General features: G+C 29.2%; 1 long non-coding RNA gene across 2 annotated transcripts; it reads left to right on the forward strand.

Annotated features, from left to right (window-relative positions):
* The first annotated feature begins 46435 nt into the window (after positions 1-46435).
* On the forward strand, positions 46436-235950 carry LOC129912186 (uncharacterized). 2 transcript variants are annotated; one of them, XR_008771776.1, is made up of 4 exons: positions 46436-47140; positions 91325-91347; positions 150333-150499; positions 235872-235950. It is a non-coding gene; the product is annotated as an uncharacterized LOC129912186 (long non-coding RNA). The 2 variants fall into 2 exon arrangements; XR_008771777.1 differs by lacking the exon at positions 235872-235950 and adding an exon at positions 197086-197481.
* Positions 235951-243793: the final 7843 nt, after the last annotated feature.

A 243793-nucleotide genomic window follows, 5' to 3' on the forward strand; every position in this document is an offset into this window, starting at 1 on the left:
GGATATAACTTGGTGCTCTAAATTTTTTTTATTGCATAAATGCAAATTCTTTTTGAATTTTTTATATCAAGTAACACTTGGCAGAAGTTGGATGTACAAAATATTGCTTCGAAGTAGTTATTGCATGTACTTGTACAACATACTTAGACCAAATGAAGTGGTTAAAACTTTTTGAACTCCTTGGAGTTTTTATTTTGATTTCCTTATTCTGAAAAATGTACTTCAAGAATGTTGTAAGTAGGAACATACCCTCAATGTAGGCAAGATTTAAGGTTTTATATAATTAAAATTCAAAATTTGCCCATCTTTCACGTTTTGAGGACAATGGATGTGTTTCCAATCAGTACAAACAGATCATAAGTTGCTTAGAAAACTTTGTTTTATGAGGTAAATTACAATTTAGTTTTTCAGTGTCAAAATAAATTAACACTCAATTTTTTTTAATTTAATCAAGGTTTATTAAAAATTTAAGATAAATCCAACTGATTACATTATTCAAGAAAGATCAACTTTTTTTCCATTTCCTAGCCATAAATAAAATTATTTTGTCAGTTTTTGCGGTTTTCTTGGAGATCACTGTGGTGTATGAGTAACCTTTTTTTAGAGAAATATCTTAATAATAGCATTGACCACAGTCATAGTCATATAAATTGTTGAACTGATCATGCGAATTAAAATTTATGGGATGTATGATTAAAGACGAGTTTAGCAAGTGCATATTTGTAAAAATAAATTTCAGCTGATTTTGAATAATTACACTATAAGCAAATCTTAAGAAAAAAAACATTTTTACCTAACTATTTTTTATATTAATTTTAATATTTTTTTTTTAATAAATTGTGTATTAGATTTATCTGTAAATTATCATAAAGCATGACTGTTTTCATTATCTTTTGCACTATCTGCACTTGTATTCCAGTTAAATCGTAATTTGACGTACGAGTTAATTTTTCTCGAAAACGGGTAAAATTTTTTACGTTTTTGATGCCAAAAAGATCGTACTTTCTTGGACGTGTCAGATAGCCATTTCTCTGATAATATACATAATTACTCGTACACGAAAAAAAAAATTTACAGAAAAGTTAATATTTTGCAAAATAAATATTTTTTGGGATTAAAAAAAATTCAATATTTTTTTTTTTTTTTTAAATCGTTTATTCGAAAATAAGTGAATGAATTTCCTTATATTAGATTTTTATTTATGTAATTGATTGATAATTTCTTTAGAACAGCATACCATTTTTGTATCTACAAAAATTATTATTTTTTTTTTGAAACGGCTGTTAAGGTATTAGGTATTGACTTTTTTGTAAAGTCAAGAAGTCAAATGGCTTCCTTTGTTCGAAGGTTTTCTTATTTCTAAAACAAAATTTACTATTTCTTGCAATTCTTATAAAATTGATAATAAAATATAAGATTAAAACTATTCTCTTATCAATTTTTCATAACATTCTAAGCAAGTAAGTGTAAGTGCGACCCAGTATTGCTTTTTATTTTAGTTTGTTTTTGATTTGAAGAAATACAAAGCGATCTTAATAAAACAAAGAAATTTTAATTAGAGAACCAAACACTACACGGAGAATAAATTAAGTGGCAAAATCGTCTTAAATTCTTGAATGCGAAAATTTAAAATAAATCCACTTAATTTAAGCGGAAAATCATCTTATTTTTATGTGGAAACATTTTAATTAAAAAAAAAACTGGCGCAGCCACTGGGGATGTACCTCCATCAAAAAGTTACAAACTGTCGAAATTTTTTAAAGTTAAATTGTCATATCTTTATAAATTAAAATTTATCCATAAATTTTAACATAAGTATGTTGTGATCTTTGCCAGGAATACTACACATATAATTTTTTTTTTTTTTTTTTCAAAAAATGTATTTAAAAAATTGATAATTCAAAAATGTTTTAATTTATTGGACATCTGTAGTGATCCCGAAAAGTTATTCAAGTTTATTTTATTATTTTAAATCTATACGAGAAATATAACAGCACTAGGGCCTGAAAAATGTATATTTTTCCAAATTTTTCTATGTCTTAAAACTTTCCATTGCTTCTGGAGTAAAAAAGAGGTTGTCTGTAAAGCCGGCTTACGAACGATGATTTTACAAGATAACGTCGTAAGAAAACAGGTTGTGTGCTTTTAAAATGAGCCATTTGAAGCGTTTATTTACCTATTTCAAACAATCATAATTTACAAGAAAAAGCTAAAAAAAATAACTTTTTTTCTTTTCTCATTATATTCATTTTTTTATTTTAAAAGCTCACAAAAAAATTATACCATTTAAAAGCCAAATATTTCTTCTAAATAATAAAATCATTTTTAAATTTTTACAATGAGCAAAAAGTATTAAAATAATTTATTTAAAACAATCATTTTCATGAAAAAAAACAAAGAAAACATGTAAATTTATCTTCTCACACTATTAAATTCATTTTTTTTTAACAATCTATAAAAATTTTTACACCATCTGAAAGCTTATTGTCTTAGCTAAAAATATATATATAGAGATCAAGTCTATGAGACATCTCAAAAAAGAGCTAGAATTTTTTAAACTCGATTAAATTTCATCAAAAAAGCAAAAAAACATTTATTTTTATGTTCTCATGCTATTAAATGAACTTTTTCCCTAACAACCTATAAAAAATTTTATACCATGTGAAAACTTATTGTTTCACCTTTCAAATGACATATTATTCTCATTTCAAAGATGCCTACACAGAGAAAAATATGACCCGCTAAAAACTAACAGATTGCCATATTGTTTTACCGTCCATACATTTCATAAGGAAATCTTATTAAAATCAACGATTAATAAGGTTTTTTTAAGGAGATTTCTTATTATTTTTATAGAGAAAATCTTATTAAAATTTGACTGAAAAGTTGATTTTTTTTGCAACTTAGCACTAGAACAAAAATCGCGATCAATATTTTCATGGCAGGTTGGTTCAGGTGGTAAGGTGTGCGACTAAAGATTTGAAGTCTCCAGTTCGATTCCCAGCCTGGTCATCTTTTTTTTTATTTTTTTGCAGATTTTAAAACAATAAGGAAAACCCGATTGTTTTAATAAGGTTTCCTTCTTGGATGAAAACCATAGAGAAATCTTATTGTTTTTGTTCTATTTTATGTGGTCTATTTTTCTCTGTGTACAAGAGAAGTTAAAATTTTTTAAAGTCAACCATGTGGAATTTCCAGACTTAAATTACGATACTTCCCACACTGGTGACTGGCGCAACAGATCTCCACTGGTGGTTTGATGTTTTTCGCAATTTTCTTGATTTACCATTGTGTGGCTTGTAGTTATTCTAGCGTTATGTGTGATATACCAAATGAAAGGTAATTGTATCAGGATGCGCATAAATATTTAATCAAATTTCTATCTGCTCTTGGTAAAAAGTTATAGCCTGTTTAATTCTAAAATTTTATTTTACCGTTATCTCAAAATTGTGTTTACAAAAATGATTGAAATTTTGCACACATATAGTCGTAGTCATGGTCTATCATTACACCATATATAATATTCCTCTATCTATTAAAAAAAAAAAGGTAAAAATAAAAAACGATGAAAATCGGTTAAAAACGGCCAAAAAACATGTTTTTTAAAAACTTATTTTTCTCCGTATTCAGTCAAAACTCTTTTAACGATACCAATTTTATTTATTTAATCCGTTAATAGCCTAACGTTAGAATTTAAAACTATTTATGTACATACAATTTTAATAATAAAATTTTACCTAAAAAATAAATAATAACTATAATATGTTAAAAAAGTTTTCTTTAAATGTTTTGCTTTTGACATTGTCGTTTACAGATGAGATCAAAAAGTAATATTTATTGAAGACTGAAATCAATTGATTTAATGGGCTATTCACACCATAGTTTGTTCTGCTGAAAATCGGACATAAAGGCAATTGTCTTCTTATGCTAGTTTGACTATAGCTGAAATTTAGACGACACAGAGTTGATGGACATATTATTGAACCATTGATTAATTTGACAATAAAACAAAGCTGAATATATTTTCTATGTTGTAAAAGTGAAGGGAGATTTATAAGTAAGAGTCTGTGAGAATAGGGTGGGTGTATGGATCTTTGGGACCATGGAAGAAAACGAAGGCAAAAACGCAAAAACCTCCTCTGTATACCTTCAAGTCTATTTATATGAACAGAATAGTAAGGAGCCCATATTACGCAGCCGTATTCAAGTACAGGTCTAACAAAAGAAATATAAAGAAGCTTGAGGACATAGGGATCACAGAAATCACGAGAAAATCGTTTGATAAAACCAAGAATCTTATTAGCTTTTTTTACTATAAAGTTATAATGGTCAGTAAACGTCAACTTAGTGTCAAGAATAACTCCTAAATCAGAGAACTCGGAAAGTTTACAGAGAGAAGAAGAATCTAAAATATAATTATAAGTTATAATTGTTTTTTTGCGTGAAAAACACATAGTTTTACATTTGTCTATATTCAAATAAAGTCGGTTAATATTGCACCATTCCCTAAATCTATGTAGATCTTCTTGAAGCTGTGAGCAGTCATTAATTGAGTTTATAATTTTGAAAATTTTAATGTCATCAGCGTAAATTAAAACAGACGAGTTTTTTATAATTGATGTTATGTCATTTATGTACAAAATAAATAAAAGGGGACCTAAATGGCTACCTTGTGGAACACCAGAGTTGACATGAAATTGGTCCGATTGCTCATTTCTGAAAGTAACAGTATAACTTCTATTCTTTAAATATGACGAAATCCACAGTAAAAATTTGTCATTAAATCCTAAGGCCTTTAGTTTGTGGACTAAAGTCTTGTGGCACAATTTGTCGAAGGCTTTACTAAAGTCTGTGAACACACAGTCTACTTGCTTCCGGTTTTCAAAGGAATCAAGGCAAAAAGAAGTAAAATGGAGCAGATTAGTAATAGTTGACTTATTATTTTGGACGAAGCCATGTTGATTGTCGCAAATAATTGACTTGCAGTTAAAAGATAACATGCTACAGATAATGGACTCAAATAGTTTAGGAATAACAGAAAGTTTGGCAATGGGTCTGTAATTCGTGATTTCGTTTTTTGACCCTTTTTTGTGAATTGGACTTATAAAAGCATTTTTCCATAGTACTGGAAAGATTGAGCACCTCAGAGATTCGTTGAATAAAACATAAAGAGGATAGGATAAATACGATACGCATTTTTTTAACACACATGATGGTACACCATCAGGGCCAGGGCTAAAACAGTCGTCAAGTTCTGAGACATTTCGAACAATTAATTCTTCACATATGGTAAAATTAAGTGAGCTAAGGTGTGGAAAATTTTGGGAAGGAAAGAATGGAGGGGTAGTTTGACAAGAAGAAGGAACATCAAAAGCATCTTTGAAGAAACTAGCAAACATGTTCGAAATAAATTTGGAGTCATGACTTGATGTGTTGTTATATGACATAGATTAGGGTAGTCGTCAGAATTTCTTTTGCTTTTCACGAAGTTCCAAAAGTTTTTTGGGCTCTGTTTTAACTCTTCCTCAATTTTACAAATATAGTCTGAATAAAGGGTGTTGAAGTAGTCAGCAAACATACATTTAAGTTCGGAGTAAATTCTGTAATCAACATCCGCTCTGGTTTTACTAAACTTTAGCCAAGCCTTATTTCTTTTATTTTTCAAGTTTTTCAAATTAGTGTCAAACCATGGTGGAATTTTAGAATAATAGCAAGACTTTCGTAATGGTGTAGTTTCGTAAAAACAAGTAAATAAAAAACTATAAAATTCAAAACACATATGATCAATATTTCGATTTGAGAGCATTTGATTCCAGTCAACATTACACAGCAAATTAATAAGTTCGTTAAAATTACATTTTTTAAAATTGAATTCAAGTTTTTCGTTTAAACTGATGGGAATATTGCATATGTTTATATTCAGTAATATATTTAAGGCTGGATGGTGACGGTCTTCTTGTAATAGTATAACATCGGCTGGAGTTACAGCTACGTCAGCATTTATTGTGTCCGAGAAAAATATTAAGTCTAGTAATTTGTTAAAGCGGTTAACAACCCCATTAAATTGAATAAGACCACAAGAAGCTAGACCATCAATGATAAAGAACTCGTTAGTACAAGTTGGGTTAATAGGCGAAAAGCTATTGAAATCTGTTGATCTTGTCCAGTTCAGGTTCGGAAGATTGAAATCGCCTACGATTAGGAGCTCGTCATTTGGTTCCATTTGGTCATGAATGTTTTCAATTAAATTAACGCAGTTCTCGTAGATACAGCTTGTAGATCGTGGAGGTATGTATATAGAGATAATATAAAGGTAACCAATTTCCATTTTGATTTTAATACATAGTATTTCGACGTCAGAGAGATCAAAAGCATCAACTAAAGTACTTATTAGACAGTTTTTGACCGCAACTAGAATTCCACCACCAACTGTCAGTGAGTCATTCAAGTGGTGTCTATCTCGTCTAAAAACTTGGTAGGATGAGTCGAAGAGTTCAGTATCCAAGAAAGAGTTATTAAGCCAAGTTTCTGTTAATATAATTATGTCGTGTTGGAGATTGTTTATATTTTTGTAGACCGTGTTGATCTTTGTCCTTAGCCCATTGACGTTTTGATAGTAAATCAGAACTTGTTGGAGCTGCTTCTTCGAAGATATTGCATTGTCCGGTTCATTGGAAAAGGGTTATGGGATGAGATTTTCGTATTATGTTGTTTGTTTTCAAATTCATGTATTATTATCCCTGTTGGCCAAAGCGATGTTGAATTGAGAAGATGGAAAATTGAATCTGGGACTCTTATCTTAAATGATGCATATTTCGAGTAATTTCGATGAATCATCTTCTCAACTTTGAATAGCGAAGATGTACCTGTCTTGTTTGAAATAAAATTTTTTATATCGAGGGCATTTGTAGTTGGGTCAAGTTTAGATATAAATAATGTGCGATGGCCTTCTACTACTTTCAATCCACTAGTAATGGGTGAAATTGAATGATTGACAAGACTTGGTTTTCGCGTATTATGAGATGAAGAAGGTTTTATATTAGGTAAAGATGATGTTGATGGTGTTTGTATGGGATCTGTTTTCGATGCTGAGGTTTCAGATACTATAGTTGATTCTATTAATGTTGCTTAGGTAGATGGAGGTAGTGGCGTCGTAATCGATTGAGTAGGTGGTGGTAAGGTAGCGGAGTTAGAACTCGAAGTAGCAGGCTTTTTCGGCGAGGGATTTATTTCACATGATTCGGTATCAGTTTTGTCAATTTTTCGCTTTAAAGTTGATGTGTCATTTAAAGAATTGCAACCAGTGATTTCGACTTCATCATTATGTGATTAAGTAGTATGTTTTATAGAGGAAGTAGTTAATTTGTCGATTTTTTCGTTAAGATGGAGTAATTGTGCATGCAACTTTTCAAGGTTATATTTATTTTGTAAAACATCTCGAGTAATGTTAGTGTGTACAAAAGGATCACACTCGTCACAAAAATAATAAAATGATTTTCTTTTGTTGAAAAGCTTAATACTGCTATACGGAGCATCAATACATTTTATATGAAAAGATCTTCGACAATTTCCATGACAAATTATTGAATCAATCAAATAGTCCGCAATTTTTTCGCATATAGTACAAGATGACATTTTTATTTTTATTGTATTTGAGTTTTGTCCTTTAATATTTTTTGAGCAGTATAAAATTTACGTTACGTAATTTAGCGTAACGTAACATGCGATGAGAAAGGTTGGCGTATAAGCTAGATGTTGGTTGTGGAGATTATGTATTTTTTGACAGTTCGATGTTTGTTACTCGATGTGTAGTTGTTGTTGTTTATATTACCAATAGAAAAAGGCAAATATATTTGTTTATGTAGAATCAAAAAAACTACCGGCAGAACATCTACTAAAAGTGTACTCACCGGGAAAAGATGAGACAAAACTAAAAAAGTTTATGGTATCCAGAACAGACGGGAAATTGCTGATATATGCTTAGTTCATGCACAAACCATGAATTTGAGGTTGTAATGCTGTTTCTGGTATGAGATGATAGGTGGCAGTTGAAACAGATGGCAGATATGAGTAATGACTGATGACAGATAACAGCTGATGAGTATATTGTTATTGTTGAATGATGTTCGGGAGAAAGAAACAAAAAATCATCAACGGGAGCAAAAAATGTTGAGAGCGGCAAAGTATATTCTCTTTTCACACAAGAAAATAAATGAAATCAGTTATATGTACAGATATAACTATGGGTCAATTTAATTATGAATTTGTAATTTAATTTTGATTAATTTTTAGTATTAACACTATTAACAAAATTAACAAAAATGAATTGCCAGGTTATAATGGCACACAAAAGACCACAACTTGGATCAAAAGTCTGGGTTAAAAATCGATTTTATAAATTAATAAAGCGGAGCGAACTAAAAACACTTGCGAATAGGCTGACTATTACTCGGAGAGCTGATAAATGTGCACATATATGCACATTTATCAGCCCTACATGTCCCATATAACTTGAGATTTTGTTAACGCTCCAAAAAAAGCTAATAATCAAAAACTACCCAAAAATACCCCTAAAAAAGTAGGTATTTTTCAAAAATTCATATTTCGAAACGCAGAGTGTTGGAAAAAAATCCGTATGAGATGCCTGATTTTTTTTTCCTTCATCTTTCACCTGGCACCTTTAGAATTGTCAAAAAAAATTTCCCCTACCCATAATCAACATTTTGTCATACCCACAACACCTGATCAACGTTCAAACAAAACGTTATAGCGGAGTTCCAGAATTTTTTAGAATTTTTTCTTAAATGCAGTTATCCTTAAATTATTCTCATCTATCTATAACAAAAAGAACCAATTCTCTACGATTACGCGTTTAGATTTTAGCTCAAATTTCATCTTTCGGTTTTACCCCTGTTTACCCTATTAAATGACGGAATTTTTAAAAATCCTTCATTTGGATTAAGCTTTAGGTTATTATCTTTCAAATAAGTTTATTTTTAATTTTTAATTGAAATTTTTGGCCGCACTGCGAAAGTGCGAGAGTGGAACGGGAGAAAATGGCGTCACTTTTTTGTGGTGGCTGCCATGGTTCATCGATTTATAAGACGTTATCACGTCAAAAAAATGAAAATAACAAAGTTGTGCGTAAAAATTTTAATCACGAATTTTTCTGTCAAACAATAACACCGGCACACAAAAAAAAAAGTGTCATGAACCAGAAACCAGACCTATCTTTCTATATGTTTTTGGACCCGCTGAATCTGAATTTCAAGTCCGTTTGGCCCTGTCACCCTCCAGTTTTGAGTAATATGCAAAAAACTCAAAAAAAGGTAGTTTTTGAGGTCTTTTTTACACTTTTCTCAAAACTGGAGGGTGACCGGGCAAAACGGACTTGAAATTCGGATTCAGCGGTCCCAAAAACATATAGAAAGATAGGTCTTTTTTCTGGTTCATGACACTTTTTTTTTTTTTGTGTGCCGGTGTAACGAATGATGAATTATACATATTTTAAACACCCACTAAAAATCAAACCAACTCCTAAATACTCTACAAAAATTATATAAATAAATGATTTGAAATTCAAAAATTTATTTTATTTTTAGAACTTTTTTTCTGGAAATAGCTAGCCTTTTGTAACTTTGTGTCCTTTGTGATTTCGATCAGAGAATTAAGTAAAATGTCAACATCAATATTACACCAGACAAAACAATCAAAACAATTTTCTCTCTCAGGTATTTAAATGTTCTCTCCAACACCAGTTCCAACATATTTCCAAGAAATGTTTTCAATTCAGTCCCTTAGAAGTCCCACGAGTATGTTTTTTTTTTTTTTGTAGAAATAAAAATAAAATCACATTTGAATAACATCATCACTACCACCATAGAACTCAAGATTCCGGAATCTCTTTCTTTGTCTTCGTCTTTTGCTATATTTTTGTTGGTTTTTTTCATATAAATAAATGTGTGTCTGATGTATTCCCTTGATGTGTCTCCAAGACAGAAAACAGTGATTTATTTTATATTTGTTGACCAAACACCCACTCATTTGTTTCAATCGAATAACGTTTGGGACTCAAGTTCCCAAATAATAATCGTCGTCGTCCTGTTTTATTTACCTACCAACAGCAGCAGGATATCTGTGTTATTCCCCATTGGATATAGAGAGAGAATATATTCCATAGTGTCTAGTAGATTTGTCAATATCCTGTGCGATATTATCCTTTCGATTGATTTAATGCCATTCAGTAAATGAGACACATGCTATATAAGATCTACATCAGTTGAACAGGATCTGACGGCAGCGCTTCGCGTTAACGGTTTTCAAGTTTTCGGGTTTGGGTTTGGGTCTTTGGGTAATATAGGAATTGGAATAGTTGATGTTAATGTATTTTAGACATTTGTAATATTGTTGTCCTATCAAACACAAACTACTTCAAATTTATGTTATGTGTCTGTCGGTTTCTTTCTCCCATTCTCCTCCCCCATTTGGAGCATTCTATTCATTCATATGGAATAGTGTATACATCTGCTAGATGCCCAATGGAGATATCAATTGAATTTGACAGTTACAATAATTTATAACAGTAAATTCCGTATAATCCGGAAAATTGTTCACTATACCCTGTTTTTAGATCAAACATAATACAGAGAAAACACAGAGACCAGTAGAACACGAACACGAACCAGAAATTGAATTGAATTTGAACTGAGCTGAAATAACATATAAACAACAACTAAAGCAGGACGCGATACTGCGACGCCTGTCTGTCTTTGCAGTCAAAGCAGTAAAAAGGAATGATTTATAAAGCAAAAAACTAATTTTCGGTGGACAATAATTGACACTGGGGAACTTGTCACACACTCTATACTATATTTTTGTATAAGTGTTTTAGAGTTGTATGTGTGCATCATGTAGATAAATAAGGATATTAATGGCATCCTGCGTGTGTTGTGGATGCTGGGATTAAGGATATGACTTTGTTTGTGTTACATAGACAAATTAATGTTTCTATTTGAAATGATAGATCGGTGTTGCTTTTATTCCGGAGAGAATAAATATGTGATTTATTTAGAAATATTTAGAAAAGAAAAACCGGAACTTATTTGTCATCCTTTTTTTTTCATACTACATCAATTGCTAGAGATTAAAAATACATAAATCTAATGAAAGGTGATGAGAACTTGAAATTTATCTCCAATCGGATTTTGTATCTGACAGAAGTAGTTGCTTCCGTTATTTTGTCACGTTTTCGTTATTTGATCTTTATTCCTTCTTTATTAGGTATTCTTTTCAACATCTTTAGAAAGTATAAAATGTTGACTGCTACTCAAAGCATTCTTAAATACTTCTTTATTTGGCGCATTTGAACTACCTCTTAAAAAGGGATTATTCTTTCCGTCAATTTTATTAGCCATGGTAATAGTTAGTTTAATTGACTGTTAAAGGTTTTTGCAATAGAGCCATTTCTTTAATTTCTCCAAAAAGAATATAAATCAATTTTAACGGGATTTTTAAAACAAAGCATTTATAAAACTTTAATATCACAAATAAAACAAACATTTTCAATTTCTTTTTGATTTCTGGGAAATGTTGGATATTTTAATCAAATTTTTGAAAACGAGGAATTGATTTTTTTTTTAAATAATGTTTTGAATAATAACACTGGTTAACAACATTAAACTATTTTTTTTGTTGCCGAAACAAAAATATACTTTTCTGAAGGTTTTCGGTGTGCTGAACTCGAATCCGAAGTCAAAAAAAATTCATCAGCTCCCGTTTTTGAAATATTACCGTTAGAAAATGCAGTACTTCGGACCTTATTCATTTATATAGGTAAGTAAAATTGTTTGAGCATATTTAGTAACGGTTTTTATAAGAACTATTTTCCACCTTTTTAAATCTTTCCGATATCTTTTTAACTGCCCGAGATATCCTCCAGTTGTTTGGTATTTTTATAAGTTTAAAAACGTCATTATCTCTTTTTTGATATATGAAGCCAAACCCACTTACTTCATTTTAAGATATCTCGGGCAATACAAAAGATATTGAAAAGATTTAAACAGGTATCGAAAGATGAAAAACGGTTCTTATAGAAACCGTAACTAAATATGCTTAAACGATTTTCCTTATACAAAAGAATAAGGTCCGAAGAACTCAAAAAAAGTTGTATTGCATTTTCTAACGGTAATATCTCAAAAACGGGAGCTGATTAGTTGTTTCTGACTTCGGATTGGAGTTCAGCACACCGAAAACCTTCAGAAAAGTATATTTTTGTTTCGGCAACAAAACCCTTGTAAACCAGTGTAATAATAACTACTAAACATAGCAACCTTATATATTTTTTTTTTTTTTTAGAAATTTATATTTACAAAATTTTTTTAATTTTTTCAAAAACAGCTCTACAGATTTTATAAATCAAATGTACTCAATTCAATTTTTCAATTTTGTTTTATTGAACATACTATATACAATTGACTTAAGCTTAACTTATTTCTAATAAGATACATTGATTGATATAAAATTTGTTGGCACAAATGGGGCCTAACCTTACACAATGGATAAAAGATAAAATATATTTAAATATAGTACATGAATAGGCTTAATTTTACAAGTCTGCTGACTAGGTTATCCTCGGGGTGTTCCTTCCCGGTTGTCCAGTTGTGATATTGATTATGGTGGGTTGGGTGGTATGGCATTTAGCCGCGGTAGTAGGCCGATTGCGTATCGGCGTAAAAGTAAACTACTTCCTCGTTGTCGGTTGGGATTATGTGCTCATCCAGAATATCCAAAGCACTAAGGTATCTGGGTTCGGGATGTCGTTGTTGGGTTCTCATGCTTCTCATCAGCTGATTGGGGTGGTTGGCGATGCTTCCGACAAGTTTCTTTGCAGATTGCAGCAGATACTTTTCCAACGTCATGATGTTTGCTTCCTCGTAAAGTCGCTCGTTGCTGTAGTATTTTTGTAGCTGTCGATCGAAGTAAAGTCCGGTGCAGATCCTCAGGATTTTCCTCTCAAAAATTTGAAGTTCCTTCATGGCTGTCTTGGAAATGGTATACCATACCGGAAAGCTATAGGCGATGACAGGTCGAAGAAGCTGCTTGTAGATCAGGAGTTTCGTTGGTTGGCTTAATCCGTTTCTTCTCTTCATCAGAGGGGGTGAAGGCGATGGAAGGCGTAGTTGGCTTTTTTTCAGGACATACCTAGAGTGAAGGTTGAACCTCAGGAGCTCGTTAAAGTTGATCCCTAAATACTTCGCGTTGCGTTAGGCTGCCAATTTAGTACCATCAGGTAGTGTAAGTGTGATGCTCCTACAGTTTGCAGCTGACCGAATGCTTTTACAAAATTGTTTTAATTTTTTCAAAAACAGCTCTTACGATTTTATAAATCAAATGTACTCAATATATCGAATTTTCAAGAGAAAAAAAAATATTGGTATAAACGTCATGACCACGTTTCTAAAAATATTAATGCAAATTCACTGTGGCGTATACTTACTCTTTTTTCACATTTATGAATAAAAATATTTTTAACACAGTTAAAAAATGCATTTGTTAATGTGATACAGGGTTGTAAAAATATCAAAATATGTATGTATTTGAAACTAAACAAAAAACAAAATCATTTCTAGTAAGTAAATAAATAAAAAACAATTGTATTAAAAAAATTTAAATGTAAACCGAAAATTTTCTGCATTAAAAAAAATCATTACAAATTGTGTACATAAAATATATATATATTTTTAGTATTCAAATGAATTTCTTAAAATTTTAACTATTTGGCCTTACTTTATCAACTTTAATATCGAAGCTAATTGTGGAGTAACTAAAGCAAATTATTAGGGAATCCGGCCGAACATCTCTGATTTTGACGATTTTTTTTTTCAATTAAAAATACTTCAAAATCTATTGATTAAAAATTGCCGATTTTGTTATTTTAAATAAAAATTAAATTTTTTTTGAACAAAACCATTTTTTTGCTTAAATTTCATAAAACAAATGATAGCAAAAGATTCTCTAGGTAATTTAAGGAAAAAAAATACATATATGGGAGTAAGGGATAATCTTCCATCGTTCAAGCGATAGATGCAATTTTCTCACAATCTGACTTCAAACACAAAAAAAATATTTTGAAAACATCGGCAATAATTACAATATTTTAAAATACATTTTTAAAAAGCCAGAAGCTCATTCTTATCTCTTAAATTTAAATCCACTAAATTAAACTAAGAGTTTTTGAAAAAATAGTCCTCAAACTCAGAATTTAAAAAAAAAAATGTTATTAAAAAAATTAAAAATGAGTTTTTTCCAAACTTTTTCTAATAAAATATGAATTTATTTAAAAAAAAATTTTATCCATAATTATTATCAGTTGAATTCCGAAGCAGAAAAGGTAATATATATCACACTTTTGAAAAAAAAAAAAATTAAAAATTACTTCAATTTCAATGAGTTTTTTTAATTAAAACTGATTTTCTCAAAGATTTTAGCAAATAAGAACTTTAAACTTTTGCTATTTACCTTTCAACAGTAAGGGCTATTGAATAAATAAAAAATAACTTTATATTTAAATGTTGAAATTAAAAAAAAAATAAGTTAAATTTTTTGTCAAAACATCTATTAAAAAAATGAAATACCTAGATACTTTTTAATTTTTTTCATAAACTGTAATACATAATGAAATTTCTTTTTATAATTTCAAATCATAATAAATGTGGTGTAAAAAAATTGAAAAATAAATGCATTTTATATTACGAAAAAGTTTTTAAACGACATGTTAAAATTTTGTCAATAATTTTTTTTTTTTTCCAAAATCTGAGTTCAATTACCATTATTTCAAAAGCCCTTCATTCAATTAACTTAATTTTAATTTTACAAATGTTAATAAGTTTCTAGCTTTTTAAAAATGTATATTTACATATTGTAGGTGCTGCCGTTGTGTTCAAATATTTTTTGTTTGTGTTTGAACTTTGAAGTCAATTAATAACAAAATTGCATCTATGTATCGCTTGAACGATATAAGATTGTCCCTCACTCCCATATATTTTTTTTCCTTGAATTTCCTAGACAATCTTTTGGCATCAATTAATTTATAAAATTTAAGAAAAATTTTTGAAAAAAAAATTTTTTTTGTTCACAAAAATCTTCAATTAAATTTAAAAAATCAAAACAGCAACACCGGCAATTTTTAATCTATAGACTTTAAAGTATATTTAATTACCGACGTTTGAAAAAAAAAATATTATCAAAATCTAAGCTGTTCGGCCGGGTTCCCTAATATTGCCAATTTTTGAGCTTTAGTTACTCTACTATAATAAAATAAATCCAAATTGTAAGAAATTCAACCAATTTTCAGAAGAAAAAAAAATTGATGCACATTGCGCATACATATTTCGCCTTGATTTTTTAATGTAGATTTATTTGCAAATACAAATTTGTATTTAATGCAAAATGTTTAATTTGCAATAAAAAATTAGTTTAATGCAAACATAATACAAAAAATATTTTTGTATTTGCAACAAATATATTTCTTTTTTGCCTTATTTTAATTGCATTTATTTTTTAGTGAATATTTTTACAACCCGTTATCACATTAACAAATGAATATTTTTCAACTGTGCGATTTTATTATCCCATCGTCTTTCGAATATTTATATTGAAAAAAAGTACGTATACGCCAAAGTGAATTGGGATTATATTTTTTAATTTTTGATTTTTTTTTTTGTATACCGTTCTTAAGAAATTATATGTTTAAAGTTATCAAAGAAATATGTTAAACCGTTAAAAAAAAAAGATAAAAAAAAAAACAAAAACAGAAGTATTTTTAAGTAATCAAAAATTCTAACTGTTCTGTATAAAAAAATTTCGTTAAAATCGGTTCAGTCATCTAAGAAAAGGGCAGTTTAATTGTGAAAACAAAATTCCAAGAAGAACACTCTTGTAAGTTGTAATTTGCAAGTTATAATAAAAAAATATGAAGCACAAATTCTTTCAAATATCTTTAAAGACCTTTTATACAATGAATTTCAAGTAGTCTTGTGAGTGTAAAAACGTGTTAATATTGGCCTTGCATGCATTTAACAGAACGCTAACACAAAACTGAAGTAAAAACTCTTACCTAGAGAAACCTAATGGAAAACCACAAATTATGAACTTGTGGGAATAAGGACTCACTGTTGTGCCCTAAGGTAGCCAACAAAACTATGACAACCAATCTAGTGTTATTATTACACGACACTACCTACTCCTTGACAATGACTACCTTCATCTTGAAGCAACAACAAAAAATAAAAAGAAGCTACTCCAATCCAACTGCAATCTCTAGAACCTCTGTTATAAATGTTTACACAGAGATTTCATTGGATTCTTTTCACTTTCTCTCTTTGGATTAAATTGGATAAATGTAACTTTGTATGCCAGAAGGTATCGTTTCGTTATGCGGGTATAATGTTATCGTGGTATTAGCGTTGTCGTTTTTTTTTCTGCTGTTGTAAAACGAAAAAAACCTCACACAAAGATTGAAAGTATGAGTGCCTTGTGGGCTTCCGGGAATGAGCGAGGACTGACAAAAATATACACATTAATATGTGATTTTCAAAAGGATTTCACTTTTCTTATATCCTTTGCGGGAAATTGTGTATCGCAAATTAATAAAAGACGGAAGTCAAGGAAAGGTAGTAGCTTCTTTCTGAAGCTTATTCAAATTAGGCTTTGGGATATTTATACTTGTGTGTTGAATGCGTGTTGGCTTTTTTTTTTCTTCTTACTTTCTTTCTTGTTTTCCTGATTTTTATTTATATATATATATTTTTTTTGAGAAGCACTTGGCAGTCTCCTTTGTGTCGTTCTTAGTCGTCGTCCTTGTCGTGCGTGAAGGAAAAAGTAAATGGGATTAAGGGAATCGTGCGTATAAGGTGGGTTGCTGCTTATTTCAGCTTATATATTTTGTGCCCTCTCTCTTTCTCTGCTGACAACTTTGTTTCATAAATTAAGTTTGAAATTTTTAATTTGCCTGTGGGGATGAATACGATTGCGTGACTCGTAAATTTGTTGATAGAATTTTAAATGGATGGAGTTTGAATTTTTAAACCATAGGGAGTTGGAATTTTTTTTGTAAGAATTTAAAATTTCCATGGGAATAACAAAAGAATAACAAACCTTTATTATGTTTCTTTAATTGCAAAGAAGTCCTTTTTGAAATTGATAAAAATCAGTTGGTAACCACTTGATTTTCTATACGCGCAAAAAACATGACCTAAATATTTTATTTACCTGCTGGCGTTTAAGGGCAATTTTTAAATTAGTGAAACCATTCAACTGTTTCAGAGTTTCAATTAAGAAAGTATAAGTACCTTATTGCCGTCAATTTAGACATCCAATGGTGCCAAAATTGACAGCCAGCTGAAAATTGGTAGGATTGTTTAAAAAAAAAAAAACATCAAAACTGAAATCCAAAAACTCCTCATCGGTCCGACACCTGGAAAAAAATGTTCTAGGGTCACAAAATTTGGTTAGAAAAAAATGTATTTAACATTTTTTATAGAAAATTATCTGATGTACAATTTGCAATTTGCATTGCAAAATTATGATAAAACTAATCGTTTGGCTTAAATTCAAGAAAAAACCGTTTTGTGACCTCTGACCCCTAAGTAAATTTTGTTCCAGCTTTTATATCGGTGGCGTTTTCAACAATTCTACCAATTTTCAGCTGGCTGAAAATTAATGCAACCTCATCTCTTTTTTTTTTGGTCTAATTTGACCCTGACACCTTTTGTTGTTTCTTATTCCAGAAACATTTTTTTGCTAGCGTTATATATATACAACCGTTTGTGGTTAGACCTTTGACCCCCACATCAATCCGTATAATTGAAAATGTGAAAATAGTGGGGATTTTGTTTATCACTCGCGTTGTTCAGTCCCTCAAATAAATTTAAGAAAACTGTTACTTTGGTATACCTTTACTCAAGTTAATGATAATTTATCTGGTAATACTAGAAGTAGGAATTTGGAAAAGGTCTATATTTTTAGAAAAAATGACAGTCTTTATAAGTGCATTTAAAAAATATTGATATCTTTTTTGGTTACTCAGATATTAATTTTTAAGGCTGTTCATTTTTTCCTGCCCATGATAATTTTTGACTTTGAGGCCAATGTTCTTCAAGAAATTTGTTATAAACAAAGTGTTTTATTAATTTATTTGTATGAAGAAAACAATTATAAGCAAACAAGTGATTTACAAGCTTGTTAAAGCACTCATAAATTATTATGATACTTGGAAAAACCTGCAACAGGTAAAATAAATACAAATGTTTATTTTTCTTTAGTCTTAAAAGTTAAGAATAAAAAATTAATTTTTGTTGTTTAAGATAATTTTCTTTTAAAGAACAGTTATAGCAAAAATATTTAAATTGATCTCCTTCATTTTGTAAGCAAATAAATTTTATAATTGTAAAGAAAATATAGTTGAATAAAGAATAAATTTAAATTTGAACTCGAATAACTTTTGACTGAGTTGATTAAATGTAGGGCATTCAATTCTTTACAAAAATCTTTAATCCACATCGTAGTGGAGTTTATTCTTCATGAGTTATAAGAATCAGAAGTAAGAAAAAAAAAAACAAAATTTCCTGTATTATTTTTATGGGAACGAAAAAAGTGTGATGCGGACGTATTTAACATTGAATTGAGGGCTCAATTTTTCAGTGACCTATTTTCAGGGCTAAATGAAACTTTTGAGCCTGGTTTTTGAAACGCCCTATTGTATATAAAGATATGTAAATTTTATCTTCTTCGCTGGCTATAGGTCTTGTTTCGATTTTATCTAAACTTCTTTGTCGACGTTTCACGTGTGCTTACACGCTTCTTCAGCACTAAGAAAAAATAATTCTAAAAAATGCTAAACCGTATAGAATAAATACTTATCTTTAATCTTTTGATCTCCAATTAATTGCTGTTAAAGGTTTTTTTAGGTTTTTTGTCTCGCTTCAATATTTCAAAAATCAATAAAAAATGTCTTGAAAAAGACGTTTTCTGTTATCGAAATTTCAAAATATAAAAACTTTTTTTAATTATTTGATAAGAAATTCAAAAAAATTTCTTATCAAATTGAGTTGATTATTCATTTTAAAAATTCCTTTTAACAAACTGACTATAAATACTGCTAAGCCCTTCACAATCCGACCTCCTATTAACAGTGTTGTCTGTATCTAAAATATGTAACATTTCTAATATCATTCTCTTATTATAATGCTTTTCTGACTGTAAAATATCTACATTGTTATAATCTGGTCTATGTCCCTCACCTATACAATGCAAAGCTAGAGCAGTTTTATGAGAATGTGCGTTATTAATATCCGATCTATGAGTTATCGAAATACATTGTTAAAATTTTAAAAAATGTACCTAACTGTTAACTCCAAATACAATGTTAAAAACGCATCATCGTTTATCTCAACAGTATCACCAATTATTTTAGAACAGGATAATATTCTTGTTTCTTTTGATGTTGAGTCACTGTTCACTAACATTCCTATTCCATTAGCACTAGAATTGGTTGAGAAAAAATAAGTCAAAAATAAAATTCTTAGAAATATTACGATTTTGTGTTATAGATAACAATTATTTAGAATTTGATAAAATATTTTATCAACAAAAACAAGGAGTCCCGATGGGTAGTCCTGCATCTCCCATATTGGCAGACATTGTAATGGAAGCATTATTGGATAATGTTTTTGAAAATATTCCATATAAACCTAAAATTGTTACAAAATATGTGGATGACATTTTTGTTATACTTAAATCTAGTCATGTTAATTCAATTTTAGATGCACTGAATGGTTTTCATCCAAAAATTCAATTTACAGTTGAATATGAAAATAATGAAAAACTTCCGTACCTTGACGTGCTTGTAATTAGGAAAAATAACCGTTTGATATTTGATTGGTATAAAAAACCAACATCTTCAGGTCGCCTCATTAATTATAATTCCCAACAGCCAAAACAAATCATTATTAATACAGCAAAAAATTTTATAACCAGAGTATTGGATATCAGTGATATTGCCTTTCGTCAGAATAACATTTCAAAAATCATGGATGTTTTACTATCAAATTCTTTTCCAATAAATATAATAAAAACTTTGTTGAACCAATATTTCAACCCGTTGGTTAGACCAAATTTAGTTACAAATACAACACAGTTTTCCTACAGAAGTTGTTTGTATATTCCTCATCTTTCGAATCGAATTCAAGATGCTCCTATTAGAAACAAAGATAGTGTTCGTTTAGCTTTTAAATCAGTAAATGTTTTGAGAAATTCACTTTTTTCAAATTTAAAAGGTGAGTTTTCTAAAAACGAAAAATCAAATATAGTATATAAAATAAAATGTTTAGGTGATGGAGCAAACTATTGTCCATCAGTTTATGTAGGTACTTCCATGCAGAAGCTTAAAAATTGTATAGCTGGTCATAGATCGGATATTAATAACGCACATTCTCATAAAACTGCTCTAGCTTTGCATTGTATAGGTGAGGGACATAGACCAGATTATAACAATGTAGATATTTTACAGTCAGAAAAGCATTATAATAAGAGAATGATATTAGAAATGTTACATATTTTAGATACAGACAACACTGTTAATAGGAGGTCGGATTGTGAAGGGCTTAGCAGTATTTATAGTCAGTTTGTTAAAAGGAATTTTTAAAATGAATAATCAACTCAATTTGATAAGAAATTTTTTTGAATTTCTTATCAAATAATTAAAAAAAGTTTTTATATTTTGAAATTTCGATAACAGAAAACGTCTTTTTCAAGACATTTTTTATTGATTTTTGAAATATTGAAGCGAGACAAAAAACCTAAAAAAACCTTTAACAGCAATTAATTGGAGATCAAAAGATTAAAGATAAGTATTTATTCTATACGTTTTAGCATTTTTTAGAATTATTTTTTCTTAGTCCTGAAGAAGCGTGTAAGCACACGTGAAACGTCGACAAAGAAGTTTAGATAAAATCGAAACAAGACCTATAGCCAGCGAAGAAGATAAAATTTATTTAATAAAGAAAGGTCACGGAATAAGGCATAAGAATTTATAAAGATATGTATTATTTTAATTAATTTTAATTTGATTTTACTGTTTGCATTTACTTTTATAATTCACAAATGCTTTTTTTTTTCGTACGCGAGTTTTACTGTGCTTTCTTCGGCAAAACACGGAAAACCAATGAGCTTACCTTTGCCTTGAGGCATCGCAAACGTAGTTTTTAACACATGGCAACCCTGACTTCTGCTATTAACAATATTTTTGTGAAAACTCAGTAGGAATTACATTTTTAGAAAAACAAAAGAGTTTGTCTGTAAAGCCGGTTTACGGACGATGATTTTACGTGATAACGTCGTAAGAAAACAGGTTGTGTGCTTTTGTTTAAAATGAGTCAATTGAAGCGTTTACTTATTTCAAAAATTTATCAGAAAAAGCAAAAAAAAAAATACCTTCTTTATTTTCTCATTATATTAATTTTTTTATTTTAAAAGCTTACAAAAAAAATTATGCAATTTAAAGTATTTCTTCTTAAGAATAAAACCATTTTTAAATTTTTACAATTCGCACTTTTTGCGCATTATTGAAAATAACACCGGCACACAAAATAAAAAAAGTGTCATGTACCATCAACTAGATCTATCTTTCTATATGTTTTTGGACCCGCTGAATCCGAATTACAAGTTCGTTTTGCCCGTTCACCCTATAGTTTTGAGAAAAATGTAAAAAAGACTCAAAAAAAGGCAAAAAAACTTCCCTTTTTTTGAGTTTTTTGCATTTTACTCAAAACTGGAGGGTGACAGGGGCAAACAGACAGAAATTCGGATTCATCGTGCCCAAAAACATATAAAAAGATAGGTCTGGTTCCTGGTACATGACACTTTTTTTATTTTGTGTGCCGGTGTAATCATTTTCATCAAAAAAAGCAAAGAAAACATGAATTTTTATCTTCTCACGTCATTAATTCCATTTTTTTCCCTAACAACCTGTATACCATGTGAAAGCTTATTGTCTTAGTTCAAAATATATATATATTAGTCAGGTCTATGAGACATCTACAAAAGAGCTAGAATTTTTTGAACTCGATCAAATTTCATTAAAAAAAGCAAAAAAAAAACATTTATTTTTATGTTCTCAGGCTATGGAATCAATTTTTTTGTTTGACAACCTATAAAAAATATATACCATGTGAAAGCTTATTGTTTCACCTTTCAAATGACGTATCAATCTCATATCAAAGATGCCTACAAGAGAATTTAAAATTTTTTAAAGTCAACCATGTCGAATTTCCAGACTGAGATTACGGTACTTCCCACACTGGTGGCTGTTCGGGGGGCAACTACAGGTCTCCACTGGTGTTTTGAAGTTTTTCGCAAGTCTCTTGATTTAACATTGTGTAGCTTGTAGTTACTCTACCATTATGTGTGATATACCAAATGAAAGGTAATTGTATCAGGATGATCTCAAAAGTTTAATAAAATTTCTATCTGCTCTTGGTCAAAAGTTATAACCTGTTGAATTCTAAAATTTTATTTTACCGTTATCTCAAAATTGTGTTTACGAAAATGATTGAAACTTCGCACAAATATAGTCGTGGTCATGGTCTATCATTACTTTATATACTTTATTCCTGTATCTATTAAAGAAAAAAAGATGAAAATAAAAAACGATGAAAATCGGTTAAAAACGGTAAAAAAAACGTGTTTTGTAAAAACTTGTTTCTTCCGTTATTCAGTCAAAACTCACTAAACGATTCCAATTTTTTGAACATGTCCTATAAGTTTGAGATTTTTTGAACGCTCCAAAAACAAGCTAAAAATCAAAAATTACCCTAAAATTCCCCTTAAAAGCAAGGTGTTTTTCAAAAATTCATATTTCGAAACGCAGAGTGTTGGAAAAAAATCCGTATCAGGTGCCTAATTTTTTTTCCTCATCTTTTACCTGGCATCTTTAGAATTGTCAAAAAAAATTTCCTTTACCCAAAATCATCATTTTGTCATAGCCCCAACACGTGTACAACGTTCAAACAAAACGTTATAGCTTAGTTTAAAAATTTTTTAGAATTTTTTTCTTGAATGCTGTTATTCTAAAATTAGTCTCATCTATCTATAGCAAAAAAAAAATCAATTCTCTACAACTTCGCGTTTAGATTTTAGCCCAAATTTCATCTTCCCGTTTTACCCCTATTTACCCTATTAAATGACAAAATTTTTAAAAATCCTTCATTTACATTAAGCTTTAGGTTATTATCTTTCAAATAAGCTATAGAATATTTTTTGTATCTCTAATAGTTTGTTTTTAATTTTGAATTGAAATTTTTTGCCGCACTGCGAAAGTGCGAGAGTGTAACGTTAGAAAATGACGTCACTTTTTTGTCGTGGCTGCCATGGTTCATCAATTTATAAGACGTTATCACGTCAAAAATAATATTGAAGTTTTCAAGCTCTAATCTACGAAGATTTGAAAATTCTCTGTTCTATTGTAACAATGATAAAAATTTAAAAGTGTTCAAGGGTATCGTATACCCTACCACGTTTTAACTTTAAAATTAATTATCTCTATCGTTCTTGATTATCATCAAGAACTAAAATTTATTTGATTTATAAAATATAAAAATAACCACGACAACAGTCTTCGTTTGCCTCGTAGGTACATACCTAACTTACCTACCAAACCTTAATTTACCAAACAGAAGTTATCCAAAGTTTATCGAAAGTTAAGTTCTGCACATTTCTTTTGTGTAATTCAAGTCAAGAACTTGTGTTCGTTTTGAAATTCATTGAATCCATAACCTAAAAAACCGTGTTCCTTTTCTATCTTGACACAAAATATTAAAATACACAAAGGAAATGCAAAGCATTCTAAAATTTCAAGGTTGCACACAGCAAAACAATCACAGAGCACAAAAAGGATAGGATCCTGTTGCTTCTTTTGTTTTTGTTTTTTGACTTTACCTCAGACCTTACCTCAGCCAATGGTATCTATTATATTCGTCGTGATAAATGGTGCTACTTTAAAACGTTTGCCTTTTCCGATTTGTACAAACACCCAGAGTTTACATATCTTTTTCTGTATAACTGGGGTAACATACCAACCTCTTTTGTGAAGAAGGGTATACACCGTTTATAACTGTTACCCATTTATATACAATTGTATTGTAGCTATACATTTGTGAGGTATCCTAAAGGTTCGAAATAACTTTCAACCGGATTATCTGTTAAAATACCCATAAAAACAGGTGGCAAAGCGTAAAGGAATCCTGAAATATTGATGGAAATACGCTTCTTTTTTTTTTTTTGTTCAACTAAGAGAAGAATCCCGTTTAACTAAAAGGATATAGAGTTAAGGTGTACATCAGAGTTGTGTGTGTGTAAAATGTATATAAAAGGAAGGTTAAGGTAAAGGAAGCATGAACACAGAAACACAGATGCTCCATTACAATTTCTGCAAGAACCAAACACTGCTCAACAATGACAAGCAAATTAATGGGAAAAGATACCAACCGGTTTTGGGATGCTCTTATATATTTTTTTTTTTTCAATATTTTTTTTCTTGTTCTATTTAAAATTAAAGAAATTTACTGATTTTTTTTTTTTTTTGGAAAAAGGCCTCCTCATTTTATTTTAAAAGTATCGATGCGGTAAATGTAATAAAGCTCAAATCATTTATATTGTTTGGGTTAATTCAATAAAGGTAGGATATATACACATAAATATTTTGATGATTTTTAAAGACCATATTAAACAAGATAAGGGTATTTTATGTTTTCAAGTAAATTTTTACTTATTTTTGTTCATTATTTACAGAAAAACAGGCATCCTTTAAGATAAGCAAGTAATAAATCATTTGGTATTATAAGTATTTTAGCAAGCATAGTAAAGAACATGATGCATCTGGAGAAAATGAGGAGTAAACAAGAAAAGCCGATATCTAGAAATATTTAAACAGAGATATTAATACCCAATGTCTTAGAGAAATATTGAAGAAAATTTAAGATCAATAATAATACATAGCTATCTAACATAGATATTAATGTTTTATGTAGGTATTTGTTTTCTTTAAGAAGCTATCGAAAAAAAGAAAAATTACTTAAAACCATGATATTGGAATATTTAGGATGGGTCCCATTATTTCTGAGTAAAAGGATTTAAGATATTTTGAATTGAAATTTTTGTTTAAAGATTTAAAGATTTGTATTTGAAACACTCGAAACTTGATCTAGATATCTTTCCTATTAAATACTCCAATCAACATACATTTTCAATTAAGGTTTTTGAATTAAATTACAAAAAAAAAAACCTTTAGGTACCGAAAATTAATTTTTTCAACAATTTTATTGATTTACTATCTACTTAACAGAGTTAATTTTTCAAAATGTTAAATTGGAGATTGCTAGCTATAACATGTTTTTCTTTAGAAATCGGAAGCACCAATTTACCCATTATCCGATTTTTATGAAAAATACTAAAAGCTCATTTTTATTAAATAAAGAAAACGGACACAATCTCGAAATTTTGAATACAAAAAAAAACCCTGACCTCCAAAACCCAAATTCTCCAAATATTGAACACCCAAAATTCAGAAATAGTGAGACGGCTTGGCATTAAAAAAGAGTTCAATCGTGCACTTTGTGATAAAAGCATGAAATTAACATCGTTGGTAGTACTCAGTATAAGAGTTATTTTGAGATATTGGGCCACCTTGTATTCCATCCAGAAGGGTACATACAAGGGTTTTTCTGTGTTCCACTTGCTTAATTGCATATCATAGTATAAGTAATGAAACATTTCTGTTGATATTAGATCTGTAGCAAATCGTATGTATTCCTTACTAAAATGCGGGTATTCACTTTAGTAATGAGTAACGAAACGTTACTTTCTAAACAGAATCGTTACTGGGTACTGAAGTAACGAAACATACGAAACGTACGAGATACGAAACATACGAGTAACGACGCTATTCCAGTTTCAATACTAAATCCGATGTAAGAGTTTTTTGGTTTTTCAAAAAATTTATTTTCGGTGCAAAATTTTCAACACAAAAAAAAGCAGAGAAAACGAGGTTTTAAAATCACTCTCAATAGAAAAAATAAATGAAAAATTGTTCGACATGGTTGTATTGAAGTGTTAATATTTCGAGATCTGCGCGTTGTACTTTTGAAATAAAGGTCTCTAAAGAATTGTGATAAGATTACTGAACGAATATAAACAAAAAATTACCAAAGTTTTGTCGAAAAATTTGGAAAAAAATCAAAAAAGTTTCCACGTTTGATTAAAAAAAAAAAACGAACAAAACTCAATATAGCTACCTTTAACCTCTTATTACATGAGAATGCCGCAACTAATTTTAATGTTTATGACCTTAAAATGTAGCTTAGATTATAGAAATTGTTTTTGGTTTTTTTCAAAAAAAAATTTTTACACCCTTATACCAATGTACGAAACGGGTGCCTATTGTTTCGCCCTTTTTACTTCGATTTCTGTTATTTCGTTTTTGACACAATTATTTTTGATTATTTCGCCATCCTTTATTTTGTTTTTCGTTTACTTCGTATTTCGATCACTTCGCCCAACTATAACTTCGCCTTGTGTCTTCTTGATTTTTATTTATTTCGCATTTTCATTACAAGTCCAATGAGTTGTTTCGCCAAAGGTTCATTTCGCTTTTAGTTTATTTTGGCATCTGGTTATTCCATCTTCAGTTTTGTGGATTGTTTTGGGTTTTGAAGACTTTTGGATTAAAGATAAGCAAATCGTTTTAATATAAGAGATCTGTTACCTTAAATTGTAACGAATTCGTTGTTTTTTTATTTTTTGGGCATTTTTAAAATTAACAGGCACTAAAAATGACGCGAATTATTCGCCACCATTTGTTTCGCCATTTTTTTGTGGATGTTAATAGCCTAAGGGCGTTAAAATTCGCGCGAAACAATTGGTGGTGAAATAATAAAAGTCCAAGTGAACTAAAGGCGACTTAATTCCAAAACGAAATAATGGAAAAACGAAGTAATCAATAACAAAATAAACTAAAAACGAAGTCATAAGAAAACGGAGTATAAGTTCGTCGAAAAAAGGAAAAACGAAATAAAAAAAAAATCATGTGTGCAATTCACACGTGGTAGAAGTGAAACCTTAAAAAATCATTTTTCTTGAAAAAAATAGAAAAAATCTACCTATTTTTATTCTATCACCTTCAAATCCATGTTTTTTATATGACAACCTATATAAATTTTATATCATCTGAAAGCCTTTTGTCTAAGCTCAAAATATATATATCGATCAGGTCTATGAGACATCTACAAAAAGAGCTAGAATTTTTTAAACTCGATGAAATTTCATCCAAAAAGCAAAAAAAAACATTTATTTTTATGTTCTCATGCTTTTTTTGTTTAACAACCTATAAAAAATGTTATACCATGTGAAAGCTTATTGTTTCACCTTGTATAATGATGCATAAGTCTCATTTCAAAGATGTCTACAAGAGAAGTTAGAATTTTTTAAAGTCAACCATGTCGAATTTCCAGACTGAGATTACGGTACTTCCTACACTGGTAGCTGGTCATCGCCAACAGACCTCCACAGGTGTTTTGAGGTATTTTTAATTTTTTTTCAATTTAAGATTGTGTAACTTGTAGAGCACGTAACGTTATGTGTGATATATCAAATAAAAGGTTATGTTATCAATCAGCATGCGTATTAAAGTTAAATCAAATTTGAATGTGCACTAGATCAAAAGATATAACGTGTTTGGAAAAGAACATCTTTTTACCGTTATCTCCGAATTTTAATTATGAAATTAATTGAAATTTTGTACAATTATAATTTATCTAATTACCTATCTACAGTACAAATTTTATTCATCTATCTATTAAAATAAAAAAGTTATAACAAGTTGAAGTCGTGTCGCGTTTTCGTTTCATCTTGTTTCAAATCACTACGATACTAAAGAAGTTTTCACTTCAATAAAAAACTAAACAACAAAAATACGAAACAATAAAATAGCGAATCGACTAAGACGAAACAACCAAAAACCGAAATAAGAAAAGCGAAACAAACCATACCCGTACGAAACATACTTAAAATACCAAGCATACGAAACGTATCAAATATATGAAATATACGAAATGTACGAAACACACGAAGCATGCGAAAGTAACGAAAGTAACGAAACATGCGAAACACACGAAACATATTATTGATAAAAGCAGTAAGAGGTGCAAAAGTAAAAGTATGAAAAATAATTGTGCAGTTTGTGATAAAAGGATCAAATTAATAGGATTGTTAGTACAATATGTAACCCTCATTTTAAGATATTGGGCCACTTAATATTTCACCTATGAGTGCAATAAGTGCAATACCAGAATGTCTCGACATAATGGTCGAGACATTCTGGTATTGACTTTATTGGATCGGGCGTTAAAAATTACCTCTAAATCATGTATTAGGTATATATTAATAAAAATATTTCATTAGATACTATGATATGCAACAATGATGCGGGTGCAACACAGAAAAGCTCTTGTATCTACCCTCCTAGATGGAATACAAGGTGGCCCAATACCTCAAAATAAATCTTATATTGAGTACTACCAATGATATAAATTTCATGCTCTTATCACAAAGTGCACGATTTATATGCTAAGCCGCCTCATTAAAAGTTGGTCAAAATACAACTTATATGTAAAATTCCAAAATCAAGATCATAAGAAATATATTAAAAAATGTACGCATCAGTTTTTTATTCTGCGTAGGGGAAGGTGGCGGACAGTGAGACACCTTTTTTTCAAATTTGTATATCTTAGAATGTTTTCAAGATAGCTTAACAAAACTTTGAAGACAGTTTAAGACACATTTTATCTTAATGTTGCAAAAAATCTTGTAGTTAAAGAATGAATGAGAGCATCACATTGGACTAAAATGTAGAAAAAGTCAAAACGTCTCACTGTTTGCAAGGGTTGCGATCAGTGAGACATTCTTAGATGAAAAATAAATTTACGAAAATGTCAAATAATTAGGTAATTGACAAGTACATAATTAATTAATTTATGTTACTTTAACCCATTTTTTCAAATAAAAATAACAAAAAGCCCAAAAAAAATGAAAGAAAAAACACTTCGAAATTATATTGAAGTCATGCTAAAATAATAAATTTTTTTTTAAATTTATATGTCTCACTGTTTGCTTTTTAAAAAATCTATGTCTCACTGTTTGCTTTTACAAAATGTCTCACTGTTTACTTTTTGTCATTTTTCGGAAAAATATAAAATTAGAAAAAACGAGAAGGAATTCTAATTACATGATATTTTTTTATGAAAGAACATATAAATATAATACATATGTAAAAAAAGTTCTGTCCACTAACCAGATTTTTTTGTGTTATACACTCCTTTTATAACACTCCAAAAACTACTTTCACCTGATTTTGGTTGATATTTTACGGTGTAGGAAAATGGACAGCTTTAATTTAGTCGGGACAAAATTAAAAGACGCAGACGGGGAAATAAACGTTTTGACCCAAACTAGCGTTACTGTGCCTATTTTCAGAAAAGAGAAAAATGGATTGTCTCACTGTTTGCACTGTCTCACTGTTCGCACCTTTCCCCTATGTAAGATTTAGATTTTTGGGATTCTGTTTTTTTTTTTTTTTTTTTTTTGATTTAAGGATTTTCTGGATTTCGGTTTTTTTGGGTATCTTGAAAAAAAATACTCATTAGGTAATTATATGAAAAACACCTTTATTTATTATTTGTAACAGGATGATTAGTCGGTTTGTTGAGGCGTGGTATCTTCCAAGTAAAACTGACACAAAAGGATATTTAATAATCCTTTTTATAAAAAAAAAAAAAAACAAAACCGACTCCCATGGATCAAAACTGGGTTTTATGGTTCTTCTCATAATTTCTATGGCAATAACTAGACGAAATTGAAATGGGACCACACTCCAGGCATCAGCTTTCCAATCCAAAAATAATTATCAAAATTGGTTCACTCAGTCCAAAGTTATGAGGTAACAAACATAAAAAAAAGACGATTTTTTTTAAGTCGGTAAAAAAAGAAATTAATTTTATCGAACAAACGAAGTTTAAAAGTAAAAATAACAAAGTCTGGATCTACTTCTATTGATAAATAGAAATATGTACATATTTGTATTGTGTTGTTACATATTCACATATGCCGAGACCCTATTTAAAGCAGCATTTAGGACTACAAAAACCACATCGAATGTCAAAGTTGGTAACATTAGTTGATTAATATCTAAGGTTATGACCCCTAATTAGGATTATAACATATAACAAGTTAATTTATTTAATCTGCAAGCTTCCGATCATAGTTAATAATCATCCATGAAGAAGTAAAGCTTTAAGCGACAACATATTTCGGAAGAAGAACTTCCAATCGTTTATATTTTTGCATAAATACATAAATAAATAAATAATTACACATATTTGTTCATTTTTAAATATTTTTAGGTGATAAGATTTTAACAAAACCTATTATCGATAAATTTGTTTAAGAAATTGTATAAATACAATACGCCTATTGTAAGTGAGTAAGCTTACTTGTATCAAATTATTTTTATTTACATAAATAAGATAATGTAAATTTATTCGAAGAGAAATAAGTGAATAATAAATATTTTATTATGATGGTAACAAATTCTAATATGTCTCGTCTACTAACTTATTTTTGCCATCTTGCAGAATCTTTGTTGCCCTTTGTAGGTACTTATGTACTTTGATACATAAACAAACATATTATATTAACGACTATATGATGTGATTAACAAAATTGAATTCATTTTTCATTGATAATATTGATGTTATTGATAACGCGTAACAAAAAAATAAATTAATTCAACTAATTTTTGCATGCATCTTAGATTACCACATAGGCGAGAAACAAGTATTTTGTTTAAGTCTCAACAAATTTTGACAAAATATGGAGATATATTAACATTTTTGACAACTTGCTATAACGAAAGGTGAACATGCTTTATAATGTTTATGTAAATATTCATGAAAGAATAATTGTAATTAAATTAATAAATGTTATAAGAAAAATTAGGGAAATAAAAGTTGTGCTTTTAAAATTATGAAAAAAGTTTTTAAAATATTTTTGCCTCCAAACTAGTTACTGCTTTCAATTTCTGGTGTGGAAAAGAATTTTGGGACTTAACTTAAAAAAATGCAAAATTTTCTTACTATTTTCATGAAATTTGTCTACAAAAAAATACGGATAAATTGACTTTTACATCGATTGCGTAGGTATAGTTCACATTAAAGGCTGAAGCGATTATATTATTATTTTCAAGACTATTAAAGGGTCAAGGGGAAAAATAGCACAAGTCCATTCCAACTCATTCTGAGAAAAACGCAATTTGCTGCATACAACTTAGTATACTGAAGGTACGTCAAAAAAAAATAGATTTAATAGATTTAAAAAAAAACGCATTAAAGAATGTTTTCATTAAGATTTTTCAAATATTTATTTATAACCAAGGTTGTAAGAAATCATTTTTTTTTCAATGCATCTAAAAAAAATTGCATTAAAAAAATATTTGCTGCAACTGAAAAAATTTGCATTAAAAGAAATTTTTTGTTGCAACTAGAAAATATTTGCATTATAAGAATATTTATCGCAAAAAAATATTTTGCATTAATTAAATGAAATGCACGACTGGGGTCGCACGTACTTGCTCTTGTAGTTCAAAGTATCTTTATCTTAAATATTTTTTAAAATTTTAAGATTTTGTTTAGTGTCGAGAAAAAAAATATAAAAAAAAACCAACGTTAAAAAAAAAAATTAAAATTTTTTTTTTCAAAAATATTTGTTAATATTTTTTTTTACATTTTACACTTCAAAATGATGTCTGTAAATTTTGAATAAAATTGATTTATACTTTGATGAAAGATATGAACTTTAAAAATATGTCGATTTTCGAAAAACGGCAACGCCATATTTCTGTTCTCCGCATTTTTTGAGAAAAACTAAAAATGCAGTTTTGTTGAAATCAATTAGACTATTACGTACACCAAATTTAATCAAAATCGTTAGAGCCGTTTTTGAGAAAATTGCAATACCTCGAAAACGTTATATGGGAGATATGCGTTAGAAAGGAGATATTAAATAAAATAAAAAAAAAACGGGTCTAGGGAATTACGTAAAAATAATCTGTACCAAGTTTCAAGCAAGTCCATCCATCCGTTTATGCCCTAGCTCGATGGACAGATGGACGCACGGACCGACGGATGTACACCCAGAGAAAAAACGCATAGTAATTTTTAATCCGTTCTACATTGAATCAATGGTGAAAAATATATTCATTAATTTTCTAAAAAGTAGTCCTATGCTTAACTTACCGTTTGTCACATCAATTTTTATAAGTGAGATGGCACAGTGGTAAAGCACAAGCTTGTCAACCCAGGTATAGCAGGTTCGATCCCCAGCGGATGCCAGTTTCACTTTTTTTATTTTTTTAATGTGTGAACAACTTTGATTTAATGTGTGAACAACTTTGATTTAAAGTGTGCTACTTTGATTCAATCATTTTCCACTTTAGGCTAAAAATGTAGTGATTTTCCATTGATTCAAAGTGGTTTAGATTGATTTTACGTTGTTTTTTGGCTCAGTGTAGAGCTGTAGCAAATCGTATGTATTCGTTACTAAAATGCGGGTATTCACTTCAGTAACGAGTAACGAAACGTTACTTTCTAAACAGTATCGTTAATCGTATGTTTCGTTACTGGATACTGAAGTAACGAAACGTACGAGATACGAAACATACGAGATACGAAACATACGAGTAACGACGCGATTCCAGTTTCAATACTATAAATCCGATGTAAGAGATACAAAATGAAGTGATACACTTTTGAAATAAAGGTCTCTAAAGAATTGTGATAAGATTACTGAAAGAATATAAACAAAAAATTACCAAAGTGTTGTCTAAAAATTTGGAAAAAAAATCAAAAAAGTTTCCACGTTTGATTAAAAAAAAAAAACGAAAAAAATTCAATATAGCTACCTTTAAACTCTTATAACATGAGAATGCCGCAACTAATTTTAATGTTTATGACCTTAAAATGTAGCTTAGATTATAGTAATTGTTTTTGGTTTAAAAAAAAAAAAAATGTTACACCCTTATAGGTACCAATGTACGAAACATACTTAAAATACCAAACATACGAAACGTATCAAATACATGAAATATACGAAATGTACGAAACACACGAAGCATGCGAAAGTAACGAAATTAACGAAACATGCGAAACACACGAAACATACGAAATATGCGAAAAATGCGAAACATACGAAAGTAACGAGTAACGATATTATTGATGCGGGTACTTTTACAGCCCTAGACGGATGGCATGACGAAAACTACTTTTTTGATCTTCTCCATCATCGTAATGTTGGTTTTGATTAAAATCTCAATTTTTTTTCTACACGAAACCAATTCTACACGAAACCAATACTAATAAAATTTGTATTGCAAATAAAAATATTTTGTATTAAAAAAAAAATTTATTGCAAATAAAAAATTTTCTGCATTGAAAAAAAAAAATTCAATGCAAAATTTGTGCATTAAATATTTTTTTTAAAAATATTTCTCGAACTTCTTACAATTTTGAGTAGATATTTGACCACATATCAGCTATGTCAACTATAACATTGAATCTAATAGTCAAAATTGTAATAAATTCGACGAATATTATACAAAAAAAAAATATTTATTCATAAAAATATTTTTATTTTAAAGTAATAATATGATAGAATCAAAGTCGCAATAATTGTATAAATATTATATTATATGAGTTAGAAAAAAATTAAATAATGGAATAGACGTTTTTTGCATTGTGTAATATTATAATAAGTTTTTCTTATTTGTCAATAATTCACAAAAGTTTTGTCTTTTTTGCTTGAAAACATGATCTTATCATGCAATTATTCAAATGGATTACTTCAAAGTAGAGATTTCAATGGCTGCATTCTAATATAAACAATATGAAAAAGTTTTAAATTTTTAAATGCCCTTTTTTTTTGTATTGAGCAGTATGAAAATAATGGGTGTAAATTTTATTGGTAAATTGGTTAAAATTGTTTCAGAGTTTTTTTTAATACGTTAAGACGGCCGGCCCTGGTATGTACTAACTTCGCTATTATAGACACTCATTATTTTATTCATGTTATAGCTATTGCCGCTTTATCATTCAAAATTTAGCACTCAAATACTTTCTACTTGCACCCTTGTTTTAAACTCAAAAAATTGTACTCAAACAGACACTATACAATGAATGAAATCTACGTCATTTCTGCACTCTGTTGAAATTCCAACAAAACCAACAATACACTGCGCAGAATCTTTGCAGAAAATCCTAAATGTCAAATGTGACATCTGAGAATGACATCAAAACATTATGAAAGTATAAATAATACAAAAACCAGCTGTGAATTGTGTTAAAGAAAGAAAAATATTTTACTTTAAACTAATAAGAAAAATTAAGATAATTAGCAAAACAAATTTTAAATAAACCTCGGGTAAAAGAAAATTACAAAAAAGCAAGTTATTTACTTCGGCGTGTCGTCGTCGGGAAAGTGTTGAAAGTTTGTGTTCAATTGACTTTCTCCCTTAGGGTGAAAACTTATTGAAAGTGAAATTTAAATTCATTTACAATGTTGACAAACATTTTTCACTTTAAATGATGAAAAATATACTTAATATTTATTTATTTTACTTAAACTGACACAAATATTAGTTTAAAATAAAACATTAATTTGAATTTAATTTAAACAAAATTAATAAAAATGCCAAAAAGTATGCAACGTCACATTTGAACAAATGCCGCGCCGCCATAATGTCTGCAGATATACTTTGATTCTATATCAAGAAGCAGCATTTCAAGCACATAAAACCCCCACAGGTATGACACACAATAATGCGGAATAGAAAATAGAAGAATGAGTTTGAAAATAAGCAAGTAGTAGAGGTAGCAGGTATAGAAGAGTAGGTAACGTGAGAAATGATTACGGTTTATGAAAAGCACGACAAGCATAAAATTTGTCCTTGCATGTTATTAACATAAATTATTATGTAACTTTAAGCCTTATTTTAGCTGTATACGATGGTAGTGTGTAATTTCATTTTGCTTTGATTTAATTAACTTTAAAACGAGTAATTAACGGTCAAAATGACAACGGGGTGAATAAAACTCTATAAATTTCTATAAAATTGCGGTTAAATTAATGGATATTTTTTATTACATTTTTACATGAAGTCAAAAATAAAAACGGAAGGAAGGAAATATTTCGTATTACACAGAAAATTGAGTTGCTAGAAATGTACAAGTTAATAATTAATACCTAATACAAGTTACTTGTAAAGGAACAAAAAGGAAATAATTGCCATATTTTACCTATCTCTCGTCATTTAAAAGGATTAATGCTAAATTTGGAAATCTTAGGGTGTTCGTTATTTAATAATCAAGTTAATAAGTGGAAAAAACACTTTAAAATAATAGAAAAAAATACCCTAATTTTTGCAGATTTTTATTTAGACACTAGAAGGCTCTCCAAGGAAGTTTTTTTTTTCTCATTTGAAATAGATATTATGTTGACTTATGTGGCTATTTTTTCAACCGACTTCCAAAAAGGAGCAATTCTGTATTTTTTTTATGTTTGTTACCTCATAACTTTGGACTGATAATTTTTTTTGTATTCGAAAGTAATTTTTCTGGGACCAGGGGTTTAGTCAATGAATGCATATTTTTTTTTTTTGGTTTTTTAAATCAAGCATGTTTTATTAAAACAATTACATAAAATATCATGAAAAATAAAATAAAACCCAAAAAGAAATGCATGTCCTGACTAAAATCATGGACCTAGAAAAAAGGTTTATACACTGTTAAAAAAGTTGGTGTAGATTCTAAAACAGTTGGGTTGGGCAACACCAAAATATTATTTAAATTTAACACTTTTTTTTGTTTCAAAATTTATCAGAAAAAACGTTACGTTATCGTTAGCGATAACCCTAAATGCAGAAAATAAAAAACGATTTCTTTTTTAAAATGGCTTTTATTTTCGTTTAGGTACGTTTTTAATACAGTTTGATTTAAATATTATAAAAACGAAGGCGAGTATTTAATTTCAATTCTTAACCCTTTCAAACCCAAGCTATGAAAATCAATATTAAAAAATGTTTTTTTCAGTATTATTGTATCAAAGACATCACAACTAAGAAATATGAATAGCAAAAAGTTATTTTCCAAAATAAAAAATAGCAAAACTAATGTGTTACTCTCATGTTACATGTAAGTAACATGCACTGCCTATGACCACCAAAAAAAGTCGGACAACTGAGAAAATAACTTTTTATAGAACAATAATGTATGCTACTTCTTCTAAGCCAAAACACAAAACAATTTCTGGATTAACTTTTTTTTTATCTTTTTTCAAAATTATGACCGTATACCAAAAAAAATCATGTGTGCAATTAACACGTGGTAGAAGTGAAACCTTAAAAAATCATTTTTCTTGCAAAAAAAAATAAAATAGAAAAAATCTACCTATTTTTATTCTATCACCTTCAAATCCATGTTTTTTATATGACAACCTGTATTAATTTTATATCATCTGAAAGCTTGTTGTCTTAGCTCAAAATATATATATCGATCAGGTCTATGAGACATCTACAAAAAAAGCTAGCATTTTTGAACTCGATGAAATTTCATCCAAAAAGCAAAAAAAAACATTTATTTTTATGTTCTCATGCTAATTAAATCAATTTTTTTGTTTGACAACCTATAAAAAATTTTATACCATGTGAAAGCTTATTGTTTCACCTTGTATAATGATGCATAAATCTTATTTCAAAGATGTCTACAAGAGAAGTTAGAATTTTTTAAAGTCAACCATGTCGAATTTCCAGACTGAGATTACGGTACTTCCTACACTGGTAGCTGGTCATCGCCAACAGATCTCCACAGGTGTTTTGAGGTATGTTTCAATTTTTCAATTTAAGATTGTGTAACTTGTAGAGCACGTACCGTTATGTGTGATATATCAAATAAAAGGTTATGTTATCAGCATGCGTATTAAAGCTAAACCAAATTTGTATGTGCACTAGATCAAAAGATATAACGTGTGTTGGAAAAGAACGTCTTTTTACCTTTATCTCCGAATTTTGAATATGAAATTAATTGAAATTTTGTACATTTACAATTTATTTAATTACCTATCTACAGTACAAATTTCATGTATCTATCTATTTAAACAAAAAAGTTATAACAAGTTGAAGTCGTGTCGCGTATCCGTTTCATCTTGTTTCAAATCACTACGATACTAAAGAAGTTTTCACTTCAAAAAAATTTTTTGCAAAAAAAAAAAAAAATGTGAAATTCAGTTCCTTTTTCGATAAAAAAAAATTAAAGGTATGATATTTGACTAAATTTTTGTAATAATCCAGTAACTAGGCATCATTATCTTTCAATTGAGCCATCGAAACCTAAAAAAATATTTAATGGAATATTTTTTAAATTTTAAAAAATATGTTACATGAGAGTAACGCTGGGTCCGAAAGGGTTAACCAGATTAACTTATAATTTAGGTGCAATTTTTTTTATATTTCAATGCCTACTTTTTATTACATTTTTTTTTTTTTGTATTTGAAATTAACAAAAAATTTATTTTTGTATTGAAAAAGGCCTAATTCCAAAAGGTTGTCTTAAAAACTGCAACAGAATTTTTAACCATGTACCCTTTTAATACAATAGCTTTTATAAATCTTTGAACTGAATTCAAATTTTCTAAAAATTAATTTCTGTATTAAAAAAAATTAATTGTTTTTTTTTTTGTTTTTTTTTTTTTTTTTTTTTTTTTTAAACAATCAGTTTTTTTTAACTAAATATCGAGTCTATTAAAAATGCTAGTTTTTGTTTTAATTTATATTTATAATAAAAGTTCATTTTTTTTTTTAAAGGCTGTACAAATTTGATTTTTTTTCTTTTACCTATATATTATGCTTAAAAGGTTAAAGGTTGTATGTAAATATTCATAAAATTTCAAAAACATTTTTTTCGAACGGTATCGTTGAATTTTTTTTTTTTTTTCAACGTTTAAAAAAAAATAAAAAAAAGATAGCTATTTTTAAGACATTAAAGACATTTTTCAAAAGGGGATAAAAACATTTTTTATGATTTCTGAGAAAATTGATAAAACGCAGTAAAATTGTTATTTTTCATACTATTTTCAGTTTTCATCGATCGATGTTGAAATCCCAATTTGTCGGTAAAATTTAATTTTTAATTTTCGACTTAATTTATGAATAAACTATTCGACCTGAAGAATCCATAATTTTTAGTGGAAGTTGCTGTAAACTCTTTTAGTTGTATAATCATAAATAAAATGCAACCAGCATACCAAATGAAAAATATATTGTTAGACCTTTTTAACATTGAAAATATTTTTTTTCCTTCGTCTTGAATATCAATCCAAAAAAAAAATAAAAAAATTAATTTTATTCACTTTTACATTTCTTATCCATTCACTCTAACATTTATTTATTTTCATTCATAAATCATATTATTGAAGATAAGAAAAAAAAAAATTCACCAGTCAAAAGAAAAGCTTTAAATCCCACTCTCCAAACATATGGACATAATTATATAGTACATATCTGCATGTATATTTATTCATATACACATACATTCTTCATTTCAATTTCTCATCATATATTGCATTATAAAATAATGTTCATCTTTTGCTTTTTCACGCTCACTTGAGCACACTCTTTCCGTAAAACTACTCCCTCTTCCTCGTTTCAATCTTATCAAATTTCAGCCGAAACAAAAATTACCCATCTGTCCCTCTTAATGGCGAAAATCTGCTGATTTTTGCCAGCCAAATTCAGCGTTTACTCTGATAACAATATTATAATGGTGTTGGTAATGACCACCCAACACTAATCACGTAAATCGGAGTTTGGTGGTACCGTATAAAATATTCTTTCCCGAGTTTGAAAATCTCCATTTTCAGCAAAAAAAAAAAAAAAACATCTCCTTCAGCTGCATTTTCGCCGTCGTTGGACGTCATCGTGGTTTTTTAGTTCGTCTAAAAAAGATCCACAAGATAACAAAACTAAATAATAAAACCAAACCCATCAGACCAACACCATCGCACACTATCAACGAAAAACCGGCAGCGGTGTGGTGCGGCCAGAGCTCGGGCTGTTTACATCGACGCCATGGGTAATTACCACTGCCGGCGAAAATGTTACGTTAAGTTCAGTGGCAATTTCTATCCCACCCCCACCATTTTCGTGTGAAAATACAATAACCAGGCAAAAGAAGGGGGACCACATTACTCATTTGCATTGCAACAGTAATCGTCATCAGAGCGCAAAGTTGAACGCACACAAAATAAAAACGGATTACATTAGAGGGTGCTGGCGGGCTATTAATAGTTTTGTTTTTTGGGGGAATCTTTTCAATTTGTTACGCGTTTTTTTTTTTTGTTGTTGTTCAAATGTGACTTGTTCTGAGTCATAGAAGAAGACTAAACAAACAAATGAAATTGCGGTGAACGTTTGTCATATCTCAATTTATCAGATCGTCGGCAAGCAGAAGACTGAAGTGTGTTGACGCAACAATTTCTGTGTTGCGATTGAGTGAAAGTGACTCTGTGGCGTATACGCATTTTATTTGCCTGCCATTCCTCTATTAACATCAATTTATAATAACAAATAGGTTGTATTTTGTTCCGTATTCATGTCTTCGTATTTATAAAGCTTTTTGTTTTGATGTGTAAATATTGTGTCACTGCGCAGAGTGCAGCTTTTTTTTTTGCATTTCTCTATCAAAGCGAAAAGAGATAGATAAAGAGAATGTAAAGAGAAATGCAAAATTGGAGACTTTTTTGGGATAATTGCAATACTTTTATTCTATCAATGAGTTTGGTTTAAAGTAACAAAAGAAATGACCAGGGTTGCCATTATACTTATTTTTAAGAAATATTCTATAGTTGACAAAAATCACTTGTCAGAGTTTTTCAAAATTCATTTTTAGCCCATGCATGTTAAATTGTATGATTTCTTCAGCAAGAAAAAAAAATTGTTTTCTCGGTGTTGGAAAAATTATAAAGGACAAAGAGTTCGATATGAACCGAAAGGTCAGTAAATTAGTAAAAACAAAAACATATAGCTGAGAAAAGATATCTTAATATTGAAGATTTTTAAATGACAAGACCGAACTGCGTGCGATGGGAAGTTGAAGTTATAGCTATTTCAAAGAGGGAGGAGGGAAGAATTTTTAGTTTATGTAAAGGGTTTTTTGTATGTCTTTTTAATACTTGGAGCGATTTTGCCAATTCCAAAAACAAAATCTTCCATGAAAATACATTCAAAATCATTTAAGTTTTGTTTTAAAATTAATTTTGTATAGTTGTTTATTTTGTAAATATTATCATTATTTGTTTTATTATAATATTGTATTTATTTTGATAACTTATCTTTAATACCTTATCTTAAACTTTAATTACCTGTCCTTAAGTACACCAATATGATAAAAATTGAAATTGAAATGAAAGAGTCACTGTGGTGTATACGCAACATTTTTTCTATAGAAAATATTTTACAGGTTATAGGTACCTAAGAATTTACTGACTTTCAACCAATTTTTAAAGCAATAAAAAAACTCATACCAGTATATAAACTATTTTTGTTCGTTCTTTTTCAAAAAACCTTTACAAAATTTATACTGTTCAAGCCAAGCTGCAGAATGTGAGCGTAACCACGTTTGATTTAGGGATTTTAAAGAAGACACAAAGACTGACAAATATAATGGTATCTTTTTTACTTTGTTCAATATCAAACTTCTTTAAAATTTATTTAGAGACCGTTTTTAAAAATCAACAACATACAAATTTACGTATTTCTTCTTCTTTTCTTTAAGTTTAGGTAAGTTTAAATTTTAGGAATAGTGCGGATGACCTGTACATAAAGTAACGTAAAAAAAAAAAACAAAAAATAAATCATGTGTGCAACTCACACGTGGTTGAAGTGAAACCTTAAAAATCATTTTAAAAAAATCGAAAAAACATAACTTTGTTTTTATTCCATCACTTTTTTTATATGACAACCTACAATAAATTTTATAACATCTGAAAGCTTATTGTTTCAGCTCAAAATATTTATATCGACCATATCTATACAACATCTACAAAACAAACCCAATTAGTTTTCATAAAAAAAGCAAAACAATCAATCTTTTTTCTCTTCTAACGCCATGAAATCCATTTTTTAAAAGACAACCTATAATAAATTTTATATCATTATAATTTCACCTTTTAAATGACGCTTCAATCATATTTCTACCATGCCTACAAAAAAAGTAAGAATTTTTTAAAGCCAACCATGTCGAAATTTCAAACTGAGATTACGGTACTTTCTCTACTGCTGGTTGGTCATCGGCAACAAATCTTCACGGGTGTTTTGAAGTATTTTTCAAGTTTTTCAATTAAATGAAAGGTAATATAATCAGCATGCGTATTAAAGTTAAATAAATTTGTTATGTGCTCTAGGTCAAAAGATATAACGTGTTTAGAAAAAGAACATCTTTTCACCGTTATCTCAGAATTTTGAATATGAAATTATTTGAAATTTTGCACAATCATAATTTATTGAATTACCTATTAGCTCAGGGAAATTAGTCAAAATATGGGCATGAAATCGCATTTTTCGAGGGACAAAATTTTTTTCATGAAATGTGTTCGGGTGGTTGTCCTTATCCTAAAAGTCAATTTGTTGGGATAATTGGAGGTTGGGAACAGCCGCCATCTTGGAAAAGAGATTGGTATCGTTTTTATTGAATAGTTCCATTGTTATTCATTTTAACAAAAAATGAAAAAGGTAAGACTTATTAACAATAAAATTGCCTAAGAAATGATATACAAAACAATTCCGTGAGTTGATTAAATTAAATTTTATAGTTGGTCAAAGTGCGGGTTTGTATCGCAAGGTTGGGACAAAATGACATTTTTTCATATATCTGACGAACTTTTGATTTGTTTGGATAATTCTTCAAGAATGAATTGTAGTACTTATAATTACCTATAAAATGAGCCCACAATCGTTATTGTCACCATCGTATTGTAGAAGTAATCTAACTCCGAAACTCTCCATGTACTAGTCAAAAGTAAGAAAAAAGCTGTTTTTTTGATAGTAGGCCCCGAGAAAATTTTGGGAGTAGAGGTATAACCAAAATATAAGTACGCAGTTTTGCAGCCATACGCGTGTTAATGTCGATTTCGAAGGTCTGACAACTCTAATTTTGTACTTTATACGGTTTTTGGGGGGTTAAATAACGTAAGTTTTCCAGTTAATGTGAATGGGCTAAATTTATACTATTTGAAATTATAAATATACAAACTGATGCTCTATTATTTTTCCTTAATCTGGACACCTCAATCTCGGCTATGGGGTTAATAGAACTCACGATATAAGCTTTTTTAACTAACCATTTCAGGCTTTTCAATTCAAATAAACAAACAAAAATCTAAACATAAAAAGCTTCTAAAACATAATCGTATAAACGGCTTATATATAGTTCTATTGGTCACATCCTCAAGATTGGGGTGTTCAGATTTAGGAAAAATAATAGAGCATCAGCTTGTATATTTATAATTTCAAATAGTATAAATTTAGCCCATTCACATTAACTGGAAAACTTACGTTATTTAACCCCCCAAAAACCGTATAAAGTACAAAATTAGAGTTGTCAGACCTTCGAAATCGACATTAACACGCGTATGGCTGCAAAACTGCGTACTTATATTTTGGTTATACCTCTACTCCCAAAATTTTCTCGGCCTCCTAGCAAAAAAACAGCTTTTTTTTTACTTTTGACTAGTACATGGAGAGTTTCGGAGTTAGATTACTTCTACAATACGATGGTGACAATAACGATTGTGGGCTCATTTTATAGGTAATTATAAGTACTACAATTCATTCTTGAAGAATTATCCAAACAAATCAAAAGTTCGTCAGATATATGAAAAAATGTCATTTTGTCCCAACCTTGCGATACAAACCCGCACTTTGACCAACTATAAAATTTAATTTAATCAACTCACGGAATTGTTTTGTATATCATTTCTTAGATAATTTTATTGTTAATAAGTCTTACCTTTGTCATTTTTTGTTAAAATGAATAACAATGGAGCTATTCAATAAAAACGATACCAATCTCTTTTCCAAGATGGCGGCTGTTCCCAACCTCCAATTATCCCAACAAATTGACTTTTATGATAAGGACAACCACCCGAACACATTCCATGAAAAAAATTTTGTCCCGCGAAAAATGCGATTTAAATTACTAATTTCCCTGGGCTATATCTACTGTATAAATTTCATTCATCTATCTATTAAAACAAAAAAGTAATGATCAATTGATTTTTCGTGTCGCTTTTTCGTTTCATCTTGTTTCAAATCACTACGATACTAAAGAAGGTTTCACTTCAAAATTGTTCCTTCTTGGCGATCATTTGCTCAGAAACTCTTCATATCCTTCTCACTTTTAAGTAAAATTTACATCAAACCATTCAGTAAAAAGTAGAATTCAAAGCAAAATATCACTTTTTTTGGTTTCTGATGTGACTTCTATAACAATAAAGGAGTTATATTGAAAACAACACACAAAAAAAATCCACTTTTTGTCATCGTTCTGCTAAATTTGACAACCAATGTAGAATACAACTCAAATTTTATTTGAACTGTCAAATTAAATACACTGTGGCCAATAGTATTAGTAACGCATTTTTGTTCCATACAAAATATAAGTGAAAAAAAAACATCAATCTTTTGAGATATAGAAGAATTTCTGATAATATCTCATAGGTAGATAGCGTTGTAAGAACCATTGCCATTGTTGTGATAGAAATCAGTTTTAAATTTTTTTATTTAAAATAATGAAAAATATTAAATTTAGGCTGCGTGAAAAAATTTTACGTAAGTACCTACTAGTTTTTTTTTTGTTAATTAAGATTCCGCTTAAATGTGACAAAACCCTTTAATGTTATGTACAAAATTTCCAAAAAAGTTGAACTTTATTGTTTTTTTTTTTAGAAGTTTTAGCTTTTCAAAACAAAATTACGAATTAAGAGAATACACGTTGTTCGATGAGTGCAATTTTTTCACTTTTTCCCATTGGATTGAGCAAACTGAAAGTGCACTTTTTTAGACAAAAATGCTTTAATACTTCAAAAATATTTCGTTTTTATGTATTCAAAATTCCGCTTAAATAGGACTGAAGCTAGCGGACGAAAATAAGAAATGTGTCTTTATAAGTGTGAAAATATATTTTTCTGGGATTGTGAATACAATATTCGAATTCCTCGGAAAATTCTATATCAATTTCATATATGATTCTCTATAAAATAGTGAGACAGAAAAAAGTTCTAGCGACATGAAAAAGTATGAACCAAATTCGCAAAAAAGAGGTGTGCCTACAGAGGGTTAATATCTACAGATCTTAATTAAATACCTAAGGTAAATTTAAACTTTTCTAAGCACTCTTATAAAATAATATATATATAATGTATTATTATAAATAAGAAAATACACTTTCCAAAGTTTTATCAAAATTAAATTTTATTCGCACAAGACAAAACAAATATAAATTTTTTTTTTAAATAAAGCAATTATTTTTGAGGTTATCTTACTCAATTATCAAATTAAAAGTTGAAGATCTTTCAACTACTGTCTTCAAGTTCCGTATAAACTTTTTTTCGAAAATAAGTCTATTTTTACTAGATATTGTAATAAACCAAACTTTTTTCCCATCTCCATTTTCCATACTCCGCCATAAATACTACCTCATCGCTCACATTTGTTAAATAGTTTTTTTCTTCCAAAAATATTGGCATTAGTCTATATAATTTCGATACAGAATTAAATTGTCTTACGGGTGTGACGTAGGTACCTACCTAAATCTTTATCACATCTGTACAATGTTTTAACAAAATGTTAAAGCTTAATTCAACCCTATATTTTTTAAACCAAAAACCGTCATTCACCACCAACGTTAGAGCAAATCATTCACACGAATTTGATATTTTTAGATATTATTTCTATCAAATTTAAACACTTATCTCTTCTTTAATATAAATTATTCCTTAAAAAAATATTATTTTTCTCGCCACCAAAATTACCCGCTTCATTTCTCTAATCACACACACCCATTTCAATTGCAAACTTTTTTTGTTTGCCTCCACATTTTTGCTATAAAAAAAACTATTAAAGCTCAAATTCAAAACTACAAAAAAAAAAAAAAAAAAAAATTCCTTAATTTTAATGCAAAACGAATTTTCCATCCAACACTTGCCTCTCATGCATAATCATGCTACATTCCCTTTAAATCACAAAGAGAAGAATATATCCCCCTAAAAAAAAAAAACTAGGTCAGTACTTCATATCATATCATTTTTCTTATCGTCAAACACAAAAATGCATCCTTTTTATCCTCTCCACGATAGTCCTCTCTACTATACACACGAAAAATAATACTCTATATTTTTTGACACTTTTTTTGTGTGGTAGTTCCACCCTTATCTCAAAGAGTGAATAGAGTCTAAGCTGCCTGAAAATTTTGTGAGAACTAATAACATTCTCTCTCTCTCTCTCTCTATTTCTCTCTCTCTGTTTACTGTTTTACATAATCATGGGGACATCAAGTGTCAACTTCAAACACTGCCCTCGCATCAAACCTCCATATAAAGTGGGTGGTTAATGACAGTAAAGATCTGCCTCTTTACTGACTGATGTTCCTTAACCTAACATTTACCTCACATTTGAGGGAACTTTTATGATGTTTTTTCTCAATTTTTTTTTTTAAGTGGTAAAAACCCGCCACCGCTACTGTGAGTTAGTGTTATCATGGTGCGTATCCTTGACAGAGACTAAAAAATACACACAACCAAAAATGCGCATGTTTAATGAGAAACCAAACATGGTAACATTTACCCTATACAATTAAAAGCTTTTTCTTTGAATGAGAGGGAGATATAGTTCTCTTAAGAAGAGCTTAAGGAGGGCTTGTTGCACCTGTACAAAAAAAAACATTGATGATATAATAAGTTAGAAATCTCCAAAAAAAAATTATACAAAACAGGTTTACAAAATAACACAAAACACTCTCAGTAACAGTACTGTGTTACTCTCACAACACTTTGTGATAACTGAGTTTTTTTGGAGACTTGGAGAGAATTAAGCCAAGCTCTCTTTACATTACTATCTTTGTTTGTAGCTTCAGAAAACAAAAAAGCTCTCCACACACATTCACACAGCAAAAAACGAAGACGACTTTTTCGAAAGAAAAAAAAAAAAAAAACACACACAAAAAACCTACACAAGACTTGACGTCGCGAAACTGATATTTAGTTGAAGTTGGAGCGTGTTCAGAATCGGTCGGTTTCACACGCGCTCTCAGCTGCTATATTCTTTTTATTGAGCTCTTCATCATCATCATAATTTTTTCCATACCATCGGAATTATACAGTTGTTTTTTATCTCTCTACTACTTATGTCCACTGTTTTGTGTTGAGTGAGTGACCCATTATTCAAAAAGAGTGTTGTCTCTTGTTTTGTAGAAGAATAGAAAAACCTAAAAGGAAAAAGCTACAAAAAAAAGTCTGAAAATCTGTTAAAGAATTCAGTGTCTTGTGAATAATATTTTTTTTTTTTGGAAAGTCTTAATCTATAGCCCCCTTTTTTTCATTTAGCCCCCAAGAGTTTTTTTGCGAACGTTTTTCGCCAAGTTTTTTGCTTTTGTTGTTGAAACTCTCCACTATCTCGTGTTGTTGAGTGTTGTGTGAGTATATTGTAGAAAATTTTTTGTGACATCACAAAATTTTTTGTCTTGTCGTCGTCACTGTCAATTGTCGTCGCAAGTCGTAATCTCCAAGCTCCGGTTTCGGTTCGATTCGGTTTTTGGTTTTTTCTCGTGTCGTGTGTGTTGAGTGAAGTGTTGTGTGTGTCTATTTGGCATAAACTGCTTTTTTCGGAGTCCATCTTGGTCCAGCAGCCAGCAAGTATCTCCAACATTACGATATATAAAATGTAGGTAAACCGTAAATTCGTATAAGCCCCTTTTTTTTGTGTACAACACGACCTATCACTCTCTCGTTTCCATTCTTCCTTCACTATTTAAAAATACACTGCAGCAAAAAGGCTAAAGCTGAACCTGTGCAACCAGCAGCTAGTACCTCTGCCCTATAGTTGTTGGTTGTTAGTTACGATAGTGGTCCAGTGACGGCGTTGCATATTTTGAGAGGGGGGAGAAGAGATAAGGTTTATTTTATGCAACACGATATGCACAAAAGCATAATGTGTTGTAGAGTTGTTTGGTCGGTTTTGTATGTTTTTTTTTCCTTTCTCCTCGCCCCAACTGTCATTCTACCACCACGACCATCATTATCATGCCGCCAAGGTACCGGTGGAGAGTAGATAGTGGACGTGTATGGTCGATGGTGTACAATGTACCTTATAGAGTTCTCTGGTTTTAAAACAGTGAAACATAAAAAAAAAAATAAACGTGTGTTGTGTTGTGTTGCAGACGACACAAAGAGAGAGTGAGGGAGGGAAAATCGTGTGATAAATCTTAGAGTGTAAAACGGGTACCCAGAAAAGATATACAAAATAATAAAAATAATGGAAAAAAAAACGGTATGGAAACCGTACACTTTTTCGCGGCGAGTATAGTCTTGGGAAGTTCGCCTTTAATCAGGCTTTGTAGATGTATGCATTCTCGAACACACTCTTGTTAAATAAATTTTATAGATTTGTTTTTTTTTTCCGTTTCTTTTATTTTGTTTTGTGGTCGTTTTTTTTTCAATTTCGTTTTCATTTGGAGAGATCCCCCTTTTCCATGAATATAGTAAATTTTGTATGGGGAGGAGAGTAAAGGGGAATCTATCTTGTTTCTGTAATAAATTTACTCTCTGTGTTCGATGGACGATCGTGTTTCATGTTGATGATAATGATGATGATAATAATGATGATGATGACAGTGCTGTTGCACGGAACGGGTCGGCAGTGCGCCGCTCGAATTCAAGTTTCGAATTTCCTTTCCATTTTTTTTTTTTTTTTTTTTTTTTTTACACTAGGCGCTTATTTATTATTTTTTTTTTTTTTTCAAAAAAAAAAATTGCAATCTATTTTTTTTTTTCTGTTTTCTGTTATTGCATAGCCAGAGTCAGAGCCACCTATATTGAGAGGAGATTTCTAATTCAGCACAAGTTGTGAATTTTTTTTTTTTTTGAGTGGAAAAATTATTATTATTTCAACATTTTTAGTGGATTATGGTTACTTACTTCTTGCAACTATACAATTTATTGATGTTGCAAAAATTTAATAAGATATTTTGTTGAGAGTTAGAATTTGACAGATGAGGAACATTCCTTAGAAAATGAAAGAAACCTAAGAAACCTTAAAGAGTTTTTGAATGATTGGTTTTTAACAAAGTAGCATCTAATTAAGTTTTTGTTATTAGGTTAGGTCATAACTCATAACTATAATAACATTGCTGCAATATTGTTCATCAATCATGAAACTAGTTAATTTTTTAGGTATGAAGGGCCGACATTTAGAGTTGTTGTTGTTTTTGATTTTAATTTCTTAAGGTTTGGGTAGCATTGAGAAGAAGTTGGTAGTAGATAGGAAGATATAATAATAATTAATTATTTTTTTTTTTTTTTTCTTAGAGGTTATCGACCGTTTATTGGACTTTGTTGTTTTATTTTTCCTTATTTCTTAGATTGAAGTTGAAAGTAGATTAACTTGACACATTGCAGTGGTTATATGATACCAATTCCAGTTTGCTTGGTTTTGTATGTAGGCATTCCAAAGACCATTGAACAGATTTTGTTTTGATTTTTTATATTTTTTTTTTGCGAAATTATGGTCGGGAAGTCTTAAAAAAATGCTTTCATTTAGAATAGGTAAGTGGGAGTATGTACACTGTACAGTACAAGAAGGAATATCACTGTTTGGAGAAAAGTTTTCTGACGTCATCTCTAAATTGACTTTTTTTTCTATGTATAATGAGAGAACTTTTTGATGTCTGAGGTAGATAGGAAGAAATTACCTACACCAAATTTAAAGACTTTCTTTCAATAAAAAAAAAAAAAACCAGAAAAAGATAGATAGGTAACTGTATTAAAGTGGCCTTTTATGTTAACTAAGCTTTAAAAGGTAGATAGATGTACATAGGTACCTGCTATTATCATTTGAAATAGGAAGTAAGTGAAAGTTTAGAAAATTTATTACACAGACAAGCGAAATTAGAAGAAAGAAGAAGGTTTTAAATTAATTTGTTCGCTGAATTCAACGAATAAATTTAAATGGCTATTGTATGCTAAATTTTGAGGTAGGACTAGGTTTATATACACCGGTTTATTTTATATGTGTGCCCAGCAGTTTTATACAGAATTCATTATCTTATAGGTGTTCCTTTACAGATAGTTAATTTTTTTTTCAGTTACAAAAAATAATAAATAAGCATGCAACTAGTTTTTGGCACCAAGTTCTATTTTAACAATTGAAGTTGTACTTAACAATTATCTTGCTTTTTTCATTGAACTTGTTTTGAACAAAAAAAAAAATATCCGTGACGGTTAAAAAAAATATTCCAAATTTATCTTACTTAAACTTCATTTGTGAACACAGCAAAAAAGCACAAGTTATTAGTTTAATGTTTATAGGTATATGGTTTCTGGACTGTTGAAGAATTATTTGAAGTTTAAAATACCTAGTTCAAATACTTTTTATGAATGAAATACCTACCTAACTTAATTCGGGTGGCTAAAAGGATTGTTTTTAAAATTTATTTTTCGTTGCCATATACTGGACTTAAAGTTTTGCTTCTATAAGAATTTAAAGATACATATTTCAGTAAAGCTTTTTAGAAGTTTTTTACCGAATGTAATTCTCCGAACATATCATTTCATGAGTTGACTGGAGCCTAAACGTTTTAGTGTTAGGTATAAACTAAATAAAACTTTCTTTATATTTTTGCCTTTAATATACGTTGTTTAAGCTTAATTTATTTCACTAGTGTTTCAGACTAATAATTAATATGATACCTAATCGTTAAATAAAGAAATGCAGAATTTGATTAAAAAAGGATTATTACTTTACAAAATTCCCTTTGGGATGGATTAAGTAAACCATTTTAAGGGAACCCTTTTTTTAAAAATCTGCACGCAAGTAATGTAAAAATATTAGGAAATATTTCGTTTTTTTTATTAATTCAGAACTAATGATAGTGTTTTTTTTAAGAATGCATTAAAAAGTTCTTTACGGTCTTCAAAGTTTCAACTCTTTTAGTTTTTGTTTCTCCCAGTTATACCATTTGAATATTTTTTGAGCAAACTTTATTTGGAATGAATCGAGATTCATTTTTAGCAAAAAAAAAAACAAAACCGACTTCCATGGATCAAAACAGGGTTTTATGGTTTTTAAAATAGTTTCTATGGCTAAAATTTAACGAAATTGAAATGGGACCACACTGCAGCCACCAGCATTCCAATACAAAAAGAATTTTTAAAATTGGTTCACTCAGTCCAAAGTTAAAAAAAAAAAAAATACAGACGAATTTAATACCTCCTCCTTTTTGGAAGTCGGTAAAAATAGAGAAGGTACAACTTTTCTGCGAGAAAGTTTTACAATTTTCTTTTTTTCCTGGGGGGTCATTCCGTAATTTTGAAAACGATAATCGAATCGATGATAATCGTCTTACAGTTTGAGAATCTTTTAAGCTATTTTAAGTCAATTTCAATATTTCCTAAATATTTTATATAAATAAAAGTTTTCGTATCCTTAGAAGTCATATTAGTCCAGGTGATTTAGTAAGTAGGTATTGGTTTTGATAAACAAAATTTTCACTGTCTAAACGGAATGAGGTTTAAAGATGATTTTTAAGCAATTCCGATACCTACCATCATAAGGAGTCAAATTTTTTTTATAAATGGATTATTTAGAAACTACTCAGATTTTTATCATCAGACTTAACAATACCTACTTATTTGAACTTTGATTGACAATATTCAGGTATCTATAATATTTCTTTTTTTTTTTTTTTTTTGAAGAAACCAATTTCCATTTTCAATTTTTTAAACTATTATTTACTTTCCCAATACCATCAAGATGGATTATTTTCGCTAATTCCTATCTGTACAATAAATGTAAAATTCGGTCTTCAAAGGCAAGAAACAACATCTTCAGTAAATTTTACCACCAAAAAAAAAAATAATTTTTTTGTTTTGTGGACAGTTTGAAATAAATTCAATTTTATTGGTTTGTACTTCAAAATAATGCGTTTCGCTTTGGAACAACAGTTGGGCTCATCAGTCATATGATGTGGTAAACTTTAACGATACGCAAAATTTTAGTTAACAGTCCACGAATAAAAACAAATTTTCTTTACAATATTGTAATTTTCAATCAATACCGAAAGCCAAGATTTCAAAAAAAAGCAAATAGTATACATTTCAGATTACGAAAATTATATACATACATTTGCAATCCAAAAATTTTAAATCTTCTTAGAAAGCTCACCTCAACGTACATAAAGAAAAAACTTAGTATGAGAGTTTTTTCTGAAAGTATGAGCAATTCAAAAAACTATCTTAATATTTCAGAAATTCTCGTTTTTAACTGGAAGCCTCCAAACTTTGTCACAAAGTAATTCGAAATATGTATGTAAGATATTCTAAGAATAAAGTAAAACATAGGTATAATATCCAAAGTTTTCAAGTGCATAAATTTAATTTTATTTAAACTAAAAGAAACACATATGGGAGTGAAGAGAATAGTATTTTTGTATTACTATGTTATTTCTAAGCCGCTGGTTGACTATTTTTTTGCAACAAGTTTCTTACTGAGTCGATACAATTTAAATTTGAAGAGTTAAATATTACGAAATACCTTGTCTCCTTCAATATTAAATGGATATAAATATTTTGATTAAGACTCTGTGTGAATTAAATTAGCAATTGAATTTGCCCAAAGTAGGTACCTTACCCCATGAATTTGCGGCTTTCTAAAAATAAGCTCTTAAAAAGTAAAGGAAAAAGATTTTCTTTGGGATCCCTGACTTAAACGATTAATATAAACTATTTTGAATTTCGTCATTTTATATGATTGGAAAAGCATCCCAGCACAATTCCACATTTAAAGAAATTCCATGTTTATGTAAAATTATTGGTAAAATGGAATTGAGGGTAAAAAAAAAACAGGGCTGCTACAAAACCAACTTTGAGTCACAAAATCATACCATTTTATGGTATTAATTTTCTATTCCCTATAAATTTAAAACTATCAAAAGTAATCTTAATTTTATTTTGGAAATAAGTAAGCTGAGAGGGGGGCCCCACTTTTTTGCAGCTCCGGTGCCACCACAGCTTTAAATCCGGCCCTAAGGATGTTACTGGAAAAAGTACATATGAACTGAATAGGGTAACTAGTCAGAAGCCGGTAGTTCCCATATATTCAATAATTTAATGGAGTTCCGTCGATAATAAGTGGTGATGATTCTCATGAACTGCATAGGTACCTACAAACAAATATCTCACTTACTACCTCTTTACATGGAAAATTCACTCTTGTGATGTGGCAATCACATATAACGAGTGACCAAGAATTTCAATTGGTATCCTAAATTCATTTAAACTCAAAAACAAGATAAGCAGAAGTCAGAACTTTTTAAATTTCTGGAGAAAATAGAAGAAGAGCAAAATGACGAAACTATAACAAAATAAGCTTTTCAATTCCAATCTACCTATATGATTTCCTGTCATATAACTCAATCAGTGCATTCTTTCGATTGAATTTAATATGAAGTTAGCAACACTCCTAACGAGTCACTTTCAAGTTAATTTGATAAAAATGTACACAATAATATATCGAAATAAAAAAAAAGTCCACAAAAAGTCAATGTAAACGCATCCGAAATTTCTCAAGCCTTTTTTTTTAGTTGATTAATTTGGTATAATTTTTTTAAAATGCTTTCACTGAAAAAAAAATAAAATAAAGAGCTAAACAAATTTGAGTTATCACGAATTTGTATTTGTCCTTTCTTAGAAAACTATTTCTCTCTATTACATGTTTTCCCCTTTATAGAGTGTCAGAATCTCAGATATCCAAATAATTTTTCTATGAATTTCCAAATAAAAATCAATTCAATTTTCACTCAAAAAAAAAAAAATCCTGTTTTGTTTCTTGAACTTCAAAGTTTAAAGAAGAAAATGAATTTACTTGAAAGATGATATTGAGTAAAAGTAATGTACTCTGTCTCTGTCCACTGCAAAACTACAAAGACAGGAAATTCAAATAAAATTAAAAAATAAAAACAGTTACGTTTTATTAACATTGATCATCCGATATATATTTTCGAAAAACCAGACTATTGACGGAACGAGTTATAAATATCATTGCACGAGGCTGGTTTCCAATTCATTACCAATTGGAAGCAGTTTTTTTTTTTTTATTTCATTAAAAGATAACTGGTATTTTGAATTGATTTATATTACACCATGTGACACACCAAAAATAAAATGAGAAAAATTGCAATCATTTTTTTTTTCCAGGAGTAAAAAAAAAAACCAGTTAAAAGTTTTAAATCCTTAAATTTATTTATGTATTGAAGTTATTTCAACTCGTTTTGTATTTATGTTGTATTTTTGGGAAATGAAAGTAGAGATTTGTATACACAATTACACTTGTTTGTTTGTTTGTTTCAGCAATTTATTTCCTTTTAATTGATTTCCTCATTTATCTTCCAGTATCCAGTTTCATTCAACGGAAGATTAAATTGTCATACCTACCTACACAGTTTTTTTTTTGTTTTTGTTTTTGAATTGTTGCTCTCTGTGTGATGATATAAACTTGATAGAGGAGTATGAAATGTAGAGACAATCATAATGGTACAGTATTTTTATATGGCTTCGAACTTGTAAATGATTTCTCGGAAGTTTCAATCAACTTTTTAAATAGACTGAAAGTTTATTTCTAGTTTTAAAGGTAGGTAGTAAGTACCATTTTTTTTGTTTTTTTTTTTCAGGAGTTTAATTTAAAAAATATTTGAAAAGAAATTTTAGTTCTGTTAAGGGAATATGTAACTTAACTATTAAATAGGAAAGCCAAATTGGGTGTCCTTTCCGTGTTAGTGATGTACCTAAGTAGGAACAGATAAATTGTTAAGATTTTTTGTTACATTTGTGTTTTTTATGTAATACTGTAAGACAAGAAAAAAATACCATTTTTGGGAGTTAAATAAAGGAAACCATAAAAAATAAAAAAAATTGGAAAGTGCAAATTTCGTACCAAAATAACTAAGAGCCGAAAGTGTTCTGTTCCTAAAAAAAAATTGTTTTTAGTAGAAATTAACTATTTTTCCTGGTAAATTTAAAGATAAGCAATTTTTTTGCAATTCTTGGAGAGTTTTTGCATTTAAACAGAATTTATTGGAAAAAGTTTATTCTTTTAGAAAAAGCCGTCCAAGGCAGACCATGTAAGGCGGTTGCTACCGTTTCAATTATATATTCTTCAAATTTGGCTAGCATATTCTAACCCTTTGTAGGCACACCTCTTTTTTGCAAATTTGGTTTATACTTTTTCATGTCGCTAGAACCTTTTTCGGTCTCATTATTTTATAGAGAATCATATATGAAATTAATGTAGAATTTTCCGAGGAATCCGAATATTGTATTCACAATTCCAGAAAAATGTACTTTCACCCTTATAAAGACAGTTTTTTTGTGACCAGATTTTATTTTTGTCCTGCCAAATTCGCACCCGTGTGCCGATAGAGGGCTAAGATTGGCCACACATACGAGTAGGGTTGTGAAAATATCATTTGTAATAAAAATGCATTGGCAATTTAAAAAATATGTATTGCAAATAAAAAAAATTTGCATTAAAAAAAATTCTATTGCAATTAAAAAATGTTGGGTTGTTGAAAAAAATTTCAATGTGTGCCTTGAATATTTTGTTTTCAATATTCGTCAATTTTCTTATAATTTTAACTATCCGACCCATACATTAGCTATTTCAACAAAGGATTCATAAAGTTCTTAAAAAATATTTTTGGTGAAAGGGTGTTTTTTTTGATGGGTTGAGTTATGTATGAGAAAGGTATCATAACAGCTGACATAAATTTTGTTAATTTTTTTAAACTTGGTGAAAAAGTTTTGTTTGTTTTAAGAACTAGGAATCTACAGAGTCAACAAAATTTTTTTGAGTGAAAGATCGTTTTTTTTTAAAGAAATGATGAAATTCGGAATAAGCACCACAAAAATTGGGAAAAAAATATTACACCAATGAAAATTAATATAAATGTTTTATTTGTAACAGAAACCAAGAATCTAAGCAGTCTATAAAATATTTTAGGAAAAAGGTTGTTGTTTTTGAAATAAGGATAATCCGCAATAAGTCCAATAAAATCAATGTTATCTATTTACGAAATTGATTAAAAATGTTGTCTTTCCCATGTGAATTACGAATAAAATAAGTTTATACATTTTTTTTTTAATGTTTAAGAGTGTTTTTTTTTTTTTTTTTAATTGGAAATAAGAATCTAAAGTGTCTATGAGAATATCATGGTTAAAAGGGTGTTTTTTGAGTGATTATTCGATAAAATAATAAGAATACCTTTCATTCAATACGAAATTAATAGGTATACATTTAATGATGCCAATGAAAAATGCATTCAAATTATGAACTTCAAGGCAATATTTCCGAGCACAATTTTCATGGAGATAAGTCCATAATGTTCTTATGTTCCAAATAAGGGGGACACAACTTTAAAATTTAACAAAACATTTAGGACCTATAGAGCTGAAATTGCAATAAAACTGCACTTCTTAGCCAATTATACATTGATACAAAAAAAAAAATCATGTGCTCAATTCACACGTGGTAAAAGTGAAACCTTAAAAACTCATTTTTCTTGAAAAAAAAATCGAAGAAATCTATCTTTTTTTTTCTTCCATCACCTTTAAACCATTTTTTTTAATGATAACCTATAACAAATTTTATATCATCTGAAAGCTTATTAATTTAACTTTTATATGACGCTTCAATCATATTTCTACGATGCCTGCAAAAAAAGTAGGAATTTTTTAAAGCCAACCATGTCGAAATTTCAACTATGAGATTGCGGTACTTCCTACAATGGTGGCTGGTCATCGGCAACAGATCTCCACAGGTGTTTTGAGGTATTTCTGAAGGTTTTTCAATTTAAGATTGTGTATTTTGTAGATCATGTATGGTTATGTGTAATAAGTCAAATGAAAGGTAATATTATCAGCATGCGTATTAAAGTTAAATCAAATTTTTATCTGCTCTAGATCAAAAGTTATAACTTTTTTAGGAAAAGAATATATTATTACCGTTATCTCAGGATATGAAAGCAATTGAAATTTTGTACATTTATAGTTTAATTTATTATACCTATCTACATAAATTTCATTTATCTATTAAAACAAAAAAGTTATAATCAATTGATTTTTCCTGTCGCTTTTTTGTTTCATCGTGCTTTAAATCACTAGAAGTTTTCACTTCAAAAAAGTTCTAACCTGGGGTGTGACGTGTGACTATGTCAATCATATGGTTTTTGGATCGTTAAAACCGAATTCGAAGTCCATTTGTTGCATTCATGAAATTTGGCAAAAAGTTTGCTTTTGGGATAGGAACCAAGGATAAAAAAGCCTATACAAAAAAATTATGTGGAAGGGTTTTTTTTCGAAGAGACAGTAAAATCTACAATTGGTCCCAAAAAGCCAATTATTCGTGTAAAACGTCTAAGAACTTAAGTATAAACTTTCAATTTGTCATCGAAACCAAAAATAAAATGAATCATTGAATTTTGACCAATTACAGATTTTACTGTCTCTCCGAAAAAAAACACACTTTCACTCAAATTTTTTTGTATGAAAACTCTTTATTCTTGCTTTTACCCCAAAGTCAACGTTTTTATCAAATTTCATTAGGTTGGCCCATCAATTTTAGAACACTTTATTTTATGTTATAAAATTTGTATCTAAATGAGTTTTCGAAAAAAAAAAACCGAATGAGAAATTTTGTATTGTAGGAGTGTGGAATATTTATTGAATTCGTAAAGATAAATATCTTGATTTTTCAATGACTTCTTCTACTCCTTTATCGACGATGGTACTGATCTCGAATGGGATCACAATTCTCCCAACTTACTGCTTCACATTATGATTCGCCTTCTGACACAGATAAAAACATCTTCTTAAACTTTTTTGTTGTCTTTTGTTCTCCTGATACAATATGGAGGAAATATTCAATTTGATATACGAGTAATATGAAATACTTAATTCAATAAATGCATTTTTAAATATTAACAAACTCAGTAACCTAATTACATATTTGTTATTGTGATTATAAAAAATTGATTACTGTTGGTAGTGACTGTAAATTTTTAATTCATTTAAATAATAAATTCTATGAAAGACCTAAGGCAAATTTAACTTTATTAATATATGAAAATTGAATTATCAGCAAACATTTATAGAATCTATACCTTAATCATTTCTATGTGTTTTATTTGTATATTAAATCTATTTTGAATTATGCTGTTTTAATCTTTTTGAAGGTCGTAGGTAGTTTCGTATAGTCGATATGATGTGATTGTTGTTAAACAAAATTATAATTATCTGTTTGTGTAGTGTCAAGGAAATACAAATAATCGGTTTGGAGAGCAGAATTTAGCGTCTCAAAGTTGACAGTCCAACTGATTTTCTCACATTCATTAGTATTAAATGTTTGCTTTGCAATTTGTCTGGAAATTTTTTGTGTTTTTTTTTTTCCTTTTTACTGGTATACTGGCATAGTGTAAGGCAATAATGTGTGAAGCAACATTGGTTTGATGACAAATGAATCATTAGCGAATGAAAGTATCCTTCACTAAATACATGTCATTTATATTTAATTTTTTTTCTTTTGCTGCTGTCCCTCAGTTGTTTATTTTGTGTGTTGCGTGTTTATTATTGCCATCATTAGTAATGTTTCATCGTTTAAGGGTGCAATTAAATATTATTTTTTTTTTTTTGCTTACCAAACCTGTCTTACCAAAAAAAAAAAAAACAAAGCTTTTACACAAATTTTGTTAAACACACATAAACACTTATAAAAATATGCTGGTGCTTCCTAAACTTAACGAGGTGTCTAGTCTTTTGTTGAACTTTTGCTTTTTTGTAAGAATTAAAATTTACATATTTTTTTTTTTGCTGTCAAAAAAAAAAACATAAAACAAAAGTTTTTTTTTTAAATTAAATTCTTTTGTAGAAAATGAGATAAGACTTTAAATATGAATAATGTTTATTTTGCAACACAAATAAGAAGAAGAAGAAAAAAAAGAAAACATAACTTTGAGTTGTTTTTGCATTCAGACAAGATTATGCGGGCTTGAAATTCCGGATTTGAGATTAAATGCTTGATTTTTTCTTCATTGTTTTTTGTTAATTAAGAATATTTATCTTTAATTTTATTAATAAATATTAATTATCATGTTCAGGGTTTAAAGATGGTATTTCATAACTTTGAGTTTTGAACAAATTTCGGTTAAATTTTTCTAAGACGTTCTGAAGAAGTGCAAATTAAAACTTTTAAAAGGGTAAAAAAAAAAAAAAAAAAAATACAATAACATTTATTCATATACCTACACTATTTTAATAGTCTAGACAGTAAGCATATAAATATGTAATTAGGAGAACACGGGATAGTTTTTACTTAGATGCTGATATCTTTTGTTATTCAATAAAGACTCCAAATATTTGATAATTTCACATTTCGATCATATTTCTTGATTTAAAAAAACCTAAATCCTAAGATAAAAATAGAAACGATTTCTTTTATAGAAATAGTTTGATTTTTCCCAATTCAAGAACAGAATTTTTGAAGACCGAAATTACCTTAAACCTCTATAAAAAGTCATTCCAACACTACCCACAACGTAAAGCTTACTCAATTGACTCAGATAACCACATCTGACTGTCCGTTTTTTGTTTGTACCTGCGAACCATCTATAATATGGAAAATTATAAAATTCACTGGCGGGACCCTTTTAACGTAAATCAGGTTTGAAAAAAAACGGCAAACCCTGTTCCGTCCCGTCCTCCATTCCTCCGTCCTCCATTCCAATGATTTTCTTTAAACTTGGTAGTTATAAAAGAGAAATTGAATAAGTTTTAAAAATATTATCCGGAAATAAACTTTACTATATTGCAAACTCGATATGTATTTGTATATTCCTTTGCAAACCAAATTCATCATTTTGCAAATCAAATTCACCTTCTGAACGTCTAATACTTTTAACTTAATTTAATTCACATTTTAAATTTTAGAACAGATGCTTAGATATTTTTGTACTCATCTACCGATCACTACGGATCCCTTCGAAAGAAGAGCTAAACTTGAAATATAGAAAAATGTACTGGTTACTTGGTAACAACTCTAATTTATCAACCCAAAACAAAATAATGCTGTATAATTTAGTACAATTATGGGGCTGTACAAAGAAAACAAATACCGAAATCATCCAAAAATTCCAAAACAAAGTCCTTCGTGGAATAGTTAATGCACCTTGGTACATAAAAAATAGCGATCTACATCGTGAATTTCAAAGAGAAATGGTTACAGAAGTTGTTAAAAAATACGCTGTATCGCACAATCAGAGACTGCAAAGTCATGCTAATGGAGTCCGTCTTGAGTATAAGAAACCATGTTCGGAGATTAAGAAGAACCAAGCCTCATGAGCTTATGGTCTAAAAAACATGGGAAAGTATTAAAAGTTTAAACTTCCCCCAAAGTGATTGTATTTACAAAGATAAGAAAAAAAAATCTTATGTCGATCTTTCAAGATTGAAATCTACCGATCTTCTGTTTCTTTATTCATTGATATAGACTTTTTAGACTTTTTAAGAGGATATTTTTTAAACGGTTCTCTGTTTCTTTATTCATTGCTTATTTGAAATAAAAAATAATATCCCAGTCATTTTAGTCATTTTTAAGCCCAATCTGCGGAAAAATTCCTACTGGGCTGAATTTTGGTATACAGCTTAATGACGGCTTTGTTATGAAGATGTGAAAAATCGACATTGATATCGTGTCCGCGTTAAGAGTTATAGGGGTCAAAAGGTCACAAAAACTGGTTTTTCACGATTTTCAGCAAAACGGTAAGTCTTATCAAAAAATTTTCAATGCAAGAATTGTAGACCAGATTATTATATATAAAAAGTGTCGTGACACTTTTTTTCCTAAGACCCACCGTTTCTTAGGTATAACGATTCAAAAAGTTGAAGTTTAGTTGTAATCGTCATAATCCTATTCCTGAAAAAAAAAACTCCTAACTGAAAAGTTCCTGAAATTTCATTATTTTTTTAGCTTGAATTTCGTTCCTCAACTGTTAAGAATATGGGGAAACCAAACAAAAATGGAAATTTTCGCCATTTTTCCGATTGGGGCCCTTCTCCCGAAACAATTTCCCTGGGAATTTTTGTTTAGAATATGTCTGAAAATATACAGGGTGTGCAATAGAGAATGGACAACCCTAAAACGGCTTATAGCTACACTTATGATTGTTCTAAAAACAGATAGAAAAAAGTTCTATCGCAACCAGTTCATAAAATATGGACTTTTTTTCGTTCAGTGTATTTTAAATTTTATCATCTTATGTTTTCGTTCACTACAACCACGAATGAATGAATTTTATTTATTTCTCTTTTTTATAAACATAAATGCTTAAAAAACTGCACAGCTATTGCACATTTTTGTAAAAAAAATTTTGAAATCTGTTTTTTGATGCAAAATGTAAAAAAAGTATTTTATGAAAAATTTTAAACAATTGTGGTATAAAATAAATCTATAGAAACCTAGGTGGCCATCTTTCTTAAAAATATTCTCCTTATACCAGAATATTTTAAAGAAAGTTGCCGATAAGTCAGAATTGTAGGCCATTAGAATGGCACTGAGGGTCAACAAAAAAACGCGAAACATCTTAAGTCGACTTAAGATACTTTAAATTTTAAGTCTAGAAATATCTTCAGAATATTTTAGAGGCAAGAGGGCGAATTTGAGATATCTTACACTGAGGGAAAAAAACAACTTAAAATCAACGAAAACCACGTTGATTCAACTATTTTTCGGAATGATTTTGCGTTGAAGACGAAAATTTTAAAATCAAAGTAGAACATGGTTAGTTTAAAGTGGTTTACCGTTATAAAACATCTTTAAATCAAAGTTGTTTCAACTTTTAAAAAAAGCATCAATTTATTAAAAAAAATGGGCAGCCGCTGGGGATCGAACCTACAACTCTTGAGTTACTAGGCGAATGCTTTTCCAACGTGTTATCTCACTGTTTAAAATTAGAGTGATAAAATGCCACAAAAGCTGAAGTCCGACAAAAATAAAAAATTTCTTACATTGTTGTTTCAATTTTATTTTGAAGAAGTTTCATGTTAATTTTTTCAACATTAAATCAACGTTGAACATTTTACATTTTACGTTGCGTTTATTCCCTCAGTGTATAGCCAAAAAACCACTCTTAAAATAGTTCATAAAATTGCATACCTATTAATGTTTTGGACAAGATTTTTAATTTCATTTTTAACAACTGCCTCGCATTTTTTCCATTTTCGAAAAACTTTTTTAATATTTTTTATCTTTTCATATAAGGTATAATCATTTTTAATATATATCGTACCATACATAAAAAAAATACCATAACACAGTTATGAGGATAGAACAGTTAGTCATTTATCTGTAGGGTACTTAAGGACATACCTAAATAGTTACTTTTGATATGTGAACATTAAATTAAAATATTAAAAAAAATCAAATTACATTCTTAATTGCCATATCAGAATCATGTGTAATGCAAAGATATCTATATCAAAATTTATTCACCCTTATAATCAGATATATACCAGAGATACAGATGATACCTTCCTTTGTGGCAGCAAAAAATGAAAATAGAATTTTTTTTTTTTTGTAATAATCTCATTCTCCTACCACCCAATGTGACCTTGTTGTTATACACGACGACCCTACCGCATTATCACATTGCAACCTTTTTATGTTTAACAAGAAACCAGTGACAGAAAACACCAAGTGGAACCAGAAAAAGAGAGAAGAAGAGCACAAACAGAACAAAAAAAAAATGAAAATTACAAAAGAAATTATCGCACAGCATGACATTTTATCCTACACCACACCCTCTTTACTATACACAGTGTATACATCCCCCCAACTCCCCTACCTACTTCATACAATCACTAAAAAAAAAATAAGAAGAAGAAGAAAAAAAAAAAAAAAAACAATTCTATATTCTCAATTTTTTTTTTTATTATTTATTTCCAGAGCAAAAACCCACAAATCTATCTCCCTTGTGAATAATGTGCTTTTGGCGATAAAAATCGTTTTGCCTCTTGAGCCCCACCAAAAAACCGACTGATAAAAAAATACAATTTTTTTTTTCTCTTGCCTGCTCGTTATAAGGGCTCAAACAAAACACAAAAAAAAAAAGTAAATCCAAAAAAAAGTAACCCCTCTGAGCCTTAACAGCATACCTGACGTAACTCCACATGGCATATTCCAGATACCAAATCAAAGCTACCCCACTTTTTTTCCCCATCCCCCAAACCACATTACGACAACCAAAAAAAAAAAAAAAAAAAAATTGTATTTATGTATGTTGGTATGATATTTGAACGTAATTACTCATACCGACAGCATCGCTATGATAAAAACAGATTTCGTGTCCTAAAGGTTTAAATCTGCTAAAATGTGTATAATCGCCTAACCCTATACGACTTTCCCAATTATTTTTTCGAAAAATAAATGGTACACAGTTACCCCCTCTAGTATATTCACAATAATTAAATCGATTTAATTCTGCACAACTCACAGTTGGGCGCTGCTAAAAGTTCTACACAAATTATTCTTTTTTTTTTTTTTGTAGATACTCTCGGCGATAATGAGATTTGAATTTTTGCGTAGTTATGGAATTATGAGGTCTTTGTTTCTATTCTTAGCTTATTTTTTGTATTAAAGATATTTTTGAATTTAAATACTTTTAAATCATGGATTAAATTAAAGCTTTTTTTTAAATTATGATAAGATACATAAAACATTGCTCTATTTTTAATAAAAAAAAATTATTGTTAAGGTCGAATTTAATAAACAAAAAAAAAATATAAGAAAAAAAACTACACACAAGACCTCTTAATCAAAGGTCGTTTCGCGAGCACATTCACTCTGGTTTGAATGAAAAAAAAAAAAATAAGCAAACAAAAAAAAAATCTCACAGCTAAATCATTATTTCGTACTACGACGTTGTTGTTTTGGTTTTTCTTGTTGCTGTATTATTTAAATAAAAAAGACAAAAAAAAACATTACGGATTATCATAATCTATGTTTTTGCACTGGTACCGCAAATATATGTACATTCATTTAGATTCAGACTTTGAGTTTATGTGCTAATTCATTTGGTTCAATTATTTCAGTTTTTTTCATCTTTTTCTTCTGTGTTTTTTTGATTTTATTTATTTTGAAATTTATTTACAAAATTATCTATTTGGCGCGTTGGAAGAAAAGAGATACAAAAATTATGAACAAAGATTTTTGTTTTTTTTTTCTTAACACAGTTGTGTCAGAACTTTTTTGTCTGTTTTTTTTTTTACACAATGGATCCAATTATATAGAATGGAAGTAATGAATAGGTTATAGGTACCGTACCTACCTTAAGCAGTAATTGATGTCAAGGTTTGGGATTCTTGGAGAATTAAGAGTTCATTGTTTAATAGAGTGCTACTCCTTTAGGCCTTATATATACATAAATCATTAAAAAAAAGGTGATTTACCATATTGTTTGAATATAATTTAAATTAAAATGGTTTTGAGATAGAAGGTGTGTTCCGGCGTTTATATGAAATGGTTCAGGTAAAAAAATTGAAAGGTCAAGTTAAGAATTATTAAAATCATTTTTGCTTTGAAAAAAATTGCTAATTAAGGCTTTTGAAAGAGGGAAAACTTTCGAAAGGAAAATTTGGTCTTAACTACAGTCAATTCTTTATGAAAATATATTTGATAAAGAAAATTACTCAAAATTACTTGTATACATATTAGGGTGGGTCAAAAAAATCGAAATACTTTTTTTTGATTTGGTACTCCGAAAAATCGATTGCTGGACACCTCTAGAATATACACACCAAATATGAGCTCTTTATATTAATGGGAAGGTCCTCCGCTTTTCAATTTTCCATTTTTACATCAAGCTTCTACTAAAAAAAAATATTTTTTTTATTAATTGACTTTTTAGCAAATTTCTTTTCAGATTCTTGTAGGAAATTGAACGCTCTACAAAAAGGCCTTATACACTTTTTTCGTTTATCTAACCGTTGAATAGATATTTGAGGTAAAAAAATCGAGAAAATCTTTAAAAATTCGTTTTTTGGTCTTAATTTTGTAACAAACTGAAAAAATATAATCATCAAACGCGCAAGACATATTCTTGTTGGAAATTGACTGCTCCACAAAAAAGGTCTTGTTAACTTTTTTCATTAATCTAACCATTCTAAAGATATTCGAGGTCAAAGTTAAAAAAAATTATGAAAACATTTTATATTTTAAAAAATTTTCCAGTTCACTGAAAATTCATTATTTTCAATTTAGCAAGACGTATTCTTGTAGGGGCTTAAACGTTCTACAAAAAATTCCTTGGCATCAAATTGATTGCTTTAAGCGTTTAGAAGATATTCGTATCCAAATCGCAATGCATACGGGTCATAAGAAAACTATTAAAGTCAGTGAGCATTGGTTTAGATACAAATATCTTCTAAACGGTTAAAGCAATCAATTTGATTCCAAGGAATTTTTTGTAGAACGTTTAAGCCCCTACAAGAATACGTCTTACTAATTTGAAAATAATGAAGTTTCAGTGAATTGGAATTTTTTTTTAAATATAAAAAGTTTTTATATTTTTTTTTAACTTTGACCTCTAATATCTTTAGAATGGTTAGATTAATGAAAAAAGTTAACAAGACCTTTTTTGTGGAACAGTCGATTTCCAACAAGAATATGTCTTGCGCGTTTGATCATTATAATTTTTCAGTTTTTTACAAAATTAAGACCAAAAAACGAATTTTTAAAGATTTTCTCGATTTTTTTACCTCAAATATCTATTCAACGGTTAGATAAACGAAAAAAGTGTATAAGGCCTTTTTGTAGAGCGTTCAATTTCCTACAAGAATCTGAAAAGAAATTTGCTAAAAAGTCAATTAATAAAAAAAATATTTTTTTTTAGTAGAAGCTTGATGTAAAAATGGAAAATTGAAAAGCGGAGGACCTTCCCATTAATATAAAGAGCTCATATTTGGTGTGTATATTCTAGAGGTGTCTAGCAATCGATTTTTCGGAGTACCAAATCAAAAAAAAGAATTTCGATTTTTTTGACCCACCCTAATACATATAGTCAGTCTAATTAACCCTTGCAAATTTCATGCTTTTACCCCAAAGTACGGTGACCATTAGTCCCGGTTTACCCGGCACTGTCCCGTATTTCTACAGCTTGTCCCGGGTTTTTATTTAAGAAACCCGGGACGTATAAGTGACCCGTATTTTGTAATTTGTCCCGTCATTTTCCCGCATTTGAACATCCTCTGATGTTTGTATTCAATAGGTATTTTAAAAACTTTGTAAGGAAAACAAGAAAACAGTGGCTAGAAATTAAAATTTTTCTAATCTTTCGGATAAAGCATTAAGCCTAGTACGCAGCTGAAGCAAAACGAAAATTTTTCTAAGTCTCCAAATACAAAAATCTTTTGCTGCAAGAAAAATTGCCGGGACAAATAAATGGGAGTGACAAACCATTGAAAAATCTCAATATATTTTACCACAGGTAAGAATTTCGTTACCTAAGCTGCGAATTGTGTATGAAATTGTATGAAAATTTATGTTCCGCCTCTAGACTAGGCTTAAGTTTTTTTTTAAATGTTCGTCAATTATTTAGTTCCACCTTCTGTTTGTCAGGTTGCTACACCAGGTAAAATGTTTTCGAATAAAGAACAACATATGGAAGAGTAAAGAACCCACATAAGTGTCAAGATTTTTAATTAAATGTTAAAAGTTGTGTTAAAGATCATACAATTTCAAAATCATTTAAAATAAAATTAAAATGTTAAAAAACAGCTCTCCAGATTTTGATTAAAAAAATATTTTTTTATTAGTTATTAACAGACATTATTATAAAACCATTTTCTTGATTTCTGATTTCGTAAACGACTTAAATGATTTCAACAAAAACGCTCCCATAAAATCGTTTAGGAAATCTTGATATCAAAATAAGGAAAAATTATTAAAACTCATTTAAAAAAAATTAATTTTTTTTTTTTGAAAAATCAATATTTTCAAAACGATCCAACGAATTTTTGATCTGTCCCGGATTTCACTTCCAGAAATATGGTCACCGTAACAATCCGGGGATACGGTAGCGTCCAACCGAATTGTCCAGCAAATTTGGCATGCATTTGGCAAAGTAGACAGAAATATCAATCTTTTCCGTTTGTGACTGACTCATTGACTCACTGATACAGTAGCGAGCAAAACAAAATGCAAACGAAAGAGGTTTAAAGAGTTTTGAACAAGAACTAAGTTACCAAATTTGGCATATTGAAACTGTTTTATTTTCATTAAACAGAGTCAATTTGTGGAATATTTTACTCCAAAATCATTATTTGGTCAAAAGTCTACCTAAATATGCGTTTTTAGACGAGCAAAAAAATGCAAATGTTTTTATTGTTTGCATTTTTTTTTTGCTCGCTACTGTAGATCATAAAAATAATGGAGAACTTTCCGTTATGGTATAGAAACTTGTTATTTTATAATTTTTAATTCCCAAAAAAAAAATATACCTTATCGTAATCAAGTTCATTGGGCACCTTTTTCCTGGAGATTTCATTAAAGGGGTCAAACATTTTTAGGAGATTTTATCAAATTGATATATTTGTTTGGCCATAGTATGTCACCCGTGGTACCCATTTTTTGATAAACAAAAAAGAAATGCATTTTACGCTTGGCAAACATGTTTAAAAATTATGATTATTAAAAGAAAACAGTCATAATTTCATTGACAAACATTTCAAAACAAATCTTAGAATTTGAATATATCGATATATCCTGTTGTTTAACAGTTTTATTTTTTTTAATCTTTTTTTTTTTAGCTATTTACGAAAAACAAATCACTGAAATATACGTGATGGATAGAACCTACAATAGGCCTACACGGTTAAAAATTCTGGAGTATTTTTTAATACTTTTTGGGTTACATATAGATCTACACCAGAAATGTATTAAAATTCAATACAAGACAAATATTAAAATTTGTTAGTTAATAAAAAATGTATTAAAATGTATCAAAAAATAATACAGTTTATATTAGAATTTAATACCAAATGTATTAAATTTCAATTATTGCATATTAAAATATAATCTTTTCATATTAATTTCTAATAAGAATTTTATTAAAAGATAATACAAAAATATTTCAATTATACCAAATGTATTTAAAGTTAATAATATGTATTCTTTTCCTAAATTCATTACTGAAAATAAAAATTAACCATAAATAATATAATAATGGTTATATTATTGTCTCTATTTTTTATCTGTGAAACTTCGGCATGTAAAATCTTATTGCCGATCAAAATTCATCTCCAATGAACATATGTATTTTGCTTCGAAAAAACACAAAGCGCCTTCAAATTAGTACAAATTTACAAATTTACAAATATTAATTATATTTTTTTTTAGAAAAGTTACCTCAAACAATGGATTTTTTTCATTTTAAAAATGGCTACTGCTGACCACAGTACACATAAAAAGGTAATATCTTTTAAACTGACCAATGTCAGCTATCGTAAATCTTATTTCTTTTATTTACCGACGAAAACACACAAAAACCGAAAAATCACGCACACCACTAATTTTTTAACAGTTATTCACCATTTTCCGCGAAGAAACACGAAGAAAATTTGTGATATTTTAATTTATAATTTTTTTCAAATGGCATTTTATAAATTAAAACAATAAAAAAATTTCCAGTTTACTGCGATTGAAATTAAAAAATTAGAGGCCGACCTGACAGATTGGTGCCCATTTTTGACAAACAAAATTTGACAACGTTCGGAATATATTACCTTTTTATGTGTACTGTGGCTGCTGACGTTTGATTAAAATTTAATATTCCCGTATTACAATTTAATACTTTTTATATTAGTTTTTAATAAATTTTTATTATATTTTAATACAATTATATTAAAATGTAGTGTAATTATATTAAAATGTAATAAAAATATATATAAATATAATCAAATATAATACAAAATATTGAAATCTAATACAGCGGTATTAAAATTCAATACAAGATTAGAATTTAACCCACGGAGATTATTTTCTAATAATTATTGTATTACAATATTTTAAGATTTAGGAACAAAAAAAAAATGAAAATTTAATGAGAAGCTGTGTCCGCATTGGGAAAGGTATTTAGCCGAAGATTGCTTTTAGACATTTTCGTATAGAATATAAAATTTATTTTTTGTGAAATTTAGCCGTGTCTATTAAGATACACTTTTGATGCAAAAGATAGTTTATTTAAACTGCAAAACAAAGGAATTTAAAGAGAAGACGCAAGCTTTTCATTTTATATAAATTTTAGAGCTTTCGACTTCTGGATTTTTGATTTTCGGGATTCCGATCCTAACACAATCAAAAGTCTTTAACATATTTATAAATCTTAACAATTTACACTTTCAAATTTATTTTTTATTTATCATTCACCACCAATAAATTTATCTCATCATCAATAATAAAGTGAAATATATATTTAGAAATATTAATCTTACCTTCATACTCATATTGTTGTACATATTTTATTCTCAAACTTCTTTCTTAGTTAGTAAATGCATGTTCTGTCTACCTATCTTTCTTCCAATTTATTTTTTCCAAAATTTGAAAGCACTAAAAAGACTATAAATTGACAAATTTTTTTTTCTTTAGCTAATTTAAGTAATCCAGAATATGCCATAGTAAACATTTTATTCAAGACCAAATTTCATATTCATGTCACACCCGAAACATTGGTAAAGCAAATATTTTTGATAGTTTAATACCGTTTTCTGTCTCCTTGCAAGTTATATCCTTCAAGTTAGATCCTGTTGATATTGAATAATAAGTGGATCATTTATGAGTAAAACTGTCACACACGTTACTATAGTATGTATATGTAGGAACGCATAATAACATAAACTATTTCACTACAAAAAAGCTCACGTATACAGTAAAATATATTTTGCACTTTTAAAGTCTTCTTGTAGCTAAAAAAATAATTTCAATTGTTAGTTGTAAGATATGGAAAATATTTTACTATTTTACATGTTATCATATTCATTCATTACAAAAAAAAAAATTTTTTTACAATTTTTAAAAATGTCGGTTATATCAAAAATAAATTTATTTAATTCGAAAAATCAATAAGAAAGTTGACAAAAGAAATGAAACAAAGAATCTATCCATTAACAAATTAAAAGTTACCTTCTTTACCACAAGTTTTGAAGTAAATTGTCACAAACAGAATTTGATAACAGTAGTTTTGTATTTTCTCATAACCAACTTTAGAGCACTTAATTAATTTCACTAATGTTATTGAAAAATTGTGAAAAATGAATGTGGTAGAAAATTAGGAATTTTTTATATCAAACCAACGTACGTAATACGAAGCAAAAATCCTTTTTATTGTCTTTTATTGTCAAAGTTATTGGTACGTAATGTATATTGATGTATTTTCATTTGATGCAGTTGAAAAATGAAAAATTAATGTAGTTGATGTCTTATTTGACAGAAAGAATAATTTTTTTTACAATTTTCATTCCAAATGAAACAAAACGAGTGCTGTTGTTTAAACTTTTGGTTTCAAATAAAAACTATTTCTTGTATTAACAGAACGGATCATATCATTTTTGTATTGAATTTGAATATAAATTTAAATTATTACGTAATATTACTCAAATGAAATTTGCACATCAATTAGCACTCATAAATTATTATTAAATGCAAAAAGAGATACAAAAAGTAAAAGTAAAGATTACGTCAAATTGCCAGAATAAAATTAAAAAAAAAAAAACACGGATAGATTAACTCTTTAAGATTATTCAACAAAATTACTCTCGGTTTTATGGTTCATTAATTTGCATAAAATCATATTTTCAAAAAAAAAAAAAAAAAAACAAAAAAATGAAACAATTAAATCTCTAAGCTTATAACCATGGCATGTTAACAAAATTTATTTATTATATTATCTATTTTGTATAGAAAATAGGAAAAAAAAATTGAACTACAATTTAATTGAAAGAGAGACAACAGCTGAATGAATTATTTTAAATGAAAACAGAAAACAAAAAAAAATAAATAGTTTAAGTTACATAAAAAGCCATTTTCACGAAATGATGCAGCAAACCAACAAAATGTGGTGCAATTTATGGTTTCCAGCTTTGGAAGCTATAACTAAGTACGATTAAAGTGTGTATAGAAATGTAGGCAGGCTCATAGGCTGTACTGTACATAGTAACGAAGGCTTACCACACAAACCTAAAAGCAGTAGGTATTCAATGGATTACACGTGTTTTTTTTTTTGTAATTTGTTGTTAACAACTGACAAGTGGCTGCTTGATTATTATTATTTTTTTAGTACTTCTTTCAAATGGCGATAGCCACATTTTTCTTTTATTTGCCAATCCTGGAGAATGCATTTTTTTTCTACTAAAAAATAAAGTAATTAGATTACACATTTTCAATAGAATTATTGTAGGCAACTTGGATTAACCTTTTTTTTTTAGATAGTATAATTATAAAACCAGAAGTGTTACGAAGTTTTCAATTGACTTTTTCTGACCCACTTATTTTTTGTAGGTTTAAACTTTAAATCAAGATATTGTTCAGTCAAACTAGGTTTGGACATCAGAAAACTTATTAACAGGATTTTTATTCTCAAAATTAAAATTAAAATTAAAATTAAAATTAAAATTAAAATTAAAATTAAAATTAAAATTAAAATTAAAATTAAAATTGAAATTAAAATTAAAATTAAAATTAAAATTAAAATTAAAATTAAAATTAAAATTAAAATTAAAATTAAAATTAAAATTAAAATTAAAATTAAAATTAAAATTAAAATTAAAATTAAAATTAAAATTAAAATTAAAATTAAAATTAAAATTAAAATTAAAATTAAAATTAAAATTAAAATTAAAATTAAAATTAAAATTAAAATTAAAATTAAAATTAAAATTAAAATTAAAATTAAAATTAAAATTAAAATTAAAATTAAAATTAAAATTAAAATTAAAATTAAAATTAAAATTAAAATTAAAATTAAAATTAAAATTAAAATTAAAATTAAAATTAAAATTAAAATTAAAATTAAAATTAAAATTAAAATTAAAATTAAAATTAAAATTAAAATTAAAATTAAAATTAAAATTAAAATTAAAATTAAAATTAAAATTAAAATTAAAATTAAAATTAAAATTAAAATTAAAATTAAAATTAAAATTAAAATTAAAATTAAAATTAAAATTAAAATTAAAATTAAAATTAAAATTAAAATTAAAATTAAAATTAAAATTAAAATTAAAATTAAAATTAAAATTAAAATTAAAATTAAAATTAAAATTAAAATTAAAATTAAAATTAAAATTAAAATTAAAATTAAAATTAAATAAGAACTTCATGGAAATCAGTCTTTTTTAACTCCAGGGCCTATATTAAACTTCCAATTTTCAAGGAACATAAATCCACATAATCCATCATGGTTTTTGCTTCTGCCAAAAATAAACATTTTCTTTTTTAACATTACCTCAAATCAGATTCTCTTGTTATAACACAAATATTTGAGAGGTACGTCATAAAAACAAAATATACCCAGGTAGGTACTAACTTAAAGTAAAACATTAAAAATTAATTACTGCAATATACTTGGTTACTATACACGATAATATCGAAAAACAAAATGTCTTAATTTCCTGCTGTTGTATTGTTTGTTGTTGTTGCTTTTGTTATTTTATGGTTCATTTGTGAAAACCAAAAACACGCATTCACTTTCCATTTAACCCCCAAGCAGAAACTTCAGCCGTTTACAAACTCGCTCGTTCACATCACACACACGGCCGCCGTCTCTTCTAATCACGATCCATTTCATAGCCACAAGCCAAGCCAACGAGTTGTGCCATGCTGTTCTCAGCTTGCATTACCGCAAAAACAGCGCGGCATGGAGGGCGCGGTATGGAGGGCGCGACATGGAGTGGTGTATCGCTGCGACTCGCTGAGGGAAAGTTTATGAAACACAAACATCGCACAGCGTCCATCCTATCCCATTGCATCGCATCGTCGTCGTCGTCAGCAGCGGCGCGTGCATAAAGTATAACTGCAGCAAAAATTCCATTCAAATAGTGAATACCGTTCTTAACTACCTAGCTTCCAAACACACACAAGTTGAATTCTCACGTAGGAATACGTGCTCTAATCTATTTGGGCAGAACCGTAACAATATTTCGATTCCAACACTGCCTTCGCCGCCACCGTGCCGCACCGCGCCGTTCGTTGTTGAAGTAAGCTTTTTCCACTGCTTGCTTGCATTCTGCATTTGGATTTTGCTATGCCAACTCTTTGTTTGTGCGTGTGTTTGTGTTCTTTTCTGCATTATGGTCATGTTCCATCAATATTTGGATACGTATTATTGTGTTGCGGGTTTCAGAACCTTGATCATAATTATTGAAACACAAAACTACGCGCGCTACACACTTTTATTATTACCTATAATTAATTCTTGTTTTTTTTTGTATTTCTTTTTTGTTTACTCTCCTTTTTTTTTGTAATAAAAAAAATATCCTTCCAGGATCACAAATCGAATAAATAAATTTATTTCTGCAACAACAACAAACATCAATTGGATGTAGTTATAAATCAAAAATGTATATTTTATTTCACTGATGCATCATCGCATCCCTCCCACGGAAACTCAAAGGAGTAGAGTGTGAAAAAATGTGTGTTTGCGATGCGATATCACACGTGCGTAGTGTTGGAGAGGGCAAAAGATGCATCGATATTGAAATAATTGGCTTTTAAATCTGCGTATGTATAATGTTTGTATGTGTAGATGTGGCGTACACAGCACACGCAAAAAATTTAATGTAATTTTCTTTGCCATGCGAATTTCCAGCTCTTAAAATTTTTTTTTTATTAAGTTTCAAAACGGATAGTGAGAAATGGAGATATTATTATGACCAATGAATATCAAAATTTATGTAAACAATAAAATCATCATCCACTAACAATGCAAGTGGTGTTGGTAGTGGTGGTAAATAGATGGCAACGTTTGTATTCTTTAACCCTCTGTAGGCACACCTCTTTTTTGCGAATTTTGGTTTATACTTTTTCATGTCGCTAGAACTTTTTTCGGTCTCACTATTTTATAAAGAATTATATGTGAAATTGATGTAGAATATTCCGAGGAATTCGAATATTGTATTCAAAAAAATGTATTTTCACCCTTATAAAGACACTTTTTTGTGACCACTTTTAATTTGTGTCCTGCCAAATTCGCACCCGTGTGCCGATAGAGGGTTAATTAAGATTTTTGGTTCAATTTTTCTGATACTTTTGAAAACAATAAAATATCGTATTGATTTGAAGGATTTTTTTCTGACAGCTTACTTTGTAAAAAACTCACACATTGGTGAATGAAAAATTTCTACGCAAGAGGCAATACCGCTGAAAAAAAAAGTTTTGGTAGCTGAGGTTGAATTGAACCCAGAACTCTTGGCGTGGCAGTACATCGCTCTAAATATTACGCCACGTTTAGTTACAATTTTCAAAATGCAAGTAGGTATTGGTTTTGTTTGAAAAAAATGGTGGTATTAATCAAACCCAACATTGTGATGATGGTTAAATCCAAAAAGTGGTTGTTGATCTATGGATTTGTGCATATAGCTGAACATCATTCTGTACAGTGTACACATCTTTGGCTGGACGGATGTTCTGCAACAAATGATTTTAATAGAATTTTCACAGTTTTTTTTTTGTTGTTTTTTTTTTTTTTTTATTTTATCTCGCTTAGAATAAATTTTGGAGTTGAAAAAATAGATCTAACGATTTCTATTATTAAACTAACTATGCACAAGTAATAAATGTATTACAACAGCGATTTCAGCTTTTTTCAAAGATACTATGAGGCAATGAAAAAATAAGTTGTCGTTTTTTCTTGCTTAAATCGACATAATTATAATAAGGGTTTCGTCTAAATTTCGTAAACGGCTCAACAGAATTTATTCAATAACTAGATTCCAGATTAGCGTTATTGTGTACTACTTCACTATATGTATAAACAAATGGACAAAAATCAAACCTCAAATTTGAAATAAATAAAATGCACGACTGGGTCGCACGAACTTGCTCTTATTGTTAAAGTTGCTTAAATTTTTAAGACTTTTTATATAGAAATTTGGAAAAAAAAAATAAAATCTGAAATCAAATTGCCCCCCAAAACAAGTATGCAGTTTTGATTGATATATTAAGATGCATTTTTAGAAAAAAAATTTTCAAAATTGTTAGAGCCGTTTAAAAAAAAAAAAAACTAATAATTTTTGGGAAAAAAAGTTTTAAAATAAAATTGGTATGCCATTTTGTAGAAATCACTAATCAACATCTAAAAACAAAATTTAAGAAAAATTCAATGCCCCATTTTCGAAAATTTTATTTTTCAAAAAAAAAAACCAAAAATTATTTTTTGGAAATTTTATTTTTTGTTTATATTTAAATTATATAAACATTTCTTCACTAAAAGCTCAGTTGAAATCGAATAAGCCGTTTCGGAGAATATCGGATTTAAAAAAAAAAACGGTTCTATGGAAGGTACCGTTAATAATGATTTTCAAAAAAAAAAATTTTAGTTGATTTAGAATTTTTCAGTGAATATTTTTTTTTTTTTTTGACTGGCTATTTCATAAACGGAGGGAGAAAAAACGATGACTTTTTCGTATCCATTATCTCGATTTTTACTTGCGATATAGGTACTATATATCAAGTTATGCATTCGTACAAAAAAAAAAAGTTGAGATAACATTTTTCCATGACATTACGATGGTAGACAATGCCAAAAAAGTGGGTCCCGGAAGTCCGTCTGTCTGTCTGTCTGTCTGTCAGTCTGTCAGTCTGTCAGTCTGTCAGTCTGTCAGTCTGTCAGTCTGTCAGTCTGTCAGTCTGTCAGTCTGTCAGTCTGTCAGTCTGTCAGTCTGTCAGTCTGTCAGTCTGTCAGTCTGTCAGTCTGTCAGTCTGTCAGTCTGTCAGTCTGTCAGTCTGTCAGTCTGTCAGTCTGTCAGTCTGTCAGTCTGTCAGTCTGTCAGTCTGTCAGTCTGTCAGTCTGTCAGTCTGTCAGTCTGTCAGTCTGTCAGTCTGTCAGTCTGTCAGTCTGTCAGTCTGTCAGTCTGTCAGTCTGTCAGTCTGTCAGTCTGTCAGTCTGTCAGTCTGTCAGTCTGTCAGTCTGTCAGTCTGTCAGTCTGTCAGTCTGTCAGTCTGTCAGTCTGTCAGTCTGTCAGTCTGTCAGTCTGTCAGTCTGTCAGTCTGTCAGTCTGTCAGTCTGTCAGTCTGTCAGTCTGTCAGTCTGTCAGTCTGTCAGTCTGTCAGTCTGTCAGTCTGTCAGTCTGTCAGTCTGTCAGTCTGTCAGTCTGTCAGTCTGTCAGTCTGTCAGTCTGTCAGTCTGTCAGTCTGTCAGTCTGTCAGTCTGTCAGTCTGTCAGTCTGTCAGTCTGTCAGTCTGTCAGTCTGTCAGTCTGTCAGTCTGTCCGTCTGTCAGTCTGTCAGTCTGTCAGTCTGTCAGTCTGTCTGTCTGTCTGTATAAGGAGCTACAGTCTAAACGGATGGACCGATTGATGTCAAACCTGGTATGCAGCGTTATTTGGCGACTCTCCAGAGGGGTTTTTGGAATTAATTTTTTTGGACTTAAAATAACGGTACTTGTCATATACCGATTTAAGTAAAATTGAAATATCTAAAAAACCGCTCTAACGATTTTGTTTAAAAAATTCAAGTGTTAGTTTAAAGTTAAGGTCTATCTTCTAATGAAAAAATTTTTTTTTGAAAATCATTATTAACGGTACCTGCCATAGAACAGTTTTTTTCAAATCCGATTATCTCCAAAACTGCTTATTCGATTTCAACAAAACTTTTTGTGAAGAAGCATTTATATAATTTCAGCCCTATTTATAAATTCATCATAGAGAGTACATAGCATTATGTACTCTTTATAATGTATTTAAACAAAAAATTGTGATTTATAATATTTATGCAACGTTTAATAAAGGTTGTATAAGCTAAACGAGTTTTTAGGTTGTTTAGAGCCTGAATAAGAATTTATTTAGCTTAAATGTCATTTGAACATCAAATAATTTTCAGAGAAAGAAAAAAACATCAATATTTGTATATATTTTTGTTTTTTCATTGAAGAATTTATTTTTTTGATTACATTTTCAATTAAAATTAAATGAACAACTTGAAGTCAACTAAATCAAAAAATAAGAAATTTGGAGATTTGTTCCTGATATAATTTACGAGATATAAATTCATGTGTGTAGCGTATTCATCTTTTTCTTATGTGCCTACATTTTCATATATGTGAACAATTTGTTATCAAATGAAATGTGTTTTTTTTAGAGATTTTCTTTTACATATGACATTGAGAACTTTCGCTCACGTTTTTGTTTATTTTTGAATCAAATGGAGTTATTTTATCGACAGATGGAGTTGTTTGTCGAACTAATTTTCCATTTTTAGTACTTATTTGGACACAAACCTAGCATAATTATAATGGCTAAGAAAATGTTTTAAAAATAGAAATTTATGTAACGTTGCATAAAGGCTACATAAAACTTAATGTATTGTATAACTATGCAGCCGTTTAGAGCTGTTTAGTGAAATCTAATAAATAAGGTGAATAACCAAAAATAAAATTTTGAAACAAATAATTTTTGGATTTTTAAAAAAATTTTGAAAATTTTTTTTTGAAAAATCAAATTTTCGAAAACGGGACATTTAATTTTTTTGAAATTTTGTTTTTAGATGTTGATTAGTGATTTCTACAAAATGGCATACCAATTTTATTTTTAAACTTTTTTTCCAAAAAATTATTTATAAAAAATTAGTTTTTTAAAAAACGGCTCTAACGATTTTGAAATTTTTTTTTAAAAATGCATGTTAATATATCAATCAAAACTGCATACTTGTTTTGGAGGGCAATTTAATTTCAGATTTTATTTTATTTTTTTTTAAACGAATTTTATTTTTTTTTTCCAAATTTCTATATAAAAAGTCTTAAAAATTTAAGCAACTTTAACTCTAAGATCAAGTTCGTGCGACCCCAGTCGTGCATTTTATTTATTTTTAAGGTATTCTTATGATTTTAAAAAATATACTTTGAATAAGATTTAATGTTTCCTAAACGAAGTTTAGAGTAATGATGATTTTTTGTGGAAACTGCCTTATTTTTTGAATGCAAACTAACCTGAATGTATTTTAAGATAAAAAAACACGTATACGCCACAGTGTACTTGAATATTTTTTCTATTTCTATCATACCGAAATCACTGCGGTTTAACAAACCAATAAATTTCAAGATAAATGTATATTTAAGAACTTTACGGTTGTCAAAATGTACTTCAAGAGGGGCGGGGGGTAGGGGGCGGGGGGTAGGGGGCGGTGGTTGGTTATTATTGGGGGAATGGTATCCAACAATTTATTATTTTGATTGACTAAATGTAACTTTTTTAATTTTAAAATTTAGCTTCTATTTTGAACTGAATTCTCTATAAACACTGCAAAATTTAACCTTTTGCCTGCTTATAAAGTATAACTTTGCTATAAAATATTCATATTCATTAAAATATCCATGGATCCTTCACATGTATATGTATGCCTATAAACCATATTTTCTGATGTGTGAACTAACACACAATTTACAATCAATGTTCAAGTATTTGAACATCTTCAAAGAAGAAAATTTATTGAAATCAAAGCAATTATAACCAAAAACATAAACGTTAGCATAGCAACATTGAATGAAAATTGCTTTTTGCCAAAAATATTCTCGTTTACATCAAAGTGTCTGTGCAAGTAAAACGAACAAGGATAATGTACACATAGAAAAGTTGGCAAGTAAAAAAAAGGAAATTTTCTCAAAACGAAGATGATTAATTACAATTATTTGTAACAACAAAAACAAAAATTTAACATCGTCTCTCTTGTTGCTGAAATGTTGCTTTGAGACTTCTCATATTTCTCTTGCATTTATGTTTTTTTTTTTTTGTTAAAACATTTTTTATTTGTTATCATTTTTCATCATCAAAACGCTTTTCTACATTTTGATAGATAGTTCTACCGTAATGATTAATATTACAGATTATAATCCATTGGATTCGTCTTTCTGTGTATTTTCGAATATGGATGGTAAGTTTTTGTACCCTCAAAAAAAAAAAAAAAAAGAGAGCAATACAATACAAAAATTCCATAGCATCATGATGGCAATGAGAAAACAACGATGTTTGGAAACATTGAGAAACCAATGAACCGAAACAACATTCAGCTATTATAGTGTTTTGCTTTTTGTCGATTTTACCTTGTGTTCGGCTTTGTTTGGGATCACAAATCTGTAACTATTTGTCTTGTTGTATTTTGAAGATATACAATTCGGTACAAGAATCGAGGAGCTCTCTAAACAGATAAGTGAAGTATTGTGCTTGAATTAATCTTCAAATTTCATTGTCTGACCAATGAATAGATTTGATTGTAAAGAATGGAATTTGTATTTGGGAGCGCTGTTGGAGTGAGTTGGGTGAAATAACAAATGATTTTCAAGATAGAGGGATGTAAAGGTGTAGGTGCTTATTTTTAAAAACGATGGCCGAAGGGAATACGAAGAATAACATTATTTTGGCAAGTTGAGATGAATTTAGTTTTTATTGGTTCTAATGTAAATGAAATATATTGAATAATTTGGTAATAACATGAAAACTTGAGTAAACACATGCTATTAACACTCGGAAATTAAAAAAAAAAAAACAATTTAACTAAAAATTGCCAAAACTCTGTTGTCGTTCTATCGGATTGGCTGTGATTTAATTATAAGTTAGAAAATTGTTACACCACTATCAATATAATTTCGGTCCAATAAGATTTATTTTATTCAATAAAAACAGTAATTTTTCGTAAAATGGACTGGTAAGAATATATTTTTGATGAACCGCACCTCTGTGCATTTTTAAACTCAAAATATTGAATTGAGCTCACCCTCTATTAAAAAAAAAATATAGTTTTCATGAAAGTAAGTACCTAAACAACATATAACAAAATTGGAAGGAGAAATTTCCCACCAGTTCTAATAAAAAAAAAGAGGTTGTCTGTAAAGCCGGTTTACGGACGATGATTTTACGTGATAACGTCGTAAAACAGGTTGTGTGCTTTTGTTTAAAATGAGTGAATTGAAGCGTTTATTTATTTCAAACAATCATAATTTAAAAGAAAAACCTAAAAAATTACTTATTTCTTTTCTCATTATATTAATTTTTTTTAATTTTTTTTATTTTAAAAGCTTACAAAAAAAAAAAAATTATACTATTAAAAAGCCAAATATTTCTTTTAAAGTATAAAATCGTTTTTAAATTTTTACAACGCACAAACAGTATTAAAATAATATATTAAAAACAATCATTTCTTATGAAAAAAGTGAAAAAATCACTTCCATCACCGAAAAATCCATTTTTTTTTATTTACCAACCTATAATAAATTTTACACCACCTAAAAGCTTATTACTTTAGCTCAAAATATAAATATCGATCATGTCTATTAGGTATCTACAAAAAGAGCTAGAATTTTTTGAACTCGATCAATTTTCACCAAAAAAGCAAAAAAACATATAATTTTACGTTCTCACGCTATTGAATAAATTTTTTTAGACAACCTATAAAAAATTTTATATCATGTAAAAGCTTATAATTTCACCTTTCATATGATGTTTCAATCTTATTTCTGCCATGCCTAAAAAAAAAGGAAGAATTTTTTAAAGCAAACCATGTCGAAATTCCAAACTGAGATTACGGTACTTCCCACACTGGTGGCTGTTCCTGTTCATGATCAACATTGTGTAGCTTGTAGTTAATGTACAGTTATATCTGATATATCAAAGGAAAAGTAATATCATCAGAATGCTCAATAAAGTTAAATCAAATTTGTGTCTGCTCTAGATCAAAAGATATAACCTGTTGAAAAATAGAACTTTATTTTACCGTTATCTCAAAATTGTGACTACAAAATTGATTGAAATTTTGCGCAGATATAGTCCTGTTTATTATCTATCTACAATATAAATTTCATATATTTAATTGTTAAAGAAAAAAAGATAAAAATTAAGAAAAGGTTAAAAACGGTCAAAAATTATGTTAAAATACCAATTTTATGCACATGTTTGCGCACGGTCATAGACTACATGTTCTATAAGTTTGAGATTTTTCGAACGATACGAAAAATTTAAAAAAATAAAAACTCACCCAAAAATACCCCAACATAAGTAGCTAGGTGTTTTTCAAAAATTCATAGTTCGAAACCCAGAGACTTAAAAAAAAACATTTTTAGACCTATAACTTTTTTTTTATTATATTTCAAAAGACATTTTTAAAATTGTCAAAAAAAAATTTCCTTTACCTATAATCACTACTTTGTCAAAGGTCACTTCATGTTTTCGTTTTAAAAAACCATTTATTACTTGGTTTTGAAATTTTTTAGAATTTTTTTCAACACATTAGTCAGTCTTGCAATGAATTTATCTATCGATGTATTTTACTTTAGGTTATTATCTTTCAAATAAGCTATAGAAGATATTTGTATCTCTAATAGTTTATTTTTAATTTTTAATTGAAATTTTTGCCGCACTGTGAAAAATTTCAAGTAAAACGGGATAAAATGGCTCATTTTTTGTGGTGGCAGCCATGGTTCATCGATTTATAAGACGTTATCAATTCAAAAAAATATTCAACAAAATTGGTTATGTTTGAGAAACAATATTTTTAAAACTATCAAACCTGCATAAATGGTTTATGAAATCAATTGAATATTGAATTGTATTTAAGATCGTTTTTGTAAAAAAAAACTAGTTATTAAGTGCTAAAATGATCGAAAACCAAAAAATTGGAGTATTTTATTTTTATATTTTTGTTAGAATTTTTAACTATGTTTCATTTGTCTTTTCAGGTGTTATAAGATCTGCATGTTAAATAAAATAAAATGCACGGCTTGGTCACACGAACTTGCTCTTAGAGTTCAAGTTTCTTAAACTTTTAATATAGAAATGAAGATCCATAAAAAAAAAAACACAAATTAAAAAAAAAAAAAAAATTCATTTTTCAAAAATATAAAACAACATCTGAAATCAAATCGCCCCACAAAACAAGTATGCAGATTTATTTAATATATTAAGGTGCATTTTTAACAAAAAAAATTTTCAAAATCGTTAGAGCCGTTTTTTAAAAAAACTAATTTTTTATAAATAATTTTTTGGAAAAAAAGTTTTAAAATAAAATTGTTATGCCATTTTGTAGAAATCACTTATCAACATCTAAATACAAAATTTCAAAAAAATCAGTTTTCGAAAATTTGATTCAAAAAAAAATTTTCAAAATTCAAAAAAATCCAAAAATTTGATTTTTGGCTTATATTAAAATTAAACATATAAATGCTTTTGTATAAAAAATTTCGTTGAAATACAACAAACAGTTTTGCTTCCGGGACCCACTTTTTTGGCATTGTCTATCATCGTAATGTCATGGAAAAATGCTATCTCAACTTTTTTTTGTACGAATGAATAACTTGATATATATAGTACCTATATCGCAAGTAAAAACTAGGAAAATTTTTAATACAGATCAAAAATAAGTAAAATGTTTACAAGCCAAAAAAAAAAAAATGTTACGCATACGCCAGAGTGACCGAAAGAAGATAAATTTATTTAATTTTTTTTTTCAATGACGTCTTCCCCTCCAATACCCTTGTTCCATGTAGTGTTCCCAGTTTCTACCAAATGACTTTTAGAATACCAGAAGATAGCTGCAGTTTTACCCTTTTCTTATACATCTACCGGTAATTTGTGACCTTACTTTTATTCCTTTTTTTATTTTATTTTTTGAGGATTTTTTTAACAGGTCTCACGATACGTAATAACATTCTGCACTCGGTACTTTTTGAAATGAAAATAAGATTCCTCCATAAACCTTTTTTCATTTTGATGTAAAGTTCATTTAATTTCTTAAAATAACTCAAACAATTTATTTTAAAGTCAGTTGAACAAAAACGTTATCAAAAGTTTAAGATATTTTCCCTTAATGACGCACATTCTGTATTCACTTGAGTAAATTGTTCTCTAATTCGCAGTTAAAAACCTCTATAACTTTATATACATTTCTCTCAATGATGATGCCTTATACCTACCAAAACAATCTTAATATATCAATCATTCTAAATCTTTTGGGACCTTACATCCGAAACACATAAAATGTGATTAAAAAATCACCAACAACAAAAAAAAAAAAAAAGGAGCTAAAAAAGTAACATCAGTTTGAAAGGTCAGACCAAAAATACATAATCCCCAAGTCTCTTTTGGGAAAAAATTTAAAAAGAAGGAGAAACAAAAATAGCGTCCCTAATCAATAGTCACGATTCACATGCCAAATGCCAAATCTATATCAATGTATAGAGGACCTATAACAACTGTTCTTCGATTAAAACTGGCAAAATTAGAAAGTCCCTTAGACAAAAATACTCACACACAATACACTATTGTACACGTTGCTTTTTGCCTTACCAGAAAACCAAAAAGCTTCAACAAAAAAGCAAAAAAAAAAAACTAAAATAAAAAAAAAACACAGATAGAACGTGACTGTTGCTTTTTGAAATCCGGTTCGCTGTTTATCAGAAAATAGCAGATGGCAAGACAACAATATTCCCTGGAGGCTGAAAAGTCATATCCGCCTTCCAGTCATATTTCCACCAGACATGCACAACATTTCAAAAATTAATTGACATTACAATCAGAACGAACAAACGAACGAACGAAACAACCGAACGAACGTTGAGAAAGTGTGATGATTATAAACCGAAATGTTCCTTTTCTTCTCACATATCTCTAGCTAGAGTATAGCTGCCTTGTAGCCACATTGAAGTCAGTCAACTCTCAGAACAGCAGGGAGAAGGTTTGTGTTCTATTTCAAGAAATTTTGTAGGTACATGGTTGTAAACGGAAAATCATTCGTGGCATAACGAGAACACAATATCTTCCTTACCTAACTCTCTTTCTGTACTTAAAAACCTTACCTTACCTTATCGTTGGTTAGGACAGAAGCTGTAGTTTCATATGAATAAATATACCTTTTTATCTATCATGCTCGTAGAATCTCTTTCTCATCCCTTGAAACAACTCAAAATAAGATGTACCTTTACCTAGCTTTATGCCAGGTTAGACACATTTCATAGTCATTTTAGCTCGTTTGTGTCGTGTTGTATTTTCGCAAAAGAACCTACTAGCACGCGCCTAGTTGAAACAAAAGATGTACAAAAACACTACAATTCGTCCCGTCAGTTTTTGTGTTATGCTTTTTTCTATCCTTCTTCTCTAAAGACCGCACAATGACCTTACAAAAAAAAAAATTCAAGAAGAAAAAAAAACTTAACAACAGAATATCCAAAAGTCAACACATCAACAATGTCTACTCTATGGTTTTGATGGGGATGAAAAACAAAAGGCATCATAGGGATGAATGAAGAAAGAAATCGACCGAAAGCTAAACAAAGTATGAAAGTATATCTACTAGCTACCTACTTGTTGGGTGGTATACTGCTGGTGTATGTTTGTATTCTCGCTATTATGATCTATGTCCTTATAGTTCTGCTGGCTTAAAAGCCACAATAAATGGGTGGTTAAAGGACTTGAAATGTTTGGATACACAAAAGGCTGAAAAAAAAACTCTCGAAAATTGTGGGCTTGATATTTTGCGTGAGTAGTGGATGTGATATGGAAGAAGAGTATTCTGTCAGCCATTACTGTCATGTTTTTGTATGTGTTAATGATTTTGAAATTCATTGGAAATACTAAAAATTTTGAATTTTAGAGGTGTTAAACCAAAAAACAGCACAATTAATTTTGAAATTATTCAGAAATAAATTTTGGTCTGGTTCAAATAGAAAAGATTATATTAGTTTAAAAATGATGAAGCGAGTCATTTAAGACTTTGTTAATTTGTTTTTGTATAGAAAAAATGTGTCAAGGTAAGAGATATAGACCAGTGCAGAATTAGTGTTTAAAGAAGATGGTGATAAAAACAGATTCTTATGAAAATTCTATTCTATTAGAAAAAAAAAAAAATATATAGGTATTTTTAAAAGTTGAAGATAACTTAAAATTTTGTTGGACCATTTTTTGAAATAACCTCAAAAATATTGATACAAATATCAAAACCTCTTTTTATTTATTTTTATCTTCGACCCAAAATGTTCGATTTTGAAACAATTTTGTGAAAATGTACGTTTTTGAATTTCCCATAAGCTTTAGATTTTTCTTAGTCAAAATATTATTATTTTTTTTTGATTTTTTACGTTTTTTTGTTTTTGGAAAAATTACCTAACAAACTTTAAAAAAAAGTTGATTTTGGATGGACATCAATATTCCCCTGCTTTACGATGGTATAATTGGACTATGATCTTGCTATGTAAAAATACTGTATAAAGTGCAAAAAAAATCAACAAATGTTTCTTAAAGACCAATTTTTCGGTAACTGTCAGTAAATGGTATTTTTTCGAAAATGTTAAAACTGTAGGTAGGGGAGAGTGGGGCCAAATGTAACACTTTTTTCTAAAATCGATGGTTCTCCTACAAATTTGAATGTGGGTCAACCAGACCTTTTTTAAATTAAAGACCCATGTTTTAGCTCCAAGATCCATCATAAAAATTTAGCAAAACATAACGGTAATGTTGAAAAATAAAGCTTCCAAAAAAAAAATCGTGTTGTTTCAACTTACCCCACATACGGGGCAAAGTGTAACACATACCGGGGTAGGTTGTACCAAGAACTAAAAATAAGAGAAAAATACCTTTATTTGTTTATATTTATTTATTTTTAATTAATAACAATAAAAACAAACCTCAGTCATGAAATTTTGGTGCAATTTTGTAAAAAGTGGAGCAAATCCAAGATTTCCAGAGAAAATTTGACAGTAGTCTTAAATAAAAGTTATTCGAATTCATAAATTGTTTTATAAGCGTTATGAATTCAAGTGGTGGTTTAAAAATGTGTTTCCAATTTCAAAATAAATACAAATTCAATTACAAGCATTCATATTCAGGGTTGTTAATTATATTAGGTAAACAATTTTTCAGTATAGGTAGGTTTTTACATGGTACAACTTGCCCCGGAAAAATGTTACAACTAGCCCCAGCATGAAATTTGGCACATAAAATCAATTTAAAAAAAAAAGCGAAACTGATATAGACATAACATATACACGCAATTTGAGCCAAAACACAGTTGCATATAACAAAAAAACACTTAGCACTCTATCTTTTTCGGGTAAAGAGGTAGACCAAAAATAAAATTAAAAAAAAAAGTTACAAACATGCATTTTTTGGGCACCACTAGTGTAACTTCTCACCCTGTCGTCTAATCTTCATCTGAAGAAAATGTGCCGGTAGATATGCAAAAATTGAGTATTTTTCTCCTTTACGCGTTTCTTAATATTGAAAGGAACATCGCTTTTTTTAGGTGTTAATTCTTACCCCTGTTACATTTAGCCCCACTCTCCCCTACATATGTGAAAAAAAAATTGAAAATATCTTTTCCGAGCCCAATTTTTATGTTTTAAAAAAAAGTGAAAATTGGTTCTTGGCACTTTTGAAATTCTTTTTTTTTTTTTCGTTTCTGATAAATAGGTTCAAAATGAATTTTATAAATAACTAAAAATAAAAAGTGACTTAGAAGCTTTCTGATTAGCTGACAAAATTTTTGGCTACGCACTATTTCTCAGGCCTTTGTGAAAAATAGACTAAAGCTTTAAAAATTCAGTTTTTTAATCTTCAATAAAATCATTTATCTTCGGAATCCAGCATCTTAAAAAAAACTTAAAAAAAAAATCAAAATTTTGTTTTGGATCAACCCAAGACCCCATTATGGACCTTCATTATAAGAAATTTCAATTTACTTCAATTTTAAATATTTTGCTCTGAAGAAATACCTCGCATGTAAAAGTTTTATTAAAAACGGCTCTAACGATTTTAATTGAATCGTTTATTTCAGAAATAGCATAAGTCCATTTTCCCAAAAATGCTTTTTTTTGGAGATTTCTCATTTATGTATAGTTATTCATCTTCTGGAAAAAAATTAAAATAAAAAAATACATGACTTTTACCAGTTTTAGGTTATTTTGGCAGCAATCTTGACACGCACACCCTTTTGTTATACATCTATAAAAAGGCAAGGAATTACTCTACCTAGCTATATCAATTAAATTCATTAAAGTTATAGCCAGATTTCTCGCGGTGGTAGCGTTTTTAACTGTTGAATATATGACATATTTTACCAGTTTTTAATTATTTTGGCAGCCATCATGACACGCAAGCTTAAAAATTATACATCAATGAAGAGGTAAAGATTTACTCTATCTACTGCGATTTTATTCATTAAAATCAGAAGCAGGGTTCAAAAGCTATAGCTAGATGAAAACAAAAGTTTTACCAACAAAAATTCGTTTATTTCAGATAGTCCAGCGGTTTTAAAGGCTTAAAAACCCACTAAGACTTGAAAAAAGGTTTATATTTTTAAGGTTTTTAAATGCGTCTTTAGCTAGATTATAACTCGGCATACTCTAAAATTGAAGTGTTGTGGAGTTTTAACATAAAAAAGTTAGTGCTCATGGACTTATGCTGTTTCTGAAATAAACGATTCAATTATACATTTCTTCGTTTTTAGATTTTTGGCAAGTTGTTTGAATTAAACGTTTTATATAAGCAGGTGCTTTTTATAGATTTTTGGCTTTTTTAAAACAATTTCGGTGTTTTGAAAAAATCAAATCAAATTCATTTAAGAATTTTCTTTTCTTTTTTTAAATAACTTACCAAATTTTGTATATAAAACGTTTTAGGAATTTAAACAAATTGAACTCTAAGCTAGTTTGTGCGACCCAGTCCTCTATTGAAAATTGTTGTATTAAGAACAACGTGTATTTAATTCTACCAACGTAATGGGTGAAAATTCATAAAATAAAATTAGTAAGAGTGTCACACCCGTAACGATGGAATCACCCTTAGGTAACAATATTTGTGTACTCATTATGGTATTCCTTTATTATTTTTTTTTTTCGATTAGTAAATCTTTTTGTTGGGGTACAGTTATTATCCAAAATATGTTCTTCCAAGAGAACGTTTTCTAAATGCATCGTTACAAATATTTTAAAATTCTATTAGAAATAATTAATTTTTAATATTTTGTTTATTTTTCTAACTAATCCATCACAACAACAACAACTTTTAAAAAGTACATCTGTTTTCATTTAACCTAACCTCAATTATAATTCTCAAAACCTTTGACTCTGACGAACCTGTTATGTTGCTTTAATGTTCAAAACAAACCTTGTTGTTCGACTTAAATAATTCCTGAAATTGTGTACATTCCACTGAAACCCTTGTCCATTCCCTCGCTTACTCATCAAAATTAAAAAAAAAAAAAAAAAAAGAACATTGGAAAAACATCTCAAACTACTACGAAATTTTCTTACAAAATGCCGGACTATTTATCAGAAAAGTTAAACTTTTAAGTTGAAAAAGTATTTTGCATTTTGCTTGTTTTATTTTATTAAATTTTTGTTATTGTGTCGTTGTTGTGTATCCTCCACTCTTCCTCATTTCGCGAGCGCTCTTCAAATCATCACCCAAATAGAAAAGTTCCACTTGAGAAGTGATTAATTAGTGTAAACATCTTAATTTGTTTATTGACTTTTATAGGGTTCTTTTGAAATTAGAAGGACTTCAAAGCACATTCCTCTAACAAAAACTTTTTCTTAATTTTTTTTCTATTTTTTTTTTTTAACACTCAAACAACTACACTTCCATTTTTTTTGACTGTGGTAATGTTAGTATATAGTCAGCTCAGCAAAATATTCAAGGATAAGACGATGATGATGATGATCATTAAAAAAAAAAACTTTTTGCTAAAAAAAAAAAACCGAACAGAATCCTCAAAAATGTCATCGGCTTCTACAACAAATTCATTCCATTTATTTTTTGTTTTGTTCTTTTTTTTCCAATACATTATGTGCCCATTGCCATTTTATTTTGTATATAATATAGAGGTGGTACACAAATTCTTTTTATTTTGTCGAAATAGAAAGAAAAGTTTTTTTTGCGTCTTTTAACTTTTTCTTTCGGTATGAATGTGCGTTCAAATTGAGGGTGTTTGGGAAGGAAACACAACAAAAAAAAAGGACCCAAGATTATTCTGGAAAATCATTCTTTTTTTCTTTCCTCGTTTGTTGGAAATTTATTTTTCTTTGCACGAAAACCCTTTTTTTATTCAGTTTAGACATTTTATTTCGTACATTTTTTTTTCTTATTTTTGAACGACTTGTGTGTGTCATGTAGTGGTAGCTGGAAGTGACGTACACTGTTATCAATTTAAAAAAACCTTTTCATGCTTTAGATAAATATAATTTTTGAGAGGAGAAGAAATACAAAAAAAAAGTCATCAGACAAGTTGGTATTTTATATTGATGAAAAAGGTTAAGCAAAATAATTGGTTTATGAGTGTTTTAAAGTTTGAGTAAAATAGCTTAGGTATATAGAAAATAGAATTTGTAGTTAAAGTTTTTTTTGGGTTTTCAACATTCCTCGGGATGGAATGACAAAATTCCTCAGAAATGATTTTTGAATTTCGAGATTAAAAAAAATTGTTTCAAGATGATATAGATTTGCAGTAGATAGGTACGAATTGGAATTTAATACTTTAGTTTGAGTAAAGAAAGAATTACATTTTTTGAGTAAGAAGAAAACTGATTGAAAAATGTTTTTTTTTGTTGATTTTTGGTCTTAATAGAAAATTGTAACGAAATCAACTCATTTTAATTCTGTCATCATTTTGATGTTTGGTTATGCATGAAACAAATATTTGCCCTAAGTTAAAATTAAGTAAACAATATAACAAGGTTTATAATATTTACAATAAATACCTATGTACTTTTTATGTTTACAATAATCGTGTCTAGTCTGTTTGCTATGTCGGAAAACTATAAATTTTGTTTGTTTACTTATCAAACAATAAAGAAAACAAAACACCAGCTGTTTAAACATGAAATATATCATTGATGATTAATGATTAACAAAGCAAACAATCAAAACAAACAAATAATACTTATGTTTTGTTTTTTTTTTCGATTAAAATCAACAATGCATATCAAAATATACATAAAATCACCTTTCTATTCAAGTTGCGTAGGTACATTACATTGGTATTTCAAATTTAATAGAACCAATGATATCATTATTTAAAGAGTTGTTTTTGCAGCCTGCTACAATCTCACAAATTAGATCACAAACAAATTGCTTGCAAATTTGATAAACATTTGTTTGTAATACATTATTCACTTTGCAAAAAAATTAACCGAGGAACTTTTAACTGGTAAGAACTACTGAACATTTTTCAGAGTAATTTTTGTAAGTTCTAACTTGAAAGCTGATCGCAAAGCAACCGGAAATAGAGCATTGTCTCTGTTTTCCCTAGAATGCTGTCCTATACACCAAATAAGTATTTGAAGTAGCAAATGATATTTAATGTTATAAAGAAACTGATATAATATGTTATTTTCACTTCGATAAAATGCAAAAGCTAAAAAGTTTTTTAAATAACGGTAATATTAAAAAAAAAATCGGAGGTTAATAAAATATTTCTGACTTTAGATTCGAGTTAACCATCCCTTAAAGCTAAAACCTTCATAAAATTATATTTTGGTTCATGTGGCAAAACAAAGTTTCATTTTATGATAGATTTATTAAGAATATAATCTTGAAATAAGTAGTACTTAATTGCCAAAATGTCAGATTTTTGTAGAAATCATCTGGGGTAGTAATTTAAAGGGCCCAATAACTCAAAGTCAGACCTTAGTACGGACTAGAAGAATGGGAGCCTGGTAAAAAGTTTGATCCCTGAGGAAAAAAAATATTTATGCAAGAAATAAAAATTTTGTTTACCCCTCCTTAGCTCTTTTTGTGCTATGTTTAAAAATTACGCCTAGTTTAAAAATTATAAAACCATTCGTTTTTATTCACCTAAAAAAAAAAAATATTACGCATACACCACAGTGACCTTTAAAGTTTATTTTTTTGACTTAGAATTCTTACTTGATTGATTGTCTATGTAATATTCCAGTTAAGAAGCTTAAGTTCATTTGCTTCATTTCACCTTAAAAACCACAAAATGCAAATTAAAATTATTTTATCTGATCGTATTGCAGCACTTACAAATATTGATTTTTGGAGCACAGGAAATGAGTATTCGTAACTTAAATTCAGCAAATTGTAAATTATTCACACATTATTCATCCATCAATAAAATGTTATCAAGACAACAAAGATTGGTATTAAATTGAAAGAGAAAGACTACTAGTTTAACAAATACCATTGGTATTCAAACTTTTCGAATTTATGCGGCTTCATTTTCCATCTTTCCTTTACATTAACATCAACAAAATACCAATTGTTGACTAAAATTGCAGTTTAAAATTTGAAAAATATGTACATAGTTGATTTTGACACGGTTTTGGTAGGAAAACCATCAGTTTTAAAAATATTTTTTTTTTTTCTTAAATTGTCAATTTAAAAAAAAATGTTATGTTAGTTAAAATAAGAAGCTCTTTTATGGATATTTATTAATACATTTTGAAACTATAAAATATACATGCTTAACCAATTTTTCAAAAAATTTACTCTAAACTCAAATCTTAATAAACCATTTATTTATTTATTTATTTATTTTTTTTTCCAATTCAAAAATTTTATATAAAATAATAAATAGAATAATATTTTTTTTATTTTCTTTACAGCTTGTGTCTGCTTGATAAATTAGGTGAGTTAAATAATGTTCTTTCAAAAAAAAAAATTGAATCAGGCAAGTAATAATAATAACACTGGTCGGCAAAAAACTAAAAAAAGTCGGGAGCAAGAACTTTATAAGGTGATTTTGATTGACTTTAGTGTGCTGAATATAAAACTGTTTACAGATTTTTTCTATCACGTCTAGTTTTTGAGCTATACTCATCACTATTTTCGCTATAAAGCTTCAAAAACTAATTTTTAATTGAGTTTTTTTTTTATGTTTAGTCAAAAATATATATTTTCCGTAATATGTTGCTCTTTATAAGTCCAAATCAGAAGACGCAAGAAGGAATTTAATTCAAAAAACCATTCATTACTTTGAAAAAAATAATCAAGATTTTGAGATATCTATCATAAATTTCTTTTTTCAATATCTTTGAGAAAAAAAATAATTTTGAAAAAATATAAATAAGTAGTTTTACAAAAAAAAAAAATTAACGGTGATGTAATTCGATGTCAAATGTACCCAAAAACACGCGTTTTTGACCTATTAATATTCAATTATTTCAAAAACGTGACGTGCCAGTGAAATTTTGACTTCAGATTCGGACTCAGAACACAAAATTCCTCTCGAAAAGTAGGGTTTGGTTCTGGCTCTATATCCGTTGCCGACCAGTGTTATTAAATTTTTTTTTTTTTGTTCTGTTTCTCTAAATTAATCCAATCCTTTGAAAACTAAAAAAGATAACTACACTAATATTTAAGAGAGCATATCTAATAGATAAAAATCTATAATAACTGTAATACGCTTATCCATTTAAAATCCCCCACATCAGTTCTATTTGACATCTTTGTTGTTTGTTGTTAAAAAATTAAGTCTCGACTTCTTTTGACAAAAGAAAAGAAAAAAATAATTTCATCAAATAAATTATTCTCTATATTCAATTATAAGTTCATTGCTAAACTTCAACTCAAATTTCACTTAATACCAAAAAAGAAGAAACTCGACAACGACGATGACATCCTTTCAACTCTTACAAACTCCAAAACACCCACACAGCGTATTATATTTCCTTGCTCTTATTCTACACTTGGAGAGTAACTTAGCAGCCGAGCGAGGACACAAACGACAAAATAGAAATGACCATTAGGTGGAATTGCTGTAGAGTAGAGGTACTTGGGGTATATGTTTGTGTGTGATGAGATGATGGCTGGCATTGCTGTCATGTCCAGATTTGTGTCCTAATTTTAGCTTTCTCTCTATCCAATTGTCGACCCCGTCAGTGCCATGTATTATCCCTACTAACACTATTCTCTACACCAACAACAAATGTCATGAAAATGTTTGTTGTTGTTAATATTGTTAAAAACAGTAAAATGGTTCTCTTACTTATAATTTTCATTTTCTTCGTTTTTTTTTTTTTTTTTTTTTGTACTGTATTGTGCTTTATTTATTTTGTCACCAAAAGCATGTCCATCATGAAGGGTGCTCCTTCACCATATCCCCCACTCACACACAAATAAGTCTTATTGTACAAAGCAAACATTGGAATGTATATGAATATAAACAGAGTCAAGTTTCGAGTATAGAAGATGGACAAATAGCAAAAATAGTAGAAGGAGAACCATAAAGCAAATAAAGAAAAAAATGAAATCAAAAAACCTAGAGCAAAAAAAAAAAAAAAAATAGACGATGAATTGAATGAAAGGCAGCGACAACATTCTGACAAGGACATAAATAAAAAAAAAAAAGAAAAAAAAATTAAACGAGCTGGTGGTGATGATGGTGATGGAGCACGCTAAGAACCAAGAAGCAGGAACGTGCCACAACAACCATAACATGGACCAAGGAAGAGTTCTATTATGTGTACATAATTTTTTTTCTTTTCATTTTTTTTTTATTTTCTTTTATATTATTTTATTTCATTTTCTTTTTTTTTTAATTTTTTTTTTGTACTCTAAAGTTCTCATTAGCTAATTAAGTTGCCTTGGTTGCAGTTGCAAGTAAACTGTCGCACTCATTTTTATTTTAGTTTTTTTTTTTCAATTTTCCGTGTCCAACCTCTCTGAGTGGATGGTGTTCTAGAGGAAAAATGTTCTCATAGTGGAACAAAAGAAAATTGTTTTTAATTTTCGTGTGTTTAACTGATGATGATGATGATATGTACCAGAACTATACGAGTACGAGTCGAGTAGTTATTTATTTTGGCGCACAAAATAAGGACTTTTGAAAGTTTTCTGTGCTTCCTGTTCTATCAAAGTTCAGAAGGATAATACATTTTGTACATAATAATTGTTTGTAGTTGTTTAGAGATCGTGTTCTATATATATTTCTGCAATTTTTTTTATATTTTCATAGTGTTTGCATTGGAAATTGAGGTTAGCTTATTAAATTGTTTGTCTAGAAACGGTTTTCAAAAAAAATTAAATCCAAATAGTAAAATCTGATTAAGTTGAAAATACGTAGTTTTGTGTAAACAGCAAAAATCTAGTGGACCTATAATTTTCTGCCGATTTTTATTGGTGGCACTCTTGAAATCTCTTTGATTCTGACAAAATGTTTTCCCCTAAAATGAAATAAATACGTCAAGGGGTTTAACAATTAAGTCTTTAACTTTTCAGATTAAGCTTAAAAACGCATTCAGGCTTTTTAACGATGTTATAAAACATGTAGTCACAGTTTTTTCACCATTTTTCAACTTTGATATGCATTTCAAGAAACTACTTGTAGGTACTCGAACATGTTATTATAGTAATTAATATATTTTAACAATTTTTATTTTCAAATCCAACGACAATATGATTTGAAAATCGGTTTTATAATGACAGTCATAAAATATTTTAATGAAACACAAAAAATGCCTTATTTAATGCAAATCTACTGAATCGTTTCTTGGACCGAACCAATGTTAGAATTGCTTATCAAATCATTTAATTTTTTGTATAAGACAGTTTTTTTTTAAATTCGATTTCAATTTCAGTAACAATTTTTTTTTTGAAAAATTAATACATATTTTGTATCTTATTTAAAAAATAAAATCCAAAATTTTTCGCAAAAAAAGATAAAAGGGGTAGGTAATTTTGCCAGAAATGTTTTAAAAAGTCGTATTCCCCTTTTACCCTTCTCTATCCCGGTGAAACATTTGGCTGTTTTGCGCTAATTTTACAAAATTTTTCACCGAATTTTCGGAATAAAACAACAACCAAACCGAAAATCAAAAATCGACTCGTAACGATGGAAACCAACAAGTCATTCTATACAAAATATTAATTTTGGACAATAAATGGTCCCATTACTGAGGAAAGTGCGCACCCGTTTTGTTCATTTTCATTTTTTTTTTTTTCAAAGAATTGTCCGTACGAGCTATGGAAAAGCGAAAATATAGGTTTTTGGCTTTTTTTAAGAGTTAATGTTATGGAATAATAACCGTATTTTCTTTTCTTAGACTTGTGTAAAAAAAATATTTAAAATAATATTAAAAAAAAAAAAAATTACCAGTTTTCGTGTTAAACTCTCAAAATATTTGGTTTTTGTAAAATATTTTTAATGACCTCTAAATTCTCTCATTTTCTCTCAAAAAAATGTTTTCGAGCTTTAGTTATGCCAAAACACGTTATTTTCGAAAATTTTCAATTTTTAAAACTTTTTTTTAGAGAATCACATTACTCACAAACTTCTCATGAACAGTTTTTTACTTGCGATATAGGTACTATACATCAAGTTATGCATTCGTACAAAAAAAAAGTTGAGATAACATTTTTCCATGACATTACGATGGTAGACAATGCCAAAAAAGTGGGTCCCGGAAGTCCGTCTGTCTGTCTGTCTGTATAAGGAGCTACAGCCTAAACGGATGGACCGATTAATGTCAAACTTGGTATTTAGCGTTATTTGGCGACTCTCCAGAGGGGTTTTTGGAAATAATATTTTTGGACCAAAAATAACGGTACTTGTCATATACCGATTTTAGTAAAATTGAAATATCTCAAAAACGGCTCCAACGATTTTGTTTAAAAAATTCAAGTAGTAGTTTTAAGCTAAGGTCTATCTTCTAATGAAAAAAATTTTGTTTTATCATCATTATTAACGGTACCTGCCATAGAACCGTTTTTTTTTTTCAAATCCGATTATCTCCGAAACTGCTTATTCGATTTCAACGAAACTTTTTGTGAAGAAGCATTTATATAATTTAAATATGAAGATATAATAAGAAATAAGTTTCCAAAAAAATAATTTTTGGATTTTTAAAAAAATTTTGAAATTTTTTTTTTGAAAAATCAAATTTTCGAAAACGGGACATTAAATTTTTTTGAAATTTTGTTTTTTAGATGTTGATTAGTTATTTCTACAAAATGGCATACCAATTTTATTTTAAAACTTTTTTTCCAAAAAATTATTTATAAAAAATTAGTTTTTTAAAAAACGGCTCTAACGATTTTGAAAATTTTTTTTCTAAAAATGCATCTTAATATATCAATCAAAACTGCATACTTACTTTGGAGGGCAATTTGATTTCAGATTTTATTTTATTTTTTTTTTTTAAACGATATTTATTTTTTTTCCAAATTTCTATATAAAAAGTCTTAAAAATTTAAGCAACTTTAACTCTAACGTTTTATTTTGTACAGCTTCCATAGCTTAAAAGTTAGACTATTACGAAAAACTGGAATTTTTAACATTGACATTGAATTAATTTTTTTGCACACATTATTTTTTTTTTTTTTTTTTGATTCTTGGAAATTTTTTCTAAATGATGGAAAAATTTATTTACCAATTTTTAGCCCTCTGTAAATTTTTTCTTAGTGCAGCCTCTTTTTTTTTGCTATTTTGACTGGATTTTAAGGTTGGTCAATAAACACACACAAAGCATCAAAAAATTAATAAATGTATTTATCTGTACATACTTAGCACTTAAGAATTTTTGAAGTCCGAGTGTTTGTTGCTAGGAGAATTTTAAGAAATAAGTTTATAGTTTAAGTTCATAATATTATTCCTCTAAATATAAGAAAAACTTCTGTTATGATGACTGAAATTCTACTAGAGCGTTAACAGCATACTTCCTAATTTGCAGTTTGAAATCCCGCAAAAAGCACACAATTCTCCACCAGCAGCGTGATGCTCATTGAACTCTCATCATATCATTGCGGGATGCTTTCTTAATGTCAAAAAAGCATGCACCAAGGACTAATTCACAAGCTCAATCAACATCTGTTTTTCGATAGTCTAATCAAAATAGCTAATTTACAGCTTCCTTCATTTAGGCCATTTTACGTCCAAACTAGTCAAAAAGTTTAAATTTATTTATTCAACACGTTAAATACTAACGCAGGATAATACGCAAAAGAATATGAATGACAATAACTACCTACATTCTATTCAATTTTAACAATACAATCTCAACCAAAAAGAAATATGTTTACAAAAAAATATTACACATACGCCACAGTGATCGTTAATTTTTATAAAATTCTTCTTTTTTAGACTCACCTGAATATCCTCTGCCCTTTGAATGATAAAAAAAAACAAAAATTATAAAATTTATTTTTAGACTTTAAGTGAAACTAAAATAATAAATAAAAAAATCTATTAAAGGTTCAATTACTTTATTACGTCAAAACCAGCTTTAAAAACTATTTTAAACTTGAAAAAGTTTCTTCTATTTAATTATAAAAATATTCCGTTTACATAACCAACTAAATTTTTTTGCATACCTAAACCAAACAGAAAAAAAAAAAAAACTTTTTGCTTAACACTCCAAAACCGCACAGATAAACTTTGAGTTCATATTTAACTTCCCCGTGACTCTTTTTTTTTTATTTTTTTACATAATTATGAATTTACTTAGGAAAAACACATACTTACAGAGAAAAAAAGCTCTGGTAAGTATGGGTATGCTTATAATAATTTGCATAGAAATATACCAAACCAAAGCAATCAAAAAAACTAAAAATAAAAAAAAAAAAAAATGACCCCGTTTACTGGGAGAGTAATTTACGTTCTCCCCAAGCATTTTGCACCAACTCATTCATTCAACCCAAAGCACACGTCATCTTCTTCTCTATCCTGCCATCATCAGCACCCGGGGACACCACCATAGAGACACTGACCCAATTCACAAAATAATTAGACAAATTAAAATTGAATCATCATCATCATCGTATTCACAGAGGGCGCAACTTAACACATCAAATTTCTCAACACATACAACTCACCATACAACATAATAATAAATAACCAAACAAATGAAATATAAGAAACATGAGAGCCTTTTTGGAAACAAGCAAAAAATTGATCTTTTTTTTTCTTTCCCAGTTACGGGAGCCCTACGGGTTCAAAAAAAATGAAAATCCGATTGATTTAGGTTGGCCTTAACAAAAAAAAAGTGGAAAAATGAAGAAAAAATGTTGTGATTGAAGGAGGTCGTCGGAATTTTTTTATGTTTGTCGTCAAAAAGCTCTTGATACTGACTGCTTACTGCTGATTTCAATTTATTTATTTTTTATGAAAAACAAAAATTTCATTTCTGAAAATCGTTTCAGTTTCAGAGAGTATTTAATTGTAAATTACAAAACTCTGAATTGAATTTTTCATTTTTTCTTATATTTGTTGTTGTTTTTTTATATTTGTTGTTGTGTTGTATTACTTTTTGGTTGGGTGTCTCGGGTGTTCTCGTTATTGCTTGAGTGAGAAACTCTTGAATTACATGTTTCTTGTTTCATCAGAGACGAGAGATCCCCATAGCCATAGGGGGTTTTTGAAATTCCAATTTCAGATTCCAGGGTTTCCATTAACTTGCAAGTGTATTATTATTATAAGGTTTTTTTTTTTTTGTGTATGTTGTGTTGTGAGTAAATAATTACTTTTGTGTTTTGTTATACTCCCTATAGTTGTTCTATGCCTTCAATATTTGTGAGCTTGCAACAGCACGAGCTTAAATTTCAGGTTACAATATTATTGGAACTGAAAATTTAGGAGTGATTTTTGTTTATTTCTTCTGGTTACATAAATTGATAGAACATTTCAAAACTTCGTGGTGTAAAACTTACCAAAATAGTTTTGTTCATTAAAGGGCACTTGAATTATCTAATTTGTCCAGATTGCGTGGAGTAGGCGGGTAATGTGGACCATTGCCATAACTCTTTATAGGAAAAGAATAGATACAAACATATTGTTGTAATTAAACACACAGAACCTTTTTTTTTTTTTGGTTTCTGAATATCTTTATATGATTTATCCCATTTCAACAAAAATTTGTATGCAAAAGCGTTTAAGCTTTAGGTAGTCGTTATATGAATGCCTTGAAACCCAATATCGTAAATTTTTAATAAAAATAATGTCAATCGACTTGCCTTTAACGATATTGAAACACGTATTTTTTTTAACAATTCATTATCTTCATTATTTACTTAGCTTATTCGAAATTTACGGAGTTAAGAAATAAGTTTAAATATAATTATTTTTGTGTATAAAAGCAAAAATTCAAACAACAAAAATCATGTGTGCAATTCACTCGTGGTAGAAGTGAAACCTTAAAAAATTATATTTTTGCAGAAAAAAAATCGAAAAAATCTAAATTTTTTTTATTCCATCACCTTTAAATCCATATTTTTTTATGACAACCTATCGTAAATTTTTATCATCAGAAAGCTTATTGTTTCAGCTTAAAATATTTATATCGACCATGTCTATCGAATATCTACCAAAAGAGTTAGAATTTTTTGAACCAATCACTTTTCACCAAAAAATCAATAAAATCAATCTTTTTTTTTTAAAAGACAACCAATAAATTTTATATGAAATTTTATATCATCTGAAAGCTTTTAATTTCACCTTTTATATGATGCTTCAATCATATTTCTACCATGCCTACAAAAAAAGTAAGACATTTTTAAAGCCAAACCATGTCGAAATTTCAAACTGAGATTACGGTACTTCCGTTCCTACACTGGTGGCTGGTCATGGGAAACAGATCTCCACAGGTGCACAAAGAAAAATAGACCACATAAAATAGTACAAAAACAATAAGATTTCTCTATGGTTTTCATCCATGAAGGAAACCTTATTAAAACAATCGGGTTTTCCTTATTGTTTTAAAATCTGCAAAAAAATAAAAAAAACGATGTCCAGGCTGGGAATCGAACTGGAGACTTCAAATCATTAGTCGCCCACCTTACCACCTGAACCAACCTGCCATGAAAATATTGATCCCGATTTTTGTTCAAGTGCTAAGTTGCAAAAAAGAATTAACTTTTCAGTCAAATTTTAATAAGATTTTCTCTATAAAAATATTAAGAAATCTCCTTAAAAAAACCTTATTAATCGTTGATTTTAATAAGATTTCCTTATGAAATGTATGGACGGTAAAACAATATGGCAATCTGTTTTTTTAGCAGGTCATATTTTTCTCTGTGTGTTTTGAGGTAATTTTCAAGTTTTTCAATTTAGGATTGTGTAACTTGTAGGGAACGTATCGTTATGTGTGATATATTAAATGAAAGGTAATATTATTAGAACACGTATTAAATTTAAATCAAATTTGTATGTGTTCTAGATCAAAAGATATAACGTGTTTAGAAAAACAACATCTTTTCACCGTTATCTCAGAATTTTTATTGTGTAAATTTCATCCATCTATCAATTAAAACAAAAAAGTTATAATGAATTGAATTTTCGTGTCGCTTTTTCGTTTCATCTTGTTTCAAATCACTACGATACTAAAGAAGTTTTCACTTCAAAAAGAATCTAATATTTATTTTTAGGCACTTTCCTAAAATCCAAAAATAAAACTCTGTTTAAATATTTTTTTTTTTGAATTTCGTAGTTTTTTAACGAATTTGCTTATTTTCAAAAAAAAAAAGTTTGAAAATCAATTTTTATGAAAACAGCTTAGTGATATATTTCGAAATTTTGTTTTTTAAGTGTTATTAAAATTATTTCTTCAAAATGGCATACCTTTTTTTTGAAAAATGTTCGAAAATTTTTATATACCTACAAAAAATTATTTTTTTAAAAAACGGCTCTGACGATTTTCCATTTTTTTTAATACAAGAAATTGATGAGATGCCATTCTTCGTTTTTTCATCAAAGTCAGTAAAAAAGGTGTTTCATTAATTTTAAAAACAGATTTTATGTATTTTTTACATTATCAAAAATGCTTTAAATAACTCAAATTATAATATTTTCCCTAATTGTTTTGTTTTTCATAAAAAGATTTTAGATACAATAGACTTTTAACATAAGAGAAAGTACTTGCGACCCATAAGTGCATTTTATTTAATAATAAATCTTCATATATGTCCAAACCGTGTCTATAGAAAAAAATATTACGCATACGCCCCAGTGACCCACCAACTAAATTTTTGACAGGATTGAGCTATGGAGGTGATTTTGCCAAAAATTTGCACACCAAATTTATAGATTTAAAAGATATGAAAAGTAATAAAAATGAGTGCCATTAGAATCCTCCTTTAACTTCAATTATCCTTCCACTAAAAATAAAACAATTCCCTCATTAATTCTATATTCCATTCAGTATCTGTCTCTAAGAATTTTCTAAAAATTCCAATCTAAGAATAAAATCGTATTTCTACAAAAAATAAAATAAAACACAAAAAAAAAAAAAACAAAAGACCAATTGATAAATAATAACACCTACGTTCATCTAAACGAGCCTTCGAAATAGGTAATTGAAGCTTTATCTTTTAAAGCCCATCTATATAACGTACGAAACTTGTATGTTTTCATTTCACTGTTCATCGCCTCTTAGGGCTTAAATAACATTCACCAGGCAAAGGCAAATTGAAACCTAAAAGGACTTTATCCTTTTTCCTTGTTTATGTCTTTCCTCCCCACAACAACCCACACTTATATTGTACTGAGCTTTTTTCTGTTGTTGTTGCTGCCTAGCCAGCCCCTTTGGGGAGAAATTGGCTTTAAAATACCGTTGTTGGTTGTTTTGGTTGGTTGGTTTAGATCCTTGTCATACGATTGACAGCTGATAATCGAATTGAAATGTGTGTAGGTTAGAGAGCTGGTATAGCATTTTGTGTTGGAGAAAGTATATATCCGCACATATAAGTAGTGTAACATTGTAATCGATATGTATTTGAAGACATTTACTGGTTCTAAATACATCCGCACAATGTGGCTTGCGGCATGATGCAAATACACGCATTTCAAAACTATAGTTTATTATTGAAACACAAGTGACTGCAATACAACAAATGAATAATTGCGTTGCCATTTGTCAGTTTTTGAGAAGGGGGCCGGAAGAGGAAATTAAATTTACAATCGATTTGTGGGATATCGAAAAATGCTTACTGTTTCTTGCCTATTTATAAGAAAAGCCTTCTAGAAAATTGAAAATATCATATTTATATAGAATAGAGAAAATGTATTCCATATTTCATACAAACAAAAATATCTTCATGATTAAATTTTGTATTTTCTAGCCAGAGAACCCTTAAACACACATAAAATTCTTCATTTATATTCAATGCATTGATGGAAGCACAACATACGAAATGGATTCTCTCTCAAAGTAGTATCCAGTTGGCCCATATAAGCATCCAACCGCAAACCCTCCGACGACCGACCGATCGACCGACGACCCCATTTGGCCATTCGTTTTTGATTACTGTCAATAATTTACACACATTTGTGTATTTGTAAATGTGTGTTTGTGTGTGTGTATCATTAATTGGAAATTGGCAATCTAAGTGTATATATACAAAAGGAAGAAAACATTGATCATATCTGAGATATGAAATATACAGAAAGGATGGATTTATTATTGAATCGGATGCACTTTATCAGATTTGATTATTCTCAATATCCAGGTGATATGGTTGTTGCTATACGAAATGTTTCATTTGCATTATTCATAATTTTGAAGAAAAATATTTAACAAAATGGAACTGAGCTTCTTTCTTATATAGGTTTGTTTTTATTCAAATGTATTCTGTCTTTAAGGTCAGATGAGTGCAATGGTGCACAGTGGATCGAATGTTTCAAAGTTACAGACATTGATTGATTTTGTTTTAGACCAAACTGTTAAAGTCAATAGAAAAATATAGTACGCATACACCCCAGTGACCCACAAATCGTTTGATATTTGACTAGATTGAGCTGTGTAGGCAAGTTAACCAAAGTATAGCGGCCCAAAATTTATTATTTAACTCGAACTTTTATAAAATTTTAAAAAACGATGATGATGAAAATCAGTTAAAATTAAAGCTTTTAGACGACAAAAAAATCTGGAAAAAAAATTGTTTTTTAATATTGTTGATTTTTATGAATTTTTCAGCACAGTTTTGACCGGTGAATGCGATTCAGATATTCTCATTCACTCATTGTAGTTGAAATAGCTCAATTTTCAATATACTCCAATATAAAAAAAAAAACTATTTTTTGGGACATTTTTAGTAATTTCTTATGTTTGCTGTACAGAGACCTAGAATATTTACCACCGAGCAGGGATATGCACTTTTTAATGAAAATGATAACCCTTTTTACGCCTTAAAAACCTTTCAAGTCCAAATAATTTGTTTAACTAATCAAAGTGATGTAAAAAAATGCAGTATTACTGAAAAAATTTTTGTTTGTCTATCTGTTGGTCAAAACTCAATTGTGATTTCATGGGATTTTCGAAACATAAGCAAGCGTATTGGTGCCAAAAATTCCCACCAATTATAAAAATAGTTTTATAAATAGTTTAACAACAGTTGTATGTGAAATGGAACTCTCAACAAAGTACAGAAGAATTGTTTTACAAGTCAATATTTTTAGAAAGAATAGAAATAGAAAGAAAAACAATTAATGTCTTACTTAAAAACTGTGTTTTTAAGTTGTTTTTTTTTTTTTAATTTTGAAGACCATGGATTCGATGACTTTGCTAAGAAATCAAATAATTTTATTTTGATTGCACAGAAAATTAAAAGCAAATCATCCATTAGCAATCAGTGCTCATATTGCAACGAAGACTGAAATTTATCTCTTTGGTTCTTCTTCTTCTTCCTTTTTCTCGGTGCTGTTATGATCTCGATGTCGAGGGGATCATAACTATCCCACGTAACTGCTTCACACTAGTGATCCGCCTGTGGGGTTCGCCGGGTTGACCTCAGAAATCGGCGGCAAGCCTCCCGGTTTTGTATTGTTCCATTTCTAAGGCCAACTGAATGCTGGTGGTTTTGCATTTGCTTGTACCAGGAGTTTTTAGGCCTACATTTATCTCTTTGGTTAAATGTTTAAAACTTTTTATATAGAAATTTTTAAATTTATATATGAAAAAAAAGTTAAAATATATTAAATTCTTTTTTCAAAGTAAAAAAAACAACATTAAAATCAAATTGAAATCCAAACCAAGTACCAATTTGACTTATTTTAGATATTTGGATGCATTAAAAAAATAAATTGCACGACTGGGGTCGCACATACTTGCTCTTATGCTTAAAGTAACTCTAATGTTTAAGCTTTTGGTTTTTATTCAAGAAATTTAAAATTTGATATTTTGAAGAAATTTCAAAAGTATTATGAAAAAATTAAATCTGTTTTTATAATTAATTAAACACCGTTTTAAATGATCTTTTACAAAAAACCAAGTATGCAATTTTATTTCTTGTATAAAAAGGTATTTTTAGAAGAAAAAAAAATTCGAAAATCGTAGGAGCCGTTTTTCAAAAAAATAATTTTTTATTAATAAAATAAAAATTTTCTAACATTTTTCAAAAAAAAAGTTGGCATGCCATTTCGAAGAAATAATTAATTTACTCATAAAAACGAAATTTAAAGATTTTTCGTCAAACCGTTTTCAAAAAATTGATTTTTCGAAAAAAAATTTTAAAATATTTTTTAAAAATCCAAAAGTGTGTTTTTTGAATTTTTTGTTAAATTTTAATAGGGTCAATGTGGGTAAATGTAAACAATTTCATGTCTTTTTTTTCTTTTGACTTTAGATTTTGATATGTTTTCACGGAACAACTTCACAGGTATCTTCAAATGCAAATATGAAATCATGGCAATTCTTCTTTATAAATATAAACAAATATTTCCCAAATTGTTGAAATTACTGTAAAATATGGCATGTTTACAAATACCCCACCATGTTTGTGTTTTTTTTACAAATTCGGGGTAAATGTGAACACTGATTTAAAATTTAGAATTTCCTCTTTATCATATGGATAACGACTTGAAAAACGTTCAAGAAGGTATTTGACAAAAACTTTTTCAAATTCCAATAAAAGTTTTTGTATTCTTCCTTTGATTCTTTATATAGGCACCCAATATGCATCCTGAGCAGCTCTGACCGTCATATTTTTTTTGTTTTTACGTCAAAGATTTTTCATCATCATCCACTGAAGATGATGGATTTGGCTACTTTAAAATGTGACTCCACGGCACTTTAGCAATAGGAATTGACTAAAAATACTTTATTTTTATTAAAACAAATAATTTCAGCAAAAATATATGTTCATATTTACCCCCAGAATACGTTGTTTACATTTACCCATTATGAAAAATATTCTGATGGGGTAAATGTAAACACATGCAAATCGACATAAATGTCCTGTATTTTAAAATTTGTTTGTTTCACATAGAATCTACATCAAAATTCAAAACTAAAAAGTATTTGCAAATTATACTGACTTAATTGAATCTGCAAGAATATTTAATATTTCTGAAAGACTAACGACTTGTTTGGCACTTTAAAAAATTATGTTTCATGGAAAATAACCTCGTCGAATGAATTCTCCTTTGACAGCATTGGGTTTGACGTATAAGTTAAAAGATGCATGCGTCCGCGATTTGTACTTATGTATGCGTCAAAGAGACTTAACTGAAGCTTGTTATCAGCCATGTTGTCATTTACCCCTGTTTACATTTACCCACATTGACCCTATTACTTTTACTTAAACGCTCTTGTATAAAAATTTTTGTTGAAAGCGGATTAGTCTTGTAAGAGTTATTCATAAATCAATAAAACCGTTCTATGACAGGTACCGTTAATAACGGTACAAACAATATTTTTTTTATTTCAAAAGTTATCTCTTATGTGTAATACTTCACACAAAAATTTTATTCAATATCGTTAGAGCCGTTTTTGAAAAAAAAATTAACTTTTCTATTTCCGTTATATGGCAGGTACCAATAGTTTAAGTCATAAAAATAAAATTTCAATTTCTCCTCTAGTAAATCACCCAAAACTGCTAAATACCAAGTTTGAAGAAAATCACGTTTAGGCTGCAGCTCCAGATAGAGACAGACACACAGACCGACAGACAGACAGACAGACAGAACTGCCGGACCCACTTTTTCGGCAGTCTCCATCATCGTAATGTCACGTAAAATTGTTATCTCGAGTTCGATTTTTTTTACGAATCCTAAACTTGCCCTATAGTACCTATATCGCAAGTAAAAATCAAAATTGTTAGCCCCTTTAAAAAAAAAAAAAAACTAATTCTTTTAAAATAGTTTTTTGAAAAAAAAAAAAAAAATTAAAAACTAAATTTAATAATTTAATTAATTTTCAAATTATATATTTTATTTGTTTTTTATGTTGAACTTTATAATTGTTTTATTTAATACCTTCTTTGTTTTGCTTCTTTTAGTTCAGATTATTAAAAACGCATCTTTTTATTTTATAAAATTATTTATTTTTTGGCCTATATATTTCGAGGCAAGTAAGACCTCGAAATATATAGGCCAAAAAATAAATAATTTTCTAAAATAAAAAGATGCGTTTTTAATAATCTGAACTAAAAGAAGCAAAACAAAGAAGGTAATAAATAAATTTTCAAATTAATTATTTCTGATTTATAGTAAAATTATATAAATATTATTGTATAAAGATTTCGTTGAAATTGAATAAGTAGCTTGGTAGAAAATCATATTTGAAAAAAAAAAAAACCGTTCTAATGATTTTCGACCGTTAATAATAATGATTTTCGAAGAATTTTTTTTTCTTCATTAAAAGATAGACCTTGTTTAAAAACTAACACTTGAATTTGAGGATGTTAAACATTTTTTTAAAATTTGTATATGAATGAATAGAATTTTTTTGTTTAAGTTTTATTAAAAAAAAAAAAAAACCTTATCCCATCCGATGAAAAAATCACTTTCAGACCAAACGAAAATAAAATAGGTATTTTTTTTTTCATTAAATAAACCTCAAATAGCTGCATTGATAAAAATCATAAACAGTCTGAAGAGTGTAAGAGATTCAAAATTCATGTTAAAACAATCGATGAATATAACGATATTTCAAAGTTAAATATACTTTCGCACTTCCACTTCATAAATGAAAAACAAATTCCTCGGAACTTCACTAATTTCCCACTCTTCCTCGAAAAAAAAAACTTTCAAATTTAAATTAAATCAACACAATCATAAGACCATCAATCCCTCCATCCACTTTTAGTAAGAAAAAATCTCATTACAAAAAAAAAAAAAAAAAATGTGAATGCAATTTATCGCCTCACTTTATTGCAATCGCATTAAAAGTCATTTTCCACGAAGTAACTTTAATGTACAGCGGCTCTACGTATATCCATAGCCAACGGTCTGAACCAACTTTGTCCTCTTTTTTTTTTTTCTTTTTCTCATTAATTTCATAGTTATTATTAAATCCAGTACAAAATATCCAACATTGCCAGCTCTACACCCCATCCCTAATCGAATTTAATGACAACCCTTGGTTTGCATAATATAAATATTAAAAAATATAAAAAAAAAAAAACATCCCGCCGTATGGGGGTGGTTGTTATGTGGTTGCTGGTTTATTACAGTAATTTACGTGCCGTCGGTCGGTGGTGGCATTTCGAGCAACGATGAAAAAACCAACTGCGCGTAACGGTAAAGTAACGAAATATAATAAAATATGAAACCACCTCTTCCTGGATGCGTTTTTTTTTTTTTTTTTTTAATAAACCAAACCAAAACCAAAAACCAATAAATATGTAGCCAACCTAGGCTAGGCTATATATTTTTATAATGTATACAAAATTACTCTACTATCACAATAAATTATTAAATTATTTTTATAAAAATTGCTAACGCAAAAAAAAGGAGAATTATTATTAATTACTCACAACAAATTAATAAGCTTAATAATAAAACGATAGTTATTATTATTATTATTAGCTCAAGCATGCCTGAGGCGTATTGCAACATAAATTTTATAATTGAGAATGCGTGATGGTGGAAGTGTTTTTTTATTTTTTTTTTTTTAAGGATGAAGCTATGTGGTGGGTGTTTTACTTAACAATAAATCAGGCAATGACGATGGGTTTTTTTTTCGGATTATTTATTTATTTATTTATTTTTATACCTATAATCCGGATTCGTCCTTCTTGGCTACCATATAATTTGAATGAATTTTAATGAAAGTTATTAATAATTATGTATGCTTTTTTGAGAATCTATATTTATGGACATTCATTTTGACCTAAGAGAATGGATACAATTTTGAAAGCGATTATTTTAGATTTTATACCAAGAGCACAAGAACGTTATATCAACTTTACATAATACAGAATAACTAAAAAAAATACAAACGAGGTAGAGCGTTTCTAAAATTATTCTTTAAGAAAGATTTAAGTTCATATTAAGTTTTTTTTAACTCGTTTGGTGCAATTTGAAGAATTTAATAAATCATGCGATCCATTAGACACTGCGTTATTCTGAAGAAAAATTAATTTCAAAATAGTTACTTTTTTTGTAGACATCATAGAAATATGATTGAAGTGTCATATAATATGTGAAAAACTAAGCTTTTAGATTATATAAAATTTAATATAGGTTGCCATTTATTTAAATGGATTTGAATGGTGTTAGAAGAGAAAAAAGATTGATTTTTTGTTTTTTTTTATGAAAACTGATTGAGTTCAAAAAATTCTACCTCATTTTGTAGATGTTGTATAGACATGGTCGATATAAATATTTTGAGCTGAAAAAATAAGCTTTCAGATGATATAAAATGTATCATAAGTTGTCATAAAAAAATTGATTTAATGGTGTTAAAAGAAAAAAAAAAAAGATTTTTTTTGCTTTTTTCATGAAAAATGATTGTTTTGAATAAATTAAAATTAAATTTTTTGCGCATTGTAAAAATTTAAGTATGGATTTATTCTTAAAAAAAATTTTTAAGCTTTTTAATGGTGTAATTGTTTTTCCAAGAAAAATGATATTTGAAGGTTTCACTTCACACGTGATTTATTTTTATTTCATACGCCATTTTGCTGAAAATCAATTTATTTCAGAGCAACACACAGACAAAAATTTTGTATGGTGTGAAACTGGTTTATTATTTTAAAAACTTTCAGTTTTCAAAAAAGTAATAAAAGTTTCAAAAGTTGAAGTTAGAATATAACAATTTGAATTCCACAAAACAGCGGTTTCAGAGATTTGCCCAGAAGAAGGGGTAAATTCATATACGTATCTGCTTATTTACGAAATCTCATTTCCCAATCTAAACCTAACTTGTGAATTAAGTAAAGTAGAAACAAAAGCAATTTTACATACTCAGAAAAACCCTTCAAATTCTGCTTACAACATTCATATAAAAAAGGAGGATAGAAAAAAAAAACCTATTCAACTTCCGTGCATATAATTCAATCTACCCTATGATGAGGCAGTAAGTTTTATAATAGTCAATCTGTGGCAACATATTCCTTTTAAGTTAACTTAAACAACACATATAACACAAGTCATTCCATTTTCTTCATCTTCTTCTTAGCTCTACTTTTGTTGTTAAAATGACTTTGCATAAAACTTTTCTATATAAGAAAACCCAAAAATACAAAAAAAAAAACAACAACAAAAACAAAAAAATAAAAACAACCCTTTTCCTTTTCGAAGCTTTTCGCTATTAGCCTTATTTCCTTTTATTTTTCTTATTCACTTTTCTTATGCAAAAAAAAAAAAAAAAGAAAAGAAGGCAATAAAATAATTAAGATTTACATTGAAGATACACGCTCTGGTTAATCTTACGAAATGATTTGGCAAATTTTACGCAACAAAAGTATAAATTGTTTCTGTGTGTTTGTGTTTTTGTTTGTTGGTATGTTTGGAAGCTGCAGCAATTAGCCTTTCCAAAGAGCGTTTTTGGCCTAGTAATCGTTTGTTTTTGTTTCTGTTTCTCATCTTTAATCCTCGAAAACGGTATAATACAAACATATTAGAGAAAAACAATTTATCATTTTGAATAGAGCTATAAGTTGGTTGAGTTATTGTTATTGAAGCATATATCATGTTATGTTTCACAGTTAATGGTTAAGATTACTTAATGTGTTTTTTTTGTTGTTGTGTGCTTTTTGACAAAAATCTTAGCTTAGGTTTGTGTTTTTTTTTTTTTTTTTGTTTATTTGAAAAACAAAGTTTCTAAAGTAATTATACTGAAAAAAGAAGATCCAATCAAAATATGAATATAATCAAATAAAAAAAGAAAACATTGAGAGTTTTATCTTGATTTTTTTTTTTTTTTTTTAAAGTTTTCCAGAGGATTATAAAAATTAACTTAGCTTTTGCCAGACATTATTTCAACTAGCGACAAAATAATATTGTTCTACGTATTTTAATTTCTAGTGGATATTGATTTTGAACCTCAAGTTCTAGGAATTTTCTTCATAAACAATTTAGCTTCTTAAAAGCTGGTACAAAAGCAACATAAGCATTATGTAAAGCTTTTTAGAAGCACACTTATATATTAGTTAGAATTGTATGTTTTTTTCACAGTACCTATATTTTTTTTATAAATTAAAATCTTAAGAGCCGTTTAAAAAAAAAAGTCTTTTCCATGTACTATAAATTCTGGTCCTAAAATACCCCCTAGAAAATTTCAAAAACTCCTGTACTAGTCTAGGCTGCAGCTAAAGTTAGATTTCCACAAACAGAAATACGCACTCACACACAGAATTGAGAGACCCACTTTCTTGGAGTTTTCTATCATCATAAGATTATTAAACTTACCCTATTATATTGCAAGTAGAGAAATTCAAGTTAACAAGGTCGAAATATGCAAAATAAAATGCACGACTAGGTCGCACCTACTTGTTTTTATGCTAAAAGTCGTGATCCAGATCAGATCATTGTTTTTATTTGCTTCAAAACAAAAGTAGGATTTTGTTTTGTTATTGTAACGCAAGTAAATATAATGATCTGATCTAGATCACAGGGAAAGTATAAAACACTGATAATGTAAAAATACCTACATAAAATCTGTTTTTACACTGAGGGAAAAAATAAATTGAAGTTGAAACGTCTTTGTTTCAAAGTTGAACTACTTCGATTTATGTGACTTTAAGATACGAAACCATCAAAAATTAACCTATTTTCCACATTGATTTTAAAATGTTCATTTTCAACGCAAAATCATTCCGAATCAATGTGGTTTTCATTGATTTTACGTTGTTTTATGGTGGCTTTTCCCTCAGTGTATAATTAATAAAATACCGTTCTTAATGGTTTTGATCACAAAACGGATATCTTGTATGAAAAGGAATTTGAAAAAAAAAAAAAAAATTGAAAATCGTTACAGCCGTTTTTTTTTTTAATAATTTTTTATATACCTACCTAGAAATTTTCTAACATTTTTCAAAAAAAAAAAAAGTTGATTTGCCATTTGGAGTAAATAATTAATTAACACTTAAAATGGTAATTTCGAAATATTTTACTGACCCGTTTTCAAAAAATTGATTTTTCAAGAATAAATTTTGAAATAGTTTTTAAAAATCCAAAAATGTGTTTTTTTGAAAATTTTCTCTTTTGTATGAACATTTTTGTTGAGAAGGGGTAAGTCGTGTACGAGATATTTAGACACAAAAAAAAGCGTTATATAGCAGGTAACGGTACAAAAAATATTTATTTTTTTTTCAAAGTTGACTCTTAGTGTTATACTGCACAAATTAATTTTAATCAAAATCGTTAGAGCTGTTTTTGAAAAAAAGTATCTTTTCTATTTACGTTATATGACAGGTACTGTTAGTTTAGTTTCCTAGAAAAAAAAAACAATTTCTTCTCAAGGGAATCACCCAAAACTGTTTACTACCTAGTTTGAAGAAAATCGCTCTAGTACTTTAGGCTGTAGCTCGAGGTACATACAGACGGACAGACTGACATAATTGCCGCACCTACATTTTTTGCATTCTCCATCATCGTCATGTCATGTCTAATTGTTATCTCAAGTTCAATTTTTTTTTTCGAATCCTAAACTTTCCCTATATACAGGGTGTCCCACAGTCACCGCCCCAAATAAAAACCATGGATTCCTTAGGTCATTTTAAGTCGAAAAACTTAAGAGGTAATTTTCTCGTTTTCGTCCCGTTTTCGAGTTACCACGGTTTTTATGATTTTTGCTCTCTTGTCCTTTAACTGGCCTTATCTTTGCCAAACTACTTTTGATTTGAAAGATTTTTTTTACAACCAATCAAGAATTTACTACAGTTTAAGTTTGTCCCAAAACTTTTTTTTCTGCGGACAACCGTTTCTCCACAATTTTGCATTTAACACAATTTTCTTCGTTTTTTAAGTTGTTTTTTACACTTTCATATCATTTTAGTAAAAAAAACACGTTAATGAGTATTAATTTTTTGTGCTTTTTATTAAAGCCCAGTTTATTTTCATAAAAAAAATAAGTTTTATTTCATAAAAAAGGCTACTGAAAGTAATTTAAAAAAAAATAAACAAACTGAGTGAATTAAAAAAAAATAATTTTTAAATAAAAAATTAATTTAAATGAATTAAAAACTTTTTCTGAGCTATTGTGGTTAAGAAAAGAACAAACAGATAAAGATCAGAAAAAGTTTTAATTCATTTAAATTATTTTTTTATTTAAAAATTATTTTTTTTTTAATTCACTCAGTTTGTTTATTATTTTTTTAATTACTTTCATTAGCCTTTTTTATGAAATAAAACTTATTTTTTTTATGAAAATAAACTGGGCTTTAATAAAAAGCACAAAAAACTAATACTCATTAACGTGTTTTTTTTACTAAAATGATATGAAAGTGTAAAAAACAACTTAAAAAACGAAGAAAATTGTGTTAAATGCAAAATTGTGGCGAAACGGTTGTCCGCAGAAAAAAAGTTTTGGGACAAACTTAAACTGTAGTAAATTCTTGATTGGTTGTAAAAAAAATCTTTCAAATCAAACGTAGTTTGGCAAAGATAAGGCCAGTTAAAGGACAAGAGAGCAAAAATCCTAAAAACCGTGGTAACTCGAAAACGGGACGAAAACGAGAAAATTACCTCTTAAATTTTTCGACTTAAAATGACCTCAGGAATCCATGGTTTTCATTTGGGGCGGTGACTATGGGACACCCTGTATAGTACCTATATCGCAATAGTACAGGTAAAATAGGCATTTATAAAAAAAAAATTGTTACACTCATGAAACTTGGCAAAAACTTTGCTTTTGGGATAAGAACCAAGTACAAAAAAAGTCTATATAAAAAAGTTGGGTGGAAGGGTGTTTTTTTCGCGGACAAGAGGGAGGAGCTGAAGGTGAAAAATATACTGAAAAAAATTGTTTGTTGAATATCATCATATGACACATGTTTTTAAGGTATTTTTTGATGCTGAATCTAATGACATAAAAATAAAGTCAATACGATTGCTCTAAGAAAAGTTATTTCTGATTAAAAACCAGGGTGCTTGTTTTTTGACCTCAACAGGTAAAATATAACCGAAACCCATGTGAAAAACATGCTACACTGACAAAATTTGAGATGAAGGTTAAAGATAAAACAGGGACAAAGGATTCATAAAGTTTTTAAAAATATTTTGGGTGAAAGGGTGTTTTTTTTTTTCAAGAAATGATGAAATTCGGAATTAGTACCACAAAAACTGGGAAAAAATTGTTACACCAATGAAAATTTTTAAAAATGTTTCATTTATAACAGAAAGCAAGAACTCAAAAAGTCTATACAAATATTTTTTGGGAAATAGGGAAAAACCCGCGTTAAGTCCGATAAAATCAATGGTACCCTTACGAACTTCATTAAATATGTTCTCTTTCCCATGGGAACTACGAATAATGTAAGTCTATAAATTTTTTTATATGAAAGGGTGTTTTTTTTTTAGAAGTAAAGAAAATATGGGTATATTTGAAAAAGTGTGAAATACTAGAGTTATATTAGTGGTACCCTATTAAAATTTAGAAATTATGTTACTTTTAAGATAAGAAACAAGAATCTAAAGTGTCTATAAAAATATCATGGTTAAAAGGGTGTTTTTTTGAGTGAAAACAAAAATGATGGGTCACCCTAATGAAATTGTTCAAAACATTGATTTTGGGATAGAAAGCAAGAATAAAGAGTTTTCATAAAAAAAATTTTGGTAAAAGGGTGTTTTTTTCGAAGAGACAGTAAAATCTGTAATTGGTCCCAAAAAGCCAATAATTCGCGTAAAACGTGTAAGAACTTATTTATAAATGTTTAATTTGTCATCAAAACCATAAATAAAATGAATCATTGGCTTTTTGGGACCAATTACAAATTTTACTGTCTCTTCGAAAAAAACACCCTTCCACCCAACTTTTTTGTATAGACTTTTTTTGTACTTGGTTCTTATCCCAAAAACAAACTTTTTGCCAAGTTTCATGAGTGTAACAATTTTTTTTTTTTTTTTGATTTTATGTACTATTTTACCTGTACTACAAGTAAAAAATCAATCTTTTGATCTTGTTAAATGACATGTTCATCCGCTAAAATCAGGGGTGGCTTCGGTAAACTCATCCATTTTTCTTCTTAAATTATTCATTGCTCCGATAAACTTAGTGTATTCATTTGGAAATTGACGAGTAAGATTTTAGATCTTCCGGTGACACCACGGATCAACTAGGGAAGGGTTTCCCCGATCCGGTAAAGGCATAGACCGGTCAATTTAAATCATGGGTTTCTTCAATAAACCACTGACCACTTAGCTAAAATCGTAAGTTTCCCTAGCGAAGTGGAGCGTTCCAGTAAAAATATGAGTTTCCTTGTAATTTCACGGATATCTGAAGTAGAATCAACTAAAATCATCTGATTTCACTCATAAAATCACATATTCAATCGATTTTTTATACTTTATATTTTATAATACACAGTCACTTCAAGCGATTAAAAAGAACACTTGTGACTAATTGTCCAAAACATTGAACTTACTGATAAAACTTTTACTTTAAGTTTTCAATTTTCAAATAAACAAATTGTTAAAAACACTTTGAAAACTCAAAGATAGCAATTTCTTTCCAAAAATCAATAAAATATTGTATTATAATAAAATAATATTGTTGAAGTAGCTTTTATCTTCTAAAAATATTTTATTTTTTAAATTGTTGAAGTTGCAAAAAAAATAAAATGCACGACTGGGGCCGCACGTACTTGCTCTTGCAGTTCAAAGTATCTATATCTTAGATAATTATTGGAAATTAAAGATTTTCGTTAAATTTTGAAAAAAAAAAATAAATAAAAGTAAAAAATTCCATTAAAATTTTTTTTCAAAAACTTTTTTGATTTTTTTTACATTTTACACTTCTAAATGACAAGAAATATATTACTGCAAATTTTGAATAAAATTGGCTTAGCCTTTGATGAAATATACGACATTAACTAAAAAATACATCAATTTGGCAGAAAACGGCAACGCCATACCGTTCTCCGAAAATTTTGTGAAAAACTAAAAACGCAGTTTTGTTAGACTCATTAAAATTATAACGAGTACCAAATTTAATCGAAATCGTTAGAGTCGTTTTCGAGAAAATTGCAATAACTCATTAAAGATACACGGGAAGAGCCGACATTTGCGATTTAAAAAAAAGAAATTGTCATATTTCCACTATCCGTATTTTTTGAGAAAAACTAAAAACGCAGTTATATTATATATACGTACAGCATTAATTGTGTCAAATTTAATCAAAATCGTTAGAGCCGTTTTCGAGAAAATTGCAATACCTCGAAAAGTTTGTATGGGAGGTATACGTTCTAGGCCAGATATTAAAAAACCAAAAAAATCCAACCTTAGAAATTACGAAATAATCATCTGTACCAAATTTCAAGAAAATTCGTCCACCCGTTTAGGCTGCAGTTTCTTGTACAGCTTTTTTTGACGACGCACAGACGCACAGACGCACCGACGCACAGACCGACGGACGTCATGACGAAGACCACTTTTTCGGAATTCTCCATCATCGTAATGTTAGTTTTGATTAAAACCTCGAATTATTTTTTTTGACACGAAACCAATACTTGCCCTATAGAGCAACTAATATTATATTATTTGAGCTTTGTCTGAAAATCCTTTTTTTATATAAATAAAATGCACGACTGGGGCCGCACGTACTTGCTCTTGCAGTTCAAAGCACTTTTAAGTTAGCTTACTTGAAGATTATAAGAGCTGCCTCTATATACCTTTTTAAGAAATTTGATTGATTTAGGGGAAGAGCCGGCATGGAGGTTAAATAACTTAGTTAGTTTGTTAAATAATTTTTTTTTATTTGACTTGACTTTTTTGAGAAAAACTAAGAATGCAATTTTACTGCAATTACTTTGAATATTACGTATGCAAAATTTTATCAAAATCATTAGAGCCATTTTTGAGAAAATTGCAATAACTCCATAATGATGTACGGGAAGAGCCGACATCCGCGATTTAAAAAAATATAAAGACCATATTTCCACTATCCGTATTTTTTGAGAAAAACTAAAAACGCAGTTATGTTAGAACTATATACAGCATTACGTGTGTTAAATTCAATCAAAATCGTTAGAGCCGTTTTCGAGAAATTTGCAATAACTCGAAAATTTTGTATGGGAGGTATACGTTCTAATCGAGATATTAAAAAACAAAAAAAAACCAACCTTGGAAATTACGAAATAAACATCCATACCGAATTTCAAGAACATCCGTCTACCCGTTTAGGCTGTAGCTACTTGTACAGATGGACGCACGGACGCACCGACGCACCGACGCACAGACCGACGGACGTCATGACGAAACCCACTTTTTTGGACTTCTCCATCATCGTAATGTTAGTTTTGATTAAAACCTCGAATTTTTTTTTTGACACGAAACCAATACTTGCCCTATTGAGCAAGTAAAAAAAAAAACATTTCAAAAGAAACTCTCCGGTCTGGTAGACATTTTCAATATGCACTCAAGAGTTTCCCAATGATAAATAAATATTAACAATTGCAAAGAGTTGGAGAGTTCACATCAACTTCACTCACGTCCGATCGACAAAAACACGAACACAACCAAAAAAAAAATCATATTATTTTCTACCAATTGCTAAGTGTGAGGAAAACACATCAGCAAAAAATATGACCATGAAAATGTGTGTGTGATGTTGTGTCGAATTGTGTGTTTGTACATTTCAATTCAAGAAGCAGCTGACGATGCACGCGACGCCACCAGGCGTCGTTGTCGACGCCACTACCAGCTTATACCAAAGCCAAAGTGGAGAAGTTTCTTTGGCTTGAAGCTTTGAGTTTGAGCTCTCTAAAGTCTGCTAAAACAAGAATAAGTGGAAATATACTATTGACCCATCATCGCTATTTATTTTGTTGTTGTTGTTGTTGTTGTTTTTTTTTTTATATATTGAACGCAACCATGTGAAGCAAAGTGAATTGGGGTATTGGTTCATTGTATTGCCGTGAACAATGTCTGCTTTCATTTGTTTTGACGATGACGTTACGAATGAGTGTTTGCTAAGTGATTTCAGTCAGAGAGTGAACGTTTCCAACAAGCTATTACGCGAGGTTGTGACCTGGATACAAAAAAATGTACTTTATATTTTGTGAACGAACTTGCTTTCGACGTGTATAATATAGAAGGAGAACTTCTATGTTTTTTTTTTTTTTTTGTTGTAATAAAAAATAAAAACATTGTTGCATTGTGTATATTATTTGTGAATGGCAAGGCTAATCGAGTTAATCACGGTGACAAAAGATTCAAGTTAAAATGTTTCAATTGTTGCTGAAGTTACAGGTAGAAAGTTAGTAACTTTGGCAGTTTATATGTATCTTTTACTTGAAGTTTAATATAAATGAAAGACTTTAGAAAAAGTTATTGTTGTTTTTTGTTTAAGAAAAAAACTGATCAATTTTGTATACAAATGGTTTATTAGTTAGGTATATATTTTCAGCTATAATGTTCAGCTTAAATTAATTGAAGTTATTTTTTTTTTTTTTAACTAATAAAAAAAAACCAAATCTTTAACTTAATATCGCTAATAAGTGTTTTTCTGTTTTTGTTTTCAGGTATGTGCCAAATGAATGATTGACCAAATCAACTGGATTGAAAACTATGAATTAGTAATATCTTGAACAAACTTATACATAAAATCTATTTCTTTTTAAAGAAATGCAATTTAGCATTGTAGATACTAGGGAAAATATTCATAGCCGAGTAACATTAGCAATTTTTTTATATCTAGGCTGAAAACTCCGTCGGTAATAAAAATTAAATTTTTATGGATTTAAAGTGGAATTCTTGCCAAATTTAGTTTTAATGAAAACTAAAATTTTGTGGTCAAATTTTCTAATTCTTTAATGGAAACAAATTTTACGGAAATAAAAGATAATTTTGCAATAATAATGCATTATGAGCAATTTAATCATTCAGTTTTGAGAAAAAAAATATTACAAAAAATATTTTTTTTTTTTTTTTTTTTTTGGAAAACGAAAAATTATTTTTCAATTTTTCATTAGGTACAAACATTCTGTTTTTATCAAAAAAAAAATTCAAAAAACATAATAGAGAAAAGTAAATACTTTTCATTTTTTTAAAACTGCAATGGATATTTTTTTCCTCTTCTGAAGTTAAACATTACAGTATTTAGTCAAAAATCCAATAAGTTCTGTTGTTGAGTTGAGAACTTTTTAGTATGGCGCATTCATTTTGCATCAATACAAACAAATCATTTCAGCAAATAAACAACAATTTTATTGCAAAATAAGATTGTTTTGGAAAAAACTGATTCTAAAAATATTGTTGAAGAAATAGGTATTTAATGGACATATTTTATGTTTTTTTTTTAATGCAAAAATATTTTTTTGCAATAATTCATTTTAATGCATTTATTTCTCCCAAATGGCAGCCGGTCGTTTTTCGTTTTCCAAAAATTATTGAAACAGTTTAGTTTCGAATATTTAACGATACAACTGATCTTACTCTGAATTTGAGTCAGACACACTATCTCACATGATTTCTGGTAAAAAAGTAAAATGCTGTTTTTTTTTATTTCTGATTTCGTATTGTGTATATTATAATATTTAATTAAAATACAAGTTTTTTTTACATTTTTTTAACATTATTCTATTTTAATATGCAACTTTATTAAAAATTTGCGTGATTAGGAGTAAGCAATCATGCATTTTATTTTATATTACACCAGAATGACTAAAATATCAATAAACTTAATTTTGTTGCGCATACACCCTAGTGACCCAAGTTTTATTATTATATGTATATTGTTATTTTTTGTAAGAAAAGTGATAACTAAAACAAAATTAAAAAGTGGATCCGACTTACTTTCGTTCATATGCCCATGGAATGTAAAATATTTTAACTGTAGTTAAAGCGTTAAAAAAAAAAACAAGAATTAAACAAAAATACTTGCAGTTTGATCACTACCAATTTGTCTGAATTTGAAGTAGTTACTCATATTTTGACTGCATTCAAATCAGTTTTGAATTCTAATTCTAAATTGTATATTTCAATCACTACTGACCAATGCTGCTGACATGACTTGGCAAAAAAATCAAAAAATTAAAACATTTTTATAAAAAAATTTGATTCTTTTTGTAATCTTTTCTAAGAAAGGATAAAACAAAATTCGCATTAGTCCTCACCTCACCTTAAAAGAACATAACGCGTGTGACCCCGTTGGGTATTTATAAATTTTATTTTCAAAGAACACACATGTTTAAATCTAATACTCAAAACATCATAAAACCAATTTCTTCTCTTTTATACAAAAATAAATTATTTATTTGACAAAACATCGTGTATTAATTCTTTTTCATTTGATAATGAAAAAAAAAAAAAAAAAAAAAATACACAACTGGAATCATTAATAATCCCTTTAGAGCACAGAACACATTTTCAACAAAAATAAAAATAAACAAAAATGTTAAAAGAAGAATAAACAATTATTTTTTTTTTTTTGACTTTTTTTTTGTTGTTAACCAAAGAAAAACCTTGCCAATGGCGACAATGTTAAACCCTCGTTTAAAATTCATGAGCTCACTTTTCCTTCCCCCATACCTCTTTTTGATACTGTTGCTGGCTGCTGATGGCATTTTTCCAGGCCGGAAATGAAGACATTATAACAAACTATACATAATGCAATAGCTCATAACAACAAAAACAACATACATACATAAGTTCATTTTACACTTATCCGGAGCTAATGCCGATTAATTTCGAAACCTCGTTCGGTTTTGATAGAATTATTATTATACACACCAACAGAACCAAAATCCTCCCCTCTTTTTCGACTCTCTCTCTCTTCTCTACTTTAACCTTCTCATGATGTGTGTTGTCATTTGCTGTGGCAACCAAGATTATGTTTATTTGTGTTTGTTTTAATTAAAATTATACCAAAGGATATCATTGCTGCTTGGGGTGCTATTTCTGCTGTTGCTGTTGCAACACATTTCACGCCCTTGCAATGCTTTCTCTAGTTTTCGCTACGCTTCCCTCAAGGCAGCCAGCAGCAGAAGCACGTAAAATGTATGTGTACAAATATATAAATTCTCATGTGCAGAAGCAAGAGAGCTTTAAATCAAGAAGTCTAATCCTTTGTATTTTATTTATTTTTTTTTTTTTATTCTGTAAGGATATACAACTCCCTTTTTTTTTTTTTTTTTTTTGTAGATGTTGCTCTTTTCATGGGTATTTTCCCATTTTCGTACACCCTTGAAGCAAAATTATTCCAAAGTGTATGATATTTTTTTGGTATAAGGATATTCATACATTTATATATCACTCTTCCATATAAGCAAATCAATTAACATTCCATTCAGGAGTATTTTTAATGGAGGACTTCACCCTGAGGAGCCACAATTTTATTCGGGGAATTTTAAGTAATGAATGTTTGTACCTACTTTCGCCTACAAGTTGGGGGGGGGGGGGGAGGGGCGATATTTATGGTATCAGTCAGGTTTCGGGACATGAAGGCATCAGATTCCACTCAACTAACCTTTAGGTTAAGATTATATTCGAAAACGGGAGCTGACTTCATTAAGACCATCTTCTAAACGAAACAAGAAGAAAAAATAGATAATTCAAGGACCTCCACAAAACACGTCGAATGTTATATAGAATCCATTAAACAAGAGTGGAGTCCACAACGGACAGAGGCACAAATTTAATGGAAAAGCTAATTCCCTAAAGTGTTGATTCTGGTTCGTGTGTAGAAATACGTTTGTTGTATATGCCACATTTATCCTTCGATTTTCTCTTCAGATTCTATATACATGTATGTATATGCATTTGTTGTATATGTATGATTGTGACGTATAAGTCGAACCTTATATTAACTTCCTGAGAGTGAAACTCGTAGAGATATTATGTCGGGAAGACGAATAATTCCATTGGGATTGTATATATATTTGTATGTACGAAGCTACTTATTGCCAAAAGTAGTCTTTGAATATATGTTGTATTTTTGGTAAGTGTGTGGCGGTAATAGCATTATGGAGTGTGAATGTGTATGAGTTTTTTGTATGTTGTGCTTGACAGTGTTTTGAAGCAAAATCGACCCCATCACACAGAGAGATATAAAATTGGGTCCTATTTTGAGTGCCACATCATTTATATCAACTTTTGTGAGTTTTCGTTTTATTTTTTTTTTTTTTGTATAAATGTAAGCAGACTATTGGGAGGAGTTGACAGAGCTTATATTTTTGTGGGTGATGACAGCAAAACGTTTTAGAGTGCCATATAATACTGGAGAGGCGCATGTTTTCAAGTACTGAATGATAAATTGTATAAGGATTGGAATTTTATTTATTTTTTGTCTTTTTTTTTTTTTTTTTTGTGATAACAAACTTTGTATGCTGTTGTGTATGCTTTTAGTTATCTATATATTCGTTATTTTGTGCATATTTATTTGAAAGTAAATGTAAACAGCTTTCAAAAATGGTGACAGATGTAAATAAATGTTTTCTATAATACCTTACTGCACTTGATAAAAAAAAATGGTTTAAAAACAAAAAAAGGTAAAACCGTTTACGTTTATGTGATTTGTTTGAGCTCAGGAAAAACAAAATCCCTGATTGGTGTATTGGAGATATCTTGATTTAACCCATCAATTTCTTTGGGATTTATTTTAAATGCAAGGCTTACGGAATTTAAATGTGCGATTTTTGTCGGAGTGACACGTTTTGTAGATCAATGCCTTGCTTTCGATTTTTTTCTTTAATTTTAATATCTTCAATATTGTTCACAGTAATTTGATACCAGTCGTGAGTGGGTATCGATTGATTTCAAAAGTAGATCAGCTTCAGCGACGTTTTTTGCAGAATTTCTGAGCTGGAATTTTGATACGAGCCCTCACGGAGAAAAAAAAACTTTGGTATATTTAATCATAATAATAGTTAACCCTCTGTCGGCACACGGGTGTGAATTTGTCAGGCCAAAAATAAAAAGTGGTCACAAAAAAGTATTATTATAAGGGTGAAAATAATTTTTTTGGAATTGTGAATACAATATTCGAATTCCTCGGAAAATTCTACATCAATTTCATATATGATTCTCAGTAAAATAGTGAGACCGAAAAAAGTTCTAGCGACATAAAAAAGTATAAACCAAATTCGCAAAAAAGAGGTTTGCCTACAGAGGGTTAAATATACGAGAAATAAGGTTAAATATACCAGAAGCAAGGTTACCTCTGTGTGATTTTCTATTCGTGCTAGGTCTGCAATCAGGAGCGTACGTTGAGTTGCTGGGGCCCCGGGGCAAGACTTAATTTTGGGGCCACTTTGATATTTGGACGCCCCTTTGATATAAAAAAATAAATAAAAAAGTATGTCAACGTCATACTTTTTTTTTTTGGGACCCTTGATTTATCATTTGTTGGTCGCTAATATAATATTTAATTTTTCTTTTAAAAATGCAATTTATTTTCTTGGGGGGCCTGGAGGCTAGCTACCAATTTATTATGAATTACACTGAAGAAAATAATTTGTCTCTCTTCTGTCCAAAGGAATTCATATCAAATATCTTATATTTTTTCTTCGTTACTTTTATAATAAGTTGCTTTCTCTGCATTGTCTCCAGTCTGGTATACTATTAGTCTTCTGAGCTGGTTTAGGGCAAGTATAGTCTTGTGTTCATATACGACTTTGTTGGAATGTATCCAAAGCGAACAAGTAAGTAACCGATAATTTTAACCAGCCTTTATGTATTCCTCCTCTCATTCTGAGACTCTTTATTTCGCAGCTCACCAGCAGAAGTAGCAGTTTAAAATTGTACTTATTCAATTTTTGACAATTTATAAACGAATTCACCGGTAGAAAGCCCTTAAAGTTGCAATAATCGAATAAAATTTTTACACCCAATTTTATTTTAATATACATATAAAACAAAATTAAGGCTTGCTCCATTAAATTTACGAAAACTTTGATTTTAAAACGCACTTTATCCGACGGTTCTTCCGGTTTCTTAATTTTTTTTCGAAAAGCGTTTTCGTCACAGTGGTGCTATTTGGCGTCAAAATTTTGAACATTATTTATGAAAAAAAGGGAACAGAATAATTGTTAAAATAGAATTTATTGCATAAAAACAGTATATACCTACATAGGTTGGAAATCTAGCTAAATTTGTACAAAAAAAAGGTTTCCGATTTTTTGATTTATCATCAATCAAAAATTTTAAACTGACTTTTAAACCATTAATTATTCTATTTCTTGGATTTTTTTTTTAATTAACAACAATCGTTACAATTTTCTAGTTTATTTTCTTAAAAAAAAAAAGTATTTTTTTTGGTGTTATATAGTTGCCAACTATGTTTTAAAGATACAATTTTAGAAAACATGAAAGAATACAAAAAAAATTAAATGTTCAACAAAAGTTTATTTAATTTTAATTTAAATACTTTTCAAAAAAAAAAAAAAACTTTAATATTCATACGACCGACGTCAAATTTTTCAAATAAAAGAACTTGGCTTCGAGTCCCATCATTGAATAATGCAATGCCCCAAGCTGAGTTCGTACATCAGGGTACCCATTCTTTTGCTCGAAAGGATAAACGTGCATGCCGCTCACTTTTGACCTTATTGGTTAAATAAAGTATGTAGTTGAACCTTATGCTAGGACAGCTCTTGGACGCTGAATTGTATCCATCACTCAAGCCAGCACGTCTACGTGCAAGACTGCCGTCTTAGGCTTCTGTTTACATTCAACGTCCAAAGACCTGAAGCGAGTTTTTTCAGCTCAAATCAAGAAAATTTCAGCTTCTTAAAAGTAGTAAGAAATTTTATAGTTTCCAATAATGGAATCGAGGGGGAAGGGTTAAAAAGAGTTCAAACGTTTTCTTATTTCTCGGGGAAGAAATTTTTAAATCACTCTTCCTAAGGCCTACTTATCATCTAATAGAGTTCACAAAAGTTGCCACTGTATTAATATTGTATTAGCATAGAAAAAGTATCATACAAGTTTTAGTGAAATGGAGTTCTTTTTTTCTGTAAACTTATCGAATATGAAGTATCGATTCTTTTAAAAAAAAATTTGTTTTCCTTCACTACTCAACCAACTAATTTCTATGGTATCTTTTGATTTTGAAGATTTGTTAAATTGAGCTCAAAAAAATTACTTACCTAACAAAAAGTTGAATAAATCTTTAAGTCGTTATGAATATTTTCCAGTTAGTCCACAAGGAGTTGACGCCACCGCACACCTAATTACCCAGCTATATAGTTTGAAAGCATAACAAATTGTCTGTATAGGTAGGTACTTGTTGCCTTAATCGTTTAAGTGTCACATCACAGAGCATAAGTACGGTTAACCTACCTTCCAACATATACTTCGATAACAATTTTTTTTTTTCTTCTTTAAAGCAGTATAGCTACGAGTAGATCTGAATATAAACGATATAAACTAATCCCCAAAGGTGCAGATATCAACACTTGTGTCGGTGTTCTTAGCTCATGTCTCTAGTTTCATAAAGCCCTTGGGTACATATTATACACATACCTAACCTACCTTTATAACGTACCTTCCTGTCTTTCTAAAGATTGTGTATATTTTCTTTGTATAACGACGGCAGCCATATAAGGACCTTAGCTCTATACGCTGATAAATCCACAAATGATGGTGCACCGTTAATAAAGCAGCCATCTTCAAGCTGATGATGACACACTGCATCGTGACACTCTATACACTCTGAGCTCTGTTCAAGTGTGACACCGGAAAGCAATTGCTTTTAAATCTCTCTTATAAATAGGTCCCCCATAATATTATGTATATGTAGGTATGTGGATGTGGAATGAAAAGGATTAACCAAGCCGCTCGTTCTCTGATGGTGCATAGTCAATGCAGTATATAGAATAGTGTGTTGTCTTGTCTATCATATCATCCGCCCTCTCCTATCACCATCAGCGTTTTTCGTTATGTCGTCAACGTCATCATCACCATCATCTTCTTTAAGGTATTATATGATGAACGTGTCATAAGGTAAAATTCTTAGAAGTTCTACAAAGAAGTCCCTTAGAGTCTTTTTTCACCTTAAAACTTTCTCAATCGACGAGAAGAATTAAGAAGAAGAAGGAGAAGGAAAAAAAAATCAACAAAAGCTTTTCTAAACTGAAGAAGATTGCCATAGTTTGGTTACCTTGATATAAAACTTATTCCACATATACACGGCGGCGGCAGCGTATGCAACAAGACACACTATCCATAACTTATATCCCTTTTCTGAAACCTTCCCTATAAACAAGTGATGCATTAAAGCGACGTTTGTGCCCATAACCTGCAACGCAATCGATCTCTCATTCAATTATGAACGAAGCCTTCAAACATACCACAAGTTTGTATTTTTTTTCCCTCATATAACGAATCGCGTTTCCGAGTCCGTAAACCCACTAAAAACTCGCATCAATAACCAAGATGAATCGATCCAAACGCCTGCTATGGGGAAAAAAGTGTAGGTATACATACATTTATGCAAGAGAGCATAACCCACACAGGTTTAAATACGCTGCTGCCGGGCTGTGATGTAACATAAGCTGACTTCTAAAAGGTAAAACTCATTCATTTGACCGCATTTGGGGTTGAGTGCGGCTCGGCTACGTTTGGAGTCAAGTTTCATGACGTTCAATGCGCCACATCATCTTTATGGACGGACAGGAATGGGAAGTTTAGGACTCGCTAATATAATTTTACACCAGGATATATACTCATACTCGTATAAAATTGTTTCGTGAATTTTACTCGCAATCGATTGGTAACCGCATTGACCATAAAGGACTTAGGAAACTAGTTGAGGCTAACCATCATTATTACCAACGAGAGTCGCGCATTAATTTCACACAAAATACAAACACATACATGACCACGAGGACATAACAAAAAAAAAAAAAAAAAAGAAAAGAAGAAAAATCCTGCGATGGATAGGCAAAGAGTCGTTATATTGCAAAGATTGTCCATCAGGATGGAACTAATGTCCGGATTTATAGCCACACACACTTACACACATAAAATCCTATAAAAACGAAAGAGATGCGTGGTCAAATTGGTTAACACATATACTCGTAAAAATTCTACCTCTATTACCCTGGGAACATTTTATTATGATGTTTAACAAAGTGAGAAAGTGAGAGAGAGATAGAAAATATAAGCTTGTCTTTTATAGGCATTGAATCAATATTATATATTTTTGTTTTTTTATTTGATTTTATTTATTGGCGAGGTAATATATTTCCTTATTTGCGACATTTATAGATGATGTTGCGGTAAATTTTACCACAACAAGTTTTACCTCCCCATTCCATTCCCTTTTAATCATTTTCTTGAATCCCATTCTTTTGCTGCTCCAAAATGCTCGAAGAGATTATTAGAGACCTGGTCCATCAGCCAGAAGCTTGTTCTTTGAGTATCTTGGAAAAGCAAACAAAACAGGTTTACATTACAACATATAGTGTGACGTGTGATTGATGGTTCACACAGACTATAAAGTCAGTATTGGACGGGCGGTCCATACTTTTTGAGAATTATATTATATCTATTTGGACGGGCGGTCCATAAAATTACTTGAAGAAAGATACATGTGATATGTTTGTGAGAGATGACTCACCCAGGATATAAAGGCATGAAGTATTTACCCATGCCCAACGTAAATGTGAATTATAATTCACCAACATAAATTTAGCATGGCCGAGTGCCCACCATAAGTGCCTTGCATAAAAGTAAAACCACTTTGCGATGTGTTTCCCTTCCCCTAATTGTCTGCGCGAAGGTCTACGGTTTTAGTTTAATTAACTTTCGCGTTTGAATCCTTTCTCGCGGTTTAATTTGAAAAAGGAAATGGTTGTGACTCCGTCTAGAAGAAATATTTTCCTCCAATTTATTAGTTCTGGGCCGGTTTGGGCTGGGGACTTTGCGTGATTTTTAAATAGTTTTTCGTTTAATTCTTTTTAAATGGAATTGGCGGAAGCGGGCTGAATGCGTCCACTGAGCCACTGTTGGTGAGAATATCACCAACGCATGAGATCGCATGCGATGGTTTTTCGACATCGGAGCAGGCCACTAGCCAATAGGCAGGGTGCTGTTGTTAGACCGAGACAGAAAACCTCCTTGCACAAAGATCGGAAGAGGATGACCATATGGTCGTGGCGGCATGTTCGTTTTGGCCCGCCATTATTACTTCACTTCTTGGAAGACCTTTAAGTGATAAAGTTGTGAAAAAGTTAAGCCTAAAACTATTTTCGATTTTTTTTTGCGATTTAATTTGGAGAGAGATAATTTTTGAGATTGTGAAAATATAAGTCCAGTTGGGGACAATATTTTTGTGGTAAAATTTTGGAGGAAAATTTTAATTCGGAGGAGGTCCGATAGAGCCATTTTAAGGGAGGAAATTTGTCGGGGATATTGACCAGGAAAAAGGATTCAATTGTTGAGATAAGTATTTGGTTTTTATTTGTGAAAAATTAGTATTTGAAATTTCGTTTTTGAGTGGCCCTAAAGTGGGAATAATTTGTTGACCGATTAGGCCTTCGTAACGTTTTGTTTTATCCCGATATTTTGCGGGACTCGCGACCGTTGTAACTTACCGTTGTCTTTCGGGATCTTTCCCAAAGTGGTTTTCCTTTGTGTTTTTTGGCACAAAGAAATTGTAATTTTACTTTTGCTTTTGGTTTTCTTTTATTTGTTTGCATATCTACATTTTGAATTTCATTCGTCGTTTCATTAAATTATTTTTGTACTTTTATTGGTTTCGAAAAGATACTGGGTTTTTGTCCAGGACTACCAAGGTTTCCCAGTCTTTAAAAATAAAATTTCTTAAATTCCAATTAGGAAATAAATTCATTTCTTTTATTTTCAATTTTTGAAGATTAATTTTCAGCTTAGGTCTGGTTTTGGTAAACTTCCATTTAAAAAGTTTCCTGGCGCCCACCCTAGTAAGTAGAAGTAACACCCTGTGTTTACTTTTATTTAATTTCCATTTAGATCATTTTTTTTATTGTTGTGTAATTTTTTTATTGTTGTTTGATACATTTTATTAATCGGACGGATTAATAAAGTGTATCAAAAAGTCTGAACCCACCCCATCACACTGAGCTACGGGATACAGCATAATTTTGTTGTATGTTTGCAAGTTTATTTCATCGAACGCGCTCATTGTTTGACAGTTGTCATTTGCATCCTTAAATTAACTTCGTTTAAGTCGCGCTTTAGTTGTTTCTTTTGTAAAATAATAATTAATCAAATTCGCGTTTCATTTTGTTTTATTAAAGTTCGATAACTAATTTATAATATTAACGTAAAAGATCGGTGAAATAAAATTGCAACAATTGGCGCCCAACGTGGGGCCCATTTGAGAAGAAGTTGTTGAGAAAAAAAAATACATATTTACCCACCTACCTAACCTAACCTGTGCAGTGTGCATATTTTTTTGGAGTTCTCTAATTGAGATTGAAAGTGTTTGTTTTAGTGTCATTTTATTTTTTCTTTTAATTATTTTTATCTTTTAAATTGGAAACTAAAAAAGTTTTATTCCATAGGTGCAATTTGGTTCTTTTTAATTGATTGATCGCAGCAGGGCGAAATTACAAAGCTAAAAGCAACAACAACATCAACCCCATTTTGTATACCTACGAAGTTGTTCGAGTTTTTTTTTGTTGGATAATAAGTGTGGGAGTACATACTTATCTACGTAAGGTTTTGTTTTTTTTCATATTCATTTATTTTGTACCGTATTCATTTTCTTTTAAATCATATTATTCTTTTATTTTGTTGTTGTTGTTCAGTGGTAATTCGATTGATTCCATTGCAACACGAACCAACATACATACATACATACATATATACATTACATATTATTTTTTTTATATTGAATTCTAAGTAGTAAACAACTTGAATAGTGTTATTAGACCGTGGGGATTTTTTTTGTGGGAAATTTTTTTTTGTGAAATTTTTTTTTACTGATTTTTTTAGTGAACATTTTTTTTAGCTTTTCCGGTTAAATTTCATACGGGGTAATTAAAAATTTTTGGATAGTCTTAGTAAAACATTTTTCGATAAAAAAAAAACATTTTCAAAGCACAGTCGGTGTTTTTGATAAATAATTTTTGGAAAAATTTTAAATTGAAAAGTTTCAGTTTGGAAACTAATAGTTGGGTGGAAAATATTTTGTTTTAAAATTTTTGGATTTATTTTAGGGTTGCCAACGTGCAATAATTTAGTTTATTAATTTTTGGAAAAATTTTAAATTAAAAGTTTCAGCTTGGAAACTGATAGTTGGGTGGAAAATATTTTGTTTTAAATTTTTTGGATTTGTTTTAGGGTTGCCAACGTGCAAGTATTTAGTAATTTAATTTTTTTTTTACATATTAAAAAAAAAATAAATAATTTCTTTTTCTCTTTTTAAATATTTCTATATTGTAGGTTAGTTAATCATTGTAGATAAAATTTTGTGGTTAAGGGTTGCCAACGTGCAAATTAATTTTTTTATTGTTTTTGTTAAATCTGATTTTAAAATAAATTTATTTCTCCGGTGAGGGAGTAAATAATTTTATATTTGAGATAAATTTTAAACTGTGCAGAGTTGCCAACGTGCAAATTAATTTTTTTGTTTTATTTAAATCTTTTTATAAATTGATTTTAAAATAAATTTATTTCTCCGGTGAGGAAGTTAATAAATTTTTGTTTGAGGTTAGATTTGTAAACGGTTAGAGTTGCCAACGTGTAATAATATTTCTTCGGTTTTTGTTTTTCAATTTATTTATTAGATTTCATTTTTCTTTTTTTAATTCATTTATATTTTTAAGGCTTTTAACTTATTTTAATAAAGTTAATTTCATATTACTCGCACTTTACGTTCGGTTACTTTAATTCATTTTATTTTTAAATTCTTTTTATTTTTTTAAATTAAATTATATTTTGTTTTTGTTAATAATGGATGTTAGTCAGATAAATCGATTATCGCAGGAAGAAATTTCCTACGAAATTGAATGTCGAGGGTTAACTTCAGGGAACGTTGAGGAGATGCGCAAATCGTTAAGAGCTGCCATCAAATTGGAACGTAGGAATTCGTATGTGCCTCCCGCTTACCCGTTCACATTTGAACAGGATCAAATGGCGGTCGAGAAGAAATTATTAGAAATAGGAAAATTATTATTAAATCCACCAAAGTCAGAAACTTCGGCGGAATATTTGAAAATTATTACCAAAGTTGAGTGGGGATTACGTAGAATGGATCGATCAGTACCGGAAAAGGAAGAACAGGATACAATCAAACAAGAATTGAAGAATAGGTTGGTCATGGCTATGGCAGCTTTAGAAGATGATGGGGATGATAGGGAAAATATTGATAGGGAAAATAAGGATAATAAGGGAACAAGGGAACAGAATCAAGGAACGAAAGAGGTTGAAAACCAGCGTTCAGCTGAATCCTCAGAAACCGGTTCGATTAGTACTTCTGGCAGTACATCGACAACAGTAGGAGTGCCAGATGTTAGGATGGATAATAATCGCGATAGGGACAGCGGGGTCAATCCAGTTATAGAACGGGTTGTACTCCAATCTGAAAAATTTTTAAATATAGCGAAGTGGGACGTGAAGTTCACTGGAGAACGTTGTGGTGCTTCCGTGAACGCGTTCCTTGAGAGGGTCGACGAAATTCGAAAAGCTAGGGGAGTTTCAGAAACTCAACTTTTTAGGGCAGCAGTAGAACTTTTCGTAGGGAAAGCTTTAATCTGGTTTAGGGCAGTTAGGATCTCGATTAATTCGTGGCAGGAACTCGTGAAAGAGTTGAAACTCGAGTTCTTACCACCGAATTATGACGATCAACTTTTAGAAGAAATTAGGCGTCGTACACAAGGCAACGATGAATCCATCGGGGTCTATGTTGCTACAATGCAAAATTTGTTTGGTAGGTTAACTGAACCCATTTCGGAAAGTAGGAAGTTGTTGATGATCCAACGGAATTTGACACCCTTTTATCAAACACAGCTTGGTTTGGCTAAACCAACTTGTGTATCTGATTTAGTAGCATTAGGTAGGAATTTAGAGGCTGTTAGGGCAAATGTAGAAGCTTATGTTCCACCACCCAATGTTCGGAATAGTAAGAATTTGCTTGAGCCAGATCTGGCTTATATTGGATTAGGTGTTGAAAATCCCAGAGTTTCGGTTGTTGCGGAGAACAACGGAAATGTTCGTCAGGCCCCATCTTCAAATCAATCAAGGTCGTCGTCGATTAGGTGTTTCAATTGCAATGGATCAGGCCATTTTGCAAATAGGTGTTCCGCTCCTAGGCGTTGTTTCGGATGTGGGGAATTGGGGGTGAGTAGACAAAATTGTAGACGCTGTTCGGGAAATGGGCAACGGGCTCTTGCGCCAGCAGGGCGGGAAGCTCGGAGACGTTGAGGGTTTTACCTGCTGGAAACCAGCTGGGGGAGAAAGTTTATTTAAGTTTTACTCTGGAGGCAAACGGTAGGGACAATAGACCACACTTAGGAATTAGTATTTATGGTTCTAAATTTTTAGGTTTATTAGATTCAGGAGCTTCTAGGACCATAATAGGTAGGGATGCTTGGAAAATAATAGAAAATTTAGGGCTTTCATTGAAAAAAGACACTGTTCACTCTGTGAGTTTGGCAGATGGGACAGGTGTCGAAGTTTTGGGAACTCTCTCTCTTCCAATTATAGTAGAGGATAGGGCAATTCTGATTGACTGTTTGGTCATTCCATCTATACCACATACGGTGATTTTGGGCGCAGATTTTTGGGCGCTATCGGGTATTGTTCCGGATTTAAGATCACGCGTATGGAACTTTTCGGAACCGGAAAGCTCGGTTTCGATTTGTTCCATTACAGATAGATCAGATTTGGGTGATAGGGAATTAAAAACTTTAGAAACGTGGATCGAGGATTCTTTTAAGAAAATGCCTGAGGGTTTAGGGTGCACAACTTTGGTTGAACACAAAATTAGGACGTCGGCGGAGCCGATAAAACAAAGATATTATCCGGTTTCTCCGGCGATGCAGGGACATATTGATAGGGAACTTAACGAAATGTTAGAGCTGGGGGTAATTGAAAAATCGACCAGTGCGTGGTCATCTCCAATACTTTTAGTTAAAAAGAAGGATGGCTCCTATAGGTTCTGTGTGGACTATAGGAAGTTAAATAAAAATACTGATAGGGATGCTTATCCACTTCCATACATAAATTCAATTTTAGATAGGCTTCGGGGTGCTAGGTTTTTGTCTTCGCTAGATATAAAGTCAGCATATTGGCAGATTCCTATGGAGGAGAAATCTAAGCCTTTTACTGCCTTTACGGTTCCTGGGAGGGGTTTATTTCAATTTAAAAGAATGCCTTTTGGTCTTCACAATTCGCCAGCGACTTGGCAGAGATTTATCGACACAGTTTTGGGTGCCGATCTTGAGCCGTACGTTTTTGTCTATTTAGACGATATCATTATCATTTCCGAAAGTTTCGAAAAACATCTAGAAATTTTAGAAGAGGTGATGAAAAGGTTAATTGAAGCGGGATTAAAAGTTAGTAGGGAGAAGTGCAACTTTTGCATGCCATCATTAAAATTTTTAGGGTATATAGTGGATCAAAATGGTTTACATGTAGATCCAGAGAAAGTGGAAAGTATGGTTAGGATTCCAGCACCGAGAAATGTTAAAGAAGTTAGAAGTTTTGTAGGGACAGTTTCGTGGTACCGACGATTTGTACCAAATTTTGCGGAACTGCTTAGGCCACTATCTGATCTTACTAAAAAGAATAGGAAATTTACTTGGACACAAGAATGTGAGGATAGTTTTAGGAAGGCAAAAGAGTGTTTGGTGACAGCACCAATACTTACTTGCCCAGATTTTACACGACCTTTTGTCGTACAAACAGACGCGTCAGATTATGGTATCGGTGCAGTTCTTTCACAGAATTTTGAGGAAGGGGAAAAGGTTGTCTGTTACCTTAGTAGGTCTTTAAATAGGAACGAGAGAAATTATAGTACCACAGAGAAAGAATGCTTGGCTGTACTTTGGGCTATTGAGAAGTTGCGACCGTATCTCGAAGGTGTTCGATTTACAGTCGTAACGGATCACTATTCCTTGGTATGGTTAAGTAATCTTAAAGATCCACAGGGGAGGTTAGCCCGTTGGGCAATTAGGCTTCAACAGTTCGACTTCGAAATCATTCATCGCAAGGGCAAAGAGCATGTAGTACCGGATATGCTTTCTCGAGGAGTGCCGCAGTTGGGTGGTATCTCAGAAGGGGATGTAGATCCTTGGGTGAACAAAATGATTGCTGCAGTCAATTCAAATCCACTTAGGTATCCAGCTTGGAGGGTTGAACAGGGACAGTTGTTCAAATTGGTAAAGGCTAATCATGTAGTTGTACATGAAAATAATCAAGAATGGAAGAGAGTGATAGGTAGGAACCAAAGGTTAGGGATTTTACAAGAATTTCATGATGGTCCATTAGCAGGACACATGGGTGTTAGGAAAACTTTTGCCAGGGTTGCGGCGAAGTTTTACTGGCCAAAAATGAGGGCTGATATTACCAAGTATGTGAGAAGTTGTAAAGTTTGCCAACAGGTAAAGCCGGTGAATGAAAAACCAGCTGGGTTGATGAGTGAGAGGGTTGGGATAAAGTCACCGTGGGAAATGATTTGTATAGATTTGGTAGGTCCACTTCCAAAGTCGAGTAGGGGTTTCACTTACATTTTGACGGTAGTGGATTACTTCACAAAGTTTCCACTATTGTTCGCGTTGAGGTCGGCGACTGCTAAGGCAATTTGTAGGGAGTTAGAAGATAATGTGTTCCTGTTATTTGGCATACCCAAGGTGATCGTGAGTGACAACGGTCCCCAGTTCCGATCCAAGGAACTGGCAGCGCTTTGCCAGGCGTACGCGTCACAAATCAACTTTACTGCTCATTATCATCCGCAGGCGAATCCTGCGGAACGGATAAATCAAATTTTGAAGACGACGCTGAGGGCGTACGTCGCAGAAAACCACAGAGTGTGGGATCTACAACTTGCTAAAGTGGCGTGTGCTATCCGCACGTCACAGCATGAGGTTTTGGGTGTTTCACCCTATTATGCGAATTTTGGGAGGGATATGGTAACCTCGGGGAGAGAAGTGCCATTTGTTGGAGACAGTTCTGGGAACGCTCAGGATCCGGAGGGGATCAGAGAACGCTTCCGAGAACTAAGAATTGATATTGGGAAAAAATTACAGGCAGCCTCGAAAAGAGCTGCAGAAGCCTATAATCTTCGACGGCGTGATGTTCAATATCACCCCGGCGAAATTGTTTGGCGTCGAAACTTTACTTTATCGGATGCCGCGAATTATTATGCAGCCAAATTAGCACCGAAGTTTGTCGGTCCGTTTGAAATTAAGAAGCGTGTGTCACCTTGGACATATGTCTTACAAGATAGTAATGGTAAAGAGCGCGGAACTTGGCACGTTAAGGATTTAAAACCGTTTACAGATGCATCCGTTAATAATTAATTTTTTTTTAGTAACGTAGTTTTTGTAGTTTAAGTTTTTTTTTTTGTTTTTTTTATTATCATTTTCATATATTTTATTTATTTTTATAATTCACATTATCTTTTGATTTTAAGCTTATTTATTTTTGATTTTATATTTTTAATTTTTGATTTTATATTTTTAAATTTTTGATTTTATAGTTTTAAACTTTTGATTTTTGATTTTTTTTTCTGATGGAAAATCCTTTTTCATCCTGGGTACATCTTTGAAAATGTGTTACAGTTCTTCGAAATGTAATCACATTTTCGAGGAGGTAAGGGTGGGATTTGTTGCGGTAAATTTTACCACAACAAGTTTTACCTCCCCATTCCATTCCCTTTTAATCATTTTCTTGAATCCCATTCTTTTGCTGCTCCAAAATGCTCGAAGAGATTATTAGAGACCTGGTCCATCAGCCAGAAGCTTGTTCTTTGAGTATCTTGGAAAAGCAAACAAAACAGGTTTACATTACAACATATAGTGTGACGTGTGATTGATGGTTCACACAGACTATAAAGTCAGTATTGGACGGGCGGTCCATACTTTTTGAGAATTATATTATATCTATTTGGACGGGCGGTCCATAAAATTACTTGAAGAAAGATACATGTGATATGTTTGTGAGAGATGACTCACCCAGGATATAAAGGCATGAAGTATTTACCCATGCCCAACGTAAATGTGAATTATAATTCACCAACATAAATTTAGCATGGCCGAGTGCCCACCATAAGTGCCTTGCATAAAAGTAAAACCACTTTGCGATGTGTTTCCCTTCCCCTAATTGTCTGCGCGAAGGTCTACGGTTTTAGTTTAATTAACTTTCGCGTTTGAATCCTTTCTCGCGGTTTAATTTGAAAAAGGAAATGGTTGTGACTCCGTCTAGAAGAAATATTTTCCTCCAATTTATTAGTTCTGGGCCGGTTTGGGCTGGGGACTTTGCGTGATTTTTAAATAGTTTTTCGTTTAATTCTTTTTAAATGGAATTGGCGGAAGCGGGCTGAATGCGTCCACTGAGCCACTGTTGGTGAGAATATCACCAACGCATGAGATCGCATGCGATGGTTTTTCGACATCGGAGCAGGCCACTAGCCAATAGGCAGGGTGCTGTTGTTAGACCGAGACAGAAAACCTCCTTGCACAAAGATCGGAAGAGGATGACCATATGGTCGTGGCGGCATGTTCGTTTTGGCCCGCCATTATTACTTCACTTCTTGGAAGACCTTTAAGTGATAAAGTTGTGAAAAAGTTAAGCCTAAAACTATTTTCGATTTTTTTTTGCGATTTAATTTGGAGAGAGATAATTTTTGAGATTGTGAAAATATAAGTCCAGTTGGGGACAATATTTTTGTGGTAAAATTTTGGAGGAAAATTTTAATTCGGAGGAGGTCCGATAGAGCCATTTTAAGGGAGGAAATTTGTCGGGGATATTGACCAGGAAAAAGGATTCAATTGTTGAGATAAGTATTTGGTTTTTATTTGTGAAAAATTAGTATTTGAAATTTCGTTTTTGAGTGGCCCTAAAGTGGGAATAATTTGTTGACCGATTAGGCCTTCGTAACGTTTTGTTTTATCCCGATATTTTGCGGGACTCGCGACCGTTGTAACTTACCGTTGTCTTTCGGGATCTTTCCCAAAGTGGTTTTCCTTTGTGTTTTTTGGCACAAAGAAATTGTAATTTTACTTTTGCTTTTGGTTTTCTTTTATTTGTTTGCATATCTACATTTTGAATTTCATTCGTCGTTTCATTAAATTATTTTTGTACTTTTATTGGTTTCGAAAAGATACTGGGTTTTTGTCCAGGACTACCAAGGTTTCCCAGTCTTTAAAAATAAAATTTCTTAAATTCCAATTAGGAAATAAATTCATTTCTTTTATTTTCAATTTTTGAAGATTAATTTTCAGCTTAGGTCTGGTTTTGGTAAACTTCCATTTAAAAAGTTTCCTGGCGCCCACCCTAGTAAGTAGAAGTAACACCCTGTGTTTACTTTTATTTAATTTCCATTTAGATCATTTTTTTTATTGTTGTGTAATTTTTTTATTGTTGTTTGATACATTTTATTAATCGGACGGATTAATAAAGTGTATCAAAAAGTCTGAACCCACCCCATCACACTGAGCTACGGGATACAGCATAATTTTGTTGTATGTTTGCAAGTTTATTTCATCGAACGCGCTCATTGTTTGACAGTTGTCATTTGCATCCTTAAATTAACTTCGTTTAAGTCGCGCTTTAGTTGTTTCTTTTGTAAAATAATAATTAATCAAATTCGCGTTTCATTTTGTTTTATTAAAGTTCGATAACTAATTTATAATATTAACGTAAAAGATCGGTGAAATAAAATTGCAACAATGAAAATTAAGTTATTTCAAGTTTGTGCGAAATGAATGTGAATGCTTGTTGGTTGGTCGTTCGTTCTATGTGGAGTTTAATAAGTCATAATGGTGCGGATGTGGCTAACCACATTTATGGTTGTACGATATAATGAGTATGTTGTATGTGTGTGTTTTTGTGACAATATAAGTCGGTTGGTATGTTGCTTTGGAGATAATTGGTTAAGATAACTATAAACCAGGAAGAATTTTTGTTTGGTTAATAATATGATTAATCCGAATCTTCATTATTTAGTTTAATGGGAAATTTAATTAAATATAAGTTATTTGATTTAATTAGAGAATCTTAAGGTCGGCAGTCAAGGGAGGGGATTGGAATTTTTTTTTTGTTTTTTGTTTGCAGGCTTTTTTTTCTGTATTATTTCTAATTGGTAACTTGATCAAAAAGCTAACAGTGGTGTTTTTCAGGCTTTTTGAAGTAAAAAATCATATAAACGGAAATATATTAAAAACTGCACACTTAATTTTATTCAAAATGGAGTTATTTTCTTTTTTTACAGTTTGAAATTTAGCATAATTGATATAAAAAATATGTTCAAACTTGGGTTTAAATATAACTGTTCATATTCAATGAAAAAAAGCAAACATTTTGAAAACATAGTCTAAAAAGTGCCAAATTAGAGAAAAATACTTTTAAAGTTTTTATTACACAATTTCTTTAATTTTAATTTAACAATTTTATTTAAATTTTTTTTTAACAATTTTATTTAAATTTTTTTTAACAATTGACTATACTGGACGATATATTGTTGCCAACAATATACAAAATTACAGTGTTTAATAATTCTAAATATGGATTTGAATTTTTAGTGAACCATAATAATTTTATAAACTTTTTTAAAATATTGAAAAAGTCTTTAACTTTATGTTTTTGAGACATAAGAACTTAAAACGTGAACTTCAAAATGTGATGATATAGATTTATCAGATTCAAATTAGGAACATTTAAAACTTTTGGAAAGGTGTATTTTGGTTCAACACTAACTCGTATTTGTACTTTTTTATTTCTTCTATTTCTTCCTTTTTTTTAAGCATAGTTTGCAATAATATAACACCGAAATAGTTTTTAAGAAAATAATCCAAGTCAAATAAATACTTTTTCCAAATTATAAATTAAAACGGGCACTGTGGTGTATACGTACTATTTTTGTTTTTTTTTTTCTAAAAAAAATAATGAAACTAGTAGTAGCTTACCTTTGTAAATAACTATAGTTGCGATGACGAAAGCAAAATGGTGGTTAAGCCTAAGCTAACGTAAGGCAAACGAACCTCAGTGATAAATCAACGATTTTTGCACTGAAAAAAAAAAAAAAATTTTTTGTGGTTTTTGAGCTGAATAAAAAATACTTCTTCCATAATTTTTAAACGAAATCAACTAAGGGTAGGATAGCGAAAGTAAAAGTTGTGCTATATTGGACAAACAATCCTCGGTTTTGAACTTACGATTTTTTAACAGGAAAAAAAAAATCATAATTTTTTCGGTTTTTTATTGTATCTTTTGAAAAAAAAATATTGAAATAAAGAAAGGCAATTGAAATAGGCAATTTTGAAAAAAAAAAAAAATTAGGGGTCGTCATTTTAAATTAAATTAAAATAAAATGAAACTCATATTAGGTGCCTATAACACTTCGTTTTCTTTCGGAATACAATAAATAATAAATTTACCTAAAGCAGCTCCAACGGAATTCGTTTTTAAGAAGTATCCTAGTTTTATCACTTCACCTATTGAATCGACTAAAAATAATATTTTTTTTTTTTTTGTTTTTCTACCTTTTTATGATTCACACTGTGTTTCAACAGAAGTAAAATTGACGCACAAATTTAAAGCTTATATCAAGCCCTATAGATATATAAAGAAAAAATTTAATAATTCATTTAGTAAGCTTGAATTTCCTCAAATTGAGTTTATAAAATTTTGAGTTAAGCTCCAGATCTTAAATTTGATGCACTTGCTTAAGCTCATTCGTTAGAGCCTAGTATTCTTAATCTAAGTTTTTCTATTCTTTGTTTAACAAAAAAAATTTTGGAATCTTAAACAAAGTATCAACAAATGATTCTGCTAATAAATTTTTCCAACAAGAATTGCGTTGATCGAACCAGCCTCCAATTCAATTCTACTAAGCATTTTAATTGCTTGAAAAATCTAGTTGAATTCAATTAAACGACTTATTTAAAAATTCCACGAAAATCCTTTCTGTAATAATTTTAGCTTTTCACAGACAATTAAAACTCATTTATACCCTATGAACTCTCAGTTCAGTCATCATAACCTAAATCGTCCTTGTTCCTTACCACAACAACCCACAATATGGTGCGCGTGTTAATTTAAATCTGGCATTTAAATTGGTTTGACACGCGTCAATAGATTTTGGTTATAAGAATAATTGAATTAATTGTTTCTCTGAGACTGAAGAATCTAAACATAAGAAGGTAACCTACCGAAAATAAGAAAAGGATTTCCACAAATTTTACCACCAAAAAAAAAAATAATTGAAATCCTTGAAAAAGTTCAATTCATTTAAAGAAAAAAAAAGTTATTTAAGAAACAAAAAAAAATTATAAGTAAAAGGGTGCACGGAACGCAAAAAATGAAAAAAGCGAGTGCAAAAAAATTGTTTCTCAAAAGAATATTTAATTTAATTACTCAGGCATTTACACTTTTAACTTTTGTAATAGCTTCAGGAATTTTTCTCTTCTTTTGCAATTTCTTCCGGAAACTTTTCAGCTAATTTGAATGTCTGCGGATACTCTATGTATATACCTACTGTCTCTCTTTTCTATACACGTTTTGTTATAGGGTGGAGACGGTTGAAGAGGTGGCGGTAGATTGTGTAGTTTTCTGCTTTAACAGACACTTGTCATAAAATATTTAAAGCAAATTATGCTAATAAGGGATTTTGTGGGTTTGGCCAGAAAACAAGAAACAACCATCACCTCTGGAATACCGCACACCAAGAACAAGAGAGAGACACTAGGGAATTGGATGAGGTTTTTAGTTCCGTGAGAAAACGAAATTTGTTGTATATTTCTTCGGAACCTACTACCACATTATTTTATAATACTTGAATACTATACTTTTGTAGGAGAATATCGGTCAAATTATAAGAAAGTACTCGTCCCTACAACGACTTGATGTTTGACTCAAGCTCTGAGTTTGGTTGTGTGAATTTTAAAATTTTTACGTGATGGTCCTTTTTACTCGTTGATAAAGAATTATGCGGACAATTTGCACATTTTATACGGCATGGTCTTTTTTTTAACTTTTTTTTTCTTGGTAAAAGGGTCTTTGTCCGAACAAAAAACCCTACTACTACCGCATTCACAGAGAACCAAGCCGGTTGGTCGGTCTTTGGGTGTTGTATGACTGAGGCTGGTGCAGAAATATGCTTATGTATGTATATTTAATGAAGGAAGATTGGTATCTGAAAGGGGAATGATATGAATGTCCTTGTCTTGTTAAGAGGGTGTACAGAAAGCAGACTCGTGGCAAAAACAAAAAACAGTGCGGCAGATGGACGAATTGAGATGGGCATTATTATACTTAAGCATTGTTCTTCTTCTGGGGTTCTCTCGGTTTGGGTATAATTTTGTTTACGTATGATATAATTGAAAATAATTAGGAAGATAAAATTTCTTGGTAAAAGTTTTTTTTTTGCTCCTTTTAAAGATGCAATTTTACATCACAGAGGCGTTGAAATAAATTTTTTGTTTAAATACCTCCCATTTACCGTTTCAGAATTTTTTCTTCAGGTTTTTTGGTTTTTTTTTTGTTTAATTTTGATTTACATAAAAAGGTTTGGTTGGTCGATGTGAAAATGAGAATATGGTTTGAGAATGAAAATTATCACCGTTTTGGGATTTAATAATAAAACATTGAAATTATAATAATTTATTTAGAAATTAGCAGTAGGAATTGGAATTGTAAAACAGAAAGTTGTTTTTGTGTGTATGAAACAGATTTCTGCTCATGAGTTATAGATTGGAAGTTAAAGAACTCGACGAACTCGAGATAACAGACATTTTTAACACCACAATGATAGAAAATCAGGTAAATTAATTTTTTTTTAGACTTTGTTTTTATGTTTCGATTAATATTTTTTTTTATTACCTAACTTTTTTTTGAAAATTTTTAAAAATTTTAATATACAAAAAACTATATTTTTTAAATGACTAATGATTTATCAAAAAAAATTCTAACAGTTCCTTGCTAATAAAAATTTACATGCATACATTCTCTGTTTTGAGGTCAAAATAACTTAAAGAGATATTTTTGTTTTTAAAATAAATTTTATAAAACAATGCTTCCCCATTTAAAAACCTTGTGTTTTTTTTAAACGATTTTTATTCTTTTGGCCCTAATAGAATTTAACCAATAGTTTTAAAAAAGCGAAAGAATACATTTGTTTAGCCTTTTCAGTTTTTGTTTGATCTACTATCTACAAGATCTGGAGTGGAATCGACAAACGCGATATTCGATAGTTGATAGCCAAAAAACAATAATTTTAAGAGCCAGTACGTGCGACCCTGTCGTGCATTTTATTTTTTAAGTTCTGATAAAGTTTTAAATAATATTTTTTTTAATAATGAATTTTGTACAAGTGAAGTTTTTTAGCTTAATTCATTTTGGAATAAAGTTATTTTGTACCCTTTTAAAGAACAAATTTTATATAGGCAAGTATGACCTCCTATTCTTTAATGCCACAAAAAAATCACAAAATTAACTATCAAAATAGATAATTGAAACTTAAGAGGAAATACGCTTCTTTTAATATTTATTTTCTTTTCAAGAGCCTATTTTAAATTTCAATCTTAACTACTTTAAACCTTTAAGCTTTAAACAGTAAGTAAAGCGCAATTAATTTGTCGGTACCTACATTTTATTACACTGTCTTAAAGTATGTAATTGAAATATTCTTTTTTAATTCAAATATTCTTATACGGGAACAAAAAAAAGTAAAAAACAGTTAAAATCCTTTAAAAGGACCCGGTTTGTTTCTTACGTCTTCTATATAAACATTTCGAAGTATCAACCAGAGAAAAAGCTTTGGGTACCTTCTTCACGGTCAAGAATTAAAATTCTTAACTTTTAATTTACGTAAGTAAAAAAAAAGTGTCCTTGAACTGATTTGTCTGCCATTGGCATACCTTCATAGAGTTATTCTATGCTTTTTATGAAGGTGATTCAGTTTAAAAAAATATATCTGTCCTACAGCCTATAGATGTATTTGAAAAAAAAAAAAAAAAAAAACTGTAAAAAGTATTCAATCATTCAATTTTGTTTCGATGTAATGTCAAACATGTTGAAAACCTCTAATAATAACTATTGTGTGAAAAGCCCAATGGGATGAAAATACAGAGAAAGGAGGTATTTCACAGAAATACAATTCATGTTTATATGTATGACAGGTGTGTTTTAGTTATGCTCAACTCATCGATTAATATCTAGAGCATCCCAGCCAGAATAAATGTACATAGCACTCAGAATGAGAGAAGAGTTATGACAGACATCCATTAGGCTGGCCATTAGATAAAAGCCAAAAGCAGCTTCCTCTATACCTGGAATGTGTGTAGGTATACAAAATGTATGAAAATATATATATAAAAATCTATTCTATTCGAGAGATATTTAAACAAGTGCAGTACTCGAATAACAACAACAACAAGAAGCACTCGCATAAGCCGATTCTATGTTAGTATTTTCTCTTTTGTGGTCCTTTTACCTTTTATCCCCATCATATAAACTACACACACACACACATATTCTAGAAGTATAGACTGGTCTAATCCCTTATGAGATATTTATATTCTAAGTCCTTAATCTGATCTGAGTACTTGTGTCCTATTTGAAATCGTCGTGTGTTCCGGCCTTTCAGTTTCCGTTTTGTCTTCAAATATTTTCTTAAATGATCTCTAAAGTTGACATCCTCTGCAGCAGCAAGCCAGAAGCAAAGCAGCGAATGGTGCTTGGGGAATTGAAGCAAAATGAATCCCTGGAATCATTTGAATTCCATCGAGATAGGTTCTTTAGATGTCAGTATATTAGAAGGACGAGTCTTAGAGGTTTTTTTTTTTTGGTAAAAAGGAAAAAAAATAACAGAAAGAAGTACCTAACGCATGTCAAAATTTAAGAACATTTCAATTTCAGGTAAAGGCAAAATAAGACCCAGTTCTTATGCCAAAGCCATACCCAAACATATTCTTTTTTTTTTGTTTTTTTTTTTTTGTTTGATATCCATAGGTATGCGATATGTGAGATGGTCTTTTTTATTATTTTTTTTTTCTCTCTGTCAAGGATATACATAACTTCAACTAGGGATTATGTCAGTAGAAAATGGTTGTTCACACATTGTACGCAATTTTTTTTTAGTAAAAAAATCAAATCCTTTTACAGTTTTTTTTTTTCATAAAACTAAAAACTTAGAGAAGAATTACATGTTTATGGTAGCTTTTTGCTAAAGGTGTTTTTTTTAACTCTTCATTAAGTCAACTTGGTGAAAGGTTTTCTTGAATTAAAAATGAAATTGAAATATTTATTACACTGTTTGTGTGAACACAACTAAAGACAGATTTTAAAGCCCTGGAAAGGACATTTTAAGAGTATTATTTAGAAAGGAATCATTTTTTTTTTTAATTTATAGCAGCGAAGTTACTTTCAAAAATATCAGACGATAATACTCTGATTCTTATTATTTTTTTAACTAATTTGAGTTTGAAAAAAAAAAAATAATTACAGGATTAAGAAGGTGTGAATGAATATCCATAAAAATGTATAAAAACTACTTTCGTAATTTTCTAAAATTAGAAAATATAAAATTAGCTTGATAGACATCAGAGTTTTTTAAATTTTTAATTCATACTTTAAATATAATTGACAGTAAATAAATAAGGCCTTCAATTTTTCGCATCCTACTTTTTTTTTTTTTTGGAATGTGGTAGGCTGTATCCCCTTAGCATAGAATCAATTAACTAGTTTGGATGCTTAAACATCGATAACTGCTGTCATCTTGAAAAATAAATATGTTTCATTTTTTTTTGGGATCGGGTCAAAATTCTGGCTTCAAAATTCTGCTTTTCAAAATTCTGCTTTTTTAACGAAAATTCTGTTTTTCAAAATTCTGCTTTTTTTCTATTCTGCTTTTCAAAATTCTGCTTTTTAAAATTCTGCTCTTCAAAATTCTGCTAGCATTATACTTGAGCAACAAAATTCTGCCAATTCTGTTTTTTTTTTTTTTATAGCATATGCGCTGACTAAAGAAAAATACACCTCATTAATATAATTCAACATTGGTACTGTCCTAAATTTTTTTGTTAAAGTGTTGCAAATATTTTTTAAAATGCGCATAGACTGACTTTTTTTCAAATAAGATCTATAACTTATTGGAACCGATGTTGTTTGATACCTAAAAAATATTCCTTTTCTTATTCAAATTTTTGAATATTCATCTTTATTTGATAAATTAAAAAATTTTGAATTATTTTCGGACATGTTTAGTATTAAAAACCTTTTCTTAATATTTTCAAATTTATTCATTTATAAAACAAAAATTAATATGCATTCAAAGAATGACAAATTATGTAGGTAAGTAATCAAATAAGCAGATCATTTTTCAAGAAGATGATTTTAGAGAATTTTGCAAAAAATTAAAAAAGGGTTTGGAAAATGTTGAAAAGGTCGCGCTTTTTAACATTTTCAAAATTCTTTTTTAATTTTGTGCAGAATTTTGAAAAACAGAATTATGAAAAGCAGAATTTTAAAAGCAGCATTTTGTAAAGCAAAATTTTGAAAGGAGAATTTTAACAAAAGAATTTTGACCCCGGGAGAATTTTGACCCCAATCCGTTTTTTTTTTTCAATATCTCCATTTTTTTAAACAAAAACCACCGAAGACAAAATTATTGAAAATAAAATTGTCCGAGAAATAATATACTATTATGGATTCACTTTTTTTTGATTTCTTTATTTCGTTATAATTTTTTCAAAAAGGTTTGCCACCGCACATTTTACATACAGAGATTTGATATATATTATCTTTCTACTGAAACATTATTTTTTATTTTTACAATATTTATTTACATAATAACAGAGAGTTTGAAGGAAAACACGAACGAAAAAACCTTCATTTAAATAAAAAAAAAAAAAAAAATACATATGTACATATATATATACATATATATAATATAAATAACAATTATACTAATATAAATCATTTATCTAATTATATTTTAACATTTTTTTTTTATATTTTATACAGGGTGTCCCACAGTCACCGCCCCAAATGAAAACCATGGGTTCCTGAGGTCATTTTAAGTCGAAAAACTTAAGTGGTATTTTTCTCGTTTTCGTCCCGTTTTCGAGTTACCACGGTTTTTATGATTTTTGCTCTCTTGTCCTTTAACTGGCCTTATCTTTGCCAAACTCCGTTCGATTTGAAAGATTTTTTTACAACCAATCAAGAATTTATTACAGTTTTAGTTTGTCTCAAAACTTTTTTTCTGCGGACCACCGTTTCTCCACAATTTTGCATCGAACACAATTTTCTTCGTTTTGTAAGTTGTTTTTTACACTTTCATATCATTTAAGTCAAAAAAACACGTTGATGAGTATTGCTTTTTTGTGCTTTTTATTAAAGCCCAGTTAATTTTCATAAAAAAAAAAGTTTTATTTCATAAAAAAGGCTACTGAAAGTAATTAAAAAAAAAAAAATAAACAAACTGAGTGAATTAAAAAAAAAAATAATTTTTAAATACAAAATTAATTTAAATGAATTTTACCTCTTTCTGAGCTTTATTTATTTGTTCTTTTCTTAACCATAATAGCTCAGAAAAAGTTTTTAATTCATTTAAATTAATTTTGTATTTAAAAATTATTTTTTTTTTAATTCACTCAGTTTGTTTATTTTTTTTAATTACTTTCAGTAGCCTTTTTTATGAAATAAAACTTATTTTTTTATTAAAATAAACTGGGCTTTAATAAAAAGCACAAAAAATTAATACTCATTAACGTGTTTTTTTGACTTAAATGATATGAAAGCGTAAAAAACAACTTAAAAAGCGAAGAAAATTGTGTTTGATGCAAGATTGTGGAGAAACGGTGATCCGCAGAAAAACAGTTTTGAGACAAACTAAAACTGTAATAAATTCTTGATTGGTTGTAAAAAAAATCTTTCAAATCAAACTAAGTTTGGCAAAGATAAGGCCAATTAAAGGACAAGAGAGCAAAAATCATAAAAACCGTGGTAACTCGAAAACGGGACGAAAACGAGAAAAATACCTCTTAAGTTTTTCGACTTAAAATAACCTCAGGAATCCATGGTTTTCATTTGGGGCGGTGACTGTGGGACACCCTGTATATTTCTATACAATTTTTTTCCTTTTTTATGATTTTTTTTAGTTTTTTATTTGTTTTTTTTTATATATAAAAAAAAAGAAAACTTAAAACTAAAATCACTAGATGATTGAACATTTGTAATAAATAAATATATAAATATATTAATAAATAATTAAGTAAATAAATGAATAAATAAATAATAAATAAGTAATAAATAAATAAATAAATAAATAAATAAATAAATAAAAAGTAAATCAATAATTAAATAAACAGATGAAAAAATAAATAAGTGAATAAATAAACAAACAAAAATATAAATTAATAAATAAGCAAACAATAAATACAAAAAAATATATATACATAAATAAATAAACAAATGAATTAATAAATAAATAAATAAATAAATAAATAAATAAATAAATAAATAAATAAATAAATAAATAAATAAATAAACAAATAAATAACAAAAAACAAATAGATAAATAATTAACATGCAAGTAAAAAAAAAAAAAATATGTACAAATTATATATTATATATTATTTTTACAGAGATTTTATAAACAGTATTCACTAATAAGGCTATTTTCAGCAAAACTACATTTTAACATAAATCGCTCATTTAATCTTTGAATTCTTTCGTAAATCAATTCAACACCTGCTCTATTATGAAGATCTTGTGTTGAATAATGCCATGGTAGGTTTAACATCATTTTTAAAATCTTGTTTTGCGAGATTTGTAGTTTTTGTATGTGGCATTTTGCACAATCTCCCCAGACGGGACATCCATACAGAAAGATAGATTGAAAAATGACTTTGTGCAGTATTATCTTATTTTTATTTGATAACAGAGACTTTCTATGAATAAATGGGTAAAACATTTTTATGGCTACACTTATTTTTTTCAGTGTTTTATTTATATGTTCTTGAAACGTTAACTTAGAATCAAGGTATACACCAAGATATCTAACTGATTTTTCCCAATCTACATTTATACCACTGATTTGGAGCTGATTACTTGGAAGATAGCAAGCTTTTCTTTTTCTTGAAAAAAAGATGGCTTGCATTTTTTCCAAGTTGAGCTTAATTTTCCATTTGTTATAATAACGTTCCAGTACTTCAATTGCATTTTTGAGATTCGTCTCAATATTGAGACTGAATTTATGCGATGATAGTATTGCTGTATCATCAGCAAATATTGCTGATTCACAATCTTCAAGATGCGGGAAATCTGAGGTATAAATGTTGTATAATATTGGCCCAAGTACAGAACCCTGGGGAACACCAAAATTAAATTCAAACAAACTAGAAACACCACAATTTACATGAACTTTAAAACGACGTTTCGACAAAAAACTTTGAACAATTTTACTCAAGTGAGGTGGAAATTTATAATGCAACAATTTGTAAACTAAGCCATTGTGCCAGACAGAATCAAACGCTTTTTCAATGTCTAAAATGATCATTCCAGTAGATCTATCTAGAGATCGATTTCTTTTGACAATTTCCCAGATTCTCTTAACTTGATGAGAGGTGCTGTGGAATTGTCTAAATCCAAATTGGTGGTCTGGTAAAATTTCTTTATCGCAGATAAACTTTCCTATTTTTTGTTTAAGGACTTTTTCTAGGATTTTACTTACACTACTTAAAAGGCTAATGGATTCACTTTTAAGAAAATAAAAGTTGGTCAAAATGTGTACCTTGACTCTTGCGGTGGAGGTAAAATGAAATATTTTCATATATATTTTATGTAGTTATACCTTACTTGAATTCTTTGGAGAAATTTTGGATAATGAACTATAGAGCCTTTAATAACCTACCTTAAATTCACTGTGCTAACATTTGTTGCTCTGCTTTTGATTGTGAAAGACAAATCGACTAATTTCGTTAAAAATTTGATTTTTTTTATTTGTTCGAAGAAAATATGTTATAGTTATAGGATCCATGTAGCAATTGAGTCTGAAATTTTTACCAAATCAACGAAACACAAAAAAAAAATATAAAATTCAAGATTTACTTTTAAAAAATCAATAATCTTAAAAATCAAACATATTTTTTATTCTTTAATTTTTCCCATTTTTCTTCAAAAAAAAATAAAACAAAAAAAAAAAACAATTCACGGTTTTCAAAAAAATTTATTTAACAAAAAAAAAAAAATATTTTGGAAATCCAAGAATTTTCTTTTTGATAAATCTTGTTTTTGATCTATAATTAAGTAATATTAAACTTTTTTTATTAGAAAAAAAAAGGTTCTCCAGTTACTACAGTTTCCAAAAAATTTCGTTCAACTTCCAATGCAATCAATTTTGAAATAAAATTACAAAACGCCAAATATGTTTTTGGAAAACTGTCTAAGATATCTGATATAGCATTAAGTATTTTAACTTCTGAAACAACATTACTTTTTTTTCAATGAATAATTTTGTTTTTAAAAGATATAGGAAATAGATGTATGGCATTCCAAAATATGTGTAAGGTTAATCAGATTTCTGCATGGTTATTTTGACAAGATGACTTCCTTCTTAAATTAAACGGAAATCCACTTGATTTAAGATGAAAATATTCTTATTGTCATAAAAATAAGAAGATTTTCATCTTCCGCTAAATTTAACATCTTGTCAAAAAATTATACAGAAATTCTAGGTGATCATTTTCTCTATGTAGGTATTAAAATAGTTTTAAGAATTTTATTTTTTTTTTTTTTCAAAATTTGGACCTTATTTACAACACTGTCAAAATTGTCAGACCCGTTTTCCATTTTGGTAATATGGAAAGTAGTGGCCGGCAGCGTTAATTCAGTAGTTTGGGCTGTAGCTTGAGATTGAGACGACAGCGGACAGAATTACAAGATCCAGCTTCTTTGCATTCTTCATTATCGCCATGCCATGCCTCATTGTTATCCCGAGTTTATTTTTTTTTTTTTGTATCCAAAACTTGCCTTATAGTATTTATATCGCAAAGTTATTACTTTTTAAAACTATCAAAAAAAAAAAAAAAAAAAAAACACAAAACGAATAACAAAAGGTCACAAGTCACACCATAAATATTGAGATTCGAAAAAAATTTTATAGTTTTTTATTTTTTGAAAATATAAGAAGACAAATTAAAATTTTCCTCTTCTTATAGAATTTACTATAAGTACCTACTTAAGATCTTTCTAAAAGTAGGTACGTCCCTTTAAGGAACATTAGTGGGCACTTGAAATTTTTTCTCGGAACAGAACTTTAAAAATACCCAATGAAAACGCTTTTACCTTGTGACCTAGTTAAAATTTAAGGAAAACATCTTATTATTCTTTAATATAAGTTCTTACTTAAAAAAAAAAACATTCTTATTCTGAAAGCATTGCATTCGTTTTTCTCTTTCAAAAAAAAAAAAAAAATTCCGCAAATAAATTAGCTTGTACCTAACCGTAACTTTCTCTTTTTCCTTCTTCATGAATACAAAATAAAAAATAAACGAAATTAAAAAAAAAAAAAAAAACTCTTTACTTGTATTTGAACAGCTAATTATTTAGTCAGCTTCAGAGCTCTACCCAAGCAAAGCTCTTTCAATGTCTCTATATTCTATACAATATCTACATATAGAAGCTCTTCCATTTACCCACAAGAATAATAAAATTACTCTTCCATCTTTAATTCAGATAAAGTAAACTAGCTCTGATTGCATACACAAGTCTTTTCCATTTTCTCAACGTCATCATCCATCCCCTAAACTTGTATTTTTCTATCTATCTACCCTATAAGTACCCACATAGACATACATTTATGCATGATTGTATGTGGTGGATATACTATATACCCTTAGCAAATATAACGAAATAATAAAATAGCAAACAGACCGAACAACGAATTCTACTTGACAATCTCCTTAGGAATGCAATTTGCAAACATCATATCTTCGTGTCTTGAGAAAATTTACATTCTCAAGTGATATCCTGATTATTTACTTAACCAAAACATCCTTCTTCATCCTTCGTCCCGTCGTCTTTTTTATTTCAACTTGTTCTCTTGTCTCGTCTGCCTTCTTCTTTCCTTCTGATATTCATATTCTCTTCTTAGACTCTGTTGCTTCATTAAACTAATTAATTTTGTGAATTTTTATTTTCTATCTTTGTAGATACAAACAACAACAACAACAAGACTCCTTTACAATAAAATACAAAAATAAAAACAGTAAAACATCAGAATAATTCGTATACAAAAACAATTTTTTGGATTGCTCTTCGTGCTCTCGGAATAAAATTTGCATTCACATTTCGGATTCGCATTTTATATGCAACAAAGGTACGTATTCTCATTTATTCTAGTGTTGAGTAGTTAGTTCTTAGTACGGAAAGAGTAGGGTATAAGACTACTGCGACTATTCGACACCGCCAACGCTATTTTGTATTCAAAGTTGGTTTATAGTATTTTCCCGCCAAAAAAGGATGAGCCTTTTGCGCTAGGATGCTGCTGAAAAACAACAGATTGCTTGAGCTTTTTCTACTACTTCCTCATCACCACACTTTCCAGGATCAGAACCCCGGAAGGCACACATTTTTGTTTGAAAGAGAGAGAGAGAGTAGAACCCGGGGGTGATGATGGAGTATTTCAATTGAATTTTTGCAACTTGTAGTCAATTGTTTTTTTTTTTTTTTATCTGTTCATTATGTGCTCCATTTATGTCACAGTTTGTGTTATGGTCAATAAGATGGAGAATAATTGAAAAATCAATCACCTGCAAATAAAAGCTGTTAAAGTAATAACTACATTATTATGGACTCTTTCATCGTTACGGGTGTGACACTTTTACTCAAAATTTTTGAAATTTTTTTACGCATTATCTCCATGGAATCCAGCCTGAATACTAGGGGAAATGAAATGAATATTTTTAATTGATTGAAAACAAAGTTGACTTAATTGCGTTACGGGTGTGACATACAAAAAAAAAAAGATTTTCGAAAATGAAATAAAATTTCCTTACCCACATGTAAACGCTTTCATAAAAAAACAAAAAAAAAAACTTTCGCTTCAATTTCTTCCATCCTCTTCTCAAAGAGACACAAGATATTGAATTATCATTTTTATCAAGAAAACAAAACCGATTTTCATGGATCTAAACTGTGTTTTATGGTTTTTTTTTATAGTTTCTATAGCCAGAACCAGAACTGAACAAAATTGAAATTGAACCACACTGCAGGCATCTGCTTTCTAATACAAAAAGAATTATCAAAATTAGTTCACTCAGTCCAAAGTTCTGACATTATGAGGTAACAAACATAAACAACAACAAAAAAAGTACACACGAATGGAATACCTCCTCCTTTTTGGAAGTCGGTAAAAATTATTTACATTTTGCACTTTAAAGGGTGTGACATTGTTGCGACTTTGGGAAAGTCTAACTACATACATACATACGATTTGTCAATTTTTTGCACATATAACCCGTTTTAGAAAAGTTGATAGGTGACAAAAAAAAAACATCGCAAAAAAACATAGAATTAAGCTTTCTCTATTAATGCAAAATAAAATCTTGATCCCATTCAGTCGCTTTTCTAAAATATCTATATAATTCTTATCCGGGAATGAGTTTTTTATTTCAATTAATAAAAACATCGAAAAAAAACATAGAATTTAAAACTCAAATTCAATCGCAAAAAAAAGGTTTTCTATACTGACACGGTTGATCTTAATCGACTTCGCGTTTAGCCACCGAGAATTTTTAAATAATAATTAATAAAAATATCGCAGAAAAACATAGATAAACATTCTTCATTCGTTCTGTCTATACACTACTTACATTTTAATCCGGCCAAGGGCCAAGCATTAAGTCTCCATGAATAATTCTATAATAAATTAATAAATACATCGAAAAAAACATAAAATTGAATTTTTAAAGTAAAAAGTTTATGTTGGAAGGCACCATTTAACAGCTTTATCCATGTACCACTACCATTTTTATTCAGCCACACCTTTAGTCTAGATAATATTTTTTATATAACTAATATAATCATCGCAAATAACATTGAACTAATTTTTTTATGTTAACGGTTGTTATTGATAGGATATTTATCTGCTTTGTCTAATACCACATTTATTTTTATCCGGCTACACTTTTAGTCTTTATAACGTTTCTATTATGACAAACAAAAAAAAACATCGCAAAAACATAGAATTCAATTTTAAACATTTATGTGTCTTCCCTATCATTAGGAATTGAAATTAGTTGATTTCAAACTTGACGAGGAAAATTGAAGACATGTTTGAAAAGAGAGTAGTTAACCAATTTTGACTTGAAGCAACAATGAAAGTACCCCCAATTTAGCATTCATTTCGAGGTTAAACATTAATTTGGCTGGGCTATAATTTTTTAAAGTGGTTTCAATATACATACGAACATATTTAAATTAGGAGTTATGTATTTAGGTATATCAAAGCCTTACATTACCTACATTTTTATCTTTCCTACCAGAATATTATTCATTTCTATACTTCAAATTGTTTATTATTTTCATTTTTCATTTAAACAATATAATATAATGAATATTCTCACACACAATTAATTTTAAACTCTTAAAAATATGACATTGCACAATAAATTTTAACCACAAACACCGCACAACTTGTGTAATAGTACAAATCACTTTTATTATTATAATTATTATTTATAGCTTAAATGGTTATCATTTAAAATGCATTAAAATGATTAATCATTATTATACTGATGCACACCACATGCTTTTAATGTCTTTTTAATAGCTACAAAGGTTTCATTAAAGTTTTTGTTTAACAAAAAATTTTAAATTAAAATTTAATTTTCTATTGTTAGATGTAATTTTTTTTCATTTTGTTTAAGTTAAAAAAAAAATTCAAAAAAGTCAAGATAGGTAATAAATGCTTATTGAATAAATGCCTTCTAAATTTATTTAAAAACAAAATGTTAAATACAAAAATGATTTCGAAATGAAGTTGTTTGGAGTTAACTAATCGATGCATAAAATCTTACAATTGTACTTTAGCATATTGTTTTTTTTATTGAAAAATTTATTTTCAAAGAACTTAGATAAGTCAAATTTCACGAAAATGAACTTATGACAGAGGATTTTTGACTTCAAACTCAGCAAACCGAAAGAGTCCAATTACATTTAAAGAAGACTACTTTATTAAGTAAGTATTCTTAAAACTGCGAAATAACTCGAGCACGAGTGTGCTAGTTTCTATATCATACTTACTCAGAAAATAATCATAACAAGTATGAATGCTCTATTAAATACTTTTTGAATACTTCCATTTTTAGGTCATTTGCGTATTGCGTTAATAGCAATATCTTATTATGAATGCATCCTTTATTAAAGCTAATGAATGTAAAAGTAGATTCTGATCCTATTTACGCATCGATTCATCATATTTTAACTATTGACCGAGTTCTTTTGTTGTGTTTTGCTTAATGGAAGAGTAATTTCTTCTCTACATGCTATTCTTGTATAGGTAACTCTGTCTTTTATTTTCAATCTTTGAAAATCCACTCTTTGTAAAAAATAACAAAAAACATGCACTTAAATGTACAATTGTCATAACATACATGCTATCGAATATAAGAAATATATAAACAGGGTGTTCCAAAGTCACCCCACAGATGAAAAAAATGTAATAAAAATGTATTACTATACGGTTATTCTAAGTTGAGAAATGAAAATTTTAATTTTTTGGATTTCACTTCGTTAGAACAGTTTTTTTGAAATAGCAATATTTCCTCAAAAAAAAAAAAAAACTATAATTGATTTTAAAAATTTTATTTTTATTCCAAGAAGAATAATTCTTTATTACCACGACTTTCACAAGTTTTTCCTTTTTATCTTAATGTTGCATTATTTTACAAAATAAAATTCTTCTAGTTAATTCTCTTAACGAATTACAACATTATTTTTACAAAAAAGGAATAATTTAAATTGTAAAAAATAAAAACAATAAATTAAGAATAATTCAAAATATATATGTATTTAGTTTTTTAATAACGTATAGTCAGTAAATTTTTGAGTTTTGCACATTTTTATTCTAAAATTTACCTTTTATTGAAGATCGGTTTAAAATTGGCGCAAAACGTATTAAAATAATTTATTAAAAACAATTATTTCTTATGAAATAAGTGAAAAAATCACTTCCATCACTCAAAAATCCATTTTTTTTTATGTAACAACCTATAATACATTTTATACCACCTGAAAGCTTATTGCTTCAGCTCAAAATATATATATATATAGATCATGTCTATTAGACATCTACAAAAAGAGCTAGAATTATTTGAACTCGATCAATTTTCATCAAAAAAAGCAAAAAACATATAATTTTATCTTCTCACGCTATTGAATCAATTTTTTTCAATGACAACCTATACAAATTTTATATCATGTAAAAGCTTATGGTTTCACCATTCATATGACGTTTCAATCTTATTTCTGCGATGCCTACAAAAAAAATTTTGAATTTTTTAAAGCCAAGCATGTCGAAATTCCAAACTGAAATTACGGTACTTCCCACACTAGTGGCTGTTCTTGATCAACAGATCTCCACAGGTGTTTTGAGGTATTTCACAAGTTTTTTAATTTAACATTATGTAGCAGTTATGTGTGATATACCAAATGAAAGGTAATATCATCAGAATGCTCAATAAAGTAAAATCAAATTTGTATTTGCTCTAGATCAAAAGATATAACCTCTTGACAAATAGAACTTTATTTTACCATTAGGTATCTCAAAATTGTGACTACAAAATTGATTGAAATTTTGCACAGATATAGCTAGTCCTGTCTATTATCTATCTACGATATAAATTTCATTCATTAATCTGTTGAATCAAAAAAGATCAAAATAAAAACAAAAAAATTGTTTTTTTCCGTTATTCGGTCAAAAATCATTTTAAAATACCAATTTTTTGCACATGTATGCGCACAGTCATATACTACATGTTCTATTAGCTTGAGATTTTTTGAACGCTACGAACAATTTAAAAAAAATAAATACTCACCCAAAAATACCCCAAAATAAGTAGGTGTTTTTCAAAAATTCATATTTCGAAACACAAAGACTTAAAAAAAAATCCGTAGCAGACTTTTTTTGTTATTATCTTTCGAATGACGTTTTTCAAATTGTCAAAAAAAGTTTCCCCTACCTATAATCACTTATTCGTCAAAGGTCTACTTCATGTTTTAGTTTTAGAAAACCATTAATAGCTTGGTTTTGAAATTTTTTAGAATATTTTCAATACTATTGTCAGTCTTGCAATAAATTTATCTATTGATTAAAAAAAAATTCAACTCTTTACATTGTGGCGTTTAGAAAATAGCCAATTTTTTGAAATTTTGTTTTACCCCTATTTACCCTATTAAAAGATGGATTTTTTTTAAAATCCTTCAAATATATTTAACTTTAGGTTATTATCTTTCAAATAAGCTGTAGAAGATTTGTTGTATCTGTAATAGTTTATTTTTAATTTTTAATTGAAATTTTTCCGCACTGCGAAAGTGCGAGAGTGGAACGTTAGAAAATGGCGTCACTTTTTTGTGGTGGCTGTCATGGTTCATCGATTTTAAAGACGTTATCACGTCAAAAAAACCTTACGTAAGATAAACAAGATATTATCTTGTTTATTTTCTTGCGTAAGGATTTTTTTCAAAATGTCGTTTCCTTTCCAGGAACGTAAATTTTTGGGTTGAATTAAGATTAAAACTATACTTCTATGTCGATATTTTATTTGACAATTAAGGCAATTTCAATAGTTTCTCCAAACAATTTTTTCTAATATAATTAAAACATTTTTCATATAATAAAAACTAGTAAAACCAAATCAAAATTAAAATTCCGGGAATGTATAATTAACTGGACTTAAACGTATAGTAAACTATTTTTTATTTAATAATACCTATTCTAATTATGTATTATGAAAAAATTAAATATTTGTTTGAAGTTACAAATATAGCTGAAAACAATTACGATTGCATACTAAAATAAATATGAAATTTCTCTCAATTTTAAAAATGACATGATAAAGTTTGTATTTAACCTAATAACTTATTTTCTATACCAAAAAAGGACATGTCCACTTTTTGTTATGGAAATTAGTTCAATTTTCATCCTTTTTTCTACGAAAAGAATATTCAAATTGTTCCACACATAATGATGCATCACCAAAATGCGTTGGTTGTTTGACAAAATTACACGTTTAGTATTTATTTGGTAATAAACTATTCTTTTGCTTCATTATTATTTAATCCTACACATGCCTTTTGATTTTGACCTGATATGTGGGTGTTTGTTTAATGGTTTTTGTTCTTCCTTAATTTTTCCCTCTAGATCTTATTTGCTATCTCTGTTGAATTGCTTATTTTTTCGACACGTGTGTTTTTGATAAGTCATGCCCACGCAAAGGTTACAAATAAAGTCAAAATCCTTTAACTCCTTACATTTTATTTCATGAAATATGGTCACCCTATTTATTTTTTTGGACATACACAAAACACAACACTAGATCAAACGATGATGGCGCCTTGTCAATTTACATATACTCAAAGGATATATAATATTTTGTCCGCCCACTCTCGACTATTCAATAGGGATACCAGATTTGTATATAAACTCTATTTACTCTCACATTACACAATAGTCAATTTCATTCAAACTTTTTTTTTTATAGACATAAGCACAAAATTGATTTGACACTCTTGCCGATGACAATGGTCCTCTGTGTGTAGTCGTCGTCATTGTCGTTGCCCAGTTTTTCTGCTGCACAGCACAGCAGCACACATATGTCAAAATCAATAATGACAATTGACAAGTAGTCGCATTGTCCTCTTTTTTCAACTGACTTATGTTGGGGCATATAGGGTTTTTTTTTTTTGTTGTTGGTATAAAAATGAAGAATAACAAAAATAACAGAAATTTTTGTTGGTGCTTATTTTCAAGTAGATTTCTGGGAAAATATTATTTTTAGAAGAAAGGATTTTTGTTATAGTATTTTTTTTTTTTCATTGAAGGAAATTGAGCAAAAAATATAGTTTATCCTTTTGAAATGTAACAAACTATTTGTAAGAAAAAAAAAGATACAAAAAAAAAAAAACATTTATTGAAACTGAACAAAATTTAATTAAAAAAAAATATTTTTATTGAAAGTGAAAAATAATTGCATTAAACAAAAAAAAAAAAAAAAAATTTGTTGCAAATAAAAAAATTTTACACTAAAAAAATGTGATTGTAACTAAAAATAATTGCATTGAAATTAAAATTTTTTTTGCAAATAAAAATATTTTGCATTCAAAAAAATTTTATTGTAAATAAAAATATTTTGCATTCAAAAAAATTTTATTGCAAATAAAAATATTTGGCTTTAAAACAAAAATGTATTGCAAATAAAAAACGTTCTGCATTGAAAAAAAAAAAAAATTCAATGCGAAATGTGTTATTAAATATTTTTTTTTTTATATTCATCGAATTTTTTACAATTTTGACAATTTTGGTTCGATATTATAGTTGAAATTGCTAATGTATGGTCAAATAGCCAAAATTGTAAGAAATTTGACGAACAAAAATTAAATGCACCAATTTTGCATTGAATTTTATTTTGTCAATGGATATAATTTTTTATTTGCAAAAAAATTTTTTTTAATGCAAAATATTTTTATTTGCGCTAAAAATTTTATTTTTTTAATGCAAAATTTTTTTTATTTCCAATGCAAAATTAATTTAATGCAAAATATTTTTTAATTTCAATAAATTTTTTTTGATGCAAATTTTCTTCAGTTGCAATAAATATTTTTTTTTTAATTTGTAATGAAAAAAAAAATTAGTTTTTACAACAATGAATCAAACATTATGTAAATTAAAGAACTTCTATTCCTGACCTTGAATAGTGAACCTTAACATGCCAACATTATTAAAATTTTAACCTTGTAGGTCTACATGCAAATATTTCTACCATCACGTATTATGTATCTAATTTTATTTCAATAACAGACCAGACGAGGCTTTTCTTTTATTTATCTTCTTGACATTGTAAGCATAGAGTACATTAATATATCTAAGAATATGCAAAAGTTCAGCCAGACAAGCCATACAACACAATGTGGGTATTAGGAGGTACTTGACCGCTTTAAAAATTTCAATACCAAACACATTATTCTCGAGGTCAAGTTCAATTTCAATCACCATCAAATAGAAACTTAAAAAAAAAAAAATTTTAAATGCATTTTATTGCACAAGAAAAAAAAAACAACAAAACTTGATCAAAAGCAACAAAGAAAGGTGACGCTAGCAAACCAGAAAAAAATAAGAAACATGACAAGAATCAAATCTTCTTTACGACGAGTAGAGTAGGTATATCAACTTGTGACAAAATTGAATGTCAATTTTAAATTGAATCGAAAGTCAACACAATTTGAGAGGGTTTTTTTTGTCTGTCTTGTATTTTTATATCTTTTTGACGATGATTCAAAAAAGCAAAACAAAAAAAATAAAGTAAAAATATTTTGCAAAATGTCTCAATACAAAAAGTGAATACAAAAAAAAAAAAAAAACAAAATTTTGTAGAAAAATATCAGATATCACTGAGCGCAAAGGAGTACCTAAATGTCAATTGCACGAAGCCCTCAATCCACGAAAAATATAAAGAAGAAGAAAATATACACAAAATCGATTATGCAGATAAAGAAAGACCGATTATACCTATCAAATCACTAGATTTTTTTTTTTTTTTGTTTGGGCACATTGCCAGAGGTATGAAATGTGACCTTATACCTAATCTAAGAGAAATATATATAAATGTGTATAGAGTAATATATTTTTGGTTTTACAGTAAAAACTCTCATAAGATACTTCATGAATGATAAGAGCTTTTTTAATAAGTGATTGTTTTGACACATTTTACTTGAAATATAAGGACTACCAAACTAATTTTTTTTAAAAACTAATCGAACCATAGTAAATAATTCTTAGATAAATTAAACGAAAAAAGGAGGGTTTTCAACTTGTCTTGTCATTAACCACTGTTAATGAACAATTTTGAACAAAAACGTTTTATAAACCTGTGATACTGTTTTACTAATGCTGATGTAAGCTCAATAGTTTTCAATATTATTCGCAAAGATTGTTTTAAAAGAAATTAAATGAATTATTTGCTTTGCAGATACACACAATTTAAAAAGATATTTTAGTAATTTTAAAAACAAATTTTGTTTTTTTTTTTTTAATTTTTTATTTAAAACAAACTATACAAAATATATAGCTTTTTTAATAAAATTAAATTCAAAATAATTTTTCATGAATTCCTATACCTTGAATGATCAAAGTAACTTCTTGGTTCCTACGACTTAGTAGTGAAGTGATTTTATTTTTGTATAAAAAAAAAAAACAATTATTTTAACTTATTAGATTTATGTTTATTTAGATCCACTATCTTATCTCTTCTTATTGAGAAATTCAATTTTCAACAGTTTTTATCGTAAGACTTTTTATGTTTTTTGAAAAATTAAATACTCCTTTAAAATACCTTAAGAATAATGTTAAGCATGTTTTTTTTTACATTTCAGTATAGGTAAAAAACCATTTGAGTTTGATTTGACGCTTTTGAAGTTCTAGGAAATGCTTCAAAATGCTCGTTTTCATAAAGTCTGTAACATTTGAGAAGAGATCGCGATCGCGTAGGTCATCCCCATCTGTAATAACTGAAACATTTATTTTTATTTTTTCGAAATCTTCAATTTTAAGTTATACGTTATTCGTATTGATGTATGTTTTCAAAATAATTTAAATATAGGTAGGGGAAGTGGGGGCATGACCGCCTATGGGGGCAAGACGGTTTTCGTACTATGTTGTATGAAAAAAAGTAAAATTGGCAACACTTGCAATATAAAATAGGTTCCCTTTGGTACCCCGAAGAGTTACTGTAAATTTTGTGATTTTTCATCAAATTGTTAGGTATCGACTTTCATGTGAAAAGCCAATTGTATTTTTGACACTGAAATAATTAAAATTTTTAACTTTTCCTTTTTTTCATATTAGAAAGTGAATATTAAAAAGTATTTTCTGCGAAAGAAGGAGTCATAAAGATGAATTTAAAAAAAATTATACAGAACATCAAATATGATATGAATGGGGCAAGACCGCCAATGGGCGAAATTGGAAGCTCTGGTAGCTTAAACAAAGTGAAAAAAGAAGTTCAATGTTAAATCTTCCATGTGGGGGCAAGACGGTTTTTTGTTAGATGTTTTTTCAAAACGTATATTATCTATTGTTCAGTATTTTTTTTATTTTGTTATAATAACAAGAGTTTCTGCAAAAAACATTTAACTTAATGAATAAAAACTTTATTCTATTTAAAAGATGTTTTTTATTGGTTTGACACTTTGACAATCAAACAGTAAGTGGGCCGTCTTTCCCCCACTTCCCCTACTCAAATTATATCGAATAATTGAAGCTATGAGAACAATAGTGGCGTAAGCCATAAAATTAGGTTTTGAGCTAGATATTTAAGATACAGGGTTTTTTAAAACAACACTTTTTTGTGTGCCATCTAGTTTTGAGTGTATGCATGAATCTATTATAAATTAAAATAGATATATTTTATAGAAAAAACATTTCTGAAAAAAGTAGGTTACGCCACAATTGTTCTCACTGCCTCAATTTTTGGATTTTCGAATTTGGGGTGGTAAGGAGTTTTTTGCAATTTTTGGGACTTAAAATAACCTTGAAACATTATAAAATTAAAATACGTTACAGAAATACAGAGAACCTACATAATATTCATCACTTTTTTTTATTTTAAAATTTTCAAAAGAATATTTTTTGAAAATTTTAAAATTTTGTTTTTCGAAAACAAGGTATAAAATACTAAAGCTCGCTCTGAATACGTATATTTTGTTATATATTCGAACTAGAGACAAATTTTTGAAAAGCAAAAATCGAAATTTTTTTGGAACTTTTCGAAAAAAGTACAAATTTTACGATATCACTTTTTTTAACTATAGTTAGAACACTTTTCTTAATAGTTAAAAAAAAAAAAATATTTTACAAATTGTTACCATAAATCTTTTCGAACCTGAAACAGCTTTCAAAAATTAAATTTTCAAAAGAAAAGCTCTGTGAGCTATGTTAAAACCAGTTTTTACTTGCTCTATAGGGCAAGTATTGGTTTCGTGTCGAAAAAAAAATTTGAGGTTTTAATCAAAACCAACATTACGATGATGGAGAATTTCAAAAAAGTGGGTCTCGCAATTCCGTCCGTGCGTCTGTACGTCTGTGCGTCTGTGCGGTTGTGCGTCCATCTGTACACATTTCCACAGCCTAAACGGGTGGACGGATTTTCTTCAAATTTGGTACAGATGATTTTTATAGAATTCTGAAAGTTGGTTTTTTTTTGTTTTTTTTATATCTCGTTTAGATCGTATACCTCCCATACAAAAAAATACGATATTGCGAATTTCTCGAAAACGGCTCTAACGATTTTGATTAAACTTTGTATACGTAATATTTAAAGCAGTGGCAATAAAACTGCATTTTTATTTTTTTCTCAAAAAAGTCAAATAACAAAAAAAAATTTTTTTTCATGCCGTAAATGTCGGCTCTTCCTCAATATCAATTTTTTTTTTAAATTTAGAGCCAGCTTTTAAAATCTACAAGTAGACTAACATAAAAGTGCTTTGAACTGCAAGAGCAAGTACGTGCGACCCCAGTCGTGCATTTTATTTTCGTAACCATTTATTTTATTTTTTTCGAAAAACAAAATTGGAAACAAATTTGGAACAACTTTCAAAAATTACTATTTCTAAAATAGGTGAGGGGATTATCACTTTTAGTCTTAAGTAAAAACTGATTTCTTTTCATGTCATGAATATTATTTTTAAGTTAATAATAAACTAAAAATGTTCTGTAAGTAGGTAAGTCAAGTTCGAGTGACTTTCTTGTTTTTTTTTTTTTTCTTAATCCTTCGATAATAATTGTTTCAATTTTAATACACATCTTTAGCCATGTTTTCAGCAACTTCAATGTTCGTCTGTTTGAATCAGGAACCAAGATAAATTGCTAACAATATTTAGAAAACAACTTGACTTACATACATTTCGAAAACAGGTGTAATTTTCAAACAAAATGATTGTAATCCTAGTGATATTAAATGAAACTTTCATAAAAGAGGAGTCTACTATTCCATCAATAAACAGAGTTTTTACTGTATTTTTATGCAGATCTTTCTGTATACATATTTCGGAAACACTATCTTCTATATTTTCTCTTGTTTTCGTATAAGTAAGTTTTTTTTTTTCCATTCCCTATTATTATTTTCTCGAGACTCGTTAATCATAGTCATCATAGGGTTCCGGAACATAACTAAACAAACTAAAGTATTAACATTTGTGAAACGAGAAAAAGAGAGAGAGAGAGAGAGAGGGACAGGAAATAAGACGACAACGAGTCACGAACAAAGTAAAAACGTGCCCTTTGACATGGAATCATAAATTTAATATCAGGAAGCTCTCTCTATGTTTTAATATAAGAGTAGTGAGAGAGGTTGATGGGTAGGTATAATTTTCTATACCATCTTATAGGCAATCTTTTTCATATTTGATTGGAACTTGAATTTATACTCGTACACACTCTGATGATTTATTGTTTGATTTTTGTGTGTTATAATATATAATTGAAGGTATCATCCTATTTTGACTTCATCATCAACAAACTATAGAGCAAAATACAACAGATGTAATTTTTGTTTTATATATACACTCCTGCTCAAAATTAACGCACACTTTTTTCTTCTTTAGCTATACCCCTGCATCTTATTTAAAATGGCTTTAAAATTATTTGTTGTATTTTTTTGTGTTTGCTTATTGTTTAGCAAGTCAGAAAAATGCTAAACTGAAACAGTATTATCAACCAAAAAAAAGATGAACCAAATTTAGCAATTCAAGGTCTGAAAACTGATATTAAAATAATTTTTGTTTTTTAGAAGCGCGTGACAGTTCTTTCCAATAATTTTATTCAATACTTGGCATTGTCTCCTCTAGCGCATATGATAATTTGGAGTTGTCTATTCATTCCACAAATTAAATTTTGAAGGTTTTGTTGCAACTTTTTTTTTTACTGCAGTTTTCTGTTGATCAAGAATGCTTAGAGGTGGATTTCGGCCGCAAATGCATTTTTTTCAACATCTCCTAGACATGTTCTATTGAATTGAAATCTGAATATCTGTGTGGTCATTTCAAAGCTGGCATATTTTAACCTTGAAGATATTCTCAAACCACTCTAGCATGCATTATCGTGCATCAGACTGAACTGTGGACCAAATCTAGGGGTGATTGGAACCGGATGCTGTTCGAGGATATCAGTCAAGTATCTTTGGGTACTTAAAGTAGGTCTAGGAGACCTCACTAACTCCGTAGGTGTTGTAAAGCAGAGTTTACTCCAATAAAATTTATGACTCATCTCTAAAAGGTTCGCGGGTTGACAGATAGACTTCAGCATACCGCTCCAAATCTTCCCCACAAACATTTTATTCCATACATTCAATTTAAGCTAACTCCTGTCTTATTTGAGAAAATAACCACGATACTGTGAGATAAAGTAATAGTAGGACTTTTTTGTAAAATAAATATGACGTGCGTTAAATTTGAGCAGGAGTGTATTTAATGAATACTTATGTGTAAGTATGTAAAGGAGGTAATGAAAGATGTCTGGATTGTAATTATTAATTCAATAGCAATTTTGTTTTAGTCAAGTGTTTTCTTGATTTTTTTTTTGTTCTTTCTAAATTCTTTCTTTAGAACCAAATACTTAAATCCTTCTTAAAGAAGTATTAAAGGAGTATTTATAGTTAACTAAAGCAGGATTTAGATTGCAAATTAAAATAAAACATATATTGCAAATAAAAAATGTTTGCATTTAAAAAAAATATATTTATGCCAACTGAAAACTTTTTGCATAAAAAAAAATATTTTTATTGCAAATAAAAAAAAATTTGCATTAAAAAAATATTTTTTGCAAAAAAATTTGCAAAAAAAAAAATACTTTGCCCTGAAAAATATTTGCACTGAAAATAAAACTTTTATTGCAAGTAAAAATATTTTGCATTTAAAGGAAATATTTATTGTAAAAAAAAAAAATGTTTGCAAATAATTATAATTGAAAAAAAATTCGCATTAAAAAAAGAATTTTTTTGCAACTGGAAAATATTTGCATTGAAAAAAAAAATTGCATTAAAATAAAATGTTATTGCAATTAAAAAACATTTGCAATGAAAATAAATTTTTTATTGCAATTAAAAATATTTTGCATAAAAAAATTGCAAGTAAAAAAATTTCTGCATTAAAAAGAATCAATGCAAAATGTGTGCATCAAATATTTTTTTTTAATATTCGTTGAATTTTTTACAATATTTAATAATTAATATAATTCAATGAAAAATGCGTTCATTAAATATTTTTTTTAATATTCGTCGAATGTCTTAAAATTTTGACTATAGTTGAAATAGCTAATGTGTGGTCATTTTTCCAAAATTCTTAGAAATTCGACCAATATTAAAAAAAAAAATTAATGCACAAATTTTGCATTTAATTTTTTTTTTGTCAATGCAGAAAATTTTTTATTTGCAATAATTTTTTTTATGCATAGGTACCTATGTAGTATTTTTACTTGCAATAATAATTTTACTTTCAATGGAAATATTTTTCAGTTGCAATAATATTTTTTAAAGCAAATTTTTTATTTACAATAATTTTTTTTCATGCAAATATTTTTCAGTTGCAATAAATTTTTTTCTTTAATGCAATTTTTTTTTCAGTTCCAATAAATTGTTTTGTTTTTTTTTTTAATTTCAAACGCATTATTTTTTTAATTAATATTTAAACAACCCTGGTTCTGACTCATAAAATGGTCAATAAGTGAAAGAAACTCAAAATTAACAATTTTAAATAATCCAAGGATTCTTGCTTACTTTTGGCATTCATTACAATCTCAAGAGTGAGTATTAAAATTTTTTGCTAAGCTAAAAGAAATCCCTTCAAAACCTATTAAAACTTTCCAGACCAACTTATATGTTCCAACAAAAGTATACAAATAAAAACAAATTCTGCAGTTTTTTATTTCTCAGATTGACACTTCAAGCGAAAATCCTTGAAAATTCAACAGTAAACCATATTATTATGTTCTCATCAAAGTGTTCTTCAGAAAAGAAAGAAAAGTTATATTTACAAGCTAGCTTTTCTGAAACTTAAAGTGGATATTAAAAGGAAACAAGTTAATACGCATCCAAAGAGTATCTAGCTCTAGGCACTTTTTCCAAAAAAAAAAAAATCTTTTTGTCTTATTCTATTTTCAAAAACTTTAATATTTATTTATGTTAAAGGAAAAAGCCAAAAGAACTATACATGTTAGTAACATGCAGCTATAGCATATGGATGCAATTTTGTATAAGTTTTCTTGCCAGTAGACAAAAAATATAACCTCAAAACGAAATAAAGAAAATAAAACAAAATACGTAAAGGATTCAACTTTCTTGCTGACTTTTGACTGTTGCTTTCCTAGGAAATATTTGGTAAATGGGTGCGGGTGTATGTGTGTGTGAGAATACAAAACCTCAGTCCTTAATTGTTGCTTATATGCAAACTAGAAGAAGAAAAGTCTGTGCGGTAAATGGTCTTCAACACTTCCTTTTGCCTTTCATTTTCAACTTTATACCAACCTTCCTTACTTATATAATATTTCGACACTGTGTACTCGTCCCTGCCACCACCGTCACCGCCACCATTGTTTGGTAAAAGTTTCGTTTCCTCAACAAAACAACCACACTGCCTTTAACTATTTTTGAAAAACTACTTTTCAACTACCAGAAACACTACTACCTACTACTACTTGCTCTTTGAAACTTGAGGAACATTAAACAAAAAAATAAAAAAAAAAATCAAGTTTAAATAAAATTTTGGAAAACAATGTAACTTTTTTGCTTTGTGTAAACACAACACCCAACATGGTTTTACACATTTGTACCCGAAGGGCAAGAGTTTTCTAAAACAACCAACCACACACATAAAAACAACACATACACATAAAATACATGTTGACTTGTAAGTTTTTTTGAGGGTTTTCTAGTCTTCTCTTCCTTTTTTCGAATATGATCCTTTTTGTTATATTACACTTAGTTTTGTGTGTTATTTTAATGATATAACAACGAATAGAAAACCATGAGAAAAGGTAACTTATTATAATTAAAGTTTAAATTCTAAACTAAAGTATATATCAATCGTTTGCAAAGAAGTATTTAAACACAATACGTAAGGGAGAAACTTTTTCGTTGTTATTCTCGAATGATGTTGCTGACATAAAACACCCTCGCTGGGCTCATTGGTATTTTGAAGAACAATGAAATAGCAAACAAAATAGTCCCAAATGAAGTATAAATCTTTATATTCTTATTCGAGGTAACTTTTTTGTGGTGGTGCAAAATGAAACTTTATGATGGCAATTAGTTTTATTTAGTTGGGTATGTTGAATGTATACTAGTGTGGTCCACGTTATAAGGCAAAAAAATAAACCATATAATTCATTACTTCCCCACCCATTATTTTGCTACAGACATCAATACCAACATATATGCTGAAAGTTTTAGCCCTCAAAAGTAAAAGGAAGAGGGCGCTCATCAGCATTGAAATATTGGACTTTGTTACCCTTAATACCTGATTATATCATATTAGGATTTGGCTTGGAGTTGGAATTTGGCTTAAACATGATAAGCACGCATGTTCCCGACAACCAAGTAAATGATTTTCATGTTTCTTTGGTTTTAAGTCACTAGCTCATATTTCATTGATTGATTCTGTTTTGTTTTAACTTTAAGCAAAAAATACTTACAGACGAATTTAATGAACAAAAATTATCTGTGAAAATATCACTTAACTATTGGGTTTTTATGAAAGAAAAAACATATCATGAAAAACTTTACCACAACATAACTTAATTCACTTGATAAATCATAGAAAAAGTTAATTACAAGGCATGCGGACCCAGCTATAACAGCATCTGAGCAAAAACTTTAAGCCTGTTGAGCGCCCACCTACACTTTACCTAAAAAGCTGAAATTTCACGTGTGTAATACAAAACACATATGCAACCAATTTTTGAGTGGGGAACAACGGAAATGTAAAAACCAAAAAATTGGACCACCCTAATGTATACATTTACTATCACACATAATTAGCATGATTTCAACAGTATAGCTTAGATTGGATAAGCTTGAAAGAAAACAGTGAAAGACTGTTTTTTATGTTTTTTGTGAATGAAGTATTGTTTTCGGTATTTTATAACATTTTTATTTTGTCCGTTTGGAAAAGTCAAGCAAAAAAATTATGATTTTGAGTTCTTTTAGATTTTTCTCGAAAACGGTAAGTTTTCAAAAAAAAAACCCTTGACTTGTAGATTTCATATTTCTCTACAAAAATGGTGTTAATGATTTTTGGCCTAAAAGTTACCATTCGTGAGATATCGCGATTCTAAGAGTCACATTATACATGATATGCACACATTACCGTGGTTTCCCCTGTAGGCCTATTCCACTAACTGTCATGATAGTTTTATGATAATTTAAAATGTTTATATGCTTTAATGACTTATACAGTTTTAACGAAAATTTTTACGGCTGAGTGTACTGTTAAAGTTTTTAAAAAGTTTTAAAATTTTTTTTTAATTTTTTAGAAATACATCGTTGCTATGCAGCCAAAATGCACTAAGTCAAAAAACATAGTTTTGAGTAAATCGATTTTTAAGATTATTTCTCTTGTGAAAATTCAATGTTAACTGTTATTTGTCAGATAATCACTTTAAACACAAACTCAACATTTTGACATTAGTTTCCAAAAACTTTTTTGGTTTTTGAATAACAAAAATGATAATTATGTGAACAAAAGTAGAAAAAGCCATGACTTAGTGCCTTTTACCTGTAATGATTTGCAATTATTTGTTCGTAATGAATACTTTTCTGGCATATGAAGTTAAAGGAAACAACATTATAGCACAAAAGTAAAGACAAAATCTCAATTATACCTAGTTAAATCAGAAATTTTTCAACGTAGAAGAATTAAAAATAAGTAACTATTAAAAGAAGGCTTTAAAAATGGAAGCAATTTAAAATAATCTCTTTCATCTAATACATCTAGTTCTGGAAGGAAATCTTTTGTCTAACATTGTGATGGTAATGATGAAAACCAAGAATGAAAAATTTCAGGAATAACACCTTTCTTACAAATGAGGCGTTCAGAATAATAAAGGGTGAAGTCCACTTCTCTATACATAAGTCGGATTTTTAAAGGTCTTTAAAATTAAGGGTTTTGTTCTATACAAGAAAGAAATCTGTGAAACCTTTATTTCAAAAGTTCCTTTAGTTCTTGAGAAAAGGCTTTTCAAAGTTCAAAATAATGCACAAATTTCAAATGGACTTAACCCATTATTACTCTGAACACCTCATATATCAATCAGGTCTTTCTCCTAGTTGTGCTAATTTAAGAGGTTCGGTGTACCCTGTACAGTCTTCGAAAATTCTTTAAAACGTTCAAGTTTCGAAAATTGTGGTCAAATTCATATTAAGTTTGAAGTATTCCCGGTTTATTTTTTCGTATCGAAAACATTTAATTTGAAGCCAGTTAAGAACGAGAATTCTAATTCATTTTTAAAAGGTTATTAAGGTTCATATAGAAAATTCAAGTCGTCTTTACTCGCTGATAAACTTACAATTTGTATTAATCTATTACATTTGACCGTTTTTTTCTTACATTTACCTCACAAGATACTTTGTAAGTCATTTTTCAAATTTAAAAATGTTGTTTTGAAGACAGGAAAAATGCACTAAGTCTGATTAATGCTTTCTCTTGCTATAAACTGGCACTGATTTAATTTTTCTTGCGTTACATGTAAAAAGCACTAAGTCAACTTAGTGCGTTGTGCCTGTATTAAAGTTATTTTTTCTGACTTCGTGCAAAAATATACCTCAAATAATTCATAAAGTACGCCAAATATTTCTTAGTGTGGTATTTTACTAGATCGATATCATCATTCTGAACCGTTTTGCATTTAAATCTAAAAATCCTTAAAATATGACTTAGTGCGTTTTGGCAGCATACCGACGACATTTTCTTTTTTAATAATTTTATTATAAATCACGGGTCTATGAATTTTTCTACAATTTGTTTTTTTTTTTTTTTGTCAAATATTAATTTCTTAAAAAATGCCATAATAAATTGTTAATAATAATCTTATACTTTTCCTGCAATTTTTAATATTTTGATATGAAAAGCTTAAACATCCTAAGCAATTTTTGCAATTTTGAACAAGTACGTTATTATCTAACTGTGGTCAGATAAAATCTTACTTTTTTGTTTAAAGACTATTTTTAATTTACGAATTTATAAAACAAAAGTGTTTATTTCCATAGTATGATAGCCTGTATTTCATTTTAAAGGAATCTCATATTAAATTTTGATTTTGAAGGTACATAAATTTTGCGAAGATTTTCTCGTAGTTTTTGTTTGCCTTAGAATAAATTGTGAAAATATATTTAAAATTTTTTGTAAACCATTTTTCAGACTTTATATTTTCCTTTTTTTCTGAGAAGGTGCTACATTAATCTCCAGAAAAAAAAATCCTAAAAGAAAATAACACCACAAACAGTAATTTGTATGTAATGTAAAGCTTCGTCCGATCAAAGAATGTTGCGATTGTTCGGCAGTTGAGTCTCAAAATGAAATTTCACTGACATTCAACATTAAAAAAACACGTCCACATTTAACGGAGAGTGTGGACGAAGATCATGCTGGCCAAACTAAATCGGTCACTGTGGCGTATGAGTAACATTTTTTTTTAATACATTCTTATATTTTCACAAAAGTTAATATTTCGTATATATTTTCGCCTACAGAAACATGTTAGTACAATAAAATTAAACATTACATTTGTATTTAATCTAATTGGCCAAGATATGTCTGTATTTTTTGATATATTATAACGCAACAAAAATTAAATGCGAGTGCACTTTCCGAATGAATTGAAATATTAAAAATTTAATCTTTTTTTTATAATTTGCTTTTATTACAAATTAACTGGAATCATACCAATACCCTCTTTAAACTATACTTTATTTTTTTTTTTAAACCAGAAATGCCAGAGAGATATTAACTGATAATGATTGCGATAATGCTTTAAACGATTCTGCATAAATTCAAGGATTTAATAGAACATTATATGAAGAATAATACCGAATAATGTCTGCGATTATTTATGTGCAATTTTTACATTTCGGCGAGCATATTGTGCGTGGGATTGTGCTTTTTTTTTAATTGTATTTATTTTGTTTTTTCCAAATCGTTTAATCTGTTAGGCAAATTTGATACTTTTAACTGAGAAATGTATACAAATTGGTTTTTCTTATAATTTATTGATATTGCAAATTTAAAATCTGGATTGTTAAAGTTCAATCTTGCCAAAAACCTTATTAAATATGTATTATTATGAAATAAAATTCAAAACAATGAATTTTTTTTAATTGCATTCTTCAAAGTCCTATAAACCCCAAAAACTTGTTTTAAAATTTAATTTTATAGCACCATTTTTACCCCGGTTATATAAAATGCAAAACTAATCCACTAAGTATTTTACATTAATCACTTGCAATACATCAATGTTCCATTAAATAAAAAAAAAAAAAAAATCAATTTTGATAATAGAAACAAAATGTTAAAGGTCATATAGTAAAACAATCACTTAAGTTTAAGTATTTCCCAACTCCCCCTATCACACAAAAATTACACCTTGCTTTGGAAATTAAATTTTCATGAAATTTTCCTTAACTATGATTGATTTGGTTTTGTTATAAATACATTTCAGACAAACTATCGTGGGTAATATATTTACACTTCCATCGACATAACACGCACTTCATGTGGCATATATTTCTATAACGGTGTCAGGTGTCGTGTTCTAATTAACAACATTTTTTCTATCGCTTTAATGATTTTATTTTTTTTTTTTTTTGTGTGCACGCAAGCCTCAATACATATTAAATAACACTTCAAGCTAAAGAACTTTAACTGTTTTTTTTTAGTTCATTTGAAGGTATAACCAATTATTTTTTTATTTCTTTGTTGTTAGAAAAATAAAATCATTCTTTTAATAAATTCACAAAATCAATATTTAGACAAGACCTTTATTTAAATTTAATTATAATAACAAAAATTTTTATTTAATTTTTTTTTATTTTTTAATATTAAAGAGATGGAAAAAAAATCAAATTTTTTTTTTTTTTAATTTGCTCGCAAAAGGGAAACGATACCATCAACAACTGTGGTCTATGAATTTGTTTACGCAAACCAATTCGGGCTAGCAATAAAAACCACAACAGCATTCATTTTAACAGCAAATTTTAATGATTCTGAATGTAAAGCACTACCCTCAGGTTTTCATAATAATTCATAAAGACCAAGTGAGACAACAAAATTGGTGTAAAATAAATTAACCGCATAAATATCAACCCCCTCCTCCTTATTTATACTGATGGAAATGTAAATATTCCTACCCTTGTCCTACTACCCTTTGCCTTGCCAATGCCATGTCCATGATGCTTCATCATACTGCAGCAGCAAGCAATACAGCCAGAAAACAGAAATACTCGTAGAACAACCAAAAGCTGAAATGGACCATTAAGAATGGTTTCTCATTTTCGTTTAATTTGTGTGTGAACATTGTAGATTTAATGTATAATATTTTTTTTTTTTTTTATTATTATTTTATGTTTATAGCTACATTATGAGCGGTGTATTTTTTTTTACTGTGTATGTATGTAACCGAAGGTACATATTTTTGCGTTTTCATTTTTATCTCTTGATATACCTTCAGAAAAAGGACGAACACAGAAGGTATATTTGTAGTATCGCGGCTTCATTCATTTCCTTGTTTTTTTTTTCCTTTTTTTTTGTTTTTTTTTTTGTTTTTGTGGCGGACAACCTACATACATACCATTTTCGCATCGCAAATTGTAAGGATGTCCAATTAAAAGGATAATGTCAATTATGTCCTTTCTGTTCAAGAATTTTTTGTTGTTATCTTTTCTCTTTTTATTTTTTTATATTTTTTTTTTTCATTTTTTTTTATTCATTTTTTTCATTTATTCATCTCCACCCACCTTTTGATTGGGGTTGAAAATTGATTTCAAAAGTATTTTATTTTTTTTTTTTCGAAAGGTAAAAGTATGTATATATTTGTTCAATGTTAAAAAAAAAAAATAATAATAATAACTGGGCCAGACATTTTGTATTGTGTCGGTTGGCAAACAATTAACTGTACCAAATTTCAATGAAATTGTTTGGTGTTTTTTTTTTTTTTTTGCGTTCGTTCGTTCAAGGATCCTATTATGCGGCGAGAACATAAATATTAATTTTTAATTGAATAAGAGTTGGTTTACCAGCAATACAAAATTACATAAAATGGAAAATTTAAATTTTGGAATGAAGTTTTCGTATTTTATGAAATGATGATTAAAAGTTAAGTCTTTAAAAAAAAGTACCCAACTAGATCAGCCAAAAACAAAAAATCATGTGTGCAATTCACACGTGGTGGAAGTGAAACCTTAAAAAAACATTTTTCATATAAAAAAAAATGAATTTAAAGGTGATGGAGTTAAGTTAAATTTTTTCGATTTTTTTTTTCAAGAAAAATGATTTTTTAAGGTTTAACTTCTAACACGCTAAAATTTTAAACAAAAAAGTTATAATCAATTGATTTTTCCTGTCGCTTTTTCGTTTCATCTTGTTTCAAATCACTACGATACTAAAGAAGTTTTCACTTCAAAAAAACAAAATAAGGTGCCAATTTGATGAGGCCGATAAAATTGGTACCTACATACATGTATTACATATGTATACCAAATTTTGATTTGCGATTGAAAAAAGAATGTGAAAGGACCCTGTGACAAAAGTTGTTCAAGGTTAAATGTCGAAAATATGGATTTTCAGTATATACATTTTTAGCGGTGGAAGTCACAAAAGAAGAATTTAAGTAGTATTTACCTAATGTGAATGTGATTTCCACACTTTTTTCATACAATCATTAAAAAAACATTGATTCTATAAGAAAAATATCATATGGTAGAGAAATCCCATCTAAACTGCGAAAAAAACCCTAAATCACACAATTTTTTTTAATCCACTGGAACTTAAAAATTTTTTCATTTCTTAAATTTTCACAAAAAAATTTGTTGAAAAAAAAATGAATTTAACAAAATATCTGACAAAAGCGATGTTTTGAATTAGTAAATATTTTTGTGTACTTATGTTGAAACTAACTGTTCAAAACCAAAAAATCATCTAAATCGGACCATAATCAAAGGTTGCCCAAGTAATTTTGCCTGACTGTGTGATGTGAGTTTGAAATTAGATACATATTATTTTTAAAAGTTGTTCTAGGATCCAATTTTTTCAAAAAAAAAAAAAATTAAAACGGATCTTTTCGAGGAGAAAAACACATTATTGATATATAGTCTCCTTTTTTTCGAAAACGGAATTTTGGAAGTTTTTTGTCGCCAAAATATAAAAAAATTTATTTTTCTGAGCAAAAAAATGATAACAGTGTTGTGCCGGTTTTCTACATCGAGTTTTTTCACGGCTTTTTACATGTAAAAACTTGAAAATTACATGTTAAAAAAAATCACTGATGTAAACAATGGTAAAAAATGAAATTTCTAGGTATAGATAGCCAAAGAAAAAAAAAATAAAAAAAAAATGATTTAATTCTTTTATGTTTTCTTTCAACTATGTATTTGGAGAAAAAGAAAAAAACAATACAATATTTGAATGATGGGTACTTAATTAATTTAATGACAAATTTCTTCAAAGAAAGTTTAAGCTATTTGCCTATTTGGTAATAATTCCTATGAAGAAAGAGCATACTGCAATAAATCTTGTATTGGATTTGAGCACAAAATTTAACTCTTCTAAGTTTTGATATTTATTGTGGAACTATAGAACTGGCGAAGTACTTTCATTTGGACTCTAAAGAAAAAACAGGCCATTAATGTCTTTGAAAATGTTTTTAAATTAACTAACCGTTTATTAGAATTTTATGCCGCAAAGTGAAGTGTTCTATACAAAATCTATATACCTACATAATGTACTTCAAATGGCAACCTGTCAAAATGAATGCAAATTTTAAGTTTTATACCGTTTTTTACCGTTTTATACTATTTTTTACGTTTTTTTTTAAATTTTTCACACGTTATTCACTATTTTTATGGTTTTTTTTAAATAATATACCTAGTAAAAATAGTAAAAAATAGTTTTTTTACACAAAATCGCCCATCAGTTTATGACAATGTCAGGTTTTTATCGAAAACTTTCGAAAAAGTTGTTCCTAATGATGTTCCAAATTTTTTGATCTCTAAATTCAATATTTAATTTAGGAGCACTAAACGATGGTAGGTTTTTTGTAATAGCATGTTTTCATATAAAATTTGAAGGTGATGTTAGGGCTCGTAGAGTAAAATCCTGTTATCATTTTATGAATTTTTTTTTAATGTAAATTATTTTCTTAGTTTATATCTCTTTAGTCTATCGTTTTTCTTAGCGTGTTCTTAAAACGCGCATATTAAACTGGAATATTCGAATTCAAGACCAATTTAAAAAAAAATCATTTATTTTTTAAGAATCAACAAATCCAGTAGCTTTAAAATATAAACTTCAAGTTTTGCATTTTCCGAAAAAAAAAATGGTTACAACGCATTTTTTAAGTGAATAAATATAAAACTTAAAGAAAAAAAAAAAGCTGGCCTAGAATTTTTGGGTTTTGTCCTTAACTTTTGAATTAGAACTCCAATAACTTTGAACATATTGTTGAGAACAACTTTTACAACCCGAAACAACTTTCAAAATTTGAGTTTTTGAGAAAATAGTTGTAAGGTCAAAAAAATGTTCTTTTTTTTTTGGCTCTAAATCTCCAATTTTTGAATAGTATGGAAAAAATTATAAATTGTTCCCGAAACAATTTAAGAAATAAGGGTCTAACTTCAAATAACCCAACTGATTACTGAAAGAATATTTCACGATTCACATTATGATGGCCTGATGCACGTTACTTTGAAACACTTTTCAAGGCAAGGTACTAGGGAGTGTATTTTTGAGTTTTATTCTTTGATAAATCTTATCAAAAGAAGTTTATTAATATTAAATAGAAACTAAAAAAAGAGACAAAAATTAGATCAACATTAAAAATTAATCACAAAAAATCACGACTCAGTAGTTAAGTATTTATTTCATTTTGTACATATTATAATTTCCTGATAACAAATCCTAGTTGAGTGCTAATAAATTAATCGAAAATTTATTAACATGCAACTACTTAACATATTTTGTCCATACAACCAATCAATCTAATTCGGATTCCAAAATGATTGTAATTACAATTATGATCCTGGCACACAAGGATAACTCAATATTGATTGGATACGTGTGCGTATATAACAGACACAGTATACTCTCTGACTGGATACATCCATATTGTGAGTCAACCTATCTCTCTAACTATCAATACCGACCGAATTCTGAAATATTGGATTTATGATTTGCTATATGGTCTATATGTGTCGTTTTCAGTTCCAGCCCAGTGAAGAAGTTTCATGTTATAATAGGCAAAAAAGGGTGGTGGTGGTGGTGGCTATCAGAAATGATTTCAGTTGAAGTAAATGCTTCTCATACTCTAATATTTTGATGTTATAGGATTTCTGACGACGGACGGGACGGGACAGACAACCCATCCAACCAAATCCAATAGCTTATAAATGGATTGCCAAAGTGAGCTTGGCTGATGTCAGGGCTCCCGGCGAGTGTAATCAATTTCACACACTCATGTGCATGTTGAACAAAAATATGTAGGTACGAGAGTGCCTACAAGTGTGTTGTGTATCGTAGTTGAATTTTGGCGAAAGTAATATTCGCCTACGACAAAATCAATTATTATAAATCACAAGTGTAATTAATTTATCATTCAATCTAATACGACACGCACTTGTGTATATTGGGGATACGATTAGAACATAAATATGCAGCAGTTTCATTTGATTGATGATCCGAACTGAATCCGAATATCCGAAGAGATACAAATTTACTAAATGAAAAATAATCCCAGTTTTTCGTATTAAAATAATTGCATACTTTAGTACGCCTACACACACACAAACACACACAGCTTCCACACGAATGACACTCCTGAGTGAGATTTTGTCAATTTTTTTTTTGTTTTTGTTTTTGTTTTTTTATTTTAGTTCCTACACGAGATGAAATGACGACAAGATGACACTCGAAAAACCGAAAGTTTTGTCATTTTCTTACCGCTGTTGCTGCTGCTCGTCGCTATATTATTTGAAAGGCGCACTTCGGTGTTTGTGTCGGTGTGGGCTGCCATAATGGCTGTCATTTTGAGGTGAATTCGAGGCTTGCTTTTACGTCTGTGTTTGGTAGTGGAATTGGGTAGGTAGTTTATTGTATATAGGAAGGAAAGGTTGTTAATTTTAACCCTCAAGTGCCATTTTGAAATACCTTAACGACTTAAAATTGTCAAGGGTTTCATCCATTAGGAAGTGGTTTAGTGGATAAATTCAAGTGTTTAATGAGAAATTTAGTTTCGTGTTTCATTCGTTGCTCAGTAAGAGTGTCGTCGTCGGCGCGGCTGTATACAAGGGTGGGTGGTAGGTATGACAGCTAAGCCAAATATTTTCTTAAAGGCAGTAGTAAGTAAGCAACTTGCTTCCTTCTTTAGGTATATTTTGCCATTTTAATATTTAATTACTTTACTTGGGCGCAATGTCGGTATATTCTTCTTCTTTAAGAAGGATATTTGCATAAAGTTTTATGAGCTCAACATCAACAACTGCAGAGGTCTATAATGTCTCTACGATTAAATAGTAAAGGTATGTTCTTACTGCTCTGTTATTTTTGGTTCACTTTAACTATATTATTAGAATTTATTGGAAGAAGTAAGTTGACTAGACCTTTGGGGCATATCCAAGTAAAAGGGAAAAGTTTATTGGAAGGAGTTAGTTTTTTTTTTAAAAAGCGATTAATAAAGTTTATTAATTGATTTCTAATCATGTTGCCATGTTCTCTCTGGTAACTGTGTGGTTATTAAATTGTGTTTAACCATTATTTATGTTATGGTTTAGGGTTCTTGTGACAGGGATTTGATCATTTTTTTTACATTTGTAATAAGGTTGATTTGATTAATGTTAATTCGAAAATAAATAGATTTCATTTTTTTTTTTTAATTGATAAAATACAACCTGGTCCGATTGTTTTTCCTTTTATAAAGCGCCTTTGGTTAAATCTTTAGGAAAAAGTTTTTGTTTTTATTTTTCTTAAAATATTTAATATTCTGGGGATGAACAAATCGGGAACAAATTTTAAAATTTTCGTGCAATTGATAAAAAAATTAAATGCACGACTGGATCGGAAGACCTCTAGAAATTTAATAAAAACTTACAAAATTACATACATTTTGATTGAAAACTACAAAACCAGCTACTGGAGTAGTTTGGATCAAACATAGTATATCATTTAATTTCTTGTATAACAAAGACTTCTAAGAAAAAAATTTAATGGTTAGAGTCGTTTTTAATAGTTTATTTCTAAAAAAAATTTTGAGTATTAAAAAAAAAAAATTCTTTGGCATCAAAAATGAAATATTGATTGACACAATTTAAAATAAAGTTTCAAAGAATTTATTTTCCAAGAAAATGTAGGTTATTTATTTTTTTTTTTAATCCAAAAGTTTAGATTACTTAAATATTTTCGTTATATTTTTACTTGCGATATAGGTACTATAGGGCAAGTTTAGGATTCGTAAAAAAAATCGAACTCGAGATAACAATTTTACATGACATTACGATGATGGAGAATGCCAAAAAAGTGGGTCCGGCAATTCTGGCAATTCTGTCTGTCTGTCTGTCTGTCTGTCTGTCTGTCTGTCTGTCTGTCTGTCTGTCTGTCTGTCTGTCTGTCAGTCTGTCCGTCTGTCTGTCTGTAAGAACCTCGAGCTACATCCTAAACTACTGAAGGGATTTTCTTTAAACTTGGTAGTTAACAGTTTTGAGTGATTCCCTAGAGGAAAAATTGAAATTTTTTTTTTAGGACCAAAACTAACGGTACCTGTCATATAACGGAAACAGAAAAGTTGATTTATTTCAAAAACGGCTCTAACGATTTTGATTAAAATTTTTCTGCTTACTGTTACAAATAAGAGCCTTCTTTGACAATAAAAAAAATATTTTTTGTACCGTTATCAACGGTACCTGCCATAGAACGGTTTTTTTGATTTATGAATTTCTCATAAACGACATAACAGATTTCGACCAAATTTTTAATACAGAAACGTTTAATCAATCATTATTTAAAAAAATTTAAAATTTTTCAAAAACCACATTTTTGGATTTTTAAAAAATATTTCAAAATTTTTTTTTGAAAAATCAATTTTTTTTGGAAACGAGTTGGTGAAAAAATTTGAAATTTTGTTTTTATGTGTAAATTAATTATTTATTGAAAATTGCATATCAACTTTTTTTTTGAAAAATGTTAGAAAATTTTTATATATAAAAAATTATTTTTTTAAAAAACGGCTCTAACGAGTTTCGAAAATTTTTTTCTAAAAATTCCTTTTTATACTAGAAATAAAATGGCATACTTTGTTTTTTTTTGTAAAAGATCATTTAAAACGGTATTTTATTATTTATAAAAACGGATTTTATTTTTTTTGTACCACTAACGAAATTCCGTGAAAATGTCAAATTTTCCCTAATTTTGTTCAATAAAAAACTTTAACATTAGAGTAACTTTTACCATAAGAGCAAGTACGTGCGACCCCAGTCGTGCAATTTATTTTTTTTTGAAATAGGCAACGACGTTAATCTTAAAAATCCAAGTAATAGAACTTAAAGTATTAGCTTTTCAAAACAACCGTTTCGAGTCCATTTTCAAGGTCTTTTGTTCAATTTTTTTTTATAATCATTTGAATATTCTCAAGCAAAATTTAATTATTCATCTATCGAGTTTTCTCTCACCTAGCCCAGGGTCGATAATTTTAGAAACCAAAAAGAATTATACTAGAATGAAACCCATTGGAAAAGGAAGTGAATATGATAAAAATGAAAGGAAAAATAAATTACGGGCGAGCCGAGTTCGGGAAGTGGGTGGGTTGAGTTTTTAATGGTAAAAAATGGTAGGTATATCTCGATTTCTGGCAAAACTACAAGTCCTATGGAAAAAAGTTGTATGACAAAGTTGTAGGTAATAAAAAGATCTATAACTTTTGTATCAACAATTTTTTCACATACATAACCTCGAAATTTAGGTGAAAATTAAAAAAAAACGAGTTTTTGGTTTTTTAGTTTTACCTTTTTTAAAAAGAAAAGTTTTCGTTTTTACGAAATTTGGTAACAACTTACCTTATTATGTCTCAAATCCACTTTTTTGAAAAAATTGGTGAAAGAAAAAATTTACATTTGTACACTATAGTACATTTTCTTGGAAAATGCAAAAAATGAAAAAAGCTTCAAAGTAATTAAAAAAAAAATAAACAAACTGAGTGAATTAAAAAAAAAAAAAAAATTTAAATACAAAATTAATTTAAATGAATTAAAACTTTTTCTGAGCTTTATCTATTTGTTCTTTTCTTAACCACAATAGCTCAGAAAAAGATTTTAGTTCATTTAAATTAATTTTTATAAATAGACAATATTGTCTACCTCGAAAATTTCTTCTTGGAACATAAATATTTAAAAGACTAAATAAATCGGGGCAATTAATATGGTAAGACAATACCTATATCATAAATGCACATAACACAATTTATGGGTTTAAGAAGCTTATATTTTGAGTTCTATTGGTTGATTATTCTAGAATCTAGACTAAAGTTTCCAGAATTGAAAATAAACGACAAGTTACTATATTTTTTATTTGACATAAAGTATGATTCAATTTTTCTGCTCCTCGCTTATCGCCTTCTAAATTAAGGAAATGACCGCTTCCCTTTTTTATTCAAGGTGCTAGAGTTATCCAGCTAGATCAACAATCTTATATAAGAAAAAATCTTTTATTTGCAGTGCAAATTAATTCGATCTTTAACTAAATAACATAAATAAAACCATTTTTTTGGTGTTCCTCAAGGGTCGATTCTTGAGCCACTGCTTTTACAATATGTTATAAATGGCTTTCCCACGAATGATCAGAACTCAATCATTGATCTTTATGCACATGACAAATCAGACTAAGACGAAATTGGGTATGATTTTGAGTAGGTAGTGTTTACTTGCTTATCAATGTCCATGTCCAGCTTTCCAGAATTAATTCCAGAATTTTTATTTTGATGATTCTAACCCCTTAATCCTTCTATCAGTAAATATTCCGCAAATAATTGTCCCCATAGCTGAATTTTTAATAAGGTAACTATGAATTCTATAAAAATGGCTATACGTTCCATTTCCTTATTTATAACAAATATTTAACTCTAATTTAGTAAAAATTGAGTACATACATTTATCTTCGCCTTTGAATGAGACCTTAAAGGAATAATTCTGAACAGAACTGTATCAAACATTTTTAACTTCCTCAAAATTTGGTTTTCCCATAGAACAACCTTACCAGAACAAAATTCTTATGAACACTATTTGACAATTGCCAAAATTTGTTTCTAAGCTCACAAATTTTTTAAGGAAAGTAAAATATTCTTATTAAACTCTTGATAACATTTTTATCTCAAAAGCGCAATCAACTCACCAAAAGTGTTTGTTTTCTTTAATAAAATCACTCAAATATTCTGTTAAATTGAGAGTTCAGTTACCATTAAAATCAAATTTTCGGTTTCAATAAAAAAGTACCTATTACTTCAAAAATACTTTCAAATTTCATTTCAATAAAAGGTTACTCTTAATAAAAATGAAAATTCCAAAACATATAATTTATTTCGTCCATTTCCACTTTACACATCTGATTGAAAACTGATTGCCAATTATTTTCGCACTAGCCCCCCAAATCTCATTAACATTCTCTCTATTTCCTCCGTTTTTAGTTTAGAAATAATGTATATGTATAAAATGACACAAAAAATAATAATCAGACACTATAACCATAAAAAAGGCACAAAGCACATATACATTTACTACATTGTATCCAATCTATTTGAAACAATTAGGTTTCTATATTCTCTCAATTAAACAGCAAATTATTATCAATTACTCTAGTGATTTGTATCTTTGCAACACAAAAATGGTCGGATAAACAAAAATTTTCGATTGTTATTTGCAACGAAAATTCGTAATTATACCGCAGAGCCTGAAAAACATGGTCGGGGCTTGAGGGTTAAAGTTGAATATATTTATTATTTTTTTTTGTGAGCGAGCGTGCTGCCACTAAACAAAAGCTACCTCACAAACAAATACCTAACCAACCTTCTCATTGAATAGAAAATAAATATGCAGTAAATTATATGACTGCGGTTAGAGAGACAATGCACCACAATCCGCTTGTCAAAGTACAATGGTGGCACTGGAACACGCTACGCGACCCAAAAAATCTAAACTAAAAACCTAACAAACCTTACCTCTATAACCTACTAAAACAGGTTGACCGTTACAACCGAATCCAGTTCTTTTGCGCTGCAATAATCCTGATTTTCTGAAATTGCGTCGCGTCATTCCACCTGATACAATATATCTACGGTGGTGGCGCTAGTAGTTGTTATTTTTCGTTTGTTACTGAAACGTGCCTTCGATATATTGTTTTCGCACAAATGTAACCGAAGGCTCATGTGTACCACAATTGCACAAGCATATCAAAGTGAACAAAACACTCTGAACGTGAACACTCGCTGAACATGAACGCCAAATGTAACATTTACAGCAGCCAGAGCTTGATTACAGCCCGCAGACAGAGACAGAAAAAGTCTTCTCATCTCCTCTCTCTCTAAAGTGGTTGTGCATTTTGTTTAATTTTAAATTGCAGGCTTTTAATTAAATGTCCCAGCGGTCGCTTGGGTTGGCTATAATGGACAATAATCTGTTCATAACTTTAGCGGACTGTATAATATTTTGATAATAATAAATAAATAAAACACAAGTTTGTATTTTGAATAGGACTGGACGTCCTGTTTATTGTGCGATCTTGATATGACTAAAGAGAAGAGAGGGAGGGAGGAATGAGGAAACACACACGATCGTTGGTTGGTCTTGTTGGTTGGCATGCCATGCGTGTGTGTTGGTAGGCTTCTTCTTTAAATAGGGACGGATTATTTAACATCCTGCCCACTTTAAACCTTCGGTTTAATAAATGCTGATTTTTGATCGTTTGGTTCTTCGTTGGGGCTTCTTCCGAATAGCATTTGCTCATGGACATTGGGAAAACATTGGCGCCCCTGCTTGTATATGCCAATGAAAAAACCAAGTCGATTCGGGTATTATGTAATGAAGTGATCACAGTGACTGAGGAGATCGTTCTTCATCTTGCTGGTTTTACTGTGTAATATATGGATTCCCATATTCAGGGCTTGTATTGTTTTTTCCGTGATGTTTGCGGAACAATGAACATTTTGGGTAGTTAAATTTTTTTTTAAATTTTTTGGTGTTGAAAACTTTGCATTTCTATTTGCTGTTTTTGGTTAATGCTGGCAACTGATGAGGTGTTTCAGAATTTTGTTTGATGTTCATGCGGTTGCACCTGTTTTGGAGGCTGTTGCACTACCTGTTGTGATTGCTGTTGTTGTTGGGAAATTTGTGGATTCTGTTGTTTATAGGGCGGTGTTGTTGCTTTGTTTGCAAAAACTGATTTGGAGTCAAAACTTGCTGTTGTTGAGAGTGGAAAACTTGTTGCGTACTTGTATGCTGTTTTTGCGTAAGTGGCTGTTGTGGAACTTGTGGATACTGTTTTGTTGTTGTGGTTGTATTTGGAGAGTTTTTGTGTGTGTTGAACTTGTTGTGATTCTCCAACCTGCTGGACAACAGTAGGCGCATTTATAACATTCGCAGAGGGTTGTTGTTGAATGATAACAGATGGTTGGGGGGACGTTGGCAGTATTACAGTTTATTGTTGGTGATGGTTTTGTTGTATAATAGGCTGATGTCGTTGCTGTCGAATACCCGGTGTATGAGGCTGAATCACAAAGGTTTGTTGTGAAACAGGTTGTTTTTGTTGCAGCAATTGCTGCTGTTGCTGCTGTTGTTGTTGAAGTTCTTGCCTTACTGGAGTTTCTACAGTACTTTGTAACGACTGTTGTTGTTGTGCCGGGAACTGAGTAGCAGCTGGTGTTGGATTCATAATAACCTGTTGAAGATTTTGTGGTTGCTGTGGGAGTTAAACGCAGTCATAAACTGTTGCAAGGTAATGTGGTTTATAGCTGGAGGTTTAATGTGTTGTTGTTGATGTTGCAGTGGCCGCTCTGCTGTCCCTGCCCACTTTGATTCTACAGAATCAAGAGAATTGATTGGTGTTAGTGTTCCCAGACACTTCTCTTGTTGGAAATTCTCGGAAAGAAAAGAAAATAAACATAATATTTAGACATGCTTCCTACTTCAAGGAATATATATGTATGTTTTTATGCAAATGTTTGAAATATGTATGTTTTGAGTATTTAATATTTTGTTTTATAATATGAACTGATGGTTCCGAATTGAACTTTGTCTCTTGAACAAACGATTCATTCTGTCTTCATGAAAGAATGTACGCTGGGATGAATTTTGTCTCAAGAACAAATGATTCACCCTGCTAACGCACACTCAATATCGAACTGCGAAAAGGATGCCCTTCGTAGGCAATCTGCTTTACTGGAAGAATGTGCGTTTTGTAAGAACGCACACTCAAAATAAAAGGTTTAAAGATTAAAAGGTTAAAAGGTTTCAAGGCAGTTGCTGGTTGTTGAATTTTTTGCGTATTTATTTTTGTAATTTTTTGTTTTTTTTTTACACAGTTAAAATAGAGATAAATTTATTGCTGCCGCACTATAAGTCTATCATATTACATATATAGGTACATATGTACATTAGTGCCTTTTTTTTTCGTAAATTAACAAAGACACCCCAAAGCACATACAGTACCTTGCATTTTTGTTCTGCATGATAGTCTTTGATTTTGTCTATTATTTGATTTGCTTGGTTTGCTTAATTTTGTTTATTAAGCTTGCTCTATGACTCTGCTTCCTAGGTTAATTGCTGTTATTTGAAATTAACTAATTGAACAGATTTTTGCATATGTGTGAATGAAAAACTTTGTTTTTGTTATGTACAAATGTGTTTGGAGTGTTTTGTATTGGTGAATATTTGATATCAACTGATGTTTTTCGGTTGAATATTGTCTCTTGAACAAATGCTTCATCTCGGTTTCATGTTAGAATGTACGCCGGGATGAATTTGTCTCATGAACAAATGATTCATCCCGCGAACGCACACTCAAAATGGGATTGTGAAAAGGATGCCCTTCGAAGGCATTCTGCTTTCCGTTTTGGGAAGAATATACGCTGGGATGAATTTGTCTCAAGAACAAAATGATTCATCCTGCGAACGTACACTCAAAATGGGATTGTGAAAAGGATGCCCTTCGAAGGCAATCTGCTTTCCTTTTTGGGAAGAATATACGCTGGGATGAATTTTGTCTCAAGAACAAAATGATTCATCCTGCGAACGTACACTCAAAATAGGATTTGAGAAAAGGACACCCTGTGTAGGTGATCTGCTTTCCTGCAAGAATGTACGCTGGGATGAACTTTGTCTCCTGAACAAATGATTCATCCTTCGAACGCACACTCAAAATGGATTTCAGAAAAGGACACCCTGTGTAGGTGATCTGCTTTCCTGCAAGAATGTACGCTGGGATGAACTTTGTCTCATGAACAAATGATCCATCCTTCGAACGCACACTCAAAATGGATTTCAGAAAAGGACACCCTGTGTAGGTGATCTGCTTTCCTGCAAGAATGTACGCTGGGATGAACTTTGTCTCATGAACAAATGATTCATCCTTCGAACGCACACTCAAAATGGATTTCAGAAAAGGACACCCTGTGTAGGTGATCTGCTTTCCTGCAAGAATGTACGCTGGGATGAACTTTGTCTCATGAACAAATGATCCATCCTTCGAACGCACACTCAAAATGGATTTCAGAAAAGGACACCCTGTGTAGGTGATCTGCTTTCCTGCAAGAATGTACGCTGGGATGAACTTTGTCTCATGAACAAATGATCCATCCTTCGAACGCACACTCAAAATGGATTTCAGAAAAGGACACCCTGTGTAGGTGATCTGCTTTCCTGCAAGAATGTACGCTGGGATGAACTTTGTCTCATGAACAAATGATTCATCCTTCGAACGCACACTCAAAATGGATTTCAGAAAAGGACACCCTGTGTAGGTGATCTGCTTTCCTGCAAGAATGTACGCTGGGATGAACTTTGTCTCATGAACAAATGATTCATCCTTCGAACGCACACTCAAAATGGATTTCAGAAAAGGACACCCTGTGTAGGTGATCTGCTTTCCTGCAAGAATGTACGCTGGGATGAACTTTGTCTCCTGAACAAATGATTCATCCTTCGAACGCACACTCCTGCAAGAATGTACGCTGGGATGAACTTTGTCTCATGAACAAATGATTCATCCTTCGAACGCACACTCAAAATGGATTTCAGAAAAGGACACCCTGTGTAGGTGATCTGCTTTCCTGCAAGAATGTACGCTGGGATGAACTTTGTCTCATGAACAAATGATCCATCCTTCGAACGCACACTCAAAATGGATTTCAGAAAAGGACACCCTGTGTAGGTGATCTGCTTTCCTGCAAGAATGTACGCTGGGATGAACTTTGTCTCCTGAACAAATGATTCATCCTTCGAACGCACACTCAAAATGGATTTCAGAAAAGGACACCCTGTGTAGGTGATCTGCTTTCCTGCAAGAATGTACGCTGGGATGAACTTTGTCTCATGAACAAATGATCCATCCTTCGAACGCACACTCAAAATGGATTTCAGAAAAGGACACCCTGTGTAGGTGATCTGCTTTCCTGCAAGAATGTACGCTGGGATGAACTTTGTCTCATGAACAAATGATTCATCCTTCGAACGCACACTCAAAATGGATTTCAGAAAAGGACACCCTGTGTAGGTGATCTGCTTTCCTGCAAGAATGTACGCTGGGATGAACTTTGTCTCCTGAACAAATGATTCATCCTTCGAACGCACACTCAAAATGGATTTCAGAAAAGGACACCCTGTGTAGGTGATCTGCTTTCCTGCAAGAATGTACGCTGGGATGAACTTTGTCTCATGAACAAATGATCCATCCTTCGAACGCACACTCAAAATGGATTTCAGAAAAGGACACCCTGTGTAGGTGATCTGCTTTCCTGCAAGAATGTACGCTGGGATGAACTTTGTCTCATGAACAAATGATTCATCCTTCGAACGCACACTCAAAATGGATTTCAGAAAAGGACACCCTGTGTAGGTGATCTGCTTTCCTGCAAGAATGTACGCTGGGATGAACTTTGTCTCATGAACAAATGATCCATCCTTCGAACGCACACTCAAAATGGATTTCAGAAAAGGACACCCTGTGTAGGTGATCTGCTTTCCTGCAAGAATGTACGCTGGGATGAACTTTGTCTCATGAACAAATGATCCATCCTTCGAACGCACACTCAAAATGGATTTCAGAAAAGGACACCCTGTGTAGGTGATCTGCTTTCCTGCAAGAATGTACGCTGGGATGAACTTTGTCTCATGAACAAATGATTCATCCTTCGAACGCACACTCAAAATGGATTTCAGAAAAGGACACCCTGTGTAGGTGATCTGCTTTCCTGCAAGAATGTACGCTGGGATGAACTTTGTCTCATGAACAAATGATTCATCCTTCGAACGCACACTCAAAATGGATTTCAGAAAAGGACACCCTGTGTAGGTGATCTGCTTTCCTGCAAGAATGTACGCTGGGATGAACTTTGTCTCCTGAACAAATGATTCATCCTTCGAACGCACACTCAAAATGGATTTCAGAAAAGGACACCCTGTGTAGGTGATCTGCTTTCCTGCAAGAATGTACGCTGGGATGAACTTTGTCTCATGAACAAATGATTCATCCTTCGAACGCACACTCAAAATGGATTTCAGAAAAGGACACCCTGTGTAGGTGATCTGCTTTCCTGCAAGAATGTACGCTGGGATGAACTTTGTCTCATGAACAAATGATCCATCCTTCGAACGCACACTCAAAATGGATTTCAGAAAAGGACACCCTGTGTAGGTGATCTGCTTTCCTGCAAGAATGTACGCTGGGATGAACTTTGTCTCCTGAACAAATGATTCATCCTTCGAACGCACACTCAAAATGGATTTCAGAAAAGGACACCCTGTGTAGGTGATCTGCTTTCCTGCAAGAATGTACGCTGGGATGAACTTTGTCTCATGAACAAATGATCCATCCTTCGAACGCACACTCAAAATGGATTTCAGAAAAGGACACCCTGTGTAGGTGATCTGCTTTCCTGCAAGAATGTACGCTGGGATGAACTTTGTCTCATGAACAAATGATTCATCCTTCGAACGCACACTCAAAATGGATTTCAGAAAAGGACACCCTGTGTAGGTGATCTGCTTTCCTGCAAGAATGTACGCTGGGATGAACTTTGTCTCCTGAACAAATGATTCATCCTTCGAACGCACACTCAAAATGGATTTCAGAAAAGGACACCCTGTGTAGGTGATCTGCTTTCCTGCAAGAATGTACGCTGGGATGAACTTTGTCTCATGAACAAATGATCCATCCTTCGAACGCACACTCAAAATGGATTTCAGAAAAGGACACCCTGTGTAGGTGATCTGCTTTCCTGCAAGAATGTACGCTGGGATGAACTTTGTCTCATGAACAAATGATTCATCCTTCGAACGCACACTCAAAATGGATTTCAGAAAAGGACACCCTGTGTAGGTGATCTGCTTTCCTGCAAGAATGTACGCTGGGATGAACTTTGTCTCCTGAACAAATGATTCATCCTTCGAACGCACACTCAAAATTGAAAATATATAAGAAATAAAAGGTTATCGTTTGTAACAACTTGTCTGCAAGAATGTGCGTTTTGTAAGAACGCACACTCAATATAAGAAATCGAAAGTTCACCTTTTGTGGGCAACAACTTTCCTTCAAGACACGCCTAGTTCTACGTAGGCAAATCCTCTTGTTATTATGTTATTATGTTTCAAATAATAGTCTTTTTTTTGACAAAATGTGAGTTTTTTTTAATGAAAAATTAATTGAATTGAGTTCAATTGTGTTTAAGTGCATAAGTGTGGGACAAACCTTTAGTTAGGTCAAGAAACGGTTTTAGGTGTTGAAATATGGCAGTTGTCATTTACCTTTATGTAGCTTTAAGCTCAACGTACAATTCGATGCTCCTAACCTATTATCTACTCGTATGCAATATTTTGAATGACAACTCAAAATATTTGTAAGGTAAATTGTCTCAAATTTTGAACGCGAAAAGGTTACCCTTTGTGGGTAACTGCTTATCTGGAAGAATGTACGCTGGGATGAATTTTGTCTCAAGAACAAACGATTCATCCTGCGAACGTACACTCAAAATCGACTGAGAAAAGCATAAAAGTATAAAAGTCAATAAAATACCTGGTAGACAAATTAACACATGAAATGTATTCTAAGAAAACAAATGAACCAAGAGTGAAATGTAATTGTAATTTTAGTTTGGGTGGGAGTGAACCTTAAATGGACCTGTATATTGTTTTTGTTGGTTTTTAAATATTTTGTTGTCTCAATAGCATTGTTTTATATTATTTGCATTGTTTAGTGTTTTATGAATTCAAATAATATACCTATGTATTAAAATTGAATTGGTTTTGCCCTTTTTGTTTTGTTTTCTTTTTTTTTTTGTTGTATTATTTGATGTTAGAACAAATGCATTCGTTTTGTTTTGATTTTTATATAGGTACATAGGTAATTCAGCTGCTCTATCTCCTTTTGTAATTTTAAAAATAGTAGGAATATAAACGCTTACGTTGTGTACGTATATACATTACTTCAAAAGAACGAAATGAATAGGTATATCATTCATAAAGTTCCGAGCTTAAATGAAAAGCTTTAAAGAGTTTTTCTTATAAAATGAAAAGCGCTTTTGTTTAAATTAATTTGTGGAATGAGTAATTTGCATAACAACAATCCAAGGTCTCACTCCGACCCAAACAAGAAGGAAGATAATTATCCTACCAACCACCCCAAAAAGCCAAAACAATTCAATTCAACCCTGTCAGATCTAAACCTCAGACTCACAGATAAATGACAACATTTTTCTAAACAAAGCAGCGCGAAAATAAAACTAAACGATCGCAAAACAATTCCTAATTTAGTCTAAAACCTTTCTACACCATAAAACACGTGCAACCAAATGTATGCCTGCCTACTTGACCGATTACAAGAAAATTATTTGCTACAAAAAGCGACAATAAAAATGACCTAACGGAATTTTCTATATCAACAGCTACATAGGTATATTCAACAACAACAAACCCTAAAAAAAAAGAAAAAGAAATTGTTCCCACAAAAAAAAAAAAAAAAAAAAACAAACATTTTGTATACCTAGATTCTCGAGCAAATAGGTAGATACATTCTTACTGCTTCCCCTTCCTCTATTTACTCGCTTATAATTTGGCAGCTCATACATGAAATGCCAAATCCCAATGTGCGACAATTAGAATTTAAATTATTTCTTGACAATGTGGAATGTAACTACGTATGTTTTTCTCCTTTTGTATGTATTTTGTATAGGTACACGATCATCTCATCGCATAGCATGTGTGTGGAGATGAATGTACCTTTGTTGTTACTTTGCACTCCTGTAAGTACACAGTCCCATAACTAAAAGAAAACAAATCTTCCTACCTGCACCATAAAAGCAATTCGCGATTTGAACGAAAAACAGCCATAAAATTAAAAAGGGTACCAATACCTACCTAATATGTACTCGAGTGACATGCGACACAACCAACCCTTTATTACTGACGAAACAAAACTCTCTTCCTGCCTACGCAAATAAAGATGACCTAACGGATTTTCTTTCTCAACAGCTGCATAGATTTGTTACAACAAAAACCCTAAAACAAAGGAAAAGAAATTGTTCGCACAAAAAACGAGTTGGGCTACATACATTTGCAAAACAAATAGATAAATGCGTAGCGCGTAGGTAGATTCTCGAATAAATGGATTTTTTACACTATTGGTGTAAGACCCCTATCTATATTTTCTTGGAAATAGTTTGGCGGGTCATACTTATACCTCCGTAAAATGATATTCTAATATGTATGTGAAAATTGAAATTTAAATTAATTGAAATTTACAAAAAAATGAATCTTTTTATTTTTCTTAATATGTAGGTATGTAGGTATGTAGAATGTAGATTTGTTCTTTTATTATTTTCTCTTTCTTTTATATATGTGCCAAGCCTGACACAACTGGACAATTTAGGTGCCTACATAGACAAAGAGATAGTACAAGTTGTAGCTACATTTATGTCTTTGGTCCAAATTGTTATCTGTTGCAGTGGATATTTTACTATACCTTAGTTTTTTTTTTTTTTTTTGATTTGATATATTGATTCATAGGTAGATAGGTACTTTATTTCTATCTCATCGCATATTTGTGTGTAGAGTTGTATGTTCTCACTTGGTGCTCATGTAGATAACTACCCAAACTCATCACTAAAGAAATTTGGATGGACCCAATAGACTGAAAAGAGCTATCAAAATATCTGAAACTCTAACGGTGCGAGAACATGAAAGTAACCAAAATCATTTTGGTTTCGAAAAAGAAATCCGAACGATTCTGTGCATTGGATGGTTTGATATCATACCAAAACAAATTTACACAAATCTCCCTACCCGCGCCATAAAAACATTTCGCGATTTCAACGAAAACAGCAATAAAACAAAAAGGGTCCTGTCTACCTAATGTGTACTCGAGTGACACGCGACAAGCAATGCATCGCTAAATTACCGACAAAAACAAAAACGACCTAACGGGGTATCTATTCCAACAGTTGCACCACCAAGTTGGTCACATAAACAATAAATAGCGAAACAATAAATGAAGGATAGCAGTACAAATAGATAGATAACTTGTGGCGGCATTCGTACACCACAGATCAATGTGTCTTGTTTTGCGTTGTTTTTTTTTTTTTTATACGTAGGTATGTAGATAGTATATCCAATTTATACTGATCTACTGTTTTGTTAATTGGAAATCTTATTGGGAAAATCATTCATGTATATAGGTACCTAAGATGAATCTGTTTTTTGAATGGGTTTGTTAAATGCAGAAATTGCTTAAGTGTGTAATTAAAAATTTTCAATCTTAAGCGGATACATAAAAGAAAAATATGAATTACATTATAATAATTGCCAAATATGTTATGTAGGTACATAATATGTAAGATTTATTGTGATTAATGATTTCATACGAAACAATATGTGTCTAAGTTGTGTCTATTGAAAAGTAAAATTGATCGCAATAAACATATAAAATGCACTATGAATGAATTAGATACATAGGTACTTAGATATTTGTGCAAAAGGAATTTCTTATTTTTTTTTTTTTTTTTTTAAGCTTGTGCATAAGTGAAAATGTTTTTTTTTTTTTTTAATATTCGCAAAATCAAGCAAATATGTAATAACACTTGTTTATGATGTTAGAGCAACATTTGTAGTTACATAACAAAATATAATGTGTAAATGCTGAAGTGTATTTTTAAGAAGTATAGTGTTTTGTAAATCGTGGGGTATTGATATTTCATAATGTAGTTTCAATAGAATAAAATATGAAAATGGTGAATTTGAATAATTGATACGTAGGTATGTATTACTTACATACATTCTTCATGGAAATGCACTTGAAGAAGAATTTCAGCTTCAAGAATTTTCTACAGCTGTCTTAATATGGACCCGCAACTAAATATGTGGTACCGTAACTTCTATCTGCTACACACAAGACACAATCTTCTTTGTGTTCGTCATTTTTGGTAAGCAATTTTGTTTGTCCTGTCATTGCTTTAGCAATGACAAGCACAAGTAACTCACTATTGATTATTTATTTTATTGTGTTCTCGTCTATTTCATATTCGCACATACATTCCTTAAAAACAAAATCTGTCGATAATTTTGTTCTGTGTATTTTGCTTTCTTTTTTTTTTTTTTTTTAGGAACGCGAGAGGGATTTTTTTGTTTTGCTTTTTTTTTTTTTAACCCTTTAGTGGTTTCACAGTCACTACCGCTTTAGTAATTAAATTATATATCTATTTACTTAAGGCGCGAAGCACAGTATTAGGCGTCGAAGGACCGTGAACAATAACTCTAGAGTGGACTGTAATATATCTGTAAAGTAATTTAATAATAAATGAAAAACGAATGTTTATATTTTGAATAGGACTGGACGTCCTGTTTATTGTGCGATCTTGATATGACTAAAGAGAAGAGAGGGAGGGAGGAATGAGGAAACACACACGATCGTTGGTTGGTCTTGTTGGTTGGCATGCCATGCGTGTGTGTTGGTAGGCTTCTTCTTTAAATAGGGACGGATTATTTAACATATAATAAAAGGAAATTGTGTTTCGTATCTATCAGAGAGAGATATAATCGTTTGTAACTTTGGGCTTCGTGTTTTATATATATTTTTTTTTTGTTGATGAGAAAAGAGAAAGAGATAAATAAAAAAAAAATTGATTGATGAGTCTAGATTGCTGAACATAAAATCGAGGTAATTCGATTTTATACAATTTTGTTTTTTTTTTTTTTTGTGTTCATTCATTTTAATTTTTTTGCTACAAACTTTGGTCCATTGATTGAAAATATAATATGCAAAGGCCAAAAAAGTAATTTGTTAGGCAAGTAAGTGAGTGAAAAATTAATAACCAAAAAATATAAATGTGCACTTGAAGAAAAAATTTTATTTACAAAATTGTACCTGATATTGGCAGCAATGTGCTTGAATGGATTTAATTTAAAAAAAAAAAAACACAAAAAGCGTATACCAACAGCTCTAAAATTTAAATTAAATTTAAATTAATGCGGGTAATAAGGCCCACTTAAGAAACATTTAGCAAAAATTAAAACAATTTTCCGAGTTTCTGCAAATCATTACCTTGATAATACCAACTCACATGATCCCTTTAGTACCCTTTCTAACCTTGGGAGCTGAAATTTTTTTAAAATAATTTCGCTATAGGCCTTATTAACCGACCATCATACAACAAAGCAGAAAATAATAAATATATTTGCAGAGTTGTTTATGAGTGTTAGCTATGTGATTTTGATCTACTTTGACATTAAGCCCCTGCAACAATTTAAAATTCCATTTTTATAGTTTTCGGATAATTCATGTGTTAACAACCTCGAAAACCTTAAAAGTTTTATCTAGGCCATATTGCCCGACAGGCTTTATGATCCCCTTTTGTCTAGTAATTTTTTGGTTTGGTTACCGCATATATGTAGTTTTCAGTGTGATATCATTTCTGTGACAGTTTTTTCAAAGATATAAGAAAAAGACTTAACTTAACTTATTCATAGAATCACAAAGGATGTGATTTTTAAGAGCCAATAGGACAATGTAATGGCTTGGTCACATGGTATTTTTTTCATTTTTGCTTTAACCAAAATTCTTTTTACGTTACAGTCATTCTATTAAGTGTTTTAGAGGTCAAGAAAAGTTTTGAGGAAAGGTAAGTGCGGATAATTAGGCCCGTTGGCTTGCATTACCTGTCCACTACTAAGACTTGTCGACTAATAAGGCCTCATTTACAGTAACTAATAGCTGGCACACACAAGATCTTGAAACCGGTAGCTACGTTATCGGTTACACGCAGTTATCTATTTTTACTATGTTTTTCTTGTTATACTAGATCTTATGCCAAAAAATTGGAATAATTTTCCATATACTCATGTCTTTGGCGGGTAATAAGGCCTACAGCATTTGAAAATAAAACAACGTTTTTAGGTTTTTTAGGTATCAATATTTTATAGTTATCGTATTTCGAAGTATTAGGCCTTATTACCCTTCAGCATTGTATAAAGGTTATAAAGTTTTTTTTTTTTTTGTTGATGTTTACGGAAGAAACTGTCCAATTTTCTTAATCAACTGACTGTAATGAAAAAAAAAAACAATAGGAGGGTTATGTTAAGTGTTTAACCTTTGGTCGGATTCATCATATAGCTTCTAAAATACGTGTCGTAATATGACAAACCGAGTATCGTTGAAAGTGTCTTGCTCGTCCTCGTCCGTTACAACATGACGCAACACTAAATAATTTCTCGCATTCTAGAGTGACTCTACAAATAATTCATCCAAAACATTATGACGATAGAAAAACTAAGACAACAATAAGTTCTGGAACTAAGAGCCAACTATTGTTAAATCACACTAAAAAACGTATGAAACAAGAATAAATTCTCTTCCGGAATTGTTATGTCATTTTATAAAGTGCCTACTAAAAACATTTAGCTATAATGGTGAGAATGTATTTTTATTTCATACTTTTTAGAGCTTTATTTGGGAATAGACTGGTTTTATTTTTTGAAAAAAATTGCTTTACTTAGGTACTCGAAAATAGATTAAGATTTTTCAATTAAAAAAAATTACACATACGCCACAGTGACCCAAAATTATTTATGTAATTTATTTGCTTAGCAAATGTTGCAATAAGTTAAATTTTGTTGACTATTTAAAGACTGTATTTCGACTCAAAAACTACCTTTATTATTATAGGTAGTTTTTGAGTCGAAATATAAACTTTTAAGATCCTAAGAAGAAGAAACCCACAATGTATCATCTATCGGTTCCATGTCCAAAAAATATTTCGAGGTTTAAATGATGATGCAGAAATCTAAAAAAGTAGTTTTCGTCATGCCGTCCAACGGTCTGTTCATAATATTTAAAGTTAAAATTATGTAAACTTTTTTTTTTTGCTTGGAACAAATACCAAATTTTCTCGAAAACTGATCTAATGATTTTGATAAAAAAAAATCAAGAACTAGCTATTTTTTGGAAAAGATTTTTCTTTTGATGATAAATTTCAATATTGAAAATCATTACTATCGGTACCTTTGACTTTCTCCCAAACGAAATATTTTAATTTCAACAATTTTTTTTTGTGTAGAAGCTTTTATGTAAAATTTTCAAAAAAAAATTGTTTTGAAAAAAAAAATAAATTTTGAAAAATATAGAATTGTTTTAAAATTTTTGGAGCTCAAATATTTTTTTTTTTTATTAAAGCCACTTCTAGTCTAGTTTGTTTTTTAGGGCTCGTTGTATCTAGTAAAATAAAATTTCTTTCTTTTTTCAGCTTTTTTCAGCTTTTTTTCTAAAATTTCAGCCTTTATAAATATTATATATTTAAGCTGTTTACATAATTTTAAAAAAATCAAATAATTTTGTATCCAGAATTTGTATGTTAAATTTCCAAAAAGAAAACTGGGTGAATTTCTTTTTGTTAGTACAAAATTTGATATATTTCCTTTCTGACTCTACCGTAAATCACCTTTTTTATTCTCAGTGTACCTTCCAATATACTATTTGTTGAATAAAATAAAACGCAAAATCCAAATTTAAAAAATGGTTGGTCAGTTTTCCGCTAAGAAGATAATTGAATTGTTTCCAAATGAAAATGCTACATTGAAAACAAGGTATATAAGTGCCACAAAAGTTACCTCTATTACCTTTATGTTTAAATTAATAATATTGTAGAAGGATGTATTGTGGAAGAGGAAGTATAAAAAGAACTAATGATAAAAATATGTATTTAGATTTGTACATGCTCTCGTAAATTTATGTGAATATGTTTAAAAATCAATATATCACGATGAAAATTATTATATTATTATATAATTTAAATATATATGTTTATATTTTTAAATTTTCAATGAAAAAAAATCAATTAAAAATCGTTTACACGGTATTTGCATTGTTTTGAGAACAGAAATATAATAAATGAAACATTTTACTCAATTTGTATAGGTAACTGGTTATAAAAATAAATACACAAAAGAAAAAAAAATAATCAATATGCAATAAACGTGACAATAGTTAAAAAAAATCCCCGGTTTTTGTCATTTTTAAATATTTAGAAAAAAAAAAAATCACATACTAAATTAACGATGATTGTATTTTTTTTCCCTTAAAATAATGCTAAAATTGCGAGTTTGTTTAAGATATAAAATACACGACTTAGTTGCACGTTCTTCGAATAGATTAAAATTGTTTTCAAAGTAAATACAGTCGACTCCCTCTAAGTCGAACTTGCGCTGGACTCGAAAATCGTTTTGAGTTAGAGGGAAATTCGAGTAAGAGGGATTTATTTAATATTTTTTTCTTCTTAGAGGGAAATTCGACTTTAAGGGAGTTCGACTTAGAGGAAGTCGACTGTATATCCAAAGGGTGCTTTTTTTCTACTTATAAGTATGGTTTTTACAATAAAATATTAGGAAATTGAATTTTTGATAAAGTATAAAAAAAAAAAGTTTTTTTCGTAGTCATATTAATACAGTAATTTTTTTAGTTACTGGTTACATTTTGCTTAATATTCGATAATATTTTGGTTTAAATTGTTGCCTTTATAGACAAATATTTACTTGACTTGATCACTCGATGACCAATCGACATTTTTTTTTTATTTTATGGACTTAAAAGGAAAATAAAAATTGTTTTTACATAGAAATATTTCTTTAATTTGATTATATTATTAAAATAATAAATTTTTCTTAAAAAATCAAAAAAATGATAACAAATTCTTTTCTTTATTTTCAGGTAAGCTATTGAGCAGCTAAACAATATAAGAACATGCGGTAGGTAAGAACGCAAAGAAAAATACATCTATACAAATAAAGTAGGTAGTTGCGGGTAGTAAGGCCTTTCGGTTTTATGGTAGGTACCCAAAATACAGAAATTAAATTTCAAATGATCCCAGTATCTAGAGGTCACAATTCTATTTAAAGCTAAAACTTATATAAAAATAGCCTTGTTTAATTTTCTTGTGATCCAGATCAGATCAAGTTAGCACTGCCATCCCCTCCAAAATCTTAATACGAGCTTTAAATCAAAAAAACAGTATGCCAATAATTGTCGTGATTTTGTCGTAGACAGATGGCATTTAAAAAAAATTGTCGTGTCATTATTTTGGATATTAGGCCCCCTAAACTGAATTTCATATACCTAATTACCTTTACCAATGGAACTTTTTTTTCAAAATGCCTAATTGCTATAAATTTTTTCATAATCTACTGTCCCTCGATGATTTTTAACAGATTATGCAAAATAAAAATTTTTCCCACCCACAATTTTTGTGAATAATGCCCAATAAATTGAATTACCCAAACCTAGCACTACCGTATGAAAACTTTTTGTTTATGGGACTTTTTGTAAAAAAATTTGTTATAAACAACTGTTGTAAAACGTCTTCTATCAAATTCAGCCATACAAAATTGGTCGCGTCCTTACTTTAAACCCAGAACCCCTCAACTAGGGCAACCAAAATCAGATTCTAAAATCAGATTTTTTTTTAATTTTTATTTTTTTTTTCTTAATTAGCTTATTTCCTATAAAATTTGCCATAATATATTGCAACTCGATGTTTTTCAATAAATTTCTTCCAAAAAAAGGGCGCGTCATAATTTCATATATTTTGTAGTAGATCGCTCAATTTACTGTAAGAATAATATTACAGTTAATTTTTACAATGCCTTATTGTAAAGTTACAAAAATTAGAAAAAAAAAATGATTTTTTTCCCATGTTATTTACATAATATATGGAAAATAGAAAATTAGAAAAAGGCACATCTAAATATTAATATTAAGAGCTCATTTTGTGAGAGACTATTTGCTTCATATTTTCGAAAATATTGAACTTGTTTTTTATTTGAAAAACGAAAGTTGCCTCAAAATGGCACAGCCTAATAATCATAATTATTGATTTCATTGGATTCTACGCAAGCAAAACATATTAACCCACTCCGCCCTTAAAAGATCAGATAAAAATACTTTTCTTTTACTAAATTGTTACTTCTGATCTGGTAGTATATATAAAATTTAAGTGCTACTTACGATTTCATCCCACCGTAAATTTCACTTAACAATATTTCGATCTAAATGAGCACTTATAGGTAGTTTTCTGAAATCATTTACCGGCACATCTTTTCCATGTTCTTTCAAACTTAACCTCTTAATTAATCAGTTTTATAATGTATCAAAGTTTAGAGCCCGCTCGCTTTCCATCGTCTTATCTTAATGCACATTAACACTAAATTTCTCACTTTGGTTTACATATGTTACGCTGTTGAGCACTTAAATGCTCGTTACCACAAACATACACAAACACCCATTTGCCCATTATTCATATAAACTATGAAACTTGATGCGAGTATAGTATTACAAAAAGTCTACATAAACATGTTGTATAGGAATATGTGTCCTAGTCCTAGACGAATCCTTGCAACTTCATATGTAACTAAATAGTGCAACAGAGCGGTTTATGATTTTTTGTGGTAACTTTTATGGTTGGTTCTCACGCGATTATAAGGTTGCTACAACAACAACAACTGTGTGTTATATTATGCACCCAGAAATTGTTCACACACACTAACACATACTTAAACCATCAACTTTAGGGCCTTAGCATCATATCATCATACATACACGATACGACGCTTTTAATTAATTTTTAAGAAGTCGGTGTTGGTAGTCGGTCGGGTCGAGTGTAAAAAGGGCGTTTTGGTGGAAACATTTTTATTTATTTTTTTTTATTTTTTTGTTGCTTCTTTGCTTTAGAAAAAGTAATTTTTGCTTAATTAAAACATTTTTGTTTTAATTTGTTCAAGAACCACATACTCACGAATGAATTTATGTTGGGTGGTGGTATACGAGTATGTTGCTGTAGCTGTAAGGTAGATATATGAAGGTTGTTTCAAGTTCTTTCCTGGAATTATGGGAAATAATTTAAAAAGAAAAGGCTTTTGAGTGGTATGCTGTGGTTTGTTTATTTATTTATTTATTTTTTTTACTTTCTTTCTTTACTTTCTGCTCAAAGAGAAACAATTTCATGCAACAGAGTGTATGTTTTTATAAGATTTCTTAGCTTTTGATATAACGAGTAGTTGTTAAAAAAAAATTCACTTGAAAATATGTTTTTTCCAAGGAAATTTCTAATGAGGAGTTTTTGTATGCACGCGTTTTGCCAAAGGAAGTAGCATTGTGAATTTTTTTTTTTTTGTTTTCACATGAAAAAAATAACAAGAAACCACTGTTGATTATTATGTACCTAGGAACTTTTATTATTGAGAAAAAATAGTGAAATAACTATAAAATTTTGACGGGATGTTATGATTTTCTTGGGACCCTTGCGATTTTTGAAAATAATGAACAAAGGAGAGACATTTTCCCTACACAAATTGAAAATAATTAAATTTTATTTTTTCTACCCATTTCTGGTTTGGGTTATAAGACATCCAATGGGTTAAAATAAGTCATAAAAAAAAAAAAAAAAAAAAAACCGTGATAGGTACCTACCTACATTCTTCACACCCATTATGACTCTTATTCATTTTTGGGTCCTAATTACGTTATTGGGTTTTTGGACACCAATTGGGTTAAGAAAACTTGTTTTCGAAAAGTCATGTGAATATTTACCTTGACTTCTACATATAACCACACATCATGACTTTTTTTTATTTTGGGGTCTCAATTACTATCTTGGGCTTTTTGACACAAAATAAGCTCAAAAACTCGTTTTTCGAAAAATCATATGATATTTTTCATCGATTGGTACCTAAATTTTGACACACATTATGACGATTTGATTTATGGGTCCCAGTTAAGGTTCTGAGCTTCTTAACACCAGTGGATTTGTCTAAAAGTCGCGTCATAGTTTACATAAACTTACAGTTTGACTCCTATCTTGATACCTACATTTTAACAAGAACCATAATTTTTTTTTCATTATGGGGTCTCTATTTTTTTCTTGGGCTTTTTGACACCAAATTTGTTCGAAACTCGTTTTTCATGTGACAGTTTACATTGATATATATGTACATACATTTTGACATTCATCATGCTTTTTTTTTAATTATGGGTCCCAATTGAGGTTATGGGCTTCTTGAAATCAAATAAGTTGAAATATGTAACTTATTTTACTAAAAGTCAGGTGATAGTTTACCTTTATAATATACATTTTGACAACTATCATAATTTTTTTTTTAATTTATGGGTCCTAATTAAAGTTTTGAGATTCTTGACACAAAATGTTTATACATATGTATGTAACTCGTTTATTTTGCACACACATTTTAAAACATTAAATATGCCTTTTTTTATAATTTTGTTGTCCCAATTACAGTTTTCGCTTTTGAACACCAAATGTGCTGACATAACTCGTTTTTCGAAAAGTCACATTGTAGTTTACCTTGATATCCAAATTTTAATACCCATCACGACTTTTTTGATTTATGGGTCCTAATTAAGGTCTGTGACTTTTAGACATCAAATGGGTTAAAATAACTCGTATTTTTTTAAATTCACTTGTTAGTTTACCTTTATACGCTATCAATTTGTTAACTAAAGTTATGTATATACACTAAAAGCAATTTAAGACCCCAATTCATAGTTAGATAGCACCTATTGGAATAATAAAAGCTTTTATTCATGGTTTTATATAAGCAATTTAAGAAAGATAATCACGATTTTTTTTTTTAATTTTATTTAAAATTATTTAAAAAAGAAGAGACCCTTCTTGTTTAGGTACAGAAAACTAAAGCAACTGAATAAAAAATCCTCTTCAAGTTGGTATTTAAAAACCAGAAATATATTTTTCAATGACAAAATGATTTGTACGTAAAAATAAAAGTTCAAAATAAATTTCTAAAGATTCAGCCTTGATTCTTAAAAAAAAAAAAACGAATTACTCTTGTCCCATGAATTCTGTTCCATTCCAAGTCATTGAAAACAGTTTATCAAGATTTTTTCATTCATCTCTTAGTCAAAATAAAAACTTACTGAAATCGTTTCAAATCTCTTTTCAAAAAAATATAGTTTAAATATTTTTTTCCTTTTTTTTTAACATTTTTAGATAAAATGAAAAAAATAAAATAAAAAAAGTAATATTTTGAGTGAAACATTCCTTTGAAGACATTCAATTATATTCGTCGTTCATACTACAGTATACAGTACGCTCTCTTTAGATTCTTTTGATGCAAAGCAATCTAGAGCAATGTCATTTGTATCTAGAAAAGTAAAATCTATTTAGGGTTAGAGGTAAGTCCTCTTGAGAAGAGATTCTTTTGCAAAACATTTCTATATGCTATCTATCCTTGTATAGCAGAGAAAGAGAGATATATAAACCAGAACTTGTTTTTTTTTTTTTTTTTTACCCTCAAATGAAATTAAATTTTTAACCACTTGAAGTTGAAGTTCTGTTATGTTCTCTCTCTCTATACAAAGGTCCTTGTTTTTGTACGTTTTTTTTTTTTTTTTTTGTTTTATTTATTTGGTAATCTATGTTACGACGACATAATGTATGTCATGTCAAGGTCCAAAGTTAGAAAATTAAAAAGCGAAAATTGTTTGACTCTTACAATTTTTAAATGGAATTCATTTTTAAAATGTTTAAAAAGTAATTAAAGAATTTAGATAAAAAAGACAAGATGATGACTGGTTTTTAATTAAATACTATGTAATAATGAAATATAATATTATAAAATTATAAATTTCAATACACAAAAGAATTGCTTAAAAAAATATAAAGTTTCAATTTTGACTGCTTCTTAAAGAAAAATTCTCCAAAGATAAATAACAAAAAAAAAAGGCACTTTGAATCACTCTTTTAAGCTCATTTTATAGCCATTTCCTGTCTTTTCCAGTTATTAAAGTTTTGGTTTGGCAACAATCTTTTTTTTGTTGGTGAAGCAAAAATTCAATTTAGTAATAATAAAAAAGTTGACTTTTAGGGTTACAACTTTTTTGCTGGAACCATTATTTTTTTCGTGTATTCGAAGATAAAAGATTTCGTCAGGTTGGAAACCAGGGATAAAGCTCCTTCTAACACTATTCATTGAGATTTGAAAAAATTAGCCTTCGTGGATTGGTTTTTGTTTTTTCTGCAAAATACTTTATGTTTGCAATCAAATTTCAATATCATTCAAGGGTGAATCTATTCTCACAACCAAATATTTTTTTTATGGACGTCAATAAAATCTTAACTATAGCATATACACTTGAAAATTATGTATGTACGACAAATGTTTCAAGCCTTTTCTACTTATAAGTGATTTCTTTGAAAGACAATAATAGAATAATAAACATTTCAAAGATGTCGAAACCGGTCGTTACTTAAAAAAATAAATTGCACGACTGGGGTCGCACGTACTTGCTCTTATGCTTAAAGTAACTATAATGTTAAAGCTTTTTATTCAAGAAATTTAAAATTTGATATTTTGAAGAAATTTTATAAGTAGTACCTATAAAAAAATTAAATCTGTTTTTATAATTAATTAAACTCCGTTTTAAATTATCTTAAAACAAAAAACAAATATGCCATTTTATTTCTTGTATAAAAAGGTATTTTTAGAAAAAAATTTTCGAAAATTGTAGGAGCCGTTTTTTAAAAAAATAATTTTTTATGTATAAAAATTTTTTAACATTTTTCAAAAAAAAAGTTGGTATGCCATTTTGAAGAAATAATTAATTTACACATAAAAACTAAATTTCAAAATTTTTCATTGATCCGTTTTCAAAAAATTGATTTTTCAAAAAAAAATTTTGAAATATTTTTTAAAAATCCAAAAATGCGTTTTTTGAAAATTTTCTAAATTTTTAATATTATTTTTACTTACACACGTTTGTATAAAAATTTTCATTTAAATCGGGTTAATGTTGTACGAGATATTCAGAAATGAAAAAACCCGTTCTATGACAGGTACCGTTAATAACGGTACAAAAAATATTTTTTTTATTTAAAAAGTTGGCTCTTATGTGTAGTACTACACACAAAAATTTTAATCAAAATCGTTAGAGCCGTTTTTGAAAAAAATTAACTTTTCTATTTCCGTTATATGGCAGGTACCGTTAGTTTTGGTCATAAAAAAAAAATTTCAATTTCCCCTCTAGGGAATCACCAAAAACTGCTAACTACCAAGTTTGAAGAAAATCACTTCACTCGTGTAGGCTGCAGCTCCAGATAGAGACAGACACACAGACAGACAGACAGACAGACAGACAGAATTGCCGGACCCACTTTTTTGGCATTCTCCATCATCGTAATGTCATGTAAAATTGTTATCTCGAGTTCGATTTTTTTTTACGAATCCTAAACTTGCCCTATAGTACCTATATCGCAAGTAAAAAAAGAGTGTGTGTACACATGTACACGCGACTGAAGTTATACTTCTCATTCAGTATATGTAAATGAATTTCATTTGATATTTTTAATTTCTATTATGAAGTAATTAATCCACACTTAGTTTTTTTACATTTTTATCAAGTGAACAATAAATTAATTCTTTCATCCTCCTTGCGTCCATGTAGTTTTCAATTTATTCTGTGAAATTTACTCATGTTGTGCGGTTCAGAACGTACGGTATACGCTTAACGAAAGTAAATGAACTGCGCATAAAATGTGCGATATGGTAATTTTATGAGAATTGTGTGTGCTTCAGCACTAGTAGTAGCAATATGGAACTTGCAGGGTTGCTACAAAGCTCAAAAGTTAGCTGAGCTCAGCTCACAGCTCAGCTCTAATTTTGAGCTAGCTCACTTTTGAGCTATGTACCATAGCTCAGCTCATTTGAGCTGAGCTGAAAGTGAGCTGAGCTGATGGTTGAGCTGAGTTGTTGGGTGAGCTGAGCTGTCGGTGAGCTGAGCTGTCGGTGAGCTGAGCTGTTGGGTGAGCTAAGGTAAAGTGAGCTGAGCTGTAATGGGTGAGGGGATACATTGATTTTTATTTGAAAAGTATAATGAAATATGAAGATATTTTAAACTTTTATAAAACAGCATAGCTTAAGATGTTTGGTTCTAGTTATTAATGGAATTATTTTAACACATGGATATTTTTATAAATAAAACAGATAATTTTTCGTGATCTTTTTTCTTGGTTTTTTTAATAGTAAATATATTTCTATTTTTTTAGTAAAATATTTCTTTTTTTATCATAAAAAAAATCCGGTACAATCCGGTCTTTCGACTTTTTTCAAAATTCCGAGAAAATCGCGTTTGAAAGTTGGCGTAAATTTTTTTTTTCGAAAAATCCCCGAATCTTTGAACGCTCCTGGGAGCTAAACCGCTTGAGAGCAATTTTTGGGAATGATGCCAAATGATAGCTTGTGTCATGGGCCTACGCTTTGCACATTGTCAGATTTTTAAAAAATTGCCTTCAATCTTAAACCGCCACATCATGCCTATTTTTTCAGAATCGTGGCTATTTTTTTTTTACTTTTAAGTTCTCCCGGTTTGAGAACGCGTGGACCTACAGGAATGAAAGTTGTACCCAAAGCTATGGTACCTAGCTCAAATTTGAGCTGAGCTGTGAGCTGAAATGTGAGCTTTTTGCAACCCTGGCAACTTGCCACATGGAAATTACCACATGCAACTTCCCACACGCAACTTGCCACATGCAACTTACCACACGCAACTTGCCACATGCAACTTGCCACATACAACTTGCCACATGCGACTTGCCACATGAAACATGCAACTTGCAACGTGTTGTGTGTTTTATGTTTGCCGTACTGCGGCGTACTGCATTTTTAAATACTAAAGTACTGCCTACTCTAAAGGTGAAACGACAGCCCTGCTACCCAGGGTGATCGCGTCATAATCTCTTTGACATTCTTGTCAAAAAGTAAATTTTCATACTCACCCTCCCATAAGAAGTATAACTTCAAAAAAAACTTGAACGTATCAGTATAGGGCAAGTATTGGCTTTGTGTCATTTAAGTCATGCCGTGGTCATACGTCATCGGTCCAAGCGTTCGTCGTCGTCGAACAATTTTTTTTTTTTCATTTTTATAAAATTCTTTAAAACCCCGATAGAATGCATCATTCCATAATATGTAATATATTTCAATTTACTCAAACAGTAAAACTCAAAAAATTAAACGATTTTGATTTCTATACATTCAAATGTAACTTTTTAAAAATGGTAGGTTATCAATTCATAACTGATGATTTTTTTTGTTCAAAATCATTATTAGGTACCTACTGGTTTTTCCTTCAGGAGTTTTCTGAATTAGTTAATTTCAACCAAAAAAAATTGTTCAATTTTAATAAATTTACACAAACATTTTTAAAAAGCAATCATATGTACAGTAGACTGATTCAAAAAAAAAAAAATTTTTTTTGTTCAAAGCATTGTTGAAAATATTGTTGGAAATGACGAAAAAAAATACTGTAAAAGTTTCAGCCCTTAATGTTAACATTTAGTACCGCCGCATCGCAAATTTCTATTTCCCATACGATTTGTATGGGAAAGATTGTGTATTTGTGTTTAGAATTTTTTATCTTTTTAATGGTTCATCAAAAAGGCTAGATTTAATCATTTTCTTGTATAAAATTGAACGCTCTACAAAATTGCATTTATAAAATTAAAAAAAAAACGGAGGCGAAAAATTTATTAAAATAATTTTTAATTGAAAAAATGAATAATTCGAATTCATTGAAGAAATCTAATATGATAGTATTAGGGGTTTAAGAGTTATATAAAATTGTCTGTGAAACCAAAACACAACATAGAATACAAATATTAGAAAATTTTGCCAAATTTTTTGAAAAAACCTAATAATTTCGTCAAAAAATCATAAAAAAATGAGAAAAAATTACTTTTTATATTTTAAAGTTGAATAACTTCGAAACGCGGGAGTAAATCCAAAAAATTATTAGAGCTTTTTTGTAGAGCGGACAATTTTATAAAAGAAAATGGTTTTGTCAAGCCTTTTGGATGAACCATTCAAAAGATAAAAAATTCTAAACACAAATGCGGCGGTACTAAATGTTAACATTAAGGGCTGAAACTTTTACAGTATTTTTTTTTCGTCATTTCCAACAATATTTTCAACAATGCTTTGAACAAAAAAAAAATTTTTTTTTGAATCAGTCTAATTTGTACTGTACATATTATGTATAATCAAAAGCAAAATTAGAAGAAAAAAAAATTATTTCTGGAAATAAAATTTTTTTTAACAGGATATTCAGGATTTTAAACAAGGTACCTATTCAATTTTTTGAAATTAAGATTTTAAAGGTTTTTAATTTTTTTCTAATTAATTGTTTATAAAAAAGTTATAAAAAAAAACGGCTCTTACCTATGGTATTTAATTTCTGGTTGGTTAAAAAATTAAAACTCAAATTGTTTTGTCATTTTTAAGAAAAATTTTATATACACAATCCATCAACTCTACAAAAACCGAATTTTCAATTTTTTAATAACATTTGGAGAAACAAAAATGTATTTTTTTTTTTGAAAATAGGTATCAAAAATGTTAATATTACGAATAGGTCAGAAAAAAAAAATGCTCGACTGGGTAACACAAACCAGCGCTTAAATTTCAAGCTACTTACATTTGTAAAACTGTTATGCCTATACAAAGTAAACTTTTAAATGAATATTGAAAAAATACATTTATTCCTCAATAATGGAAATTGAATATCTTTAAAAACTATGTATTTAATTTTATTGGTTTTATTAAAAAAAAAAACAACTACATTCAAAACAATTTTATTTAGTAAAGTTGTTAGGTAGGTATGCAATTTTGTATCAATTATAATCAAAATCTAAACCAAAATTTCCAAAAAAATCAATGACTGATTTTCTAAATTTTATTTTCAATCCAAACATTTATTTTTTCAAATTTTTAAATATAATTTTTATTTAAACTATACAGTTTTTTTGTATTAAAAATTAAATATTAAAAATTAAATATAAATATTAAATATATACAGAATAAAAAAAAAGGTCGGTATTTACCGTTCATAATGATTTTCAAAAAAAAAAAATAAAACAAAAAAAAGACAGATCGAGTAGTTTGTGAGAAAATTTAATAGATTCGAAATTAAATTGGTAAATCAATTCAGATTTGCAGGACTCAAATTTGTTAAATTCTCTGTTCTATTTATCATGTCTATATCTGGTGCAACTTTCAACTTAACAATTGAAATCAATTTAAGTAACAAGCTAGTATCAGAATGGACAAATAAGAATAAGACAGTTTAGAGTATTTTGAACATAACTCGCAACCACACAAGAAACACATTTTTACTTAAAAATAGGACTTAGGAATTCTTAAGCGCTTCTGATGAATTTATTAATGAAAAACTTTAATTCATTTTGATTGGATTCCTATAAAGGAAATTTTAAAATAATACATAAGAATTAAAAAGGTTAAACACAGAATCCATACATAACTACTCGAATCAAAGGTTTGATAAGGAAATTCATTAAGAAGTGACTTACCCATTACACATTATTTTGTGCTACATGTGCAGGAAGCCACCGTTGGTTAAAAAAAAAGGTTTTAAGTCTAGTTTCTCAGTGGCTCTATCAATGTCCTTTAAAAAAATCCAAATCTTCGTTTTATCAAAAATATAAAGTTAAAACAAAATAATCAAAAAGACTTGTTTCTGCAAATTTTGCTGCAATCATAAAATATATAAATGATGTTTCATGGTAACAAGTTGGTTTCGTGGATATACCGTGTATATACTGTAAATCCACAATTATTATACTCTTCACTAAGACTTTATATAGTCATATAGTAGAGAGAGTCAAAAATCTGCATGACAATGCAGTTGAGTAGCCAGCAACAGCAATTTGACATTTTCATTTTTGTACTATACCTACATGTACTCTACAATATGTACCGTCCTACATTTATATATATAAATTTTATGAATAAATAAATTGTGTTGGAAAATAACGAAGCCACTGCAGGAAAATTGCATATGAGCAGATAGCATAACCATTTTATTTATAATAAAACTGGGTATAAGGTGTCCGATATAGTAGCAATCCAACAACTGCCGTTACAACAATCTGGGATTTATGGAAGGACAATAATATACTATATTTTTTTTTTTTTTTTTTTTTTGGAAATGTGTGTTTGTATTGTGTGTCTGTGATGAAAGAATAGCGAAAATGTTGTTTATTTTTATTTTTTTTGTTTTTGTTTTATCTCTCTACACATGGAAATGTTTATTGTATTTTAAATAAAATTGTTACCGTTTTTTGGAATTTTCGGTAAATTCTTCTTTTCCGGGTGTAATTTTTGTTCATGTTTTTTTTTTTGTACTTTGTTACATGTCAATTTGTTTCTGCACGCTTAAATAAATACCCAACAAAGCAGTTTTTTTTTCTGTAATGTAACTTTTGAACATGACACGAATTGCGTGAATATGTCCTTTTTTTTTGGTAGTAATGGAAATACCTGCAAAGGACATGGATATGGTCAGTACAAAAGAGCTCAAAGTCCAATTACTTCATGTTCTTGGAAAAAAATTGTATATGAATGAATTTAAAAAAAAATATATGTTTTAAGCGTAATTTTCATTTGTCAGCCTGTTTACATGAAGGTTAGGGTGCATCAAGTTCGTTAGATTTTTGAAGTGAAAACTTGTTTAGTATCGTAGTGATTTGAAACAAGATGAAACGAAAAAGCGACATTAAAAATTCATTGATTATATGTTTTTTGTATGTAATTTTTTTTCTAGATGTCGTACAAATGTGATTGAATTAAATATTTAAAGCTTAAATAATAACCTTTCATATGATATAAAATTTAATATAGGTTGTCATATAAAAAAATGGATTTAAAAGTGATGGAATAAAAAAAAGTTAGATTTTTTCGATTTTTTTTTTTTTCAAGAAAAATTATTATTTATTAAGGTTTCACTTCTACCACCTGTGAATTGCACCCATGATTTTTTAATTGGTGAGCTTTGTGTATTTTAATCGATATTTTTAAAAAGTTTTTGAAAAAAATTACAATTTGATTAAAAAATTAATTAATAGAGTTAAAAATATACTTTTAGAATTCATTGTTTTGTCATGTTTCATCAAAAAAAAAAAAAAAATAATAATAATAATACTTTTCTGCAACAACTTGTTCACAAAAACATTATTCCCATCCAGAGAGTGTATAAACATAACCAAAAAAAAACACCAAAAGACCAATCCAATCCATTTTCTCCAACACATTCATGTCAGTTGTGGTGAAAACCTTTTGCCACAGACATTTTTGGTTTCAAGCAAGCATGAACACTCTTGTATTTTCTATTCCAAAACCATATTTAATTCTTTTTTTTTTTGTTCAGTTTTGTTTTGTTTCTTGTGTTCATGCTTCTGATTTTTCAGTTCTTTTGGTATTTTAGAGTTAGAATTAGACAAAAAAGAAGACAAACACCCTCAGAGAGATGTCCAAGAGAAAAGTTGGTGACTATGGAAGAAGATACAATCTCCTCACAGTCACAGTTGTACCTACTGTCAAGTTGAATTTTGTGAAACTTCAGCTTGAAGTTCTATCTCTAATATTGTATCCGATTTAACAAAAAAAAAAAAAGAACAAGTCTATAACACACAAGATGAGGGTATAGTAGAGAGGTGGCATAGTCAACATAAAAGAAGTTGGCAAACAAAAGAATCGATTTGTCCCAGTTCATATGTCCAAAAAAGAGAACAAAAACTACCTACTCTTCCAAAAAAAAAAAAATACTGACCTAAAGTTTAGATTTGACACAAACACAAAATTCAACAAAAAAAAGAATACCTATACGAGGGTGTTTTTGATTGTTTTTTTGTCTTTCTTTTACCTGAAATTCGATTGTACACCAAGTCACACATCGAGAGATACAAAAAGGTCGTTAACGTGCTTTGAATAAGACCAAAAACAGACAAAAATAAAAGAACAAACAAAACGAAAAACAACTTTACCACGAATGGGAGGAATTTCAAAGTAATTACTTGCAATCCGACTGTATACTTAAGTTATTTTCAAAACAAATAAACGGATCTTCTTTTCGGATTCGGAGGTTGATTTTTTGTAAAATGTGGTAGTCTTTGTGGCACTGTGTAGCTTTACAAAAGGTTCAAAGAGTTTGTTTTTAACTTTAACTGAAAAAAAAAACTAAATTCAATTAAATTCAGCTGGTTTTAGAAAAAAATTGCACACATTGTTAACTTTTTTAGAATGAGAAATAAAGTCTAATAAAAAAAAATTCAATATTTTTTAGACCTATCTCAGAAATATTTTATACAAAATTTAATATTCTATTGAAATCATAAGTTAATAAAAATTAAAACAAATATTTTATGATAGAAATAAGCTGCGAGATGATACAGAGTAAAATGTTACGTATACACCATAGTGACCGATGAAATTCGAACATCAATAAAATTCGCACAAAAATGCATATCTATGATGAAATAATGAAATTTGAGTTTGGTTGGCCGTTCTATGTCTCATTAAAAAGGTTGCTCATACGCCACAGTGGCCGTTGTTTTAGTTCAAACCTTAATGATTTGTACAAAATTTAAAAAATTTTATTTTAACATAATTTTGGCCATCACTCATTTTCATGCAAGAAATAAGCAGCTAGGTGGTTCACAATGAACAAAGGTTACTCATACGCCACAGTGACCTTTTTTTTCAAAACTTCAAAGATTTGTACAAAAATTTAAAATTTCTTTTTAGTACCTAAAAGTTGGCCATTACTCATTTTCATGCACGAAATACGCAGCTAGATGTTGTCAAAGAATAAAAAAACGTTGCGTATACGCCACAGTGACCATTTTTTTTTGTTTTGTTCAAACTTCTTAGATTTGAGAGAAAAAATTTTAATTTCTTTTTAATAAAGGTAATAGTTGCCATCACTCACCTTCATGCAAAAAATAAGCAGCTAGAATAAAAAAGGTTGCTCATACACCACAGTGACCATTTCTTCAGTTCAAACTTCAAAAATTTTTACAAAAATTTAAAATTTTATGTTGGCCATCACCTTATTTCATTCAAGAAATAAGTAACTAAATTTTACCTAAATAATAAAAAAAAGTTACTCATACACCACAGTGACCTATATTTTAGTTAAAATGTCAAAGATTTGTGCAGAAAATTTTTAAAAATGATATAATGTCGAAAGGAGTTGACTTTTTTTTCATCACTATTTGATATTTACAGCTGTGTAATTGGCCATTCCAAGATTTAAATATCTCGCATCCTGAAATACACTATTTATTAATAAATTTTTGACCTATAAGAGAAAATATACGTACGGCTTGTTTGCTTATTTTATTATATAATTTGTTGTTTTTTTTTAATGTAATGGTGGCATTCACGCATGCAACATCATGATTATTACTTCCTGTTATGACGCTATAGGGCCACTATAAGTATAATAAACTACATGTCCAGATGTAATTGTCTTTACAGAATTAACTTTTTTTTTTTTTATTTTACAAAAATAATATAAATCTCATTGGATTCTTTGTCCAACCAGTACACTCATATAATACTTCATTTGCAATTATACAACGGAAGAGAGAGGCTTGCAAGAGTATAAAAAAAAAATACATAAAGTATGAAAGTTCTTGCTGATGTCAGCTTATAGACTACCTATAAGGGAAATCCATGATGGTGTTGATATGCTTCTTTGGTTTTTTCCATTTATATTATAGTACCCATCCACTCTGAATACACCTATGCTGTATTAATTTTCTGTTCAATTAATTTAACTTAAAATACAAAAAAAAAAAAATTGAGAATGTATATGAAAATAAAATTTAAAAGGACGACAACCAGAATGATATGATATTCCTGGCGGCCTTAATTACTTACATTTATTCGAATCATGATTAAAATTTTGTTTGCTCTTCTGTAAATTCAACAAAAATACAAAAAAAAAAAAAACGAAATTATTTTGGTTTCTGATGAATGTCGTTGTATTTATTTTATGGTAAATTTACAGTAATGTGAATGGTGAGAAAAAAAAGGTAATCAACTGAACCAAGTTACAAGGATCAATGATACCTTTGGAATTTTTATTTAAAATGTAAATTTCATAATTGCATTTTTTTTTTGTGACATCATCTCTTTCTCTCTCGTCTCGGTATGATATATAGTCGTGCTTACAATTGATGACGTCAAAAAACATAATGTAATCAATAATCATATCATACTTGTGTAAGTAGTGAAGTTTAAATTTTACATTGTTTCTATACTGAAGTGAAGTGTTGATCAATGTTTTAATGGAAATTTATTAAATTTTAACGATTTAAAAAGAAAATACAATTTTTCTTCCGCAAACATAGTGTTTTTACTTGTATATAATGACCCTTTTTAATATTAAAGGGACAACTCATACCATTTTTGGAATCGTGAAAATTCAGTTTAAGCCATAGAGTATGCAGCAAAAAAACACTTTTTAGATCTTAAAAACAAAAAATTCAAAAGGGAAGTATGTATTGATTTACACCAAATTACTTATCAAATTTTCGATTCTACCATCTATGCATTTTCAATCATAGCCTAAATTTTTGAAAAATTCTAGAAAAGATGAGTCAATGAACCTCCAGTCGAAACTTACGTACTTTCAAGGGTCTTCGAGAAGAAAATTCTGAACTTTGGCAGGTGCTAAGGTTCGCTGCTTTGGCTATGGAACATTAATCATTATTTTTATCGAAAAATCTTCTGTTGAACTTGAGCTATGCCAAACAACAGGAGTTAAAAAGATATAATTAAAAGTCAATTTATTTTCAGATTTGATCAATGTTAGAAATTTTTTCCACAAAAATTTCAAGTTTAAAGTAATACGCGGTAACTGGGGCGTATGAGTAACTATTTTTTATTCTGTGCCATCTCGGTGTATATTTCTTGCATGAAAATGAGTGATGAAATTTTAAATTTTGAACTTAAAAAAAGGGTTACTATTAGTGATGGTAAACTATCGAATAAATACTATCAAACTATCGATAGTTGTTTAATATTCATTCAGTCGATAGTTTTAATCATTCATTCATTCATTTGGTTACTATTTTCATTCGAATAGTTTTTTTATACGACAATTTTTCATTCAAATAGTTTTTGTATACGAAAGTTTTTCATTCGAATGTTTTTATTCCATAGTTTATTCGATAATTTTTATCCCATAGTTTATTCGATAGTTTTTATTTGATAGTTTATTCTATAGTTTTTATTCGATAGTGAATGAATGAACTATTCGATAGTTCAAATTATTCGATAGTTCCCATCACTAGTTACTGTGGTGTATGAGTAATTTTTTTTTTTCAGTATAGTTACTATAGAGCAAGTTGAAAAAGGATCAAAATGTAAAAGGTTGTTTTTCTCAAAAGCGCCATTCTCGAAATACATCCCATAGAACCGTTTTTTGATTTTTTTGTAAACTACAATATACCGTTTTCAATGAAAATTCTTGCGCAAAAACGTTTTAGTAGTTTTCATAGGAGAATTTAAAAAAAATCGTTTTTGGAAAAAAATTTTAAGTTTTTTTGAAAAAAAAAAAAAAAAATAATATTGGTAATATACAATTTTTTTTTTTTGTAAACGGCTTAAACTATTCTTTAATAATTCTTTGTTTTAAACCAAACTGAATGGCATAATTCGTTTGGAGGACAAAACTACTTAAAGAGATGTTTTTGTAATTTTACAATCAAATTTTTTTATTATTTTTAAATTTTAGTTAAATTTGTTCTAAAATTTAATTAAAAAAACTTTAGTTTTTTAAGCAACGTTTAAGATAAAAGCAAAAACTTGCGAACCAGTCGTGCTTTTTATTTTTTTTTTTTTTGGCTTTGTTACAGAATGTCACAAGGGGATTTAAGGAGTTAAGATTTGTAAAGAAAAATTAAAGTTTTAAAATTTTAATTTTTTTCTAAAAGTATTTTCTCAATTATTATAATTAAAAAAAAAATAAAGTCTTGAATTTATCAAAGTAATAACCTGAATGTATTTAAAGTAGACAGGTTTCTCGAATTTTAAAGCATTTATTTGACAAATAAAATTCAATTTAATCCCAATTTCAGTATATTTTATTGATCCTCAACTTAAATTTAAACTCGCATCAATTTTTCATTCGCTCATAAATTGGAAATAAAATCAAAGACCAAATAAAAATATAATTCAAATTCGTCCGTCAGTGAAAAAAAAAATATCGCATAACAAAATTTTAAATATTCGTTAATTTAAATAAAGGTTTGACCTATCAAAAAAAATTCAATTTCAACAGCAAAAAAATTTTGTTAAAGCTTAGGATAGCTATACATCATTCAGCGCAATCATTTAAACTTTTTTTTATACATATTCATCTAAAGTGTACCCATGTACTACCTACTGGTATATATAAAATATTTAAGCTGATCAATTTGGTTTTGTATATTTTTTTCCTGTTGTCTCCTTGAGCTTTCCAGGGTGTCAAAAAAAAAATATTATCGATTTTCAATTTTTTTTTTTCACACGACCTACGACAAGATGTGATAATAATTTCAATCTGGAATCTATTAACTCATTTTATGTTTGAAGGGATGAATTCGCTACCATAACGACACGACACACACCAAATAGATTCGAAGGATGTGACGATGCGACTTGCTTCCTTGCAAAAAGTAAAAAAAAAAAATTAAAAAATAATGAAAATATATAAAAAAAAATTTAAGAAAACTTTAGCACATACTCGAGTACCCGACTGGCTGTAATAAAATTTAAGAAGAAAAATGAAAAGGAAGAGATTTTATTCCACACCACTGAACTGCATGGTGGCAAAACAAGTATGTGACGACTATGTCATGGAAGTAAACTATTGTTTGAAAATTTTCACATTTTCATTATAACTTTTTTCCTTCCCTCTCTCTCCTTTTTTCCTCTACGGAATGAATCCTCCGTACTTTATTTGTAAGGATAATGGGATTAGAAAAAGAAAAGAAAAAAAATTCACACACACACACACACACATAGAAACCCTCAAATGAGATATAAAAGTTTTCCTTATTCTTATAACTCTGTATCCCATAGAGCCCCAGAAGGGATAATTATGTATGTCTGGCACATGACGACGTCAACAGTGATGAATTTAGACTTTCATTTTGCCTGGTGTTTTTTTTCTTGCTTTCTTTCTGCTCTATGACTTTCCTATATAGAAAGGCAAATGGAGAATTTTAGTTGATTGCAAGGAACCGAGTTCAGGGCTATCCATAATACATACTCGGTAAAAAGCGGCTTGATGAGAGAAATTGTGAAATGCCTTAAGAATGTAAATGTGTAGTTGTGTGTAGTTGTGTGGTGAAGGAAAAGATTTAGTTGTTTGGAAAAGAATCTTTTAATTCTAATAATTCGGTTGGAGCGACATATTTATGGTTGATCTTGGTGTGGGAGCCAATTTATTTATGCTTGTCCAATAAAACTTTGGCAAAAACTTATGAATGGAATTTCACAAAAAATTAAGTTTAAGAATCTATGTAGTTGTCGTACTTCTGATAATTTTAAATGTCAACATGTAAAAAATGAAGAAATTTTTGATACGAAATGGTTAGAAACATGACATCATCTACTGAAATGGATGCCATAGAGTTTTTGAAGTATAAGGAAAGATTATGGTGGTGAGAAGAATTAGACTCTTCGTTTATGCCATCTAGACGGACAAATTTTTTTTCAGCCTATAGGTAACTATAATTATTGTAAAACTTAAGATGTCATCAGCAAAGGAACCAATTTTAGGAACATGTTAGAGTAAGGTTATCATGCTTGACGACGAGCATTTGAACATCAAATTTTTGTATCGGATCATTACTAAAAGACCTTTTCTTCGAGAGTTATAGAAAAACGAAGTTATAGCGATGCTTTACAAAAATAAAATGCACGACTGGGTCGCACAAACTTGCTCTAAGAGTTCAAGTTGCTTAAATTTTTATATAAAAATTAGGGATATGTACCTAAACAAAAAAAAATAAATAAAACAACATCTGAAATCAAATTGCCCCACAAAACAAGTATGCAGTTATGATTGATATATTAACATGTATTTAAAAAAAATGCAAAAATTTCAAAATCGTTGGAGCCGTTTTTTGAAAAACTAAATTTTTGGAAAAAAAAAAAAGTTTTAAAATAAAGTTGGTATGCTATTTTGTAGAAATCACTAATCAACATCTAAAAACGAAATTTCAAAAATATTCATTGTCACGTTTTCGAAAATTTGTTTTTGAAAAAAAAAAAAAAAATTCAAATTTTTTTTAAAATTTTATTTTTAGCTTGTATTATAATAATATAAATTCTTCTTTTACAAAAAGTTTCATTGGAATCGAAAAAGCAGTTTCGGAGAGAATCAGATTAAAAAAAACGGTTCTATGGCAGGTCACGGTTAATATCGCAGGTAAAAATGTAAAAATTAGAAAATTTAAATTTTAAAACTTTAAAAATTATAAAAATTAAAATGTAAAAATTTGCATGTTAAAATAGAGCCTTCACTCAGATCCACGTATCTATCCTTAAGCGTTTAAGTTCATTGCAAAACATTTTTGAAAAAATATCGTCTAAACTTAGAAAAAACATGCCCTAAAAAAAACCAGATTCCGTATAAATTTTGCGGATTTCTGCATTAATTTTTGCCAAGATGACTTTCGTCTTAAATTAAACGGAAAAATCTTCTTAATTTCTTTGAATTTGCACATAAAAAAAAATCCACTTAATTTAAGTGGAAAATCATCTTATTTTTATGTGGAACCATTTAAATAATCTACTACTAGAGATTGATCCTGGAAGCTGCAACTACTGTTGGATCAGTAGTCGATTGCTTTGCCATCAAGCCTATCCAACTGTTCGAAACATGTATGATAAACTGCAAGTTTAAGATAAAAATTTATATAAAAAAGAAATGAAATTCATCTTAAATTTAACAGAATTTAAGCGGATTCCACTTATTTTAAACGGAAATTTTATTGCTTTGAGCGGGTAGGAACCAACATTTCAAAATTAACAGACACCGTCTTCGGATGGTGTTGCTCTTTTTATTCAAAATGCGTTTTCCTATATGAGACACGAGGTATTTTACGTTGAAGTACTTCATCAGATGATCTTCTCTTTAAAGTGACCAAAAAGAACTTACCAATTTTTCATAGTCAAAAATTCTGTACATAATTTGAATTTTTATATCAATGGAAAACTTTTGTTTTTAGTCTGAAGCATCACTGGTAGGTAGGTTGCAATAAAATCAGCAGTGAATTAATTTTTAGTTGGTCTATAGAAAGCGGTATGAAAATAAATAAAGCAAATGAAAAGTTCCACTTAGCACAAATGATTTAATTTGACCGTATTTTACAGATAACTTGATGTTAGCTAAAAAATTAAGAAAAATAAGTTAAATAAAACTCAATGAGAAAAGCTTTAATACATAGTTATTTTGCCAATTGAATACCACTTAATTGGTTGTTTTCGAGGTTATAAAGGTATATATTTGTATGTGCTCACATTTTTTTAAATTTTCATTGTGATTGTTTTCCTTCTTCAAAAACGTGAATAATATTAAAAAATTTCACTCGAAATTTAATAGAAAACCGTGAATATATTCTTTGACAGATATTCAAGAAAAAAAACGCCGGATAAATAAAGTGTTTTTGTTAAAACAAAAAATTAGGCCTTGATATTATATAGATTAAACTTTCTGCTTGTTTAAAAATTGACTGTTACATTGATAATAATTATACCAAATCAGTTCCACTACTTATGTTTTGCTTTCCAGGTAGTACATTTTCAATTCGTTATTTTGATACAAAATCCATTCTCATAATTTCTAGTTAAACGAGTAAAATGTAACAATTTCCAATGAAGACCATTATTGTTCTATACTCTAGTAGGTAACGTAACATGTTTGTTTTTTCCGTAACTTCATTGTATAGAAATAACATTTCCATTTCCAGAATGAAAAAGCAGTTATTTCCAAGATTTAAAATGATAAAAACTATTATATAATCAAGTAAAAAAAAAACACCCTATCAACATTATACAATTCCAGCTTGTATATTTGCATTTTTCCATCTAATTCTAAAACCAACACTCAATTTAACCAATTCAAAGTTGATTAACATTATTACCATGAATTGAGTCGACTATACACAGAGAAGCATTATCTAACTTGTATATAATATATTTTATGGTGAATTAATCTGCATCTGACTTTTCACCTGCGGATAACCAATTTTCGGGTGAAATAAAATGTATGAACCCCTAAAGTCTATTAACTTAGTCATTATTTGAAAATAATTCAATAATGACGTCAAGTAGGATAACGAAAATCGATCCTTATCCTTATAGAAACTCCAAGGTACATTATAAAGTTAATTAGATGCCATGGTAGAGATATGCAAATGTAGTAGAGGTGGGTGCTTCCCCAACCCAAAACCCATCATCATCACAGAGCCACTACTGTAAGAGCACTAAAGCACTCTTCTTTTTTTCTTTTTTTTTTTTTTTTTGCACATGAGTTTCTCATTCACTCTGTGAAGCGACCCCGCCTTTGGGTTATGCAAAGTTAAATCATTTTGTGTATATTGAACGCTGCCGCGGAGCGCGAGTCACGCGGCTTGCCTTTATAACCTCTGACGCCACCGCCGCCGCCGTGCTGCTCCACCATGCCTTTGCTATCGCAGCAGTTATAATATAGAGCGCAGTATAGAACCCGGCGGTATTATGGCTTTTGTAACAAGGATAACAGATGTGGGAGGATGTTAAGTAAAATCCATGCAGCTCTATATACGCAATTAATAGATACCATCATATAATTACGCTAATTATTCACGTCGATGATGCTTAAAATTTATTGCTTTCAGCCGGAAGCTGAATGGCTCCTCTCGCAATTCTCTCTCTGTCTCTCTCTTTTTACGAGAAGGGGTTTATATAATATTGTGTTGCTGATTACCCTATCCTCTCCAATACCTCCTCTTGTCATTTTCAATCAACACCCCAATCCTGGATTCTATGATGTTGTGTCGTGGCAGTGCAAATTTAAGCAAAATGTGGAACACGCTATTTTGCTACCGTGGCGTCGTGTTAATCCTGGAGGGGGTTTTGATGAAAAGAATTATGGTCCATGTTGTATTATCTATCTTTTGAGTGGAGGGTATATAATGGTGATGGTAAGTTGGCACAATGTTGTCTGTTTCACTTATAACCTAACTGAATTATTGCCTTTTACTATTAATTAGCCCAAAATATTATTATCGATGTTGAAAGTTTTAAAAAGAATGGGTAAAATTATACAAGATAGTAAATAAGATGAGGGATAAAGGGTCATTATAGTTATTCTTTGTCCCTTTTTAATAGTCTTGTCTTCATCAGGGTAACATCACTCTTTTTAAACTGAACTTTAAAATGCTATGAAAAAACATTTTATGCTGTTTTGTTTAAAGTAGATATTAAGTCCGATATCGATTTATTCTTCAAAAACATTAATGGACTTTCAGGTAGAAAGAAGATACTATAAAGCCCATTTAACATCAAAAGTTACGATATATGAAAAAGACAAATCAATTTTGGGAATTCAAATATTTCAGTACTACCCGAGGTGCAAGTATCATTCCTAAAAGGATTTCTGAGAATATCAATCACTCATGTCAATGTCGCTAGGGCCTTTGTGTTTTGTTAGAGTCTGCTTAAGCTGCGGTACCTATTCAGCATCGTAAGACCAGAAGAGAGTTCGTCCAACGTAGGACCCAATGTGCATTAGGGTGGGTCAAAATACAATTTTTTGGATTTTCAAAAAGGCTCAGCGATCAAAAGGTGCTAAATGGTTCGGTTAGCTTATAAGTAAAATTTCATTTCATTATTTTAAGCCTAAGTGCATCCGGATTGTGGTTTTCATTTTTGAAAAAGCAGATTTTTGCCTAAAAACCACACATGCTTTGCTTTATTTATTATTATCTCATTTCTTATACAAGCAAATTCAGGAGGATGTGCCAAAAAGGTTAAGCGTGTAGGTTGGATCGGGACAAGAAAAAAATCGTATTTGAGGGGGTAAATATTCCACCCCCGTTTAGTCAGGAGGGGCAATTTTCTAAAAAATGATTTAATTAGGAAAAAATATTATTAAAAATCAACGGTTATACCTTTTTGTCAAGCCCAAAATCTCTTTTTTATTTTGCTTTCAAATAAAGCTGTTTTATAAAATAGTTTTTGAAAAATTAATTTTCAAAATCAAAATTTTGAAAAATTTTTTTTTTTAATTTGCGAACTAATTTTTTTTCAAAATTTTATTTGATTAAGAACTATTTAAGTTTTCAAAATTCAATGCTCTTATTTGTTTGTAAGCAAAAACAGAAAACCGGATGCAAAAATGTTTTGTCGATTTTGAGAAATTAAAAAAAAAACAAAACTACATTTTTCTAAGACTTGTCACTTAATTTATGAAACATTATATTTTTCTTATATTATTTTTAAGGGGATACCACGCCTCCAAGGTAGAAAATCGTTAGTTTGAATATGTTTCCTTTGCACTAACTATAATTCTACCAAGTTTCATGATTCTAGGGTATTCAGAAGTAAACTTTTTAATAATAATTGATATTAAATCTACCAAAATGGGCGGTTACCACGCCCCCTGAATGTAAAATCTAAATTTTTCGATTTTTTTCTTTGTATGTACTTCAAGATCCATGACCATAACAAGTATCTATGAAAACTAGAAGTTTGCCATAATTTTTATCATATGTTAGTTAGTGTGTTAGTGAGTAAATCAGCTACTCTTTTTGCGATTTTTGAAGGCATTTTTCTCAGAAACTACCTACTAATCCTACGTAGCTGAAAGTTTTTGAGGAGCTTGATTTGGACTATGTTAACAAATAAAACGGGTTTGAAATGTTTGACATTATTGAAACAAAAGTTAGAATGGTTCCAAAGGGTTTAGGACCAAAGTTCATAGAGAACTTGGCTGGGCAACCGGAGGCAGAAGATAAAGTCTGATTATAACCAAACTTCATATTATTGTTATATTCACAGTTTGGCACCTTTTCATCACTGTACCCGTAAAAAAATCAGCAAAAAAAATGTCTCCTTACATTTGTGACCCAGCCTAATGTGCATATTCCCAATTATTATGTGAATTATGCCCAAAACAGCACCTGTCTACGTGAAATGTTGGTTCCTATTTAGTACCGCAGGGCCTTAGGGAAGTTCAACCAGAAGAAGCAAGTGCTCTTTTGACTTCATTTGAACGTTTCCCTATTTCGTATTTAGAAATTTTAGGTATTCGCTCTTTAAGTATCCTCATTCCATCATGACTCAGCCATTTTCTTGAAATTTTGTTCTAATCGTTAACTGTAACGTATGTTTTTAGTTCGAAAACGTGTGTAAATTTCGTCAGTACTTGTACTGAATTGATTACAACAAGGCCCATACTGAGTACATTATATTATGTAATTGGAACTACAGCTCATTTATCTGAAATGAGTACCTGTATGAAGTATTGATTTTGTAGGTAGGGGAGAGTGGGGCTAAATGTAACAGGGGTAAGAATTAACAGCTAAAAAAAGCGATGTTCCTTTCAATATTAAGAAACGCGTAAAGGAGAAAAATGCTCAATTTTTGCATATCTACCGGAACATTTTCTTCAAATGAAGATTAGACGACAGGGTTAGAAATTACACTAGTGGTGCCCAAAAAATGCATGTTTGTAACTTTTTTTTTAAATTTTATTTATGGTCTACCTCTTTACCCGAAAAAGATAGAGTGCTAAGTGTGTTTTTGTTATATGCAACTGTGTTTTGGCTCAAATTGCGTGTATATGTTATGTCTATATCAGTTTCGCTTTTTTTTAAATTGATTTTATGTGCCAAATTTCATGCTGGGGCTAGTTGTAACATTTTTCCGGGGCAAGTTGTACCATGTAAAAACCTACCTATACTGAAAAATTGTTTACCTAATATAATTTACAACCCTGAATATGAATGCTTGTAATTGAATTTGTATTTATTTTGAAATTGGAAACACATTTTTGAACCACCACTTGAATTCATAAAGCTTATAAAACAATTTATGAATTTTAATAACTTTTATTTAAGACTACTGTCAAATTTTCTCTGGAAATCTTGGATTTGCTCCACTTTTTACAAATTTGCACCAAAATTTCATGACTGAGGTTTGTTTTTATTGTTATTAATTAAAAATAAATAAATATAAACAAATAAAGGTATTTTTCTCTTATTTTTAGTTCTTGGTACAACCTACCCCGGTATGTGTTACACTTTGCCCCGTATGTGGGGTAAGTTGAAACAACACGATTTTTTTTTTGGAAGCTTTATTTTTCAACATTACCGTTATGTTTTGCTAAATTTTTATGATGGATCTTGGAGCTAAAACATGGGTCTTTAATTTAAAAAAGGTCTGGTTGACCCACTTTCAAATTTGTAGGAGAACCATCGATTTTAGAAAAAAGTGTTACATTTGGCCCCACTCTCCCCTACACGAAATCTTCTCTGACTCATAGACATCTCAAAATGATAAAAACGTGTTAGAAGAAAAGTACTGAATACATAGAAATTAAAGTACATATAAATGAGTACTTCCAAGCTGTACTCATTTGATTACCCGAGCAAATAATATTATAATTTGAATATAAGCTGTTCCAATTTTGATTCTGTGTTTAATGTATAGCAGTAAGAACAAAATTTTTGACTCCATGAGTGTTCTGTAACATTTGTAATCGGTACAATAAAATGTACGAGTACATTTTCAACTTTTAACGAAACGCATAAGACCGTAATTTTTCTGAAATTTGAATTTTAGAATGAAAAATTTTGTTCGCCTCAAAGAATTAAAAATGAGCATTATAAGACCTCAAGACTTCAAGTATCAATGAGAGGTGTAGATATCAGTACCTTTTTATAGTATAAATTTAGTACTATTGAACCAATGAAAAAAAGTTGAATGTTTTTAGGGTTAATTTTGAAATGGGCGCAACTTCTAAACGGTAAGTGTTACAAAAAACTTTAAGCCACAGCACAGTGGGTCACCTCCCATACAAAATGCGGTCAAAAATATAATGACCATGTTTTTTTTTTAATGAAACACCTGTATTATCATTTTATATGATTTATTATTGCAAAAAAATGCATCAAGTCAGTTTTTTAAAATTTTGGTTATTTTCAAGAAAAATAAAAAAAAGGTAAAAAAAATTTTTTTTTTGAAAATATAAAAAAAAAAAATGGTTCATGCCGGAAATGGACCTGCCTGTCAGTCGAGCACTTTACCCTTACCCTCTAGTTCAGTCTTTTATAAAAATAATAGTGCCAAAAAGGAAGTTTTTTAGTTTTACGTTGTAATTTTTTTTTCTCCGTTTAAACTCGTATTACTCGAAAAGGGAAAAAAGGGGAAAAAAACGGCGCTATTATTTCGAAAGGTAGAACGGTATTCTTCATTTGAGAACTTAAATTGTAGAGGGCACTCGAAGGCAAACCAACTAAATCTCTAATTTAATGAAAATTGAGCTAAATAAAAATGGTTAAAATTGCTTCGTTAACGAGCCCCATTACAATTAGCCTTAATGTTATTTAACAATATAATTTATGTTTTTAGAAAGTATTAACCTTATCGTTAAATATCCATAACAATTTAATACTGTTCACAATTTTTGACACCCGCTATCACTATCGCAAGTTCACACCTTATAACTGCAGCGATAAAAAAACTGTACCTTTTTTTATATATCGACTTTGAATGGCTATTAAGAAATGAAAAAAAGGGTAACCGTTAATTTTTTTTTTGGTTTTGGTTCGATGCTAGATTGTAGAACGTTGTTTAATCATTGGATTTTAAAAAATTGACATTTACCTTTTTTATATTTGACCAATGCGAGACCCACTGTGCACAGTTTTAAGTAGAATCTATTCTGCTACAAGTTTATGTAATTTTTTATAATGTTAAGCATAATGCTTATGAGATACATATGGTAATAAAAAAAAACTTTCAGGACAATTTTAGCTCCTAAAAAAAAAAAAACTTTTAAGTTCAACAATTTTTACCTGTTGTGTTAAATAAGGCCATTATAGAATTAATCTTGTGGATCTATGGCCCTAGTGCCATATTCATCTCACGACCTTGACCCCATGCAAAAAACGTTTTTAATCAAATTTGCATGTATCCGATATAAATGTATTAGATTCAAGAAATTTATTCTCATAGTCTAGTCTTAGACGAATTGTTTTCACAATATATAGCCTCAAGGTAACCTCTGAAAAATGAAAAATTGAAAAATTAAACACCATAAATAGGAAATTTCAAAATAATATAAATTCGATACCCATCTCGTTTTACATTTAATTTAATTTATCATTTATCATGTCTATAGGTATATAAAATCCTATTCCTACCTACACCGCGAACAAAAAAAAACCTATATAGAACGATCCAATTTTCCAAAAGTAATTTATTAATGTAATTTATAACCCTAAAGCACAACTTTGCAAATGAAACAACACTCACTTTTGTTTAAACTCATCATAGGCAGTAGTGCTTTTAGACCCCGACTGATTTTCTCGCTCGCATCATCACTCTTTACCTAATCAACATAAAAACCAACACAATTTCAGAGGAAATTCTTCAAATTTTCATTAATGCTATGCAAATATTTTATATAGGTATAGTATAATGGTAGTGATGTGTAGAGAGGAAAGTATGCCAATTCATATTGCTTCAACATTGATCCTTCCGGATAAAAAAAAACTCAACATCACCATTAAAAATGTTAAACATCATTTATCAAAAAAATTAATAAAAAAAAGAGGAAATTGATTGTAGTTGGCTTTATGACTAAAAATTAACTAAATGACGGATAAAAGAATTAGGGTAAGTGATGGTGGTGTTGGTTCCAATCAAAATTCGTATAATGTTTCAAATTTAAATATAACACGAACATAACATAGTTGGAATAATAATTTAATTTTTTTGAGTAATGAGAACAGCTGAGTAACTGGTTGCATAAGATTAAAATATATATCCACCATTAACATTAGTATAATCAAAAAGGGTTAAATTTAAAAAAAAATTAAAGCTAATTGAATGTTAAAATTATTTGTAAAAATATTTTAATAGTAGGTACGTCCAGGAGAATTTTGAAGAGTGTTTGAAATCGAGGAATTTGTTTTGGTGGTATAAATCAGCTTTTCACATTTATTCACATTTAGATGGATAACAGAAATACTCATAGTTTATACGTTTATACTTAACATTAAAAACGGGTTGAGTTCGAAAAAATTATGTGGGTTATAAGTACTGTAAGTCAAATTACTGTTTTTCAAAATCCTGCTTGTACAAAATACTGTAGGTATGACCAAAATACTGTGATGGAAAATCCTGCATTTCAAAATTCTGTTCGGTCGAAACACTGCATTTTAAAATTCTGTATTTTAAAAGGCTGAAAAATTGTTTTGATAATGTCAATTAAAACGATTTTTCAACCTTTTTACAGTATTTTAAAATACAGAACTTCAAAAATGGAACTAGGTATCTGACTACACGATACCATACATTCTTATAAAATTTAATTGAACAATTATATACACTAATCTACAAAAAAATAAAAAATTTTTGGACACCGAGTGCCGTTATACTTTTCGTATAGATTTGAGCCCAAAAAACTCGAAAATCTTATCTACACAAATATTTATGGATAGGTTTTCGAGATATGATTTTTCAAAGTTTTTTGTCGTTTTTTTTCCAGCATACTTAGTATTCGGGCTATATCTTGAGTAATAAACAACTAATCTGAACAGAAAAACCGGTTCCTGAAAGCTGAGCAACAAACACTTTAATAACTTTTTTGGGTCACTCCAAAAGTTTAAGTGCATTGTATCAAAACACTTTAAAAAAAATCGACTTTTTAAAGGAAATTTTTCAAAAAAAAACAGTTTCTTACTGACAAAAAAAAAATCTAAATCTTACGAATCCTCATACTTTTATATTTTATTTTTGTATATTTTTATGTTTTGTGTGTAGTACACTTTCTGGCAAAGATAACAAGATAATTTTTTTCAAAGTCTATGCGTAAGTTATATAGTGGAGTAACTAAAGCTCAAAAATTGGCAATATTAGGGAACCCGGCCGAACAGCTTAGATTTTGATGATCTTTTTTTTCAAACGTCGGTAATTAAAAATACTTTAAAGTCTATAGATTAAAAATTGCCGGTGTTGCCGTTTGGATTTTTTAAATTTAATTGAAGATTTTTGTGAACAAAAACAAATTTTGTTCAAAAATTTTTCTTAAATTTCATACCTAAATTAATTGATGCCAAAAGATTGTCTAGGAAATTCAAGGAAAAAAAATACATGGGAGTGAGGGACAATCTTCCATAGTTCAAGCGATAGATGCAATTTTCTTATTAATTGACTTCAAACACAAAAAAAAATATTTGAACACAACGGCAACACCTACAATATTCAAATATACATTTTTTAAAAGCTAGAAGCTTAGTCATATATGTAAAATTAAAATTAAGTTAATTGAATGAACGGCTTTTGAAAGAATGGTAATTGAACTCAGATTTTTGAAAAAAAAAAATTATTGAAAAAATTTTAACATGTCGTTTTTTAAACTTGGTCGTAATATAAAATGCATTTATTTTCAAATTTTTTTGGCCGCATTTATTATGATTTCAAATTATAAAAATAAATGTCAATATGTATTACAGTTTATGAAAAAAATTAAAAAGTATTTCATTTTCGAAGAACTTTTTTTAATAAAAGTTTTGAAAAAAAATGTAACTTATTTTTTTTTTAAGTTCAACATCTAAACATAAAATTATTTTTTATTCATTTAATAACCCTTACTGTTGAAAGTTATATAGCCCTATTTACCACAGTCTTTGAGAAAATTAATTATTTCAATGCAAAAATTCAGTTTTAATAAAAAAAACCATTGAAATTGAATTAATTTTTTTAATTTTTTTTTTCAAAAATGTGATATATTTTACCTTTTTTGCTTCGAAATTCAACTGATAATATTTATGGCCAAAATTTTTTTTTAAATAAATTCATATTTTATTAGAAAAAGTTTGGAAAAAAGTAATTTTAAATTTTTCTAATAACATTTTTTTTTTTTTAATTCTGAGTTTGAGGACCATTTTTTCAAAAAGTCTTGATTAAATTTAGAGGATTTAAATTTAAGAGATAAGAATGAGCTCCTGGCTTTTTAAAAATGTATTTTAAAATATTGTAGCTGTTGCCGTTGTTTTCAAAATATTTTTTTTGTGTTTGAGGTCAAAATGTTAGAAAATTGCATTTATCGCTTAAACGATGGAAGATTGTCCCTTACTGCCTTTTATATATTTTCCTTAAATTATCTAGAGAATCATTTGCTATCATTTGTTTTATGAAATTTAAGCAAAAAAAATGGTTTTGTTAAAAAAAAAATAATTTTAATTTTAAAAAACAATACGGCAACACCGGCAATTTTTAATCTATAGACTTTAAAGTATTTTTAATTACCTACGTTTGAAAAAAAAAAATCGTCAAAATCAGAGCTGTTCGGCCGGGTTCCCTAATAATTTGCTTTAGTTACTCTACTAATAAAGATATGATAACTTTTCAATATTCAATATTTTCGACTTTCTTTGTTATTTTTTGTGTTTCGTCTATAACTTAACAAGGAAGCCGAATATGAAAATTCTTATTAAGTCATTTTTTGTAGATAATTAAATTTCTTATCGAAATGTATCCTTTAAAAAAAATTCAAATTCAAATATTGTAAAAAACTAATGAAAAACTATTCGAAAAAGAGAAAAACATGACATTTTTGGTGTTATTACTAAATAGTCTATTTTTATCCTTTAAGCATTTATAGATATTAAACATGTAACGGAGAAACTTTATCTTTTAACATAATGGTCACAAAAATTGGATGAAATATGGACTTTCAAAATCTACTGCTTTTTGGTCTCTTTGAGCCATTTTTCTTTCACAATATGTTTTGAAAAATCGTGATTTGCAGTGGTTTTATTGTATTCATTCGTTATTTAAAATTACTTAATTATCATTATAACCATAAATCCACTTATTGCAAACATTTTTGCAAAACTTAGAAAATATTAAAACAAATAGTAAATCTATTTTCATTTGAAACATTTTATAAAATTAGAAAATAGTTTTGGGATTTAGGATAACCGATATCATATGAGATTGTGTTTTAGAAAATAGAGTATAAATTGATAAACATAAAAACATACAAAACTTCTGATTACAACTTGTAAAATGTGTTAAAGAAAAATGGCTCAAAGAGACCAAAAACAGTCTCCAAAATAAGTAAACCATTTAACTAAGAATTTTAGAATTTTTTTTTATTGAAAATTATAGGAACCGTTTTGGTTTGTTTTATGGTGGCTTTCCCTCAGTGTATGCTCTTTTTAAGAAATTATTTAACTCAAAACAAAATAAAACTTAAAAGAAATTAATTAACCCAATTTAAAAAAAAAAAATGATTTGGCAAACAAAAATTTTTGAAATATTAAAAAAAAAACACTGAGAATTTGAAAACTTTTCATACATTTAAATATTACGGCCACACAGACGCTTTTGTATAAAAAATTTCGTTGAATCGGTCATTTAGGAGGAAATTAGAAATAAATAAAAAAAAAAAATTCATGTGTGCAATTTACACGTGGTTGAAGTGAAACCTTAAGAAATCATTTTTCTTGAAAAAAATTGCAACATTAAAAAGCTTACAAATTTTCCTGAAGAATAAAGCGAAACTTAAATTTTTACAATGCACAAAAACTATAAACATAATTTATTCAAAACAATCATTTTTCATAAAAGAAGCAAAAAAAATCTTTTTTTTTTTCTTTTAACACCATTTTTTAAAATGACAATCTATAATAAATTCTATATCATCTGAAAGCTTATCATTTAACCTTTCATATGATGTTTCAATCATATTTTTACGATACCTACAAAAGAAGTAAGAATTTTTTTAAAGTCAACCAGGTCAAAATTTCAAACTGATATTACGGCACTTCCTACAGTGGTGGCTGGTCATGGGCAACAGATCCCACAGGTGTTTTGAGGTAGTTTTCAAGTTTTTCAATTTAAGATTGTGTAATTTGTGGAGCACGTTCCTTTATGTCTGATATATCAAATGAAAGGTAATATTATCAGCATGCGTATTAAAGTTAATTCAAATTCGTATGTACTCCAGATCAAGAGATAAACAACATTTTTTCACCGTTATCTCAGGATTTTCAATTTGAAATTAATTGAAATTTTGTAAAATAATAATTTATTTTATCACCTACCTACAGTATAAATTTCATTCATGTATGTGTTAAAATAAAAAAGTTATAATCGATTAATTTTTCATGTCGCTTTTTCGTTTCATCCTGTTTCAAATCACTACGATACTAAAGAAGTTTTCACTTCAAAAAAACGGTTCTATGACAGATACCAATAATAATGGTCAAAAAATATTTTTTGTTTTAAAATTAGCATCTTATTTGCCATATTTTTTTTTTATTTTTTTTTTTTTGAGAAAAAACAACCTTTTCCATTTTGGTCGAATGGCAAGTAAACTGTTAATTTTGGTTCAAACGAAATTTCAACCAAGTTACGTTGATCGCTTCAGTTGTTTGGGCTATAGCTCGAGATAGAGGCAGACAAACACAGACACAGACAGACAGAATTGCCGGACCTACTTTTTTTGTATTCTCTATCATCGTTATGTCATGTTTGATTGTTATCTCGAGTTCGGTTTTCTGCTCAATGGTAAACTTAAACCATATAGGGTGAACCTATTCCTTGGATTGGGAGTGAACAAGTCTATAATCTGCATGGTATTATTTTAATTTTTAAGAAAACTCTATCAATATAATATTCATATTCAAAATATTCACTTAAATTATATTAATTTTTTCCATGTTTTCGAGGTCAAAATTATATTAAATATCTAATTCAGTAAAAAAAATTCCGGTTCGATTCCTAATTATATGTGAACAATTTAAGTTTTGCATCACCCCTTTTACGGCTGCTTGTGTGAGAATTAAAAAAAGGTCAGAAGGTGGAAAAATATACCATTAGGGAATAATTAAAACTTCCATAATCATATAATCCCTACATTCAAATCGACTATGATTATGTAAATTTCGACTATACTTTTTCAAAAATTCTCTCCCATAGAATCCATACTTCCTCCCTCAATTTTACCAAAAAATGATATCATACGCTGGAATATTCCCTTTCGAATCTTTTAAGACAAACAAATCCAATTATTTTCCTTCATAAATATTAATCTAAAGTTAATAAATCGTAGCTGTTCTAATTAATCTAACGTTAAATCAACACTCTCTCTCTCTTCTTATAATATCATTAAACCCTCTTTCCCTATCCTTTACTAATAGTTTTTTTTTTATTTTTCTCCATATTATTATGAAATTTACAAAGTCCCAGAGTACACTATTATAATTAGCTTAACAAATTTCATATTCCCAAAAAATACCACAAAGCAATAATTTCCAATTTTGTTGGAAAACTAAATTCCTTACTTGTATAAAATAAAACAACATTCAAAAACATTATAAAGTTGGTATACATAGATTTTAATATTTCTTTATATGTGTGTATTTGTGTGTGTTGGGAAAAGAGAGGCTTCATTCGAGTCGAGGAAGCCCACAAAACCACATTTGAAATAAAATTTAAAAAAAAAATAAATAAATATATTTCTATATCAGAGAGCACTCTTCCATATAAATGAATTTGTGGAAAAGGGGAAAAAAGGATGCTTACAAAAATATAGAAACCAAACACTCACGAGCATAATCACAAAATGCATACTTAAACATGAAAATATAAATAAATTACTCATTTGGGGATGCCATCAACTGTAGTTGAAAAACCAAAAACTTCTGACTGCTCTTTTTTTGTTTTTAAATATTATATTTTTTGGGGTTCACATAAACTATAACAACTCCGTATAGTTTGTACCCTCTGAATTGGACGATGCTGTATAATTGTAGTTATGCGAACTCAGTGTCGGATCTAATAGCTTTTGTTACTTGTGAGCCCGATTTCAAAATTATTCTTATTGAAAAATCAAACAATTTGCGGGTCACTGTGGTGTATGCGTAACATTTCGTTTAAAAGAAACCTTATGGGTACACTGTACGCATAAAATGTCCATACATTGAGGGAAAAAATAACTTCAAATCAACGAAAACCACTTTGATTTAACTATTTTTTGGTATGATTTTGCGTTGAAGACGAAAATTTTAAAATCAAAGTAGAACATCGAGTTTAAAATGGTTTGCCGCTATAAAACATTTTTAAATCAAAGTTGTTTCAACTTAAAAAAAAAGCATCAATTCATTAAAAAAAGGGGTTGTCTTCTGTAAAGCCGGTTTACAGAAAACAGGTTGTGTGCTTTTGTTTAAAATGAGTCAATTGAAGCGTTTACTTTTTTCAAACAATCATAATTTACAAGAAAAAGCTAAAAAAAAATACCTTTTTTATTTTCTCATTAGGTATACTAATTTTTTTTATTTTAAAAGCTTACAAAAAAATTATGCTATTTAAAAGCCAAGTATTTCTTCTTAAGAATAAAACCACTTTTAATTTTTTACAATGCGCAAAAAGTATAAAAATAATTTATTGAAAACAATCATTTTCATCAAAAAAAGCAAAAAAAAACATGAATTTTTATCTTCTCACGTCATTAATTTTATTTTTTGCCATTACAACTTATAAAAAATTTTATACCATCTCAAATCTTATTATCTAAGCTCAAAACATATATATCGATCAGGTCTATGAGACATCTACTAGAATTTTTTGAACTCGATCAAATTTCATTAAAAAAGCAACAAAAAAACATTTATTTTTATGTTCTCCGGCTATGGAATCAATTTTTTTGTTTGACAACCTATACAAAATATAAACCATGTGAAAGCTTATTATTTCACCTTTCATATGACTTATCAATCTCATTTCTAAGATGCCTACAAGAGAAGTTAGAGTTTTTTAGAGTCAACGATGTCGAATTTCCAGACTGAGATTACGGTACTTCCCCTTTTGGCTGTGCGGGGGGCAACAGATCTCCACTGGTGTTTTAAGGTTTTTCGCAAGTTTCTTGATTTAACATTGTGTAGCTTGTAGTTAGTCTGCCGTTATGTGTGATATACCAAATGAAAGGTAATTGTATCAGGATGCTCATAAAAGTTTAATAAAAAAAGTTATAACCTGTTGAATTCTAAAATTTTATTTTACCATTATCTCAAAATTGTGTTCACGAAAATGATTGAAACTTCGCACACATTTAGTCGTGGTCATGGTCTATCATTACTTCATATACTGTATTCCTGTATCTATTAAAGAAAAAAAGATAAAAATTAAAAACGATGAAAATCAGTTAAAAACGATCAAAAACGTATTTTTTAAAAACTTGTTTCTTACGTTATTCAGTCAAAACTCACTAAGCGATTCCAAGTTTTTGCACATGTATGCATCAGGCCAAAACCTACATGTCCTATTAAAAATCAAAAATTACCAAAAAATCAATTCTCTACAACTTCTTTCCGTTTTACCCCTGTTTACCCTATTAATTGACGGAATTTTCAAAAATCCTTCATTTAGTTTAAGCCTTATAGACCAGGGTCGATAATTTTTGAAACTAAAAAAAATCATAGTAGAATGAAACCCATTGGAAAAGGAGGTGAATATGATGAAAATTAAAGGAAAAATAAATTACGGGCGAGCCGAGTTCGGGAAGTGGGTGGGTTGAGTTTTTAATGGTAAAAAATAGTATATCTCGAATTCCGGCAAAACTAAAAGTCCTATAGAAAAAAGTTGTATGGCAAAGTTGTAGGTAATAAAAAGATCTACAACTTTTGTATTAACAATTTTTTCACATAACCTCAAAATTTATGTGAAAAATTGAAAAAAACGAGTTTTTGGTTTTTTATTTTTATCTTTTTCAAAAACAAAAATTTTTATACGAAATTTGGTGAAAACTTACCTTATTATGCCCCAAATACAATGTAATTTATTTGATTTAATATATTAATTTGTTCACCTTATTTTGACTTAATACCAAGAAAACACCCTAATTTTCAATCGAAAATTCACGTGTCAAAATATCAGCTTTTTTCAAAAAGTCGCTAGGCATTTCGTTTTTTAAAATGTCTATTTTCTGATGGTGTAAAAAAAATTCACATTAGTATACTATAGAACATGTTCTCGTTAAATGCAAAAAAATGAAAAAAGCTTGAATTCGAAAAATTTTTTGTATCATTGTTTACAATTTTGGCCTATTTATTCAAATTTACACTTTAATTACTCAAAAAACGTAAGATTTCATGTAACATTGATTAATGTTACGGTTTTTGAGTAATTTTAGTGTAAATTTTAATAAATAGTCTAAAATTTTAAATAATGATAAAAAAATTTTCGAATTCAAGCTTTTTTCTTTTACCGAGAACATGTACTTTGGTATACTAATGTAAATTTTTGTTTACACTATCGGAAAGTAGAGATTTTGGAGAACAAAATACCCACCGACTTTTTGAAAAAAGCTGATAATTTGGCACGTGAATTTTGGATTGATAATTAGGGTGTTTTTTTGGTATTAAGTCAAAAAAAGGGTTAAAAAATAAACATTTTAAATTAAATAAATTAAAGTGTATTTGGGACATATTAAGGTAAGTTTTCAGCAAATTTCGTATAAAAATTTTTGTTCTTGAAAAAGATAAAAATAAAAAACCAAAAACTCGGTTTTTTTAATTTTTCACATACATTTTGAGGTTATGTGAAAAAATTGTTGGTACAAAAGTTGTAGATCTTTTTATTACCTACAACTTTGCCATACAACTTTGCCATACAACTTTTTTCTATAGGACTTGTAGTTTTGTCGGAAATCGAGATATACCATTTTTTACCATTAAAAACTCAACCCACCCACTTCCCGAACTTGGTTCGCCCGTAATTTATTTTTCCTTTCATTTTTATCATATTCACCTCCTTTTCCAATGGGTTTTATCCTACTATGATTTTTTTGTACTTTTTAATTTTTTTGAAGGCATCGGCACTGGTCTATTAGGTTATTATCTTTCAAATAAGCTTTAGAAGATTTTTGTATCTCCAATAGTTTATTTTTAATTTTTAATTGAAATTTTTTGCCGCACTGCGAAAGTGCGAGAGTGGAACGGGAGAAAATGGCGTCACTTTTTTGTGGTGGCTGTCATGGTTCATCAATTTATAAGACGTTATCACGTCAAAAAAAGATTTGAAATCGATTTTGAATTTTGAAATTTAATTACTTTTATTCAAATGAAAAATTACATTGTTGCAATTAAAAAAAAAAAAAACTTTTTGTTAAAAAAAATTAAAAATAATGGTCGTTTGCCATTTGTAGGAATTTTTATATATAAACAAAACCAAAATTTCAAAAATATTCACAATATTTCATTTTCAAAAAATTAATTTTAAAAAAATCAAGGTTTTTGTTAAATAGCAAAATTTGAAAGTTTATTTAAATTATATAGGTTCAAAATGCTTTGGGGGTATTTTGATAAAAATGAACCCCAAAAAATGTATCGATTTGATTTCCGGTGCGGATTTGTTTGGTATGTGGTACTCGCCATTCTCCCAATCAGAAAGAAAAAAACAAAAAACATTAACAGAATCTTGGTACAAAAATATAACTATTTTTGTTTTGTTTTTCTTTCTTGATAAAATGGAAAAAATTAGATTAACTAAACAGATAAAACTATTCCACACTAAAAGTTCCATGACAGCTTTTTCAAGCCGAGTGATAAGTTAAGAGTTTGTGGCTTTTTGATCTTGAAGAAATTGCTTTTAATTTGCTATAAATTAATATCGAAACTGAATTTAATCTTTGGCAAATCGCCTTCAAGGCAGCAATTTCTTGAACTAAGCTATTAACTTATAGAAAATGATGGCATCTAATTTTCTTATTATGAAATATTTTTATTATTATAATTATGAAATAATTTTTAATAAAAACACAAAAGGTGAATTTGATTTGCAAACTGATGATTTTGGCTAACAAATAACTGACTTTATTTTTGCAAAAGGATCCACTCAATACACAAAATCTATATTAAAAAACCAAATCGTCTAAATCCAGCACTGAATATTATCTAACCATTTTTGTTAGGGGCTTTTAATAAAATAATATAAATTTAGAATTTTTGGTTATTTAAGTAAATATTTTCCTACCAATTTTGTACCTACTCTCGTTCATAAGTACTTTTTAGTAAACGAATAATTTATATTATTTATTTGTTTTTGTACTGAGTTTTGTTTTTTTTGGTTTTATTGAGGAACATCATGAGGACTGGCAAATGAATAAAATTATAAATAATGGTTTTATTGGAAAACACATTTTTTTATTTAAGTGAGGGTTAAATCTTCAATTCAATATAAATTTTATTATTTAATTAATTTGGGTCTCATCAACATAATATGTGCTCTTTTTGAGTGTTTCACAAAAATTATAAAAGTCAATAACTTTAATTAACTAACTATAGGTAGTTGTGAGAGATTACATTACTGATTTTTTTTTTTTTTTTTTATTTTCAGGAATTAATCAACGATTTAAAGTGAATAATAAACCAGAACAAAGGGTAAGTTAAGCTTTTATTGAGATACTTAAACGTATCAATCAAATTTTTTGATTTAATAACTTTTGTTAATATAGATGTCATTATATGAAGCATAAAATAAAACTTTTGTGAATTAATCTATAATATTAAAATTAATAACTTTTTTAATAATTTTTTTCATTTAATTAAGTCAAAATTCTGATGCATTCATGCTTGCTTAACAACATTTATAATAAGTTCACAAATTAAGTGAAGGCAAAATAAAATTAAATAGATATTGTAATTATGCTATAATATTCAAGATAAATAAGTTAATTTACAAAAAAAAAAGAAATATAAAACTTTGTGGAGGTTAAAAATAAACTTTATTAACACTTTAATGGCATAAATTAGTTCAGAGTTTTAAAATAATGTTTCCATAATTCAGTGTGATTAAAACGAAATTTCATTAATATCCAAATTAAATCATTTTAATGAAACTTGTAAATTTAAAATATTTTTAAATTAAATTGAAACAAAAATTGTTTGAAACCGCTTCAAGCTCCATCAGAACTCTTTCGTCTTTATTCATTTAATTTTCAAACCAAAAAAAAAATCAAAAATATCATCCATAATAAAGTATTTTTTTTTCTTTATTGTTACTCCATTATAGGACAATTTAAAAAGCAATGGTTTCTATATATAAATATAAACATGGGGTCGTATACAAAGTATACTCATAATATGTATATAATTTTGTGTATAATAAAGAGAGAAAAATATAATTTGTTTCCTAATTTCAAAAAGCCGCAGGGCGTCTTTTGTCATGACGAAGCAGAAACAAAACAAAAAAAAATACATGTAAATCCTTTTTATGGGTGCGGTACACAATGGTCATTTTGGTGAAGATGACGATGAGAGTGTTTCTTTTTTCATGACACCATTGTGCTACTATGAGTTTTGTGGTCTCATTTATTTTTATTTTATGTTGTTTTTTTTTTTGTATTTGTATTTGCTTTTCCTTTCCTTTGTTTAGTTTTTTTGTGTCTTTTTTTTCTATTTTGTTTTGCAAAATGAACTCTTGTTTACATAACAAACAAAATTAGAATGATAAGCTTGATTAGGACTGAAAAAGGGTATATATGTTTTTTGGTTAGACTATACCAAAGGACTTTACAGGTGTTCTTTTTGTTTGAAATAAAACAAAAAAACTCAAGTCAAATAAAAAAAATTAAATAAAATATTTTTTTTTCTTTTTTGAACGAAAACATTTTTTTTCGCAAATTTATTATTTAAGGTTATGTATCTTGCCATAGAACCGTTTTTTTTTCATTTGATCTTCTTCCAAACTACTAGTTTGATTTCAACGATTTTTTTGTAGGAAAACGAAAACATTTATAATATTCTAATACAAACAAAAAATCAAATTCAAAAAAATATTTTTTTGATTTATTTAAAAAAAATTGTTTATTTCTTCTTTTTTTTTTTTTTGAAAAATCAAGTTTTCAAAAACCGGGTATTGAATTTTTGTGAAATTTTGGTTTTAGGTAATAATTGCTTATAAATGACATTATAATTTTACTTAAACATGTTTTTTTTTTAAATTTGTTTAAAAAAAAGTCTCTAAAAATTTTAACCCCTTGTAGTGCCGTCTGACATTTTTGTGAAAAACCTTAAAAGATCCTACAAAAACTGTACTAACTTTATTTATTTTATTTTTAAGCTTATAACATTATTTTTAAATATTAATTTATCGAAATAGTACACCATTTTATACAAAAGCAATAAAAATATATAATTTGCAATTAATGTTAAAATTTCGGCTTTCTTGAAAATAAGCAAAAATATGTAAACGCTATGAATTTCGAAAAACAAGTAGAGTAAAGTCGGGTATTGTGTACATGTTTCTTTTTGGAATATATTTTGGAAAATATAGAATCAAACGTATCGCAAATTTAGGAAGATGTGCAGTAGTATATTAACTTTGTTTTTTAAATTTCTTGCAGTGTTTTTTTTTTTGTTTCTGAAAACAGTTTTGTAGTAAAATGTGCTCTGACCTCAAAAATGCCACATTTGGAAAGTGGATGTAATATACGTCTGCTAATGTGGTGTACATACTCTTTTCCAATATAAAATTATATATTTTATGAGTGTCTTCATTTTTGAAATAAAGCAATAAAGATGTTTTTATTTGTTTTTATTAAGAATGAAGGAAAAACCAATATAAGATTAAAAATAACTTGTGTTTTTTTTTTCAAATTTAAGATAAAATATTAATTTTATTGTTGGTATATTCTAATGGATTTTACTATACCACATTAGAGCATGGTAAGTATACCACATCAGCGGAAACAGTGATATTGTGAAAAAAAATTAAAAATATATATTAAAAGTTAGATTTTAACCAAACTTATAACAAATTGATCTACTAAAAAAATTAATTTTTCTAAATATTGCTTATTTAACGCTTGAAAATGCAATTTGTAATGCCTTCAAAAAAAAGTTCACGTAACCGTTTGTAAGGATTTATCAATTTTTTGAAAAGTATAGTATATTTTCGTGTTTTTGAGTACGAATTTTTCGTTACACAAAAGTTGTCACCTATTGCTTTAAAAGACGTGCTTCTTCTATCGTTAGTTTCTTAAAAAAAACAATGTGTACAACATTACCCACCTATACCATATTACCAGAACTTACTGTTTTATTTCTCGCTAAAGTAATGCAATTTTATTTTTGGTTTTTAGAAAAGTTAGTTAAGAATAGATATTACATAGCTCTTTTTTTATGATTTTTTGCATTTGTATACAAAAATAAATTATTTAAACATTTTATTTTACTCTAAATAAATCAGTTAATAATGAAAGTATTGATTTTTTTAAAATATGTGTTTTATTATACCTAATTAAAGGCAAGTCTGTAATTTTAAAGTTTAAGATCGTGGGTTACAATGGGCAAAAAATATGAATGTTTTCTAAAAAAAAAAAGAAACTGCATACGTTTTTTAGCTCAAATTCAAATGTTATTTTTGTCATTTGAAAAACGAATTTAATGTATTTTGTTTAAATTAAATTGTTTTCATATATGTACATTAGGGTAGTCGTTAACACAAAATTAATATAGATATCCGCGCAGTGAAATTCTTGTACTTGAACTTTGTGCCTGATTTTTGGATTATTTCCATATATCTCCCTTCTGATATTTTTAACAAGCAAATAAAAAAACTTATGAAAAATTTTAGTATGCAAAATTATTTAAAACATATTATCTTATATATATAATTCTCCTGTGCGTTTGTTTGTGACCCTACTCCTTCTAAACGGCTTGATAGATTTTTCTGAAATTTGGTGGGGGTGATAAGGTCCATCCGAGACAGGTTTTGTTTTATAATTGGACCCAGTAGGTGGCGCTGTTGTCAAGTTATATGCAAATTCCGTATTTGGGGTCGAATGACTGAACAGATTTTTGTGAAATTTTGTGTGTGCGATATGGTCCATCCGAGTGAGGTTTTGTGTTATAATTGGACCCGGTAGGTGGCGCTGTTGTCAATTTATATGCAAATTCCGTATTTGGGGTCGAATGACTGAACAGATTTTTGTGAAATTTTGTGTATGCGATAAGGTCTATCCGAGACAGGTTTTGTGTTATAATTGGACCCGGTAGGTGGCGCTGTTGTCAATTTATATGCAAATTCCGTATTTGGGGTCGAATGACTGAACAGATTTTTGTGAAATTTTGTGTATGCGATAAGGTCTATCCGAGACAGGTTTTGTGTTATAATTGGACCCGGTAGGTGGCGCTGTTGTCAAGTTTAATTCAAAATCCGTATTTGGGGTCGAATGACTGGATATTTTTTGTGAAATTTTGTGTGTGTGTGATAAGGTTTGCCCCAGACAGGTTTTGTGTTATAATTGGACCCTGTAGGTTGCGCTGTAGTCAAGTTATTTGTGCTCCACATATCAACTGAACCGAGTGAACCGGAAAAAGTTTAACACATTACAGGGCTAAAATTTGAAAACAAATACTTGGAAAGGCGGAACGAAGTTTGCCGGGTCAGCTAGTAGCATATAAACGTGTTGACGAAATTAGCAATTTATGTCAGCAAGCACAAGAAACAATGGAAAATCAGAATTCTTCCTTATCCCAAATTTTTTATATTATGAATTAATTGATTCCTCTTGCATTATTTAGTGCCCACACAAAAAACACTGTGATTGTAGTGGCCCAATTTTTGATTAAAAAAGTATTTCTCGTCTTGCAAATGACCTTAATTCTTGAATCATATTATAATGCACAAAAAAATGCATCAACATTCCAGATTATTTTTGTTTTTATTCAAAAACCAATAAAAACAACATCAAAATCTATAACGTCGAGTTGGTAGAAGCTTACACTTTCTACGTGCGTGTATTTTTTGGTTTTACATTGAATTGAATTGATATTCACCTTGCATACCGACAGCGACAGCTGAAGAAGACGTTTCAAAAATTTGGTCTGTGTAACTGTGACGTTTAAGTCATCACCAGTTCGTGATTTTAAGCTGACCTCTTGGCCTGAAATTCGAAAGCTTTTCTTTGTAATTGATGGATTGTTGTTGTTTTTGTATATAGTTTTCGCATACATCATACCAGGGAAGTTAGTAAGAAAATTTGCCCACAGCACGCACCAGAAATGTTCAAGGCAAATTCAAATGTCAATGTCACGCACGAACGTGTGGAGTGATTGCAAAACAAAAACGCAAACACTTACTTACCGTTAACTGAATCGCAAACACAATAGATGGGGAAGGCTGTTATAGAGAGGGTTAAGTAAAGATTATGTTGGAAGAGAGTCGTGCGGTGGTTTTAAGTATGGGCGCTGTGTGCCACCTCCGTCATCACTTGTCATCATATCGGTACGTTGCGTTGTTTAATTTAACTTTTTTTTCCTTCTTCCTTTCTTTTAAACCCTCCATTATATTTCTTTTGTGTGTTAACCTTTTTTCCATACTCTATAGGTATTACACTGCCTTAGCAGAAATATATAGCTTAAAGTTCAAAAGTAGATTTTCTGAGATTTAAATTTATAGGCTGAGTTTGATGTATGTTAGAAAAAGTTTATGTTTTTTTTTTTTTTTGTTTTCTGAGCTTTGTGTTGAATTAAGAGGTCTTCTCAATTCCAGTATATGTAGGTACCTACACACAGCTTGAGCTTGACAAGTTCTAAATCTCAGAGTTCTGTATAAAGTAGGTTAAGGTTTATTTTCTCGGTGCGTTTTCCATCCCACAAAAACAATTCAAATAACTTTGAGTTATGTGACAGATTTTTGGTGTCGGATTTATCGTATGATAAGATATTTGAGATGGTGATTGTATGTGTGCGAATTAGGTATGTATTTGCTTAAACAACAAACAATGTTTTTGTTTTTTGTATACACACACAAATAAAAACAATGTGATGAAGGTAAATTAAGAAAGGGACAAAAGGGTTGACAAGAAAACGAATGATACTTTTTTTTTATGCATGACATAAGGGAAGTGAATATTTTTTTGATAAAGTTTTGAACTTGATTGAGTTATGTTTTTTAATCAAAACAGAAACAAAAAAATTTAAGAGATTTTTTACTTTGGCCAACTTTTGGTTTCCTGTAAAAAAAAAAAATTGAGGTTTTAATCAAACCAACATTATACGATGAGGGAGAATACTCTAAAGTGATTTTATCATGACGTCCGTCGGTATCTTTTACATAGAGCTTGGGCCTAGGCGGATAGATGGATTTGCTTGAAACATGATACAGATGCCAGGTATTTAGATAAATTTCATGACCCTCTTTATAGTGTTTTAGAGATACCTATTGCAACTTTTTTTCAGAAGATCATCCATAAGGAAGTTTTGTAGGACCTATTCTATTTTTTAACTATTAACTTTATTAAATATGACTAATTTTGGCTGAAAAAAGAAGTTTTTATGAATATTTTTCTAATTTGAGTATAGGGTAGTCGATATCTTAGAGATGGTACCCGAGGTCTTTTTTTTAAGTTAGAAGGACTTCTTACATAAAATTTATTGTGTACCTATTGTATTCAAATATTATTTATTTTATCTAAATTAGTGTTTTCGGTGTTTCTCATCATTTTACCGGGTTGTCGTGGACCATATCATATTAAAGATTTTTTGACGTGATAACGTCTTATAAATCGATGAACCATGGCAGCCACCACAAAAAAGTGACGCCATTTTCTCCCGTTAAACTTGAAATTTTTTTCAGTGTGCCAAAAATTTCAATTCAAAATAAAAAATAAAATATTAGAGATTAAAATATTTTTTATAGCTTATTATTTGAAAGATATTAACCTAAAGTTGAATACAAATCAAAGGATTTTTTAAAAATTCCGTCATTTGATAGGGTAAATAGGGGTAAAACAAAATCCCAAAAAATTGGGTATTTTCTAAACGCGACAATATAAAGAGTTGAATTTTTTTTTTAATCGATAGATAAAATTATTACAAGACTAACAATTGTATTGAAATAATTCTAAAAAATTTCAATCCCAAGTAATACATGGCTTTCTAAAACTAAAATATGAGGTAGACCTTTGAAAAAGTAGTGATTATAGGTAGGGAACATTTTTTTTTTGACAATTTAAAAAACTCCATTCGAAAGATAATAAAAAAAAACTAAGGGTCTTATACGGATTTTTTTTTAAGTCTCTGCGTTTCGAAATATGAATTTTTGAAAAACACCTACTTTTTGCGTGGTGTTTTTGTGTGATGAGTTTTTATTTTTTTACATTTTTCGTAGCGTTCAAATCTCAAACTTTTAGAGCATGTAGTCTATAACCGTTTTTTCTAAAACGTTTTTTGAATGAATAACGAGAAAAACAAGTTTTTTGACCGTTTTTAACCGTTTTTTATTTTCATCTTTTTTTTCAACAGATAAATGAATGAAATTTATATTGTAAATATATAATAAGAAGGACTATATTTGTGCAAAATTTCAATTACTTTTGTAGTCAGAATTTTGGGATAACGGTAAAATAAAGTTCTATTTTCCAACAGGTTTTTTCTTCTTTAATTTAACTTTATTGAGCATCCTGAAGATATTACCTTTGATATATCACACATAACGGTACATTCACTACAAGCTACACAATGTTAAATTTAAAAAACTTGCGAGATACCTGAAAACACCGGTGGAGATCTGTTGCCCCATGAACAGCCACCAGTGTAGGAAGTATCGTAATCTCAGTTTGAAATTTCGACATGGTTGGCTGTAAAAAAATCTTACTTTTCTTGTAAGCATCTTAGAAATAAGATTGAAGCGTCATATGAAAGGTTCAATAATAAGCTTTTACATGATATAAATTTTTTTATAGAATGTGATTGCAAAAAATTGATTCAATAGCGTGAGAAGATAAAATTATATGTTTTTTTTTTTTGCTTTTTTTTTATGAAAACTGATTGGGTTCAATTCTAGCTCTTTTTGTAAACGTCGCACAGACATGGGCGATATAAATATTTTGAGCTGAAATAATAAGCTTTCTAATTGTGATAGAAGTGATTTTTTTCACTTTTTTCATAAGAAATGATTGAATATAATAAATTATTTTAATACTTTTTGCGCATTGTAAAAATTTAAAAAAAGTTTTATTAATTAGAAGAAATATTTGTCTTTTTTATGGTATAATTGTTTTTGTAAGCTTTTTAAATAAAAAAAAAAATAATATAATGAGAAATGTAAAAAAAGGTATTTTTTTTAGCTTTTTCTTGTAAATTATGATTGTTTGCAATAAAATAAAATAAAAGTACACAACCCGTTCTCTTACGACGTTATCACGTAAAATCATCTTCCGTAAACTGGCTTTACAGACAACCACTTTTTTTTTAAATTATTTTAGGGCCATAATGTTTAAGTCGATAAACATTTATAACTATTTATTTCAT

Source organism: Episyrphus balteatus, chromosome 2 (genome assembly GCF_945859705.1).
Source record: "Episyrphus balteatus chromosome 2, idEpiBalt1.1, whole genome shotgun sequence".
Taxonomy (NCBI): Eukaryota; Metazoa; Arthropoda; class Insecta; order Diptera; family Syrphidae; genus Episyrphus; species Episyrphus balteatus.